Here is a 288,358-nt window from a genome sequence, read left to right on the forward strand (position 1 = left end):
CAGCCTTCCTTCATAGTCCCCTGACAGTTCCTCATGAGCCCCCTGACCATACTGCTCTGATGGTGGACAGAGTTATATGTACCATACAGCCTGTCCAGGCCCCCCTAAACTAGCCTGCTGCCTGAGATATAGGGGAGAATGCTTTCGTGTTACCAATGTTGAAGTAAGATTCAATTGCCTTCCAGACGGTTTTGTACATGGAATTAGAGAGGACTCACTGTCTTATCCTTCACCTCAGATTAAAAGATGTTTGGGGCTGGCAATGATTTGCATGCATGGATTTAATCAAAGTTACTAACAATCACTCACAAGCACACGGTTTGTTGAATGAACACTGGTGCTGTGAATATCTTGCCCCTCCTCTTCCCCAACGTTAATGCAATGCTGGTCATTATCAGCTTGACAGGATGAACTGTTTAATTATTTTAATTTTATTAGTATTTATCATCATCCGCTTGAAGTGCATTGCACTTTACATAGGGTGACCATATTTTGGAAACCAAAAAGGAGGACAACATGGTCACCCCCAAGGGGGCGTGTCCAGTACCAAGGGGGCGTGCCCACCCGAACATAGCCTTGGTCACACGTCTGATTTTACAGCACACATTTAAGACAAATCTGTTCTACATAACATCTTAATGTTCAAATCCCTGAAATAAAGAACAAGTGAGAGATTCAATGTATCTGAAATTAACTTCACTCACTCCTACTTTTGTAGGTTTTGCTGTACTTTGAAGCTTTTGCTATACTCTCTGTGTTACATTCTCCCCTTCCCTCAAATATCTTTTCTGACTGTATCTTCACTCATTGCAAGCTGCTGTTGTTGTTAACAGGGTTTGCTACTGGCCCCAGATCTGTTTCAAATTTGGTATGGCTAAATCTCTACCTAAAGGCTATCATGGTGCCAAATTTTAGCTCTTTATCTTTAAAAATGACAGTTTAAAAAATAATAATTTTAAAACCTCATTCTTAAAAAAATTCCTAAAAAATCAATGGATGAACAGATCTGTTTCAAATTTGGTGTGGCTAAAGATCTACCTAAATCCTATCATGGTACAAAGTTTCGTCTCTTTATCTGTAAAAATGACAATTTTAAAAATAATAATTTTAAAACCTCAATTTTTAAAAAATTCTTTAAAAATCAATGGATGAACGGATCTGTTTCAAATTTGGTGTGGCTAAAGCTCTACCTAAATCCTTTCATGGTGCAAAGTTTCATCTTTTTATCTTTAAAATGATGATTTTTTTAAAAAAAATTAAAAAACCTTAATTTTAAAAAAATCCCTAAAAAATCAATTGATGAACGGATCTGTTTCAAATTTAGTATGACTAAAGCCCTTCCTAAGAGCTACCATTGTGCCAAGTTTCATGTCTTTATCTTTAAAAATGACGGAGTTATAAGCATTTTTGTTAATTCCCATTAGAGCTGCTCTTTGGAAAAAAAATCCGGATTTACCCTCCCCCTCCCGGATTTGCCATCAAAAACCCGGGCAAATCCGGTCATATGGTCACCCTAACTTAGGGCCACCGACTTCTCTTTATTTGTTTAGAGGATCAGGAAGAAAGATTGTTGCCAAGTCTTTTTTCACTTTCAAGTCCCCCTCACACCCTCTGAAAAGCTTCTGCAGGGTTGGGGAATTTGGAGGGCTGTCCAGAGCATCATGGGAGCTGGTGGTGGGGAGCTGCAGGGGAAAGGAGGAATGATTGATAATCACCTGTACTCACTTTCCACCATGAATGTAAGAAGCCTCTCTATTCGCAGAAGAGGTATTCTAGATTCAAACTTAGATCCACACTTATGTTCGAGAAAGCCTCAGTGAACTCAAAACAAATTTCTTCTGCGAAGACAGGTGTAGGATTGCACTGTAAGTAAATAGCTTGCAATACAGGGCATGGGTAATGCAATGATAGAATATGCCAAACCTCCGAGAAGGGTGTCGTTGTCATCGTTGTCGTCGTCATCATCATCTCTAATAGCCCATAGCTAAAGCTTAATTCATAAAAATACAATAAAAAGCAGTCTAAAATTCTTAACATAGAAAAATTAATACAGTGTAGTTGCAGGTTAGGTTCTTTGGATCTCTGAAAGCTGAAGGAAAGCTAGCATCACGCAAGCCATTTCTGTTTTCTCCTGTCCTGATGCAGTTTGAGAATCATAGAATAGTAGAGTCGGAAGGGGCCTATAAGGCCATCAAGTGCAGGAATCCACATTAAATCACAGCCTAGAGAAAGGAAGGCAAGTAAAGAAGCCTGACTGCACATGGCATTCTGAGTTTTGCTACTGTCTCAGATGATATGGCCGCATTCAAAAGACCTTATTGCATTATTCTATTTATTTATTAATTTATTACATTTTTATACCACCCAATAGCCGAAGCTCTCTGGGCGGTTCAAAAAAATTAAAATCATGAAGAGCATAAAAAGATCCAACCATCCGGCTGGACATCAGGAAAACTTCCTGACTGTTAGAGCAGTGCGAGGGTGGAATCAGTTACCTAGGGAGGTTATGGGCTCTCCCACACTAGAGGCATTCAAGAGGCAGCTGGACAACCATCTGTCAGGGATGCTTTAGGGTGGATTCCTGCATTGAGCAGGGGGTTGGACTAGATGGCCTTGTAGGCCCCTTCCAACTCTGCTATTCTATGATTCTATGATCTAAAAACACAAATACAAAATACAATATAAAAAGCACAACCAGGATAAAACCACACAGCAAAAATTGATAAAAGTTAAAATATGGAATTAAAACAGCAAAGTTTAAATTTAAGTTAATAGGTGTTAAAATACTGAGAAAATAAAAAGATCTTCAGCTGGCGACGGGAGGAATACAGTGTAGGCACCAGCTGAACCTCTCTGGGGAACTCATTCCACAGCCGGGGTGCCACAGCGGAGAAAGCCCCCCGTGGTTTATGGGGTCTTCTGAACATGGCCAATTATTATTTATAGAGGCCATCCCCAACCTGATACCTTAGAGATGTTTTGGACTACAACTTCTGTTAGTCCTAGCCGGCATGACCAAGGGTGGGGATGATGGGACTTGTAGTGCAAAGCCTCTGGAGGGCACCAGATTGGGGAAGGCTGGTACGGGAGGTCAATATAGGACACAAAAACACTGCCGCATGAAATTGGAGTAATCTGAAATGAATAGCTTGAGATCGTAGGGACAATTCATTTTTATTTATTTAAAACCTGGGCCTCTTATTGACTGACTCTTGGTACCATTGCTCAAAGATCATAGTCAAGCTACAAACGCATTGCACCATATTTTGCTTTGACTCACTTTGATCATCCCTATTTGCTCTGCTTAATGGTTAATAATGAATACTGGGTACAAGTCTGGTATATAAATTACAAACTAAAGAGAACAGAGTTCAGAGGAGTGCCATAAGATTCTTTTGGAAATCTGTAAGTATGATATTCATTTTTTTTCCACTGAGAGTGCAATCCCATATGTAAATCCCATTGAGTTCAGTGGAGCTTACTCCCAAGGAAGTGGGTGTTGTTCGCGCTTCATGCCCTATAACAGGCATTTCTCCATTCTCCTTTGTGTGTTAAAATCCTCAGGACAAAGGGTGGTATCCAATTAACTCCTCCCGCCTCTGGAATAACTTCTGTAAGGAGAACGGGGGGGGGGGAGGCAATTCCCTCTTCCTCATGCAGCCCCCTCACACCTTTAAAATCTGCTCCGGGGAAGATTGGGGGGCAGAAGTGGCTACAAAGGATGAAGAGGAGGGCAAAAGTCAATTCACGCAACGTTGGATTCACCCTGGGTCCATCTGAAGGCAATGCTTAGTTAAATCATATTGATCATTTGGCCTGGATGCATGTTTTTATTCTGAATGAGGTCGTATTTGAGTTCGAGGGTCTGGGAGTTGCACTCCCAGTAACACACTTGCTCATTAAACTGGAGGCTCAAAATTTCCACAATTGGTACAGTGTCAAAATGGGATGTTCTGCAAGTGGGGGCCCACAGCTGATTCTGTTCCATCAGTGGAAGTCCCTGCCGATTCTGCTCCACAAGCAGCGTCCACAGCTTATGCAATGTCCTGCTTGGATACGCAAGCTCTGCTAACCTTCAATGATCCTGAAATGAACATTTTGTTTCTGGTTTCTAGAGGAAGTGCTGAATCCCTGTTGCGAAACTGGTGGTCGCTGCTGGTGGAATGGAGTCGGACGTTGTCCCCCTTATGCAATAAGGCTGCTTAGATACTGCCCCAGGAAAGCCCAGTGCCAACTGTGTCCTGTGGCCAGGGCAGATGTCGCTTTTCTTTTCTGCTATGCAAAAAGACATCACACCAGTGCGGACTTCCTAAACAAGTCCTTGGTGCCAGCATCTAAGAATGTGAAATGTTTCTTTAGTCCCATGCCTAAAAAAATTCACTTCTGATGCATTTCTGTTTCCGTCAAAGTTAATGGCAGATCTTCATCAATCTTCTAATAGAAATGAGATATACCCCACCCCAATATATATATATATATATATATATATATATATATATATATATATATATATATTGGCTTTTTTGTTTTTCGGCTAGTATGAAGGTTTGAGGGCTACAGAGGCAAAGCAAAAAGGTCCGGCCTTAGAGGCCTGGGGTTATTCTGTTGTGAAGGGGTACCCCTGAGAGGAATAGTTTTATTTCTCCAGTTAAGATTCATTTCCCAGCTAAATTTCAATTCTTGAGTTTAGTTTCATTTGTTTTCAGGTTTGAAACAGTATTTTCAGTTTTGGGGGGCAAGAGAGGAGAAAAGGAGAAAACAAGCCAGAGAGAAAGAGGTCAGGGAAAAGGCAAGAGCATAAGGAAGAAACAGCTGGAAAACGTAATGCAGCTAGGGTAAAATAATTTAGGTTTTTGCAACTTTTATTTTCTTTTAATGCCTTTCTATCACTCAGCTCTATTGACTAAATCGCTTTACTTCTAATTTGGTTGTTTCAATATTCTAGTAAACTGTTGTGTTTAGGGTGACCATATTTTGGAAACCAAAAAGGAGGACAACATGGTCACCCCCAAGGGGGCGTGTCCAGTACCAAGGGGGCGTGCCCACCTGAACATAGCCTTGGTCACATGTCTGATTTTACAGCACACATTTAAGACAAATCTGTTCTACATAACATCTTAATGTTCAAATCACTGAAATAAAGAACAAGTGAGAGATTCGATGTATCTGAAATTAACTTCACTCACTCCTACTTTTGTAGGTTTTGCTGTACTTTGAAGCTTTTGCTATACTCTGTGTGTTACATTCTCCCCTTCCCTCAAATATCTTTTCTGACTGTATCTTCACTCATTGCAAGCTGCTGTTGTTGTGAACACGGTTTGCTACTGGCCCCAGATCGGTTTCAAATTTGGTATGGCTAAAGCTCTACCTAAAAGCTATCATGTTGCCAACTTTCAGTTCTTTATCTTTAAAAATGACAGTTTAAAATAATAATTTTAAAACCTCATTTTTAAAAAAAATCCTAAAAAATCAATGGATGAATGATTCTGTTTCAAATTTGGCGTGGCTAAAGCTCTACCTAAATCCTATCATAGTACAAAGTTTCATCTCTTTATCTTTAAAAATGACGATTTAAAAAAAATAATTTTAAAACCTCAATTTTAAAAAAAATCCTAAAAAATCAATGGATGAACGGATCTGTTTCAAATTTGGTGTGACTAAAGCCCTTCCTAAGAGCTACCATTGTGCCAAGTTTCATGTCTTTATCTTAAAAAAATGACAGAGTTATAAGCATTTTTGTTAATTCCCATTAGAGCTGCTTTGGAAAAAAATCCGGATTTCCCCTCCCCCTCCCGGATTTGCCATCAAAAATCCAGGCAAATCCGGGCAAATCCAGTCATATGGTCACCCTAACTTTACAGATTACAAGACAAACAACAACAACAGTTTATCCAGGGTATGTCACAACACAGAGAACGGCATTTATAAACAAGACCACTCCTCCAACATTTAAAATAAAGGGAGATGGGAGACCAGGGAATTGGCCCCCTCCCCCGGATTATGTCTCATGGCCCCAAGAGTTTACCAAAACTGAATTTGGCCTTGGGTTGAAAAAGGCTCCTTATCATCATACTGCCCCCCTCAACAGACCAGGAGCTGCCATTCCTGAGGATCCTGTGAGGAGATCTGAGAAGACACTCATATTGTTATGTGTTTCGGGTCAGTCTAAATTACCTCCAGGGTACCCTTACAACTCAGGGTGTCTGAGTAAAAGAGATTGAGGACCCACCCACCCCAACTATAATTCCTAAATACATCCTGGACAAAACTGGTGTTACCCTTTGCAATATGTAGCCCCTGGGGGAAATACCTAGAGTTCAATCTCTTTTTGACCCTGAAGAGCTACTGGAAGAAGGGAGGTTCTGAGGTGAAAAAAGGAGAGTGAGATGGTGAAGGAAGGCCTTGAGGAAATGGAGGAGGGATAGAGAGTGACAGAAAAGACAGGAGGCTGAGAAAAGGAACAAGCAGCAGCAATAGCCAGTGGTCTTCAATCCTTTTTTGGTCAGTGGGCACATTTGGGATTTTGAGAGAGTGCCCCCCAAATGGCTGCTGACAGGCAGGGGATCTACACTACTGCTTTAAAGCACTTTGAAAACGTTTTGAAAACTGTATATGCAGTGTGTCCTGGGCCCCAACAGTTGTCAAAACTGTTACAAAACGCTTTAAAGGAGTAGTGTAGATCCTGCCTGGGGTGGCCTGTTCATTCATGAAATGGCTGCTGTAGTGAGTTTGTTAGTGAGCAGAAAGATGGACTTCAAAATGCTGCTAAGAGACCTGTGTAGCCTAACACAGCGAGTTGATTTTAGCCGGCTTTAGCTGAGAAGAGCGCGTCTCATTCCCTGGATCGGCTGCTCATAGTTATGTCACCCTTTTCTCATAGTGTCTTATCTCAAAAAGAGCTGGGAGGTTTTCATGCCTAACAAGGTACCAAGGAAGGCAATTAGGTTTCCCAGCTTGAGTGCTTTGGGGTCCTGTGAGAGAGGGAGCCTCTCAGGAGGGGGGGGGGATGCAGCCTGTCAGCTCCTGAGCAGAGGCGCCTATAAGATCCAATGCACGGGCTTCAGGCTTCAGCCTTGCTTCAGGAGGAAGGGTGCACACTACCGGCCTGGAGAACCAGCTATGGCTCAAAGGGACGGCTCCCGTCTATCATGGGCCCCCTGACAGAGACCTGGCTAGGAAAGCTTGCTTAGATGGAAGATGTGAACTTTCTTTGAATGTATATATACATTCAAGCACCATGTACATTCAAGCACCATGTACATTGATGGTGCTATATAAATAAATAAATAATAATAATATTCTGTGACCATTTTCTATCAATAAACTGCCATCTGTTTGCCCAAGTGGCTCGTTTCATCTTGATAACCAAAAGAACCTGATTGATGAATTGGACCTGGCAGAACCAGAACCCAACTCAACACAGCTACCATGGTGGGGCCTGGCCAGTCACAAAACACACAGTAACCAGAAAGCAAACTGGTGAGGCTAAATCAAAAGCCACTTTCCCAAGAACAAAAGTCCAAGGCAGAGCTGGGGTCCAAGCTCCAAACCCAAAAGCATTCTTTTGAACCAAAATAAAGATGGCACTGGAGGGTGGCACATTAAACCTCTCAGTTTACAATACACACGCCATTTTAATTTTAGGAAATCTTATGAAATAAAATAAAAACCAGGGATCCTGGTGGACATCGAGGGAGACATTTGTGTTCACATTGGCACCAACAGACACCACGTTGCAGAGCCTAGGGCTAGGGAGGCCAGGTGTCCCATTTTGCCAAAGATAGTCCTCTATTTCAAGGTTTGTCAGAGGACAGGCCTCTATTTAAGGTCCCCTCAACTACAAGGGCTGTTTAGTCTGGTTTGGGGTCAGCAACTTCCTCCCTCACCCATTTCACAACTGTATGAAGCAAGACCCCATGATTTCTACCACCCCACAGGGTTGCAGTTGGGAAATGTGGGATTACATTGGGGAGAAAAACCAGTCATCGGACTTATTTAGGACACAGTGATCTTCCAGAAACTCTCAGTCTGAGGGCCAAAGAAGCCATGAATTCAGTCACACAACGAGCAACTGGATATTGATTAATTAAAGGTTTTTATATATTGCTTTATAGAATGACCTTACAAAGCAGTTTACATGACATATTTAAAGCAATGAAATCAATAAAATTGTGCAATCAAAAAAAAAAAAAAAAACGATGAACAACTCTTTGTCTTGGAGAAGCTGATTCGGTTTCTTCTCCTCTCAGTGCAAGATGGGAGTCTGCATGCCAGAGGTGCCACCCTCCACTGGGTCTTGGGTACTGGTGCAGGTCTACAGTGCCCATAAGCTGCCTCATCAGGACACCATCTCTGTGGCTCATTGAGCCTACAACGAGGCAGAGGGAGGTCTTAACCCCACACAAGTCCGGGGCACAACATGTGCTAGAGGAGTAAAAAAGGCTATGTCGCATCAAACGGGAAGCCCTGCGCCTTATTTTAATGGGAGAGATGGTTAACTCTGCCCCTACTGGAAGTCCAATCCCATCCCTGGAAGTCCCACTTCTGGAGTCCTGCCCCATGAGGTGGGATCACTGGATGGGGGTCATATGACTCCTAGGTGAAGTCCATTGTTGTACAGCTCTAACAGTCAGGAAGTTTTTATCCATGTGAGGTCGATTAGGCTGAGTATCACCAACTGCCCCGAAGTCACCCAGTCAGCTTCATGGCTGAGTGGGGTCTTGGACCCAGATCTCATGAGTTCCAGACCAACACTCTGACCACTATGCTACACTGGCTCTCAATGCCATCACCTCAAAAGCCCTGAGGTTGCCCTCCACTGAAGCTGGCCATTGACAAGTTAGCAAGGCCTCTTTACCCACTGATGTCACAATAGGCCAGAAGCCAAAGCTGGAAGGAGGCCTGGTGTGAACCTATGGTGGCATCCTTGGCCAGTTGCTGGGGCCCACTGCTGCGCTGATATCTGCCCCCCCACACACACATCAAGTTGCATTGAGCCACTATTTAAAAATACCCACAATGCCCTGGAGTGAGACTAAATCACAGGTACATCACGGAGAATGCACCAAAACAGGAAGGGGCCCATTAGCTTAGGGCTGGGGAATTTCAGGACCTTAGGGCCAAATGTGGCCTTTCAAGAGTTCCAATCTCTGGCTCTTGCCACATGGCCATGCCCCCTTCTCCTAGCCCCCTTTCCCCCACAATCTTTTGGTGGTTTCCTGCCTTATTGTGCAATCTTCTCACTATTGTAAATGTTGAAATGCCCCTGTGAAGGGTTAGATACTGGCAGTAAGAGTCTTAAGGAAAACATGCTGGTACTTTTTGTATTTTTGTTCCCACCCCTTTGGTCTCGGCCTTTTTGCTTTGCCCCCCCCCCCCCCGAGAGTTTACCAAAATGGAATTTGGCCTTGGGCTGAAAGAGGCTCCCTACCACCACACTGGCCTTTTATTTCTTGCCCCATTTATTTTGATCCAGATGCTCTCGATGGGGCTACCAGGCTCATCCTCCTGTATTTCTGTGCAGGGATAAGTAGGCTTGCTTTGGGGATGCAGGGGATGCTGAGCCTGTTCAGACAACACACTAAGCCATGGTGGTTAAGCATTTTGAGCTAAACATTTAAAGATACAGGAGCCCTGTCCTCCTTTTCATATGGTCACCCTATAAGAAACTAACAAAACAGATATTATGGAGACAGTCCTCCCTTGTAACTTAGCATCATGCAATTAGAGATATATAGACTATGAACATGACAAGTGCATTCTTAACATTTAGGAATAGTAGTGTGACCCTGATCAGATGACACACTGAGCCACAGTGGTTAAGCATTTTGAGCTAAACATTATGCCTTAGCGTGTCATGTGAACCATTCCTAACCGTGGTGGTTACACACCATGGTTTAAATATGTTCACTAACCATTTGCTGCAAAACGGTTAGTGGCCTAACCATGGCTTATTGTGTCATCTGAACAGGCCTGCTGTGTGGCTCACAATGCTTAGGGTGACCAACTGTCAGGATTTCCCCGGATTTTTCCTGGTTTTTGTTCTTTCCATGGTATCGGGGGATTTTCAACAATGTCCTGGAATGACACACCTTCCTCTTTAAGGCTGCCATTAGCATGGCAGGAGGGAATGACATGCTTTCTTGAGGCACATCATTCCCCCACCCCAAGCTCCAATTGAGGTCTTAAAGGGGAAAGTGGGTCATTCGTGGACATTATAGAAAAGGCCCCAATTGGAGTGGATGGTGGTGGTGCAGAATGAAATCCTTTCCCCTCCTCCACTCTAATCGGGTTCTTTAAGGTGGCGGGGGAATAACGTACTTTCTGCAGGACTCAGAAAGCTGCTTCCCCACACACACACTAGGTGTCCTCTTTTTTGGTTTCCCAAATATGGTCACCCTAACAATACTGTCTTCCAACAACCTTCTGCTGCTCCCAATACCCAGCATTTGTTAACTGAGGCAGATGCCTCCCTCTACCTAATGGTAGGGCCAGCCCCCCGAGATGGACGGGACAGGGAAAAACTCTGTTGAACTGGACCATGTGGACCCAATAGCAGAGATGAAAGTCATTGCTGTTGCAGCTGCTGCCACTACAGAATAGGCCTTCGGATAGGCTCTCAAGAAGAACCCATTTGTCAAAAACCTCGAAATGAAGGTAACCAACTGACCAGGAGGAAAAAGGGTAATCTAGTGCTTTATGTGGCAGAAATCCACAGGGTAAACCTATTGTGGAACAGAGATAAATAATATCACTTCCAAATGGCTGCAGGTTATGTTGCTGTTAGAGGCAGAGGAGCCAGGTCCAGAAAAAAATGTTGGCAACTCTACATCCAACCTCTGTGCAAGGGCAGCAATCAAAAGTGTGAAGGTGCCAACGTTTATTAAAGCAGGGCTTGTGCCTTTGTGTCGTACGGGTCTTTACAGAATAACCCTTGGGTACAGCTATATTAAGTAACTATTCTAATTGGCAATTGTAAGTGACCTAGAAAATAATTGCTCTCTGAGTCGCTAGCACTCCCTAGAGCTCTCCAGCTGCTTTGTGTAAGGTTGAAGTTTGAAAAGCTTCACATGGCCTTGACAGGGGGATACTTGGAAGTGTTAAGCAAAACTAAATATTCACACAAACAGTGCAGTGTACCATCTTAGCGCTGCTATTTCTCTCTCTCCCCCACCCTGCCCTTTCTTGGTAGGGCTTTTTTACTTTTAGCACTGACAGATCAACAAGAAATCCAACAGGTACAGCCTTTTCTGGATTGGAAACAGTGATAGGGAAAGTGTCATAGTGAATTTTAGCTGCTAAAGGAACAGAAGTGCTGGCAGTAAAATGATTGTGATCCAAGGTACTTTAGAGATCAATGAGGAAGTGCTTCTTCACACAGCACATAGTTAAATTATAGAACTCACTACCACAAGATGTAGTGATGGCCACCAATTTGGATGGCTTTAAAAGGGGGTTGGATAAATTCCTGGAGGAGGCTATCAATGGCTACTAGCCCTGATGGTTGTGTGCTATCTCCAGTATTCAAGGCAGTAAGCCTGCGTGTACCACTTGCTGGGGAACATGGGTGGAAGGGTGCTGTTGCTCCATGTCCTGCTTTGTTGGTCCCTGGCCGATGGCTGGTTGGCCACTGTGTGAACGGAGTGCTGGACTAGACAGATCCTTGGTCTGCTCCAGCATCAGGACACTTCTTATGTTCTAAGAACTAAGAATACTGGCAACCAAGAGCCTGCTCAGCATTATGAGACTCAAGGGGTCAGGTCACCTTCATGATTGGAGTGATGTGGCATATTCCAACAAAAATGGCATTGCTCACCTAAGGTAGAGTGTACAGATCAATTCAATGCAGTCCAGAAGGCAGGCCGACACTAGCCTTACTTTCACTACTATACAACAGAGCATCGGATCAGGATGTAATCCCTTAATCCCATTCTCTAAGGACTACTTCACATTATAAATTCCTGGATAAAAGGCACTGATGCATAGAAAACACTGTACAGCTAGGGTGGCCATTCATGCATCACCAAAAAAAGAGGGGGGAAAGAAGATAAAGAGTTGCATATGCTGATTTGTATCTACAGATGCAAATCTGGGAATCATAGAATCATAGAATAGCAGAGTTGGAAGGGGCCTACAAGGCCATTGAACCCAACCCCCTGCTCAATGCAGGAATCCACCCTAAAGCATCCTTGACAGGTGGTTGTCCAGCTGCTTCTTAAAGGCCTCTAGTGTGGGAGAGCCCACAACCTCCCTAGGTAACTGATTCCACCGTCACACTGCTCTAACAGTCAGGAAGTTTTTCCTGATGTCCAGCTGGAGACAGTACACCTCACCAGAGTGTGGAAGACTGTGACCATGTGTCCTGCATGTCCCTAGGTATTTTGTATATGGGGGGGCGGGTATAAATTGAAATAATACTACTAATAACAACAACGTGTTGCTCCATCTGCTGCCCAGGCACTGTTGATGGACAACTTCAAAGCCTCTGCTCTTCCTTCTTACGGTTCTTTACCTTGTCTTGGACTGGATAACCCTTCAAATAGAGGACTGTCCTCTGCAAAGTTGGACACATGGCCACCTTACAACCCATGGCTATGAGAAGGGGTTGCATGTGCAAGTTTTCTGCCACATGGTGGGAAGCTGCAGCCAATCATAGCTTCCAAGCATGCAGAGCAAGACTTGCATGTGCAGCCCTTTCTCATCTGCGCACTGCAGCTATATGCAGATATAGACAAGCATAGATTTAGAGTTTAGTCTGCATGGAACCTAGACAGCACAGGGAGATCATGCCAGCCCACACCCCCAAGCACACCTGGTACTGGCATGCTGGATGCCATGTTAAAATAGGGGGCTACATACCTGGAATGCATAGGCAGGGAGAGTTAGCAAAACCATGATGCACACACCTGTCACACAACCGGAAACTGCACAGCACAGTTTACTTACTATTACCCACATCGTAGTTAGTCCCCTGGCTTCCCGCTGCCACTGGTAATCTTAGCAACCGTCACACCAGCCGCTCAATCTGTCACTATGCAATGGCAATCATAGAATCTGGCCGTGATGCCTAGAGAGTTGCCAGAAGTGCAACTAGGCAGTCAACTCTATGGTAACGTTTTCATGCAGAATGGCCATTGTGGAACCTAAGAGATGACACAGTAAACCTACATAGGGCCCCTTAATCCCATTGCAGGGGAGTGGTTAGCTGGGGTGGTTAATTAGCCATTGTAGGATTTTTCTTCCCCCACGCTTCCAAATGCTAACCACGGTCACTTAGCATTTCACGTGAACAGGCCCAGGGATTGATTGTGGGTTGTTTTGAACTGTGGGTGGTTTGTTGAACCATGGGTTCTTGTGTTGTCTTGATGCAACCAGGGTGGCTTGTTAACGAGCTACCTTAAGAACCCATGATTTGTTGTTGTGTTGTTCGAACAACCCAACAACAAAACATGGGTTCTTAAGGTAACTTGTTCAAGAAAATAAGCCGCACTTCATAGTTAACAAGTCACCATGCAGAAAACACACTGTGTTCAGACAACACAATTACCCAGTGTGGGTTATCATGTTGTATGAACAGCTCCTCAAAGTAGGCCCAGGTGGTTTCCTGGAAAATGCAGGTGTGAATTGGTGCAATCTTCACTATGCTCAGCCACAGAGTTACAGATACAACTTGTGTCCATGCAAATGAGAAACCCACATGAGTTGCAGTGCACCAAATTTTCTACAGGAAAGTTGTTTTTTTATGTAACATACAAAGCTGCCCTTAGCCCTCTCCTCTTTTAGATCTTCTTTTGAGGACCCGCTGTAGTTATTTCTGCTTTGGCAAGTGCCTCTATTTTCCCCCTCTGTGCATGAACAGACCAAGGCTATTACTGGCTCGTTGCCTTTAAATCTTTGCAAATAATGAATTCATTCCAAATCTTAAAATAATAACCTTAAAATAATAATTAATTTTAAGATTTGATATTCCCATTGAACAAGTGCACAGAGGCTCTAGGGCAGCTAACACAAAGCAGTAACAACTCTTAAGGCAGGAGGTCTACTTAAGGTAGATCTCCAGGTTGTGGGATATAGAAAGAGCCAAGGTTGCATTCTCTTAGGCTGCCAGATGGGGGCAACAGAGTGTTGTAAAGTACTGGAAGGCTGAATAAAAGTTGTCACAGTTACAAAACCAAGATGGCATCGACATTGCAGCATTTATGTATCATAACGATTTACGTGCTAAAAAAATTTCAAAATATTTTAATAAAGACTTCCACTGCACAAATCAAAAGAGGAAGTACATTCTCTATTTTGCTTAGGGTAAACTCATCTCATCTTTCCCCCCTCTCCAAAAGAGAACAACCCTATTGCTGCAGCATTCTAAGCCTATAAACGTGTAAATATAAACAAATGCTAACATAAAATTCAAGAATCGCAAACAAGTTTTATGTAATAAGGTGACCATATGGAAAGGAGGACAGGGCTTTAACAGTTGCACAGAAAAGGGAATTTCAACAGGTGTCATTTGTATGCATGCAGCACCTGGTGAGATTCCCTCTTCAGCACAACAGTTGCAGGAGCCCTGCCCTCTTTTGTACCTAGTCAAGAGGGGAGGGCTCCTGCAGCTTTAACTGTGGTGATGAAGAGGGAGTTTCACCAGGTGCTGCATGCATACCTGCTGAAATTCCCTTTTATACAAAAATATTAAAAGATACAGGAGCACTGTCCTCCTTTTCATATGGCCACCCTATTATATAAGAAATTTAAATGCAAGTCCCCTTAAGTTCAATGAGTAATATTTATCTATTACATTTCTGTACCACCCAATAGCTGAAGAACTGAGACGTACACCTTTGTGCACACCTGAGCTTAGGAATGGCCAGTGAATTTGTTTGCTCCAGATCTTGAAGCAAACTGACGTGATCCACACCACTACGACCAATGTGTGGATCAGAACACAGTTATTCTCTGGATTTCACATGTCCCAAACGTCTGCTATGTTTTCTTTAACTAGTTAACATTTCTGAGGGGTGCCCTTATCTTTTACATGTCTTTTTCTTTAAACAAACCCAAGAGTCAAATAATCACTCCAAGTGGCCAAAACGTGCGGCTGCCGCGTGTTAAAAATGGGGGTACAAATGCTCCTGGGAGCAAAGGGATGTGATATGCGGCCCCTTTCAGGGACAATGTATGGGAAACAACAACAAAACAACAACAACGATGGTTGCCCCTAAGGGGAAATCCCATACAATGGCACTGGAAGATACCAGGCTGCTCCTGTCTCTGAAGTTACTGCTTCATCAAACAAATTGCACTGAAAAGCTACTAGCCACCTGATTCTTCCTGATGACATGTAGAAGACATGTAGAACACACAAGAAGCTAGGCAACACTTGTAACATTTGTGCCAGGAAGAACCAGGTGGGCAGAGGTCTTCACGCGCACCCAGACTGGGCACGGGAGCAACAACAACAGAGGATTCCAGAACTCCTATGTGCACAAGAGGGGATCTGAGGACCTGAAAGCTCGGAGGGAGAGAAATGGAGGTTCTGTCTCTATTGCAACCCCACATGTCCTCTCAGTTACTCCACTTCTCTACATTTTGCTGTTTCTTCTTCATCTTCTTCACTTGGGCTTTTGACATGGCACCTAACGCAGACTGGGAACATTCTCCCATATGATCAGACACGAGCAGTTTTCCGGACTGGGTTGGGTATTTGGTCTTCATGAGGTTTTTAAATACTGGCTGAGAGAGAAAGCGCTTCAGATGCTTCTTCATCTCCTTCAGCATCTTCTGTTTCTCACTCTCTTCTTGCTCGCTGGGCCGGCCTCCTGTAGACACACACAGGACAACGTCACAAAATATCAAAAGGAGTAAGCGAAGTTTTATCGCTTAAGCAACATCCTCAGATTTTTCAGGGCAAGCACCTAGTGGTTCAATTCCCTACATCTCTTGTTAAAAAGAGACTCAAAGCTGGATCAAATGTTACTTCTGAGCAGTTTCCTCCTTCAAGTAAGGGAGGTTCTTAACTCAGTGGTAGAGCACATGCTTTGTATGCAGAAGGTCCTGGTTCAGCCCCAGTGTCTCCACTGCCAATGATCTTGGGGAACCGCACTAGGGAAAGCCTACTATCCAAGACCTTAGGGAGTCGCTGCCAGTCAGAGCAGACAGTGCTGGGCTAGATGGACAAAGAGTTGGGCTGAGTTCAGACAACACGATAGCCCACAGTAAAGGGTTGAGTGCAGGTTGTTGTTGAAATGTGAGTTATTGTGTTGTCTGAACCCAGCTATGCTAACAAACCATGGTTTGTTAACCATGTTCAGAGGAGGGCAACCAGGATGATCAGGGGTCTGGAAACAAAGCCCTATGGAGAGACTGAAAGAACTGGGCATGTTTAGCCTGCAGAAGAGACGATTGAGGGGACATGATAGCACTCTTCAAATACTTAAAAGGTTGTCACACAGAGGAGGGCCAGGATCTCTTCTCGATCCTCCCAGAGTGCAGGACACGGAATAATGGACTCAAGTTAAAGGAAGCCAGATTCCAGCTGGACATCAGGAAAAACTTCCTGACTGTTAGAGCAGTGCGACAATGGAATGTTACCTGGGGAGGTTGTGGGCTCTCCCACACTGGAGGCCTTCAAGAGGCAGCTGGACAAGCATCTGTCGGGGATGCTTTAGGGTGGATTCCTGCATTGAGCAGGGGGTTGGACTCGATGGCCTTCTAGGCCCCTTCCAACTCTGCTATTCTATGATTTTATGATTCTAAGAGAACCCATGATTTATTGCTCAGCTGTGAACTGTGGATTGTTCATGCTGCAAAAATGGGGTGGGGAGCCAATATCCATTTGCGTACTCCCGAAGCCTCATTGTTTTTTTTTTAAAAAGGTGGTAAACAAGTGACGGTCCTTCCAAAGTTTGAGCACTGGTTGAGGGGGCAGTCAATGGCAAGGGAGGCTGGAGGTAGCACTAGTGAGATTGTCTCTGTGGATGATCCCAGCATCCCCTGATAAAATCGCTCTCCCAGGTTTGGGTACATGGGTATGAACAAGTCATGGGTTCTCAGGGTGGCTTGCTTGAGGAAAAATAAGCCACCCTGAGGAAAATGCGTCAGAGGTTTGGACAACATGACAATCTACCAAGACTGGCTGCCCATGGCAGGTTGTCATGTTGTGCAAACCCAGTCAATGTAAGGCAGTAGGAGGTCTATGGCCATACTACCCTGAACATGCTCAATCTTTTCTAATCTTGGAAGCTAAGCAGGGTCAGGCCTGGTTAGTACTTGGATGGGAGACTGCCTGGGAATATCCTCCCTGCAGTAGGAGGTAAGAATTTATGGGACAGAATCTCACCCAAGCCAGTAGCGCCCAGATCTCAAGTGCAACCGCTTCCAGTTTTGGAGCTCCAAGGATCATGAACTGTTGCAGCTGCTGCACATGCCCTGCTTGACCCTGACAGTCCCTTCTTTTGGGAAGCATCCAGAGATGAGATTGCCTGCCTGCATTCTAAGGCAAAGTTTGCATCATGTGCTTTTCTTGAACACTTAAACTGCGCACTACGCGTAGCACATGTCTAAACCGGCACTATGATGTAACCATGGTTGCAGAATTTGTGGCTTAACCTCTCCCGGCCCCACACCCTCACAGAAACATGACCCCAAATATATATACACACACAGCTACTTTGGGTCAAAATGGATTTTAAATGAAGATAGAAACCATGACCACGACTCTCAGTTGTATGGGTGCAGCGTTCCTCTTTTCGGCCAGGAGATAGGACCCTTGTGGCTCCTTCTTGGATGGCTCCTCCCTTTGAAGCCCACAAACCCTGTGACTTGCCTATTAGATCGTCATCATCCAGATCAAGCTCAAGCGCTTCTGCGGCTTGCTGGAGCCAAGAGTTATGGTGCTTCGCTCGGCTGTTGAAATATTCCACCTTCTCAATCTGCCTCGCCAAATTCACGCGCTCCTGCAACAAAACACAAGGGCCAAACATTTTTATTTATTTATTACATGGCAGAGACAGAATTGGGGCACTCAAAACAGTACAGCAAAAAACACAATCCTAAAAGTTAAAAACAGTAAACATTAAAAACAAACATACAAAGATTAAAAACATAAAAAGCATAAAAACAACAGTATCCTTGTAAAAACAACTATTCTGGAGTCAGTTAGAAACAAATAAACTCAGCACAATGTTGTTAACTGCCTGGGAGAAGAGAAAGGTCTTGACCTGGTGCCGAAAAGATAACAATGTTGGCGGCAGGCGAGCGTCATCGGGGAGATCATTCCATAATTGGGGGGCCACCACTGAAAAGTCCCTCTCCCTTGTTGCCATCCTCCGAGCTTCCAGGCACTCAGAGGAGGACCTTAGATGTAGAGTGCAGTGAGCGGGTAGGTTCATGTTGGGAGAGGTGTTCTGTCAGGTATTGTGGTACAATTATTATTATTATTATTATTATTATTATTATTATTATTAATAATAATAATAATAATAATAATAATAATATCCCGCCTTTTGCCCAATGCTGGGCTTCAAGGCGACATTACAAAATTTAAAACATATACATTTAAAACCTATAAATAGAAATATACTAAGTTAAAAATATATTAAACATATTCCAATATTAAAACATTTAAAATGACAGTTTTAAAAGTCCTTAGCACAGACAGAGGTCCCGATGATTCGCCAAAGGCTTAGAGCACACACTTCCAAAAAGGGACCGCGCAAGGCTGTCGATTGGACATGCTGATTTATCTACTCCTGTAACCCACAGTAAAAGACTACATTATTAAAGCAGTAGAAATGACTGGAAATTCTTAAGAAGCTAAAGAAAGGAAAAATTAACCTTGAAAATCATCCATTACTTGCAATCAACTGCTTAAAACCGAGCTCATTAAAAACAGCTTTAATTTTAACATCTCCACATAACTCCTGCTCTCTTCTGCTTGTCTCTTCCAGGCGAGCACCTGCATAACATATTAGTTTCTGGTTTTGTGGCTCTGGTGGCCAAGAAGAGATGTGCACTGAAAGAAATGGACTTCGGCTCTGCTAGAGCGCAGTAGCTCTGCTCCAACGTAACGGAACTCAAGAGATGGGCACCTCTGGATACCAGTTGCTGGGGAATGATGACAGTGGGAGAATGCGATTGCCCTCCCGCCCTTCTTCCCAGGGGCATCTAGTTGGCCACTGTACGAAACAGGGTACTGGCCTAGTTAGGCCTTTGGCTTGATCCAGCAGGGCTCTTCTGTTTGACGAAACGAAAGGTCTGAACCAACTTGTAGTAGATCAAAACAGAACGACCACGTATCACTTCCCCATGATGCATTGGCCACATGTGATTTTGTACCTGCTCATTTCTTATAGGCGTAGGAAAATGCATGGACAAAGATTTCACCTTCTGGATGTCTAGACTGAGGTCAAAGTTACTACATTTATCAGCAGTACGTCCCGGCTGGCTCTATGAAAGAATTCTAATGTCACCAAATTCTAGCTGAATTAGAACGATGTACTGCAACAGCAGCACAATGTAAGAAGAGCCATGCTGGATCAGACCAAGACTCCATCTAGTCCAGCATTCTGTTCACACAGTGGACAACCAGCGGCCTGTTGGAACCTCACAAGTAGGACATGAGTGTAACAGCACCTCCCGCCCATATACCCCAGCAACTGGTGTACAAAGGCATACTGCCTGTGATATAGCCATCATGACTAGTAGCCACAAGCAGAAGCAAGAGGCAAGAGACTGTGGCACCATGTCCCACAAAGGATGCCTCATTGTCACAAAGTACTTCATCTTCAACCTCTTCTTCTTTACCCTTGCAAATCTCCTCTTCAGAAATGGCTTATGGAGAGCCCCATGTCTTCATAGAATCCTAGAATTGTAGAGTTGAAAGGGGCCTATAAGGCCATCGAGTCCAACCCCCTGCTCAATGCAGGAATCCACCCTAAAGCATCCCTGACAGATGGTTGTCCAGCTGCCTCTTGAATGCTTCTAGTGTGAGAGAGCCCACAACCTCCCTAGGTAACTGTTTTTTCTTGATGTCCAGTCGAAATCTGGCTTCCTGTAACTTCAGCCCATTATTCCATGTCCTGCACTCTGGGATGATTGAGAAGAGATTCTGGCCTTCCTCTGTGTGACAACCTTTTAAGTATTTGAAGAGTGCTATCATGTCCCCCCCTCAATCTTCTCTTCTCCAGGCTAAACATGCCCAGTGGTTTCAGTCTCTCTTCATAGGGCTTTGTTTCCAGACCCCTGATCATCCTGGTTGCCCAGGATGAAAAGGATGAAAACCTCAGGAAAAAGGAGGTTTTAGAAAATGATTACAAGATGGGTTCTTTGGTTTCCCTGAGCTCCTTGGAGGAAGAGCAGGATTATACGCAAACAATTCTTTGTTTTGAAAGAGCACCTTGCAGAAAAACCTAAAAGCCAGAGAAAGGACATCCCAGGAAGCAGTCATTAGTTGGAACCACCTCTACAGTGCACAGACATTCTCTGATCAGGTTCCCATACCAGGTGTTTAAAAATTATCATTTGTTCTGAAGTCTTGAGTAACCATGGAAAGTGTCACACTCAACAAAACACCAACAATTTCAAAAGCAAGATGCATTTTACCTTGATGGCTGCCATGCATTTTGTTTCCACAGGGAAAAAAGGAAGCTCTTCATTCTTCTCCAACGTCTTATAAATCCTTTTAAAATTCACCATGTCGCTTGGGCCAATCAGCAGCAAGCTCAAGCCCTCATTGGCAGCTCTGGCGGTCCTGCCACTTCTGTGCACGTAAATCTCAGAGGTACGCGGAACCTGCAATGGCGCAAGGGATTAAACGCTTTCATGGGGACAAGGCAGAGAGAATGGCATGTGACCATGTTCGGCACCACGCCTGGTTCGCATGTCACAGTGAGCCAGTTCTGACTTACTGTGAATAAGCAAGCACATTTGCCCCCTGCTTGGCCCCTCCTGCCATGAGGACTGGCTAAACAAGCCAGGGACTTTCCATCTGTGGTTTGTGTTTAGAATGCCATCCAAACTGGGAACTCTAGCTTGTTCCTCTCCTAACAAACCAGGATCCTAAGCCAGGTTCTCACCACTGTCTTTCTGGGTTTCAACCCACAAGAGAGGCCACTGTGGAGGCTTTTGGACTCCAACTGAATATAAAACCCTCCTTGCTATTGAAACCATTCATGTTATTTCGGGCTGTGCATAGACACCTCCACCTTTTATTTATTTTATTTATTTATTACATTTATATACCGCCCGACAGCCGAAGCTCTCTGGGCAGTTCACAAAAGTTAAAACAGTAAACATTAAAAAGTATATAAAATTTAAAAACCATCAGAAACATAAAAACAACAGTATAAACACAACAGTATCCATTTAAAAAACAACAGTTCTGGAGTCCATTAAAAAACAAACTTAGCATTGTTAAATGCTGTTAAATGCCTGGGAGAAGAGAAAAGTCTTAACCTGGCACCGAAAAGATAACAATGTTGGCGCCAGGCTAGCCTCATCAGGGAGATCGTTCCATAATTGGGGGGCCACCACTGAAAAGGCCCTCTCCCTTGTTGCCATCCTCCGAGCTTCCCTCAGAGTAGACACTCGGAGGAGGACCTTAGATGTTGAGTGCAGTGTACGGGTAGGTTCATGTGGATACCTCTTTTGAGGATCTGGATCAAGATTCGGATGTCTGAATAATTCTTTAACGGGTGTCTGCCAAGCGGATGCCCCACTTGCGCCCCCACTGTGCATGCTCCTTACCTAGACCCACTGTGAGCACCCACAGTTGTACAGGTCTCTTCAAGAGTCACCATTTTAAAAACGGGCTGGCCCAGGGGTGTTCCGGATCAGTCCGAAGCACTTCAGACCAATTCGGCCGAGAGGCAACCCACTTCGGTTTTCGACCGATTCAGTCCGAATCAGCCTGCTTAAGGCTCGGAATTTAGATTCGGAGCTGAAGCAGTACACAGCCCTAACGTTATTCACAAAATTTGCAAACAGAGAATAGGAGTGGATTTTGTTTTGGTACCTGGTAATGTATGACATGCTGCACATGAGGAATGTCGAGTCCCCGAGCGGCAACATCTGTTGTCAAGAGGGCGCAGCTGAAATGGCAGAAGCGAGGACCAATGGTTATTAAGCAAAGCTCAACACACTCCTTAAAAGGCATCCAAACTGAATTTGATGGGACCAGATGGCTAGGCATATTGAACACCAGCAAAAAAACACACATTTGTGATATGTCACAAGAAGTGTAATGAAGAGAAAGAAACCTAAATGAAAAAGTGGCCCAAAAAGAAGATAACCTATCCATGCTGGATCAGAACAAGGGTCCATCGAATCCAGCATTCCATTCACACAGTGACCAAGCAGCTGCCTGCAGAAAATCCACAAGTAGGACATGAGTGCAACAACATCCTCCCACCCATGTTCCACAGCAACTGGTGCAAACAGGCATATTGCCTCGGATACCGGATCCTAGATGGTTATGTGGCAGCGTTTTCCTCTTTCCTGATTTTAGTTGTATTCTCGCCATTTCACGTGGGCCGTTTTGAGGGGCAGGAAAAAGCAGCAACCAAATAAACAAATACACTGGGCATGTTTAGCCTGGAGAAGAGAAGATTGAGGGGAGACATGATAGCACTCTTCAAATACTTCAAAGGTTGTCCCACAGAGGAGGGCCAGGATCTCTTCTCGATCCTCCCAGAGTGCAGGACACGGAATAACGGGCTCAAGTTACAGGAAGCCAGATTCCGGCTGGACATCAGGAAAAACTTCCTGACTGTTAGAGCAGTGCGACAATGGAATCAGTTACCTAGGGAGGTTGTGGGCTCTCCCACACTAGAGGCATTCAAGAGGCAGCTGGACAACCATCTGTCAGGGATGCTTTAGGGTGGATTCCTGCATTGAGCAGGGGGTTGGACTCGATGGCCTTGTAGGCTCCTTCCAACTCTGCTATTCTATGATTCTGTGATTCTATGATAAACTGACCTGTTGCGTTCGGCAAACCTCTCCAGGTTTTTTAACCTTTGTTTCTGGTGCATGTTTGCATGAAGAGGCAGAGGGTTGCAATCCAATATAGTGAGGAGGGCAGTGAGCCGTTTGATGCAATCGATGCTGTTTGCAAAAACCATGGTCCTGCCTGGGTACTGAAGCAGAAAGTAATAGAGGAAATAGTCCTTCTCTTCCGTGTCGCAGTGGATTCTGGTCTCCGTGAGAGTCTCCACAGTGGCCTCTCTTCTCGTCAAGTCTATCACTTTGGGCTTGGCCTTGATACCCACTTTCTGCATCAGCATCTCCAGCTTCGTCTTTTTGTCTATTCTGGTGGCGTTTTTCTTCCGGAGGACTCTAAGGGGAGCCTGATGGATCAAAGTCAGGGTGGCAGAGAAGACAAACGTCTGACGTTTCGGGTTATACTGAGAATCGCTCAACATTTCCAGCAACTGAGAGAGCTCTAAGAAATGCCCCCTCTCCACCATCCGGTCTGCTTCGTCGATCACCAGGCACCTGTCAAGCACAAGCAAGGGAGTCTGAGGGGTTTTGATTCAAGATAGATGCAACTCCGACACGCTTCAGGAAAGCCATTCCTGATAAAGCACACAAAAAGGATGGCAGCCTCGAGAGGCCCTTCGTCGGGCGCAGTGGGGCTAACTGAAGTTTCGCCACTGATGGCACACGCCGCCCGTGCCCCTGAAAAGTAGTGCTGGGCTGAATCCTGCCCCCTTATTTTCGGGAAGTTTTTCTCTCCCTGCGAAAGTGGCATTGTTTTTATTGCCTCTTTGGCAGGGAGGGGGAGAATTTCGGAGAATTCTCTCCTTGGGGACGGGGACAGGGTTTCCACATGTCTTTTTAAGCGTACACAGTTGTTGAGGGGTCTTCCTTCTATTGATTATTATTGTTATTTTTAAACACCCACCAGGACTTGGGGGAGTCTGGCAGTTCTTTCTGAATGCCTACTGGAGACCATTTATTTATTGCATTTATAGCCCACTTTTTTCCTTCAAGAAACCCAAGGCGGCGTACATAATCCTCCTCCTCCGCTCCATTTTATCCTCAAAACAACAACCCTGTGAGGTGGGTTGGGCTGAGAGTCTGTGACTGGCCCAAAGTCACCCAGTGAGCTTCCGTGGCCAAGTGGGGACTAGAACCCGGATCTCCCGACTCCCAGTCCAACCCTTTAGCCACTACACCACACTGGCTCTCCCTCTCCAAAAGGCATTCAGGACAAACTCCTCAACTCCCACAAGTGCTGGGGGCGTTTTTTTAAAAAAATAAATAGAAAGAATAACCCTCAACAACTGCCTATACTTAAAAGTTATGTGGAAACCCTGACCCTCTTCGCAAGGAGAAAATTCTCACCTTCTCAGCCACTTTCGCTAGAGTTCTCTTCCCTCCACCGCCATCCGCCCCACGAAATGCCAAAAATGGAAGAATCAACATTTTCGGCACAGCACTTCTTAAAATACTCTAAAACAGCACGGGCCCTTCAGTCTTGGTGAGCTTTAATCAGTGGTGTAGTGGTAAATTTCGAAGTGTAGGCACCCATCATGACAGCCACCAGAGCCACGCCCCTAAGCAGAGTCCAAACATTTGGGCAGCTGTGTTGATCCATATCAACAAACCAGTTCTAGCAATGTTACCTTCACCAAGGTAACCCTTTGTAAAGCTAAAGAGCCAACAGCCTATCTGAGATGGAGCCAGCCCAAAATACTTTACATTACAACAAGGTATATATTGTTGTAGGCCGAATTCATCTCACACCGGCTACTGGAGAGCCAAGTGTGGTGTAAGGGTTAGAGTGTCAGACTGGGAGTCGGGAGAGCCGGGTTCTAGTCCCCACTCGGCCATGGAAGCTCACTGGGTGATTTTGGGCCAGTCACAGACTCTCGGCCCAAACCACCTCACAGGATTACTGTTGCTGTGAGGACAAAATGGAGAGGAGCAGGACTGTGTATGCTGCCTTGGGTTCCTTTGAGGAAAAAGGCAGGATATAAATGTAATACATAACATAATGAATAAATACTACTGTAATGATTGCAGCTAAGCTCAGAGGGAGCAGGAGACTCTGAGGGGTGGTGGTGGGAGATGATGTCAGAGTCCCTGCAAATAACCCCCCACCCAACACTGCATCCTGGGTGCCTTATTTTGTACTTGGCTATCCATAGCCACCATTGGTGCTCAGAGTTGTTCCAGACTCAGTGGGGCTGATCCACCTCAGTACCATGTTTTGATACAACAATCATTCATGTGAACGCTCTCGCACAATCTCACCCAAGCTGGTGTCCCCGCCAGAGGTTTTGGACTACAACTCCCATTGGCTGGAGGTGATGGGAGGTGAGACCCAAAACATCTGGAGGGTCTAAGGTTGGGGAAGGCTGCTCTAACAAGGGCAATGGATAAGTCGTAAGACTGTGGTCACCACTCCCTGGAAGTGTTCTTTGAAGCCAAGCCAGGAAGTGGAGGGCAGCTGGCAGCAACACAGAGCAAGAGTGAGAACGGCTCCCATTATAACCGCAACAACAATTATACAAGCGTTTGTAAGCTGCAGGCTCAAGGAAGGCCTAATCTACACCAAGCAGGATATTGCACTCTGAAAGCAGTATGAAAGTGGTAGATAAAAGCCAGGAGCCACATGACTGCTTTATAGCGGCATTGAAATGCACTGACAACTGTTGGGGTATTGACTCATACCATATGCTGCTTTCATACCACTATATCCTGCTTGGTGTGGCTCCTGCCTTTTAGATACCGCTTTCATACCGCTTTCGCAGTGCAATATCCTGCTTGGTGTACGTGAGGCTGAAATGTTAGCATAACCACCTCCATTTTTAACAGGAAACTGTAAAGTCTCCATTGCACACCAAGCAAAATGTCATAATGCCCTGTATGAGAATGTCTCCTTGTGTGCATCCTTGTATCCTTCTTATCTAATATAAACAAGAATCCTGGCTCCAGCTGTCTCCAAGTGCTGCTGTGTCGAAGTTAACTTCTATAACTTACTGTCAGGCCAAAGGTATTGTCTACAGGACTGTTTAGCATAATTAGCTATGCCTCAGTGTTATGTTCTGATTGGTTAATGCTGCTACTGGGCCCTGCCCCTTGCAAGCTCAAATACTGTATCGTATTCCCTATGTCTTTTGTCTGATTGCTCCCTTTGAAGAGACCAGGCCTTGATTACTAATCAATAAAGCGCTTTTGAACCCTCTGTCGCTGGAATGGTGGAGTCGTGCTTAAGGGCTGTTTGGATCTCGTCCTTGGGTGAAAAGAACATTGATCTAACAGAAGAGTCCCAATCAGCAAATATTAGAAGCATTTAGAAACACTTGAAGAGCCTTTGCTCCTTTAGGTAAGGCTGATTTTTCTTCTTTCCTTCCCTTCTGAAAAATGCTCTCAATACCTGAGTTGGCGCAGTGTTGAGAGATGCGGATGCTTCTCCTGAATGAGCTCCCACAGACGCCCTGGGGTCGCAATCACTATCTCCGGCTTCCTTTTCAAGATCCGCTGCTGTTTCTGGGGAGCCATTCCGCCCACCAGAACGGCTGTTTTAATGCCTGGAAGGCAACAATGGACAAATCATTAAGGAGAGGAATCACTGTTTCAGCGGCAGCACGTCCCCGTGCATGGCTTTTCTAGCATAAAAAAGCAAAGTAATGACACGCTTCACCACCTTTGTGAGAAATCCCTGGCCCACTCCCACGGCGTTAAGTTCCACTGCATCAGCCATGCATTGCTCTATTCATATTTATTTGTGTTTCCTGGAGAAGGACCTGGGCTCAGTGGTAGAGCACATGCTTGGCAATCAGAAGGTCCCAGGTTGAATCCTGGCGTATCCAGTTTATAAAGATCAGCTAGGAGTTGATAGGAAAGTCCTCTTGGCTGGGAACCTGGAGAAGAGCTCTGCTGGATCAGACCAAGGGTCCATCTAGTCCAGGACTCTGTTCACAAAGTGGGCAACCAGCTGTCGACCAGGGACCCACAAGCAGGACATGGTGCAACAGCATCTTCCCACCCATGTTCCGCAGCAACTAGTGGATATAGGCTTATTGCCTCTGATACTGGAGTAGCACATAGCCATCAGGACTAGAAGCCATTGATAGCCTTCTCCTCCAGGAACTTATCCAACCTCCTTTTAAAGCCATCCAAATTGGTGGCCGTCACGACATCTTGTGGTAGCGAATTCCATAGTTTAACTCTGCACTAAGTGCAATTGCTGATTGGACTAGAAAATACTGGGCTGGATTGACAAACATTCTAACCAGGTATAAGACAGCTTCCTTTCAACCTAAGTCACCAAGACAGGGCTTCTGTTTAGATGTGTATTGTAATTATTTTGTTCCTTGCTCACTGCCAGAAATATAATTATAAGATAATTATAATCTATTAAAAACATATTGGTAGGATGCTGGTCATAGTGACTGGATTCACACAACACAATAATCCATGTACACTGATGGTGCTATATAAATTAATAATAATAATAATAAAAATAATAATGGTTGTTGGTGACCTGTGAGTTGTTGTTGAAACATGGGTAAACATGTTGTCTGAACCTAGCCATGCTAACAAACCATGGTTTGTTAACCACGAACAACCCATAGTTCACAACACAACAACAAAGCATGGGTTCTCTTCATGGGTTGTCTGTGGTTAACAAAGCATGGTTTGGTAGCATGGCTGGGTTCAGATAACACAAGAACCTACGTTTCAAATATAACCCACATTTCAACAATTACCCACACTCAAACCATACTCAACCTTGTGTGTGGGTTATCATGTTGAGTGAATTCAGTCATTGCCTCCTAAAAGTAAAAAACCCATACAGATCACACGCAGGAAGAGGGATGCACCAAGAATGCAAGAGGGAACACTGATAAATTTTAACTGCAGCTTAATAAAGAATTTCCAATATGTTTTGGTTGACTTCCGTCAGGGGAAGTCATCCAGCAATTAGCTAGATGCAGAACTAGGACTCTTCAAATAACTGAAAGGTTGTCACACAGAGGAGGGCCAGGATCTCTTCTGGATCATCCCAGAATGCAGGACATGGAATAACGGGCTCAAGTTACAGGAAGCCAGATTCTGGCTGGACTTCAGGAAAAACTTCCTGACTGTTAAAGCAGTACTAAATGGAACCAATGACCTAGGGAGGTTGTGGGCTCTCCCACACTAGAGGCATTCAAGAGGCAGCTGGACAACCATCTGTCAGGGATGCTTTAAGGTGGATTCCTGCATTGAGCAGGGGGTTGGACTCAATGGCCTTATAGGCCCCTTCCAATTCTACTATTCTATGAATCTCTTTCTAATTCAATATGTGTAGACGAGCTGCATCTCCAAACACACAAAACGGCATCCAACCCATATTCAATATTCAAGACCACGTGTACTATTCTTTAAACAACTTACACCCATGCAATTCTATGGCCAAAAAAAGAAAAATTCTCAACCTGCACAAATCACTAAATTATGCAAAATAACAACCACTCTTATTTTGGATAATTTGTTTAACTTTTTGCTAGTCGTGATCAGGGGAGGAACCACGCAAGGTACTGAAGTTCCTCTGCCCGCCACTAAAATCCTTATTTAGATACCTCTCCGGCTTCTGATATTTCAATAGACCATGCCCACACACTTCCAAGCATACCTTCACGGCAATGAGAGCTAGAAACTTGCAGGGAAGGAAACTGCAGGAAACATTTTCTGAAGAAAGGCTTCCATATTATGAAGTCAGAGCCAGTAGCAAAGTCAGTGAGGGAAGCTTGCCATCTGTACACAGCTGGGGCACCGGAAACAAGACATACCTGTGAACCTGGTCACTGCGTCAATATGATGCTTTACTTGAACGGCCAATTCCCTTGTAGGAGTTAAGACCAGACCCAGGAGAGGATTGCTTTTATGTGCATCTGCATCGTGTTTTGCAGGACCCAAATCGAACTCCGCATCCTCCAGCACCTTCGCACAGCCTGTTTCCAGAGCTTCGTCGTGGTCCACAGCATCACTGGCTTCATCCCCATCAGAGTTCAAGCCCCCTGTTTCTTCGCTCGCTGCCTGCCTCGGCGTGCCGTCCTCGCTCTCTGCTCCTCCTTCGAGCGGGCTGTCACTTCCGCTTGCCAAACCTTTTGATTTGTACCACTGCAGAATGGAATGGATCATTGGGATGGCAAAAGCCAGAGTCTTTCCACTTCCTAAAACACACACACAAAGAGAATGAAAAGGGACGTTAGAAAGATAGGAAGTGAATTTATGCTACATCAAACCAGGCCTTCCTAATCTTTCTGGACTCATGGGCACATTTAGAAATTTGAGAACCACAAAATGCCTAATCCCTGCTTTGGCATCTACCTATCGTATCTATGATCTTAGGTTACGCCTTAGTCAGCAAAAGCTTGCTTTGGGTCTATTAGACACCACAAAGTCTCTTTAACAAGGGATTGTCTAAACTCATCTTATTGCTGGCAGCGCAATCCAGCTAATGCAAAGTGGAGGATCTGCCTCACTATTTGTTCTACTGCCCTGTCTATTCTGAAATTCATTCTAAATATTTAGATCGTTTTTTTGTGAATAAGTCCAACTGGTGTTTACATGCAACAACAAGACTGTCCTATTGGCATTGGCCAACTTCGCTCTTACAGCTCAATTGAATAGAGCAAAATTTCTGACCTTGTATGTATGATTTGTTTTAGTATTGTTTTTATTATGCTTGTTGTAACCATAGGTTGAAACAATAAAGCTTTATTACTACTACTACAACATATATTTTTGGCAGCGTCCATCAGTTGCTGTTTTTCAGGAACAGTTATGACACAGAAAATTTTGTACTGGAATAGCCTTTAAGATTCACTGATGTACACATTCTTTTAAATAATTTACCTGCTTCATGGAGATGTACAAACAGTCAGCACAGATAAATTCTCTGCACCATTTTGACAGCTAAAAGACTGATATAACAACGTTGGAAGGATAAATGCTCACCTCTTATAATGCAATGAATTGAGGGCATTACAGTGTTTATGTGAAAGGATGGGCATAAAGGATGGGCACCTTCAAATGGATACTTATTTGAATAAATGGTCTGCTTTTGTTGAAGCCCATGTATAATTGCTAGAAAGTGGTGTACATTTCATTTCAGAGCGCTTCAGCTATTACATTATAGAAAAGTAATAATAATTCATTGCTATATATACAAATCCATGTGTTTATGTTAAAAAAAAACAGGAAAAAATAAAATAAAATCATTTAAAAAGTTTTAAGGGTGCCTGTGGGCACTTCAAGGGTGCCATTGGAGGTGCTGTGAATTTTATGGCATCTGAGAGTGCCAAATTGGGGACCCCTCCATCAGACTCTTTTCCCACCTAGTCCAGTGTTGTCTATTCTGAGTGGCAGCAGAACTCCAGGATTCAGCAAGGGTTCCTTTAAAGATCAGCTAGCTGATCCTTGTAGCTGCAGAGATCAGGGAAAGAACCTGAGATCTTCTCGACCTAGAGCAATGTGCTTTACCACGGAGTAATGGTACTGAGCTCTCTCCCAATTAAACATATGGTCCTGCCTTATACAGAGACAGATCTGTACTGGAGCCTGTGCATTTTAGCCTATGAATGAGATGGCAGTGAGCAGTGCAACAGCCAAGTTTTCAGATGACACCAAATGACTCATGGTGGTACAACAAGCAAAAACAGAATTGCAAAGACTTCCCAAATAATCTTTCTGAACTGGGTGAACGAGCTACAGAATGTAGTTAAAAGAATGTAAAGTGATGCACGTTGGGGGGGGGGGGGGAATCCAATCCTCCCATATCCAAATCTGCACCCCCCACTCACGGGGACCCAAATCCACACATCCCTGGGTTCCCCTTTTCCCTTGCCCCATCCTTCCACCAGCTGTTTTGTTCCCTGGCTTTTGCACAGTTTTTTCCCATTCTGAAAGGTTGAAATTTCTCTCCTAAGGCTTAGTTACTGGCAATAAGAGCTTTAAGATAACATATGCTGCTATTTTAGGATCTGCCCCTTTTGCTTTTGGCCTCACCCACCCACCACTGGAATGTGGCCCCCGAGAGGTGCTCCAAAATGGATTTCGACCCTCCGGCTGAAAAAGGTTCAACACCCCCGTTATAAAGAATATACACATCATTGACCGTGGAAAGCTGGTGCACACAAGACACTGTTGTAGTGTGACGTTATACCTGTTTCTGCAGCCCCAAGGACATCCATGCCATCTCGAATTGCAGAAGGCAGAGTCAGAGCCTGAATGGGTGTCGGCGCGCTGAACCCCAATTCGCTCAGTGCCTGAAGAACAGGCTTAGGAACAAAGAGGCCTTTCCATGCAGAAACGTTTACTTCCCGATCCAAAGAAGCAGACAAGACTTGTGCCGTCCAGTTTTTAGCCTTTTTAGAAGATCTATCCTGTTTAAGGCCATCTTGAGAAGAACACGTTTTCTTCTTCCGTTCTCTCTTCCGCCTTTTCTTCACTGGTTTTCTTGCTAGGCCGGTAGCATCCCCTGCCTCACTCTCATCTTGCTCCTGGCTAACAAGGGTCTCTTCGCTCTTGGCCTTGTGATCCATTTCCACTTCCTCCACTTGAAGTTCATCTTCGCTCCTTGCTTCACATTCCAGATTTTTCTCCTTCTTCCTCTTTTTTTTGGGAATGGTTCCAGGCTCGTCCTCTTCTTCATGCCTAATGGGTTTTCTCTTCTTGACTTTTCCTTCTCCAGCTTTCGAGGAAGACACCAAATTATAATCTGTAAGTTCCTCGAAACATACTAAGCCACCAAGCTGCTCATCAGCAAAGAGATTTGGGTCAATCTCGATGGGTTTCCATTTTCCGGTTACTTTGATGCCCTTTCGCTTAAATTTGGATGGTGTCTTAAACTTATTCCCTTGTTTGAGCTTCATGACTGGGCTTTAAAGAAGAAAAGAGGGGAAATATTGCAAATAAGGTTATTAATTTAGGAGGTTGACTAGTTTACAACAATTTATAATATAATAAAATACAAGATGCAAATGCAGCATAGAATACAGCATAAAAATTTAAACGTACAAAATTTAAAACAATTCAGATAGCTAAAAATATTTTAATAAAATACTAGACCTGTTTAGACAACTAACGCCAAAAAGATAAAAGAGTTGGCCCCCGTGAGGCACTTGTTCTAGTTAGGGGGCCACCACTGAGAAGGCCCTCTCCCTTGTCAGCACTCCCTGAGCCTCCCTCGAGAGCAGTAGCTGATTTGGTTCTTGCAGATCAATATGCATATTCTTGTCTCTGCAGCTCCTAGTTATGTGCATTTCTTCTCTGTCTATTCAGTGTTCTACTTTGCCTTCACCTCTAAGAATCCTCCCTCTTCCTCCCATGGCTCTGGACCACTCCCACCCACCTTTGCCAAGTCCTCTCTGCCCCAAATTCCATATTGCCTTCTGAGATGCCTGCTTCTTCCTTTCTTAACCCCTGAATCTCCTACCCATACTCCCCTAGACCTTCCTGCCTATTCTGATCGCACATTCACCATAACTCGAAAAATCCCTACATTCACTACATCGTTTTATTTATTTATTTCAAAGATTTATCAGCCCGCTTTTAGGGAAATACCTCCCAAGATAACACACAAAATACAAAAACATAAAACACAACAAGACAACTGATAAGAAATAATATTGAAATGATAATCCAATCAAAATTAACAATAACACTGAAATTTACCATTAAAACCAGATAAGACTATATATACGGAAAGGAAGACAGGGCTCCAGTATCTTTAACAATTCATTGACCATTCCTAAGCTCAGGTGTGCATAAATGTGTCCGTGTGTCTCAGTTTGTCAGCTACTGGGTGGTACAGAAATGTAATAAATAAATATTACTCATTTAAGTTAGGGAGACTTGCATTTAAATTTCTTACATAAAGGGTGACCATATGAAAAGGAGGACAGCACTCCTGTATCTTTAACACTTGTGCAGAAAAGGGAATTTCAGCAGGTGTCATTTGTATGCATGCAGCACCTGGTGAAATTCCCTCTTCACCACAACATTTAAAGCTGCAGGAGCCCTACCCCCTTTTTTATCTGGTCAAGAGGGCAGGGCTCCTGCAGCTTTAACTGTGATGAAGAGGGAATTTCAGCAGGTGCTGCATGCATACAAATAACACCGGCTGAATTTCCCTTTGCTATACAACTGTTAAAGATGCAGGGGCCCTGTCCTCCTTTCCATATGGTCATCCTAATGGCAACCAATCAATGGAAGGAGTGATCAATTATTTTATTTATTTAAGGATTTATATGCCGCCATTCAGCCAAAAAAGGCTCTCACGGTGGCTTACAAAAGTATTTCTTGACAGTCCCTGCCCACAGGCTTACAATCTAAGAGACATGACACAAAAGGAAAAGGGATTGGGAGGGGGGAGGAGGAGGGGGGAAAGGAAAGCAAATTCAGGCACTACAATCTTAGTTGGAAAGTTCAGCAGTTACAGTTGACAGCAGGAGGGAGGGGGCTCTCAGCTGGAGCTGACCCAGGCACGGTGGAGAGGTGCCTGGCTGCTGCTTCCTCTCTCACTGGTGGCCTCTGCAGAGACAGTTGGTCATGATTATGACAATTGGTCATGACAATTATAGGTCATGATTAAGTCTTTAGGGGTTGTAATACCTGTAATGATGCCCCCCGAAGACATCCATTGGAACAGAGTTCCACAAGTGAAGGACCACCACTAAGAAAGCCTAATGGCTTTGACACGTGGCCACACAAGCAGGGCCTCTAACGTTGATCTCAGAAGTTATTTGGTCAAGTCAAGATTAAGCCCTTAACCATTTCAGTATGTTTATATTAAAAAAGTAATATTCTGAAGTTAAGCTTATAGATCGCCGTATTGGTAAATGAACAAGAACAGGCAATTTTAGCAGGTTACTGGCCATTAGGAATCCAATATGAACTGCTTTATTGTTTCCTGGTGACTTGAATGGTCCACTTAAACAGAAGATCAGATAGATTTAGGGAAGCTTTCTGGAAAAAAATGCAACTGATTCGATATTATATTGCTGAATTCAATTAGGGAACAACCCTACAGCCCCTAGACAACACCTATGGGGGTGGGTGGGGGCTACATAGGATACTTTGGATTCCCGGATCTGAGGCTGGAGATAGGTCTCTGACCTCAGGCCCAGGAATCAGTGCTCCCTGCCAGCTCCACCTCACAGCTGCCACAGAGGAAACCTCGGAGAGGGGGTAAAGGGGGTGTTTCAGTGGGCAGGGTACTGAAGAGGGTGGCTTACGCAGTATCCTCAGGCCTCTCCAGCCTCCTTTCCTCCCCTCCTGACGCGCCCCAGCTAGACGGGCAAAAAAAGCCTATCTAGTTAAAATGCAGAGTGGGAAGAGCAGTGGAGACAACGATTCACCACGTCTCCTGCCTTGCAATGGATGCTAGTAAGCCTTTGAGTTCGGAGGTTTATGAGCATCAAGGGCACATCTCATAGGATTGCACCCTTAGTGGGAGAGTGACAGCGTGGAAAGAAAAGGAGCAAAATATACACGCTTATGTGCAAGGATATGAATACAGAACAAATGAAGTGGGCATCTTATGGTGCCCTCCTATTCCAAAGGAACAAACACCAGGGAAAGAGGGGACAGCTAGTAGCTATGGGAATGGCTCTTAATAATGCAGGAGACCTTATCATAGAATCATAGAATAGCAGAGTTGGAAGGGGCCTACAAGGCCATCGAGTCCAACCCCCTGCTCAATGCAGGAATCCACCCTAAAGCATCCCTGAAAGATGGTTGTCCAGCTGCCTCTTGAATGCCTCTAGTGTGGGAGAGCCCACAACCTCCCTAGGTAACTGATTCCACCGTCGCACTGCTCTAACAGTCAGGAAGTTTTTCCTGATGTCCAGCTGGAATCTGGCTTCCTTTAACTTGAGCCTGTTATTCTGTGTTCTCCCTTGGCTCCTCCTCCTCCTTAGCCTGTTTAGTCCATTGATATAAAAGGTGACAACAGCTACTGCAATGTTGTAGTTAACGTTTCTCCTGGGGAAGAACAAGTTAAAACACTCACTCGTGAGCCACCTCCTACTACAACATGCTTCAAAATGCCCTTCATATGCTTTTGTTCTCTTCCTAGTTTTGAACATTTGGTACCACATATTTTGTTCTGAACAGCAATCCTCTCATTTTTTTTATTTTTACTTCAAGCAGCAAGGACGTTCAACTTACATTATAACTGGCAACTGCCACGCTGGGATCTATGAACTCAAAAAGTGTTACAATTAAGTCAGCGTAGGATAGGAATTTGCTTCTTGGATTTGCACGCAGAAGAAAACATGGAAGGAAAGGGGCCTTGAGCACACCTCCTAGACAGGATTGGGCATTTGACTGGTCAAATCATGGCCAAATATTCTTCAAGTACTAATGCTATGAGAACGTTAGTCATCAACATGTTTGACACTTGAGCTAATGACAAAGGGCATGTCTACACAAGGCAGTTATCCCGGGGTCATCTCTAGGTCATCCCTGTGTGTCCAAATGGGGATCCTGAGGTCAACTGGGGATGACCACAGTCTTTCCCCGTGATAACTGAAACCGGGGATGTCCCGGTTTTTCCGTAGTCCTGGGACAACCTCGAGGACCGCAGCTGGTGTGGCACAGCCTTACAGGCCCTCAAATGGGCACAGAGCTGCACGGGGTGGCTCTGTGCCCATGGGGGTGGGGGACAGCAATTTCACCATCCCTGGGATGGTGGCGGGGGGGGTCAGCGCAGAGTTTGGCGAGGGGGTTCCTTACTTTTTCACCATGCGCAGTTCCTCTTCAAAAAAAAAAAGGGGGGGGAGAAGGCGCCAGCAACGTCCCTCTTCCCTTCCAGGATACCGCACAGCTGTATAGACACTGGGGGAGGATTGCAGAAGCAGGTAAGTCCGCGATCCTCCCCCTCCCTCCCGCTACACCCGTGTAGATGAGCCCAAAGTAACGAATCAGATGGTAAAACCAACAAAGAGTTTTGTGGCATCTTAACAACTAACAAATTTATTCTGGCATAAATAAATTTGTGAACTATAGCCCACTTCATCCTATGCATGGAGTCTTAATTTCAGATTTATATAAGATACGTATGGTAGGCTGGGTGTATGTGGGGTTATAAACAGTGAGGCCGGAAGGAAATTAAATGAAGAAAGTACTGGCAGTGATAATCACATTGAGCTGGTTCACACAATCTCAGGGTGGTTAATAAGCTACGGGGCTTGTTAACCACCCTGCGCATACCAGTTGCATGCTGCCCCAATTTGCATAATTACCCTTGCTGATGTGGCTTCTTGTGTCATCTGAACCTGGCGAAGGTGGCTAGTTGGGGTGGGTAACAAACCATGTAGAACCCCATGGGGTGATGTAGGACTGTTTGTTACCCACCCAAACAAGTCACCCTTGCCAGATTCATATGACTCGAGAAACCGTGCCAACGAGGATAATTATGCAAATTCAGGTGGCATGCAACCTGGGACTAGATAGGCCAATTAACACATGTAGCATGATAAAAACAATCCTTTATCCTGATTCAAGCCTCTCGTGATAGAACTGAACTTGCTGATGAAGTCTAACTCAGGAGTCTCAGACTCCAATCTCCTTTTGACACTTCTTTACTCCACAACAGCCAGCGACAGAGTGTCAAGGAAGACCAAAATGTTGATCCACCATTTTTGGACTATTGCCATTTCTAGATGATTGTCACTGTGAAACAATGATATTAACTTTTAAAAATGTGATACATTATTTTATTACATTTCTATTCTGGCCTCCCCCAAGGAAGCATACATAGCCTCCTCCCATTTTATTTTCAGAACAGCCCAGTGAGGCAGGTGAGCCCAAGTGTGTATGACTGGCCCAACATCACTAAACATCCAATGCATGTTTAGACAGAAAAAAAAATCCAACAACTCCCAGAATCCCTAGCAAGCATGGCTGGCTGAGGCATGCTGGGAGATATATCACTTTTTATGTCTTAACATATATAAGACAGCACCCTAATGTGACACTGCTAGGCAGTGGCCTTTGGCACTTTTGACTGCTTCTGCTATGCTTAGAGGTGCCTGCAGATATAACAAATAGCTAAGGAGAGAAACTTTGTTATGCTGCTAAATTTGCTCCTCACTTACTAACAAGTAACGCCATAACGAAATAAAAGAAGATAAGCTTCCATACAGAAACACAGTGGCCCCATTCAGAAGACACCTTAAACCATGGCTTTAACCATGGTGGTTAAGCCAGAAGGCCAGGCTGTGTTCAGAAGACACCTTAAACCACAGCTTTAATCACTTTTTGTTTTATTCACCATAGTTAAAGCCGTGGTTTAAGGTGTCTTCTGAACACGGCCCAGCTTTCTGGCTCAACCACTTTGGTTAAAGACGTGGTTTAAGGTATCTTCTGAACGGTGCCAATGTCTTTCTTGAAAAATCTGATCAGCACTCTAGCCTTAATTCTAAATTACACGGTCTGGACATTCAGTGTCACATGTTGACACTGCATCCAGTTTTAAACATGCAGCTCTTTAGGCAAGGCTGTACTTTTCTACCAGCAAAGTACCAACTTTTGACAGCTGCACAACAGGCTGAAATTCAGCAGATGTATCTTTTGCCACCATGTACAAATAGTGATAGAGTGTGGGCACCTGTTGAATCCATCTGCCACATATTTGTTAACGGCAATAAAAAACCAGCGGCATTCTGCTCCCCTCCAAGCAACCAGGAAACAAACGAATGCTTACAAAAGAGTGTAAGGAATCACAAAAACAGAAATAAGAACACAAGAGCCATGCTGGATCAAACCAAGGCTTCATCTTTTCCAGCACTCTGTTGATACAGTGGCCAAACAGCTTCCCATGGGAAACCAACGAGCAGGACTTAAGTGCAACGGCAGCCTCCTCTCATGCTCCCCAGCAACTGGTGCACATAGGCATACTGCCTCTTACTGAAGGTAGCATATGGTAAAAGAGGAGGGGGGGAAAAATATTTTTTCCTTAAGGAGGGAGAAAAATAATGAGAGACTTTTCCATCACTATCAATCAATAACCTCCCAATAATATACCATGTCAGCAGCAACATAATGCCAGAACTGCGCAACAGTGCCCCTCAACCAGTAGGAGAATGTAACAGTAGTGTTACAGTGTGAGTTTCAATCAAACCAGCATCCACGTGTACAGGATGACAATACAGCCCTACTCTCACCAGTGTTTATTCAGAAGGTTTATTGATTTCAATGAGGCTTCATTTTCAAATACTGGGGAGCAGGTCCTACCCCCATTCAGCCATGAATCTGAAACTGCAGCCCAGTCCAACCTTACAAGCTTGTTACGAAGATAAAGGAAGGATGGGAAAGGAAGAACTATGTCTGTCGTTTCGAGCTCTTCGGAGAAAGACGGCATATAAATACAAGTTTAAAAACAAGCAATAAGTAGGCGGGAGGAACAATCCTATGCATGTTTACACAGAATGAATTCCTAAAAGTCCCAGCATGTCCCAGCCAGCATGCTATAAACGGCTTAATAGAACAAGGAAAACAGCATCCCACAAGAGCGATTGAGGCGGGATGGAAAGGGAGTCAATTACTGAGCTCCTCGTCCTCTCGGTTACAACCTTTACAATCCTCTCCTTCCCAGTCCTTATCTATACAGTCGCTCGGACGACAGTCCTTGTCCCCACCCCCTGCTTTATTCCAGCCCGCTTGCGGGTCTGATAGCCGATCAAGCCGTGTTTGTACTAACCAACAAGCCTCCCGTAAAGATTCCACCGGACTCTTTGGCGATGCTTCCTGGAATCCCTACCACGTGGGGAGCCTCCTGGGAGCGGCCATAGCACGCTGACGTCATTCTCCTGCGCCCGGATGCGTCAAAACCTTATTAGGAGTGGGCGGCGGCTTATACTTTAGTAAAGGTTCTGCAGTTCTTCTAGTGGAGCCTGGTGGCTCCGATTTCAGTGGGGCTGTGGGTCTATCCTGGATTTCAGTCAGAGCCAGCCAGAATTCTAAGGAGCGATCCAAAGTGCTGACCTCTGACCCCAAAATGGGTTCAGCACCTGGATTCACAGCAATCGGATTCCCACCGCAATCGGAGCCACCAGCCTCCACTGAGTTCTTCCCTCTCTTGTTAGGTATGCGAGAGTTGGCTAAACACTCACAGGGTTAAAACTGAAAGGGAATATAATAATAATAATAATAACCCATCTCTCCATCTGGATCGAGGCGGGGTACAACACAAAAGACTGAGATTGATTGATGTGTATGTTTTTTCTTCCACACACTCCTTTATATCATCTTTACTTTCTGTAGTTTTCAACTTTCTGTCTTTTTTCTGCAATTGTATGCTATCCAGTGGGCGTTATTGCTGTGGCTTAAGGTGGAGTTTTGATGGATTATTAATTGGTGGGAGATTCAGGAACAGGAGGGAACGAAATACTTCTTCACATAGCCAGTGTGGTATAATAATAATAATAACGACAATAACAACAATAATATATTTATTTTTTACACGCCTCTCCCTTTGGATCGAGGCGGGGAACAACATTAGAACAGGAATCAATACAGCTTAAAAATTCTTGATTTAACATTGATCTGGATAGGCCTGCCAGAAAAGGCTAGTCTTTAAAGCTGCCTTAAAATCACACAGAGTTAATTTTCCGAATCTCCTCCGGTAGGCCATTCCACAATCTGGGGACAACAGAAGAAAAGGTCCTCTGGGAAACTGATGTCAGCCTAGTTTTAGCTGACTGAAGTAAGTTCACCCCAGAGGACCTGAGTGTGCGGGGCGGACTGTATTAACACTTTTAAACAATTGCATTTTCACTTTTAGGACACAACCCTATAGGGTAGACATTTCCTAGATGCAAGCCTACAATTTCTGGGGCTTTTTAGTATCCTATGCCTTGCTGGGCTGCTGCCAACAGTGTGGGAGGTGTGACAGGTGTTTTTCACCCCTCCATTTTCCTTTATCTCCTTTTTCGTCTGGACGGTCCTTTAAGCCCATCCAGAGCAGGTGCAATGCTGGGACAAAGCCGGGTCTGAAGAGACCATAGGATTTTGTGTGTTCTGAGCTCTCCCCTCCCCACCCACTGGAACACCCCCTTTTTCATAGAATCATAGAAAAGTAGAGTTGGGAGGGGCCTATAAGGCCATTAAGTCCAACCCCCTGCTCAATGCAGGAAAATGGAATTTCAGCAGGTGTGATTTGTATATAGGGAGAACCTGGTGAAATTTCCTCTTCATCACAACAGTTAAAGCTGCAGGTGCCCTGCTCTCTTTTAAATCTGATCACTCTAGTATAGCTCCTGCACCTTAAATGTTATGATGAAGAGGGAATTTCACCAGGTTCTCCCTATATACAAATGACACCTGCTGAAATTCCATTTTCTATACAACTGTTAAAGATACAGGAGCCCTGTCCCCTTCTTCATATAGTCACCCTAACTAACTAGGAGGCAGAAGCGCAGTGGGTAATTGCCAACTCCTTGGCTTTCTCATTACATGAAACTATTCAATAGGAAGGAAATGTTGTTTTCTGAAATGTTTTGGTTTGTATACATTTTGGCACTTTGTTACATGCTCTGCCATGCAGGTGTGGAAAGTGCCCTACATGTATGTACCAATGAGAAAGGGCCCTACATGTATATTCCGATGTGCAGGTAGGGAGTTTCTCCATAGCAGGTGGGGTGGGGAAGAAGACTGATTAGCCCAGGATTCCCCAATATGTGTGCAGGGTCTCTTCTCACAGGTACAGTGGGGTGTGTGGCTGGCTAGCACGTCAGTAGCAGGAGGTGAGATTAGCCCCTGCAGCTTCCATATAAAAAGAGCCATGCTGGATCAGAGCAAGGGTCCATGTAGTCCAGCATTCCGTTCACACAGTGGCCAACCAGCTGCCGACCAGGGACCCACAAGCAGGACATGGTGCAACAGCACCCTCCCACCCATGTTCCCCAGCAACTGGTGTACATAGGCTTACTGTTTCTGCTCCTAGAGGTAGCATCTAGCTATCAGGACTAGTAGCTGTTGATCGCCTTCTCCTCCAGGAACTTATCCAACCTGTTTTTAAAGCCTTCCAAATTGGTGGCCATTGCTACATTTTGTTGCACTGAATTCCATAGTTAAAGTAGGACCCAGTTGAACACAAGTTCAGATCCGTGACTGAGTGCTCACGAACTGGCCCTTCCTCACCACCACCCACAGGTGCTCAGGCGTGGGTCCACCCTGGCTCCTGGCCCTCCCCCCCCCCCCCGCTGCGTTAATGACGGCTGCCATTAATGCAGCAGGGGGGAAATGTGTACTTTCAGAGCCTCTGGAAAGAGCACATTTTTCCCACCCTGCACAAATAAGGGCCTTAAAGTCCCTATTAATGCAAGGGTAAAGCTTTACTCTTGCTTTAATAGGACCTTTTAATAGGACAATTTCCAGAAGTTCTGAAAAGGGCGCATTTTCCCCTCCCATGCTAACAGCGTCCAGTAATCACACATTTCCTCCTGTTGCATTAATGGTGGCTGCGATTAACACAGTGAGGGGAAAGGACTGGAAGCCCATGTGGGGGGCTGTGGAGTGATGGCTTGCGTGGCCCAGTTTGCTGGGACTGAGCTGCAGCAGCTGCGGGGCGAGCACTGGCCAATTTCAGCCACTACTAAGTTTAACCATTTGCTGCGTGAAGTCCTTCCTTTTATCTGTCCTGAATCTCCCACCAATCAGCTTCATGAGATGACCCCAGGTTCTAGTATTTTGAGAGAGGGAGAAAAATGTCTGTCTATCCACACTTCCTCCACACCATGCATAATTTTGTACACCTCTTTCATGTCTCCCCTTCGCCTCCTTTTTTCCAAGCTGAACAATCCCAGCTGTTGTATTTTGTATTTGTGTTTTTAGATTGTTGGTTGTTTTATTATGTTCTTCATGGTTTTAATTTTTGTGAACCGCCCAGAGAGCTTCGGCTATTGAGCGGTATAAAAATGTAATAAATAAATAAATAAAATAATAAATTGTACCCTTGGGGACAGTTTTTCTCATCCCTGCAACACTATGAAGTGAAGGAGATGCATCTGTGAAATTTCATTTTCTGCCCAACCCTTATAGGTAGAGGAGGTGCCCCATCTTCCATTGCGCCATCGCCTTAAAATAAAGCTGTTGTTGATCACATCACGCTGTTAGCATTAATGAAAAGGGACTGGCGTGTTCCTCTGGTGCACTTATATCATTTCTCTTCAAGTATCTGCTATTCTGACCCAGCAAGACTGTTAATGATCTTAATACAATAGCTGTATGAATTTAAATGTCACCTTGAGCTTCACCTAAATAAGAACATGTTATTTTCTCTTACTTTTCCTATTGTTCTGTTCCTCCTCTCCCCCCACCCAGAGAAGTGGCATGTACAGAAGTAATGTGATTTGGAGTGGGGGTGGGGAGTACCAAGTAGCTGTAGGTGGAAAGCACACCACAAGAAGACATAGTGTGTTATTTTCCCCTGTGTGATCGAAAGCTCTTTGCAAGTTGGTCTTGGCAAAGAAAAAAAAGTACAGATGAAATTATACACTAGGAAAATGGAGGATTTGGGGTTATGCACAACGACAGACAGATGGCTGGAACAGTTTCTTTTACAATGTGAAGAGACAGCAAACAGGAGGTTTCTGGAAGAGAGAGGTCTGGGCCAGACAGTGGAATAAAATTATTGCAATAATTAGCATGATTTCATCTCTATCGTATCCACAGTTGCTTCTTGGCCATTTTAAATGGCCCAAAGTGCTCACGTGTGGATGTTCATGGCATAATTATTTAGCAAAGCGAGGCCAAAGAAAAAGCACCTCAAAGCTATTCTTTGTCATTGGAAATCATTATTATATATCTGTTGAGAGCCACAGGTATCGGGAGATTGCTCTGCTTCATCCACTCTTTAGAAAAAGAGAGAGAAGGGTGGCAAAGAGAGAGAGAGAGGTGGGTGAAGAAGGGGTTAAATGAAAAAGAGAGATAATAGCTCTGATGACTGCAGGAGAGCTCTGAGTGGGGTCTAGCAGCCTTCAGGCTTAGAGCTTTATCACACCAGCCTTATACTGTGCAATCACTGTGAATTGCATGCAAAGGACTCCAAAGTTTTCCAGCTTATAATCTGCTTTTATTGTGAAGTACTCCCATGCATCCTGCTTTAATTGTGCTATAAAAGCAAAAGACTCATCGTATTTTAATACTAGTTTTCGAGTATATCATCCCAGCGGCCACTGGGGCGCAGGAGCAGGATTTGAAGAAAAATTAAACAAATGCTTACATCTGCGTAAGCTTTAAAGATAAAGACATCAAAATTGGCACAGTAATAGATATTAAGGAGAGCTTTAAGCATACCAAATTTGAATCAGATTGGGTCATCCATTGATTTTTTAATGATTTTTTTTACATTCCCCCCCCCCCTTAAATCCATTTCCTGGTATGCAAAGGATCTTGCCCCCTGGTAGCAACAACAACGCCGACAGCTTAGCGCTGTAGGGAAAATTCGAGGGAAACAGGTATGTGGGATGAAGCTCTTGAAAGCCTTCATCAGAAATCATTGGAACAAGTTTGGTCCATCCTGCCTTGACTCCTGAACAGTGCCACTGCCCTATTTCCTGACCTTCTGGACTGCCTTACAACTCTGCCTCTGACATACTGACTGTTTTATCATGTTTTGACTTCTTTCCTGTTTTGTGACCGCTCCTGTTGTTGCCTGATCCTCTTGACTGACTGACTGATTGTGCTCTGACTATGGCTTGGATTTAAAGCACCTCTGTTATAAGCTGAATGGCATCTAGAGCCTGCTGCAATCAGAGCAAGGACACACTATAGTTTAACTAACAGTTGTTAACTATGAATAACACTGAAAAGGAATCCATAGTTTGTTGTTGTTGGGTTGTGAACTCTGATTTGTTTGTGATTCACACCCCATAGTTAAACCATAACACATAACAACAAACCATGTTTCAATGACAACTCATATCCTGGGTTGTCAGTATGTGTGAACCAGGTCAATGTGGCCCTCAACAGAAAAGAAGTTCCTCACTCTTGCTTTTGACTTTAAAAGGGTTGCCAACTTCTCAATTAGCCTCTAATGCCTGATGAAGCCCTTGCCTTTTATAACACTCATGATGCCAGTGACCTCATCCTCAGTTCTGGACCTGGTCATATTATTATTACTGTTTTTCTCAATGTAATCAGGTCTGCTACTGATACCAATAACACCCAGATGGAGGTATCCTTGTTAAGTTAAGCTACATGCTTAACAAGGATATTAGATTAAAATAGCAAGGGCAAATTCGCAGAGCCTTTCCTGTGGTGGCACAGAAAAATGAGTGGAAGGAGAGGGAGGCGAGTGGGAGGCGGACGTTATCGTCTCAAGGATGCGTGAACATCCATAAGCGGGCAGTAGCAAGCATGTGAGGTCATAGCAATGGTAGAGAAACACAAAAATCCACCTGTGTGATGACATTCTAAGTGTGGCTTGGGCCGTGTGCTCATGCCAATAAACATAGCTGATGAAACACGTATGATCTTTGAAATGCTTCCTACTTGTCCCACAATTACAATGCTAAAACTGGTGTGTGGTACTTGATCACATTATAAATACAGTCAAAACTATGCTGTATCCATTAACTTGTGCCCACAGAACAGCAATTGCGTTTGAAAAAAAAAAAATACTGGCACAGTGGCGCCTCACAAAAGAAAGGGGCTCCTGTGTAGATCTTCCCCATGTGGTAATTATTTCCCCCTTTCCTCCTCACTTCTTTTATTTTCCTTCGTACCTTTCCTCTTGTTTTTCATTTCTGCTCAATTCATTTCCTCTTTTGTTATGAGTATGGAAATATGCTTTGGTTCGGGGGATTTTACTCTCTGTTTCTCTGTTTAAAATTGGCTTATTGCTGTGTCTGTTCGCTATCTTTAAGTGATACATTTTGACCTGTTGTGTTATATTTATTGCTTTTGCATTGTATTTTTATTGTAATTTTGATTTTTAACTTTTGTTTTACATTGGCCCAGTTGGCATGGAAGGACAATCTAGGGTTGTTTTTTTAAAAACCTTGTGTTTTCGCGAACGCAGCTGTGTGCTAGTGCATGCTGCCCAATTGCTCCCACTGTAAGTTGGCGTGAATAAAAAATCAACAGATACGCTGTCTCTGCATTGTTTAGTGTGATGTGCAAACGATGTACAAACCAGGAATTCTGACATGTCAAGGGAAGGACAGGTCAAAGTTGGAATCCAAGTGGCCTAGAGGACCACTGTTATTAGGCAACCTAAAATTAACATAAATAAATATCTGAAGGGCTGTGAGTCAGTGACTGTATATAAAAAAGTTCTCTGTGGAACTCCCTGCCCCTGGAGGTCAGACAGGTACCAACACTAGGGTGCTTTCAGTGTCTCCTGAAAACAACTCTGTTTCAAGAAGCCTTCTTCAACTGATTAGCCACTGTTTTTCTGGTTCCTTTGGTTTTAAATTGAACAATTTTAATTTGCTTTTAAAAATCTCCTTTCTTTTACTGTTTATACCTATGTTCACCTCTCTGGAATCTGTGTTAGATAATTGAGCAGTATATAAATATTATTATTAATAATAATAGGCACATAAGAAGATCTAAACCCTTCAACCGGGGGAGGGGGGAATTTTATGGAAGGTTCAACATTGTTCTTATAATGTTGAAAAGAAGAAGAGAAGGGAAGTTGAAAAATGAATTAAGACAGAGGGAATGAGAGCACCTAGAGAAAGGTTTGATCAATAGCTTCAGAAACACTTCAATTATATGAGAAAAGTCTGGGAATGTGAGGTATTTGAAGAATACTCCAGCCTACTGGAAAAAAATGTATCTTTCTTTGGCTGCATACATTATTTACTTTACACTTGACTACTTCATTATTTCTCAACAATTGTGTAGGCTAAGACCATAATGTTTCAGACTGGGCCTTTGGCTATTTCAGGCTGACACCATTTCAGTTCTACTTTAAGTTATAGAATTGGACAGAGAAAAATGTAGATCTGAGGTAGAGAACGAACACATCTATTCTGTGAAATGAGGGGTCAGTGGGAATTATGTAAGCAGATTTGGAAAGCAGATTATGTAAGCAGATTTGGACTTGTGTGGCACAGTCCTAAAGCTTTTGTGAGGGGAAACCTGTTGCATATACTGCTTTTATTTTATTTTAAACCACAGAAGTGTAGAGATATTCAGTTAAAACAATTGGAACATCAAATTGAGGGAAAGCACATGTGATATGGCCATCTCCTTTCACTCTATGTACCAACTTGACACCTGAGATCTTCTGAGGTCTTGTTGGTTGTCCCACAACCGATGGTGTGTTGTCATAGAATCATTCAATAGTAGAGTTGGAAGGGCCATTGAGTCCAACTCCCTGCTCAATGCAGGAATCCACCTTAAAGCATACCTGACAGATGCTTGTCCAGCTGCCGCTTGAAGGCCTCTAGTGTGGGAGAGCCCACAACCTCCCTAGGTAACTGGTTCCATTGTCGTACTGTTCTAACAGGAAGTTTTTCCTGATGTCCAGCCGGAATCTGGCTTCCTGTAACTTAAGCCCATTATTCCATGTCCTGCACTCTGGGAGGATCGAGAAGAATTCTTCATCATGGTCTCTGTGCATCACACCTATGGGCGTTTGCGCCTGCCCAGAGCCCTGATTGGGAAAACTTCGATAGCTGAGGACCATTCTTTTGGCGGGAACCCCTCCCCGCTGTCCCACTGTGCATGTTTGAGGGGGTTCCTGCCTACCTCCTCAGTTCCTTTTCAGCCACACTCAGACTAGACGCATCGGGAGCTTCTCCAGATTTTCTTCCTTCTATGAGAAGGAAAGGCTGAGGAATTGCCTTTTTTACATTCTTTCATTCCCTTTTTCTTCATTCTTCACCTCAAATCTTCCAACTTTTCATCTCCCCCCACAATGTGGTGTGCGAACAGTTCTGCATCAGAGCAGGAAAAGGGGACTCATCAAGAGGGGATGCTTTCACCCTATTCTGATCCCTGAGCCTACACTAACTCTTCCCACCATTCCCCCTACTACCATTTTCACGGTCTAGCTCCTTCCTATCTCTCCTCTCTCATCTCACACTATTGCCCCGCTCGTGCTCTTCGCTCCTCTGATGCCATGTTTCTCGCCTGCCCAAGGGCCTCTACTTCCCTTGCTCGGCTTCGTCCATTCTCTTCTGCTGCCCCTTACGCCTGGAACGCTCTTCCAGAACATTTGAGAACTACAAGTTCAACCGCAGCTTTTAAAGCTCAACTAAAAACTTTTCTTTTTCCTAAAGCTTTTAAAACTTGATGTTGTGCAGACTTCTACTGTTACTTTCTACTGTTAGTTTTACCCTACCCTGTGCCTGCTTACCCTACCCTGTACCTGTTTGCATTCTCTTCCCCTCCTTATTGTTTTACTATGATTTTATTAGATTGTAAGCCTATGCGGCAGGGTCTTGCTATTTACTGTTTTACTCTGTACAGCACCATGTACACTGATGGTGCTATATAAATAAATAAATAATAATAATAATAATAATAATAATAATAATAATAATAATAATAGCCAAACTCTGCCGAGACAGATCAAACACAATCCTCATCACCCCATTGTGGCCCAGGCACCCTTGGTTCACACCACTACACAACCTGGTCCAAGGTTGGTACCTACAACTCCCCTTGGTACCAGACTTGATATCCAGGGAGCAGGGGTGGGTTCGCCATCCTGACTTGCCCATGCTCAAACTGACAGCCTGGAGGATCATAGGGCAATAGAGTCCCACACTTTTTCTAAAGACATCCTGGAAGTACTGTAAGCATCTAGAAGGCCGTCTACCAGAAGGTCCTACAGTAGTAAGTGGAGAAGGTTCTGCACTTCCGCCAAATCCGTGGATCGCATCTTGCTTTTCCTCCACTCCCTATTTAAGTCAGGACTGAAATATTTGTCCTTCAGAGTATACCTTGCTGTGATATCAGTGTTACACTCCACCATTCAAGGGCACACTCTCTTCAGTCATCCTACAGTACAGAGGTTCCTTAGGGGCCTATGGAATTTGGCTCCACCAATACATGCCACCTTGCCTCAATGGAGCCTCCCTGTTGTGCTTACGACCCTCACAAAAAAAGCCCTTCAAGCTACTGGTCACAGTTGACCTCAGAATGCTCATACTTAAGGTAGTTTTTCTCATAGCCATTACCTCTGCCCGTCGTGGTCTCCAAGTAATGCACATTTAGAACTGACCCCGCCCCCTTATCTTGTCTTTCACAAGGACAAGGTGGTCTTATGTCCGGACATTCTTCCAAAAGTCATTTCTCCTCTCCACATAAACCAGGATATAGTCCTACCCAGTTTCTTTCCAGCTCCAACCACAGCACTAGAAACCACCATGCACTCTCTTGATGTACACTGAACCCTGGCTTCCTATAAGAAACGAATGGAACCATTCAGAAAGACCTCCAGACATTTTGCCTGCCGTAGCGGACAGTGCAAGGGGTCACCAGTCTCCTCCCAGAGACTGTCCACTTGGATTGTCCAGACCATCTGCCTGGCCTATGAGATCTCGGGGAAAGACTTAGCTGGCCCCATCAGGGCACATTCAACCCATGCCATATCAACTTCAACTGCCTTTGCAAGGGGTGTTCCTCTTCAGCACCTATGCAAGGTAGCAACCTGGTCAAAACCATCGATCTTCACCACTCACTACCACTTAGATGTGTGAGTGAGACAAGATTGCCAATTCAGAAGGGCCGTGCTGTCTGCCCTGCTGCAATGACATCCATGAGCAACACCTGCCCACCACCATTAAGTGCTCTAAGCTTGCTACTCACCCATAGGTATGATGCACAGAGACCACGGTGGAGAAATACAGGTTGCTTACCTGTAACTGTAGTTCTCGGGGTGGTCATCTGTGCATTCACACCACCCACCCACCATCCCCTCTTTGGTGTCGCTTTCCTCCCCGAAGTTCTGATACTGACATGTAACTATATGCTACTCTTTCTCCGCGGTACTGAACCACAGTCATGGTCTCAAGGAACTGAGGAGATAGGCGGGAACCCCCTGGAGCATGCACAGTGGGAAGGGATTCCCGCCAAAAGAACGATCCTGAGCAATCGAAGTTTTCCCAATTAGGGCTCTGCGCAGGCGCAAACACTCTTAGGTGTGATGCATAGATGACCACTCAGAGAATTACAGTTATAGGTAAGCAACCTGCATATCTTGGCCCTCCTCTGTGTGACAACCTTTCAAGAACTTGAAGAGTGCTATCATGTCTCCCCTGAGTCTTCTCTTCTCAAGACTAAATGTGCCCAGTTTTTTCAGTCTTTTGTGTCAAGCAATGACACATAAGCAGGCCTTCTCAGTAGTGGCACCCACCCTCTGAAATGCACTCCCACATGTGATCCAAGAAGTGAAAACTGTGGAGAACTTTGCATGCCTCTTGGAGACACTCCTGTTTACTCAAGTTTTCCCTGACATGTAATTGCAGGGCTCTGTTTTACCATTTCTGTAATGTTTTTAATGTATTTATTATTTTATATTGTTTTAATACTGACTTGTATATTGTCTATTGTATTTTATGTATTTCTTATGTAAACCATTTATAGATATCAAGCATTATATAAGTAGTTCAAATACATACATACATAGTGCTTAGGAGGACAGAAGGCCTGGTGTCTTTTTGGAATATATCCAAATTAGCCATACAGATATTTTAACCAAACAATTCAGCAGAAATAACGTGTTTTCTGTGAAGAAGAAAAAGATAAGATAATACTTTTGAGGATGTTTCTGCCTTAGTAAAATTGCCTGTTTACGCTTGGCAATTTATACAAAATTCCTACTTTAAATATACTTTAAACAAACTGTCATTTTGGGTCCCAGTTTCTTTTACTTAATGATGGGGTGATGAGAAGCAGAGCCTCTAGAAACCTGTCAGAAATTCAAGAGGCCAAGCCTCCCATTTACTGATTTTCAACCCACAGGAAAAACTGCCCTGATTGAATTTCTGCGTATCAAGCACTTGTTAAATATACAGTGCTTCTGTCAGGAAAAAAGGTAGTGGTCCTAATTGTCATCATAAGCCCCACCCACCCCTCTCTATAAAATGAAATATCTGCCTGTGTATAAATACCTGGAACAGATATTCCAAATTGCTAGTACACACAAGCCTTGATAAAAATAAGAACATTACTTAACACACAGCTTCCAGTTTGTTGCTAAGGAACTGCTGCTTCCTAGTTTCATTATTGTCATTTGTAGAAACATTTCTGGCTGTTCCCTTGTATCTTAGTGTCTGCTCAGTATAAAAGTATAATTAGAATGTGCATGAAGTCAAATAACAGGCCATGTAATTTAATTTGTTCCAAGCCTTGTGGGGTTGGTCGGTCTGCCATTTCCTGTTTTGCAGTGAGTTCTCTTCCAGTACAATATGGAGGAAGAGAAGAGGTAGAGGCGAGGCAATGTTCTTGCCTTCAAACTGCTTGGATGCTGCTGGCAGAAGCCCATTGAAATAATTTCGAGAGAGCTTTCATCAAGAGCAAAATAGTTTGAGGCTTGTAGCCTTGGGCTGCAATCCCAAATCCAGTTGCATGAGGGGAAGTTTGCTAACATCAATGCAGTTCCATTTCCACAATAACATTTAGGGCCGCTCCGTACAATGACCAGGTTTGGATATCACATCATGGCTTGTCGCGGGTTATTTAACCTATGAAGAGCCACAGTACACACAGGGAGCAAGTTCAACCCCTGCTTGGGGGTTGTTGTCTCATGCAAACCCAGTGAGCGCAGGTTATATGAGAGTTAAACAATCATTGCATAAACCTAAAACAGACAATAGGTTATTTAACCTCCTAATAACCCAAGCTCACCGAGTTCGCACAATGCAAAGAAACACCAAGTGGGGATTGCATATTCAAAATAATCCATGGTGGGCTGTTGTGTCATGTGAACAATCTCAATGACTGAGAATTCCTACCTGCCCCCCCCCCCCACAATTTTACCCATTACATGCATGGTGTTCCCAAATGCATTTTCAGTGTCATAAGCTTGCTATCTATATCCTTTAACTATTATTCTGTATTTTACCAAGGATCATCCCAATTTCCTGTTCTCCCTAGCAAATAACTGGCTCTTGGGGACAGGGACAGCCCTACTATTAAGCAGAGTGAAGCAGTTGCCTCAGGCTGCAGATTTGCGCTGTCATGGAAGGGCAGTTAGTTACTTAATGTATTACTATTGTAGTTTTATTGTCAAAGATGAGAGAGTTGCTTGTGGGATTTTGTGTCTCATGTGCCAGAATAACTTGGCTAGCTTTAGGGACTACGCATTTTGACTTGGATGAGCGGGACACCATTTGCTGCTCTGCCTCAAGGAGGGAAGTGTTGTGGGTCAGCCCTGCTTGGGGGCGTTGTGAGGATGCTTTAAAAAATGTTGTTACTATGAGCAAGGTCATTCTAGTTTTTTTAATTGTGTCTGTAGTTTCTCTTCACTACTTTAAAAAGAAGTACATAACCATTCCTGTCTAGAAGCAGGGGAGCACATACACAGTCTGAGAACATAATAGTTTGAGAACTGTTCTCATGTTTATTTCTGACCCATTTGTATTTCACAGTTTTGTTAAAAAATTCCACATAGTAGTTCTCAGTGGATCAGTTCTCAATGAGGCTTTTCTAGCTCAAATGCCTCCCGAAGTCCTGCCGTCAGGTAACCAAATTTAGTGGTTTCAAAGTTTTACATTGTTATTCACTGCCTTAAATTTATATACCTCCTAGCAAATAAGGAGGTATATAAATGTTAATAATTAAAACACTCCCCCCTCCCTCCCATGCCAACAGTTTGGACATTAACATCAACCAAATCCACCTGAAACTGAAGAATATCTTCTTGTGTACCTGCCAGGTCTTTGAGCTTTATCACACCAGCGTTATACTGTGCAATCACTGCGAATTGCATGCAAAGGACTCAGAAGTTTTCCACCTTATAATCTGCTTGATTGTGATGTACTCCCATGCATCCTGCCTTAATTGTGCAATAAAGCCAAAAGATTCACCGTATTTAGCCCTTACTTTTTGAGCGTACCTTCCGAGCCACCGCTGGGGCGCAGGAGCAGGATTTGAAGAAAAATTAAACAAATGCTTAATCTGCATAAGCTTTAAAGATAAAGACACCAAAATTGGCACAGTAATAGATATTAGGGAGAGCTTTAAGCATACAAAATTTGAATTGAATTGGGTCATCCGTTGATTTTTTATGATTTTTTTACATTTCCCCCCTTAAACTCACTTTCTGGTATGCAAAGAATCGCTGTCGCTGTAGCAAAAACGACAACAACCGTGAAAGCTTAGCGCTACGGGGATAATCCAAGGGAAGCAGGTATGTGGGATGAAGCTCAACGTGAGGATCAAGGTGGCTGAGAGGCTGCAATCATATTTAAAGGGAAAGTCCATAATGCATAATCATAATCATAATCATAATCATAATCATAATAATATTCGTTACCCGCCTCTCCCTCTGGATCGAGGCAGGGGACACACAAATGCAAACATCATATAGCTAGGTCTGCGCCCTAGGCGGCTGCCTAGTTGGCCTAATAGTAGCGCTGGCCCTGCTTCCAGGTAAAATACGAAATACTGGAAATTGCATGTCTGCACCTGTGAAAAGCAGGACCCAGTTCTCTGTGTGCAGAGATGGACGTAACATACAGCAAAGATGCAAATTGAGGTGGTTGCTTCAGGCAGGAGTTTTGGGGCACTGTGAACTTTAAATCTTCTTCAGGTGTTTGTGTGTGTGTGCCTCTTTGTATTGTACTGCGTCTTTGTCTATATTGTTAACCACTGTGGGTGCTTTTTCTGAATTGAAATGCAGAATAATAGATAATAAGCTGATGTTACACTTCAGGTGTGAAGATGACTAAAGCTCTACTCCTCAACCCAGTCTAACAAGCACAGCAGAAGTTTACTGTGAACAAGGCCACTGTAAAGGAGTTTAAACATGGATGCAGTTCTTTGCCTGTGTTAATATTATGGTTGCCTGTGGATTTCCCCTCTCTGTACAGCACAAGCAATCTTAGCAGGTCTTTGGGCCTGCAGTGTTTCAAAGAGCCAGCATTAGGGGCTGGTGGCCTTGAGCAGCTGCTGAGGGCCCAAGAATGGCCCTCTGCCAACTGGAGCTCCTGGCTGCTGCTCATCTCCACCAGCAGCTGCTCCTTGCTTAACTGCTGGCAGAAACAGTGGTGAAGAGAATGAGCCACTGCCTGGCTCTCTGGGTGAGCAAGAGGACCGTACTGAAGGGGAAACATTTCTTGCCCACAACATGTCTGAATGCTGAAGCCAGCCCTGGTTCTAATGAAGCACCATATGATCTGAGAGATTGGGAACTTTTGCAACATCACAGGGAATGCTGAAGCAAAACTCTCTTAAGAATTAGGCACCTCCAGGATCCTTGGCAATATTGCAAAAGAACCCAGAACATGCCTATTGGGTTGTCCTTCAGGAAGTTAAATATTTTGAGCAGGCAACTGACCCAGGATTCTTGTATTAATATTAATAATAATTTTAATAATTATTATAACAGGTGGTGTGCTTAAATGCCATGATAAGGCTCTTTCTTATAGAGAGGCATCTCATTAGGAAGTGACCTGTCAGAAGCAGAAACCACTTAGGGGATTTATCTCCCTTCAGTAATTTATAGGCATATATGGGCTTATATGTGGACTTTAGTTATCAGTAAAACTTCTATCTATTGGTTTTCAGTAGCTTGGATCCTGAGAACTGCTGCTAGCAGAACAACAATTTTGAAATTGTGTTGTGGGTCACTCAGGGGGCTCCTTTGAACCTCACCAGGAGTTTCTCCATTAGAAGATCAGTAATGGCAGGCAGACTTCCTTGATAGACAACTTGCCTGCCATTATTGATTTTCCTCTGCAAGGGACTGTTTGGTGTAGTTGATGTGGGATGAGGAAGCTGAAACCTTTTTCATTTATTTAATACATTTATACCATTAGATGCTTATGGTTCTGATTTCGGTGGGCCTGTGAATTCATTCTTGGTTTCAGTCAGAACCAGCCAGAACTCTGAAGGAGCAATCCAAAGTGCTGACCCCTAGCACCAAATTAGATTCAGCACCTTGGAGAGCTCTTGGGATCTGAGTTGGTGGTGATGAACAAGAAAGAGATCTTGGGGTTGCGGTGGACAGCTCGATGAACCATGCTGGATTACAACTCAGCATGGCGGCTGTAAAGAAGGCAAACTCCATGTTAGGCATTATAAGAAAAAGAATTGAGAATAAAACTGTCAGTATGATACTGCTTTTATTCAAATCTATGGTGGGACCACACTTAGAATACTGTGTACAGTTCTGGTCTCCACACCTAAAAAAAGATATTACAGAACTGGAAAAAGTGTAGAAAAGGGGAACTAAAATGGTCAATGGGCTGGAGCATGTCCCCTATGAGGGAAGGTTACAACAGCTAGGATTGTTTAGCTTGGAAAAAAGGAGGCTAAGGGGAAACATGATAGTGGTGTACAAAATTATGCATAGTGTGAGAATGTAGATAGGGAGACATTTTTCTCCCTTTTTTGAAATGCTAGAACCCAAGGTCATCCCATGAAGCTGATTTGTGGGAGATTCAGGACAAATAAAAGGAACTACTTCTTCACACAGCACATAGTTAATCTATGGAATTCATTACCACAAGATGTAGCGATAGTCACCAACCTGGATGGCTTTAAAAGAGGATTGGATAAATTCCTGGAGGAGAAGGGTATCAATGGCTACTAGCCCTGATGGTTATGTGCTACCTCCAGTATCTGAGTCAGTAAACCTATATGCACCAGTTGCTGGGGATCGTGGGTGGGAGGGTGCTCTTGCACCATGTCTTGCTTTGTTGTTCCCTGTCCGACAGTTGTGTGAACAGAGTGCTGGACTAGATGGACCCTTGATCTGATCCAGCATGACACTTCTTATGTTCTTTTAGTATTCTGGCTGGTTCTGTCTGAAACGCATCCAAAGCGTTGAACCCTATCCCCAAAATGGGTTCAGCATCTTGGATAGCTCCTCTAGAGTCCTGGCTGAAACCCAGAATGGATTCACAGCCTAGCCGAAATCGGAGCCACCAGCCTCCACTGATTTATAGCCTTCCTTCCCTTCAAGGAGCTCAGTATGGCTTATGGTTCGCCCCCTTCCCACATTTTATCCTCAAAACAACCCTATGATGTAGGTTAAGATGAGAGACAGTCATTGGTCCAAGTCACCCAGTGAGCTTCATGGCTGAGCAGAGATTTCAGTCAGTGAAACCTCTCAGCCAACCCGGGCAGGACAGGGCTGCATGGCCAACTTTCACACGTGCAGTTAGATTGGACTGGAGCACAAACGACGTCATGGCAGCACTGCGTGTACTACTACGGCTGCTGTGCGTGCAGCTCCGGCGTTAACCTGTTGGGCGGTGTACCGGGAGAGGTGGTTAATTGGCTGATTAGCTTGGGCGGAGTGATGACGGCCGTGACTGAGCCAAGGTCAGTCAGCGAGAGGACTTCACGGCTGTGTGGGGATCTGAACCTGGGTCTCCTCAGTCCCAGGGCCACGCGCTGGCCGCCCAGAATCCTTTGCGACAAGCCAGGTTTCAGTGGCACAAGATGCTCAAGTGCAGTTTTCCTCAGCAGAAATGATGCTGAGGAAAAATTTATGTCTGAGTAGGTGGAAATTTGGACAACTTCGGAGATGAAACAAACAAACAAACAAACAAACAAACAGGAAAGAGCCGCTGGCCGTCAGGGCAACCCCAGGTCTGGATTAGCTGGAGAGGGATTGCTGAAACCAGCCCTGGTCAGAGAGCGCCCGCCCTCCTCTCGCCCGCGGCTCCTGGGCGCGTTCTGATATTGGTGCGCTCGGGAAGCCCTTTTTGCCCCAACGAGGCCGCTGTAGCGGCTCGTTGCCCTGGCGACGGGCTCCGCGCTGCCACTACCTGCGGAGGCGAAGGTGGCTTCGACTCCCTCGTCCCTCGCACGGCGGCTTTGAGGCTTCTCGAGCCGCGGAGGGAGGGAGGGACGGAGGGAGTCAGTCGCCGGGGGAGGGGCGCGCTCGTTTCGGCCCCGGGGAGAGAGCAGCCCGCCCGCCCTAGGCCCATGAAGGCGAATCCTTCCGAGGGAGCCTAAGTGGCCCCAAGCGCCAAGCTCTTCCCGCCCCGTCTCAGCTGGGATCCGGCCTGTTGAGGGGGGCAGCTTGGATCTAAGGAACCCCCCCATCTAATCTGGCCCTTCGCCTCCCCCTTTCCTTGGTCATCTTTCCCGGGAAGGAGAACGGCAAGAACCGGAAAAACGACAACACCAAATTGCATTTACACGTATATACCCTATTAGCTGCTTCTTATGCCCAGCCCCAACAACCCAACCCCCATTCGTCCAACAAGGCAACTGCTCTCACTGGGAAATCCAGCCCGAGGGGAGTCATCCCCAAATCTGTCATTTAAGGCCCCCCTTTCTTGGGGTGAATCTGATCCCCACCCCCAATCTACCATTAGTCTCTTATCTTCACAACCAGGCTATCTTCCTTACGGGAACTATCCAGTAGCGTAGGGCGACTTGTTAACTGCACGCCCCCCACCCACTTTTCGCACTCTTTAGGGGAGGGAAGTGCCACGTTTCCCCTCATTCCTTCCCACCCAGCTCTCCTTCACCGGTCTATTATTAGCTTCCCGTGGGATCTGCCTTGAGTAGGATCTCGAGATCTGCTGCCTGAAGGGGAAAAGAACGGCGCCTTTCCTGGGCCAAAGAGAAGTTGCAGCCCCAGATCCATCCCCTCCGTCCTGCCTTTTCATCCACACCCCCCCCCCGCCCCCCGCATCAAGAGCGGAAGGGAAGGAGGGCGTGTGCATGCATGCATGCGTGTGTATGTGTGTGTAGGTAGGTAGGAGAAGGAGGAGGGGAAATGTTGGTGTCTCTTTCTCCCTGGAAACGCTGGAGAGACTGAGACGAAAGTGAAGCAGCAGGAGAGAAAGTTTCCTTGCCGGAGCCAGGTCTAAGTAGCGAGTGATGCTCGAAGAGCAGCAGCAACGGCGGCGGGCTGTGCTGGTGCCGCATTGTGTTTGCCGAGGCTCCTCCTGGGCGGTGGGGGCTCAGTAGCGTCCTACGAGGAGGAGGAGGAGGAGGAGGAAGCAGCAAGAGCAGCAGCAAAGCAGTCTCTACTCGCCCACCTCCACCAGTACATCCTTTTAGACAAGAGGGTGTTGCGTGCTCTCTCGCTCGCTCTCCTTTCTGGCCTCAGTGCAATGTGAAGCTTGCACACAACCCTGATTTGCTAAGGACTGGAGCTTCAACCTAGTACATGCATCCGATAATCATCTTCTCCTACAAAATGGATTTTAGCCAGAACAATCTGTTTGGTTACATAGAAGATCTGCAGGAACTTACCATTATCGAAAGGCCGGTGCGCAGGAGCTTAAAGGTACGTCTGTCTGTCTGTCTGTTAAAAAGCCAAAAAATACTTTCAAATCAAACTGCAGTTATTTCAGATCAGTGTATGTCAAGCAAATGATGCTAGTTTTTGTTCTGCAGGCTCAGCTTGTTTTAAATTGAAAAGATGGGTTGCACAGATAAGGCATTGAATTCTCAGCAATAGCATAATGCTTTTAGAAATGGGATTTGAGACACAAGAGGGGGAGGGGAAAAATCTAGATACTAACTGCTCTGCCTTGAATATTTTTATGGTTATATAATTTGATATCTTTTTCATTCCTGGTTGTAAGGCTGTAGTTTAATAAGTAAAATACGCTATTGTTGAATAAATAGTGAACTGCCTCATTTTTGAAATGTTATTAGAGATTCTGAGAATTAAGGCCCCAAAGCCATCTTCTCTGGAACAATACAGACTTCCAAGAGACTGTTCCAGGGAAAGTGATTTAAAAATTACAGCCTATCATTCTGATTCAGAAGCTTTGGAAGGGGACAGTGGTAGAGCACATGTTTTGTATGCACAAAATCCCAGGTTCAGTCCTTGCCATCTGTGGTTAAAGGAATTCAGCACATCCAGCAAAGATCCTTACCTAAGACCTTGGAGACCTGCTGCCAGTTGGTAAAGAACAGAGATAGTATTGGGCTAAATGGATCAGTGATGACTCATATAAAGCATCTTCATAATCAATTAAGCAGGAGCACTTGGATTCATTTTCCATTGGCATCTCTTTAAATTCATGTGTTCTGGTTTAAATTGTGTTTCAGGCTGTAAAGCATAATTAACACCCTCATCACAGGAACAGTTAGTCAGGGGGTAAGTCACACTGAACATGATGATTAACAGTGAATGTCTACTTAGAGGTCAGCCCCACTGAGCTACTCCCAGCTAAGTGTGTATGGCATTGCAGCTGAAGTATATTTATAGCTTTGGCTTTAGAACTTGGTATGGAAGTAGTTAACAGATTAAAGCATGGCCTTGGGATGCTAATAATGTTAATTTCTGTTTCACATTTGACAGACGCCAGAAGAAATAGAGAGATTGACAGTTGATGAGGAACTCAATGATATTGAAAGGGCTGTTTATCTACTCAGGTATTCCTTCAGATACTGTTTTGGAGTTTTTTGAGAGTACCTTTTTATTTAAATGTTTTCATCTCCATGCCTCCTGTAGTGTTTACTTTGTGTATGTTGGAATAATACAATAGAAGAAACATTAAAATAGTGTGTGAGAGTAACTGTCCATCAAATTTGCATGCAATATCATGGGCATGTGATGCACCACACAAGTACAGTTGCTTGGCTACTTATTGGCTTTCTATTACGGTTCTCCCCTATAATGAGCTATCCTGCTTTTGTTTTTTTTTAACGATCACCGAACTGAGCAGTGGCATTAAAAAGACTAATAGTTGGCTGGTGTTATATTCATAGTACAATTTACACTATGATTATGCAGTATTTTAGTTTATTGTCTGCTTCAGAGAATATAAAGGCAGGAATTTAGGGATTTGTTTGTAAGGCCTGAGGGATTAAAAGTTGAGGATATTATTGATACTTATATCTAGGGTTGTCTGCCACCCTCCTTCCCATTTGCTTGAAATGCTTACTTAACAGATGTTTAACTGTCTTGAACTTTAATTGTCCAAAATATGGATTTCTTTTGACTTTCATGCAGATGTCATCTTTGAAGGAGGTGATGAGCTGGATGATTTTGATTTAAACTTGCATTTTTGTACAATGCTCACTAATTGAAGTGCCAGCTGTAAGATTTCTTTCAGTATGATCAGCTATTTTTAGAATTCTCAAAATCCATGTTTGTCTCTGTCTCATTCTTTAAAATGTAATTTGCACTCTGCTAATATCATCTCTGTGTCACCCTTTTAAGCCAGTTATATATTTGATAATGGTTCTTATCTAGTTAAATAGCTATTATCTCAGTTTTGCTTTCTTAGGTGTCTCATTACCCAAAGGTTACTTGGAAGCACTTGTTTGGATTCACCATGTCCTTTTTTCAGTGATGCTAAGTACTATACCCTTTATTTAAATATTGAGTATACACAAGTTCTGTATGAACTCCATGTGGTTTGGATGCAAAGGGGAGGATCCAGCATTGCGCCTAACACCCTGCTTATTCCTTTCCACTGATTCCCTTCCAGAAGCGGTGGATCCCACCAATTCCATGGCACAAGGGACATTTAGCACTTACTAGAGGAAGCCCTGGAATGAGCAGAAACACTTGTTTCTGGAAGGAGGCAGGTTGGCGGAGCTGTCTTATGTGAGCTCTGCTGACCTGCTTCCTTCCAGAAATGGGTGTTTCCACTAATTTTGAGTTGTTGCAGAAGTGCTGGATTGCCGTTGCACAAGCAGTAGAGTCTGCTTGCACAACAGGATTGTTGGGGAGTAAGAGAATCAAAAGTGTCATAAGCACCATGTTGGATTAGGCCCATGATCTTGTAATCTTGCAGTCTGTAATTCAGCCTAATATTTAAGCATTCCCCTGATTGTAATAACTATGCAGAGAAGTGAGCAGGCAAGTGAACAGAATTGCAGAGGAGAACAGTGTGCTCCCTTCCTCATCTACTGATCCTTATTAGCAGGCCTCTTAACAGAGCACTAGCTTTTACCATGCAAGTAACCTTTGTGGGCCTATTTTATCAGCTGCTGTAAATAATAAAATCTTAAGGTATTTGTGTTTCTCCAAGTAATTTCTCCCCATAGTTACTTTCATGGGTAATTGTTCCATGAGTAATTTCCTAAGCAGTTTTAAGTTACCTCGTGATCCATGCAATCAAATTTCTATGTGTATTCATTGGATAGCTACAGATTGGAACAATGTTTGCTCACCAATCAATGTAGTAGAGGCCAAACATGTGGGAGTCATTTTTCACTTCCCGTCTTGTTGCTAATGTTTGGGCAGTCTAAGAATGCAAGGAAGGTTTCTGCACTTTATGTCTCGTAGGAAAAAATAATAATAGGTGGCCATCTGTCTGATGGAGAAGAAGGATAAATGCAATTGCAGTGGATGTGTGTAGGCCTCAAATACTTTTTAAGCGTGAAAGAGTTTCATTAGGACATGATTTGATAACTTGATATAGCGGAAGAATTACTAGGAGTCATCTGTATGTCTCTCATCTGTATTTTAGTTTGATTTTGTATTCTTCCTGACTTGATTTCCTCTGTTCTACCATGCAGTTTGTTCAGAGAATGTCTGTCTAACTGGAGTCTGTCCTTGTTCATACAAAATTGAATAAAATGAGATTGCTTAAAGGTTCTTAAATAAGGATGCTACCATTCCGAAGTTGAGTCTTTCCCAGCCAAATAAAATCCCAATAGCTTTTTCTTTTCCTTCCTTCAGACCAGATTTCCCTATATTCCGCCTCACAAGCATGAACAAGTTTACGAATTTCCCTAAACTTCCTTACGAACAGGAACAGATGCTGTTCCTGTTCCTTCCTTTGCCTCTAGTTTTTCCTGCTTCTTTTAGCTTCTAGGATGATTCATGTGTTTCAGAGATTACTTGCTGAAGTTCTTCTGGTCAGACATAAAATAGGAACCTAAAATATGTTATGTATAACTTTATTTGCTTATAAAATTACCATGTTTGGTATATTAAATTTAAAAGTATAGTTTATTCAGACATTAATTGCAAATTTATTAACTGAGTTTCGCTTTAAAGGTATTTTTTTTTTAATTTCAATGCTAATTTTATGAGCAAACCAAGTTATTATGTTCTTAAAGCAGCCTTTCCCAAACTGGTGCCCTCCAGAGGTTTTGGACTGAAATACCCAGCATCCTTGACCATTGGCCATGCTGCAGTTCAATGTGAATTGCCGGCTGTTTCAAAGTGAACAGACTGCCACTGCATTGAATTTGTATTGAACAGTGCAGCTTCACTGCCAACTGTATTTGTTTGCCTTGCAAAATAAAGCCTACATTTGTGGAAACTTGATCACCAAATTTTGCTAGCTATGTTCCATTTTGAAATTCTAAAGATTTTAGTGTGAAATATATAAAACGAGGGCACAGTGTCAAACAAGCTAGAAACCTAAAAAGGGGCAGACTCCTCCACAGAATCATTATGGGTGACACTACCTGGCTGCCTGTTCTTGACCAAAATGCTCAGAGTGATCTTGAGCTGGTAAATGAAATCAGGGAGGTATCCAAACAAGGAAGTATTATAGTAATGGGTGTCTTCAAGTCACTTTCATGTTGACTGAATAAATATATTTTCTAGTTATGATGAAGAGATTAAAGTTCTTGATATCCTAAAAGACTATGCCCTACAACAGTCAGTCATGGAACTGACCAGAGGGAAGGCAGCTCTGGACATAATCCTAAGTGGTCCAGAGCCTAGTATAACATATATGTGTTGTTGAACCAGCTGGAAACAGTGACAGCAGTGTGCTATCAAATTTAATTTATATGTAAGTAGAAAATTGCCAAGGATTTCCAACACAGTGACACTTGACTTCAAAAGGAGAAACTTCTCTAAAATGAGGGAACTGGTAAAAAGGAAGTTGAAAGGGTGAGTCAGAGAGGTTAAATTTCTTAGAAATGCTTGTGGGTTGTTGAAAACCACAGTACCGTATACCGTAGGTCAGAAAGGGTAGCACCAAGAGGTCACTAGCATGGTTAATGTGCAGTGTTAAGGAAGCACAAAGGAAATGCAAGCAGACACCAAGACTTGCAATGAAAATAGCTTCAGCTATTGGGCGGTATAAAAATGTAATAAATAAAGAAATAAATAATTTTTTTGAGAAGTATATCACTAATAACATCAAGGCCAACAATAAAGAATTCTTTAAATATATCAGAAGGAGGAAACTGGCTAGAGAGGCAGTTGAATTGTTGGGTGAGAATGAATGAAGTTAAAGGAGTACTAAAGAAGGATAAGGAGATTGTAGAAAATCTGAATGAATTCTTTTCATGTGTCTTCAATGCAGAAGAGGTAGGATAACATGATGTTTTTAGAAAGTGAGTCTGAGGCCTTAGCTAGACGGGACTTTATCCTGGGGAACCCCGGGATCATCCCTGTGTGTCCACATGATGCACAGGGGATCCCGAGATCAGGGAGGGATGATCCCTCCCTTGCTGCAGGATAGAACCCTACACTTTGGGCCCAGTTTTTCCACGGTCTCGGGCTGAGCCTGAGACCGCGGAACGTGTGGCCCATTGCCACGGGTTGACCCGGCTCTGTGCGATTCTTCGCGCGGATCCGGTAGCTGCACCCATCGTGGGTAGGGTGGGGGATGCAGGGAAATTATTTTTTTTTTTAAAAAAAACACTCACCTTTCGGCACTCGTGCGCTCCTACTGCTTTTAAAAAAAATAACGGGTGCAACGCCTCTCCTCCTGAGGTCATCATGCCTTACGTGTAAATGGAGGAGGGATCTCGCGTTAAACAAAACGTGAGATCTTCCTTCCTCCATCACGTGATAAAAGGTAGGTCTAGCTCTAAGGCCTGAGAAATTTAGGGAAATAGTGATAATAGGATGAAGTCCTAGGCCTAGTCTACAAGCAGGATATAGCACTATGAAAGCGGTATGAAAGCAGAAAGCGCTATGAAAGCAGTATATGGTATGTGTCAATGGGGCCCAACAGTTGTCAGTGCACTTCAGTACCGCTGTAAAGCAGTAGAGTGGCTTCTTCCTTTTATATACCGCTTTCATAGTGCAATATCCTGCTTGGTGTAGATTAGATCCTAGTCTTATTGACAAATTGAAAGGAAACAAATCACTGGGTCCAGGTGGTATCCATCTGAGCAGTCTTAACTCAAATGTGAAATTGTTAATTTCCTTACAAAAATATGTACTGTACATGTCCCTAAGATCAGTCTCTGTACCAGCAGAGCAGCCTATGTACCAGATCAGTAGTCTGGAGTGTGACCAGTTAACACCATTGTTTAAAAAGGGATCTGAGAAATACATTGTTTAATAATTCAAGTTAAAAAATACAAAGTTCTTCATTAAACTATTTCAATTATAAAATAAAACATTTTAATTGGGAAATGTTTAAAAAATGAACATAAATCCCCATAATAAAATACTAAATACTGTTGTATTCAATAATATACTTTATTAATGATTGTAGTTGTATAAATGAAATTTGTGTTTAAGCTGTGCAAAGGTTTCTCCTATTATTAGCAGTAACAGTAGGATGTTAATATTAAATAATTGGAAATTATCAAAGGGGGTTGTGTAAGAAAGAGAGCACCCTTATTCAAAGGCCACATATTTCCAAAATGGTATTTCAGATATTTCCAGGATTTCAATCTGAACATTTTCTTGCAGATTTTTATCTTTCCAAAACTTTGCAAACTTTCCTTATTCTGCTTGAAAGAAGCTATTGTTTCTCTGTGTCCTGCCTGTACCTTTAAGATTGCTGATAATTTGCTCATGATCATCATGTACCTTATTTTCTTATGCCAATCGTCAATTTAAGGTGGCTTTTTTTGCCAACAGTTTTCTTGTTTCTGCTAAAATATTACCTTACAATACTTTTTGTCCTTTTTTAACCCATCAGAAATACTTTAATATGCTCATAATAATAACAACAACTATATGCATGTTTAGTCTGGAGAAGAGTAGATTGAGGGGAGACATGATAGCATTCTTCAAATACTTGAAAGTTTGTCACACAGAGGAGGACCAGGATCTCTTCTCGATCTTCCCAGAGTGCAGGACACGGAATAATGGGCTCAAGTTACAGGAAGCCAGATTCCGGCTGGACATCAGGAAAAACCTCCTGACTGTTAGAGCACTGTGACAATGGAACCAATTGCCTAGGGAGGTTGTGGGCTCTCCCATACTAGAGGCCTTCAAGAGGCAGCTGGACAGCCATCTGTCAGGTATGCTTTAAGGTAGATTCCTGCAATGAGCAGGGGGTTGGACTCAATGGCCTTGGAGGCCTCTTTCAACTCTACTATTCTATGATTCTATTGAAAATGGTTCTCTCACTCAGTATGTGGGGTAGATCAGTACTACAGACTGCGGTGACTATGGGGGCAGAAACTATTGTCCACTTAGTGAGAATCTTACCCGGGGTGAGATTTGACCATGGAACTTTCTGGCTCAGTGCTTAGAGAGCAATTCTAACTGTCAGATCCGCTGGCTCGGAGGAGTTATCATGAGTCCAATGTGACCCTCTGGCAGTTGGAGAACAGGGCTGCCCGGCAGATCTTGGTAAGCCTACAGAAAACTCCATGGGGTGTTGATCTACTGCTGTTGTAGATTTCACCATGGCTAGGCCCTACACCTATGTAGACTGGGGGCAGGTGGGAGGCGGTCAGGCATCTGCTGGATTTGGGGCCCTTTCGTTCCCCCAAGAGGCTGCAGGATCTGGGCCATTGATTCTTCCACCCCTTCCCCAGTGAAACTAATGGGGAAAATTACAAGAAACAAAGATCCAGTAATGAAATCATTGGAGGGAAATTGCTCTCCCCCACTGCCCTGGGCAGTGTGAGCTGGCTGGGCTTTGGAAGTGCCAGGTTGTCCATCACTTCATACTCTTTCCCCCTCCCCACTAATAATTGTTCGTTTAGTCACCATCCTACACAAGTTCTGCCCTACAGTTTCTTCAGGCTTCATAATCTGTCTCTGAGGAGCAGTTGGACATATAAAGAGTATGGTTTTCTTGTATACAACCTTATGAATGAATGAATGAATTTACTTACTTTCTTACTACATTTCTATACCATCCAGTAGCTACAGCTATCTGGACCGTCCATAAAAATTAAACCCCAGAAGTACAACATGATAAAACGTAATATATGAATGCTAAGGTTAACAAGATGCGAATTTCTGGTAAGGTCATGTTCTATTTCTTCTTCTTTTTAATTTAGTTTAAAAGTTTTTATAAGAGAAAGTACACAGGCTGTAAGATTTTCTTGTTCTTTAATTTGACTTTCATTTCTTTTGCCTTATTACCAGGTGCCTGTTCCATATGTATTTTGAAGAGTCAATTTAGCCTCTCAGACAACATAATTGGAATACATCCCCTAATAAGACTTGCCCTTTGGGGCTTAGCTTCTGACTTGGGAGAGCCCCAAGATAATTGTGTTGATGCTCAAGATCTCTCTCTCTCTCTCTCTCTTGCATTCCACTCCTCCCTAAAATCAACTAAAGAAAGACTTGCACTTTTAAAGATTAACATAACCTTTGTTTAGAAAGAAATCTCCTGGGATATTATGTATTCTTATTAAAGATATTGGGGGAGAAACTGTTCACTGTTCATTGTTCATTTATTCTTGTGAGGAGTCATTAGAAGTGTCACTCAAGATAACAAAGTGGAATCAATCTGAAGCAGATATTTATCTATTCATACATTTTATTACCCAAGATCATGCCATGAATATCATGCATCAAATAATCCAAATACTATAAACAATATAGAGAAATTTCTTTTCATAGGCCTTGTAACAGCAGAGGTCATGTTCCTTATGTAGTTTGGCCTTTTACTTTGAAAACGAAAGTGATGAAAGGTAGGGGTTGAAATATGACAGCTTTATAAAGCATGAGTCTCTTTCCAAAAAGAAGAGTGGTTTCTGAAATGGATAGGCAGGAGATTAAGGCAAGTGAAAAGAAATCATTCCCCACACACTGCTTTAATAATTAAACTCGTGGCCACTATTTAGTTATTTAGTTATTGCATTTCTATATTGTGCAATATCCAAAGCTAGCATAAAAGTATATTGAGCAGAGGTTATCTCTGATGGTGTGTCATGATGGCCATCAACACATCTCCTTTTTTCAGAGTCCACAGGAAGTATTAGGGATAGAAATTGTCCCTATGCCTGATGCTTGAACTTCTCCTGGATCAAATGGTTGATAGAATGTAGTTAGAGATGAACCATTAGGGAGGAATCCAACAGTGTCTGTCTACCAATGGGATTCCTCCCCCATCTGCTGTGGAGGATTGGGGGATCATCTGGACCAGATTGGGGTGTGTGTGCATGGTGGGTTGCAGGGATAGGAGAGGGAGCGAAGTCCCATTGGTGAGTGCATGTCACCCTTAAACTGATTACGCATACCATTTCTAATGCTCTTACACATTCTCCTATGACAGATCTGCATCTTTCTTACATCTTTTAACTCCTAGCTGCCTTCTTATACCACTCATGATAAAGTGGGGTTTGGGATCTTGGCAAGCAAAGCCTGGTTTTTCTTTCACGAAAATAGCGGTCAAGAATGGTTGTGTGTAACAATGACATTAGGATTTATAGAGAGCAATTATAGGCTCCTTATCAAAGGTAGGAAAAAATTACTTCAAGGGGGAAGTCTGAGGAGGAGGATAAAATGGGAAACAGTAGCCAAATATTCCCTAAAATCAGTCAGTTATCCCTGGGTAACTTAACGTGGATAGAAGTAACATGATGAGCTGCTTTCACCTACCCCCACCCCAGCGTACCTGGGTGTGGGGCGCCATCTCGCCTGCCCAGCTGAAGCGAAGCCAGGACGCTGGAGTGGGGCGGGGGCTTCCCAAAACCATCCCCTCAACCCACCCACCCCGGTCCGTGGAAAAATTGTCTTCCATGAAACCGGTCCCTGGTGCCAAAAAGGTTTGGGACTGCTGATCTAAATAACTCATGGTACTGCCACCAGATGATTGAGCCCAGGTTGAATGTCAATTTGTAGAGGATCAGAGCTAAACGTTTTTTGCTGGCAGAGTCCAGTGCATTACCCTATTTTCCCTCTGGATTATTGAGCTGATTTCGTCAGCGATGGTGTCAAATGTTTTCTATGATATCTTAAACCTCTGTGAAAACCACCCAGCTAGAGCACCAAGGCTCAAGCAGCTTGTGTGTGTGGAAGGGTCTAGCAGGGCGTAGAACCCAGTTTTGTGTTCAGGTGCTCAATCATAGCAGTGGTTGCAATGGCTGCTAGTGCCTGATCGCCTGTAGCAGACATTATCCGGTGCACCTGATTCACATGTGGTCATAGAGCCAATCTCTTTCAAAACGCACTGTTGCCCCCTTCCGCTCCTCCAACTTTACTGAGATGGTGTTCCAAGACTTCAACAGTCGCTGTACAGATCCTCCAAAAGCGGTCGAACAACTCCCCTGAGGGGCCCGATACTCGAGGATGCACTATAGGCGTGCGTAGAAGGTGGCCATGACTGCGGCATTAGCGCCAGTACTGGCTTCTCAGACTTTGAAATTTGAGATGTGACCTATGGTCAACAGCAGGGCAGGTATACTTACAGTTTTGGGTGGAGGAGGAACAAGCAAGCAAGCTGTGGGCAGTTAAAGATATTGAGGAAAAGGGACAGGGGGAAGGATGCTAAAAAAATGGGAATAAGGCTAGATATGTATCCTTTACCAAGAACGCATGGCGCTGCTTTTCAGTGGTGCTGAGTGTGGTGCTTTGTCACCGGCTAATAGACCCTCTGAGAAGGCCCACGCCTTCATGTTTGTGCTGACAGGCCCTGAATTCCATGCTCCCTAGCCTAAGTAGTCTGCGCAAGCTAGCAAGCAAATCTTGGTGCATCCCACAGGCTCTATATTTTGATATAGGTGTTTGCAAAATAATGTGTATCGTCTCTCGAAGACACACTAAGGAGGGTGGACAACAAGTGGCAGTGGGGAAAGGCTGGGGAACAGAACAGAAAACGCATTTTTATTTCTACACAAACATAACCTTCCCACCCATCACTAATGTACCTGAGGAACACCTTGGGATGCACCTTTCCACCTCATACACCAGACTTTTCTACCGAGGGAGGCAATTAACCACTTCAAATGTGTACTTTTTAGCTCCATGGTTTTTGCAGTGGCTGTGGAAATGGAAATGTAACTGATGGCTTCCCCCTTCTCTGCAAGCCTTGTTGCATATTCTGGACAGAAGTGCCCCAGAGACCTTAACAGAACATTTCATTCCATTTTGTGCACTCCAGAGCTGCTACTTAATTATTAGGAGGACAGAAGAAAAGATAGAAAGAGAAGAAAGGACATAATTTGGCCAATGATTTCATGGGCAGTGGGGAAGAGGCATTGCTCAGAGCTGTCGGCAGCCTCTTGGGGGATGTCTTACATCTTAATATGGGCCTGCAGGACACCCTGGCCGGCTTGTTGGCCCATTGCTATATCCTAGTAGTGCTGGTTCTGGATTCCCAATGGTGGCCTTGGGAAAATCACATCAAGAGCCATAGGCTGAAGCAGTGGATGAAGTGGCTGGGAATTGTACGTCTATAGGCACCCTTACATGCTGCTGAAACTGAGTGGGAGAAGCTGCTCTGTGTGTGTGTGTGTGTGTGTGTGTGTGTGTGTGTATGTGTGTGTGTATGTGTATGTATGTGTGTGTGTATGTATGGGTAGGGATGATAAGCGGCTTGAGCCTGCTGTCCTGGGACAGCTGCTGGTATTTTTTAAAAAACATTGGCCTGCTTGTCTGTTGCAGCAGTTTGTTCAGCTATGACCCGCTCAGAAGTATGACCTGAGGCATGCATGCTTTTGCACAGAGCAGTAGCTGCTTACTCTCCAGAAGTGCAGATGCTCTGAGCTGTGTGATTTACGGCTCTCCCAGAGAGGAGACTGTTCGCTCTATGCCTCTCTTCACTGGTATCAAGTTCTATGAAAAGTTCATATATGCATTCTGTGACATGAAACAAGGCTATAGTAAGCTGTACAGGATAGACTTTGCATTTGTTTCTCAAGGGTGCTGCTGTCTGTGCATTGTGGCACAATTCCGTCTGCAGCCTCCTCCTCTGATTGCTGCGATTTGGTGGCTTCTCGTGGAGCAGTTCTCTGTTCCATGTTCTTAGATGCTGCTGCTCTTTGACAATTTCTGCTCTCCTGTGCTGGGGTTAAAGGTGGGGTTACTCTGATCATCAAGCAGCCCTTTCCCACACCTCCCTACAGTCATCTCTGGAAGAACTGTACTTTCTAGTATGACTCCCTCTTCAGGTGGAGGTGCACCCATATGGGCAAAGGGATGCATAACAAATCCATCAAGATGTACTGTTGTGCGGCACGTAAGCTGCTTCCCCTCTTACTGGCACAGTTGCTGTGCAGGGACCCTCAGGAGAACAGCAGGATCTGGCATCTGGACCCGCAAATGTCCGAAGCATCCCTGGGGATGTCAAACTTGGATAGGACTGTGCGTAGAAAGGTGCTCCAGACCGCTTCATGTATAGCTCACTCCACTTCATGTCCTATGACTAGTAGCAGCTGCGTGTCTCTGCACTGGTTGAAACCCAGTTGGATTGCTTGTCCTGGAGGAGTATGTGAGGCTGCTGGTCTCTGAAGCAGAAGTGGTAGTTTGTAAGGGCAATCGTGATGGGATCCAACAGTCGCCGACATGCTCTCTGGCTGTCTTTGCCTGAGAACTTTCAACTGAAGTGATGGGAGGCCATTCTGTGTCAGGTTCCATATGAAGCCTTTTTTCAGGGTGGGGGTGTGCAGTATCTGGCGGTAATGCAGCTGGCCGACATGCTGCTGCTTAGGAGTACTTGCGATGGGTGGATGTGTCAGAGGGGAGTCTTTTGGCTTGGCAATGTCTCTGTGAAGTCTACACTTTCTTTGATGGCCCTGGTGTTGGGGAGGAGGAATCCCTAGTGGATGAAAGTCTGGGCTTCATGGGGGCGGGAGGGGGGGACAATGCCTAACCCTTGATAGATGCGACAAGGGGATGTTACTGCCAGCTGTATGGATAAGCAAAAGAGCTATCCAGGCCCCTTAAAGTAAAGACAATAAAGTAAGAGAAAGGGGCGGATCGTATCACTCTCCATGTTCACATATACTACAAAGGTGGATAAATATTATAAAAGCCTTTTAATACATTAATAAGTTTCACTAGTGCAGAAAAAAGTATATTGCCACTGTAGGGCTGTGTAGTCTGATATTTAAGAACACATTAAGAACACATTAACAAATACTAGGAACCCATTAAAAAAACACTCAAAGTCAAGGGATTTTTTTTTAAAAAAAACAGACCACAATCACAATCAACTCCATCTTAATACACTTGGGCTCCAACTGTCTCTTGCACTATATAATGAGCTAGATGGCTGGTAGTGACATTCTGCCTTTTAATAACAAAAGAAATACATGTGAAAACACCAGCGAAATTGGGGCCAGCTTTCGCTACAGAACATAATAAAGAGGCTCCTTGCAGATAGAACACCACCTTGGCAGTTGGGACAGGAAGCTGTATCCCAAACCTGGGATACTGGCTGAAATATACTAGCCCAATACCTACTGTATTTTCCGGCGTATAAGACGACTGGGCGTATAAGACAACCCCCAACTTTTGAGAAGATCTTCCTGGGTTAAAAAGTCATCTTATACTGGGCATATAAGACGACCCCCAACTTTTGAGAAGATTTTCCTGGGTTGAAAAGTAGTCTTATACGCCAGAAAATACAGTACTTTAAAAAGCAAGGGACAGTAACATCTAGTGGTATTGGCAATTTGTAAATAACTACCTAGTACCTCTAAGTGTTTAGTATATGTGACCACTGAGGAAGACCCTCCTTTAGGGTTGAAACGTGTTTGGTCTGGTTTTTTTTTTTAAAAAAAATCCTTGACTTTGAATGTTTTTTTAATAGGTTCCTAGTATTTGTTAATGTGTTCTTAAATGTCAGACTACACAGCCCTGCAGTGGCAATATACTTTTTTTTCTGCACTAGTGAAACTTATTAATGCATTAAAAGGCTTTTATAATATTTATCCACCTTTGTAGTATATGTGAACACGGATACTGATACGATCCGCCCCTTTCTCTTACTTTACTGCCAGCTGTATGACTAAGGGGGGGATCTACACTACTGCTTTTAAAGCGCTTTAAAGCACTTTGAGAATGTTTTGAAACCTGTATATGCAGTGTGTCCTGGGCCCCAACAGTTGTCAAAACTGTTATAAAGCGCTTTAAAGTGCTTTAAAGCAGTAGTGTAGATCCCCCCCAGGTGTCATGTCCCTATTGTTCAGCAGAATTACTGCCAACTTGTAACAAAATGGCATGGGGGCTGTCTAAATGCTCAGAAATCCCCGGGGTTAGTATGCGGTGATGCGGCGTCACTTACATGATCCTGCTGCAATCGTGCACTTTCCGCTGAAGCTATGGGAGAAAAAGTGAGGTGAGGTTGTGGAAGATGGCATCAAGGCAGCCCCAAAGCCTCACTCTGGAGTTGCAGTGCAGGTGTGGCGGGACATGCATGGTGGAAGGTGACCTGCAATGGGTCGCCTTCCACCTGAAGAGGGTGGGGAGACTCTGGTCCTCGGATGGCTGCCTAGAAGCCTTGTGCTCCCTCCGCAGCGTCAGGATTATCCAACACCACCTTGGGGGAGAGAAAGTGTGTGGATTATCCGACACCAATCCGGTGCCGTGAAGACACCCCCATGGTGTGTGGCCCAATCCAAAGTGCTTGTTGTGGTTTATTTCCTTAAACGTCTTCAGCCCATGCAGCTTTTCTTGCACTTTGTGGGGAAACGTGCAAAGCCTTGCAGTGTCATCTGCTGAGAAAACTACGGGAACAAAGTGCTGTGTCTGGTGCTCTACAGGGCCTCCTGTGCCTCTGGACTGATTCCAGAGGTTGAGGAATATGTATAGGTCAGCCTCAGTCCAGAACCTAGAGCATAGTTTTGGCTTTGGCCTTGTTGAGAAGATTATGCCTGAGAAGGTGCCTGCATTAACTACTTTAACTGAGAGGCTTGTAATGCTTGTGAGAAGGGCTCAGCAGTGGGTGAGAATAGCGAGGCTGAGTACTGCTCCTCCTCTTCCCCCATTCAGACTCTGGTGAATGTGAAGTTTTCCTAGCCATCATGGTTAGCTAGATCTGGTAGCAGGAAGAAATGTAAAAGCAGCGATGGAATGGGCATGTCCAGAGGCAGCTGTCAGCGCATTGGTTCCCATACCAAGAGAAGCAGGAGGTGTTGAGCTCATCCTTAGATTACTACTACTGTTCTGCTTACTAAGGGGGGACATCAGGAAAATCTTCCTGACTGTTAGAGCAGTACGACAATGGAACCAGTTACCTAGGGAAGTTGTGGGCTCTCCCACACTAGAGGCCTTCAAGAGGCAGCTGGACAGCCATCTGTCAGGTATGCTTTAGGGTGGATTCCTGCATTGAGCAGGGGCTTGGATCGACGGCCTGATAGGCCCCTTCCAACTCTACTATTCTGTGATTCTATGGCAGCCAGGTCATTTTATGTTTGCTGTAATTATCACTTTTCCCACTGAAGAGAAATTAATCATTGCTTCAGAACAATTAAACTTGAACCTAGGAAGCGGGAGGAAAGAGTGAAGAACTCATATGTATGCACTGTACAAACACTGAAAGTATTAGTTATGTTGTCATGCAGGCATGAAGACGAAATAGTTGGCTTTAGGGGGAAGGGCAGAGGAGATGCTGCTAGTATTGATGTAGCTGAGCTTTTGGAATTGGAAGCTTTGCATTGATGTCAAGCACTGGATGAGTCACTGGCTCACGGTTGCTTGTCCTGAAATTCGGCTGATAATTGTAAACAGCAAAATGCTTCCAATTGCTTCGATTAAGTATCTGTTTCATGACTGGGGGATGCAGTGAGATGTTTTTACAGTGTATTTTATGTGTGTGCATGTGTGAAACATCAAAAGCACACATACCAAAAGCACACACACAAGTGGAACCTGCAACATGCTGTTGCTGTGTGGAGTGCTCAGGGTCCTAATCAGCCAGCCAAGTCATTTCCAGGATACTCATTTCGCCTCCTCCCAGGTTTTCCACTCCACCCCCCACCTCCACCCCGCCGTTCTCATTGGGCTATTTTGGGGTCCTCTCCCAATTTCTCTATTTCACCAAGGTTGCTCCCTGCTGATACCTCTCTTTTATGTTTGGATGGTTCCGTTCTGGCCCTTTAAGTATTGACACTTGGAGAAAGATTTGCTCTTTCTATCTATCTATCTATCTATCTATCTATCTATCTATCTATCTATCTTATATTGTATAGTAGTTTGAATCAAGAGGGAAAAAAATCATATGGGGAAAAAAATACTTGGATGGATATGAATTGAATTTTCTTATATATCAAAATATAATTTTAAAATAGGCTTAATTCTTATCCTTCTGTATTTTTGATTCCCAGGTTGAAACTAATAATTGTTTTAGCAGCAGATGAAATATACTTTTAATGATGCCTTGACTCATGTGTAATGTATTTAATTTTTTAAATTAAGGCATTCCCCTTACTATAGTTCTTTTAGTGTTCAAAGTATACTTTTGTTTTTTCGAGGTTAGTGTAAATATATAGCTCATAGCTCTTATGTTATTGCAGGGCAACATATCTTTATTCTTCTGATATGTTGAAATGCCGGAGGCTAGAAATGAATTATAGGAGCAGCAGGACTCGGCTAGTGTCTTGTGCTGCTGTATACCATTGGTCTGATCCACCAAGACTGTTTACATTTTCAGTTTTCATACCTTTTTAAGTATGTATTTGAGCTCTTGGGTATTCTTTTATGCTCGTTGTTGGCTGTTATACTGTAGTTTTTCTTGTACCGATGATTCCTTTTCTAGCTGTGGAAAGATGTTAATTGCCTTACTGGATGTTTTATCAACTGGGGCCTGACCTTGCTACAAATAAATAATGAATAAATAAAGATTAAACAAAAGTGGAGCTAACATGCAGCCTTGCCAAATTCCTCTAGATGATGTAATAGAATTGAATAAATGACCTCCTATGCTGCATTGAATTTACACAGCTATTTCCAAATATAATTGTTTTGTTAGAGAAAGCAACCTTTTATCAACTGATGAAGCCTTTAGCTCATCCTACAGCTGCTTTCTGGGTATCAGATCAAAGGCTGATTGTAGATCTACAAAGGCTACACATAGCCTCTTGTTGGTGGAAATCTAACATTTTCCCACCAGAGGTGCTAAAATAAAACAACGGTCTGTAGTAGAATGGACCCTTCTAAATCCTGCCTGCTCCTTGCCCAAAATAACTTAAGCCAATCCACATATTTAGTATTTAAAAAGTTACTGGATAATTTTCCAAAATCGGACAGCAGGCTTATTGGTCTTTAGACGAGTCTTATTTAAACACATTTTTATGATTAGGAGTAATTATTACTTTATACCACATTTTGGGTACAAGGGCAATTGTGTTAACAAAACTAAAAAGAAAAGACCAAAGTGGGCCCCACAAATCTGCATTGGCCTTAAGTAATTCAAGGGGAACAAAACTGGGACCAGATGCTTTCCCGGATTTCAACTCTAAAGTCAGGTCCCAAACTTCCTGATAGGTAACTGGAGCCTGTCTTCTGAGCTCTAAATTCTCTTCTCTCCCCCCCCCCCCCCTTTGACTGATTAGGAGAGTGTTGCCATTAAAGATCTTCTGGGTATGTTACAGTAGCCCTGTTTAAACATTCACCTGAACATATGTGGACTTAACTTAGGGAGGGGGAGAGGGACGCACATGCTGTCCCATTTCTGATGTCCCCATGCACATCAACTCCCACCCTTCACTTATGTCTAAGTCATTCTTATATACCGCTTAATATAATAAAGTATTTACCAGAGAAAATTAGTTTCACTTAAGTCCCATTGAAATCAAAGAGATGTTTGTAGTAACCATCAAAAATTCCATTGATTTCAACAGGACACCCTGTTTCCCTCCTGTATTAATATCTATAAAGTGTAGCACATTTTAAAAAGCTGAGTATGAATCAGCTGTAGCAAGAAAGCCAAGTCACTTCAAGTGATTCATTTTTGCTGTGAGAAAACTTTCCTTGGTCTACGGTTAATATCTCATTAAAAAGAAAATGTCAGCTCAGCTGTTTTGAAATGGTGTAGCTGTTACTTCTGAGGACTGACCCTGCATAGCAGAGACTGCTCAAAACATTGGCATAATGTGTGTGGGATGTGTGTGTGGAGAGAGGGGCAGGGAGAATCCAAGACACAACTTGAAATTACTATTATTACCTAAGGTCCAGAAAAAATGGTGACTCTGAGAATGGACAGTTATCACTTAGTCTTTTGGGAGGAAGTGGGAAAGGGGTGTTTTTTTTTTTTTTAATTGTAGGTTGTTACGTCTTTGTCAGAAGATGGAAAAAGTCATTTTCTGAAAGCATGTTTCCATTTTTGTCTATATTTTGGGTAGTGAAATTCCCAGAACTCTTTTCTTTATCCTGTGTATTTATTTGCCAGCAGAGCAATGTGTTTGTGTGTGTGTGTGTGTGTGTATGCATGCATGTATGTATATGTGTGTGTATATATGTATATATAATGTGTGTGTGATATGGGGAGTGGAATGGTTGATGATGTGCCATTTCCAAAGCTCTACTAACTCAGAGCAGGGCAGGAGGTATGTGGGGAGCAGATTTTATCAGGGAATTCCTCAGCAATTACTAATTTGATAGATCATGGGAATGCTGTGGATGCTGTATTTCATGATTTCAGCAAAGCATTAGACAAGGTTTCACATTATACCTTGTTGACAAGATGGTAAAACGTGGGTTGGACAATACTACAACTAGATGGATTCACAACTGGTTGAGCCACTGTACTCAACGAGTGTTAGCTAATGGCTCGGCATCCTCCTGGAGGGGGCCTTGAGTGGAGGGCATTAGGGCTCTGTCCTAGGCCCTGTGCTGTTCAACATTTTTATAAATGGCTTAGATGAAGGGGCTGTATATCAAATTTGCCTTCTATGGCAAGGAGTGATAGCCAACGCCATAGAAGACAGGATCAAGATTCAAAAGGATGTAGACAAGATGGAATACTGGGCCAAATTTAAGAAGATAAGATTCAACAGAGATAATTTTTTGTACCTAAATTTTTGCACCTAAATTTTGCCTTTAGGTACAAAATTATCAAAGGAACAAGTATAGGATGGAGGAGACATGGCTTGGCAGCAGTACAAACGAAAAGGACGGAGCAGTCTTAAGATCACAAGCTGAATTTGAGCCAGCAGTGTGATGCAGCAGGGAAGAAATCTAATGTAGTCATGGGCTGCATTAACAGAAACAAGTATCCCTCATGGGAAGTAATCGTTCTTCTCTATTATGCATTAGTCAGGCCACATTTGGAGTTCGGTGCCCAGTTCTGGGCATTAAATTTTAAAAAGGATATTGATAAGTGAGAGTGCATCCAGAGAAGAGCAACCAGGATAGTAGTGGGTCTGGAAACAAAGTCTCATAAGGAACAGTTGAAAAGGCTGGGAATGTTTAGCTTGGAGAAGAGAAGATTAAGGGGAGATATGATAGTGATCTTCAAATATGTGAAATCTGGTTATGCAGAAGATGGAGCAGACTTGTTCTCCATTGCTTCAGAGGGCAGGATTAGAACCAATTTGCAGGGGTGAAAATTTTGGCTAATCAATGGGAGAAATGTCCTTACGGTAAGAGCTGTTCAGCCAAGGGACAGCTTGCCTTGGGAGGTGGTGGGTTCTCCGCTGGCTGCATTTAAGGGGATTCTGGATGGCCACTTCCCAGGGATGCTGTAGCAGGACTAGGGAGTTGGACTACATGCTCTCTGAAGTCCCTTCCAACCTTGTGATTCTATTTATTTCATTTCTGAGTAAATCCTCAAAGTACTTTCAAGAATGAGAACCCCTTAAAGAAAACTTTAAGTCAGGTGTTGAAACATTAGAATCTACTCACATGATTAAATTGCCAAGCTGAGAATGTGGACTGCCCAGAAATGTGCAACATTTGGCTTGCAGCAAAGCTGTATGACGATTGTGTGAGTTGAAAACATGAGGAAGTAGTTGCATGGCATCTTCACCAGCTGCTAAAATCTAGTTGGATCTATTCGACCCCTATTCTTAAGATGCCAAATCATTGCTTATCAACTTTGTCTCTTTCAGAGTTCTCCTTTACATAAGCATAATGCAGGAAAATACTTGAATATGTTATTAAAACTGTTACAAGTTTGCTATGTGTCAGACAATTACTGTGCATGCTGCTAGGTCATTTATTTATTTATTTATTTATTTGGAAACCAAAGCATCTTCTTAAAATTATTCCACTCTCAGTGGAATAATTTTGTGGATTACATACTTATCTGAAATGTGACATCAGAATACTGATTTATACATACATCTGACTCTATACATGGCTGAAATGTGATCTTTTTCCTAGTTACATGTACATAACAAACTATGCTAAGCAATGTAAGATAAATAAGATACACCATTAAAACTTAAATGCCTTATGGGGAGTTTCCCTCTTTTGAAGAGCTTGGACCTATCTTCAATGGAGTAGGCCCTCCAGGGCAGAGCTGCTGTCTTCAGGCAGCAACTCCATATGTTTAAGAAAATGCTCACAGCTGAGAATCAGGGTGTATGAATATATTAAATTATAACTGGTTTCTAGATAAACACATGCAAGAGCCACTAGTCCCTATGTCCTTCCCTCATTCCACACAGAACAATGTGTATCTTCATAACATGATGATTTAAAACGTTCCATAGTGTCAGAAGGCAACATTATGACTGAATGAAGTTTGGTCAATTTACTGAGGGAATAGGGTAACTATATTACTTGAAGAACTGTCCTTGGGACTTTTATGCCACAATCCTCAGCAGGTGTACTAGCGAGTAAGTCCCGCTGAACTCAAGCAAATTCTGAGTAAACATACTCAAACCTGTGCTGTTATTCACTAGAGATGAATGTCTCATTCAACAGATCAAATTTGTGAGGTGGAATGAGGGTTTATGTTTTATTCCTTTTCTAATTATGTCTAACATGGAATTTGTCTTTTTTCGCAGCAGCCACACACTGGGTCAACATAGCCACTGAGCTGTCCATCATAACTCCAATATCTCTTTCTTGGTCAGTCACTGCTAGGTCAGATTCCATCAGCTTATAAGTGAAGTTTTTGACCCAACCATGCATCACTTTGGACTTCTCTATATTGAACTGCATTTGCAGTTTTAATGCCCATTCTCCCTGTTTGAAGAGGTCCTTTTGGAACTTTTCGTAATTCCTCTTTGTTTTAACCACCCTAAATAATTTGGTGTCATCAACAGACTTGGCCACCTCACTGCTCGCTCCTAATTCCCGATTATGTATAAACAAGTTGAAAAGCATTGGTCCCAATACAGATCCATGTTGGATTCCACTGTTTACATCCCCCCCATTAGTAGAATGTACCATTTATTCCTACTCGCTGCTTTCTATTCTTTAACCAGTTACTGATCCATAAGAGGGTCTCTCCTCTTATTCCGTGATTGCTAAATTTGCTCAGGACTTTGTCAAAAGCCTTTTGAAAATCAAAGTAAAAATATATATACTGGATCACCCATGATGTTTGTAGACGCTCTCAAAGACCATTCAAAGAATAGTGAGATAGGATTTACCTTTATGGAAACCATGATGATTCTTTATCAACAGGGCTTGTCCTTCTTTATTTCCTGACTAATTTTATCCTTAATAATGTTTCAACAAGTTCACTCAGAACAGGCGTTAAACTAATTTCCCAGATCTCTGCTGGATTCCCAGATCCCTGCTGGATCTCCCATTACACAAGCCCCCACCCCCTCATCACAAAGGATATTGGTTCATCTTCTGAGGAATGGGTCCATCTTCCTCAGAATGATGCCATCCTTCTCTGAAAAATCAATTCTCTATAACAGCAGAGGAGCTGTCACTCAGGAATTGGGACACCACTATTAAGTCCGTGAAGGTCTTGTCTACCAACCTCTCTGCCTCTCTCTGCTTCTCCAGGCCAGCAGCCTTGGCTTCAAGGGAACATACTTGTCCCCTGAGAACCAGGAGCTCATTACACTGAACATACACCCAAAACTTCTGTCCAGCTGGGAGATATGTATATGGCACTCAGTTATTTACTAGGAGAAGGTAGGGAATTTATTTATAATTATTTGCTTATAGTTATTATTTAGGAGAAGGCAGGGAAAAGTCGATTGGCCTTCTCACCCTGTTGATAACTCTGTGCTTGTTGAGCTGGGCTCTTTCAGAAACCTGCCTCCTTTTATAGCTCTAGTTAGCTTGAGCCAAGTGCTACTGCAGCCAATCTGATTAGAGGGCCTCATTTAAGAAATAAGGGAGGTTGTATCTCAATTACTGGTCTGTACTTGCTTCCAGTGAGTGGAAATGTAGGTCAGTTGAGCCCCTTGGGAATGGAGATTTTCTATTCAGGATAGGGGACAATAGACAATGGGTCTAAGATTAAGGAAAGGACGTGGTTTAAGCTCTCCTGGGAATGGAAGGGACTGGGTCTTTGAGTGTGGCACAGTGTGAACTCAATCTGCGCTTTTATCAATTTTCTGTTTTAAAAATAAGTAAATGAAAAACTGGACCCTCAAACTTGGGATTTATGAGCTTCCGTATAATACTAAAACTTGAGATTACACCGAGCCCAAACTGAAGCTAGCCTATACTTTTGGTTTATAAGCAGGCTCTTCTACTAGCAAGGCCTGCCCAGTGGCCCTTTTCACTGCCCCTTTCCATACTTGGATTTAGTATAAGAATGTAGTTGTGTTTCTGTGCAACCACTCAGGAATCATTTAAACTCATAAACCATCAGCTGACACCAAAGCAAGGGCACAGCAAAGGGTGCTAAATCCCTGAAGGGTCTAAAGGAGTTTTAAAGGATTGTCTGAGAGGATTTAATAAAGAAATAACAGAAAAATACATTAACAGTAAATAACTTCTCACACGGCTGCTTAACTCATGTGTGTTTACCGTGACGCTTTGTCACTAGGGCTGAGATGCTTTGTCACTGGGGCTTCTTGCTCTTTCCCAGATTGTTATTCTCTCAATTTGATCATACAAATTGATCTGCAAACTGCTCCATTTCTAAAAGCGTGATCAAATGTCATCCTAAAAGATGAAAATGGGTTCAGAAATAATTAGATATAAAACCTTTCTGATTAGCTATCTAACCTTATTATACGGAGTTGAAAATCTAATTGAGTGTTAAGACAATATAGGGCAGTTTGAAAGCAAGTATGAGCAAGAGGGACAAGGCTGATTTGCATGTTTAGGGAAGGGAGACAGCACACATGAACATGAAGAAAGCTAATGTTCTGTTTATTCCATGACTTAAATATTATGTTCACTGGGGAAAGATGCACTTAGAAATCTTTTTTTTCCTTTTTTTCCTTTTTTCCTTTTGCGTTTTTGAAATATACATTTATAAATTTGTATATATCCATATAAAATGCATATATATGGAAGTACAACTTACTTGCAATTATACATGGGCGTCAGCAAAACCAGATCAGATATCCAAATAAATATCCATTTGAAGGTGGTGTCTATATGCCACCCATTCAAATGATGAAAGGTCCTCAGACCATTGCATTATACGAAGTGAGCGCTTATCCTTCCAATATCAATTTTGTAATATCAGTCTTTTAGCTATCAAGAGTGTGCAGAGAATCCATTTATGCTGCCAGTTGATTAATTTTCACAAAGTAGGTAAATTTCAAAGAGCACAAGCATCAGAGAATATTAAATATTGTTCCAGTACAACATTTATCTGTGTAATAACTTTCTCCCCCAAAGAAGCAACTACTGGACATTGTCAAAACATATGATTAAAAGAAGCATTAGTTGCATTGCACTGCCAACAATTAGTGGATTTAGACAATCCCTTATTTAAGAGATATTGTGGTGTGAAATAGACATGAAACAAAAGTTTCTCCTGAATAAAACTCATCCTAAAATCCATAGACACCAAAGGGTGATCCACTGATTAGGCAGAACGGGATAATCCAATTCCGTATTTCATTCCTGCTTAAAACTCTGTGTATTGTATTTATTTACCAATAACAAATATTTCTAGACATGGATTATGGGTCACTTTGCCTGACCAGCCTAAATATGTGCTCCCAGTAATAAGAGAGAGACTGATGATGTAAAAGTGGCTGGATCAAACCTAGGTACTAACAAATGATACAGTGGCAAGTATTGCCATTCAGCCATAGCTGGCAAGTGATATTTGGCATGCAAGATAAAAAAAGAAAATGACAAAAAGTCATCAGCAGCACCCAATCATTGATCCAAAGTAAAAATTGCCTTATCTGTCCATGTCCACCACAAAAACATTTTTTAACTAATGTTTAGATCTGGATTGTCCCATAAAATCAATTTAGCATGAGAAAATGGATCAAAGTGTAATTGACATGTCATTAGACGCTGCACATCTCTAACTATAGAAACTCTGGGAGGAACCCTATGTGGTCATGTATGTCTAGAACCTAATTTAGAGAGAAGAAGCAGACAAGAAAATTCCCAAACTGACCAAAGCAGAAGATCTGATGCAGACGGGAAAGACCAACATTCAGTACAAGTCAACAGATAAGCCTGATGATATAAGGCAAGATTTGGAAAACTAAATCTGCCTTCTTTAATTGAAAGTTGCATCCTTTCTAGATATAATCTTAACAGAGAGAATCTCCCCCACAAAAAAAATACAAAACAAAGCATTAATTTTCTGAAAATATTCGCCAGATGTAGATAAAGGAATCCGCCTATAACGTAAACAATTACATCTGAAGTGTATTTAATTTTAGAAATCTTGAGATTTAGAAAAATAATATTTTTGGTAGTGTCAGTAGTTGCCTTCTGGTTTGTTTTTAAAAGTCCTTAGAGTTGCTTTCATAATAGAGCTTCCTAATGGTCCCCAGGTATTGCTTTTCTGAAATAAGCTAGAAACAGAATTAAAGCAGTGATTTTACACCACATTTCATATAGAGCTATATTATCCAGCAGTGTTCCTATGGTCATGATCCTTTTATAATGATTCTTCTATACAAATCCCTTTCAGCAAAGATTTGCTGCATTGTTAATTGGTAGCTTCCTCATATAGGTTCTGCCCTTTCTATTGCTTCCTGGAAGGAATCCACACGTCATTCTCAGGGCGCTTCCATCCGCCCCCAGTGCACCCTGAAAACGATCGTGTAACTTGCCTGTAAAAGAGCCGAGGAAGAAGCGTCCTTGCCGCCGCCGCCACCCAACTCCCTCCTCGCCGGCCGGCTCGGAGAGCTCGGCAGAAGAAGGCGGGGTGGAGAGCGGAAGAAGCTCTCCACCCCGCCTTCTTCCCCCGAGCTCTCCGTCCCAGCCAGCGAGGAGGTATGTGGGTGGCGCCGGCGGTAGCGGCGCTGGCAAGGACGCTTCTTCCTTGGCTCTTCCAAAGGCAAGTTACACGAGCGTTTTCGGGGTGCACTGGGGGCGGATGGAAGCGCCCTGAGAACGACGTGCGGATTCCCCCCTGTTCAGTGTGGCCGAGGGAGAATTATTTTTATCTTTTATAGCCAAATTGATAAAAGACAGAAAATAAATAACGAAATTCAACCAATCATTAAAGCTCATTCCATGTGGAGAAGCAGCTGGTCTAATTAAGGGATTATTGATTCTTAATCTCACATGGAACAGGAAGCAATAAAAGTGGCAGATTTTGCTTAAAGGACAGCAGCTCATAGATGCTTCAACAGGGTTGATAGCACCCCACTGTATTATTGTAGCAACCTTGTGAGGTAGGATTCAGATAAGCAGAATGATTGGCTCAAGGCCATGGCTGAATTGGGATTTTAACTCAGGCCTTCCAGGTCCCAAACTCTATTCAGTATACCACTGTCTCTCAGAATGCTTAAAACGTGTGATTCTCCCAAACAGCAATCCAAAGTGACAGAGTCCGGGATGTGTTTGAAACTTCAGAACTTTTCAGAGGACAACTGTGAATATTAACTGCATGGAGAGAAGTGCAGGATCAACACCTGTCTTCCTTGCTCTCCATTTAGCAGACAAATCTAAACAGAACCTACACGTATACAACTTGTACATGCAATTGGCGATCCTGCATTGTGTGTGATTCTTGAGCCTACATGTGTACAAATTGTATGTGCAAAGATGGGGGTTGCAATCCCACTCCTCCTCTCCATGCATTCACTGATGATAACTATCTTCCCAGCCCTGAGCACAAAAATGAAAGTATGATTTCCAAATAATTCTAGGATAAGGCCGTCAGCTTTCCATTGGGGGAATGGATTCCACTAGTACTACTACTATGTAATTAAAGCTGAACTTTTTATAGTTTAGAAAGATTTGCTCATGACTAGCATTTTCTTTAATATTCATGTGCTTCCCCCATCCTCCACCCCACCCCCCCTGGTTGGCAAGCAGGAATTAATGTTTGAACTTGGTTGAAATAAACTCTGAAAAAGAAAGAGGTTACAGTCGTACACTTGGTTTGGCAAAGTCTCAAAATAGCCATTTGTCTGAATTATTCCATTCCTGCTGGCAGTTCTTCAGTCAGAAAACAAAGGAGTAAGAAACGTGGATTGCGCAAGCTGATCTTGGTAAACAAGGTTACCATGATACATAGCTACAGTAGCATGCAGGCAATTCTTGTTTTTATTTAATCATAGTTAAACAACAGCAGGCTAATCGTGTTGATTATCTAATGGTAAATTAAACAAACCATTGAAATGTAAAGACTCCCTTCTTTAAAACAGTGGTAGTAGGAAACCTGTGTAGAATTAGCCATTAAATAATTCAGGCACAAGCTTTGTGGAAGGAAAAGGCCAGTTTGTAACTAGATATCTTAATGAGAACAGCTGCAAAAAAAAAGCTTGGTATAGAGTGTAGTTGTTTTGGTTCCAGAGAACTGAGGCTGATAGTGTAAGTAGGTAAGGTGAGATCTTTTGTTCTAAAGGTCTTCTAGCTCTCATAGTGGGAGGTAGACTTTCCTAGCACTGTGTGGAGAGTTGCCAGGGAGTCCTTGGCTTCCTTTTATTGATTTATTGTTGTGCGATATTTATAAATTGCTTTTTGACACCAGCGTTCTTGAGTGATTTGCTTTTTTAAGAAAAAATGAAACAATTAAAGCTCACCGAATTCAAAAGTAAATAAACAGCAGCAGTAGCCAGCAATTTAAAAGCTTAACTCCCAAATGCACGTGAAATATAAAACAACCTTTTCACCTGTCGCTGGAAGGAGACAAATGATGTAGACAAATGGGGCCTCCTGGGGAAAGGCATTCTGCAGCACTGGAGCCACCACAGAGAAAGACCTTTGTTGACCTCACTCAATGACTAACTTAGGGCCAAGTCAAACATACAGAAATAGCAAATGTTGACGTCCTTCATGGATAGTACCACTCCAGGCTAATTATTTTTACTACAGGATTATCCCGTAATGTGGCACTTCAACGTAAACAAAATGGCAGATCTGTGTCCCGACAAATGTGTAATTTACATTTCAGTAGAGGGGATGACAGCAGAGGGAAGGAAGGAAAGGTGAAAACAAGGGTAACGGGAAGAGTTTGTGCAAATGCAGTTAAACACACTAAAGCTGCGGTCCTAGGGGGGATCTACACTACTGCTTTAAAGCGCTTTATAACAGTTTTGACAACTGTTGGGGCCCAGGACACACTGCATATACAGGTTTCAAAACATTTTCAAAGCGCTTTAAAAGCAGTAGTGTAGATCCACCCCTAATATACTTACTAGAGAGTTAGTATGTTCCATTGATTTTCCAGTAAATATACATGGGATTGCATGGTTTCATTAGGAGGGTACCTATAGGGAATAAGCCAAAAGCTTCAGAGGGTTTTTTTCAAGATAGAATTTGAGGGAAGAGAGGTGGCTCTACATAGGTGTTCCGGTGTTCTGGAATTTATTCATTTATTGCATTTCTATATCGCCCAATAGCCAGAGCTCTCTGGGCGGTTCACAAAAATTAAAAACATTCAAAGTATAAAACAAAACCATAATATAAAATACAATATAAAAGCTCAACCAGATAAAAACAACAGCAATGCAAAATTACAAATTTAAAACACTAGTTAAAATTTATTTATAGACTGTTAAAATGTTGGGAGAATAAAAAGGTCTTCACCTGGTGTCTAAAGGCATATAATGTAGGTGCCAAGCGAACCTTTGAATGGAGTTCAAAGCATGAGAGCAATTTGGAACTCCAGGTTTCAGTGTTTTTCCACATTAAAAGACAACATAAAAATTAGATTATGAAAAGCTAGAATGGCTGAAAAATTACCCAGTGCAGATTTTTGTTTGTATTTGGAGACGCATTCGGAAACCTGCAACCTGAAGAACTGTGCCATGTGCTAATCCAGCACATTTTAATTGGCTGCTGCTACAGCAGAATAGCAGCACATGAATGAAATAAAGTAAAATGTTTGTCGAACAGCTTGTGTGGAGTTGGGATTTCTAGAAGGCTGCTTTCTCTAGGCTTTTGAGTTCTACTTTCAAGTATGCTGTCTTTCCCTAATCTGTTTGCCCACAGGCTGATGCCAAATGTGGACAGTGTCACGGGAATACTATGTCTCTAGCTTTCTTTGTTTCCCTTGAGAAGGCTCAAACTGACTTTTTTGCCCTAGGGAACCTCATTGTTTGAGAAGTTCTGTTTTAAATCATATCAAAGAATCAGTGAATTGAGCTAAGGCCTTAATGCAACTTTGATCGCTAAAGTAATGTGGACCTTTTTCAGAGGTTAATTAACAAAGCAGGATTACCCTACCTCTTCCAGTTAAAAGATAGGGGTTTGGGGGTATTACATAAACTTTACTCCATAAAGCATAAAATGTGCTTGAGATGAGCTTTTGATCATGCAGAAGGCCCAAAGGTGTTTCTAGTGTTAGATAAGCTTCTTCAAAATGCCTTAACCAAGAAAGAGATTTGGGGGAGAAAGTGACAACAGGTGTGTAACACTGTTGGTTCTCTTAGACCTCTCAGTAGCTTTCATTACCATTGACCATGGTATCTTTTTGGATCACCTTTTTTTTGAGTGGTGAATTGGGGGCACTGTTTTACAGTGGTTCTGTTCCTGTTTGGAGGGCAGTTTCTGGAAGATAGTGGTGGGTGATTACTGCTCTGTTCTAAGGCAATTCCATCATGGGGTTTCACGATGCTAGATTTTAACCTTGCTATTTAAACATTCTCATGAAACTGCTGCAGGAAGTTAATTGGGGATGTGGGCTAAGGTGTTATTGATCTATATATGATATCCGGCTCTACCCCTCCTTTTCATCTAACCCAGATGAAGCAGTGGATGTCCTGAATCAGGCCTGAGCCGGATAATGGACTGAAACTCAAACCAGACAAGATGGAGGTAGTGTTAGTGGGTGATTTTGTCTGTCCTGTTAAGTGATGTTCAACTTGTTCTGGAGGGTTTGCACTCCTGCTAAAAGATTAGATGTAGAGTCTGGTGGTGCCCTTGGATCCATCATTGTCACTAGAGGCACAGGTAGCTTTGGTGGCTTTTATCATTTTCGGGTGATATGCCACCTACCTTATCTAGACGCAACAGTTATCCATGCTCTTGTGACCTGGTTGGATTATTGCAATGTGTTGTAAGTGGGGCTACCTTTGAAAATGGACTGGAAACTTCTGTTAGTCCAAAATAGAGCTGGTAGGCTACTAACTGGGACTGATCAATATTATCATGTGAATCCAGTGCTTAAGCAGCTGTACACATGTCCAGTTTGTTTCCAGGCCCAATTCATAGTGTTGGGGTTGACCTTTAAAGCCCTAAATGGGTTGGGTCCAACATATCTAAAGGAATGTCTCCTCCCATATATATCTGCCTGGACCTTTGGAGGCCCTCTTCTCCTTCACTGAATGAAGTTAGGTGGGTGACCACAAGAGAGAGGGCTTTCTCAGTTGTGGCACCCCATTTATAGAATATCCTATTCGAGGAGGCTTGCCTAGTGTCCATATTAGTTTTTTGGTGCTTGGTGAAGCCATTTGTCTTCTCCCAGGCATTTTAGATTCTAGATTTTATAGTTTAGATTTGAGAATTTAAGAGTCTCATCAGATGAGGGGGAGGGGAATCGCGTTTCCATACCGTTGCTTTGCCTCCTGGTTCTGTCCCACAATAGGGACGAGCAGCTTCCTCTTTCTTCATATGGGTAAGAAAGAGGAAGCAAGAAGTGACCATGTGGCCCATTCAGTGGGCGTTTTTATTCCATAGCTTCTCCTGCACACCGCAAGAAATGGCAGAAAGTATTGTTATATCCCAAAACGCTGGCTTTTCTGGGTCTTTTTTTGTGATGGAAAAAAGACCAGAAGGAGTGGGAGATGCATGGGAGGAATGCTGCGTCTTCAAATGTGCCGTGAAGAACCATGAGTGGCCAGTCATGAGCGTGACATAAAATGCTCGTTTTTATGATGCTCTAAGTGTCGACTAGCGAGAGGTAGCAGCTCACCAAGCTGTTCTTGCTTCTTCTCTAATTCCCAATTAATGGGGGCCACTGTTTTTAATCAATTTAACTTCAAAAAAATCGAATCAATTAACTAAATATTGTAAATAAAAGATGTTCGATTTATGTTTGTTTTAGAAAAAGTAAGAGAATATGTTTGTAAAATTGGTATGAGCCATAGGTGAGGCACTTGTGTTCTGAAGACTATTTTATAAATATCTGCAAGTGGAGGACTACAGCTAATGCGCACACTTGTTTGCATCAGTGATTTGCATACTGAATATTCAACAAGTGCCAATTCTTTGAACATCTTGTACTTATTCCATCATACTCTGAAAATGTTAACCTTTAATTGTGAAAAGCTTTTGGTAACTGTTGGAAAATTTTATTTTATGAGTGAGAAATCTTGAGAACGAATCGCTGTGGTGAATTTGGGCTCCTTTTTATCTTTAGCTTGATTCTTATTTTTTTTAAGAAAATATTTTTGCCATTGCATGTTTGGAAGCCAGAAGAGTTTAGGAACTTTTTTTTTTTTAAAAAAAAACAACAACAACTATATACCAGTGGTGGGGAAGTTCTGGGCATTGCCACCCCATGAACCCCTACCCCATTGAATTTCCCATAGAAATTGCTGCAGTGGGAAAAAGTAGCTATTTTGCTCCCAGCACACTTCGGGCCTTACTAGACCCTGCCGGATAAGCCGGCAGGGAGGCAGGGCGACGGCGCGCTAACTTTAGCGCGCGCCGACCCGCCTCCTAGACGGCCGTCGCGCAGGGACTGCGGAAGCCTTGTAGCGTCAGCCATTTTTTTTGTTTGTTAAAGGGGCCACGTGCGGCCCAAAGACTGCGGAGAAGGTAAGTGGGTTTTTTCTTACTTAAGCCCCCTACCCACTGCTGATCCCTCCCCATGGCCCCCTGCCTGCTCGCTCGTCCTCCCCCCATCCGCCATCCCCGATCCCGTCCCCAATCTTCTCCCCCCTCCCTTGGCAGCCCCGTCCCTGATCTTTGCCCCCTCCCTTGGCAGCCCCGTCCCCATCTTTGTCCCTCCCTTGGCAACCCCGTCCCCATCTTTGCCCCCTCCCTTGCCATCGCCAATGTCCGGCTTCCCCTCCCCTCTCCTGGCGGGTCCGGCCTTCCCCCTGCCCCCTCTCCCCCCCCCCGGGATCCCCCCCGGGCCGATGGGCACAGCGCTCGTATGAGTGCTGTGCCCAGTCCGTGGCTTTTCCCGGCTACTCGCGAGTAAGTGAGTAGCTGCAAAAAGCCACGGACCCTGCTAGACGTTCCGCAGCCCCGGCCTGAGGCCGGGACTGCGGAAAAGGCGCACCATAAGCGAATTCGCTTATGGCGCGTTAGGGGAGGCTTCAGTGCGGCCTGGGCCCGGATTCCCCTTTGCATCATCTGGACGCACAGCAGGGAAACTGGGCCTCACAGTGTGCTAAGGCCTCGTCTAGCAAGGCCCTTCATTTTCAAGCAAAATCACTGTGTGTGTGTTTTCCCACCTCCATGTTGGCAGACACTCCAAGTTTTGCAGAAGTACCCCCCCCAAAAAAAATCTCTCTTAAAAAACTAAATATTGGACAGGAGGAGAACAGCTCAGTGGTCAGTGGCCATGCATTGCTGACTGATTGTTGGAAGAAAATAGAAAACCGGGAAGGGGTTTAAATGGAATGGCTGTAATCAGGGTTGGGCAACTTGTGGCATATAGCCAATGATGACGGATCATGGAAGTTGTTGGCCAAAGCATCCGGAGCGCCACATGTTGCATAGCACACTGCCACATTTTGTTTCGGGTTCCATTATTTGTGCTTTACCTAATATCACAATATCTATAGCTTAATGGCTATAGCAAAGTTATGAAAATGCTAAAATGTTTTCCGCTCATAAATGTTAGTGTTGTGAACTATGCTCATCCAATGGCAGAGCATTTAAGCAGACTAAAGGTGTGTGTGTCTTCATGATGGCGATTTGCCACTCCTTCCCAGTAAGACCCGATAGTATTGCTGCAACGGGGTGGGAGCAAGACATCCCCATGCCAGGAGGGAGTGTGGGCTTTCCGGCAGCCATTCAGCTCATTGGTCCCGCCCCTCTGCCCTATCAGTGGTCACCATCCATCCCAGAACGTCCCCAGCCCTGTGCTGAAGTGAGGTTACATGGTGGAAGGACCGTGATGACCTCACTTCAAAGGAAAAAGTCATGGTAAGCCCCTGACTTCTAAAAACGCAGTTTCAAGGAAAAGCCCTGCGGTGGTTGCATGTTGGGGGCTGCATCATATGACCAAAGCAGCGCCACTGCACAGCCACTGCGGAGCAGTTAAGTCGTATTGACAGCCCCTAAGTATAATTCTTTGGGAGAGATTTCCTGATTTTTTTGTCTTTCAATAAAAGCACAATTTCTACATTTTTACGACCCCTCAATGAATAACTATCTTGTGTGTGTACCTTACGTTGTTAAAGCTGCCAGAGTTTGACCACAATGTGATAGATCATTTTAATTCTGAATAGTTAAAGAGCAGAGGATCACCAATTGTGCTATTTCAGTCGAAATAAAAGAAAAATCTTCCACAGTTGGAAAATTACAGCTTGTGTAGGTGTTGAAAACCCTCTGCTTCACATTGTAAATTGGCAGTAAGTCAGCTACTCAGAGCTTTTATTATTTATTTTAAGGCAAGACCTCCCTTGTCTTTAGAACTGTAGAAATGCATATCACTACACCACTCTTTTGCATTACGATTCAGTTTACAAAAATGCTTGCTTCATTATTGTGTCAAAAAGAAATATCCCCCACCCTCACCCCCACCCGCCGCCTCCATTTCACTGAATAACTTCAAGGAAAATGCTTAGCATATAAGTTCAGTACAGCATGCTACGGTATAGATCATAAAATCTTTACAAAGTAACAATTTGAAGATGATGCATTTAGCACAGAATTGACAATTTACCATAAAACAAATTTTGGAAGCAGTTCAACATTTTGCTTTAGTTTGAGCAACTGATATTGTACTTAATGTTCCCATCTGGCCCCCTTTAAGTTTGCATAAGAATTTATTAACAGATCCATGAACATATGAAGCTGCCTTATTCTGAGTTAGATAGTAGGCATGTGCTCTGCTCCGATTAGGAGAGGAGAAGCAGTAGCGGATTGGCCTGCTCCGCCTTACCCAGAGGCGGAGTAGAAGCGGACCGCGGACCCCTAGAAGCAAGGTGAAGAGAAGCGACCATTTTTCGGAGCTCCTAGTTCAGGCGGAGCGCTCCGGTCGCCATCTTGAAAACATTTCGCCATAGGATTGCATTGCGGGAAATAATCGCGCATAACTAGGTTGTTTTTGAAGCTATCGTTCTGGAAATTCTTGTGCACAGAGAGTTGTGGATGGGGGTCATTTTGAGACTACTCTCACCTCTCTGCGTCGTGCGGGTCGCGTGCTATATTTTTTAAAAAATCGGGTCAACAAACAGGGACAGCGCGGCTCAAACGGCAGTTTTCGGCTTTTCGCCCATAGGATTGCATTGCGGGAAAGAATCGGGGATAACTGGGTTGATTTTTAAGCTATCGTTCTGAAAATTCTTGTGCACAGAGAGTCGTGGATGGGGGTCATTTTGAGACTACTCTCACCTCTCTCTGTGGTGTGGGTCGCGTGCTAGAATTTTTTAAAAAATCGGCGGGAAAAATACCTTTTTCAAAGGGCTGAGGGGCAGAGTCAGCTCCCGGTCATGATCACATGATCCCAAAGTTAGAGGAGGGGATAGGCAAAACGGGTAACTTGGGATTCTGGGAAACTTCTCTTTCTTAATCTGAACGGACTTTTCCCAGTGTTTTTTAACACAGTAGCCCCACCAAATGCACAAACACAACCTGAAATCATATACTAAGCCAAGAATAAGAGAGCACTGCTCCCCACCCTAACTTTGGGGAACAACTGAAAAGATGTGGTGCAAGGGGATGAGCTCCCCTAGGGCATCTCATCGTGGACGTGCCCCCACTCTCTCCTGTACTGGAAGGCCATCAGAGCCTTCCAAAGAGAGTAAAACGGTGGAGCAATGCCTATCATGAGTTGAAGTGAGCGTTTACCTCAGAGCTCTTGGTGAAGCAATGGCTGTCTTGAGTTGAACTGGCAGCTGCTTCCCTCTCCCCCGGGCACGTCCCCCTATTACTGGTAAAAGACAGATATAGCCTTTTTTTAAAAGTTCTTCTTGTTGTTTATTCAGCAACACTGCTGCTTTTAATTCCACCCCTCCTTCGTTTATTTATTTATTTATTTATTTATTCCATTTTATATGCATTACTGGCTTATCCTTGGCTCACTTCCTTATGCCCCCAGAAATGTCTGCTGCCTTCCCTCTCTCCTCCCTTGCCCGCCTTGCAGGGATGTTGTGTGTGTCTGGCTTTGACTCAGGGGAGAAGTCCTTCCTGTGCTCAAGTTCCAAATCCATTTTTCAAGTGTGGAAGAAGATTCATATAGGTTGATCTCTACTCCCCAATTCATGGCATGTTGGGATTTCCTTTGAAATGGCCCCATTGAGAGGTCTGCAGGTTTAAGCCCCGCCAAAAAACAGGGGATGATGGGACTGCCTTGAGTCTCGGCATGCGGCGTATGTTTATCCCTGGATAAGCTGTCATGGTGGTGAGTTTGAGGTTTCTAATGTGCAAATTGACGGAGCTATGGAAAGGGGTGTGAATGGGGTGCCCGATTTTCAAAAATTCCCCAAAAATCAGGGGATGATGGGATTGCCTTGAAACTTGGCATGCGTGTGGACACATGGATAAGCTATCATGGTGCCGAGTTTGAGGTTTCTAACGTGCAAATTGACGGAGCTATGGAAAGGGGTGTGAATGGGGTGCCCGATTTTCAAAAATTTCCCAAAAATCAGGGGATGATGGGATTGGCTTGAAACTTGGCGTCCATGTGGACACATGGATAAGCTATCATGGTGGCGAGTTTGAGGTTTCTAACGTGCAAATTGACGGAGCTATGGAAAGGGGTGTGAATGGGGTGCCCGATTTTCAAAAATTCCCCAAAAATCAGGGGATGATGGGATTGGCTTGAAACTTGGCGTGCGTGTGTATACCCCCATGAGGTGTGATGGTGCCAAACGTGAGGTTTCTAACTTGAACAGAAAAAAAGTTGTTTACTTTTTTATCTTTCAATGCAAGCCTATGGGGGGAAAAAACGGAGCTCCGATCCGGATCCGGAGCTCCGAGCGGAGTGGAGCGGAAATGGGCAGAGCGGGGGCGGGGCGAAGTGGCCCGCTCCGAATATGGCGGATCTGCAAGTGAAGCGGAGCGGGGGTCCGTGCACACCCCTATTAGATAGTTGGTCCATCTAGCCCCAGGGCCCCAGGTCTTTCCTAGAAATGCTGTCTGGGTCCCTTCTAATTGGAAATGGCATGTTCCTTAAGATCATGTACACATAATGTGTGTGTTTATACTCTCCTTCCTAATACAAATAAGCAATGAGGTCTCTTCTCCACTCCTAAGAGACCCCAGTTGGATATCCCATAAGGATTTTAAAACCACTGATATATTAATCCAAAGATAGTAGCCATAATTAGTAAACTACAGTGCACATGAGCTGCGTGCTGGTGCCTGCAGATTGTTCGATTTTGCTTGGCTTCTCCTGCTCATGTGAGCAAGTAAAGCAACCAGACTTGTAGAAATTGGCATTACCTGTGAACCTGGGATTATGGTTTATTGTGCCCAAATAAACCAGGATCATGACCCAGCTTTAAATCAGGGTTTGTTATTGGTTTAAAAAATGAATTGTAATCCCAGACTTGGACACAACACTAAATTATCCATGCGTGGTTTATTTACATACGTGAACAGCAAAACCAGAGCAAACATATGTTTGTGCGCACCAAGATGCAGCTAGTTCACATTATGGTTTAATAAGTCAAGATTCCTGTCTTAAAATGATATATGAACATGGCCAAGAAATGTTAAGTTTGGCCATTTCACTTCTGTAGTAAATGTATCTTATCCTGTTTTGACAAGGTTTCTAAATTTGAAAAATCCAGTATTCTGTAGCTCCTGCTTAATACTGGAGGGGGGAAAAATCTAATTTTGTGTCAGGAAGTAAATTGGAATTCCTACTTGACAAAGCAATCCAAAGCGGAGTTGGGAGTGGGAATGATATGGCAGATCTACTGCCACATCCAAACCCCTGCGAGTTTGTGCTAATCCCCCAAAAAAGAAAAGGGGAAGAGGGGAAATTAGATGTATTAGTTCCAGGTCGGACAACTCTATGCTGACTACTTGTTTCAACAATGTCTACAGCCCAACTGAACCCTTATATCCACCAAGGCTCTGGGATGGATGAAAATGCAACCCTTATGCTGGATCCTTGCACTCTGGGGATGCTCAGTTTATATCTAGATGTCCTTGTTTAGTGCAGGTGGAGACTGGGAGCTCTTTTGGGGGTGAGGGTAGTGGGTCTTCAGAGAAAGCTATCCGGTGAGGTTTGGGGTGTGTGTCCATCTCTGCGGGCTCTAGATGATCAGGACCTTGGAGTGGTGTCAAGCCTCTATAGCCACTGAGTACTGCCTCATTGTGCTGCTTTGGGGACCCTCCTTAGACTTTAGTTCTGCAACCCATTGGGTTCTCTCCTGCCTGCTGATCTCTCTGTCTTGTTTTTGGATAGAGCTGTTTTGGCTTCTTAAAATCAGCGCTCGCCTCTGAACTTCAGAAATAGAGGGAAACAGACGGAATGATAATGGTCGTTTAGAAGAGCTTGAAATAACAGCTCCAGTGCTCATGATGCCACCTTAAATTATATATTGTCCCATTTAAATATGCAACAGTATAATTCCCAAATGAGTAATTTCTTGGTTTTAATTAATAGGTTTGCAATCCTGTGTATACTTACCTGTAAGTAAGCTCCATTAAATGCAGTGTGTCTTACTTTGGAATAAGCATACAAAGGATTGTGTTTGAAATATCTGGGTTTTGCATGAAGATCCTAGTTTTAAATAGCAATTTATTGAAATATCACTTTAAGTGCTTAATAAGGCTACAAGCAAATGTAATTTAAATATGCTAGAATAAAGATGCTTTCTAAATAAATCATGTAGTCATCCTGAGTAACATTCTGTGGTTGGCATCATGGCTGTTCCATCATCCTTACAGGGATATAAAATGGTGAGGATTGCCTATAGTACTCTGGAAGACCCAGTGAAATTGATGGGAGTAAGTTTAGGACTAACAAAAGGAAATACTTCTCATGATGCACAGTTAATATATGGAATTCACAGTCATAGGATGGAGGGTGGACACTATTTTAGATGGCTTTTTAAAAAGAATTAGATAGATCCATAGGCGACCTATAATGAGTACACCTGTTTAGGGATCTAGCTGGCCAGTCAGCTATGCCATCCTCCAAGATACTCCATTCATTCCCTCACAACAGTCAGCTTTCTGTGCCCTCTGAGCATGCTCAGTCCTTATTGGGCTGTTTTCAGATCCCACAAGGATTTCCCTCCTCCCACCCCAAACATATTTTGTACTTTTGCAAACTTCTACAGGCCTGTTTATACCTCTTACTTGTATGACAGTGGTGCCATTTTCGGCTACATAATGATATACACTGGGAGAATGAATTCACTATTAGGACAGTACAGCTAAATGGAGTATATCTCTCTTCCTGGGGAGCAAACTGAGGAAGCATCTCTTGTTTGTGAATGCCCAGTGGAAACAGAAATTTTGGGTCTGATTGAGTGTGTTAAAGGCCAGCTTTGGTGGATTTGCCTGTGATAGCTGCATGTAAATAAGATGGTTTGATCATATTATGGTTTTAAAATAATAATGTTATCAATAATAGAGTCACTTTAAAATGCCATATATACATTTCCACAAAATAATGTTTGTTCATATTATAGTTGTATTGATTTTCTAAAGATCTTATCCTCCCAACAGAATGTGTTTGGCATGTGGATAGCTAACATAGGCTGTGGATAAAACAGGCTAAATTAATTTAACTCCTAGGAGTGAGTATTCCCTTCTGTGTAATTGGTTATTACCGATTACCGTTATTAATTTGCTGGAATATTGTTTGCAGTTAAGGCTAAATTTTTATTCTTCCCAAGTCCCCTCAAGTTAGCAGTTACAAATACTATTTTGCTGCACAGAATCTAAAAAAAGTGTAATTTATTAAAACATTGCTCTGGAAATTATAATATTTCCATAGACCTATGATATTGGGGTTATTAATCTACATTATGCTAACTTTAGTACTCTCTTCAGTTTCTTGCCTCAGCTGCACATTACTTCTGTATTGGATTAATTAATTAAAACAGTGTTCTAAGGAGACCTTGACATATCAAAAGCTGAAATATAATGAATGCACATCACAGTGGATGGATAATGTTTTTGATGACTTTTGTTATGCTACTTCTGGTGAATTTAATTATTTATGTTGCGCGGGGGGGGGGGGGAGCATAGAACATCATCACATGGGGAAAAATTGTTTGCTTACCGTTGCTTCTCTGCCCGCACATTTGTCCCTCATTACTTCCTCTTTTGGAAGTGGGCCGTTTTGATTGCACTACTTCTCCTGCACACAGCAGGAGATAGCGGCAACCTCCAGCATTAAAAATAAGTCAGATTTACTGGGGTGTTTTTTTGTGGCACAAAGAAGGCGAAAAGGCGCAGGAGGCAAATGATGTTGTGAGAGGGACCCGGGAAAATCTGTGTGTCCAGTAACGAGCGTGTTATTAAACACTCTCGTCTGGTGGAGCTCATAGATTCTTTGGTTTCCTGGCTCTGAGCTCATAGACAGGGCTTCGAGCTTGGAACCAGGAAATAGTGCTCCCCCCACCCCTTTGTAGCTGGCATGGGGAGAACTGCTCCGGCTATCACTCCGTGCTCACAAAACAGAGCGTGTAGATAGGGGGAAAGGATGTCTTTCCAGGAGCAGGGAGGGAAGGGAGAATAGGGACATGGGGCTATGAGGTACCCCAGCCATTTCCAGCATCCTCCCCCCCCCCCTTTGAAGAAAGTTCCCGCCCAGCTTTAATGCAGAATGGGAGGCAGATACCTGTAAGACTTGGAGTTCGGAGGTTTATGAGTAGCCAGGGCGCATCCTATAGGATTGTGCCCTTAAAATTATAGATGATACTTTATTTATTTATTTATTACATTTCTATACTGCCCATTAGCCAAAGCTCTCTGGGCAGTTTACAAGACAAAATTTAAAACCTCAAGATACAATAACACAGTAAAACATAACATAAGAACCATAAGTTTAAAACAGAATAAAACCAAAGTAGTAACTGAGATAAAAGCCAGCAGCATTTCAAGGATCTAACAACACACTAATGCAGTTTTTAAATCTCCAGGGCTAAAATGCCTGGGAAAATGAAAAATGTCACCCGGTGCCCAAAAGACCACAATGTGGGCACCAGGCAAGACTCTCTCAAGAGGTCATTGCACAACTGGAGTGCCACTACTAGAAAAGCCCCCTCCATAGTAGAGAGAAAAATAGGATGTTTCAGGTCCTTCTTAAAAGTCTGCAATGATGGGGCCTGGAGTACCCCTGATGGCAAGTTATTCCAGAGGTGTGGTACCCCTTGTTGTGTGGTCACTGACCTAACTTCTCTCACAGGTGGGCAACTAAGAAAGGCCTCTCTTACTATTCTTAAAGTGTTGGCAGGCTGATATGAGTGAAGGCAGTCGTTCTCTCAAACCATTTAAGGCTTTAAGTGTCAAAACCAGCAATTTAAATTGGGCTCAGAAACATGCCACAAACTACGAACCTGATACTTTAGGGAGGTGCAACCCCGTTCAAAACAGGTTTAATATTAGTCATTCAGGCGGATGAATCAGCCATTAACTGTACCTTCAGCTTACCCGGATTGAGTCTCTTTATTGGTCCTCATCCAGTCTATTACTGTGCCCAGGCATTGATTCAGAATACCCACTGCCTCACCTGTATTTGATGAAAAGGAGAAATTGACTTGGGTGTCATCTACATATTGGTGACACCTCAGTCCATATCTCCAGATAACCTTCCTGAGTGGTTTCATGTGGGTGTTAAACAGCACGGGAAATATAATAGAGCCCTGTGGCACCCCATGGTATAACTGCCAAGGTACAGAGCAATAATCCCCCTGCACCACCTTCTGGTATTGGCCATCCAAGTAGGAGTGAAACCACTGCAGCACAATTCTTCCCAACTCCCAGCCTAGACAGTTTGTCCAGAAGGATATCATGGCCAATGATATTGAAAGTCACTGAGAGGTCCAAGAGAATCAACAGGGTCGCAATCCCCATCCTTCTGTCCCTCATCCCATAAGATGACCAAGGCAGTTTCTGTTCCAAAACCAGGCCTGAAGCTGGAATGAAATAGATCCGGATCATCTGTTTCTTTCAAGAGTGTCTGGAATTGGCTGGCAACCACCTGCTCAGGCACTTTGTCTAGGAAGAGGATGTTGGCAACTGTCCTACAGTTCTTAACATCTTCTGGGTCCATGTTAGGCTTTTTCAGGAGTGGTTCAATAACCACCTCCTTTAAAATGGCCAGCAACCCCCCCCCCTCTCAGAGGCGTTGACAACCTCCTGGACCCAGCTGGCCAAGCACCTTGTCTGCATCCTCAGGCCTCAACAATCGAAACTCATGCAATAAAAGTAGACCAGTCAGTGCTCCCGATGCTTCTACAGGTGGCGCTGCATTAAATGTGGTGTCGAAGTTGGGATGAATGTGAGTGACTTTATCTTCAAAGTTTCACACAAACTCTGCACAATGTGCTTCTGAGGGTTCCACCATCTCTCTCCCTGGCTCAGATTGTAGAACTCTTAACCTGTGTTCGCTTGGACTCAGCATGAGTCTTCCTCTGCCTGCACTCCAGCTGCACTCCTCTTTCTTCATTGCCCTCAGGTGTATACCTGGGAGCTACCTGAGCTTTGCTCAGAGAGAAAGGATGGTTTGGCAAGATTGTGTCAACTACCCTAGTCATTTCTACGTACCACAAAATAACCAGGTTTTGACAGAAGCACTAGCCATACCAGCAGGAAAATCACCCAGAGCCTTCTGGAATCTATCAGAACCCATTAGCTTCTAGGGGTGGATCATTTAAATAGGTCCCCCACCCTTGCAGAGGGGAAAGGCCCTCTGAGAATCTAAACCTCAATAGGAAGTGTTCTGGCCCTGACAAGAGAATAGATGTTAATCCCCCCACTTTCAGATCACAACCCTTCTGTCCTGTCGAGAAAGCCAAATCCAGTGTGTGTCCTTCTACATGCATCGGACCAAAAACACGTTGGGAAAGCACCATTGTTGTCAGTGATGTAGAAATATTTGCACAACAGTTTTTTTCCCTTATTTTTGCTAAAATTGACCCCACTATTAAATGTTTTAAAACCAATGTGTATTTTTTTTTATAAGTTCTGGTCAGGATATCCAAGGAACAAGCGTGGTTGCAAGTCTTCCAGTCCTGATGCGACAGAATCCTGCAGAGACACTCAGGAGAGTCTTGCCAAAAGTTCGAGTAAGTGCAGCATGCCTTATATTGAATGCATTATTTCACCTTCATTTTAAAATACCGAATGCATCCAACATCCTGTTCATGCTAATGACAAAACTCCCATTGATTTTAATAGCTGTATATTAGATTTTCAGTAAAGAAGACAACAGAACAAAATTTGTTATTCAGCTTGAATCCCCCTGCCTCCCTCGCCCTTGCATTTATCCTTTCGATATTGAAAGCTTTTCATAATTAGTGTGTGTTCTTTGGATTTATGTGAATTAACCATATGGAAGGATAAAATTGCTAGCTATACCAGTGAGATTCATTCGTTTGTTGCATGATCCATGGATATCAGTATTGCTGGTTTCCGATAGCTTTTTCCAGTCAGTCATTTTATCACTGGTTCATATATTTTACACTTGCTTGCCTTACCTATCAAGGGCTAAGGGCAACTGACCATTTATTTTTTTTACAAAAGAGAGGAAGAGCCAGGTCCTGATTGCTTTGGAGTTGCAATTTAAAGTTTATTGATAAAAGGGAGGAGTTTCTTAAACTGAAAACTTTAAAATTCTGTCATAGGTTTGTGAAAATCTAATTTCCTCATATTTATTTATTTATTTATTTATTTAAGCATTTTTATGCTGCCATTCAGCCAAAAAAGGCTCTCACGGCGGCTTACAAAAGTATTTCTTGACAGTCCCTGCCCACAGGCTTACAATCTAAAAGACATGACACAAAAGGAAAGGGGATTGGGAGGGAGGAGGAGGAGGGGGGAAAGGAAAGCAAATTCAGGCACTACAATCTTAGTTGGAAAGTTCAGCAGTTACAGGTGACAGCAGGAGGGAGGGGTGCTCTCAGCTGGAGCTGGACCCAGGCATGGTGGAGAGGTGCCTGCCTGCTGCTTCCTCCCTCACTGGTGGCCTCTGCAGAGACAGTTGGTAGCAGGAGAGAGGGGGCTCTCAGCTGGAGCTGGATCCAGGCACGGTGGAGAGGTGCCTGGCTGCTGCTTCCTCCCTCACTGATGGCCTCTCCAGAGACAGTTGGTAGCAGGAGAGAGGGGGCTCTGACTGGAGCTGGACCCAGGCACGGTGGAGAGGTGCCTGGCCGCCGCTTCCTCCCTCACTGGTGGCCTCTGCAGAGACATTAACTCCAGAGCGCTCAAATCACCCCTAAGAGAGCTCCTTCCACCCAACTCAAGCATTTTTTCACTTGTGTATGCTTTAGATGTAGAGAGAGCATGAACTAAAACACTGTGCAGCTAGCTCTAGGCACTCAATGTGGCTTTGGATTTGTGGTTCTTGAACAGCAGTCCTCTTGTATTGAGCAGGGGGATGGACTTGATGGTCTTGTAGGCCCCTTCCAACTCTACTGTTTTATGATTCTATGTGCATTGAAAGAAAAACTAAACAATCTACTGAATATGGACAAACTCTTGGGTACACCTGAAGTAGCAGAAAGGTGGTAATTATACTGAATTTTACTGTAGATCCCCATCTATGCAATCTGCCTGCCCCAATGGAACACCTGTTCTTAATTGGAAATGTTTGTATAAAGAATAAAGATGTTTGAGATTGTCTTCGTGAGGGTATCCTAGTTATGAAATATTCCCCCAGGGACACTAGAGTGGTACCGACTCTCTTAATCTTTTAGGCACCAGATAAATGCAGTGATGCTTTGAATGAGATTTATTTTATTTTTGGCTTTGCTGTAGTCATTTTTTATTGCTATTTTACTCTTGCCTTACTGGTTCTCATGTGAGAAATGTTTCTGCCATTACTCTTTCATATTATTATTTTCTTACTGCATTCTGTTTTTGTTGTTAGCCACTTTGGATATTTAGGGTGCAAATCTGCCAGCTGAGGGCAGTAGGATTCGGTGAAAGCTCTTTTACACCGGTGGAATGCCGGATATGCTGTCACCACAAAAAGTACACTAGTGGAGCTGGTCTGCCAGCCAAGGCATGCCATCAGAACATCTAAAATATGGCAGAGTAGTGGATGGGATGTGGGGAGCACAAGAAAGGAGCACACTTACGGTGTACAGGACCATAAATGCGCTCCTTTCTTGTGCTCCCCACATCCCACCCACTACTCTGCCATATTTTAGATGTTCTGATGGCATGCCTTGGCTCAGCCTCTTACCTACAGGTCATGATCATGTCCCCATCACCAGCACAATTTTATACCAGCCACAGATATGCCATAAAGAATTTCCCATCGACTGATTGCAATGGGAAGGAGGAAAAATACCTGCCCCCATACCAATGACCAACCCACTCAAGTTGTCACGACTGAGCATAGGATATGGTTGAACTCAATGCTCAATCACAGCACACCACACCCTGTATGTCAACTCCAGGCAGAGAGATCACATTTGATCTGACAGGGCATGTCATAAGCGACTATATCTTTTTCGCGTCATGTCCTGTACGTTTAGAGCTCACAAGGGGAAACTTTGGTGTTGGGAAAATATAGGGAAAGGTCATTTTGTATAGACAGGGAGCTCAGCCTGTCTTTGTGACACACATGTGAACATGACCACATTGCTAAGAGTTCTTCACAGGTACCTCACCTTGGGACAAATACCTAAGACCGAACTGCATTCTAACAGCCAGGGATGCCAGGACAGAGCCTCCCACACAGCTAAGCAATGGAAGGGGGAACATTTGCTGCAAAGTAGAACTACTGTGACTGTCTCCCATGTCTCTTCCCCCTTTGCCAAATATGAATGCTGGGTCATACCTGAGCTGTATTGCTACAACACTCTTCCCTCCCTCCCTCCCTCCTGCAACCGTAGGGAGCAAGGATCCCCCACACACACATATAGGGGAGGCACTCATTCCATCTTACAGATAAGCTACATATTGTTAAATGCAACAGCCCACACACAATTCCAGTGCAGTCTCCAAGAAGAAACGGATGTGTAATCTCACAGTCACTCCAGTTCCCCCCCCCATCCCCCAGACCTGTGGGTAAGAGGCTGAGTCATGAGCCCTGACTGTGCACTCAGTGACACCACTCCATTTTCTCTCTCCCCCACAAGCATGTACTGTACATTCAGGTTCAGGTACGATGTGCTCCAGCTGCTGCCTATTATTCCCTGCTCCCTGCCTGTGTCTCCCCTTCCTCTCCACTGGTTGCTTTCCCAGAGGTACTTGTTCTTGCTCCTGCACCCTTGCATGCTTCATGACAGACAGTTATACAACAGGTGAAGGTATTGCCACATGCATGAAGCTGTTGCTACGAGGGACATTACATCTGCCACCCTGCTGTCTGCAGAGCCACTGTCTGAAGCACGAGAGCCTAGGGAGGGTCCATAGCGCAGTGTGATAGAGCACCTGCGTTGCATGCAGAAGGTCCCAGGTTCAATCCCTGGCTTCTCCAGGTAGAGTAAAGAAAAAAAATCCTGCCTGAAACTCTGGAGAGCTGCTGCCAATCAGTGTCTGCAGTACTGGGCTAGATGGACCAATGGTCTGACTCAGTATAAGGCTATGTTCCATGGGAAGTAGGCAACACCATGTATATGCCATTCCTTTTTCTACTCCATCCCAGATGCTGATTAATAAAAGCTTTGTTGATGCTCTATATGTTGTTTTGTTGTCACTAGGGATCCCTTTCCTCCACTTTAGTATGTTCTGTCTTCAGCTGTCCTCAGGATGGGACTTTTAGGAGGATAGTATAACTCAGCACCCAATCACAGCACACCACACCCAGTATATAAACCCCAGACAAGAGAGATCACATCTGAGCTGAAAAGGCATGCCATAAGGGACTATATATTTCTGGCACGCTTGATGGGCTATGTGGTGGTAGCCCCTCCTCTCTTTGCACCCTGTACTGTGAGGGGCCAGGCTTCTCAGACTGCACAGGCAGCACTAGGAGCTGGGATAGTGGGGAGGGATAAGAACTTAAGAAGAGTCATGCTGGAACAGACCTTAGGGTCTGGGCAGGTACATATGGGAGGAGGCGTTCCTTCAGATATCCTGGCCCCAAGCCGTTCAGGTTGTTGCTGACTTTGCCATTGGGGCTGATGGAGTCGGTGTGTGTTTGCTACGGTGCTGCACAGTGCAGGGGATATCCCTGTCATGAGTTCTCTGGGTATAGGTGGCATGTGGGTGCCCGCAGTGGCACAACTCCTGATTGGTGAGCTTTGGCAGAGTTTCCAGCGACACTGTGGTTATGTCTGTCATTCTTATGCTTTATGTGTATTTTCTGTGTTGTGTGTTTCCTCCCCTGGGCTGAGCATGCGTTTGATATAGCAGCACAGTAGTTGCGTAGCTCCGGTCCTGACGTAAAGTGCGTACAAGATTGCTCTCCCCATTTTTTCAGTCTTATAAGAAACGTTTTAGATTTTCTTTTTATTGTTTTATGAAGCTTTCTGTTGTATTCTTGACATATAGAAGGGTTTAATCAGTTGTTGATAGTTCCTAGGTAAGTGGCCATCTAGTAAGGAAGCAGTAGGAGTTCTAATGATAACTTGCCGCTTTTTAATTGGCTGAATATGCGTGCCATTTGAAATCCTGCTGATTGAAGTTCTGGAATGCAACCGAACATTTGATTGTTGGTTCGTCTTTCATTTATGTTTTGAAGAAAGTGGCAGTTTTCTAATTTAGCTAAGGCTTCTTTAAGACTGATATTTCTAGCATATTCTGACCCCCTCTTTCTTCCTGCATACCCCTGAATTATTTGTTAGATTTTAAAAGTCAAATGTAATAGTGACAATGGAGGCTTTGGGGGCAGAGTGAACTAAGTGCAAAGGAGCAATAAGTGTTAATAATTGTATGAACCTCTGACAATCAGTGTTAATAATTTGGGTTTGTAGTTTGCGCATTGTGATGGCTCTGTTCTTCTCATGCGGTGGGATCACTGCAAATTACTTTGGTTTACTTTTCTCTTTAAAAATGGCACTATGAGCAGAAAGCTGTGGCTCAATCAAAAATGACAGCTCACTTGAGCATACTTTTGTGACATGGATAGTTGCTGACTTTAGTTTTTAAAGAGGGAAGAAGATTGTTGAGAACAGCTTGACTGAAGTTTTTCATAGTGGTGGAGCTGAAAATAACATTGATACATAAGAGCCATGCTGAATCAGGCCAAAGATATATTCAATCTAGCATTTTGTTCACACAGTACCCAACCAGCTACCTGTGGGAAATCCACAAGTAGGACTTCAGGGCAGTAATGCTCTCCTGCTGATGTTCCCCAGCAACTGTTACATAGAGGCATACTACCTCCGATACGGAAGGTAGCATAACACCATCACAGCAAGTATCTATTGATATTCTTAGCCTCTGTGACTTTGTCTTATCCCCTTTTAAAGCCATCCAGGTTTGTCTTATCCCCTTTTAAAGCCATCCAGGTTGGTGGCCATCACTACATCTTGTAGATGCTAATTCTATAGTATAACTATGAAGTACTCCCTTTTATATGTCCTGAATCTCCCAGTGGGTTCTAGTATGAGATAGAGAGAACAATGTCTCCCTATCCAGTTCCATAATTTTGTACACCTCTATCATTTGCTGAATAAAGTTTAGGCTCCTGGTATGGCTCCCTGACCCTGTCTATCCCCTTTAACACAGATAAAAGGCAATGAGTGAGGGGGACCTTCTGTATTTATCCCTTTGGTTAAATAAAGATTTGGTGTATTCTCTGTCTTCTGCATATGGTAAGTTGAGTGGGGAAGGAAACATATACCTGAAACCTGCTTCAGATCTTCCCTCAAGTAGAATATTGGGTCAAAGTAATGTCTGAACAGATGATGTTGCTATTTCTGTGAGTTACTGATCCCAGCAAGTGGGACATTGCTGTCATTAGTGATATTGCACAAAGCTCGAGAAAGGCATACTAATAATTACTTAGTTCACTTGGCTCCTAGATTTTTCAGACGTGTGCCTCCTTGCTTAATAATTTCTATTTATTGGAATGTACTGATTGACGGATTCTGAAAGCGAGGGTGATTAGCAAGCAGTTAATCAATTGAAAAAAATTGAATCCCATTTTAACAAAATAGCTTAAAGCATAACACATTTAGAGTCCCCCAGGCCTACTTCTCCTCAGCTAATGCATATAGGAAGGTCTTGAAGTATCAATACCGCATTTTAAATGCACCCCTCAATAGTTTCTTTAAATTTTATTTTGGCCATGAGTGTGCTTGATTGTTTGATAATCATGCACTAGTTATTTCATGCCACTAAATTAGCTGTTCACCTGCTGTGGAACAGCTAAGCAGTGGATCATTCCTAGGTGTTGAATAGCAATAAAACCCATGTCTAATTTTGCCCTCCTCCTGTAGATGCCACATCATTGTATTGTCATAGCTCTGCCTGCTCTTGTTGACATTATTTTGTCATATACCATGAGCAGGGGTGGGGGATACTTGGCTCAGCAATACTACAAACGAGAAGGATCTTGGAATTGTTGTAGATCACAAGCTGAATATGAGCCAACAGTGTGATGTGGCTGCAAAAAAGCACATGCCATTTTGGCTGCATTAATAGAAGTATAACTTCCAAATCGCGCGAGGTACTGGTTCCTCTCTTTTTGGCCCTGGTTAGGCCTCATCTTGAGTATTGCGTATTGAGTTCAGTTCTGGGAACCACACTTCAAGAAGGATGCAGACAAGCTGGAGCGTGTTCAGAGGAGGGCAATGAGGATCATCTGGGGACTGGAAGCCCTATGAAGAGAGACTGAAAGAACTGGGCATGTTTAGCCTGGATAAGAGAAGACTGAGGGGAGACATGATAGCACTCTTCAAATACTTAAAAGGTTGTCACACAGAGGAGGGCCAGGATCTCTTCTCGATCCTCCCAGAGTGCAGGACATGGAATAATGGGCTGAAGTTACAGGAAGCCAGATTCCGGCTGGACATCAGGAAAACTTCCTGACTGTTAGAGCAGTACGACAATGGAACCAGTTACCTAGGGTGGTTGTGGGCTCTCCCACACTAGAGGCATTCAAGAGGCAGCTGGACAACCATCTGTCAGGGATGCTTTAGGGTGGATTCCTGCATTGAGAGGAGGGTTGGACTTGATGGCCTTATAGGCCCCCTCCAACTCTACTATTCTATGATTCTATGCTGCATTTCAGCTTGGGGCCTTCCTAGACGAGGCCTTAGCGCGCCTTCTGACCTGGCTTCCCTGCTGTGCGTCCAGATGACGCACAGGGGAATCCGGAGACAGGCCGCGCTGAGGCCTGGTCTTACGCGCCATAAGTCAATGCGCTTATGGCGCGCTTTTTCCCCAGCTCCGGCCTCAGGCCGGGGCTGGGGAAAGTGTGGAGAGTTCCGCGGCTCCTCGCTTACTCGCGAGGAGCTGCGAAAAGCCGCGGACCTGGCACAGCGCTCATAGGAGCGCTGTGCCCATCAGCGGGGGGGCAAGGATGACAGGGTGGGTGGCAGGGTGGGTGGCACGGGAGGAGGGCGGGTGCGATCGCGCCGCGCGCTGCCCGGGCAATGCCGCCCCATGCCAGGCATTGCCCGGGCTCGGGCGGCACGCGGCGCGATCGCACCCGCCCTCCCCCCGTGCCACCCACCCTGCCACCCACCCTGTCATCCTTGCCCCCCCCCTGTAAAAATAAAATAAAAAAACACTTACCTTGTCCGCCGTCTTCGGGCCGCACCCGGCCCCTTTAAAATCAAAAGAAAAATGGTGGACGCCACAGGGATGCGACGTCCCTACGCGTCCGCCGTGTGGTAGCCTGGGGGAGGCGCGCTAATGTTAGCGCGCCTCGGCCCCGCCTCCGGCAGGTCTAGCAAGGCCCTTGGTTGGGGAACTGGCAAGAACAGCAGAGTTATGCTCGCTCCATGAATGCTCCTTTCCATGTTTTATAAATCATATTGTTATGAAACTGAAACTGTCCCAGTCTCTCACCTCAATGAGTCTTCCTGTTTCCCTTGCTAGTCAGGTGTTAATGTGTTAGTATGAGTGTCAATCAACAAGAAATGTACAGGTGGTTAAATTATTACCAGTGTCTGTGTGGGATACGTTCTCATCTTCAGCCTAAGAAATGCAGAATCATAGCATGTCTCAGAATGAGTGGACAAGGAAGATGGGAGGCATGGGTGGCCCAAACAGAGAGCACTGAAAGCCAGGAGGCAAGGACTGAAATATGCCAAACCCCGTACATAATCATTCATCATACTAAAGGAAAGAGTGAGTTATGACGATAAAAGTGTTACCAGAAGATTGTTTGAATATCAGGATATGCATCAGTAAAACCCAGGCAGCAAGTGGGATCTTCCATAGCAGATGAGATAATGTCTTTTCATCCTATCCCTTTTCCCCATCCCTGTTGCTTCTTGTTAATCCTGAACGTGATTCCTACACTGCCTCTTTCAGGGAGTCACAAACCTAACTGTAGCCTTAGAGCAAGGCAGCTTGGTGGGCCATGAGAGCATATCCTATTGGGCTGGTCCAGACTGGAAAGTCCTAGGTTCTGTCCTGCCCCCCACTATGGTTCAGGTTCTGCCCTCCACTTTTCACGTTGGGAAAAGCCCTCCACTATGTACCACTCTTTCTCTTTATTGCTCATCTGTCCTGCTCGCGTAGCCTCGCATGTATGAATGGGAAAGAGTATCTTAGCTGTAGGAAGGAGGTAGCTGAGCCATTTGCCCCGTTCTTGTCTCCCAGCCCTTTGCCTAACTTTTCAGTTGAAGGAGGCAGAGGCAAAGGAACCGAACAATTGCCAAGGCTGAGGGCTTGTCTGTCTATTACTGGAACAGCAGCAATGGGAGCATCCTGGAACTGACTATTTGGTATTCCCTCCAAGGTTGGCACCTATGACAAATGTCTTATTAGTCTAATGGGCAAGCCCGCCCTGTTCGGTCGGAGCTCCTTGATATTGCCAGTCAGCCAGCTGGTATGTGGGAGAATATTGGAAGGATGAGTTTTTAGTGTGCATTGAAACAAGGACATGTAGAGAGGATTGCCTCCGGAATCTTGGGGATTTATGCAGCTGTCTATGAGCTAGTTAAATGTAAACTATTCTGACAAGATGGTTTCCGGCAAAGGAGTGGCTCATGGGATTGCTCCAGAGTCTTTAAATGATAGCATTGCAAGTGGTCCTCATAACTTATTTACCCAGAGGATAAACATGGATTGTACAGGTGAATCAAGATTTAAAGGCTTGGTTAGACGTATGTGACTTTGTTCCTGTTGCAGATACAATAACTATCTTTAGAATCAGATATCTTGGGGTTTTTTTTTGTTCTGGCAAAGCCTGAATTAATGCCTTTGCCGAGTCTCCAAATTCCAGTTAGCTTAGTTAATATGTTTTACAATCAAGTGTTAGGAAGGGTGCAGATTTCACAGAAGGATGGTACATTCTCCTTAAAAATCTAAAATGGTTTTAGTTTTTGTGAACCGCCCAGGGAGCTTCAGCTGTTGGGCAGTATAAAAATGCTATTATTATTATTATTATTATTATTATTATTATTATTATTATTATTATTATTATTTCAAGAAGGAGGAAAGGAACTTCTTTGTAAACCCTCGTCACTGATTTAAATTAAACAGGATCAATTGCACTGGCTTTAAAATTCAAGTATACCAAATATGACATATTGATGTGCAGTCATAGCTAGATGGCCATCATCCTGTTTCTTAGCTGTTGTGTAACAAGAATTTTGAAGGTATTGGAAATTAAAACAAACAAATTGGGTTTTTAATTCATGAACGTCATTATTTTAACTGGGATTTAATCTGAAATAAACATTCACACATACATGCACACTCTCAAATTGTAAACAAGGGTTATAAAACCTAGTTATGTTCCAAGGACTTGGACTACTCATCTTGAAACCTACGCTGGACTCCTTCTGGGTCCACAAAAGTGCCAGTGCACTTTTGACCAGTCCTTTGGAAGGTGAGTGTAAGTGTAGATGAGTTAAGATTAAATGGCATGGTGCATTGATTGCATAGTTTGCTCTTGAGTGCAAAAATAACCAGAAAACATTCAGAAATATAGTCCTTCAATCTGGATCATCCCCCCCCCCCAGCTGCTATTTGCATTTGGGGGAAACTCCCGTTCACTCCAATCGGTGCTCTCACCTCCCCCCGCACACATTCAGATAGGAGGCACTAGGAATTGATATGGATTGGGACCATAATGCAAGTCAAAGGGCAAAAGCTGCTCCCTATCCCCTAGGCCTGTTATTCTGATCTCATTCACTGACTTGTTTGTGAAATAAAAGATAAAGTATTCAAGGTGAAACCATAGGCCCCCAAAGTCCCCCCAAAACGTGAGGTCTGCTTTATTAATTTCACACTTGTGTGACTCAGTTCCAAGCCTGCCAGGATCTTTTCTTGGGGCAAGGTGATAGTGCAGCACTTGTAGGCTTCTCATTGATCCCATCGGATTCCTCCTCCATGTGTCAAACATTTACACAGATCCCTATGAGACCCTTCCTCTCAGCAGGCTCTGAGAATTTAACAGGTTGTGGCGGCCCACTGATAGTCAGTGCCTTCTTTCCTGCTTATTCCCCTGCCCAATATTCTGTCACTCTCAATTTGTTTTTTTCCGTTTCATGGGATCCTACTCTCGTTCTGTGGCAGAATCCCAGGATTTTTAATGGAATTTGACAGCAAAGCCTTTGTACACATCCTTTAATAACAATCAAAGAGAGGAGGAATTGTAAAATAATTATTGTAGTATACATCACATCCGGTAATATGCTAAATATAGCTTTAAATTGTAAAGACACATGGGCGCTGTGGTGAACTCACCCAAGCCTTCTTCCTTAAAGGTGAATAATTACATATGTGTGATTCTGGGTTGACATTTCCTTATTAAGCTGTCATGGTTGTTCATCTTGCATGGAGGAAATGATGTGCACATTTTCTATTCATACAACAGCTGTCAGCAAAATCCTTAAGCCGGGATGTTTCTCTTGGACGTCAAACGTTTTAATTTTGCGCAGTAAAATTCCACCTAGGCACAGATCTGTCTAAATATCAGAGTTATCACAGAAGGTAGAAACATAGTTCCTTGTTCATTACGTGGTACCTTTGTGTAGATTTGAAAGAGCTTGACAGCTATATTCTGTGTTTTCCCCCCTGACAATATTCCAGAAATCAATGCCTGCTTAAAATGTCATTTACTTATTTTTCACCCTTTAAGCATATTACCATCTAATAAATAGGCCGGGTATATCAATACCACCACCCCTCTCTCTCCCCATATATATATATATTGCCTCCCCTTCTCCCAAAAGTTATATTATTCCCCCCATAGCAGTAACTTAGGGAGGAAAGTTAAATACTGTTATGTGCTATTAGAATTGTTTTCTGGTTTTGCAGTGTATATAATAATAATATATTTATTTCTTACCCACCTCTCCCTCTGGATCGAGGCGGGGAACAACATCAAAGACAAAAATAATATAAAATACATAAAACTGATTAAAAACATATACAATTAATACATTATTAAAATAATAGCCAGACATCTTAAAATTCGATTGGGTAGGCCTGCCAGAAGAGATCAGTCTTTATAACTTTTTTTAAATGCAGAAAGACTGTTAAGTTGGCAAATCTTTCCTGGCAGGCTATTCCACAACCTGGGAGCAGCAGAAGAGAAGGTCCTCTGGGTAATGGTTATCAGCCTAGTTCTCCAACTCAGAGGCACCACACATACACTGAGACGAGTTCTACCTGATTTGTGGTGACAGATTCATGCTATGCAAGGGGAAGCCTCAGTAAACTGGGAAGGTGTGGAAAGCCACAGTTAATGATACAGGCAGAGCAATCCAATGGGGGAAGGAGAGAGAGAGAGAGAATTCCTAGCAGATAAACTACCACTTTCTATACCCTGCACTGATAGGGTGGAAGGTGGGAAAGGGGCAGGGGCCAATGGGAAGGAAAAGAGGTCTGCCAGCTCCAAGGCTGGTATGGCATATTCCCCGCTCTGTCATCCTGCATTTGTTGGAGAAACAGGAGGGCTTTGGATCTGGGGCATCCAAAACCACCTTTGAGCCACAGCTGGAAGTCCTCCCTGAACAGCAAAGAGGCAGGGGCAATGGAGGTTTCTGTACCCCAATGAACAGTCTTGCAAGGGCAGATCTCCTCTGCCTATGGACTTCCCTCTTTGTGAGCAGACAAAGAAGTCTTCCATATCCTATGGCTACTGGGACCATAGGAGGAAATAAGTATGCTCAGGGCAACATTGGTAAGCTGAAATGTACCCCTGATCATGCCCCTGGTTAACCCAATATCTGTGTGGGATGGATGCCCTCCCCCCGCCCAATGTTCCAGATTGCAGTTCATTTACTTTGCCTCACAGAATTTAGTGGAAACCATTGGGAACCGAGCCAGTTCATCACCTGTGTGACCTTGTCCTCATTTATATGTGTGACAGAATTGTAGAAACTAAGGGTCTGATGTAATCTTGGGCTTTGAATGGTTTTGATGGGTGAACTCTCCTAGGCTTGATTCAGAACTGGCTTGGTATTTTACGAGATTTTTTTCATGAGTTTTCTTTTAAAAAGGTGGTCTGTTTCCATTGGGTTCTCTTCTGAGCCAATGTTGGGCATGCATGCTGATCGTGCTGCATACATGTACTTTATCACATTGCCCACTGTGAATTGTAGTTCCCAGCACCAGCCACGGATGGAATTTGGAAATTCAGCCAACCCTTCTCAGCATGCCAAAACAGACACATCTGGAAACAAGAAGGGTCTAGGTCTGGATGGAAGCAACAACAACATGAAACATTTTCTAGAAAAAATTGATCTGAATGGAGAAGATACTCATGAAAACGGACTGGTTCAGTTGTCTGGTTACATAGTTCCAAACCACTGAGATTTTCATATAGAATAAGGGGTTAACATTAAAGAATTTATACACATGCACTTACATATTTATTTATTTATTTATTTATTTATTGCATTTCTATACCGCCCAGTAGCCGAAACTCTCTGGGTGGTTTACAAAGAAACCTAATCAACCTTGACTCCCGACATTGAATATGCAGAAACTTGTTTTACGTTCCAAGCCATTTTGGGAGAAAATGTCCTATGATTCATAATTCATTTATGGACAAATTTAACCAAGGTAATAACAAAGTTTGGCAACATTTCTAGGTTTTAAGACTGTGATAAAGAGAACATGTTGGGAACTGGATAATTATATGATGTGTGAGAGATTTTTTTTTTTTAAGGCAGTCTGCATCTAGGTAATGAGGACAATATTATCAATTTATTATTTTATTTAAAATATTTATAGATCTTTGTTCATAAAATGTATCATAGTAGTTTGCAAACCTAAAATAAAACGATAAGCATCAGTTCATAAAAACCAAACAAAGAAAACAACCGTTAAAGCTAGGCAGATATAAAGGAGGGGATTTAGCAGTCAGTTTTAATTTTCAAAGGCCAGCTGGAAAGGCCAACTTCAAAGCACATTCCATAGAATTGGGACTGCAACAGAGAAGGCCCTGCTTCTGCTGCAGGCCAGCTGAGCCTCTAGTGAATTTTACTGTCTGTCACGACAAAAGTGAGACCAGTCTGAATTCCCTGCTTTCCTAGATGGTTTTGATTGGCTTTTTACCAAGACTGATGGTATGACAATCATCTTGAATTTCATTTATAACAGAGGTATCTAGCACAAATGACCAAATCAAATGCAACCGGGACTTTATCCTGCATTCACAAGTCCCAAACCACAACAGCAACATCCATTGATTTGAATTTGGTAGCACATTTATGGAAAAAAAGCACTGTGCGTATGAAGAATTCAAGAAGATGGAACTAGTGTTGCTTTACAAGAAACTCACCAGATCTAGTTAGTTAATATGTATTTGGCAAAAATATGAGGTTTTTGACACAAAAATGTGGTGTGTGGTTTGTTTGTTTTAGCATATTGCCTTGCATAATCTTTTTTTTAAAAAACAAACAAAAAAAAAACTGCTGTGTAATTTACTTTTCACAGATAATTTTTGGCCTGTCTATGCCCTTATTTTCTGTAATAGATGAATTTGTATTTGGTATCTATATATGTATCTATATGCATTGCTCTTTGATTAAATCTTTTTTTCTCCTGATTACACAGGAGGTCCTGCCTGTTGCAGGCGTGGAAATGCAGTTAACAGCTGCTGTTTCACTTTTGACTATTCTACAAGAGGAGTCAATATCCATCCATACTTACTCCCACTCCTTCCTACACATCATTCTACAGAATCTGGAGCACAGAGACGCAGGTCAGAACTATCTTAGTTCACTTAGCATTTTCTTTGCTCAATGCTATACTATTTAAAGCAGTGCATACATAATGAAAAAAATGGTGCTACAGTGTGGGCTTGCCAACACTGGATAATGCAGTATACGGTTGATTAGCTGTAATTTCCATTTCTCTTGATTTAACATACGTTAGAGCGTGGAGGGCCTTAACTTGAAATCTTTAGACTGCAATCATATATACGCTTACCCGGGAATAAGCCTTATTGAAATCAGTGGAATTCACTTCTGAGTAGACATGCATGTCTACTCTGTACTCCCCTCTTTAATCTGTACTCCTCTCCTTAATTCATCATTGTCTGCGCTTAGGTTCAAAGAGTGATGAATTGAATCAGCAGATTTATCTCCATCAACAGAAAAACTGGCTGTACCATTCTTGTACTGGGATCACGTTTTCCCCAAGAAATCCATCCAGATAAGATATTTGGTAGATATTATTCATTATGACACCATTTACAAGTAAAAACTGAGTTCTTCCCTGTTCCAGTAAAACAAAATATTTACACATAAATCATTGGGCCAACATTATTCCACAAACTAAAGTACAACAACTTAAGTGATATGTAGGGGGTTAACTGACCTCACTGTGTTTAAAGCATAAAAAATGTGCCATTAATATCCATATCACATAATTATAACAGTTGCAGAAGTATTATAGTGCAATAATTATGAGCTGTAAATTACCGGTAGCAACAACTAATCTCACAGTCCTTGTAACTGTAGCACACAGTATATGAACACCTATGTGCAATCAACACTTTTCACAAGTGCGTGAGTAGGAGAGGCAGAATGGTTACATGAATTACACTGTTGCTCCAATTTTCTGACTCTGGGGTTCATCAGTCGGGGAGAAATCTTGTTTCCTTACTGCCGGCTCTCTTGCTGGTTCTCTTCTGCTTTCAAAATGAGAACTTTTCACAGAGAAGAGACCAGCTACCATGTGGCCTGTAGATTTCAATGGATTTCAATGGAGACAGCGCCCTCTAGTGGGCAATTTATAGCGCAACCTCAGAAGAGTTGGATTAAACAGGGTTTTTTTTATCGCTTTGATGAGCCCCTAAAACTGAGAAAAAGAGCGGGAGGCACATGGGAGACAGACATTGTCGTCAAAAGGACACGAAAAAGACAGTGAGTGGCCAGTAACGAGCATACAATAAAATGCTTGTCTGATGATGCTCATTGTGTCAACCACAGAGATGACTCCTTTCCCTTTTCTTGGTGTCATCAGTGGCAGGCCATACTAGTTTTGAGGCTGCCTTTCTTGATGTCCCAGGCATTTATTTAAACTCCACCCAAAGTTTGATCAACTCTAGACCCAGATCCACTAGGAAGATACTTGCTTTGGGATGTTCGCTCTGTCATGGGTCATTTAGCCTTCAAACATTTTAGGCTTTTAAGCAGGCAAGGTGGTGTGTGTGGGAATCATTGGCCACTGCTTGTTTATATATTTACTAGAAGCTTTTTGGAGAACATGTTATAGGGTGGCATACAAATGTTGTTAATAAATAAATTAATGCATTTGGAAGTGTATATAGAGACTATCTGGGCATAGATGTCTACGCCACCTTTGTGGCCTGAGATTACAACAAGAAAAGAGAATCAGTGTCATTTTGTTGGTACATAATAACAAGAGTCAAACTTTTTAAAAATTCAAAATGTTGCTGTTCATACATCTGGATTTGTGTGTAAGGAACATTGGGGAAATTTCTGGTTGGTTGGTTTTTTTCTGTTCCCTGTCTGGTGGGGCACACTGGTGAAAATGATCAATTGTTATAGTACATATGGGATCTTGTAAATGTGGTGTTAGTTTATGAACCCCCATCTACTTAGATCATGAGTCACTGGGGCACCCTTATATAGTTCAGCATCATATACCTGTAATATTTTGAAATTGCTACCCAGCCAGAATTTTATGCTATACTTGGTTGGTCTGGATGGCATATACTGCCTTATTGGGGCTCTTCCACTGAATGGCACTAATTGTTCATCAGTTGTAACGTTCTTATTTTGTATGACAGACTGTCAGATAGTCCTGCAGGTGGGGCCCAAATAACCCCAGAAGCTATGATGGAACAGTTTTGCTGTGTCACAAGTAAGGTTCTAACTGGGGGACCATGATTAAGAAATTCAGGGTTGTAAAACGGTGCTATTGGTCTCTGATAAGATTTCTGGTGATGTTAAGGAAAGTCTATTATGAAAATAGGCAAAAAATGTTTTTTACCTTCTATGATCCTTTCTCAGACAAAATGACCAGATTAAAAAAAAAAACCCAGCCACATAAGGTGCTGGGGTCTAAGTAGCCACCCCATCCCCACAATTTTTGTGAACTGCCCAGAGAGCTTCGGATATTGGGCGGTATAGAAATGCAGTAAATAAATACATAAATAATGCTGTCCATTGGTTACTCACCATGTGTACGTTTGACCACTAGCACCTTATATGGACGTTTTTTCATTTGGCCCTATTATTGTAATAGGGGTAGAATTAAGCCCCAAAGCTCTAAGAGTAAAAACACTGGGGGGGGGTCCCCCTTAAATTAAGGACCCCTTCCCCACCCAGAACAACCCACCATGTGGCAATTCACACCTCACCATGGTTGACAAATACCTGGAACATGGATCTGTGGAAGACTGGCACAGGTTTTATAATTTTTTCTCAGTGCAGTCAGGGTGCAATTGACCTCATCTGTCGAAAGAAGGTTAAAGCATATTTCATTCCTTCCTTCATTTATTTTAAATAATTGTATACTACCCTTCATTATCAATCACATCCATTTGTATCATAGGTGTCAGTAATGCCTGGTTGGAAACTCTTCTTGCTGCAATAGAAGCTCTGCCAAAAGAAACCATCAGACATGAGGTAATATTTATTTTATTTTATTTTATTTATTATTCTTTTATACTGCCCATCAGCTGAAGCTCTGTGGCCAGTGCACAATTAAAAACCATAAAACAAGTATAGATAAATTTAAAAACATTAAAGTTCAAAAAGCAATATTGTTTTCCCTTGAATATTACAGACTATATGGGAAGGGAGATTGATTGTGCTATATAGTACTTTTAACACTTTGGCCAGATCTACACCTTGTGTCAAATCATTACGATCCCATCATGGTAATGGTATATCCTTCTTGTGCATGTATACCTCGTAGGACACACGATGATATATGTTGTGATATTTTGGATACTGTGGAATAAAAAGCAGGAGATAATGCTATGAAAGCGGTATAAGGAATGTGTAAAGTGGCCCAACAGTTATCAATGCACTTCAATTCTGCTATAAAGCAGTACTGTAGATCTAGCCTTGGTCTAATTATTTTACTTTTTATATCTCTACCTACAAAGCTGAAAATATGTCTGTGAGATGTATGTCGGGAAAGGTTTACCCACTTCCAGATGAGTTAGAAACTTGAAATTTGGCATGGCTGTACAATGTACCAGAAAATTTTAAAAACACGAATTTTGGGGTTTTAAGTATATTTTACGGATTTTAATAAAAAAACTAGGCTTATGCCTACAACTCCCAGCATGCCTTGGGCAGGTGGCCAGACTTACCGGCCTTTGGCAGCCATTGTGAGTGCGCAGGCAGGTGGCTGCTGTATGCCTTTCACAACCCAATCTCCTAAGGCTTGTTAAATTATATGAGTGTCACCCCTCCCCATTTAAAAAAAATTATTCAAAGCAGCTTCTAGAACCTACAAACAAGATCAGAAATTTACTGGGTAGGCCCTCCACTTTGCATAAATGGCAATAAAAACATGTGGAAATCTCTGTAAGAATGGCTAAAAGACTAAATATTGTTTTGTTATTTTAGTTATTACATTACATTTAGTTATTGCAAGGATTATAAGCTTTTGCTTCTACTGTCAAAATATCATATTGGTTTTATATTTGCAACAGCATTTAGTCTTGCTGTTTTATTTACTTTACTGTTGTTTTAATATATTGTGCTAAATTATTGACCTGCTGCTGTTCTTGTACTTTCATTGTACATTGCCTTTCTTACAATCAGTTAGTAATTCATAGTAAATAAGTATAAAAGGATATCATCTTAGCAGACTTTTGATGGCATCAGCCAAAACATAACTGATAAAAATACACGTTTAGGTTTTTCAGCCTTCAATTTTGAATCACCCGAGCAACAAACTTCCAAATACTTATTTTAAATAAAAGCTGAATTCCTTCTGCTGAGATGTGCTGACAGGTCACATAGTCTATAAATCATGCTTGTAAATGGGGGAAATACTGTAGAACCTTTCTAATAAAATGACACGTATTACCTTGGATCAGCCATAATGGGAAACAATGATTTCTTGCTACATGAATGAACCTGAATGAGTCCTGGGGTTGAATGTTCCCCCTTCATTCTCCTACTCCTCTACTTTTGCAAGGATTATAAGCTTTTGCTTCTAGTTTTGATCAAACCACATTTTCTATGATATCAAAATTCAGGGAGCTATGTAAATCAGTGAACTAAAACCACGGTTTGATCATGGCTTGCTTTCACTAGAACATGGGTGGTGGACTTCTGGCCTGCAGGTTGCATCCCATCTGTAGTTGAATTTCATCTTTTGTCAGCCTGCTCTAGCGGTTTCCCCCCTTCAATCTGGGGCACTCGCTCTCCAGTGTGGTCAGGACATGTTTGTCTCCAACTTGCATGTGGACAACAATGCCTGTGTTGGGTTGGGTCCAGTGAGACGGAGTGGTGAAAATAACTAAACAGAATCACCATGTTGAGAAGCAGTGTACATCTGTGACATACGGGAGCTACAAACAGATCAGCCACTCCCATGCAGCAGTAGAAACATCTAAAGGGCACCAGAAGTGAACTCTAATCCATGTGAAGGGGAAGCCTAATTGTGTTGTCTACTGGTTGTCGTAAAGCAAGCGTAGACAACTTGTGGCCAACAGCTCAGCAGCTCTTGCATTGAGGTTTGTTAGGTACTAGACATCCCACCTGCTTTTGCAGATCCAACCAGGAAGCCAAAACAGGTTTATTTACCTGTACTGGTGGTCTGGCGAATGATGCTTGTTCAGATGCATGTGTCACACGTCATGCAGATAAAGATTGCAAGGGCCATATAAACAAAATACTTTGAACACTCTCAGTGTGGTATATAAATGCTGCTTCTGCTGCTTCTGTGGTCACCTTACTAAAGGAAAACTAAATTTATCCTGGAAAATGTAAATCAAATCATTTGTTGTATAGCAAACACATTAATGACTAGAATCCATTGTTTTTCTCTTCTAAAATTGTATTTAAAACCTTAAAATTCTAAAAACAATGCTTTTGGGAGGTACAAAGCGTTTCTTTTTGGTTTCCTATAATGAAATTCTAATTAGAAAAAAAGAAAGTAATTGATTTCTTGCATTTCTTCCCTAGAAATGCTGTAAAACAAGATGCTATTAACTTTCTTAACTTACTTTGTGCAGAATATAATTGGTGAGATGTTTTTAGCTTCATTTCGGTATGGCATGTAGGCCTTTCCATAATCTAATTAATTAGAGGGAGAGAAGCATTCCAGAGTTTCATTTGCTCTAAATGTCACATCTTCCTTTGCAGGTTTGTTTCTGATTTCACACTTTTCATTCACAGGAGCTTCTCCGCAAGCCACTCTTGAAAGAAAGATAACAAAATGGGAATGACTTATGGTGCATCCTGACCAGTATAATTTTTTTCTCAAGACATCACTTACAGAAAATACCATTAAGTGCCCTCTTCCTCTCTTTTGAGTAGTGGATTTTCTTGTGCAAAAGCTTGTATCTCATTAAAAAGATGCAGACTTTCGCTAATTGTTCTTTTTTTTTTTTTTTTTTTAATAATTTTTATTCATTTTCAACACTATATAAACATAAATGAACATTTCCAAAATATAATTGAAACAAACACAATAAGAAAAAGAAATACATCAAATATCTGCTTCATACATATTGAATAATTGTTGAGTACAAATATCAAAAACTATTACATATGCCTTATCACACTACAACATTTTCATTCTTAACATAAAAGTGCACCCCCCACCTCGGGATCATTCTTGAGTCCAAAATCTAATCGTTTCTTCTGATGGTGGTTTCCCATTTCCCTTAGTAAACACGAACACTAGGAACTGTTTCCAAATTCCTTCGAACTCATTTATTTTAGTTACGCCTTTTCTCCACTTAATATTACATGTCAGTTTATCATTAATGGCTATATCCCATACTACTTTATACCACTCCTCAATAGAATATTCCCCTTGGATCTTCCAGTTCCTAGCTATCATCAATCGTGCTGCAACCAACAAACTCGATATCAGCTCTATAGTTCCTTTTCCACACTTTATATCTTCAAATAGTGACAGCAATGCTATTTTTGGTGTTTGTTCTATTTTCATTCCCACTATTTCTTCAATTTCTGAGAACACCATCTTCCATAATCTTTGTACATATTTGCATTGCCACCACATATGTAAATACGTTCCTTTTTCCCCACATCCTCTCCAACAATTTGCTGAATGTTGATCACTTATCTTGTTCAATCTAACCGGGGTTAGGTACCACCTCCATAAAATTTTAAAATAATTCTCCTTTATTCTTACTGATAAACTTCTCAACACTCTTTGTTTCCATAGTCCCTCCCAGCTCTGTCGCCCTATTTGTATCTTCAAATCTGATTCCCAAACCATTTTCTCTGTATTCTCTCTAAACTCCTTCTCTAACAATATTTTATATATTTCACTCATTAATCCTTTTGAAACTATACTACCTCCTTTCCCTTCCTCCTTACTTACTACTAATTCTTCAAACCTCGTCATCTTTCTGCACATTCTATTATCTTGAATCCACTTTTTATTCCATTGCTCTAATTGACCATATTCTAGCCAAGATAGCTTCTTCTCCTTTAACAAATTTTCCATATCCTCTCTTGTTTTAATATCTCTTACCCAATCCTTTAATCTTATTTTATTTTTCTCTTTTAATATTTTACATAATCTACCCTTTAGATCCTCTGGGAAATTCTTTAACATTATTATCGGTGCTAAGGGAGAGTTGCTCGGAAGCAGCTTCCCTTTAAATTTACTCCAAATTTCCCATTGAGTCCTCAGGAGTGGATTATCTATACTTCCAACCCATTTTCTTCCTCCATCTTTAAAAAAAACATTCTCCAGATTCATCTCTACCTTACTTATGATTTTTTCTTCCATCCAGTATAAATCTCCTACTCCCATAATTGCTTCTACAACATGTCTTAATCTATTTGCTACGTAGTATAATTTTATGTTTGGGAGACCCATTCCCCCCTTTTTTTGGCTTAGGTACCAATTATTTTTATTCACTCTTGCTCTCTTTTCTCCATTACAATATTTATTAATAATATTTTGCCAACTTTTTATCTCGGTTTCTGATATTTTTATAGGTAGCATCCTAAATACGAAATTAATTTTAGCTAATATCTTCATTTTTATCAAAGCTATTCTCCCAAACCAAGATAAATTTAATCTTTTATATTTCTCCAATTTCTCTAATACCTCCTTCTTTAACCTCGTTAAATTTTCCCTTTCTAAATTCTCTAGATTTTTTGTAATTTTAATTCCCAAGTATTTAATCTCATTCTTAACTTTCAATTCCATCCCCTTAAATTCCCAATCCTTTTCTTCCTTCTTAGTATAGTTAAACAACATCATCTCTGATTTAGACCAATTTATTTTTAACCCTGTAATTTCCTCAAATTCCCTCAACTGATATTTAATTCTTTCTAATTTTCTTAATGGATTCTTAATGGTCAATAAAGTATCATCCGCAAACATGTTTAGCTTTATCTCCCTTACCTCTCCAATTCCTTCTAATTCTTTATCCTCCCTTAGTGCCTTCGCCAAAACTTCCATAACCATTACAAAAAGGACCGGCGAGAGCGGACATCCTTGTCTTGTTCCTCTGGCTAGTCGTATCTTTTCAGTAAGTCCGTCATTTACCACCACTACCGCCGTATTTTGGGAATATAGCTGTTCTATTACATTTTTAAATTTATTTCCAAATCCCAATTTATCTATAATACTCTTTAGTGCCTGCCAGCTCACACAATCAAAAGCTTTAAAAATATCTAATGCCATAATACCTGCCTTAATATTTGCTTTTTTTATTACATTTATTACATTTAATACTCTACCCACTAAATTATGCATATGTCTTCCTGCCACAAACCCACATTGATCTGCTCCTATATATTCTGCCAAAAATTTATTTAATCGTTTGGCCATAATAGATGTAAAAATTTTAGCATCCTGATTTATTAAAGAAATAGGTCTATAAGAATCAGGATTAGTCAAATCTTTATCTGGTTTTGGGATCAGAATTATCACTGAATGTTCCCATGATTCAGGTATCTTCTCTCCTGATAATATCCTATTATAAAGTTCCATTAATTTTGGAACTAAACAATCTTTGAAGACCTTATAATATTCTGGACCCAAACCATCTGCTCCTGGTGATTTACCCACTTTTAACTTATCAATAACTTCTTCAACTTCTCTTTGAGTTATTACTGACTCCATTAACTCCTTATATTCTGATTTTATTTCCTTCTTTATAAACCTTCCAATATACTCCTCCACCTTTTCTTGTTGAATTTCTTTACCCTTGTACAATTCCTGATAAAATTCCTGAAAAATTTTTATTTTAGCTTTCATTGCATGACAATAATTCCCTCGACTATCTTTCAACGTTTCTATCCCATTCCTCCCTTTTTCTTTTTGTGTGAGCTTGGCAAGCAACCTCGAGTTCTTATCACTGTTTTCAAAATATTCCCTTTCCATATACATTAAATTCTTTTGAATCTCTTCTATATTTAAGTTTTCTAATTGTTTCTTCTTAGCTTGTATTTCCACTAATTTATATTTATCTTTACTTCGCCAATATCTTTCCTCCAAGTTTTTAATTTCTATCTCTAACTTTTCCTGTTCTGCACGTTGTTGTCTTTTTAAACTACATGTTTCTCTAATACAGATTCCTCTTGCTACAGCCTTCATGGTGTCCCAAATGACTGACCCAGCTGTTCCTCCTTTTTCATTAATTTCCCATGCCTCCGACAGTTCCTTCCGAATTTTATCTACTATTTTATTGTATTTCAATATCTTTGTGTTCAACTTCCATCTATATGCCTCTTTATAATCTTTCTTAACTGTAAATTCTAAACTTAACAAGGCATGATCGGTTACTTTTATTACCCCCATTTCCATTTTACAAATCCTCGTTGCAAAGTCTTTTGAAACAAATATATAATCTATCCTGGAGTATGTATGATGAACTGGGGAAAAGTATGAAAATCCAGGCCTATTCCCGTAAAGTAAGCGCCACGAATCTAAATAATCATTTTCTTTTACTAATTTATTCAATATAGTCATATTGTTCCTCTTTTCAGCATTAGTGGGATTTGACCTGTCCCTTTTATTATCCATAACCATATTAAAATCCCCAGCTAATAATGCATACCCCTCCTTAAATTCTTCTATTTCTTTGAACAGCTTTATAAAAAATTCTCTATGCCTCTCATTTGGGGCATAAACATTAATCAAAGTATAAACCTTTCCCTCAATTTTACCTTTTAACATAAGATATCTACCCTTATCATCCTTTTTTACCTCTTCTAATATAAACCCACTTTTTTTTGAAATCAAAGTGGCCACTCCATTTTTTTTTGATGTCCCTAATGATTTTTCATAATAGGCTAACCACTTTAATTTTATCATATTCGAATTCTCGGAGCCTTGGTGTGTCTCTTGGATCATTATAATATCTGATCCCTCTTTATTTAGCATTTGTTCTATTCTCTTCCTTTTCACGACTGCCCCTAAACCTTTAACATTGAGTGTTGATACCTTTATCTTTTTATCCATAATCACCCTTTTGAAATCTCTTCCGATCCCTTGTGCTCAGCAATTCAAACTTGCTTACATAAAAACACAAACTCCTTACATAAAACCCACACCCTCCTACCCCGATCCCTCCTCCCCTACCTTCCCCCCCTCCCCACCCCCCCACTCTAATCCCCCCCCCATATCCCCGTGAGTCTAATACTCCAGCCATCTACTTTAAAGGGGGAGGGGGGAGGCAGTGCTGTGCCTGGCCGGCAGGTCTCTATATTAGCATTTTTATTTGCAATTATCTCCAACATAATTAACAATTCTCTTACTCTCCAGATGTCCCAGCCTCATTCCCTCCCCCACCCACTCCAGCCCCATCTGCTTCCCCATCCAGACCCAGCCTCTTCAGCAAATCTTTACCTTGATCCAATGAGGTTACTCTGTATTCCCTCCTCCCATATGTAAATCTTAAGAAAACCGGGTAACCCCATGCATAAGGAATTTTATTCTTCATTAATGTTTCCGTTATTGGTTTAAGACTACGTCTCCAATTTAATGTGCGTTGAGAAAGATCATTGTAAATTTGCACTGGTTTGCCTTTACACTGTATCTGAACCTTAGATCTCAATTCTTTCATAATTTGCTCTTTTTTGTAATAGTTGCCAAATTTCACCAATATGTCTCTAGTCCCTTTGTAGTTTTTCCCCCCCACACGGTGGACTCGGTCCAGATCCGATCCATCTATTGGAATGTCAGGCGTCAGCTCCTTGAACCAGTTCACGATAATTTCTCTAAGATCTTCTCCTTGCGTCTCCTTCAGCTGCTTTATTCGAAGCGAAGATCTACGAGATTGATCTTCCAAGGCGATCAAACGCAATTCCCATTCTTTAAATTGTATATTAGTTGATTTTTCGAAAGCCTCTTGTTTCTTCTGGTCCAGATCCACTTTAGCCTCTATCTTTTGGATCTTATCCGAATTTTCCATCGTTTTATCCATAATAGTACGCATTTGTTTTCTGAATTCACTCATTTGCTGATCCATTTTTTAAAAAATAATCATGTTATTTTCTGCTATAATAGCCTTGATTTCCATTAAAGAGGGAGGGTTACTACCACTTTCTTTCCCCCCTTCTGCCATGTTTCCTTCTTTATTTGGTATTGTATCCAAAGAGACTGGGTCTATATCTTCCTCTTCCTGTTCAACTCCAGGGGCTGTACTTCCCAGGAAGGAGAGGTAAGCCAAATTATGATTTGAAGGTTTCTTTTTTTGTTTATTAAGCTTTTCCCAACTTTTGATCTTTTTTTTAACGTTGGGCATGGGTCCCTTCTGGGTAGGGCATAAATCTTAGAGTCCAACTCTCTTCCTTAGCAACTTATGCTGGCTTCTCTATTATATAGCACTCACAGCTCCTTCTTCACGAGGAGGGGGGAAAAATCCAGTTCACAACAGCATTCACTAGAGGGGATCAGATTTAATCACTCAAAGTCTCTCACATCCCACATCTCCCTCACCGAATGCCAAATGCAGCTTTTTTCACCCCTTCACCCCCCTTCTCGCCACGCCAATAAATCCAGTCAACCACTTTAACCTTAGAAAGCCAGCATTCCAATCGTTCCCATGTGAGATAAAGATGAGAGGTTATATCACAGATCAATGTCCAGCAAACATAAATTCCTTCTTTTTAAACTGCGTCAGTCAGCGTTTACTTTCACTTTTCATAGAGTTGCCGTTTAGACAGACATTGCATTAATCATAGTTCATCTCACCTCCCTTCTCCAAATCTCTCCACTTTCCCGGCTCCTGTTGGTTTTATAATCATTTTCTGTCAGTTGCTCAAAGATTCATGCCCATTAAAAGAGAGATAATTGCCTTTTCCGGCAAGCGCCGTTCAGAGCCTCAGAAGAAACCCGCCATCGTTCAGGCTGCCAAGCTCCGCCCCCCCTTTCGCTAATTGTTCTGGATAGAAGTCTTATACTGTCCTTCTTTCAAGTTGTTGTTCTCTTCAATACTCAATTATGATTAGAGCCATTAAAACCTTCTTTTTAAAAAATAATAATAATGCTGCCTTTATACCATTGCATGCACGTGCTCATTCACTAATTTCTTAAAAGCTAGCAACTTCACAGTCTTGGAAATGAGCCACACCACAATTCTGTCATGTGGTATTTCCAATGTTTTGGGGTCACTGCATCAGGATTGAAATAGAAATAAATTACTATCTATTTATTATGGTGTGTATGGGTATAGGATGCGAGTGCACAGATTCAGCATTTATTTTAGGGGATGGTCTGCAATTCATTTGTAAACCGCCCAGAGAGCTTCGGCTATGGGGCAGTATATAAATGTAATAAATAAATGGGCGAGGGAGCATGCAGTGACTGACGGTGCCTCTAAAACAAGCTGCTGCTGTAAGTCATTTGCTGAGATCAAATAACAGCGATACTGTTGTCCCAATTCCCTGTTTGTAAGGCTCCTGGCTGGCCACTATTAGAAACAAAACGCTGGAATTGAGGAAAATGAGTGACGTACCCAAGACCACAAACTAAGTACAACACAGAAGTATGTGTGAGCCCTCAAGCACCTAACCTCAACTAATAAATTTTTCTTTGATTACTTTATCGTAAAACAATCACATCCCTTTCAATTAATTTATCCCCTAAAGACTCATTTTCCCCTGCCTCCCCTCCCCTTTTTTCTATTGATTCCATTTAGATCCAACATTTCCTCCCAGGAGCTCAAGGTGACATGCCTGCTGCTTCCCCACATGCCTATTATATCCACACACCGACCCACTGAAGTAGCTTAGGCTGAGCTAACTGGCCCAATGCTGAGGAATTGGGGTGGTTTCTGTTTTTCGAGTGGACATATCTGATCTGTACCTCTCGAATGGGAAATGTGGTCTGTTCTAAAACCCTCTCAAACAGTTCAAGGTGGTCTAGCTGCCTTCAAGCTACCAGGGATATTGTATAGGAAATAAAGATGGCTGCCTCCACTGGTACATTGGGGCAGCCATATTTTTTCAGTACAAAGCCTCGGGAAGGGATGGCACGCCATGATATACCATTGATTCCTGGAGCATTTTTAGAAACATTTTCAACTCGCCTGGCAGATGCTGTGCTTTCCAGCTGCTCTAAGCTGTTTGAAGCCCCTGGACCATCTCATAAGTACTTCTATCTATCTATCTATCTATCTATCTATCTATCTATCTATCTATCATCATCTATCCATTGCATTTCAAATAAACAGTGGATTTTGAGGATCATTCCTGAAAAAAAATGCTCATGGTTTAGGAAATATGCAGGAGTGAATATAGTCCATCCCTACCACTCTAGCCACTATGCCATGCTTGCTACAAAAAGAAAACAAATCCCCATTTTAGTCTTACCTCCTGCCTATACAGTCAGGCTGATCTCCTCCTCTCCTTAGCCCCCTTGAGCCATGCTTCTGGCTTCCCCTGGGAGCTGTGCTGCCTCTCCCTGCCTGAGGACATCCACATGTTGGTGTGGTTGTCTGCCATGAAGAAGCCTCTGCATGTGGACCCACTGCAGAGAATAGCACTAATGTATAACTGTTTGGAAGTGGCCCCAGTCAGTGGGGCCATGGCCCTGCTCCCTGCTGGGTGCACGGTGCCCTTTGCTGGGAGTAAGACATGAAGGGGGCTCCTGTCTCCAGTTTAAATTGGTGAGGCTTCAGCAAAGAGGCCACAAGATTAACTCCTGTCAACCAGCGATTATCTCATGCCCCAAGAATCTGTCTGCTTCCATCACCATACTTTTTTCAGGTGCCTGTGTGGTGCTCAACATCACAGGGATGTTGGGACACAGGCAAGGATAAAGCTTGCATATCTTTTTTGCACTTCATCTTATGCTGGATCCCAACTGCTGGGTCCCAGCTGCCATTTCGAGGGCAAAAGGGGGAAAAAACACAATAAAAGTCAATGCACCATTTTCTTTTCTTTTCTTTTGCCCTCAAGGTGGTGGTTCAGCATGTGATGTGCCCTGTTAAAGGAGTCACCAGCATGTTAGGACAGCTAGGATGTGTGCTAGGACTGGCATAATCAAAGGAGAATGCAGATAATCACTGAGCAGACGGGCTGTGGGAGATGGAGCAGAGCACACGCTGAAGAGACAGACTGTAAGGTCCCCAGGGATGTGGAGTATGCAGCACCATGGCCTTTTCCCAAAAAGCATGTTTCTCACATTATGAAAAAGACCAGAGTCTTTATATAGCCACGTGAAACCCTTCTGGTCCCTTGTGATAGTTTCTCAATCACCAAGCTGCAATACCTTTTTCTGACCAACTGCTTTGGCGATGCCCACGTACACTGGTTCGCCTGCCAAGCGCACTGGAGAGCAGCTCCCTCATCCGTTGCGCGGTCATGGTGATGCGGGGCATAAAATGCTTAGGTCTAGCAGCAGGAGTTCCTGGCCCAAGGCCCCCGAGTGCCTTGAAATAGACATCTGTGTTGTGCAAAGTTTAGTACTGAGTCTGTGAAGGACAAATTGGAATGAAGTAAAGCGCGTTGGTCTGGATGCATCTGTACATCCCTTTCTCCTTGAAAGCATGACATAGATATGAGGAAATATGCTTGGCCTTTTGGCCACCTGGGTCCCACGCCAACAGTTCTCACCGAGTGAATTGCGGGAGCATTTCCATGAATGAAAACGATCGTGTTGGAAGTGGACTTTAATTTATATAAGGTTGTTACTGCAGAGGAGGAGATATATCTCCTAGATATTCTGAAATCATCTACAACACGTTAGTCCCTGTTAGCAGACATTCGGGCGGAGTGGGAGTCACAGAGCCTCTGGCAAGAGGAACAGCGTTAAAAGCGCATCATGGTGTAATAGTTAGATGATCTTAACTCGCCTGCTCTTAGTGTACTGTGAAAATGTTCACCTCCTGAAAATGGGTGAGAAGTGCTAATTTTATAACATAATTACAAATGTCCTTGGCCTGTGTTCTTTATAAGCTGGAGAGCAGCTCCCTTTTACCTTTATACCAAAAACATTTTGCAACAGTTTCATAACAGAGGGCCATCCCAAGATTGCGTTTCCCCCCTCTCGCATGGAAGTCATTTCTTTGAAGGTGAAAGAGTGCAGCCCATCATTGTTTCAAGTGTGGCTTGAGCTTATTGCTGCACTTATACTGACTGAGCAGCTGATGCAGCAGTTTTAGTATGTGAAGTCATTCTTAATGCATATTTTTATTGCTTCGCTTCTGTTTAACTAACCCTAGATTTGTTTGAATTTCTTCTTCCTTTTCCCCCTATAGATCCTGAATCCTCTTGTTTCCAAGGCACAGCTTTCCCAAACACTTCAGTCTCGCTTGGTTAGTTGTAAAATCTTGGGGAAATTAGCTAACAAGTTTGAAGCTCATATGTGAGTAGTTTGTGTGTGTTTCGGATGCCCTAATGATTAAAACCTTTAAATAGCGGCACAAAGTGACCTTTTTGTGTGCTGTGAAAACAAAAAGAGTGCTTCTAAATGAATTGACAAGCTGCATGTTAGAGTAGGCAGCTTGTAGCCACACAGATGTTTTGGCCTACAACTCCCATCAACCTTATCCAGTGCAGACAATGGTGAGAGATGACAGGAGTTGTAGGTCAAAACATCTGGAAGATGACAGCTTGCCCAAGCTTGACGTATATGGCATAATATTTGTAAGTCATAATCTCCTAAGTGCTGCTAACCATTTTCTCCCAAATATGAATGTGTGAGGCTGCATATCAATAGTAATCAATAATACTTCCCATATGTATCCGTAATAAAGGCTTTGGAGCTTTCTTTCCCTTTAGGCATGATCCAAAAAGAGTGTTCATCTATACTGATAATGAATTTCCAAGGCCCCTTCAAAAATGGTTTGATTTCATCCTTATTTCCATAATTTTCCCTTACTGTCTGCCAATACCCATCTCCAGTTTTGTTTTGTTTTTGTTCTTTGCGTGGGATAGTTCTCATGCTTGTTGTCAGGACTTGTACCCCATGTTAGATACTGTCCCTGTTCAGAAGACACGCTAAGGCACGATGGTTAAGCATTTTGAGCTAAACATTTTGGCTTAGCGTGTTGGGTGAACCATGACTTAATGTGTTGTGTGACCCATTCCTAACCATGTTGGCTACATAACCACAGTTTAAACATGCTCGCTAGCCATTTGCTTCAAAACGTTTAGCAGCCTAACCATGGCTTAGCATGGGTTTGCATAAAGTGGTGGCATCCCTCCCTGAATGAAGGCAATTTCAGATTTCTTTTTCATCTGCCAGTTTTTTGCTCCTCTAAGGTACTTGGAATCTGTTTGCCTATATTTGAATTTTTGAGGAATAAAGATGATAATGTATATGCCACACTAGATATACTGGGATTTATGAATGTTCAGTCTGGGTTCATGGTGGTCTTGTTAATTTCCTTCAAGTCTCAAAAGTTGGAAGACTTAGCTGTCCAAGAATTTGTGTCTGCTTGCTTTGCACTCCTAGGCAAATCTCCATTATAATTCTACATCAAGTTGATTTTGAAGGCATGTCCTCAGCTGTGATGGATACCATCTAGCAACTGCTTCTCTATCTCCCTGTAAAAGTTAGGTGAAGGCCTAGTATTTTCATGAGTTTCTCCTGCTGAATTCAACAATGGCATACAACAAACGTGGTTTTGCTTTGTAGACAGTAGCCCAGTACTAAACATTTGTGTTGAAGCCTTGTTGTGTGATGCTGTTGTACCCACAATGCTCACCTACCATCAGGTTTTACAGTTCTATGTTGGTGCAGATATTGGTATACTCCATACTGAATACTTATGTGCTGGTGCAGCAGGATTTAGGATTAAGCTATATGGTTGGAATCCTGAAGTCACCTCTTTCTTTGTTATAGGGGTGCTATAGGAATGAACTGACCTTATTCACACTTCCCATATTAAAGTGCAGAGCATGGATGCTCATTGTATTTTACAATTTTCCAGTGGTTGTGAGACAGTTCTCAGCTCAATTTCCCCCCCCCCCCCAAAAAAATGTGTATTTTGAGATAATAAGTAGTATCCAAGCAGGCCGTTGTGCAACCGTGGGCCACTCCCGATTCTGTTCTGCAAGCAGTGCCCTCTGTTTGCGCAGCCAGGATTCAGTGTTTCCCCTAGAAACCAGAAATGTTCATTTCTGGCACAGGGAAAGTCAGGCGAGCTTATTTATTTATATAAAACATTTGTATCCCGCCCTATACCACTAGGATCTCAGAGCTTGCATAAGGAAGCTCCACTGATCCCTCCCAATCCAGGAATGAGCATTTCCTCTTGTTCCAGGGCTTCCTAAAAGAAGCGATCAATCCCCACGTGCAAGTAGGAAGCGCTGCTTGCGCAATGAAATCAGCGGTGGGTCCCACTTGGATACTGTCGTGTGTTTAAAAAGGTGTATTTTGAGAAAAAAAATACATTTAGGTTGCAATCCTATACATGTTTAGACAGAAAAAAAAGTCCTACACTGGCTGGGCATGGGACTTATTTATTTATTTATTACATTTTTATACCGCCCAATAGCCGAAGCTCTCTGGGCGGTTCACAAAAATTAAAACCACAATAAAACACCCAACAGGTTAAAAGCACAATTACGAAATACAGTATAAAAAGCGCAACCAGGATAAAACCACACAGCAAAGTTGATATAAGATTAAAATACAGAGTTAAAACAGTAAAATTTAAATTTCAGTTGAAATTAAGTGTTAAAATGCAGAGAGAATAAAAAGGTCTTCAGCTGGCGACGAAAGCAGTACAGTGTAGGCGCCAGGCGGACCTCTCTGGGGAGCTCGTTCCACAACCGGGGTGCCACAGCGGAGAAAGCCCTCCTCCTTGTCACCACCGGGCTCACAGAGAAGGGCCCCTGTAGATGATCTTGTAGGACTTTCCCCCATCTAAACATGCATAGGACCTCACTCATAGATTTTTTTTGTGATTCTTTAGGTGGGTACCCTGCAAAGAAGGGTGAAGTGCCCACCCATCTTTCCAGTGATATGTGCCAGTGTGGGGGTAGGAAGCATTCCCTGTACTATGATTTGGCTTCTCGATGATGCCAAGTAGCCCATCAAATTTGGCGGTGTGATGATATTTTGAAGCCAGATCAGTGTGTGGGCAATACTTCCTGTACTCACACTGGTGTAGATGAAGGAAATCACACAGAGCAGCTTCAGAGAGTGCAATCGACACTGCTGCCAGGGCCGTGAGCAGGCAGCAGAGAAACAGGGAGCAACAGGAAGGAGTTGCTTTTCCTAAAGGAAAAAACACCCCTGTCCTCCCCCAAAAGAACATTTGGCTCAGTCTTTGTACATATGCTGATTCATAGGAAGATTCAGGATGATTGAATGGATGCTGAACAAGATCAATCTGGTTTTGAACAAATGCATCTTGAGTTTTTTAACTCTGTTGCAAATTACTAATATACAAGACGAGTTGGTATTAAATTTAATTTCCTCTCTCTTTTTGCTTCTAAGCACTTAATAATGGTTGACAAAGCAACTAAGGTTTCAGTTTCTATTTGTATGATCTGATATTCACCTGAACTTCATTATTTAAGATTAATTTAGATTTGATACTAGACTATCCAATATGTTCCTAAAAAGTAACAATTGTAGCATTACTCCTTGAACGCAGTTTACATATTATGCCAAAACTGAAAATGTAAATAATGGCTATATAAAATACGATGTGAAGATCAAGATTGTAATGTGACATAATTTGAATGGGATGTGTCAACTAAATGGAGTGTGCCTTTTCTTTCTATTAAGTTATACAATTGTTGCCTTTTTCTTTTAGCATTAAGAGAGAAATTCTTCCACTGGTAAAATCTCTCTGCCAGGATGTAGAATATGAAGTTCGTTCCTGCATGTGTCGGCAGCTGGAGCTCATAGCTCAAGGGATAGGGTGAGCACAATTTGCATAATTGCTCCACAGTTTAAATAATTTCAGGAAAACAATAGTGGTAATCAATAGCAACAAGAAATACCATGGTACCTTAGAGTTTAATTAGTTTATTGGTTTATTGTGGCATCCACGTATATAGCCAAACATCTAGTAGTGGTAAAGAGTAGTATAGAGGCAAGAACTAGTAATTGTGGTATAGTATTCTGCCCATAGACTATTTTCCCTTGCCCACTGTGAATATCTACCCACCTGTTGCCAGGTCTGCCTGCCTCATCCTCTTTCTACCTCCAGTCTTACAACCTGTTCTGCCTGTTACCATATGTTCCTGTTCACAGTTGTGTGTGAACCTGCATCTATACATATGTACTCTACCAACATGGATGTTTTGGGATCTTTTGCACAGGTGTGGCACATACTTGGCACACTGTTCCAAGACAAAGTGAGGAATTTAGCTCACCAATAAAGACTCAGATTAATGCACCTAAGTATATTTATACCATACATGTTTACAGAAAGGAAAATGCTGATAGCATACCACTGCAACCCAAGCACCGTGGCAAGGGTCTGCCCATGTGCTCCACATTGGAGGCCCCAGACCTAGTACAACAACCTTGGATCTTTCCTGGGCCATCAGGAGAGTAAACCACTGAGCTTAAAGACAGCGTCTTTACAGTCACACTGCTTACTTTCCACTGCAAGACGCGGGCTCCCTGTCTCCCGAGACACACACATAACATCAGTGCCCCAGTGCTGCAATGTCTCCTGGGGGCCCAGGAAGTTGGCCACTCTTCCACCATTGAGATGGCTCTTGCCTGCATGCAACTATCGATGCTTCACAGGGTGTGAAGCTCTATCTGGGTGTATAAGGCAGCAAGGTGGTATAAGCTAAGAGAGAGGGAAACTCTGGTCTGGAGTGTGTGTGTGTGTGTGTGTGTGTGAGAGAGAGAGAGAGAGAGAGAGAGAGAGAGAGAGAGCATGCTAGGCATAGATAATGGGGAATAGTCAAGTTTGCCAGGCAAAACCTAGGAAGGTCTTAGAGCCATGGTTCAGAGTGTCTGAATATATTGGGTTCCATGGGAGGTCTTTTCTGTTTCCCCCAAACAGAGTTTGGACTCAAGGGCAGTTTTAGAATGGAGGTTAGGAGCACAAAAGAGAGATTGACCTAGTTCGCATGATACACCGTGAATTATTTATCTCAAGATGTGCCTTCATTTTATTTATTTATTTATTTACAATATTTATATTCCACTCCCCATTCAAAATTTTGGAGTCGTGTACAAGATAAAATAAAATAAAAACAGAATAAAAACACATGAAAACATATTTTTTTTAAATAATAATAATAATAATAGCAAAATGCAAATTAAGCCGTCATCAAGGGAAGGCTTCCTGGAACCATGACATTATCAGGAGGCGCTGAAAGAATACAAAGTTGGCACCTGTAAGTTATAGTAGAGGACACGTAGGTCTTGAACTTTAATTACAATAGAGGCCGGTAGCTAGTGTCAGGATCCTTTTGCTCCTTGTTGCTATGAGTCTTTTACCCATGCAGCCATTCCCAGAACAAAGACATACTAGACAAGGTACTAGGGTGACGCCAACAAAACACATATGTACTTATTGCCTTACTCCACCTCGAGCACAATACTTTCCAGTGAAGGTTGCTGAAAGTTCATCTATGAGTCAGCAGGGCCAGCGTGGTGTCGTGATGACAGTGTCTTGGGAGATCCAGACTCAGATTCCCACCAAGCCATGAAGCTCACCGTGTGATTTTGCGCCATTTCACCCCCTCTGATTTTACCCAACTTCAACCCTGTAAGGTCGGTTAAACGGTAAGTTACTAGCCCAAGATCATCCAGTGAACTTCATGGCTGACTGGGGAATTGAATTTGAGTCTTCCCAGTCCAAGTCTGACATTTTGATCACACTGTCCCATTAATCTTGATTTGGACATTATAAATACGTTTTCAAAATAGTTTGCAAATAATAGTGGTTTTCGATGTGATGCATTTGTGTAAGAAGATGTGCAAGCTTCTGATGTTGGGGACAGCATTTAGATATTATCAATGTACATTACATAAAGAATTGCTGGATTGGGTAGGAATAGGTCACAGAAGATTCTAGTCTTTTTTCAGGGACCAAGGCCATAGCTAGACCTGAGGTTTATCCCAGGATCATTCCGGGTTCGTCCCTGCCTGAGCGCTGGATGCTCTGTGTGGCACTTAGATGAACAGGTTTGACCCCAGGACAATCCTGGGATAAAACTTAGGTCTAGCTACGGGGCAAAAATGTATCTGAAAATGACTACATAAAATGTTCTTTATATGAAGCTGTGTGTGTTTAATAGTCTCATCAGTGATTTTTTTTTTTAAATATAGCTGTCTTTTATTTTGAATCTCTTTTCTCTTGCTTTCCTGTGTGCTTATTTGGAAAGTATTCTGGCCTCCTGTTCATGACCATATGCTGCTCCTTTATTTCTTTAATGACCTGCCTTCTGTTAGCTTTCTAATTCTCTCTGTCTCTCTCCCTCCCTCCCTCTCCCTTTCTCTCTCCCATTCCTTTTGAAGCTCAGCTTACTTTCCCCTTGTTTCCCAGTGATGCAGGGCAATTTTTCCCTAGGATTTTATTTTTCCCATGGAAATTTTTCCATTTCATAGGCTCATTAGTAACAGTGAATTGCTGCCAGTTGCAAATACATTGTTAGCCAAATTGCAGTTTTGAGTTGTACAAGAACGTTTGTCAGCATATCACATACAGTTCTTTGGGTAGCTAACATTTATTATTCTGTCAGCAGTTTTCAGTACCTTTGTTTTTTCCTTAAATTTAAGTAGTGTAAGGGAAATTCACCCTATTGACTTGGTTTGCACATAACGTCAGCATTGGGTGACAAATCGTGACTTAATTGAAAACACATGTCCCCTCACCTATGAGGTGGAGCCATTAATTTCAGTAGAGAAAGTAGATCTACATATACACTCCTTTGTGCTCTCTTTGTGGAAATGAATGGGGGTATATCGCATGTGCAACAGCCCCCTCCCCCCCCGTGTTCAGTGGAGTGCACACAGGGTTCTGGATCAGGGTAAGAGAATGCCACCCAAGGAATATTAAGAATGGAACCCCACTTAACTTGCTCCAATTTCTCTAGAAGAAACACAATGGATTGCATTATACCCATGGTACCTTGCTCTTATAAACAAGTAAAACAGGCCCCTCCTTGTTTTATTGCATCTGAATTGGCCCTTTCCAATATTAATACCAGGGATGGATCCAGAGGAAGGTAGTCGAAGCTTAGTCCCATTTGAAATTAATGGTACTTGATTTGGTCATGACTAACTTGCCCCATTTAATTTCAACCAGACCAAAGTGTAACTAACTTCCACTGGATCTTACCCAATGATTGTTTAAGTACACCCATGCAGAATTCCCCTCCTTCTATACGCACAATGAGCTTGTTAAGGGAAATGCAAGCTTGTTGCAGTCCCCAATGTATTTCTGGAATGTTTCTGAATAGTGCAATAGCTGACATTTGTATCTTCCCACCTCTACCCCTAAACATTTTTATTTTTTGGTAGGACTGAGCTAACCAAAAACGTAGTGCTTCCTGAGCTGATAGAATTAGCAAGAGATGAAGGCAGCAGTGTACGTCTTGCAGCTTTTGAGACCCTGGTAAATCTGTTGGAAATGTTTGATGCAGGTAAGACTGGAAGAGCTCCTACATCCGCAGCAGGTTCTATGCACACGGTTGTCACCGCTGTGTTTGTTTTCAATAAGCTAATGCTCATCTTTTGATTAAAGATCACAAAGGGCTACAATGTTCACCCCTCTAACCTTTTCTGTTTTTCAGATGATAGAAGTCAAACTGTCCTCCCGTTAGTGAAATCATTCTGTGAAAAATCCTTCAAAGCCGATGAATCGATTCTGGTTTCATTATCTTTCCATTTAGGCAAACTTTGTAATGGACTATATGGTATGACTAAAATGTCTTTAGCACTTTTTTTTTTAAAGGGGTGCTGGGTTGTTTGTATTTGGGTTGGAAACTTTTAAACACCGCAGTCCTAAGCATGCTAATTCCCACTAAAATAATTAGGACTTCACATCAAACTAAATACTATCAGGGAGAAAATCTTGTGTAATTAATTGTCCTGGTTTCCTGTTATTTTCCCCCCAGAGAACACATGACATGCTTACCTAGTCATTTATTTGAATTTATAGCCCAGGTTTGTTTCATAAGCTTAGGGTCCATAACAATAGCGTTAGAAAATTTTATATATATATATATATATATATATATATATATATATATAAAATTTATTTATTTATATAGCACCATCAATGTACATGGTGCTGTACAGAGTAAAACAGTAAATAGCAAGACCCTGCCGCATAGGCTTACATTCTAATAAAATCATAATAAAACAATAAAACAATAAGGAGGGGAAGAGAATGCAAACAGGCACAGGGTAGGGTAAACAGGCACTAGGTAGGGTAAAACTAACAGTATAAAGTCAGAACAAAATCTAGTTTTAAAAGCTTTAGGAAAAAGAAAAGTTTTTAGCTGAGCTTTAAAAGCTGCGATTGAACTTGTAGTTCTCAAATGTTTTGGAAGAGCGTTCCAGGCATAAGGGGCAGCTGAAGAAAATGGACGAAGCCGAGCAAGGGAAGTAGAGACCCTTGGGCAGGTGAGAAACATGACATCAGAGGAGCGAAGAGCACGAGCGGGGCAATAGTGTGAGATGAGAGAGGAGAGATAGGAAGGAGCTAGACCGTGAAAAGCTTTGTAGGTCAACAGGAGAAGTTTATATTGGATTCTGGAGTGAATTGGAAGCCAATGAAGAGATTTCAGAAGTGGAGTAACATGGTCAGAGCGGCGAGCCAAGAAGATGATCTTAGCAGCAGAGTGGTGAACAGAAACCAACGGACTGATGTGAGAAGAAGGAAGGCCAGTGAGAAGAAGGTTGCAGTAGTCCAACGACAAATAATGCTATTTAATATGCTATTAAAATTCATGGGAGAATTAAACAACTAAAAACAGAAAGAATGGACTAGTCTCTGAGCTGTTCCTTTTCTCTGATGGGAACAGTCAAAGAGAAATGGAAAACAGAGCTATGTGTCACTATTGTTTGGCGATAAGATTATTATTATTATTATTATTATTATTATTATTATTAATTAATTAATTTATTTATATAGCACCATCAATGTACATGAATATTGAGGTCTGTTCTTCTCATGGGAGGATTTTAATAACCTGAGCCTTAAATGCAAACCATCTTCTTTGAGCTGGCCAAAGGGATCCCTGAACTGTATGCAAGGCCGAAAAGGTTTTAATCAACAGTTAAACAGCCAAATGGGTGACTATTTAATCCCTTTGTGCACATTACCTAGGGGCTGTCTATATGTGACGAAAGCCCTGGGGTGGCGCATGGTGGTGAGAGGTCGATTATATGACGCAGAAACGACCGTGCAGGCATCCTGGGGCTTTCCCCCGAAGCAAAAAAGTTGGGGGATTTACCCCAACGATTTTGTATGGAGCATGGCGAAGACGGCATAGCGCTGTTTTTCGCAGGTGCTCTGGTGTCATGCCGAAGGTGTGGCTGGTCACTGTCTGCCTAGGCAGGGGTGAGGGGGTGAGCTGGCGAGTCGAATGGCTGCCGGAATGCCCCCGCGCTGCCTCCGTGGGGAGAAGAGTGTCTCTTTTGCTGGGGAGAAGGTTCTCCCTTCCCCATGCCTCAATCCCCAGGAAAAAGCCAGGGAGGTATGGCAGTGGCAGCTCCCCCATTCTTCTTCGTGGTCTCTGTGCATCACACAAGTATGGGCCTCTGCGCCTGCGCGGAGTCTCGTTCGGGAAAATTCCATAGCTGAGGCGTTTTGGGCGGGAACCCCTCCCCCATAGCGTACTGCGCATGTCCGGGTTCCCGCCCAATTCTCCTCAGTTCTCTTTCGACCGCCATTGTGGTAACCTCGTCTGGGAAATCCTCTGTGAAAAACAAACAAACAAACAAACATCTGAGGCGTTTTTTTCTAAATTCTACCTTTCCTATCCTTCTAATTTTACTTCTACCTTTATAGTTATATATTTGTTTATTTCTTTTCGCGATCTCTGATCGCCCTAAGGGGCGCATGGCCCTCAGGGCGCCATTCAGAAAATGCACTAGGTGCGGCAGCAAACTCCCGCCCTCGGATAGACATTCACTCTGCCTACTCTGTTTAGGTGAGAGCCATGTTGTTGAAACCTGCCGATTCTGTCAGGGTTTCTCCAAACAAACGAGGAGGAACAGGTCTGATAGGCTAAAAGCCCTCCTTTGGAGTAAAGCCCTGCAAGCGGTGGACACACCCAGTACGGAAAGTCCAGCCATGGCTACCACAGACCCTTCTCCTCAACCTGCAATACCGCCCGTAACTGACCCACAGGAGTTACCTCCAACTCCGGGAAGGGGCGTTACTCTCTCTCTTGCAAAGAGACTGGCCAAAAGGGCAAAAAAGGTGAAACACACAGTATCTGGCTCGGAGGAGCACAGAAAAAAGAGCAAAAAGAAGTCTCTTAGAAAATCGATGCCGAGAGAGGCTCGACCACTAACGCCTTCCCCGATACCGACCACCTCGGTATCGATGGATACTACGGCACCGGGCACATCGGCCACCGAGCCTCCGCAACCGATGCCGCCACCACCACCGCCGCTACTTCTCTCACCTATACCGACTGTAGGATCCCTCCCACGATGGGACGAGCGACAGACGTCGATATCGGAGGGTGAGATACGGGATACTTCTCCCGCCCCCATGCCTCCAATACAGGGTCAGCCACTCAGGAGGGAGCACAGGCAGGATTCACCTGACTCCATGTTCTCACAGCGTTCACGAAGGGATTACTCCTATGATGAACCACCACCAAGATTTAGAGAGAGATCTTGCTCTCCGTTCGACAGGGACAGGAACCCTAGATGGGATCGAGACCCCAATTATCCACCTTACTGGGGCCATGATCGTTACTATAGACATCACTATGACGACCGCTGGGGTTACTACCCTCAAGATACTTACGGTAGAGAGGATCGATACCGAGAACCACCAGCCTCACGAATATCCAGACCCTCTGCCACATTCCCTAACCCAATAACCCAGCCTATTATAACAACGCAGAATGAGGACATACCTCCCCAACAATATGCTGTTTTAACACACCAGCAAGATGAGCCACAAATGCCACTCTCTGGGACACCATCTAGGATTGTCTCGGACTCACTGGGACTAACACAATCTCAGACGATCCCATCGGCTCAGGCTATGCCACACCTAGCCCCGCGCCAATCTCCATCATCGGGACAAGATGAATATTGCTCAGATTCATCCTCCACATCCACTACACCTCCTTCTATAGCTTCTCCAGACCCGGAGATTATCCCACAAGGGGGAATCTCCCCATCTGAAGACCTGGGACATTTCTCTGACCAGGTCGTACGAATGGCACAGGCATTGGGCTTACAAATTGAGCAGTCAGCATCCACAACTCAAGACCCTGTATTCGATTCCATCATCTCAGATACAACAAAACCTGTATCGATACCAATGTTACCTGCCCTCCTCGACACCATAAAACAATCCTGGAAGTCCCCATCGACAATGCAACCAACTTCCAAAAGATTAGAGGGCATGTATAAAATTCAACAAAACGAGGTCGGGTTTTTATTCCAACATCCTGCCCCAAATTCTATCGTAGTAGAGGCAGCACAAGGGAAAGATAGGCATCAACATGCCTCCCACGTACACAGGGAAGGACGCCGATTAGATCTTCTCGGCCGAAGACTTTACTCATCCTCCTCGCTTGCACTGAGAGTCACTAACTACCAGGCAGCGATGTCTGGATATCAACTCCTTTTATGGGAAAAGATGGGAAAACTTATGGACCATCTCCCAGATGATAAAAAGTCTCTTGCAAGACTCTTCCATTCCGAAGCCCTCAGACTTTCACGGCAACAGATCCATACATCCAGACATCAGACCGACTGTATGGCTAAGACCCTTACCGGAACAATAGCACTTCGTCGCCATGCTTGGCTACGATCGGCCAGACTCGCGCAGGAGACAAGATCACGAATAGAGGACCTACCTTTCGATGGCCTAGGATTATTCAATTCAAAAACAGATGATGCACTCGATACAGTGCACAAAGCCAGAACAACTGCGCGTAAAATGGGGTTCGCCCTGCCACAACAACCGTTTCAACGCCGCTGGTCTCGCCCACACACATCATATTATCCAAATCGACAACAACAATATCAACAAAATCAACCACGTCAACAACAACAGCAACAACCCCTTCCACAACGTAAGCAATTTCCCACTCAGAGGGGCAAAACCCCTTTTTGTAGGGGAGACAGCTCCTTTAGACGGCGCTTTTGATAATCCAACTGCCCCATATACTTACCCTTTTTCTCCAATTTATTTCGATAATAGACTTTCCTATTTTTTCGATACATGGAAAAAGATCACAACTGACTCTTGGGTCCTATCTATCATTCAGAAAGGATATAGGATAGAATTTGAAGACCTTCCTCCAATCGGTACCGTGCGGATAACACCACCAAAACCTTCTTTACTACAAGAAGTCGAGATGCTCCTACAAAAAGGGGCCATTGAGAGAGTACCCATAGATCAACATCGCACCGGATTTTACTCGTTATACTTCACGGTACCGAAAAAGGACGGAGGTCTTCGTCCTATCCTTGATTTAAGACTCCTCAATACCTTTCTACGACCTAAAAAGTTTAGAATGATCTCCATAGCTTCCATCATGCCACTATTATCTAAAGGGGACTGGTTTGCATCTATTGATCTTCGTGATGCATACTTCCATATATCAATTCAAAACTTCTACCATAGATACTTGAGATTTGTAATTGGGTCCCATATCTATCAATACACTACTCTTCCTTTTGGACTTTCTACGGCACCGAGAGAATTTTCTAAATGTATGACAGTCGTTTGTGCCTTTCTCCGTACTAGGGGAATAGAAGTCTACCCCTATCTGGATGACTGGCTTTTAGTATCACCATCAGAAGAACAGATCCGGAGATCAATACATGCTACCTGTTCCCTTCTGCATGATCTGGGCCTTTACATTAATTACGAAAAATCACAATTACAACCTTTACAGATCATACAATTCATCGGGGGAGTATTGGACTCGACAGAGGGTTGAGCATTCTTACCACCCGACCGAGCGCAAAGAATATCACTCCTGGCAGACAAGCTACGACAACAGATAAATACCTTCGCCTTCAACATACAGCAGTTACTAGGCCTCATGGCTTCCACCACCAGTGTGGTCCAACACGCACATCTAAAGATGAGACCACTACAGTCGTGGTTCATACACCATTTCGACGTGCAAAACGAATCCAAGGGGACGCAGTTACATCTCCCCACACGCGTCAGGGACTCCCTCACTTGGTGGACTATTACAACCAACCTAACCCAGGGACTTCCTTTTCAACAAGGACAACCAACCAAGATGTTAACGACAGACGCTTCGAAGACAGGATGGGGAGCACATTCAGGCCCTCTAACAACTCAGGGCCGATGGTCGAGTGCAGAGACCCGCGACCACATAAACATTCTAGAACTTCGTGCAGTCCAACGAGCTCTCATAGCTTTCGAGCGAGAACTCACCGGACATTTCATTCAAATAGCTTCAGACAATACTACAGTAGTAGCATATTTGAACAAGGAAGGAGGCACGAAGTCGAGGAATCTCCTATCTCTTACAATCAAGATCCTACACTGGTGCATCCCCAGAAATATAAGACTTACTGCAGTTCACATTGCAGGTATCCACAACGTCTTAGCAGATCAACTCAGCCGGTCTCAGATCATGCCACACGAGTGGCAACTACACAAGGAAGTGCTACACGAACTATTCGATATCTGGGGCACACCAAAAATGGACTTATTTGCAACTGAGTCGAACAAGGTAGTCCCAAGTTTTTGCAGTCGTGCGGGCCTAGGAAGGAATTCTCAGAGACGCTTTTTCTCTCCAGTGGAAGGAGGGCCTCTTCTACATCTTCCCTCCATTCCCACTCATAACCAAAATAATAGCAAAGATAGTAGCGGACAATACCAGGTGCATACTAATCACCCCTTGGTGGCCAAGGCAAACATGGTTTGCCACACTACTTCGGCTATCAAAGAGTCAACATCGAAGACTCCCACTCCTACCATCATTACTAACCCAGCAACACGGCACGGTGACACACCCGGACACTCAGACACTCCGGCTCACGGCGTGGAGAATATAACACCTTCTACCACAGTACCTCCTAACCTGCAAAGAGTACTGCAAGCCACAAAAAAGCCTACAAGAAAATCCTACCAATACAAGTGGAAACTTTTCATGGACTATGCTAAAGATAAACAATTCGACCCCTTTTCCGCAAAGATTGAGCAAATCCTTTTGTTCTTACTGAGCCTATCAGAAAAAAAAATTTGACACCTTCTTCCATACGTGTCTACCTTGCAGCAATATCATCCTCTCACCCTCATATCGAGGGTTATACCGTTTTCTCACACCCACTCACAAAACGTTTCCTAAAAGGACTGAATAATTTAGCACCACCTGTCAGACATCAGCTACCAGCATGGAGCATTTCAGTGGTTTTGAACTCTTTAACCTTTGGCAACGACAGACCTTCGACTCCTGTCCTGGAAAACAGCTTTCCTTATAGCCATCACTACTGCCAGAAGGGCTAGCGAATTATCAGCCTTACGTGTGGACGCTCCCTATTTGATTTTCCACAAGGATAAGGCTGTCCTGCGTCCAGATATCGCATTCCTCCCCAAAGTAGTATCTGATTTTCATTTAAACCAGGACATTATTCTCCCAGCCTTTTTTCCTGCTCCTTCCTCTGAAATCGAAGCCACTCTACATACTCTCGATGTTAGGAGATCCCTCGCTTTTTATAAGCAATGAACTGATCCTTTTCGAAAGTCGCAGCGACTATTTGTTTGTTACGCTGGTCAACGCAAGGGGATGCCCGTATCTTCACAGCGTTTAGCTTCCTGGATTGTAGGCACCATCACACTTGCATATCAGCTCGCCAAGCTTCCACTGGCAGCACCGATCCATGCGCATTCAACCAGGGCTATGGCAACGTCGGTAGCCTTCGGTAGGGGAGTACCATTACCAGACATTTGTAGGGCTGCAACCTGGTCGAAGCCTTCCACGTCCGTGAGGCACTACCGACTGGACACCAGGGCCAGAGCGGATTGCTCTTTCGGCAGAGCAGTTTTGTCTTCGATACTGACATAAGGACACCGACCCTCCTCCGGTAAGTCAGCTTGCTAATCTCCCATACTTGTGTGATGCACAGAGACCACAAAGAAGAAATGCAGGTTGCTTACCTGTAACTGTAGTTCTTCGAGTGGTCATCTGTGCATTCACACAACCCACCCACCTACCCCTCTCGGTGTACAATGTATTCATGATAAGTACCTAGGTGTGAGTGCATTACTGTCTACAGGACTCCAAAGCCTGACGTACCTAGTTTAAGGGATCATACCTTCGATACCGAGGGATAAGAAGGCATACTGTAAATAACCTTATATAGGCTACACGTTTTTCTTCATATACACCCTCTCGGGGCCGATCACCCTATCGGTACCGAGAATTCTTCTCGACTGCGAGGCCACAATGTCGGTTTCCAGGAACTTAGGAGAATCGGGCGGGAACCTGGACATGCGCAGTACGCTATGGGGGAGGGGTTCCCGCCTAAAACGCCTCAGCTATGGAATTTTCCCGAACGAGACTCCGCGCAGGCGCAGAGGCCCATACTTGTGTGAATGCACAGATGACCACTCGAAGAACTACGGTTACAGGTAAGCAACCTGCATTTCCCATGATCCATATAAACCCCCCCACTCACTCCTTTGCACAACCCCATGGAGCGAAAGTGCAGGGTTTGGGGGGAATGCGGTGACAACTTGGCACCATGGAGATACCCCCCTAGAGTCTGGTCTGAGCTTTGGGCATTAAAATGTAGTTTGCAGTACAAATTTCCTTGTCTGAACGGTGCCTCCTTCAGGTGAAGACTCAGTGTACCAAAGTTCTTCCTGTCTTTGAATGTGAACTCTGTCAGTGTGTTAAGCACTAGCTTAAGGCCTCCCGGGCCTAATATACACCAAGCAAGATATTGCACTATGAAAGCGGTATATAAAAGGCAGGAGCCACACTACTGCTTTATAGCGGTATTGAAGTGCACTGACAACTGTTGGGGCCCATTGACACGTACCATATACTGCTTTCATGGTGCTATATTCTCGGTGTAGCACCTGCCTTTTATATTCCACTTTCATACCGCTTTCGTAGTGAAATATCCTGCATGGTGTAGATTAAGCCATAAACTACAATTAGCAGAAGTTAGTTTTAAGCTAGAATGAACCAAAATCTACTCCTACAATGTTCTCTCCCTATGAGATCCTTCCTCTAATACTTCTAGGACTTAAAATCCTCAAATGCTGGAACAGTCTCTATGACCACTGTCTAAAGAAATATGTGGCTACAATCACGTGCAGTTGTAATTATGCTTAGCTTTTCATCTTAGAGAAATGTTTACATCACTATTTGAAATACGATAGGGAAGACTGACCTTTGCAGAGAGGAAAGAAAAGTCCCACTGCATGTGAGCAAGACCTTCTGTTTGCCTGAAGGTGTTTATTTGATTGTGTCCCTTTGATTTGCAGATGCTATATTTCATAAATGCAGAGATAAGGATATTACCCCATAGGTAATTATTAGTTCCTTTAAATATTTACAACTTCTTCACATTGATGTAGAAAGTTTCCCCAGGAGAGTTGTCACAGAGAAATGAATGATGGAGTTGAACTGTGATTTCTAAAGCGAAGGTGTTAATTCCACGATATGTAGTTTATATAAACTTCATATCTATGTGTGGTCCTCTATGCAGAGCGACTTTCTCAATATGACTCATTGAGCTTTGTAGCAGCGCAGAGATTTCAACTCTGGTCGCAACAGTCCTGAGTCCCAACACTATCCACTACACTAACCAGGCTCTCTTGACAGGCTGTTACGGCACCGTTATTTGAAAGTAAAATACTGAACTAAAACTATTTGTTTTGAAGGCATTTTTACACCAGAGCAGCACTTGCGATTCTTGGAATTCTATAAGAAGCTGTGCACGCTGGGATTAGAGCAGGAGAACGGGCACAATGACAACCAGGTGCAACTCCAAACCCTAGAACAGGAGAAGAAGTACATTTCAGTGAGGAAGAACTGCGCTTACAATTTACCAGTGAGTGAAGTGCTAGTTTACTTAAGTAGCCATTTACGGTTTATATACAATATAATGTGTTAAACTACTCCTGACTTTCAAAGAGGCGGGATACCCTCGGAGCACAACTTTTCAAACCAGAAAGAGAAAACCTGGTAGGGCTTCAACCCTTACCGAGGATGGGTTGGAAAGGAAGAGCGGGGCCTGGCTCTTGCCTGCGACTTGTCCGTGATATTGAAGGAAGGGCTGTTCCCTGCATAGACCTGCCAGAGTATTATGTTCTGCTGTGCCCCCCCCCCCCTGTATCCCGCTGCTGTGAGGGGTACATTACGTGGAGATGTGAGACAGGGCCTACTCGGCTGCGGTGTGCTGGTTGTGGAATGACCTTCAGCTGGAGGTTCAGCCGGTGCTGACATTGGCTTCATTTTGGTGCCAAAGCAAGACCTGGCTTTTTCACCAAAGCTTTTCATGCTCAGTGACCATAGCTTGATTTGACTTACCTCTGCTGATTTGATATTGGATGGTGGGATTCCCCCCTCCCGTGGATTTATGATTTTATGTTAAAGGGTTTATATTGATTGTACCCTGCCCTGGGATCTTTTGATATACAGTGGGTTAGAAATATTGTAATTAATTAGTAACTTGGTTTCCATTGTTACTTGTCCCAGATTATAAACTGGGCTTCTCCGTGTTACCATTTGAAAACAAATGGGAAGAAGGATTTCTCATACCCAGATCACACCAGACATTGATCAAGGAACAAATTGGATACCTCTTATGTTCTCTTACTACCAGATAATTGCTTCCATATGTGGTGGTAGCAACCACGACTCTAGGAGTAATATGGCTCTGCTGGCTGTGAATCTGGCATTGTTCTTTTACTAATATGCCTTTATGATCATCATTGGTCTGGGCAATGTCTAGAAAATAAGAAGAGCCCTGCTGGAGCAGACCAAGGATCTATCTAGTCTAGCCCCCTGTTTTCCTACAGTGATCAGTCCAATGCCTCTGGAAATCCCACAAGAAGGGCATGAAGCTCTCCAGCAGCTGGTATTCAGTGGCATATTTCCTCTGTACGGGGAGGTTCCATATAGCTGGTATTCAGTGGCATATTTCCTCTGTACGGGGAGGTTCCATATAGCCCTCTTGACCTATTCTCCATTACGTTGTCTAATCCACTTTGAAAGGAGACTTTGCTTGCTGCCATCCCTACATCTTCTGGCAATGAATCCCATAATATAATTATGCTTTATGTAAAGAAGAACTTTCTTTTGTCCATCCTGAATCTGCTCATAATCAATTTTACTGGTTGACTCCAAGCTTTAGTATTCTAAGAGAGAGAAAGACACTTTCTCTGTATCACACATAACTTTATAAATGTCTATGGAAATGTTCTTCCTTACACCAGAGTAAAATGTCCCTTGCTTGAGTAAGGGCTCTTACATATGCTAACAGCCTTTTTGATACTCCAGTTGTAGTGTTAGAATTCCAGTTGTCTAAAATAAAGCCGATATGTACTAATCTTCATTAAATACTGCACCGTTTTCTGTTCCTAGGCCATGATGGTTTTTGTGGATCCAAAAAACTTCAGTTTGGAACTGTATTCTACATTCTTCTGTCTCTGCCATGACCCTGAAGTGCCAGTCAGACATACCATGGCTATTGGCTTCTATGAAGTAAGTCAAGGAATTACACCTTAGAGAAAACACTCTTTAGCTTAATTTTAACAAAAGTTCTCTGTACGTAATCCCATTTGTGTGTTTACCTTTGACACATTTGTAACATATTTCAGAGAACTATTATATTGTCTCATGCAGCAATTCAGCAAAAGAAGAGTTTAATTAAACTTTACTAGTGTGTATTTAGAGTTAGACAAACATTCTGCTTAAGGGCACAAACCGTACAGTCCTAAGAAGTCAATCCCATTGAGCTCAATGTGGCTTCCTCCCTATTGAATGTGTTTAAGATTACAACCTAATTCACTCCTCCACGGTTACTCAATTAAATGGTCACATGTAACACCCATTAATTTAACAGGGTTTAACTTGCTTAACTACATACTGGATCACATGTTTCCACTTTAAATAATTTTAATTTAAATTATACTGTTTTAACTCTGTATTTTAACCTTATATCAATTTTGCTGCGTGGTTTTATCCTGGTTGTGCTTTTTATACTGTATTTTGTATTTGTGTTTTTAACCTGTTGGTTGTTTTATGATGGTTTTAATTTTTGTGAACCGCCCAGAGAGCTTCGGCTATTGGGCGGTATAAAAATGTAATTAATAAATAAATAAATAAATAAATTGCAACACTAACATACTTTATACTTAATATTTTTCCAGGAACCTTCCATTAAAATCAGTTCACTGTTGCTTTGCTTTATCAAAAATGACACTGGGCATAATCTAGCATATTTAAATTTCTGCTAAACTCACTGAACTTACTGTGATTTATAAGTGATCAGCTTTCGCTGCAGTATTAGTGGTTTGAGGTTGATTCATACCACTACATTGGGGCTTGGTGAGTTTTTTTGTTTTTATTATTTTTTTCATATCCATGAAGCCTTTTTTTTTCATTATCTCTACCTATAAAGTGGAAAGTATGTGTGTCTGGAAATCTTTACCCACTTCTAGATGAGTTAGAAACTTGAAATTTGTCATGCTGATAGGTCTGGTTGTACAATGTACCAGAAACATCTAAACACACTGAATTTGGGGTTTTAAGTATTTTTAAAGAATTTAATAAAAACCAAGGCTTACGCCTACAACTCCCAGCATGCCTTGGGTGGGAGGTAAGATTTACCGGGCTCTGGTGGCCTTCATCTGGAAGTGACTTGCCATCCTGGGCCTGAAGGGAGAGTGCCTGGGGCCAGCTGCATTGGTCGCTAGGCACCATCAGGAGCAGGAGGGTGCAGCTCCAGCCCCAATCGCTGACAGCAGTGACTGAGCTAACTGTCAGTAAGTCAGCCGGCTGGCTCCCTCATGGCCTACCTCCGGGCACCGATTACGCAGTGCAGCGTGGACCGACTCAGCCAGACTTGCTGGCACTTCAGCACAGCCTCCTGCTGGAGCACTTGATGGGCGAGAAGCACAGGCCGAGGCAAACACAGGGCTTCAACCCAGCTGCCCTTGGAGGCTTCCCGGCATCTGCCAAGAGTCCCAAGCAGAACATGGTTGAGTGGGCCATGGAGAGCAGCTCTAAGGCAGCTGTGGCCTGCATCAGGGGTGAGAGAGAAAGAGAGAGAAAAAGAAACTAATTTAATCTGTTTTAAAGTTACCTCTCAGGCCTAGGACTGGCCTGCCTTGCGGGGTTGTTGTGAGGGTGAGAGAGGAAAAAAAGAAATGACTTTAATTTGTTTAAAGGTTAGCTCACAGGCCTAGCACTGGCCTCAATTAAGATGATTACCTCACAGGCATATATCTTACGGGGGCCGAGCAACACCGGGTATATCAGCTAGTGAATAAATAAAGTGCATGAGGCCCTGAGCAGTTCATTGTCAGCATGACTTGTGTTATTAGCACTCTGGATTTTCCTCACATAGATAATGCACTTGTAGCAAACTGCTTAGAATGCATGCAATGAAAAGTATTCATCACCTGAAAAAGTCTTCGTAGGCTTAATAAAAATAACAGTTCAGTTGTTGTTCATGTGAAATGTTCCTAGCGGAAGGAAATTTGAATTGACTGGAAATGGAGGACAACAGATGTGGCATAATTGAATAAAAACAGTACAATATAACTTTTTGACGTTAGAAGGTGTCTTAAAAATTAACTTGGACTGAAAGACAGTTCTATTTCCTTGTCATCAGAGAGAAGAAAATGCCATATTTGGGAGAGAGGGAGCCAAATCAGAGGGAAAAGGAAATTAGACACAGGTGTGAGAGGAGGAATACTTGGCAGTACTTTCCCCTGACATATGAAGGACAGCAGGACATAGCATCTTAATTGGCCATTAGTGTACAATGATTTCATCTGAATCACTTGATATAAATGAAAAATTACTTAGATTTTTAAAAATGCGATCTTTGTACACTGCCAGTGTGGTGTAGTCGCTAATGTGTTGGACTGGGAGTCGGGAGATCTGGGTTCTAGTCCCCACTCGGCCATGAAAGCCCACTGGGTGACTTTAGGCCAGTCACAGACTCTCAGCCCAACCTACCTCACAGGGTTGTGGTGAGGATTATGTATGCCTTGGGTTCCTTGGAGGTAAAAAGGCATGATTTAAATGTAATAAATAAATAAATTGTTGCTTTTTCTTCGTGGTCTCTGTGCATCACACATATGGGTTCTGCGCCTGTGTGGAGCCTCAATTCGGGAAATTTCTATCTACACATTTCTATTACTGGATATATTTTAAATGGAATATGTTGTGCATAAATTCCTCTTGTGTGTTTCATGATAAGTAACCCTGGCCCTTAAGGAATTTGTTTCATTCAGAGATTTAGGGGAAAAAATACTATTTCTATGACATGATTATGAGAAAATCAGAGGTAGTCCACCAATCCATTTTATAGATGAAGATAAACATTAAGGGTAGTATCCAATGCGACACTATTGCTAACATAAATGATGGTGCACTAGCATGAACTATCTCTAGTGTAACACCAGCAGCACTTGGTGGCAAAGGCTGCTCCTAAAACCAACCACGCCAGCAAGCAGTTCACTCTAGCACAACATCATTTATATTAGTAGTAGTGTCGCATTGAACACTGCTCTCAGATTGTAATCCTTAATTTTAAGACTAAGGTTAGGATGCTATAAGCCAAATCCACCATATCTAAGGGTATCCACTACTAATAGCAAAGTGAAATCACAGACAAAACAATATATAAATATTAATAATAAATAAGATAAGAAATAAAATAAAGAACACACATATTTACTAGCATATAGAAGACCTATGTGCACCTGATCCTTAAGGGATGGGGGAGTGCAATCCCATCTGGGTGAGTTTGAATGCCACCTTGCCTGTACAGAACATCCATCTTGCTTGGCTTGCAAGCTCTCTGGGCAATTCACAAAAATTAAAACCGTAAGGTACAGCATAAAATATAGAACATGGAAGCTTAAAACCACAATATAAAAGTACAACTGGAATAAAACCAAGCAGCAATGCAGAGATTTAAACTACAGATTTTAAACAGCAGAGCTAAAAGACAAGGATGCTAAAATACTGGGAAAATACTCTTCGAAAGGAGTACCATGTAGGGAGCAGGCAAACCTCTCTAGAGAGTTCATTCCACAGCCAGGGTGCCACAGCAGAAAAGGCCCTTATAGACAAAAAGGAAAGTAGACTTAGGTGTCATTAGCATATTGATGGCACCTCATCCTACGTGTCCCCCCAGCAGTTTCATTTCGATGCTGAATAGCATGGGGGACACTATGGATCCCTGTGGAACACCATAGCCAAGTGCCAAGGTGCCGAGTAATAATCCCACAGCATCACCTTCTGGAAATGATCTACCCAGAAGGAACAGAACCACCAAAACATGAGTTTCTCCATACCCAACCCACCCATACTGACAATCCAGAAGGATAGCCATGGTTGATGATATTGAATACCATGGAGAATTAGTAGAGCCTCATTCCTTCTATTCATCTCATGGTATAGGTATATGATATCCAGCAGAGTGGCTAAGGTAGTTTCAGTTCCAAACTTAGGCCTGAAGCCAGGTTGAAATAGATCAAGATAACCTGTATCATCCAGGAGCTCTGGATTGAACAGGCACCAGCTATTCAAGTACTTTGCCCAAAAAGGAAGGATTTGCGACTAGACAATAGCGTAATCATCAAGGTCCAAGAAGGCTTTCTTTGGGAGTCTCTGTACAGTTGCCTCTTTCAAGGCAGCCAGGATCATTCCCTCCCTAAACAAAGCATTAATTACCGCTTGGACCTTGCCAGTCAATATTGGAAATGATCCTCACTGTGGAGTCATATTTAGTGTGTGTGTCCAATTAGAAACTCATCAGCTATATGATTTAAGTTAGTAGGAATTATATGACAGAAGAATGTAAAACGTCCAGAAGCTCTTTCAAAGGCTATTTGGACGATAAAAACTAGCAAAATGCCATGTTAGTACCCAAGGGCACAATTCCAAGGTGTGCAGCTGCCAGGTTGTTCTTTTTCTATGCTTCTAGCAACGTGATACTAGATTGCCAGAAGTAAGAAAAGAGCATGACTCAACAGCCTTGAAATAGGATTGTTGGATTAGAGATCCAGACCTTTGTTTCCTTTTGGCTATTCAAACCTTATTGAAAAATAAACACGACCAGATTAAAAGGTCTAATGTCTGTGTTTTGTGGGTTCTTTATTTTTCAGGTTGCTAAGCTTTTAAATACTGATGTGTATGTAATACATAAAGAACTGGTAGCCCTGTTGCAAGATGAGTCACTAGAGGTAATAACCTATTTGTTGCTTACGTTAAAGATCATGTGCAATTATCCTAAATGATACTATAACAAGGCAGAGTAAGAAATGAATCATTATTTGTTTCATGGTCTAGTCATAAAGAACACAGTAGGTGTTCAGTATAGATTTATCTGGAAAGGATGACTGAATTCTTTTTTACTTAATTTCATATGACACCTTCCCAAGCGAAGCTGAAAATGAATTAAACCAAATGAATTAGAATGTGATACACACATCTTTTTTTAAAGAGAAGACTCACTCAAAGAGGAGTAATTAGTAGATTGGAATCAAACTGGAGTGTGTGTGTGGGATGGGTGGGTCAGCCTTGGGTTCATTGTCTTTCAATGCCTTCATTGATTAGTTCATCTTGAAGTCACAAAGCAAAGATGGATTGCAAATATTTAATAGGATAGGCTAAGAAATCATGTTTAAAATTCATCATATAATATCTCTCTACTTAGCACTAATAAGATCACACTTTGAGTGTTCAGTTTTGTCATAGAAATTATATCGAATGATCAGCGTATGAAGTGGGGCTGTAGATGGCTAGTTATAAAAGGAAAAGCTGAAGAGATTGGGTATGTTTAGACTAGAAATAAGATTATAAAGGAGACATGCTGATGGTTTCCCAGTATTTTAAAAGATGCTGGAAAGCAGAGAAATAATAGAGTTGGACCACTATCACATCCCCTCTTAGTCTTCTCTTCTCCAATAAATATCACAGAATTAGGAGGACGGAGATTTCCTTTCCTTTATTACATTTCTACACCACCCAATAGACAAAGCTCCCTGGGCAGTTTACAAAAATTAAAAGACTTAAAAATGCAATACTGTACATAATATAAAAACTGTTTACATCCAAACATATAAACAGACAGAACAACACACATCTATAAGTTAAGCACTCAAAAAGACGGAGCACAGTAACTGAATAGAAGAAGTCACTGGGTGCATTTGGACAATTATAGTGGGGGAAGAAGTCAATGCGGCTTCTCCTCCCATCCCCACATGTACTGCATGCATGACCACCATTTGCATTATTCCCTGCGCTGCAACGCAGGTTGGTGTGTTGTCTGAACCCAGTGTATAGCGGGGAGGGCTTCATACCCATCCTACAACCCACGGCATGCAAAAGAGGTTGTAGTGTGGGTATGAAGCCACCCCAGCCATGCTGTGCACAGGCTTAGGACGGCACGTCAACTCGCGCTGCAGCGCAGGGGATAATGCCAATGGTGGCCGCGTGTGCTGGGGCAGGGGAGAAGCCGCAATGACTCCTTCCCCCACCGCGATCTTCTGAACCTGGTCACTGTATGTGGTTAATGGTTCTCCTTCTTTGGAGGTTTTTCCAAGAAAGGTAGATAGGAATCATTGCTGGATAAGGCATTCTGCACACCTGGTGAGGAGACTCACTACTCTGAATTGCTGGTCACAGGTGTGGAGCAATTTAGGGAGAAGGAGAATTCCTGCTCCTACCAGTAAGAAGCAAGAGGTGCCTCAGCAGCATGCAAGCAAGCATTTTCTAACTGGGGAGACACCTTTGTTGATCTCAGTAGTGTGCAGCAAAACCAACTAACCTAACACAGACTTTCACGGTATTAACTCGGGTAGCTCTATCCCCACCACTGCCTCTGGCACTCAGGGGTAAGGGTGGGATCATAGTGGTTCCAAGTAGTGAAGTGCTTCACCAGCCATCACTGCTCCTGCCTTTCAGAAAGGGGTTAGATCAGGATGCCTTCCTAATTCTGTGGTTGTGTGGGGAAGTCTAAATTAAAGCACAGAGCGATATCTACGTAAAGAGCATGACTGTTACTTAATGATACATATTTGTCACAGTGGTGTAAGAAGAATATTGGAATGGATGTTGGAAATGTGACTGATCCATCATTTCTTTAACTAGGTGTTAGACGCATTAATAGGCCGCCTTCCTGAAATCCTTGAACTGTTGTCTACTGGAGGAGAAAGTGGTGGATCAGAGAGCAAGGTATGGCAGTTGAACATGGTAGCAGAATCCTATTCTGAGTGGCAAAAGTGTTTCCTAACCACTTCTCCCACATCTAACTACCAACACCTACTACCTTTCAGTCCAAAAAACCCTAAATATTAAGTAGGATTACTTCTGGTGCTCAAAAGACATGACGAAAGTACCAAACCTACACCATCTAAATAGTCCCATGTGAATGCTTAAGGCACTTAGGCATTCACATGGGATTGCTGGTTTTCCTTTTCAACTGCAGCCCCTTGCTCTACAGCTACAGTGGAAATTGCGGTGTGTGGGGGAGCCCCAGTGAATGTTAAGGACACATGTGGCAGGGTGAGTGTATTTTGTTTGTGTAAATACAAAACATGTTGGTTTGCTATTTTCAACTCGACCAGTGAAATTGCTGATTGAGGCCATTTAGAGAGAGGATAGAGGTGGAGCTGGGAATAGAGTGGAACTGTAATCCCTGTTAGGCATAGGATTCAGCAAGGCCGGGAGGTCTTGCAAGTAGTAAGTAGATTTCATTAGAATTAGTTTGGAGTGTCGGAAATTGAGTGACTCCTTAAACAAGAGCTCCCCACCTTTCTAAACACTATCAGTTTCCCACAAAAGTCTTACAGTTCCAAAGCCAAAAGAGAGAGAGAGACGAAACTCCTCCCTTCTATACTGCCCCTGAGAACCCTGACAAAACTCTCTTAGTTTCCAACACTCCAAACTAGTCTTAATTAAATCTACTTACCACTTGCAAGGCCTCCCAGCCTTGCTGAACCCTATACCTAACAACCCCTACAGTCAGCCCCTCCCTTAGGATGGAAGAAAGTGGTTTTACCATGCACAATTCTTTTGTTTATTGTAATAAGCAACATAACTTCTTAGTTATGTTGCTTATTAGCAACCTGAAAAATAAAGAACCCAGAAACACTGTGACAGTGCTCTTTTGGTCTGAGTAGACTGGAGCAAGCCAGTATATGTTTGTGGGGGAACCAGTGTGGTTGGACTGGGAGTCGGGTGATCCGGGTTCTAGTGCCCACTCAGCCATGGAAACCCACTGGGTTACTTTGGGCCAGTCCCAGACTCCTCAGCCCAACCTACCTCACAGGTTTGTTGTTGTGAGGATCTGTGCTCTCTCTCTCTTTCTCTCTTTCTAACCAATCCTCCAGCCTGGATAATATTGGTGGCTTGTCTGCAGTCCCGTGTTTGAAGGTGCTATTTGTGATTGCCAAATCTGTTAATGGAAAGGTGATCTCATTCAGGAAGCACACTCTAATCTGGCTTGTATGATCAAGGCTAGGGTAGGCGAGTAGGGAGGAGTTTGTCTCTCTCAGTTGTGCCCGCCGGGAGTACTTAGTTCAGCACCAGAGTAGACTTGAGATCTGGTGGTGGTGGTGTACTGTGGTTTATTGGAATTCCAGCTCCTTCTCTCCAGGCGCTCTCTCCATCTGATGGTCCTACATGGGTTTATAGAACCCCTAAAAGACAAAGTTCACAGCTTGGGAGTTCTCCTAGGTTTGTCACTATCTGTAGAGTTGCAGGTGGTGTTGATGACCAGGAGCAACTTTTACCAGCTTAGATGCCAGGTGTGATCCTATCTAGAGTGGTCTGATCTGGCTTCAGATACTCATGCACTAGTTACACATCCAAGCTTGGCTAATGAAATGGACTTTATGTGGGGCCACCCCTGGAGGCAGTCCAGAAACGTCAGTTGGTACAAAATGTGAGTGCCTAGATGTTGGTGGGGTTCGGAGGTCGGAATACAGAACACCAACTTTGTATCAGTTGCAACAGTACATTTGTAGGCCCAATTCAAACTGCTGGGTTAACTTTTAAAGCCCTACAAAGGTCGGGGCCAGATTATCTCAAGGGCCATGTTCACCTATATGATCACACCCATATCTTAAGATCAGCCTCTGACCCTGTTTGTTTGTCTTGCAATAAGATCATTTAGGTTGGTGGGCATGAGGGATGGCCTCTTCAGTAGTGGCCCTACAGTTATGGAACTGTCTCCCAACTGAACTATGCATGGCCCCTAGAGTTGAGGCCTTACAATTTTTATCTGTTGTGGGTTGCCTCTCCTTAATCTGTGTATTTGTACTGCTGGTTCTTTGGGACTCTGAGCTGTCTTAAGGAAATGTTTATGGCATAATTGAGGCATATGTCTCCAAGCTTCCAACTCTACTATTCTATGAGTCTACGATTCTGTGATTAATGGGCAGTATCCAATGCTGCTCGAGCTTGTGCAATGGGGATTTAGCACCTTGGATAGGAACCAGGGCAGGTCATCAGAGCTTGCATACCTGAGCTCCTCCAATGTGTTTTGGGGCTTGCCTTATGAAGCGCTAAATCCCCATTGTATAAGTGGAATCAGCGGAAGCGTTGCGTCCCCATTGGATACTACCCAATGTACCTTCACATAGTCTGTTTTGATTGTGTACATAATCTTGTGAGGGCTGGCTCCTAAAAGGCAACCTAACAATACCTTAAGTACATAATAATTGGTATTTCTTTTTCTTTAGTTATTGAATTTCCCAGAGTTGATTCCAGCATTAACAAGAGCAGAACAGAGAGCAGCAACCTCTTTAAAGTGGAGGACTCATGAGAAGTTACTACAAAAATATGCCTGCCTGCCTCATGTCATCTCAAGTGATCAGATTTATTATCGCTTTTTGCACAGAATGTTGACAATCGTTATGACAAATGTGAGTCACTAGTGATCCGTCTCTCACACTTTCAGTTTTCTATTTCTTCCTCTAGTATCATAGGCTATATTTTAAATTTCCCTTTCCTCTGGGATCACTATAAGGCCTAATTCCCAATTTTTTAATTCCCATTGAAGGGGCAAGTCTGTGTCCAGGCTATACCACTTAGGCTGCAGATGCAGCCTCATACAACAATAAAATAATACAAAAAATAAAATAAAATACATCCCTGCATATAGGAAACCAGTATATCGATGAGAAGGTTAGGCTAGAATATTTTCCTTTCATATGCCTATCCCTATGTACAGGCAATAGTTTGTACAGAGGAGCATTCATTTACACAAATCACCACCTGCATTCTAAGGTGTTACTGCCCAGGCACAGGATCATGTAACTAATTAAAACATTTCAAACTAATAGATTATTAAAAACAGCACATTATTAAAAGGCAAATTTAAAATTCAACTGGGTAGATAGGAGTGAATGGTTGCATTCACATCTGTGCATGGAGATGAAGGAGACTGGGGCCTAATATGGTTCAAAATATGGCAGCCAGGTTGGTCACCAGTACACCTAGGGGTGACCACATTACACCAACATTAAAATCACTCCACTGGCTGCCAATTAGTTTCCGGGCAAAGTACAAAGTGTTGGTCATTACCTTTAAAGCCCTAAATGGTTTGGGTCCAGGTTACTTGCGGGATCGCCTTCTCCCATATAGTCCGCCCCGCACACTCAGGTCCTCTGGGGTGAACTTACTTCAGTCAGCTAAAACTAGGCTGACATCAGTTTCCCAGAGGACCTTTTCTTCTGTCGCCCCCAGATTGTGGAATGGCCTGCCGGAGGAGAGTCGTAAAATTAACTCTATGTGTGATTTTAAGGCAGCTTTAAAGACTAGCCTTTTCCGGCAGGCCTATCCAGATCAATGTTAAATCATGAATTTTTAAGATGTATTGATTCCTGTTCTAATGTTGTTCCCCGCCTCGATCTAAAAGGAGAGGCGGGTAAGAAATACATTTATTATTATTATTATTATTATTAATATACACTAAGCAGGATCTTACACTCTGAAAGTGGTACAAAAGCGGTATATAAGAGGCAGGAGCCACACTACTGCTTTATAGCAGTATTGAAGTGCACTGACAACTGTTGGGGCCCATTGACACATACCACATACCGCTTTCATACTGCTTTCAGAGTGCAATATCCAGTTTGGTGTAGATTAGGCCTGGGATTAGCAAGACCTCTTCTGTGTCCTGATGCTCTGGTTTCATTTGCCCCCCTTGTGTGGCTTGCAGAGGATTGGTAGCAGTGGCCTAGGTGATGGATTGCAGGAAGGGAAGAGGGAAGCTTTTGTTTTTGCAGACAGCGCGAAACTTGGGCACAGTCCATCATGAGCAAGAGATGGAAGCAATAAATATCGGCCTTGTAAAGAAGCCTGAAAGTTATTATCTTGCATTTTTTTTGTTTCACTAGATTTTTTTTTTTACCAAACATGCTGGTGCAGGTGGGGCAGGGCTCATAGCCAAGCAGAGTATTGAAGGAGAAATGAAAGGATCCATCCTTTATCATTTACAGTTGTAATAGTATATATTTATTTCTGCTATTACAGAATACAGAAAACAACAAAGACCTTTTAAGAGTTTTTTTTAAGGAAGAAACAAGCTTGCAAGAACTTCCTTCTGCCATGCAAATTAAGACATGTTTCACATTAGATTTAAATGTATTTAAATGTATTTTATCACTGAAGTGTTTAGTACATAAAATAATTTTTGAAAATTGAAAGTAAAGAAGAATGTGAATTGTCTATGGGCTTGGAATGTAATCTAAGCTCTAATAATTGCACAGAGACAGGGAAAAAAAGCTTTGTTACAAGCTTTTCAAAGGTTTACACTTGTATTCTAAATGTATTCATTTAGAAATAAGCCCCATCTATGTTTAGGATCAAGGTATCAGGGTTAGAGGTTCAGAAACACGCACAGAATTTGCCTACCTCCCAGAGCTCTATTAAGAACATAAGAATGCCCTGCTGGATCAGACCAAGGGTGCATCTAGTCCAGCACTCTGTTCACACAGTGGCCAACCAGCCATCAGCCAGGGATGAACAAGCAGGACATGGTGCAACAGCACCCTCCCACCCATGTTCCCCAGCAAGTGGTGCACACAGGCTTACTGTCTCGAATACTGGAGGTAGCACACAACTATTAGGGCTAGTAGCCATTGATAGCCTTCTCCTCCAGGAATTTATCCAACCCCCTTTTAAAGCCATCCAAATTGGTGGCCATCACCACATCTTGTGGTAATGAATTCCATTCATTTCAGCGGATGGGGGCAGATCAACTTTTGAAGATAAATGAGGCTGCTTTCTTTCCTGGACTTCCTGACTTGTGCATTCATGAGCAAACTAAAACTCCTATCGACCTCACACTCACAGATCAGGATTGTCACTGTAGGAAAAATGTTACACTATGGACGCTCTTTAGCATATGCTTCGTGGACAAAGTTGGAGAAATAAAGCAAGTTTCAGAATATAACATATTCAGAAATAAATAGATCAGCTGTGGGTAGCTTTGAGAATTTGCTATCATATGCACCTTTGAATATCTTTCATCTGTGGCCATGGCTAGACCTAGCAGTCTAGCTCAACGGAGGGGGAAGGATCTTGCGATTTTATGATCGCGAGATCTCCCCTCTGTCTACACGTGGCGTGCAACGTCCTGGGAGGAGGAGGACATCGTGGCCGCCATTTTGTGTTTTTTTTCTTAAAGGGGAGGGAGCGCTTGAGTGGTCAAGCACAAAAGGTAAGTGGGTTTTTTTTAACCAAAACCCCCTCCCACTCCCCCCTCAACGGGCACAGAGCTCCTGAGGGTTCCTCGCGAGGAGCTGGGATAAAACCGCGACACCCGGCCACACATCCCGCGGTCTTGGGATCATCCCGAGACCGTGGGAATAAGCGGGATTAAAGACTATGCTGATATCCCGGGGCAAGGGAGGGATCATCCCTCCCTGCTCCCGGGATCCCCTGTGTGTCATGTGGATGCACAGGAATGGTCCCAGGGCAATCCCTGGGATATCGGCAGGTCTAGCCATGGCCTTTGTCCTTCAAGTTTTAAAGATTAATTTTTTTATTTACTTATTTGTGTATGTGGAGGGTCAGTTTCGATTTGAATTTAACTTTTCATGTTTCTGAAATTGGGCTAATCAATGCTGTAAGTCATGGTCCATTTTATCTTCTCCATTTGACATTATGTGCACTTAATGCTCTTCATTTAACATGAATACTTGTAGAGGTGGTTGTAGGATTAAATGTATTTTCTCTCTCTCTTGAAGAATGTCTTACCTGTCCAAAAAGCAGCTGCTCGAACCCTGTGTGTGTACTTGCGTTACAATCGCAAGCAAGAGCAGAGACATGAAGTCATCCAGAAACTGATTGAACGTAAGTCTTGATTTTCTCTATTCTATATAACAGCAATGAAATTTTACTGAAAGGAAAGGCAGTTGTGTACAGAATTGTACAATAGGGGAATGTTTATTTATTATTTATTTATGCATTTTTATGCCGCCATTCAGCCAAAAAAGGCTCTCATGGCAGCTTATAAAAGTATTTCTTGACATGTTCATACCTTTGCAGTAGAGCAGACACTTTGCATTCATAAGGTCTCAGGTCCGTCATCATCAGTCTGTTTGTATGTTGCTTTTCCTTGATAAGCCATGCTCAAAGTGGCTCACAGCGACATCAGTAAAGTTCACATAATATAGCAACATTTCAAGATAGTACACTAAGAATTAAAAGACATGACAAAATGTAAATATCCATACCAATATTAATAGGCTAATCAAAATATCTCATACTGATCAATATACACTAAGATTAAACAATCCACTAATAATTCATACCAAGACCGAACAATAGAAATACCAAAACGTACTCAAAATAGCAAAAACAATCTTATTCAAAGCTAAATGTTGGACCCACCAACAATACCTAAACAAGCCCCACCCTGATGGCCTCAGGGTGGGGCTTAGTATAGTGAGCTGGGGAAGTCCACTGTTGAGATTTTGGGGAAGCCCTGCCAACCAGAGTAGAAATGGGCCAGTGGATGGCCCAATGGTCTGAAAGCTTCATCTATTTCTTTACCCATCTTGCTATCAGAGCACTTAGAAGAAGTTTATGGGACCCAACTCACAGCTGGTGGAAATTGTGAAAAAAATATTATACCTGTTCTGAATTGGTACAGCATAATTCATCAAGATGTGTTGTGAATCTGTAGCTAAGGTGTGTATATGGCTTAGCTTGGCACTGATCTCAGCAAAGCGGCTGAGAATTTCCCACATAACAAGACAAATACTATCCTGTACTGCTGGGATCCAGTATTTTTAGGCAAAGATTCTGTGTTGCATAAGCACAATAGCTTTGAAGAAGTAGAAAACTGGAGGCTTCTGTTTAAGAGTGCTGAATTTTAAAGTTATTATTATTATTATTATTATTATTATTATATTTATTTGTATCCCGCCTTTTGCCCAATGCTGGGCCTCAAGGCGGCCTTACAAAGTTTAAAATATACATGGAGGGGGGGAAACAAAACCATAAACATTTAAAATACACAACAAAATTATGAGACATTAACATAGATGGAGGGCCAGATTATTCTCCAAAGGCCTGCTGGAACAAAAAAGTTTTAGCCTGCTTCCAAAAGCCCATCAAGGAGGGAGCCAGCCTAGCTTCCCCGGGAAGAGAGTTCCAGAGCACCGGAGCAGCCACCGAGAAGGCCCTCTCCCATGTTCCCACCAAGCATGCCTGTGAAGAAGGTGGGACTGAAAGAAGGGCTTCTCCAGAAGATCTCAAAGCACGGGCAGGCTCATAAGGGAGAATACGTTCTTAAATAATATAAGAATGACTGACCAGCCTGACGTTCCGATCCGTACTTGTGTAGGCCTATCAAAAGAGTACAAAAATTATGAGAGGCGTTTGATAAAATCTAAATATTCACACTTCTAAATTTCATGGAATACATGTCAGTTTCCACTTCAAGCATTAACTATATGCCCTGAAAGTTGTAATTTTCCAGTGGTCAAATCAAACTGAGAAAACAAGCTGGTCCAGTGCAGATGTAACACTGCCTATTTCTTAAACATGTTTGGAGTGAGATTATGAATTCCCTCCGCCTCCCTTGTCCCCTATCTGGCATGAATTTCCCTCACATCTTGTGTGCCTTAACCATAATTTAATGTTTCATTTATAACAATGCCAATCACAACTAATTCAACATTAAGAGGGAACTTGGTTAGTTTAAACCATGATTAGTTTTGTTACAGGTGTAATGTTAAACCCTGGTTACAAGGGAAGGAGATTCATGGCAGAAAAGTAGGAAGAAGGAGACATCCCACAGTCCTCTCCTGAGCTCTTAGCCTTGTTTAAGAGATTGGCATTTTATATTTATTTATTTATTTATTTATTTATTTATATATTACATTTTTATACCGCCCAATAGCCAAAGCTCTCTGGGCGGTTCACAAAAATTAAAACCATGAAGAACATAATAAAACAACCAACAATCTAAAAACGGAAATACAAAATACAGTATAAAAAGCACAACCAGGATAAAACCACGCAGCAGAAGTTGATATAAGATTAAAATACAGAATTAAAACAGTAAAATTTAAATGTAAGTTAAAATTAGTTGTTAAAATACTGAGAGAATAAAAAGGTCTTCAACTGGCGATGAAAGGAATACAGTGTAGGCGCCAGGCGGACCTCTCTGGGGAGTTCATTCCACAGCTGGGGTGCCACAGTGGAGAAAGCCCTCCTCCTAGTAGCCACCTGCCTAACTTCCTTTGGCAGGGGCTCATGGAGAAGGGCCCCTGTGGATGATCTTAAGGTCCGGGCAGGTACATATGGGAGGAGGTGTTCCTTCAAATAACCTTGCCCCAAGCCGTTTAGGGCTTTGAATGTTAGTATCAGCACTTTGAATCGGGCCCGGACCTGGACTGGCAGCCAATGAAGTTGTAAAAGGACTGGTGTAATGTGGTCTTGCCGGCCAGTCCCTGTTAGTAAACGAGCTGCCCTGTTTTGTACCAGTTGAAGTTTCCAGACCATTTTCAAAGGCAGCCCCATGTATAACACATTGCAGTAATCCAAACGAGAGGTTATCAGAGCATGGATAACTGTAGCTAGGCTATTTTAGTCCAGATAAGGGCATAATTGATATATCAACCTAAGCTGATAAAAGGTGCTCTTTTAGAAGTTATGACTGTTCTTTTTCACGTTATTCCAAACGATAAGCCAGAAAGCCATGTTCAGAAGACACCTTAAACCATGGCTTTAACCACGGCAAATAAGGCTTTTTGCTTTATTCACCATGGTTAAAGTCGTGGTTTCAGGTGTCTTCTGAACACAGCCCAGCTTTCTGGCTTAACCACCGTGGTTAAAGCCATGGTTTAAGGTGTCTTCTGAATGGGGCCATTATCTCATTCCATGATATTATCATTGAGATTACTGATTAGTAATTATGGGATAATTAAGCATTGGATTTCTATGCATTTCGTCTGCAAAACAGACAAACAAACAAAAAACCAATCTACAGATGGTGACTGCGTGTTTCTTTTAAACCCTTTTTTTTCCAGAACTGGGCCAAGGAAAAAGTTACTGGAACAGATTGCGTTTTTTAGATACCTGTGAATTCATCATAGAACTCTTTTCCAAATCATTTTTCTGTGAATACTTCTTTCTCCCAGTGCTTGAGCTTACACATGACCCAGTAGCAAACGTGAGGTAATGTACAAGTTGCGCATGCACACGCACACAAACACAAAACTGTGTGGCTTGTTCAAATTGTTTTATATTGATTTAGTGTAATGCAGCTTGTTTGGAAAGCCTTGCATTCGTTTGTTGAGTTTAATTACTGTATCCAAACTCCTATATATTAACATGCTGCCTTTTACTCAGGGACTCTTAAAGCGGTATACGTGTGTTCTTCGATTGTAAGACGCCATCGATCCTAAGGCGCACACTAATTTCAGTACCACCAACAGAAAAAAAAAGCTTTGATTCTAAGAAAAAATAAATTTCTTAGAATATCTTTTATGAGTAGAATTTCTTAGAAATTTCTTAGAAATATCTTAGAAAGAGCTGGGTTTTGGTGCCACTGGGCTGGGAGGGGCTTAGGGGTAAGCAAAAAACCAGGCGCTTACCCTCCCAGCTCCTCTTTGCTCGCATGGCTCGTGGCTGCTGCAGGAACTTCCTCTTTTGGAGGCCTGCCTGCACGAGGAGGAGAGAGACGACTGGAGCTGGAGCTGCCGTGTGACAGCAGCTTCGGTGGAGCAGCACTTCTTTAGCCTCCGGGCACAGGTTTTTCTGCGGGCGTGAGGAGTTCCAGGCGGGACGCGTGCTTCCCAGCGCAGCGGCTGGGGTGGGGGCCTGGTGGTTGGAGGGGGGTGAGCCTCCTGACTCTTGGAGCCGCGTGTCTTCCCGGCGCGGCTGACGAGGGCCGGAGCTGCACGGGGCGCGCTGTAGGCCCCAATCAGCCTGCAAAGCAATCTTAAAAAGCCCTGCTTGCTCAGCTTTCTAAAAGCAATAAAGCTAGAGAGAATGGATGTTTCAGACCCCTTTTTAATAGGATACAGCCTTTTTGCATCTACCATATTGCTTCGATTCTAAGACGCCATCGATTCTAAGACGCACTCCATTTTTAGAGCTGTTTATTTAGGGGAAAAAGGTGCGTCTTAGAATCGAAGAAATACGGTATGTATCTGTATATCCAGTTCCTGAGTTTAGTCTCTTCGTTACATGCTAGCATAAGAAAGGAACTGCACTCAGGGCAGAGTTAAAGAGGAGGGCCTATACAGAGACAAGAAGATTTGATCCTTAGGGTGCTTCAAGATGAGAGCTCCTAGTGCAAGGTGCAACTTTTCCGTCTTTCCTTCCTTTACAGTCTTTTTGTGGTAAGAAAAAAGACGGAAGAAGTAATGAAAAACACGGAAGCATTGCAAATGGAAGACGATGGCCTAATCTACACCAAGCAGGATATTGTACTATGAAAGCGGTATGAAAGTGGTAGATAAAAGGCAGGAGCCACGCTACTGCTTTATCGCGGTATTGAAGTGCACTGACAACTGTTGGGGCCCATTGACACAGACCATATACTGCTTTCATGGCACTATATCCTGCTTGGTGTGGCTCCTACCTTTTATATACCTCTTTCATACTGCTGACATAGTTGTCCGCTGTTGTTTTCTTTATACATGTTGCCCTTGGGTAATCTTATTCAATCTCATGGCCTCCAATATCATCTGTATGCCGATGATACACAATTATATCTTTCTTCTCCGGATCTTTCTCCTGATGTTCACGATCGTATCTCGGCATGTCTCTCAGATATCTCAGCTTGGTTGCTTCATCGTCGTTTGAAACTTAATATGGCAAAGACTGAATTGCTTGTTTTTCCTCCTAAACCTTCTCCTCATCTCTCATTCTCTCTTACTGTCAATGATGTTATGCTTACTCCAGTCAAGGAAGCTCGTAGTCTTGGCTTTATATTTGATTCCTCGCTCTCCTTTATTCCTCATATTGAGGCAGTAGCTAAATCCTGTCGTTTTTTCGTGTATAATATTGCCAGGATTCGATCATTTTTGTCTGTCTCTTCTGCCAAGACTCTTGTTCATGCATTGGTTATTTCTCGGTTGGACTACTGCAACCTTCTTCTCACTGGCCTTCCTTCTTCTCACATCAGTCCGTTGGTTTCTGTTCACCACTCTGCTGCTAAGATCATCTTCTTGGCTCGCCGCTCTGACCATGTTACTCCTCTTCTGAAATCTCTTCATTGGCTTCCAATTCACTTCAGAATCCAATATAAACTTCTCCTGTTGACCTACAAAGCTTTTCACTGTCTAGCTCCTTCCTATCTCTCCTCTCTCATCTCACACTATTGCCCCGCTCATGCTCTTCGCTCCTCTGATGCCATGTTTCTCACCTGCCCAAGGGTCTCTACTTCCCTTGCTCGGCTTCGTCCATTTTCTTCTGCTGCCCCTTATGCCTGGAACGCTCTACCAGAAGATTTGAGAACTACAAGTTCAACCGCAGCTTTTAAAGCTCAGCTAAAAACTTTTCTTTTTCCTAAAGCTTTTAAAACTTGATTTTGTTCTGACTTTATACTGTTAGTTTTACCCTACCCAGTGCCTGTTTACCCTACCCTGTGCCTGTTTGCATTCTCTTCCCCTCCTTATTGTTTTATTATGATTTTATTAGAATGTAAGCCTATGCGGCAGGGTCTTGCTATTTACTGTTTTACTCTGTACAGCACCATGTACATTGATGGTGCTATATAAATAAATAAATAATAATAAATAATAATAATAGTGCAGTATCCTGCTTGGTGTAGATGAGGCCATGTCGTCTTGACTCCCAGATAATTCCGTATTTGAAGCAGGGCGATTGCACAATAAAAACCTTGTCTGGAAGCACCCAAGTAGATTCTCTTAAGTTCTCTGGGACAAAGTATACAGACTGCAATTACAAGACCAAATGTTCTGATCTCAGTTTTGGCCTGTGCTTTTCTTGAGTTGCTGTGCCTGCAACTTACAGTTAACTCTGCTTCTTCCAGTGCAGCGAGTACAATGTGCTGGGCAGTTGATTGGTCTTGCTGCTGAAAGTGGGGAATTAGAAAACAAACAAATTAAAACTAATAGTTATGATGGAATAAAGGTGTGATTTTTTTCATGTGTAACAAAATGAAGTCTATTTTCTATGTATTTTTCCAAATAATATATATAAAAAGAAAGCATGAATAAATGACTTCTTGCAATTGAAAGGGACTTTATTTTTTAAAAATAATCATTTCAGGTACATTATGTCCAGCCACACTGAAATGTTCAGTATGTTCATCTTGCCTATTTTAGCAAGCATTACTGTTTTTATTGGTACCTTGGCTACTGCTTTATCACTTTAGAGCATAAACCAAAGGATCATTACACAGCAGGCTAGTAGAAATTGGTTCATATTCAGCAATAGAACAGTGTCGTCCTCAAGCAGCTTATCAAGTTTATTGTTTAGCCTTCCTTTATTGTACGGTGTGTTTCACGCTGTACAGAAATGGTACGGCCCTTGTCCCAGAAGCCCTGATGTCCAATTCAGATAGATAGGACAATGTTAAAGGAGAGGAGCCGGACTTGCAAAGGAGCAGCCAGCAAAGAGCTCAGGAATACTTTGACCCGAAAAGACTTTGGGATGAGGAGGGAAATGTTAAGGGTGATTTTTCTTTAAAACGTTTTCACTAAAAATTTCATATACGCTTTGATTAGTCTTGAATGATATATGCTGCTTCATGTTTTGCATAATGTGAAAAGTTCATAAACCAAAGACTTGCTAATAAAGGGCAGATATACTGTTTGATTTTCTTAACCTGTAGTCAGATCTTTACATTTTTTAAAAACATAAACCCTGCTTTTTCCTCTGTAGAATGAAGCTTTGTTATTTATTGCCAAAAGTGAAGTCTACTCTCAAGGTACCCACAGATAAACATTTACTGCAGCAGCTAGAACTGTGTGTAAGAAAGCTGCTGTGTGAGGAGAAAGACAAAGATGTCCTGAACATTGTTAAAAAAGTATGTAAGGTTGTTTGTTTCTACTGCTACCCCGCCAGTATTTTTCTCATATTGCTATTATTAATTAGAATGCAAGCTGCAGGTTTCCGGAGTTTTGTTTTTCCTCTTGATATTAAAAAAATGAAGTTTAGAGAGTTCTATTTGTTGTAAATTTGTTGTAACACTGCAGAGTGTTAAGGATAAAGAATGAACGTGGGCTAAATTGCAGCTGAGTTTTGCTAGGTCTCTATTGATGTTTGGGGGGTGGTTAGAGGAAAAGAAATATCCATCAGCATCTGTTCATAATTATTCAGATATAAGTGATGGGATCCCATCCCAAACACTACACAAGTTCCCATTGGTCCACACTTCAGTGTGCAGCTATCATCTGAGATCATCTGAATTGGCCCTTAGAATATGTCACCATCTAAATAGTCTTGAATTCTGTCAAAAGAAAGACCACTATGTAAGTTTTTGATCATTCATGGAGCAGGAAGAATTTAGAGCGTCATCAGATAAGTGTTTTATGGTGCGCTTGCGACTGGCCACTCATGGATCTTCATGGGACATTTTGATGATGATGCAATCCTCCCGCATGTCTCCTGCTCCTTCTGTTGTTTTCCCCATTTCAAAATACCACCCGGAAAATCTGATTCTTCTGGCTGTGATGCTAATTGGCGCTATTTCCTGCCGTATGCAGGAAAGGTTGTGCCATAAAACCACCCACTGAATGGGCCATGTGGTCATTGCTTGCTTGCTCTTTCTTCCTCGTGTGGAGAAAGAAGAAGCTGCTCATCCCTATTGTGGCAACACAATCCCCACAATCTGATGATCCTCCTTGAAAATGTGTTACTTAATTTACAGGAATTTTAACCACAATTTAGGTATAACTGGTGATAGACTCACTACAGTAAAAATCATTGGTGCTAGAAAATAATTTTAAGTTCTTTACATCCGTATTTAAATAGCTCAGTGGTTGTTCTCCCCATAAGAGAATGCTGTTGATGACAGAACACTAATTAGGCTTCCTGGCTATGTTCTCTTATTGTTGTTCTACTCTAGAAAGCTGGAATGACAATTCAAATTGTCCCAAAAGTGTTAGTCAGACTTCTCAAAACTATGAGATTGTTTTAGGGATGCATCTGAACAATATTCAGTGAGAGGCTGGCAAAAATAACACTGTGCCACATGCAGGACCCATTAAATCCTCTGAGCAGTCATTGCCAACTTTGTGACTCATGCCAAAGGTGAGCTATAATGCTTCCAGATGGAGGATTTTAGGCAAGCCACATTGGAGCTTTGCAATACCCAAGCTAATTCCTGCTAGTTCCTGTGGGAAACTGGTCAATAGTAAGTTCAGCATGATAATGCAGTCCAAAAGACTATGGATTGTATATATATCAAGTTGTCCACCCAAACCTATTGGGGTTTAATTCTTCTTCCAGCAACCTCGCAGCTGTCTCATGGATACACCATTTGTTTCTTCCTCCATGTTAGTAGAGGGTGTATATGCAGCCACAAAATATTGCACCATCACATAGCCTGAGAAAAAGGCTACAGTCACACATTGAGCAGGGGGTTCGACTCGATGGCTTTATAGGCCCGTTCCAATTCTATTATTCTATAATTCTATGAAATAATGATGGCCACCTAAACAGCCCATGTGTGGAGATCCCAGTTCTTATAAACAGCACATCGTCACTTGGCCTGCTCAAGGTACTGGTGTGAGGGCCACTGGAATTAGGAAATAGCTAACTAACCCTACTTCTTTCTTTCTTTCTTTCTTTTTTGCGATAACTCCCCCACTCCAACACCCCATTTCCAGTTTACAGTTCTTTAACACAGCCTTAAAATGATATTTAAATGTTTTCTTTTAAATAGATGGTTCTAGAACTGGACAGAATGGAAACCTCTTTGGATGCTGTAAGTACTGTCTATTAAGGCAATAGCAGGAAATAGCAAGCTGAAGCAATTGGTATCATCGCTGACTGTCGGTTTGGTTTAATCTTTAAACAGTTTCAGAAGAGGTTTTATGAAAATGATCTATTGGACCAGCAAAAGGAAAGAGAGGAGCACCTTCTTTTGGAAATGGTATGTTTATTATGGTAGACAATATGCTGCTTGAATATCAGTTCACACGTAAAAAGAAGCCAGGATTCTTTAGAATTCTATTCTGAGTATTTAGAACTATATATATTTTTAGAATATGATTCCCTAGAATTCTGGCTTATACCGAGTAAGCAAGCATGCTGGGGCAAAGCTGTTCAATCACTTCTGCATTGCTCATTCAGCCAGCAGGAATGGTTAAACAAGCCAACGACTCTCTGTCCATGGTTTGTTTAGTGTGCTATGCAAACCAAGAACTCTGTCTTGTTCTTACAAGGCAGAGTCATAAGCCAAGAACAAAGCTTATGACTGGCTTGTTTGGAGAGGAATAAGCCAGAGGTCCCCGTTTGGGCATCATTCTGGCAGGAGAGACCAAGTGGGGGTGATTGAGCAACAATAATAATTCTTAGTTATTGTTACATATGAACTGGCCCACTGTGTCACAAAAGGGAGGGTGTTGTTCCTGGTACAGGGAGAAATGGATTGAACCTTTAGTACTACAACTGTGTACATGTATTTTAAATTGCTGGCAGGTGAAAATGCACTGTGGGCTGTGTCACTTTTAATAATGCTTAGTATTTACTTAGTGCTTTTTGAACACTTCAAGCACTTCACATAACTTTGAGCTCCATCAGACGCTCGTTACTGGGCACGCATATATATATATATATATATATATATATATATATATATATAATTTTTTTATTGATTTCACAACTTAAAATACAACAACATAATACTAAATTAAAACAAATAAATCATTACATAAATTTGCTTACATTTTACATTTGTAATTTATCATTTCAACATAATCACATAACATAAGTACACCCCTCCACCCTTCGGGATCTATTCCTGCTTCCAGAATCTCATTGTTTCTTCTGGTGGTGGTTTTCCACTCCCCTTAGATAATACATATTCTAGGAACTGTTTCCAAATTCCGTCAAATTCATTTACATTTGTTATACCTTTTCTTACTTTTATATTACATGTCAATTTATCATTAATAGCTATATCCCATATTTCTTTATACCATTCTTCAATATGATAATCTCCTTGAACCTTCCAGTTCCTAGATATGATTAACTTCGCTGCTGTCAGCAAATTTGTTATCAGTTCTTTAGTCTCTTTGGTACACTTTAAATCTCCATATAATGATAGCAATGCCACTAAAGGTGTCTCTTCAATCTCCATTTCAACATTTTTTTTATCTCAGTAAACACCATTTTCCACAATTTTTGTACAAATTCGCATTCCCACCACATATGTAAATACGTTCCTTTTTTTTTCCACACATCCTCTCCAACAATTTGCTGAATTCAGCTTATTTATTCTATTTAATCTCACCGGAGTTAGATACCACCTCCAAACAATTTTATAATAATTTTCTTTTATTCTCACTGACATATTTCTCAACACTCTTTGTCTCCATATTCCACATGTTTTTGTGGGTCCCTCTCATGACATCATCGGCCTCCCACCCCTTCTAGCCTTCTTCACACCACAAAAAAAATCCCAGTAAGTCTGACTTATTTTTAAAGACAGAAGTTGACGCTATGTCCTGCTGTGGGCCATATGCAAGTTGTTTCCTTCCTCTTTCAAAAGAGGAAGTAATGAGGGACAAACACACAGGGGGAGAAGCGATGGTAAGCAAACACGATTTCCCCTTCTGTGATGACACTCACAATCTTAGTAATCCTTACAGCAACTCTGTGTGGTAGGTAAGCATTGTGATCCCCATATTACAAATGGAGAAATAGTGTCTTGCCTAAAGGCCACCTCGATTAAGGGCCAGTTCCAGTCCAAGACATTTTGCTGCCTGACATGGAGCCCAAATGCCCCCGCCCCCCGACAACACTTTGCTTCACTATTCACACACTAATCCTGCACTCATCTACCCCACAGTGGGATAGTTTCACCTTGTTGCATGGCTGGATTGGCTTTGTTCATGGCTGGGGCAATATTTCAACTGGCAAGTTCCTGGCTCACAGCTTACAGCCTCAGCCTCTGTGATACACCAGTGCTCTTATAAGAGTTCAGATATTATGCCCGATATGTCTAGGTGAAGCATTCGAGTTCAAGTTTAGGTTGTGTATAGTAGCTTTGGGGAAAATACTTGCTGTCCACAAGTAGAACAGTTGATTAGGCATAACACCTAATCTCAAAGGGAAAGGTGAAGTATAAATTAACAGATTTTTATATTGTGGTACTACTATAGGAGCATTTGTTATTTTTCTTAGGGGAGGGGAGGTCAACATCTGGATGAAGTGCACTTTGAACAAGCAGCTGTTTAACCACCAGTAGCATAATGACATTTAAGGCTGTATCTTTCACTTTCTTGAAGCTGAGTGGGTTGTGGAAGCATGTTTGTGTACAGGCTGAGCCAACAAAATCTAGATTTCAACTTTCCATTGCCATTGTTGTTCAATTGTTTCCACAATAGGAACAATTAGAAAAAGAGAAACAGCAAAATGAGGGCAGGTCTACCAGTATGAGCGATAAAATATATGAAAAGAAACGTAAGTGATTTCTTTTTTGTTTCTTTTTCCAAAGGCTTCTTAATTTCTTTTTATGGGACATGGACGATGCCGAGGTGGAGGTGGCAAGGACTGTTACTAAATTAAATTAACATTGTTCTATTAAGAAAGACTGAGGATGATGGTATTAGTTAATGAGATCTTCTGGCTGCTACTTATGATGAGAAATGTATCATAGCATTGTGCACTCTTATAGCTTGACCTTGTGAAATGCTTTGGCTTGGGTGGTGCAAAGTATAGCCTGTATGATTCAAATGGAATTCGTTCCTGGGCAAATGGGGTAGACCCAGTTTTCTACCCCTTGTAAGTTAAACCTCCTTCAACACACCCAGCAGATGCCAAAGCGGGATGATCCCAGGTTTTTTTGACCTGTGGAAGCTGAAAATGTCCTTAGGATGACATGTAATAGGGCCCTCTGTGTCCCCACCTCCTGCCTGTGCTCCATATGTATCCACAGCCAGTCCCACCCGCTTCCCTTACTAGCACTAACTATTGTTTTTTGTTACGTACTCACTGGCGCGAACCACAGTTAATGAAAACCAAGGCCTTTATAAACAAGGGATTGGAATTGTAGTTTGAAGTGAGTTTCCAAGCCATAGTTATGAGATAATGCATAGTTGCATTAAACATTGTGTTTATGGGAGGAATCACTCCAGAGAATGGAAGAGGAAGGAACTTGATGTTGTTTGAACACTAACTGAGTGTTCAAGCATTGACTGTAAAGGGCAGCCTCTTAGGCCTAATCTACACCAAGCAGGATATTGTACTATGAAAGTGGTATGAAAGTGGTATATAAAAGGCAGGAGTCACACCAAGCAGGATATAGCACTATGAAAGCAGTATGAAAGTGGCATATGGTATGTGTCAACGGGCCCCAACAGTTGCCAGTGCACTTCAATACTGCTATAAAACAGTAGTGTGGCCCCTGCCTTTTATATACCGCTTTCATAGTGCAATATCCTGCTTGGTGTAGATTAGGCCTTAGAGTTGAAAGACGTAACCTGAGGCACTTATTCCAATCCCTGCCCTGTAGCAGGAAAATCCTCATCTCTAAAACATCTGCAACAATTTTTGGTCCACTCTGCTACAGTTTCCGTAGGCAAGTGTGTTCAGTTTTACTGCAGTTGAAAGCATGGCATTGATGGGACATGTGATAGCTTTTATTCCAGGATAATTTATTATCCCCTCTGATTTATTCTAGAGTTTCAATATGGCTGTGTGTATCTTAAGATATTAAGATGGTAACTAGTTCTGTGCATACTTTATCTCTTTCGTTAATCTGAGATGCTTTAAAAATGCTTTGTTTTAGGTAGAGACAGTAAAACATCATCAACTTTGACCAAAACTATATCAATGTCTGTTTCTGGAAATCCTTCAGGTGCTTCAGCAGGTAAGAAACAAGTCTCTTCCCTACATTTTTTTAAAAAATTATTGTCCACACCACACTGAGTGTAAGAAAACACAAGCAGAAAAGCCTGAGGATATGTCTTATGGTACCGATGGGAGGTACCACGGCTGTACCTTCACTGAACTCTAAACCTATTCGCTCCTTCTGGTGCCCAGTGCAGTACTGAGGAGGTGATTATCACTAGGACAGCCCTGTATGCCCTGCCTCCTATGGAAGCCCTTGCAGCCCTACACTGCCTGGAGAAGGCTTCCATATTTCTATTATGACAGTGGGCAGCGTGGACACAGGCAGGCCCATCCATGAACAGGTTTTGCTTGGGCAGCTTCCTTGTCCCTCAGGCAATTGGGCAGTGTTGAGCTTCAGGCAAACATGCCAGCTGATTGTTTTTATTAATCTTTTTTTCTTTTTATTGTGAATTGAACAAAACAAAACAGAAAACAAATGGAAAAAAAACCCAAGAGATTACATGCATAATATCAATATTCCATGAAGTACAACATTCTAGGGGATTATGCATAACTTTCAAAAAAGACAGACCAAATTTCCATATATTTATCCACTTGGGAGTGGCACCTTTATACTACCTGTTCAGTTGTTGATAGTGTTGTTAAATCCTCAGTCATTGCAATATGAGATGTGAACATTTATTCTTCCAACGTTGTAATATCATTCTTTTGGCTGTCATGAAGGCTAGAAAAACCCATTTGCGCTGACCATATGGTAACTTCCGAGAAAAAAGTATGTATTTTAGGAGCACATGTACATCATTCAATATTAAAGTCTGTTCCAATAAAAAGTTTATCTGTATTACGACCTCCTCCCAAAAGGAGGCAGCTGTTGGGCATTGCCAAAACATGTGGATAAAAGAAGTATTAGGTGCATTACATCTCCAACAATTATGTGAATTAGAGAAGCCCTTATTAAAAGATGTTGTGGAGTCAAATCTGAAACAAGTTTTGCTTCTTTTTTGGGTGTGTGTGTTTTGTTTTGCTGAATAAGGCATGGCCTAAGATCCATAGATACTTGCTGATTTTGCTTCCCTTTACGCCCCTCTTCCTAGCTGAATAGCTCAAGCTTTGTGGCCAAGTACCTGATTCAGGGTGTCCTAATTGGTGTCCTTCACTCATATCAGGTCCTGGAAATGTTGGTAACTGTTGCTTGCTATGTTATTAGTTTTTATTTGATATTTTCCCACTTATCTTATTCAGCAAAAACAATTGTTTCGGGTTTATTGGACTCCACAATGCATCTTTAATAAGGGTTTGTCTAACTTGCATAATTGTTGGAGATGTAACACACCTAATGCTTCATTAATTCATATGTTTTGGTAATGCCCGAAAGGCCCCCGTTAGGGAGGAGGTCATAATAAGGATAAATTTTGTATTGGAACAGTCTTTAATATTGAATGATGTACATGTTCTCCTAAACTACCTACCAGTTTCTTGGAAGTTAATTCATGGTCAGCACAAGCTAGAAGACAGATATTATTACATTGGAAGGATAAATGTTTTCCTCCCATAATGCAATGGACTGGGGATTTTACAGCACTATCAACATTTGATCAGGTGGGTATATTGACGCCACCTGCGATTGGTAAATACATGGATATTTGGTCTGCTTTTCTTGAAACATGCTTAATTTTTTCTCTTTTTTAATTCTTTTTTTAAATGAATGATGAATCTGATGGGGAAAAATGACATTCCCATGCATGTAATGTTTGTTCTTTGTTTTCCTCCACGGTTTGTTTTCTGTTCTGTTTTGTTAAATTCCCAATAAAAAATAAAAAGCAAAAAAGAAAAGAAAACAGTTTTCATTTGATATATTTTGCCAGAAATCCCATAAACGTACAGTTTGATCTCTAGATTCATTGATGAAAATAGGTGGCTGGAACTCCATCATGCTTTTCCAGGCCTTCATTTGTTCCTTCCCACTAGTATTAATCCCCTGATTGCTGTTAGCAAATTATACACTATATTGCTACAGTATTTTCAGCTACATGTTGTACTGAGGAGGAGACACAATGTTGGTGTTACTGTCATAATAAAATAAGTTAGAAATATGCACTGGGTGATTTATTTTAATTTAATTTTAGGCAAAGAAGTAAAGAAGTCTAAATTGGTGCGAAGCCAGTCTTTCAGTAGTCAAGCCTTGCACTCAAAATATGGCAACATAGACAAGTGTCCCAGGTATGTAATATTTTCTCCATCTGTCTGTGATGGAGATGGTGCTCTTGTAGATCCACTTTGGAAACTTGTTCTACAGTAACAGCTCACTGATGTTGTTTGGTCCGTATTTACTGAAACAGACAAGTTCGCTCAGTGCCTTCAAGCCCATGTCAGTGCATTGTGGCTGAAAACTCCCTCCCAGATCCACGTGGCACTTCCATGTGGAAAACAATCAGATCCAAATCAATCTGAAAGCATCTCCCAACCCCACATTTTATATCCTTGGGAATACCAGTCAGTCCATGCAGACAGTCCATCAAACACAACTTCTGTCAAAATAATATTTTTGTGTATAAATGCTGCATTCCCATTCTCCTTGAAAGTCTTATCTAATTTGTAAAATAAAGACATGAAGTAAAGAGAAATCTAATATTTTACATTAATAATAATAATAATAATAATAATAATAATAATAATAATATACATTTCTATTGTGCCCCATAGCCAAAGCTCTCTGGGTGGTTTACAAAAGATTAAAACATTAAAAGAATTCAAAATTCAAAACCGTAAAAAACGTAAAACAGATAGCATACACAAAGACAACATACATCTAAAAACAACGTTGAGCTGTCAGTCAAACCTAAACAGATCTGGGATTGATTATAAACTCAACATATGTTGCTAAATGCATGTATTTGATTCATACACCACCTTTCCACCAAGCTTAAAGCAGTTAGCAATAATAAGAACCAACACTGAAAATAAATGAAAACTTGAATGAAACAAGCATAAGGGAATGCTCTTAAAAACCATCCAAACTCATCTGGGAGAAGGCGGTCTTTCAGGTAGCCCAGTCCCAAGCGGTATTGGGCGTTTTAGGTCATAAGCAGCACTTTGAATTGTGCCTGGAAACAGACTGGTAGCCAGTGAAATCATTGTAAAAAGGGATACCAGTGCTCCCTGTATCCATTCCCAGTTTGGCTGTAGCTTTCCGGACCAGCTGAAGTTTTTCAACAGCTTTCAAAGGCACCCCCACAGTAGTCCAAATATAATAGCAACCTGAAGATAAAGGCCATTACATAAGAGACTTTAGATGGCCATGAGCCAGGCAACAGAAAAGATTATCTATCCTATCATTTTAGTAGATTCAGTAGCAGTGCTTGGACCTCAGCACCTTCCAGATTATGCCATTGATAGCGCAATGGAAATCAAACTTCAGACTGGGACCAGAAGTAATGCAAATAATTTTTCATTTAAAGGGGGGTGGGAATAGTTTTAGCTGAGCCTATTCTAAAACTGAAGGTGTGTGTTGGGTGGGGGTGGGGGTGGGGGAGGAAGATTACCCGTTACATATTATGGTAATGCCATGATATGTCATCACATCTTTTTGTATCCCTTCAGCAAAAGTTCTTCAACAGGATATACTTCTGTGTCAGCAGTAGGAAAGAGTTCTTTGTTCTCATTTACTGGTAAGCAGCATTTAATTTATTGGTTTCCCACTGTGCCCATTGACATTCAGGGTCTATTGTCTTTCATTCGGTTCAGACTGTAATAAATAAATAAGCACACGTGCTACGTGATTTTTAAACAGCCGGTGCATGCAGATTCCAGCCATCACCACTCTGGTAACATCAACAGCACCAGCCTGTTGGTGACTGCTTGACTTTTACTCCTTGTCTTTCAGATGACTCCTTCCGTACTCGTTCTAGCAATTCCAGTGGGACCGCTGCCTTTTCCTCGACTTCAACCTTATCATCTTCATCTCGTAATGCAAGTAATTCAGTTGATCAAAAGAACAATGGGAGTAAAGAAAGCCATTCGCGGAAGGTTAGCTTGTAAGTGATCAACTAAAGTTAGAGCAGAATTTAAGGCTATGCCTCCTGTCAATTAAAAGGCTTACTTTTAATCCTCATTTTTTTCTTTCCTTTTATAATTTAGATAAATGTCTATTACAGAAATACTCTCCATAATAGACATTTCCACAAGTATATGAACAACCTTATTATTTACAAGTATTGTGTTAACTGTGAGCCTGGTTTCCATGCATTGTTAATTCAGAATTACTCCCCAGTTGCTCCCATGGTTTGTTCTTGGGGCTCATCTACATCAAGCAGGATATTCCATTATGAAAGTGGTATGAAAGCGGTATATAAAAGGCAGGAGCCACACTACTGCTTTATAGCAGTATGGAAGTGCACTGCAGGACCTACACTACTGCTTTATAGTGGTACTGAAGTGCACTGACAACTGTTGAGGCCCATTAACACATCTACACCAAGCAGGATATAGCACTATGAAAGTGGTATATGGTATGTGTCATGGGCCCCAACAGTTGTCAGTGCGCTTCAATACTGCTATAAAGCAGTAGTGTGGCTCCTGCCTTTTATATACCGCTTTCATAATGGAATATCCTGCTTGGTGTAGATGAGCCCTTGGATTCTTTTTCTGGCTTGTTGGGGCAGAGAGACAAATCATATGTAATGCTAACCAAAGCGTGGAGGGAAGGTCCTGTGTTTTGTTTTGCTGCTCCTGCTTGCAGTTGGAGCAATAAGGCATTGTGCACCAGCACACCTCGTCCACAATACATGGGAACTTGCCCACAGCCTTAGGATCAAAGTAAAAATAGTAGTCACAGTTTCACTACCTATTCATTAAAAGGGATGGAGAAGCCCGAGTTAAATTTCAGAGTAAATCAGAATGGGTCCCTCTGCTTTGGTACTTGTGAATTTCTTCTGGAGCCTATGCCTACGCTGGTCTTCTGAAGATGGTGGGGCTTTCTCATCACAAAAATGGTGGTCTTGTTCCCAGATAGAAGAAAACCTGGAATTCTTACTGTCTGGCTAGCATGAGGACTAGAATAATGTCTGTAATGAAAAGGATTCCAGGGGTATGGTAGGATGTAATGGATGGTCGAGAGAGTTCCACACTACTGAGTCATTTCTTCCTTCCAGTGAACCTCAAACTGTCATCCTGTAATTCTATAATTGGGGCTAGGGATCCCTTAACAGAATCCTCCCCACCACACAATTTTCAGGAATCTGCAGAGAAAGCTGATAAAAGTTTATAGCATAGCTATACCTTGTGTGAACTCTCAATGCTATAGAATTATGGATGAGAGAGTTGTGGGATTCCAGAATCTGGTACAGCAGCCATCTGTTCTTTAATCTAGGCTGGCTGATTATGCATCACTTCCCCTTGAAAATCTGAGTAGTGCTACACCTGATTGCCCCCTGGCACGTGTTTCAGTGCTGCTCAGCTGGCAGCAGTGGGAATCCCCAGATTTCGGAATCAACCCTCGGTTACAGTAGGCCGATGATGTTGATGATGATGATGGTGATGGGGTGATGATTACTTTGTTTGGTAGCACATTGTACCACATGGAAGGATTTCATCCACTAAGTGCCTCAACCCACACGAGACCCCCACATAAGAGAGTTTTCGGAACAAAGCATATTCAAACCCATTGCTAGCAAATAGCCTGTGTTAAATGAGTCATCTTCAAATAGACAGCAGACGTGATTCATGAACACTGGGAATAACAAAAGAGTCTGTTCTGCTACTATTCTGCTGGATTTGGTTTTACTATCTTTGCATGTCTGCTCATTGTGAAGAGCTTTAGAAATTTTCTTTCAGCATAATAGCTTATACTTACACTCCTACATGCCAACAGAGAGGAATTGGGTGTCCTTGCTTTCTAAGATGAATCACTGCAATGTGGGTTAGAGTGTGTAATAATTTCCCACATGGGCATACAGTGTTGAAGTACTTGGCAACATTCTAATTTATTCCAGTAATTTAACATCAGTTCCAAGAAGACAGATAACCTAAACTAGAATTCAGGATAGATGTTCACATATCAGTGATTAAAAAATGTTGGTTTTCACATATACTTACATACAAACCATTCAGCATGTGCTGAGCGCAATGGGAAGTGAGATAGATTAGCTAGAGAGATTAATTACAAACTTAGATCAGCATGTTACATGTGCAATATTTACACACAGCGCACATAATTATACAGAAAATCAAAAAGACTAATATGGCTCCAGAGCCTGGTGGAAGAGTACTTTTTTTTTTTACTAAAGGTTTGTGGCAAACCATAGCAGCTGCACAAAACCTGGCCACCTTATCTGTGATCTGAGAATCCTGATCAGAAAGAAGAACAAAAAGATAAAAATCAGTTGATTTCCCTGGCGTTTTTGGTAAAATGGGTGTAATAACACCACAACAAATATTTTGATAAAAATAAAAATACAATAACACATGTCCAACGATTTCCACTTCCCTTCCATTACATTCCATTACATTCATACAAAACCTTCCGATACATTCCCTCTAAAAACGTAGGTGATCAAACATTAAATTGGGCTAATGTAAAGGCTTTTCTAAATTTGGAGATTGTTAAATTGGTCAGATAATTTGCAGGCGCAAGTACCTTTCTCCTGGAGAAGCAGTATTTAGTGACAGAACTTAAAGAGTTCTGCAGTTCTATATCCTATGTCTGTTGTTTAAAGGTTAGTTGAGCATTGAAATATCCAAGGATTATTAAACTGCCAGTTGCAAACCCATGTCAGTAGCATCTCTGTCAACAACTTTCTCTATCTTGAATGGGAGCTGGGAAAGATTGAAGTCTAGCCCAAACTGTGACCCTAACACATTTAAGTTTTAAGGGAAATTGTTCCCTTCAGACTTTATCTTCCTCACAGTAAAGTTAATGGGAGCAGGATCTAGCCAAAGGCAAAATACAGAATGTACCGAATCATGGTCTTATATTTCAAGAGGGTCCAGTTGAATGACTGGATGAGTTGCCTCAGTGGTCCCAATGCGCAAGATTGGACTGTATGTATGGAGTGCAGGAGGTCTGTTGGGCTGAATGCGGGGGAGGGAAATATTTTTTTAAAATGAATAAAAATACATAAATATTATTTATTTAATTACAATATTTATATACCGTTCCCCATTCAAAATTTCAGAGCGAACCAGCTGAAGCTGGTAAAAGGCACTCTGAGCTGCCGTGGCCACTTGAGCCTCCAGCGACAGAGATAGATCTAAGAGTACCCCCAAACTACCAACCTGATCTTTCAGAGGGAGTGCAACCCCATCCAGAACAGGCAATGAGCCTATCTCCCAGACTCAGGAACCACTCACCCAGAGGTCTTCTGTCTTGCCAGGATTCAGTCTCAGTTTATTGGCCCTCATCCAGCCCATTACTGAGTCTAGGCACTGGTCCAGGACCTGCACAGCCTCACCTGATTCAGTTGTCACAGAGAGATAGAGCTGCATGTCATCAGCATATTGATGGCATTTAGCTCCAAATCCCCTAATGTCCGCTCCCAACAGCTTCATATGGATGTTAAATAACATTGGGGACAAGATGGTGCCCTGCGGTATGCCATAGCTCAATTGCCAAGAGGCCAAGGAGTGGTCACCCAGTGCTACTTTCTGAAAACAAAAGAGCCAGGACCCAAATCCGGGACCCAATGAGCTAATTTAGGCTTCTCCATGAACTTGGGTTCTCGTGTGTCTGTTAGGGCTGTGCTTCGCTCTGTTTCGGATCGTCGAAGCGGGAGCAGAGCGACCTGATCTGCCTCCGCCAAAGAGGGATCTGAATTGGGTCAGGGGGCAGTGGATTGAGGCAAAGCAGGTCACTCAGTCTGGAGCTCCGAACGCCATTTTGGATTTTTTTTACATAGGATTGTACTGGGTGAAAAAACGCCCATAACTTCTTTGTTTTTAAAGCTAGATCCCTGAAAATTACTGTGCTTAGAGATTGATGATTGGGGGTCATTTGTGTCGATTTTCAAAAATATATGTTGTGCGGTTTGCTTGCAATTAATTTTTATTGAATGGGTAAAAGCAGGAGGGGAAAATAAGCCTTTTTCGGCGTTGATAGACAGCTTCATCTCCCAATCATGCTGAGTGATCACCCCATGTGAAGCATCCTCCAATCCCAATGTTGGAGGGGGGAATAAGCAAAAGGCATACAGATAAACTTTTCTTTCTTTGTCTTTGCGTCGGACCGGATCGGGGGTCCGTGCACAGCCCTAGTGTGTGTGTGTGTGTGTTTTAAATATATATATTCCGACCCCATCTGATGCTATGTCACAAAGAGGATTTTTTTCCCAAAAGCCATATCACTTTAAAAGCAATGTAAGCAGATAAGAAAGGCTGCTGTTTAAGAAACAAACTCCCCTCAGGCATGAGGAACGAGATGTGCAATTCTTTGGATCCCAACCAAAGTGTTTAGAAAGTAAATCCTAGCAGGGTGCTGAAGCATCAGCCTCTAGGTGGAGAAACAAAGCTGTTATAGTGCTTTAACCTCTAGAAATTATTCTACCAGATAACACTTAGCAAGTGCAACAAAAGTAGGGAAAGAGCTTTCTTAGTTCCCATTACCATCATGCCATAATTTTCTCAGTGGACTATCTGCTGTGCTCGGTCATATTGAGCATGGATTTTCCACCACCGGTGCTCTGAACTCCATGACTCCCCTTTGGAACTGGAGGTGGGATGTGCTGCCAAAGCCACACTTTGATTCAGAGTCCCACATGGTCCTGAGTGGGGTTTAGAAATCTTTGATTGCACTTTCAAACTGCCCAATATCTCAAGTTTTCTGGGTGGTGTACAATATATTACCAGCATAAAATACAAACAATGTATTTATCGGCACGCAATAAAATCAGCATCAAAAAGCCAGAACGATACAGCACATTCCACTCTGCCTGCTTTTCAACGTTGATCCGTTTTAAGTAATAATATTGTGATACACGTATTTCTAATGAGATGCTCCATAGGATCAAATTTAGCCCATTCTTGGTTGATGCCTCATCTCAGAGGCCTAACATGCACCAGTATGGAGCTCCCATATATGTGAGCTCCCCCATTCATTTCAAGGGATGGAGCTCAGATGCATGCAAAAGAAAATGTGCAGAGATTAATGCTCTGCCTAGTAGTGAATGAGCAAGTTCTTTCACATGTTCTTAGGGAACCTAGTCGATACTTCTAGACACCAAAGGATGCTTTAATGGTGGCCAGGTGAAAACTGGAGTGTCATGTGGATGGGAAGGAGGTGGTACAAGGTTTGGGTTATGGATATTCATATTTTATTCCTATCTCTTACTATGAAGTGACAAGAGGGAAGAAATGTTTTGAGGTGGCCATGTGGTTTTTTTGTTTTTTTTTACTTACAAGGAATGTGCTTATTATTGCAAAGACCTTGAGAAAAGAACTTCTAAATTGTGATTTTACTATGTCAACAGTTTTTCACTGAGAGACATTAAGGAGCAGTAGTGTCCAGCAGATCCATTTAATGCCATTCCAAATGGGCTGGGTGTGATTTGAGCATTTTGGTTTGTCTCCAGAAAAAACAGAAAATCAAACTCCTAGAGCTGGCGAAAGAAAGGACGCACACCAAAGACCGCTGGAGGCAACATGGCTGAGGGATTGGCAGAAGCCAGAGTACAACCTTGAACGTAAAGACCAGAGAGGACAAGACCAACTGCATCTCACAATGTTAACATCTTCTGTCAGTTAAATAAATTCCTATGTTGTAAAATATCTTCATAGAAATAATGTAATATGTGCAGAATTCCAATGTTGTAAGTGAAGTGTTTAATTCAATGTTACTTTAGCAATGTGCTTAAAAACTGCTGCAGCTAAAGAGACAGGGTTCCCCCTCCCCCCTCTCAATTATGCCTTTTAATGGTTCAGGTTCTTCAATTTGGAATACAAGGGCCCTCTACATTAAAAAAAAAAAGCCCTATTTATGAGCTTAGGAACTCCTAATATGCCTTTGTTATGGAAATGGGACCATATAGGTGAAATGGCTCTGCATATAAGATTAGGTGACACTTCCTCTCTCAGAAGCTTTAGTGTGGAACCTGGAAGCATAGACACGCGGCGAAGTATAGTAATTTAAAATAAAGCTATGCTATAATTTTAATGCTTATCTGGTGTATAAAAAAGAACTCAAGAGGATTTCCTTTCACCTTTTAATAAGAACAAATACCTCCAAAATGCATATAAATGATTTCATTAGTTTCATATCGCAATTTTGTTGTATAAATACTTTGTTTTAACTTCTAGTATTTCAGGTTGTAGTTTCTCTTTATCCAATACTTTAGAAATGATGAATCTAGTTTTTAATTAGTAGTTATTTCAAGCTATCATGCTTTTAGCTATGTCAGCAGCATTTTGTTTGTATTCATGCTAACATTTCTATTAAAATTTGCCTGCAACTTGCAGTTCTATTTAAAAAAGTTCTATTTATGCCAATACTTGAGAGAGACTGTATGAAGCTATTGTCAGCTTCTCTATTTCACAAATGCAATCAGCAAAACTATATTGATATCAGAAATCTGTTTTTTAAAATATATTGGTGTATGATAAAGATAATCTAATTTGTGAACGAATATGCGTGTGGTTACTTTTTCCAATGTGAAACACTGAATGCTTTACGCAAAATAAAACATAGGATATTTAAAGTACTTGCATGTTTTGGGTGGGATAGATCTAACATTTATAATTTTAAATTTAAATTGAAAAATCAAAACAAGGGCTAGCCAATCCTATATTTACTACAGTGACAGCTGCTCAGTGAAGCCTAATGCCAGTGCAATATACAGAGCGACTCACAAGTATTCGCTCCCCTTTGACGTGTACACGTTTTGTTGTGTTACAACCTGGAATCAAAATGGAGTTAATTGGCATGTTTTCCGTTTGATTTACACAACATACTCGGCACTTTGAAGGTGCAAGATATTTTTATTGTGGCACAAAAGTTAAGCAAAAATAAACTGGCATTTGTAGATTGTATAAGAATTCACCTCCTGTACTGTGACACCCCTAAAGAAACTCCGAGCTCCATTTTACTTCCAAAAATCAGCACACCCCAAGCTCCCATCCCTCCACCCCAAAAGATGCTGTTTACTTCAAATTGCACTTTTGGAGGCAAAGAGCAGCTGGGGGAATCTTTAGTGGGAAAATGATGTTAGGGAAAGCATAGTTCTGCACACGTAATTTCCTGGATACTGTGATGTTGAACAGGATTGAGGTTCCATGCACCTGCACAAAAACGTAAATGACCAGGGCAAACAAGACAATTTTAAGAAAGTGTTCTTAGTGTAACATGTAGGTTGACCCTTGGGGCAGTGGGTGGGGTTCATAGAAATAGAATATACCAAATAGAAATGCTTAGCTTTTATTCACAGCTCCATAGGGTTGATAACTCTGCCTGCAAACAGCAAAACCTTTAGAGTCTCTTCATAGATCATAAAAAGGAATGGCCGATTCACCCGGATGACCCGAGGCAACGCATATGCCATGATTTCTGATCCACTGACTGCTGCAGCTTCAGTTCCTCTCTCATCTACTTCAATAACAGCCCTTTGGAGAATCTAAAAATGTGGGGAATGTAAGGAGTTATAGCAAGGTGTCTGCATTTCCTGTCCACATCCCTGCCTCTTCACCAACATTGAGAAATGAGAACCAACTAGAAATTAACTCCTTGGAAATAAACATGAGCACAGGACTCTAGCCATTGTTGAAATGGCTTCCTGTTTTACATGACTGATAATTTCAACTTTAATAATGCTGTCCAGCAATTTACCCAGGAACACATTTAGGGAGCAATACTATGACCCCTAGACAGTGTCTGGGGGGACATAGGATTGTTTGGTTTCCTGGGTCTGAGCTCGTAGACTGAGCTTCGAACTGGAAGCCAGGAAAATCATGCTCCCCACTCCCTCCTCATCCCCATCATAGCTGACATGGAGAGAACCATGCCAGCTACTTCTTCACGCTCAGAAAACAGAGTGTGAAGATGGGGAAAGATAGGTGTTCCCAGGGGTAGGGAAGGGAGGAGACTGAGGCGGCTGCCTTATGCTGTTTCCTTTGGCTGCCTAAGCCTCCTTTCTGCTCTTGCTGAGGTGTCACTGCTAGATGGGCAAAATTGCCCATCTAGCAGAAATGCAGGGTGGGCTGGAATGCAAAAGCAAAGATTGCCTCCGTGCTGCTCCCGCCCTGCATAGGATTCCTGTCAGCCTCTGACAAGAATCACTATTGGATCGCACCCAAACTCATAGCATCATAGAATAGTAAGAGTTGGAAGGGGCCTATAAGGCCATCGAGTCCAACCCCCTGCTCATTGCAGGAATCCACCTTAAAGCATACCTGACACATGGATGTCAAGCTTCCTCTTGAATGCCTCTAGGGTGGGAGAGCCCACAACCTCCCTGGGTAATTGGTCCCAAACTAACCATGAGAAGGTTATGACAAGGTAATACGGATAGTTAATGCCATGGATTAGATACATTCCTATAGGACAATGTGGACCAGGTTGATTTAATACCCAGCTACCAGGTTGGGGCTAGGATGTTCTTTACTGTTTTGGGGACAGTTCCTGAGTACCTGGTTATATGTCACATTTGTTGATTGTCAATTATTTATATCCAGTATATCATTTATATGTACACTGGCTGGCTGGACGCTGGAAGCTAATATCTGAGGCCAAGCAGATGCGACATGAATGGCATGAAATGTGCACATTTACTGTGCACATTTTTGTCATATAAATAGCAGCTGCTGGAAAGTCTGAGAGAAGAGCTTCCTTTGAAATGCAAACAGACGCTTCAGAGAGCTGGTCATTTGTTTGGACTGTGGCAGGAGGGGAAAAAAAGTTAAACTACCCCTCACCATCCCAAAGCTGCTCAGGCTCCCTCATGGATGTTATTTACGTAAAATAATAATAATAATAATTAATAATAATAATTAATAATAATAATAATAATAATAAAAATAATAATAATATGTTAGTTTTACCCTACCCAGTGCCTGTTTACCCTACCCTGTGCCTGTTTGCATTCTCTTCCCCTCCTTATTGTTTTATTATGATTTTATTAGAATGTAAGCCTATGCGGCAGGGTCTTGCTATTTACTGTTTTACTCTGTACAGCACCATGTACACTGATGGTGCTATATAAATAAATTAATAATAATAATAATAATAATAATAATAATAATAATAATAATAGCAGCCCAGTTCATGCAATTTAAGGTCACGTTTAGTTTGGCCCCAAATATTTTAAGCAAGAAAAGTAAGGTATTCATCCCCTTCCCTCAAGGGCGATCAAACACAACTGAAACAGGATTCTCTACACCAGCCTTCCTCAACCTGGGGCGCTCCAGATGTGTTGGACTGCATCTCCCAGAATGCCCCAGCCCAACACATCTGGAGCGCCCCAGGTTGAGGAAGGCTGCTCTACACAGATCACCCTTTTAATTGGGTCCCGCGAAGGCAACCTTCTTTCCCAAGACCCAAATCCTAAATTTTAGGCTGCATACAAGGTGCCTCTTGGCTACATTATGGAGGTGCTCACATCACCAAACCAAGGCAAGCACCAACAGTTCTGACTTCACAAATCATCTGCTTGTGAACGGTGGGAATCTGCTTCTGCTTCTCTCCTGCCCCCAGAGGGGTGACCAGAACTGTCTAAACTGGCTGTTCCCTGCTTGCTGCTCAGCACAAAGATCTTCACACATCGCCCACCACAGGATGGGTCCATTTCATCCACTAAGTATCTTGGTGTTGGACACTATGCACTTCTTCGGGATAAACAATCATATTTACCTGTGATATTTTTGCATATCTCTGATCTGTCAGGTGGCTCAGGTCTGCTTTGTAAGAGAAAAGATCTTTAATTCCCAGATCTTGAAGCAAGTGATTCATGTGATAAGTCTGATCTAGTTTGAACTTTGGAAAGTAAATGTCCGTTTTCCTGTAATGCAAACAAACACAAGTGTGAGTTGAATGGGGAAGGTCCTAAAACTAGCTGTTGTGTACTTTGGCTGAATGTCATGGAGAATGTGCAGAAATGAACAGCCACCAGCAGGAAATGCTGAATATTGCCCATGGGAGTAGGTTTAGCTCCCATGCTGCTTGGCATCTATGGATGCTATAGCAAGTTTGAGCCCAGCAATACATAGATGATGAAGGAGATGAAGACCAAGCCCTATGAGGAAAGGTTGAAGGAGTTGGGTATGTTTAACTTGGGAGAAGAGACAAATAAGTGATATGACAGCCATTTGCAAATATCTGAAGACACAAAGATGACAGAGCAAATTTATATTCTGCTGTTTCAGAGGGTAGGACCCAAGCCAAGAGCAAATTGCAAGAAGAAGGATTTGGGCTATATTTTAGGATGAACTTCCTGGTGGGATGTGCTATTTGACATGGAACAGACTGCCAGAAAAATGGTTCCTTCATTAGAAGTTTTGAGCAGAAGCTGGATGGGTGATGTATCAGCACTAGTGATGCTGCAGAAATTCGAGATGGACTAAAATGTGATCAGGTTTCCAAAGATCCGACCTGCGGAATCCACCATGGACTGGCCGCCTCAGGCTGCACAGAATCCATGGACTTTTGGGCCTTTTTTGTTTTTGATTTTACTTTCCCGATCTGTACACAAATTAATTCGCAGGAAAATACACAAGTTTCTGCTGAGACTGGAAAATATGTGTGTATGTGTGTGTGTTGGGGGGGGGAGGAGTTGAGTAGAATGGGGAACAATATTAGGGTGACCATATTTTGGAAACCAAAAAGGAGGACAACATGGCTGCCCCCAAGGGGGCGTGCCCACCAACAAGTCCAGCTCCCAAGGGGCGTGCTCACCAACACGTCCAGCTGCAGGCCTGGGTGCTGGGAGGCAGGGCTGGAGGACCTGTTCCCAGAAGTCCAGGAACGAGGCCTCCAGCCCTCCCAGGGCCGAGATTGGCCTTTTGCTGGCCCGGCGCCGGCCCAGCATCGCTGGGGGAGGGAGCTGGGAGACCCGTTCTCAGAGAACGGGTCTCCCAGCTCCTCCCCCCCCCAGTGATGCAGGCCTTCTCCTGTGTGATGGCGCGCTTGCATCAGCACAAAGGAGAAGGGGAGAACGTCGCTGGGGGACGGGGGTTGTGAGACTCGTTCTGGGAGAACGGGTCTCCCAGCTCCCCCCCCCCCAGTGACACAGGCCTTGGCCAGGACCGTGATTTCCCCAGACATTTGGGGGGATTTTGAAATCTCCCCCCGGATCCCACTTGGGAGCAGGATTTCCGGATATCCCTAACCAGCACAATTCCTGCCTCAGCAGGGGGTTAGATGAGATGACATTGAGATCCTTTCAGTTTCATGATTCTATTAGGAAAACATTTTTGTTTTTTGTTTTGAATACCAACGCTTGATGTAGGGCTGGCCTAAGTCATTTTGCTGCCTGAGGGAAAGGACAGCCCTTCTCCACATCCCACATACAGAAGCTGGGTGGACTGGGAGTTGAAAAAGGCATTAACACTTACAATGGAATAGTACCAACCACCACAGCCAAAATAGCAGGCTAGTGCAGGGGCCCCAAGACAGGTTGCATAGCATTCATAGTTGGGTTATAGCCCCTAGCATTTTTTGTGAACCGCCCAGAGAGCTTCAGCTATTGGGTGGTATAAAAATGTAACAAATAAATAAACCCAATCTCAGCTACCCCCCCCCCCATTTCCCTCCTTACCGTTACCAATCCTTTCTTTCCTTCCCATCCCCAATTTCCCCTTTGAGCCATGATTCTGGTTTGCATCAAAGCATTCTGAATCTCCTATCTTAGCAATGAAAAGCATGACGTTTCTGCCATGGCTTGTACCTGGTCACCATGATTTTAAGCCAAGATTCCACAAGTTCACTGGTTAAATGGTCTTCAATGGACATATAATCTGCCCCCTTCTCCGGCATGACAACGAGAATGTGCGCACTCCCTTTGTACGGAAGCTTGAGCACGATGCACTGCAAGTTTTTATCTATAGTGAAGGCAATCTCCTCTGTCTTGAACATTGTTGGCACTTGGATGGTCTTGTAATTGTCTATATAGAAAGTTTCCACTTCTGTGAACTTGGTAGAAAATGGGTGTAGCCATCTGCCTGAGAAAATACACAATGGCAACCATTTATTTCATAATACTGGCATAATCCATATGAATTCTCAGTAACTTCAGGCCAACCCAAAGACAAATCCCATCTATTTCAATTGAAACATGTGCTTAACTCTCCCATCAAAATGGATGGGACTTAAAAGTGTGTAAATCTGGGTAAACGGCACACCTATTATTTTAATGTAAATGGTGTGTAATATTCTTGCCCTAATCCAATTGCACAGGATAATAGAGGTTCCTCTCATTAACCAGCTGCAGGGCTTTCCATTCTGTTAGAAAAGCAGTGATTAATTTTGCCAGTGGGGAGAACACAATTCATCCCCCTTTCCCCCTTTTTGAAGAGCTGGTAAATGCCCGTTTTCATGTAGCGGTGTGCAAAGATGCTCCACTGTTACAATACAGAGGGTTGATCTGAATGTTTATTCTACTGGTGAGTCCATCCTTTCCATTCCCAAAGACCCTGCTGTTCCCTGATCTCACCCGCTTCTCTCAGCAGGCCCCAGCATCACTTCCACCGTTCTTCAGAGAGTTCCCCCAACATTCTGGAGAAGATTTTCAGGGGACTGCAGAAGGAGGGGCTTGACAAAGATCACCTCCCCCGCATTCACCCAGCAGAAAAGCTCCATGGGATCAAAAGCCTCCTGCTGATGGAAGCAGCCCTTCCATCCGCAAGAGGCGTTTGCTGGATCAAATCCATACAGAGCCTTAGGGCATAGCCAGATGCAAATCAGCAGGTTGGTTGTACATCTACACCCTATGGATGCACGAGCAACTGCTATGATCTGCCCTTGGTAGTTTGGAAAGCCTGTGTTGTAAGATTTCCTATGTGGATAGAGACTGCATGAAGTTTGTGAACTGCCCAGGGAGCCTTGGCTATTGGGCGGTATAAAAATGCAATAAATAAGTTTGCACATCAACCGGTGCATGTGCATTTCACACTCCAGTTGCAGGTTCAGGTAACTCACAGAAGCCATCATGTCTGGGCACACAAACACACACCTATCACTTAGGACAAGCATCCTGAGATGCCATCTGGAAGAGCAAAATGGAAAGCACCTTCCAGTTAATCCCAGTTATGGTGTCCCTTATCATTGTCAAGCCATTTGTCTCTTCCTTAAGGATCCCACCTGTTCTCCGTGACCAAAGTTCAAATAAACTGCCAAGGAAACCAGAAGTGAAGGTGCTCTACAGTAAGTCTGTTATAGTAGGAACATATCTGACGCTACTTTCCCCCCAGAATTGAGGCTGACATAATTGAGGTGTTGTTGTTGTGCATGTAGAACACACTCAACCTATGGCCATATCTAGTCAGACAGGTTTTGTAGGACATACAGAACTTCTTAGACCAGAAATGGAAGCAGAACAAGGGACATTGGTTTGTACACTCTATCAATGGCTCCATCATAATATCTTCAAGTCTCTTCATAGCAATTGCCTGACTGATCCATTCACAGGAAAATAGGAAGTTGCCTTACACTGACTCAGACCCTTGGTCCATCTAGGCCAGTATTGGCGACACTGACTGGCAGCTGCTCTCCTAGGTTTCAGGTAGGATTCTTTCCTAGCCCTACCTGGAGAAGCCGGGGATCAAACCTGGGACCTTCTGCATGCAAAGCATGTGCTGTAGCCACACCCCATTTCCTCCATCCCCTCTGCATGTAGCCTTTTTTCATGGGTCATCCTCTTGTACCTCCCAGGCTCACTCTTGACTTGCAAAGTGTGCCATCCTTCATGCCTTTAGGATGCTTTTATCCCATTGGAGCCAATAGGATTTAAACGGCTGCACTGCACTTGGGTTAGAAGCCACACTTGTCCTTCCCCTTCCTTCACCAGCACACTTTAATTCCAACTCGGCAATTAAAGTGAAGGAGTGGGGGGGGGGAAATCAGAATGGGAGCTAAAAATATAGAAGAGAGATTAGGGGATATTTAATTGCAATGTCTTTTTGGTTGCCATGGAGCCCTTTTAAAATGTTTCTCAGAAGCAGCACCCAGTGGTGGAAATATTAGTTTCCAGCCCCTTTCTTCATAGATTGAACTGGAGGAAGGGCAGCCCGCCTTGATCTTCATTGTCATGTGAAATCCAGCCCATATAAGGTCAGCCCATATATTTGACCTGGCCAGCTCCTACCTTGGAGTGGAGCCCTAGTCTCACCTCTAAACCACATACACTGAATGCTGGGGGGGCGGAGGGGAGGAAGTTGGCCCAATCAACTTCTATACATGCATTAGAATGCATGGGTGGAACTCCTTCCATGCCTTCCAATGTATGCCCAGAGGTTGGGTGGGACCAGCAGGCAGAATCCACTCCATCCTCCATGCATAAGTGTGGTCTGAAGGTGAGAAGAGGCATCACAGATTCACACAATCGGTGTGTTTGGAAATCTAGGCAGTTTTAATACTGAGGATTAGGTTTGCTCTTCCAATGTTCCCTGATCTCCACCATATGGGACTGCCTGGCCTCGTGGGTTGACATGACTGATTGGGACTGATGCAGCACAATCATAGGCATGCATAGTACTAGGGCTGTGCATGGAACCCCCCCCCCCCCCGAACTGCTTCGTGGCCCGATCTGAAACTTTTGGATAGGGCCTGAACCGCTTCGGGTCGATCTGACCCTCCCCCGCTCCGCTCTGCGGAGTGAGATACGGAGGGCCGGATTGAGATTTTGCCCCCCTTCCCCACTTACTTGCCTCCACGGCGGATGACAGAGGCCGGTAAGTGGGGAAGGTGGGACAAAGTGGGAGCCGAATAATTTCTTGCCACATGGACTGCGGCGGCACTAGTGCCAGGTGAGCCCCTCCCCCCCCACTTACCTGCATCCGGAGCTCCGGATCAAGGCAAACTGCTTCACCTCAATCTGCAGCTCCCCTGACCCGATTTGGATCTGCCTTTGGCAGAGGCAGATCAGGTCACTCCGCTCCGGATTCGGGGAACCAAAACGGAGCGGAGCAGAGCCCTACATAGTACACAGTTGCCTTCCCATTGGGAACGGGGGTGCCCAGGGGAAAAGTGCCTGCTTATCCTCATGGACAAAGTGAGATGGCCACCTCTCTGTTGACAGATTTGGCGCACCGTTAAGGGTGGCGGCACAGAAGCCAGAGAGATCTGCCCCATAGGTCCAAACTATTAGGAAGCAAGAACATTGAAGTGAACAGAGTACATTTTAATGCAGTATGCCCAGGAGAAAGTCCTAATCAACAGTGCCCAATATTTATTAGTGAGAGAGGGTGTGCTGTTTGAATTTTCTACTTCAGACAGCACTGTTTTCTACTGACTGTGACTTTCCTTGGGATATTTCCTATGCTCCTAGTTCAGAGTATCATCAAATTTTGCAACGTTATTCTCCAATAAAAAAATACAAAGGAAAATGTGTATAGTAGGGGAAATAACATTCAAAAATGGATTATATTAGGAAAATTGTGTGTATTCGTCAAAATGCGCATATTAAGAGAAATGTGCTCAAAAATCCTTACAGATTTTCAGGGTTAACATAATAAAAAAAAAAGTTTCGTATTCACAATGAACTGAAGTTAAGACTGGAGAAATTCTCAAAGATGAAGATGAACCAAATGTAAGATTGCAAAAATCAGAATCCGACAGAATTTGCCCATCCTTAGCTACAGCTTTGAAAAGACAAGGACAAAAATTGCTCTCTGGAAGTGGTGAATGACCTATGCAGCCAGCATCCCTGGACACCAATAGCAACAAAGAACCCCCCCCCTCCATGCTATTAGTCCAGGAGAGCATATGCTTTGCATGTAGAAGGACCCAGGTTCAATCCCTGGCATCTCCTAGAAAGTCCAGGAATGAATCCTGCTCTGAACTCTGGAGGGCGACTGCCAGTCAGTCTTGAAAATACTGGGCTAGATGGACCAACGGTCTGTCTTATTCAGCATACGGCACTTCCCTATGTTCCAGTGTTGGACAGGGCTCATCAGATCCTATATAGATTACAATCTTTATAGACATTTATGGAAGCAACATTGACTTCAAAGAGGTTTCTCTTGAATAGCTCTAACCCATGGACTGCAGCTAGGGGTCTCTGCGCCTTTTGGGCCTCCTAATGAATACATTGTCTCTTCATTTGACAACCCATAAACAAGAGGAACACTTGAAACAAAATGGTGGCTGTGACAATGGGACTGGCTGGCAGTGCAACTTGTGGAACTGGCAATAGGAATTGGCCACTCTCAAGAGAACCTCTTTAGAATGGCTCTCCTGTCCAGCTAGCTGTTGACCAGAGCTCTGACATATGTCTTTTTTTAAAAAAAAAACACCCAATAAATACATCCACGATACAAGCAGCAGTTACCTCTAAATAGAATGTAATTCACCAGAATGATTTTCGCATTCTGATCAAATGCGTCAAACAACGTTGGGATTTTCCCTCTTGTCTTTTGTTTAATGTGCTCGTTGACAAGGTTTTTTGCGAAAGTAGAGTTGGAGAAATCAACTGTCAGAAAATCCATGTCGAAGTATTGCTTGGACAAGTTGAGGAAGATGTCCTTGATCTGGAAGTCTTTCTGGATGAAAGAGAAGCTGTTTTGCAAAAGAGTGAACTCTTCGTTCTTCGTGATGTTGACCCTCATCTGCTGGAACAAAGCCGGAAGCTGGTTCGCTCTTCCATTCAGAAGATGGAGATTTAGAGACTGAACTATTTGGTTGTGTGTTTCCCCACTGGAAGCCAGCAAGAAGGCCGCCAAAGTAAAAGACAGTGACAACGGAGAGAAGAAGACATTGTTGTCATGCTTCAGTGCTATTTTCCTGTAGAGATTGAATCCAAAATTGTTGATTTTTTCGGTGAAATTATGCATGGAGAATGCTGGTGTAAAGTTTTCTTCAGGTGGATCTAGCATAGTATTATGTGGATATTGTTCGTCTGTGTCATTGAGAGGCCAGAGGTTTTCACTCAAAACTCCAGCTGTTCCATTTGATAAGCACATCTTGGCACATAGTTGAAATAAAACAAGAAAAAATCCAGCTTTCATGATGTGCTTTATCAGTGAGCTTCTCCCTGGTGAAGGTAGATAGACAGAAATAGATAGAAATACATTATCCCTGTTGTCAAAAGTAAGATAGGCCTGGCTTCATGTGTTTTGGGGGTTCACCAGTTACCCCATCCAATCTTTATCTATGGAAGTTCATCTGGGGTTTATGATTTAGTTGTAATTATCTAAGGGGGATTCTACACGTAGTACTGAGGGCGCTTCCATGCGCCCCCAGTGCGGCCCCAAAGCGATCGTGTAACTTGCCTGGAGAAGAGACGAGGAAGCACCACCCACCTACTTCCTCGCCGGCCGGGACGGAGAGCTCTTCCGCCGAGCTCTCCGACCCGGCCGGCGAGGAGGTAGGTGGGTGGCGGCGGCGGCGGCGGCAAGGACGTCTCTTCCTCGTCTCTTCTCCAGGCAAGTTACACGATCGCTTTGGGGCTGCACTGGGGGTGCATGGAAGCGCCCTCAGTACGACGTGTGGAATCCCTCCATATGTATCTTTCCATATCTGTCCATGGTTTTCTTATTATTATTATTATTTTTATTATTATATTATTATTATTTATTTATATAGCACCATTTCTCTGGAAACCTTGTTTGTTAATACAGTCAATACATTGGAGGCATGGTGGGAAATCAAAATGATGGTTCCCAGACTCAGGCACTACCCACCATTTTCACCCCATTCGCTGCTGAGTACGTCAGAGGAGGGTTACCACTGCAAGACTGAGGGCCTTGCTAGACGAGGCCTTAGCGCGCTGTGAGGCCCGGTTTCTCTGCTGTGCATCCAGATGATGCACAGGGGAATCTGGGGTCCAGCCGCACTGAAGCCTCCCCTAACGCGCCATAAGCGAAGTCGCTTATGGCGCGCCTTTTCCGCAGCCCCGCGGAACATCTAGCAAGGTCCGTGGCTTTTTTGCGGCTACTCGCTTACTCGCGAGTAGCCAGGAAAAGCCACAGACTGGGCACAGCGCTCATACGAGCACTGTGCCCATCGGGCCGGGGGGGGGAGATAGGGGGGGAAGGCCGGATCGGCAGGAGAGGGGGATGGCGGAGGGCGGCACAGATCAGGGACGGGGAGGGAGGGCGGAGGGCAGCACAGATCGGGTAGGGAGGGCGGAGGGTGGCACAGATCAGGGAGGGTGGGCGGAGGGTGGCACAGATCGGGGAGGGAGGGCAGAGGGCGGCACAGATCAGGGAGGGATTGCGGAGGGCGGCACAGATCGGGGAGGGATGGCGGAGGGCGGCACAGATCGGGGACGGGGAGGGAGGGCGGAGGGTGGCACAGATCGGGGAGGGATGGTGGAGGGCGGCACAGATCGGGGAGGGAGGGCAGGGGGTGGCACAGATCGGGGAGGGTGGGTGGAGGGTGGCACAGATCGGGGAGGGATGGCGGAGGGCGGCACAGATCGGGGAGGGAGGGCAGGGGGTGGCACAGATTGGGGAGGGTGGGTGGAGGGTGGCACAGATTGGGGAGGGAGGGTGGAGGGTGGCACAGATCAGGGAGGGAGGGCGGAGGGTGGCACAGATCGGGGAGGGAGGGCGGAGGGCGGCACAGATTGGGGATGGGGAGGGAGGGCGGAGGGTGGCACAGATCGGGGAGGGAGGGTGGAGGGTGGCACAGATCAGGGAGGGATGGCGGAGGGTGGCACAGATCGGGGAGGGAGGGCGGAGGGCGGCACAGATCGGGGAGGGCGGGTGGAGGGTGGCACAGATTGGGGACGGGGAGGGAGGGCGGAGGGTGGCACAGATCGGGGAGGGAGGGCGGAGGGTGGCACAGATCGGGGAGGGAGGGCGGAGGGCGGCACAGATCAGGGACGGGGAGGGAGGGCGGGGAAAGAGTGGGCAGGAGGCATGGAAGGGGATCAGGAGCGGATGGGGGGGCTTAAGTAAAAAAACCCACTTACCTTGTCCGGAGTCTTCGGGGTGCACGTGGCCCCTTTAACAACAACAACAACAACAAATGGCCAACGCTGCAGGGCTTCTGGAGTCCTTGCGCGTCGTGCGTGTAGGAGGCGGGGTGGCGCGCGCTGAAGTTAGTGCGCCGTCGCCTCGCCTCCCTGCCGGCTTATCCGGCATCGTCTAGCAAGGCCCTGAGTCTACCACAGGATATATAGCTGTGGGGCCCCTTAAAGCTGGAGCTGGCTGGCCTTGCAAGATGGCAGCTCAGGTTGGGGTGGGGGGCACTTCATGTGTGAACCAGCCTTAAATGGTTCATGGATTGTCTCATAGGCTATGATGCAGAAATGGGTCCACGCCACACTCACTTCCCCTGTGGGATTCATTAGGCTGTTTTTCCTCGGGTGACGATATGAAAAGGAGGACAGGGCTCCTATATCTTTAACAGTTAAATAGAAAAGGGAATGTCAGCAGGTGTCATTTGTATGCCTGCAGCACCTGGTGGAATTCCCTCTTCATCACAACAGCTAAAGCTGCAGGAGCCCTGCCCTCTGGTCAAGAAGTTTATACAGCTTCAGTGCACTTTAATGGGACAGCACCCTCTTAGTGGGCATTTTTAGTGGCACTTCTCCTGCACATGGCAAGAAATAGTGATGTAAATCAGAAGGGTTGGCTTTTCTGAGCCTTTTAAAAAAATCACTAAAACTGGGAAATGGAGCGGGAGACGCGCAGGAGGATCACTGCATTGTCAAAATGATCCACAAAAAATCATGAGTGGTCAGTCGCAAGCATGCGATAAACTGCTCCTCTAAAGAAACTCATAGACTGAAAAGCTGAAATCAGACCCCCTCCAAGGTTCCACAGAAGCAATGCGCTTGTCGACACATTGCTTGCGTGCCATTGAGCCTAAATGTTTGGACAAAGAAAGGGCTCACCAATTTATTTATTTATTAACATTTATATATCATCTTATTTCTAAAAAAACCACCATCAAGGTGGTGTACATCAATTAAAAACAACAAAACCTTCACACCGTTTTAAAAACAGCAGTGACCAGAACATTAAAAGCATGAAAACATAATGAAATGACCAACGAAATCATGCCTTTATTTGGAACTCATCTGCAAGCTCTGAAGCTTGACTCAGAAGTGAAACCAATAAACCCTCTTGGTTTGCAGAAGCACCTGACAAGCTACTCACAAAATATCTGTATTCTGCAACTGAAGGGCTGCCTGATCCACCACTTGGAACTTCTACTGTTAGGCAATGAATATTCAAAGAATATTACTTACTTACTTACTTACCTACACACACAGAGAGAGAGAGAGAGAGAGAGAGAGAGAGAGAGAGAGAGAGAGAGAGAGAGAAAGAGCGAGCACCTGCTTTATAACAGGCCTGGAAAATATCAACATACCTTGAAAGCACTCAGGAAAGAAATGAGCATTGATGTATCATCTTAAAGTGATCGCTTTTTGAGGAACAAAAAGTTCAAAATATAGAATGTTATTTTTTAAAGGTTACAAATCTCTGTGGAGCTATTAACATTTTTCCCTTTAAAAATATTAAGGCATTTTAAAGTAGGAGTTAGGTTTTAAAATTCACTAAACAGAAATCTCAGTCATGCATTAATCAGCTACCACATTTAATCATAGAATCATAGAATCATAGAATAGCAGAGCTGGAAGGAGCCTACAAGGCCATCGAGTCCAACCCCCTGCTCAATGCAGGAATCCACCCTAAAGCATCCCCGACAGATGCTTGTCCAGCTGCCTCTTGAAGGCCTCTAGTATGGGAGAGCCCACAACCTCCCTAGGTAACTGATTCCATTGTCGCACTGCTCTAACAGTCAGGAAGTTTTTCCTGATGTCCAGCTGGAATCTGGCTTCCTTTAACTTGAGTCCATTATTCCGTGTCCTGCACTCTGGGAGGATCGAGAAGAGATCCTGGCCCTCCTCTGTGTGACAACCTTTTAAGTATTTGAAGAGTGCTATCATGTCTCCCCTCAATCTTCTCTTCTCCAGGCTAAACATGCCCAGTTCTTTCAGTCTCTTTTCATAGGGCTTTGTTCCAGACCCTTGATCATCCTGGTCGCCCTCCTCTGAACATGCTCCAGCTTGTCTGCGTCCTTCTTGAATTGTGGAGCCCAGAACTGGACGCAATACTCTAGATGAGGCCTAACCAGGGCCGAATCTACTTAATCTACTTTCCTGCCATTATATTCCTTAATATATCTTGCAATGGTCCTTGGACCCAAGCAATAAAGTTGTTGTTGTTATTATTATTATTATTATTATTATTATTATTATTATTATTATTATTATCCTTAAAATGAATTTTAATGTCTGTATCTTACCTACAGGTTAGCTTCTCTCTTACTTTTCTGAATCCAATACGGGAAAAAGAAAACAAGTTGCAATGAGTGGGATCTTGGGAGGCAAATATTTGCTATTCCAAAGTGTATCTCTATGCTTTTGTCTGTTGTAAATTAACTGAATGACAAACAGGAATATATTACTTTGCAAGGGGGTAATTGCTGCAAGAACCAGATTCCAGTAAGTACCATGTTTTGTTATAACTTTCAGAAACTCTAAAGTAAGCAGGACTGAACGCTCACCTTGGGTGGACTTTCCTATCCAGATACTTGGAAGAACTCTGTGTTTTCAGTTTAGTTTTCGAAGTTTGATTCTCAAGGATTCAAATTTTCTCATTAAGACAAGTGGTCCTCATGAGAAAAGGAGTCCAAGATGGGTGGGAGTTGTGAACCGCCCAGAGAGCTTTTTGTGAACTGACCAGAGAGCTTCGGCTATTGGGCAGTATAAAAATGAAATAAATAAATAAATAAAAAAGGAAATTTTAAAGGCACTATTACAAACAATCCCAACAAGGAAAAAAGATAGTAGACAACAGAAGAAACCAATGTGGCTCCACAAAAAGATTACGGATGACCTGAAAACAAAAAAGGACACATATAGGAAGTGGAAGGAAGGCCAGGCTCCAAACGAAGAGTACAGACGGGCAGCACAGAAGTGCAGGAATGGCGTCAGGAAGGCTAAAGATGAGAATGAGCTGAGGTGAGCAAGGAATGCTAGATTGCAGTTTGAGATTGATAAACAAATGGTCAAGGAACACCTAATTTCTTTGAACGAATTCAATTATCTAGGGCCCGATGGACTGCATCCTAGAGTAATAACTGAGTAATAATCCATCTTAGGCTGATACACCAACTACACCCTTATTTGGACAGAGATAGCCTAGCTACAGTTACCCATGCTCTGATAACCTCTCGTTTGGATTACTACAATGCATTATACATGGGACTGCCTTTGAAAATGGTCCGGAAACTTCAGCTGGTACAAAACAGGGCAGCCCGCCTACTAACAGGGACTGGCCGGCGAGACCACATCACGCCAGTTCTTCTACAACTTCTTTGGCTGCCAGTCCAGGTCTGGGCCCAATTCAAAGTGCTGGTATTAACATTCAAAGCCCTAAACAGTTTGGGGCCAGGTTATTTGAAGGAACACCTCCTCCCAAATGTGTCTGCCAGGACCTTAAGATCACCCACAGGAGTCCTTCTCCGTGAGCCCCTGCCAAAGGAAGAGAGGCAGGTGGCTACTAGGAGGAGGGCTTTCTCTGCTGTTGCACCCCGGCTGTGGAACGAGCTCCCCAGAGAGGTTTGGCTAGCACCTACACTGTATTCCTTCTGTCGCCAGCTGAAGACCTTTTTATTTTCTCAGTATTTTAACACCTATTAACTTAAATTTAAACTTTGCTGTTTTAATTCCATATTTTGACCTATATCAATTTTTGCTTTGTGGTTTTGTCCTGGTTGTACTTTTTATATTGTATTTTGTTTTTGTGTTTTTAGATTGTTGGTTATTTTTATGCTCTTCATAATTTTAATTTTTATGAACCACCTAGAGAGCTACGGCTATTGGGTGGTATAAAAACGTAATAAATAAATAAACAAATAAATAAATAAATAGGAGCTGGCTTCCAAATTGTGCAAAGTACTGGTTCCCTCTGTTAGGCCCTGGTTAGGCCTCATTTTGAGTATTGTGTCCAGTTCTCGGCACCACACTTCAAGAAGGATTCAGACAAGCTGGAGGGGGTTCAGAGGTGGGCAACGAGGATGATCAGGGGTCTGGAAACAAAGCCCTATGAGGAGGTTCTGAAAGAACTGGGCATGTTAACCTTGAGAAGAGAAGACTGAGGGGAGACATGATAGCACTCTTCAAATACTTGAAAGGTTGTCACACAGAGGAGGGCCAGGAGCTCTTCTCGATCATCCCAGAGTGCAGGACACAGAACAATGGGCTCAAGTTACAGGAAGCCAGATTCTGGCTGGACATCAGGAAAAACTTCCTGCTTGTTAGAGCAGTACAACAATGGAACCAATGACTTAGGGAGGTTGTGGGCTCTCCCACACTAGAGGCCTTCAAGAGGCAGCTAGGTAGCCATCCATCAGGTATGCTTTAAGGTGGATTCCTCAACTCAGCAGGGGGTTGGACGTGAGGGCCTTATAGGCCTCTTCCAGTTCAATTATTCTTTGATTCTATTCTATGATTCTATGAAATGCTCTACTGGAGAACACTGAGAACTTGCCATGGTGGTGGAAAAGAACTCCCTTTGTTTTGCAGACTTAGCATGAGTTTTTCTGTCTGGGTTCTAGTTGTTTTCCCTCTTGCCTCAGCTCAGGTGTATACCAAAGGGCTGACCAGGGTTTGCTCAGAGGGAGTGGGTGTTGGGGCGAGATTATGTCAACTGCCTGGGTCATTTCCACAAAGTAACCAGGACTTTACACTTGTCTGCAGCGGGCCCACACCTCCGGAACAAGTTGCCATCGGGGTCTGCCAGGCCCCATCATCATTGCAGACTTTGAAGAATCTTAGGCCTTAGCTAGACCTACTAGTTAGCCCGCGACGGAGGAGGGAAGATCTCGCGATGTGTTTATCATGCGATCCCTCCTCTGTTTACATGAGATATGAGACAACCTCAGAAGGAGAGGTGCTGCCCCCGCAGTTTTTTTGGGGGGGGATTAAAGGTAGGGTGACCATATAAAAGGAGGACAGGGTTCCTGTATCTTTAACAGTTGCATAGAAAAGGGAATTTCAGCAGGTGTCATTTGTACATATGGAGAACCTGGTGAAATTTCCTCTTCATCACAACAGTTAAAGCTTCAGGTGACCTGCCCTCTTTTAAATCTGGTTACTCTAGTATAGCTCCTGCTCCTTTAACTGTTGTGATGAAGAGGGAATTTCACCAGGTTCTCCATATATACAAATGACACCTGCTGAAATTCCCTTTTCTATGCAACTGTTAAAGATACAGGAGCCCTGTCCTCCTTTTCATATGGTCACCCTAATTAAAGGGGCAGCAGCCCATGAACACTCGTTGCAAAAGATAAGTTTTTTTAAATTTAAATTATTTCCCCCACTCCTCCCACCCTACCCCTGATGGGTGCAGTGCTCCTGAGGTGTGCTGTATCCTGTGCGCGGCTCCCAGCTCCTTGTGTGGAATCACGAGGAGCTGGGTCAACCCGCTGGCGCCCAGGCACACATTCCGCGGTCTCGGGCTCAGCCCGAAACTGCGGAAAAACCGGGCCTAAAGGGGAGGGAGAAATCCTGGGGCAAGGGAGGGATCATCCCTCCCTGATCCCGGGATCCCCTGTGTGTCATGTGGATGCACAGGGATGATCCCGGGGATCCCCCTAGGATTTCTCCTCATCTAGCTATGGTCTTACTACTTTAGTCCGGCCTTCCCCTAATTTTATTGGACTTGGTTGTAGCTACAGTTGCCTGTTGTAAGTTTTATTTTCTGCATTTGTTGCTTTTTTCAGAACGTCTGTTGCTGTTTTTATTGTGTTTTACTGTTTTATTGCCACATTGGCCTTTACTACGTCTTTTATTGTTGTATGCTGCTGCCTTGGGAGGGCACCTGCCCTGAAAGACAGCCCAAAAGTATTTCAAATAAATAAATTAGAATCTAAGTCCTGGCAGGGTCAGATACTTGCTTACTAAAGTGTTGTCAGACCATATCCTGAGAAAATGACAAATAATAATAATAATAATAATAATAATAATAATAATAATAATAATAATACCTGGAGCTGAGTCACAACGCTCTGCCCTGGAAAAATGAAATGCCAAAGAAATAATATGTTCTTAACAGCCCTTCTCTTTCTCTTTGTACAACCGAGATTGCTAAATTGCAGTTCCCTTGTACTGTGGGGATATAGTGCTGTGGGGTGGGGTGTGGTATTGTTGTTGTTGTTGCAGTATTGTCAGGCCCAAGACCTTCAGGGCAGTGCTCTCTGGAAAGGCCAGTGGTGGCTCTTCATAGTGCTGCACATTGTCCCTCATGAGGCACTGCCTCCCCACTCCGGATGCAACGAGAAGGCCGCTGTTTGGTCAGACACCAGGATGCAGCAATACCCTGCTGCCACCTCCTTCACTAAGTACAGAGAACAGGAGTAGTTGCAGAATCAGAACTGGTGAGAATCTAGCTGTAACTAGGGATGTCTGGATTTGTGGATTGAGCAGTGTCGTCCGTTCCGTTGTCCGTTCCCAGACGGATTTAAATTCTCCACCCCCACCCCCCTGTGTGGAAAAATACACAAATAACTCCGTAAGAAAGTTCGCAGCAATTCACATAATTATGTTAGTACGTACCATTTAGCATATTGTCCCCCATCGCATCCGACTTTTGCCCGCTTATATTTTCCAGCAGGTCATATGTCTCGGCAGAAACAAGCTTATTTTCCTGCAAATGAATTTGGGTAAATGTCGGGAAAGTAAAAAAAAAAAAAAGAATCAGAAAGTCCATGAACTCTATGTGGCTTGGGGAGGCTGATCCACAGCAGATTCTGCAAGTCGGATTCTTTGAAATCTGCACTTAGTTTGGTGTGTCTCAATTTTTTCCAGCATCCCTAGCTACAATTGTTATGTCTATTGACCAGAGAGAGTTAGAAAAAGGAGAAACAGTGACTGGATGATTACAGGAGACAATTATTTTGCTAGAAGAAATTCTGTAGTCAGGGGCCTTAGCTAGATGGGGCTTTATCCCGGGGTGAACCCTGGGATCATCCCTGTGCATCCACATGACTCACAGGGGATCCCAGGATCAGGGAGGGATCATCCCTCCCTTGCCCCAAGATATAGCCCTCCCCTTTGGCCCTGGTCTTTCCACGGAGACCGCAGAACATGTGGCCAAGTGCCCCAGGTTTACCCGGCTCTGCTCAATTCCTCGTGCGGAGCCAGGAGTGCTGCGCCCATCAGGGGTAGGGTGGGGGGAGCGAGAAAATAGAGTCAAATTAAAAAAAAAAACACCTTTAGTGCATGAGTGTTTCTGCGCTGCTGTCCCTTTAAAAAAATGGCGGACACGACACCTCTCATGCTGAGGTCGTCGCGTGTCACATGTAGACAGAGGAGGGATTTCACGTTAAACACAATGCGAGATCTTTCCTCATCCATCCCGGGATAGCAGGTAGGTCTAGCTAAGGCCACTATCTTCTAACAACCCCCTGAGGAAAGCCTTTGAATAAAGTGCAGGCCGAAACACGTTGCGCTTTGTGAAAATAAACGTTTTGCACCCTGAGAAGCCGTTTCTCCTTGTTCTGACCTGTGTTGGACGCTCTCCTTGTTTTGTTTTTGTTTTTCCACTGACCAAGAGATTCTGCTTTTAGGCAGAATGTATGAATGCTGCTGAGCCCCCCCAATTATCACTCAGGTTGCACCAACCACAAAGACTAGCAACATGCAGCCCAGGAAGAACATTGTGGCAAGGGGGAGATCAAGCTTGCCTCCTCCATCAGCCAGAGACAGAGTAGAGGGAGCTTTAAGAAGATAAGAAGTGCCATGCTGGATCAGACCGAGGGTCTATCTAGTCCAGCACGGCACCCGCTAGTTCACACAGTGGCCAACCAGTCATCGGCCAGGGACCAACAAAGCAGGACATGGTGCAATAGCACCCCCCCACCCATGTTCCTAACAACTGGTGCACACAGGCTTACTGCCTCTGATACTGGAGGTAGCACATAACCGTCAGGACTAGTAGCCATTGATAGCCTTTGCCTCCAGGAATTTATCCAACCCCATTTGAAAGCCATCCAAATTGGTGGCCATCACTACATCTTGTGGTAGCGAATTCCATAATTTATCTATGAGCTGTGTGAAGAAGCACTTCCTTTTATTTGTCCTGAATCTCCACCAATCAGCTTTCTTTCCTCTCCCTGCCAGGAAGAATATGTGGCCGAAACTACCAGTTGCCTTGGGACTTCAGAGTAGAAAAGAGGCATACCAGAGTAGAAAGGAGACAAGAGCTATTGGGAGACTTTATCTCCTGACTCCCAGAGAGACCATCAAGACAAGGTAGAGGCTACCTTGTCTTCTGGTTCTTTCCATCTACCAGCAGCAGGTGCTTCAGCTTTCCTCTTCTCTACTGATCCCTTTTCTTTTTACATCATGATTATGAGGTTGCAGACAAGAACAATCTCAACTTTTAATATCTTGACAATGCTTAGTAAATGCTTATCACGGTATAAGAAGATGATGATGATGATTGGAACATTTTCAGTGGTCTCCATGTGTGGGAATCATAAGGTTACAATCAATTTTGAATCTATGGAAAAGGTGGGACTTGAACCAAGTCACAAGATTCAAGTCTAAATGTAAGACCACATTGGCCATCACCTGGTATAAGGGGGCGGGGGAGGGCTCACCTTGCAAAAGCTGGTCCCAATAAGCTTTGTGATTAAATACCACTTCATTAAAAAAAATGGTATCATTGGAAAACATCTGGATATGCCATTTAAAATGGCTTTATTTATGCCTTGTTTCTAGGGAAACTCAAGTTCCACAGTTTTTAAAATTACACCAGGCTCAATCATACTCTGTAGCTTCTTTTGAAAAGCATGCATTCAAATACAGGGTACCGCTGTGCATTCCCTATAGAACACTGCACTTTACTAAAATTAGCTGGACAAAACATTCCTTTTTTTAGCCTTACATAATCCAGGGGGAGAAGCATTTTTAACCTTTAATACACCGCTTAATTTTTCAACAAAGGTGTAATGTAATATAATTGCTCTAGTCGTGATGGCCATATGCTACCTCCAATATCAGTGGCGGCACGCCTATGTACACCAGTTGCTGGGGAACATGGGTGGGAGAGTGCTGTTTGTCAGGAATTGACTTAGCAGAGATTAAGCAGCAGCACAGCAGCTTCAGCGTTTGACTCTCCCGCTTGGTTTCTGAGCTCCTTCCCTCAGGAAGAACTATACTCACACTACGTAAGGCTTTCTTCAGCAAAGATTTTACTGAGGCATATACGTATAACGTTTCTGTACAAAACACATCCAGCATCCACAACATCACCGACCAGCATCCACCACACCCATATTACATTTGTTCAACTTTATATACATTTTCATACACAGCATTGCACACAGTTTCATCAGCCAATTATTCAATTAACAGATGAGTCAGGAGGCCACCTCTCTTGTCCTTGACATTTTACAGTCCAGCACTGATATGTAGCACCTGTGCCAAAGTCCAATTTTTTCTTTCTTCCAGGGCTTAACCCTCTGTGGGTAAATTTTCCAGCCCTGACACTGTTGCACTTGTGTCTTGCTTGTAGGTTCCTCGGCGAGGGCTGGTTGACTAGAATGACTAGAATGTTGGACTAGATGGAGTGTTGTTCTGATTCAGCAGAGCTCTTCTTGCTGACATTTCACCTGCTGAAATTTCCCTTTTCTATACAACTGTTAAAGATACAGGAGCCCGTGAGGATAAAAGAAAATTATTACAAGTTTGTTTGGAGGTGGTACCTAACCCCTGTGAAATTAAATAAAATAAATAAGATGGATTCAGCAATATGTTGGAGAGGTTGTCAAGAGAAAGGAACGCATTTACATATGTGGTGGGAATGTGAATATGTACAAAAATTATGGAAAATGGTGTTTAATGAGATAAAATAAATTTTAGGAATGGAGATTGAAGAGACACCTATTGTGGCATTATTACCAGTTTATGGAGAACTGAATTGTAATCAAGAGACAAAAGAATTGATAATGAATTTGTTGACAGTAGCAAGACTAATGATATCTAGGAACTGGAAGATTCAAGGGGATTGTCATATAGAAGATTGGTATAAAGAAATATGGGATATTGCTATTAATGGTAAATTAACATGTAACATGAAAGTTTGAAGAGGAATGATAAAAACGAATGATTTTGAAGGAATATGGAAACAGTTTTTAGAATTTGTACTATTAAAGGGGAGAGGGAAAACACCTCCAGAGGAAGAAATGAGAGTTTGGAAATATGAATAAGATCCCGTGGTTGGAGGGAGCACACTTATGTTAATCATGTTATGCTAAATGGAACTAAGTTAGAACATATGTTATTAAATTATATTATTGTGTATTATGGGGCATTGTTTCATATTGTATTGTTGTATTGTTTGGATGTTTTTTAAAAATAAAATTATTTAAAAAAGAAAGAAAGAAAGAAATATACAGGAGCCCTATCCTCCTTTCTACATGGTCACCATACATTGAAGGACAACAGCAGGAGAAGTGTTTGTGCTCATGTCCTGCTTGTGGGTCCAGTGTCATAGCAAGTCCAGGGCCCTAGGGTTTGGAGCCCCCAACACAAATGACTTCCTGAACTTGCAGCAGTGGCTGCTTCTAGCCTGGCCCTGGCTGCAGACACACTGGGTCAGCTGCAAAAAGTGGCCCAGTGAACCTCAGTGACAGGCGAAGTGAGCATGCGCTGCAGCATGTCATTTTAAAATAACTCCTTTTTTTGAACTTTACATTTTGCGTAGCCGTGATCTGAACAAATCAAACGTTGCCTTTGAGTGAAACGGCCAATGAGGGCACAGGAGTGACATAAAGTCCACCCCTTTGCCTATCCTGTCCTCTCATTGGCTGTGTCCCCACCATAGGCAGTGCCTGATTGGTTCAGATCACTGCTACTCAAAATGCAAGTTTAAAAAAACAGTTATTTCAAAATGTTGCTTTTTTGCCAAAATGTTGCTTTTTGTTGTTGTTGCCAAAATGCTACTTTCTTTTGCTGGCTGGGCTAGGAAGAGGAGGAATTGCTGCTGCTGCTGATACATTTTTTTAAAAGGAAAGAATTTCTGGCAAAACCAGAAAGAAAGCTGGCTTTGGTTCAGATCCTGCTAGAACCACTTGGTGTCACTGCAGGGCTTTTTTCTGTATGAAGGAAGATATTGCGGAACCAGTTTGATTTCATGCCCTTCTCCAGCCAGAAACAGATGGCAGATTTTCAGAGTGCTGAACTGAAATATATAGATGTTACTTTACCAGTTCAGGCTTACGCAGGAAGTTCAGGCTTAGGCAGGAGGGGTTGACATAGCAGTTAGGGGGCAAAACACAGTCAGGTACAGTCGACAAAGCAGTTAGGGGGCAAAACACCTCATGCTATTCTGGCTGAATATGACAAGGTGGCATGAATAGTTTGTAGACAGATCACATGACCTCATCTGTCCTCCAGCGTAGGTCATCTGGGCATGGGATTGGAAATGGCCCTTTTGGGGTCACTTCCAGTCCCCCGCATGTACAGCAGGGGTCTCCACCCCCATCCTATTAGTCCATGGAGGTATGATGACTTCATCTAGGAGTCCCATGACCCCCATCCAGTGATCTCTCCTTCCAGGGCAGGGCTCCGGAAGTGGGATTTCCAGGGATGGGATCAGACTTCCAGCAGGGGTGGAATTAACCACCTCTCCCATTAAAATAAGGCTCAGGGCTTCCAGTTTGATGCAACATAGCCTTTATTCCATTTTCTTTTCAATAGATCCACTTCGCAACAGCTTTAAATCAGTGGCCTTAGCTAGACGGGGCAAAATCCTGGGGCGATCCCCGGGATCGTTCCTGTGCATCCACATGACCCGCGGGATTCTGGGATTGGGGGGGGGGATCATCCCTCCCTTGCCCTGGGATCTCACCCTCCCCTTTAGCCTCAGTTTTCCGCGATCTTGAGCTCAGCCCAAGACCATGTAACATGTGGCCGGGTGATGCAGGTTGACCCAGCTCTGCACGATCCCTCATGAGGAGCCGGGAGCTGCGCAAGGGGCTCAGCGCTCCTCAGGAGCACTGCACCCATCGGGGGTAGGATGAAGGGAGCAGGGAAATTAATTTAAATTTTAAAAATTACTAACCTTTTGTGCATGAGCGTTCATGCGCTGCTGCCCCTTTAAGTAAATAAAAAATGGTGAGAGCAACGCCTCTTCTTCTGAGGTCGTCGTGCATTCTGTGTAAACAGAATGCAAGATCTTCCCTCCTTCGTCGTGGGCTAACAGGTAGGTCTAGCTAAGGCGTCTATAGCATAGTTCTTCTCTGAAAATGCACATGCTTTTTCACTAGATGGCGCTCCCTTTCTTTTTTTTTTACTCAGTTAGGAACAAATCATTTCTTTCCCTGACAGGTCATTACCAATGAGTACAAACCCAAGAATTTTTTTAAAAAGTTATGTCAAATTTGAGGTTACCTTTTTTATTTCTAAGGGGATAGGAAAAGAAAAATCACAGAACTTCTCTGCTAATAAATAAATAAATAAATAAATAAATAAATAAATAAATCTTCCTTTGTCATACCTTGTCATCCTTCAGAGTTCTGCGCCTTCCTCAAGTTTTCCAAATATTACATTTCTGACTAGTGATGGTAGATAAATCTTATCTTTAATACTGCTGCTTATCATATTGTTCTTTCCTTGAACACCCTGTAGCACTAGCAGGTGTGTGTGTGGTGTGTAGTGCGCAGTTCCAAGGAAGAGAAGGAACTTGTGCTGCACTAAAATCTGTCTTCCAATAAGCTCGAACGGTTTCTTCCCGCATGGGAAAGGCTTCCATTTTTCTGCCTCATTCTCAGGACATTTTATAATTTATATTGGTAGTGGTTTTAAACTTGCTTAATCACTGTGAGGTAGCCAACAATGCTTTTTCTTCTTCTTCCTTTCTATGCTCATCCCTTCGTTACTCTGAGGTAGTACTGTGCCAAATCCTGCCCGCTATTTTGAGGAATTTTTTCTCTCCCTGCAAAAGAAGCATTGTTTTTTCAGCCTCTTTCACAGAGAGGGTGAGAATTTCAGAGAATTTTCTGCATGGGGAGGGGGACAGCATTCCCACATACCGTTCAAAAGTGTAGCCAGTTGATTCAGGAGGTCGAATTCTCTAGGGAAGGAAATGGGGGAACCAAGTGGCTGCTGGTAGCACAGAGAGATTGTGGAAGATCTGGAGGTTTTTTTCCTATTATTGTCCTGATGTAGGGTGACCGTATGAAAAGGAGGACTGGGCTTCTGTATCTTTAACAGTTGTATTGAAAAGGGAATTTCAGCAGCTGTCATTTGTATATATGGAGAACCTGGTGAAATTCCCTCTTCATCACAGCAGTTAAAGCTGCAGGAGCTATACTAGAGTGAGCAGATTTAAAAGAGGGCAAGGCACCTGCCGCTTTAACTGTTGTGATGAAGAGGGAATTTCACCAGGTTCCCCATATATACAAATGACACCTGCTAAAATTCCCTTTTCATAGAATCATAGAATAGCAGAGTTGGAAGGGGCCTACAAGGCCATCGAGTCCAACCCCCTGCTCAATGCAGGAATCCACCCTAAAGCATCCCTGACAGATGGTTGTCCAGCTGCCTCTTGAATGCCTCTAGCGTGGGAGAGCCCACAACCTCCCTAGGTAGCTGATTCCACCATCGCACTGCTCTAACAGTCAGGAAGTTTTTCCTGATGTCCAGCCGGAATCTGGCTTCCTTTAACTTGAGCCCGTTATTCCGTGTCCTGCACTCTGGGAGGATCGAGAAGAGATCCTGGCCCTCCTCTGTGTGACAACCTTTTAAGTATTTGAAGAGTGCTATCATGTCTCCCCTCAATCTTCTCTTCTCCAGGCTAAACATGCCCAGTTCTTTCAGTCTTTCTTCATAGGGCTTTGTTTCTAGACCCCTGATCATCCTGGTTGCCCTCTTCTGAACACGCTCCAGCTTGTCTGCGTCCTTCTTGAATTGTGGAGCCCAGAACTGGACACAATACTCTAGATGAGGCTTCATCTAGACAACAGTACAACAGTTACAGATACAGGAGCCCTGTCCTCCTTTCTATATGGTCACCCGACCTGATGGGGAGCAAGAGATCTTGATAGAACAAGAGACATGTTGCAGGAGATTCTTGCTTGCTCCCTCTCTGTTCTTTTGCCTGTCTTTTATTTCATGCTACTTGTCCGGGCTTGGAGGCTTTGCCCATCTGGGGCTGGGGGCGGGGATGTGGCCCTGGTGGTGAGGCAATGGGAGACTATTCGTATTGGGAATAGTGACGAGAGAGTGAGGGAAAAGAGAAAGTTCTGTGTATGTGACAAAGAGAGAGAGAGAGAGAGAACATGAGCATGAGACAGTTTGTGTGTGTATGGTGGCTGGGTTGGTACATCCCAGAGAGGGTTTTTTTTAATTCCTGGATACTGTATGTGAACAGAATGCTGGACTGTTCTTAACATAATATTGTTTCTGGAGTTTCGTATTCATTGTTGGATATAGAAATGAATGGCAAGAATCTCCATTAGAAATAATTGGAACTACCTGAAATTCTCCCTCTCTCGAAATTAAACCAGCTTTCCCCAACCCAGTTGCCCTCCTGACACTTTGGATTACAACTCCCAGCATTCTTGACTATGGCTCATGCTGGCTTGGCCTTATAGGAGTTGAAGTCCAAATCATTAAAGTAAGTTTTGCATTTGATTATACGGTGATAATTTTATTAGTAAGTTAATGTATAGGGAGGTCTGGGACATATCTATTAATGACAGGCTCACATGTAATATTAAAGTTAAGAAAGGAGTATTGAAGCAAAATGATTTTGAAGAGATTTGGAGACCACTTGTGGAGTTTGTGTTAAAAAAGGGGAAAGGATGTAAACCTTCGCAAGAATCATTACAATTTTGGAAATGAGAATAAAGGTCCCGGGGGTGGTGGGGTGCACTGATTTGTATTATTTTGATTATTTTGGTTATATTATGATTATGTAGTATTTTAAGTTGATGTATTGTTATTATTGTATTGTGTTTATGTGATAGTTTTTTTTTTTTAAAAAAGTAAGTTTTGCATTTGATTATATGGTGATAATTTTATTAGTAAGTTAATGTTTTCTCTCACATGGTAGCCAAAGTGCCCCCCCCCCCGGACAAAAAAAAGAACAGATCACCGCTCTGTGTGATCACAGGTAAGTTCTTTACAAACTTTACAGCTTCTGTCATGGAAGTATTTTTCCATGGTTCTCTTGCAGACTCTGTAATGTTCTATTTGACCTCTGATTTGTTCCAGGACCATGAAAGTGCGCCTTCTGCCCATGCTCAGAAGCTGCCAATGAAAAACAGTAGGTGAACTATGCACTGGAGCCATTTATATTTTCCTATACATGTTATCAATGCCATCTCGCTCTGTGCTCCCTCTGGTTTGGAAAACAACAACAAAGGATTTAAGATCAGGTTACAAAGATGCTTTCTTTATTCAGGAGCTGCATTCGCTGAGCTTAGGACTCAGAGGGGTCTACTATCTTGGCAGCAAAGAGTACAACATTATTTCTCACAATAAAACCTAAAAAAGGATGGTTGAATCTAATGGTTGGTGGCATAGACATAGGCATGGCTTCTACAGCACCGGCTGCTGCCGCCACAGTACCCTTCTCATCAAGAGCCAGCACAGCCTTATGGGTAACCTGAGAAGAAACAAAGAAAAGGATCAGAGATTGAGGAAGAGCACAGCACAGAGTCTTAATCATGGAATTGAATTGGATCCCTTCTGAAACAGTCTTCTTGTCATTTAGTCTGTTCAGCTCTGGCAACATATGTGATTTTTTTATTTTTATTTTTTTGGTCAATGACTGTGATAACTTTGCAGATAAGATAGACAGAATCATATGGACGGATGCAGAATCATATGGATGGATGCAACCAATCAAAATAAGTGGTCATGAAGACAAATGGGGAGGTGAAGCTGCAGCAGCCAGGGATGTTCAGGTGGGGGTGAATTCTTGGTAATTAGGCTGGCTGCAATTAAAGAGGCTAATTTTGAATAGAACATCCTAATTAGTAAGTGTTTGGATCAGCCCCTTTTCATATCCACTTCACCAAATCACTTGACATCTGCTTTAGGCCCTCCACATTGGGCAGCTGAGTACCTGATCCACTGTTTAAATGTACTGTGTTTTAATATGCCGGTGATGAAACTACATCAGGAACTCCAGGGCATCATGGGAAATTAAAATGGGAGCTCCCAGTGCCCAGTGCAAGGTAAGAGCTGAGGCAGGTTTCATTTCCACCATTGTCACTTCAGCAATGCCCAAAGGGGCATAGTTGCAAGTTCTGAAGAGTAGGCACTCATGGTTTGAAATCCTGCTAGCCACAACCTCAAGCAGCGTCTTCACCTCCCTACCCTCCCACTCTGCAGTTTCGCTAGATTGTAAGGTGACCATATGGAAAGGAGGACAGGGCTCCTGTGTCTTTAACAGTTGCATAGTAAAGGGAATTTCAGCAAGTGTCATTTGTATGCAGGCAGCCCCTGGTGGAATTCCCTCTTCATCACAACAGTTAAAGGTGCAAGAGCCCTGCCCTCTTGACCAGATACGAAAGATGGTAGGGTTCCTGCTGAAACTCCCTTTTGTATGCAACTGTTAAAAGATATAGTAGCCTTGTCCTCCTTTTCATGTGGTCACCCTACTAGATAGGCTTTTGGAGGTGGAGGTAAGGAGACTGGAAAGTCCCCAGGATAGCACATATCCTGGCCTCTCCAGTCCCCATCAAAACACCCCATTTCCCCCCCCCCCCCGGGGTCATGTTCACCACCCTGGAGCAACCAGCAAGGTTCGTTCCACGCCAGCTGCAAGGTGAAGGGAGAAGAGGGTCGGAGCGTGGATTTCCCCCTCCAAGGTGGGAGTGCTGCCTCTGACCTCAGATCCAGGAATCTGAACTATCCTTTGTCACCACCACCCCTCGATGCTGCCTAGCGGCCATAGGGCTGCTCCCTACATTAGGAAAATTCCATAAAATGCATACATTAGTGGAAATAGAGTACAGATATATAGATGATGTTCAACCTGTTCTGGAGGAGTTGCACTCTTAAAGGATCAGGTTTGTAGTTTCAGGGGTGCTGTTGGATCCAGAACTGTCACTTGAGGCACAGGTGGACTCAGTGGCAAGGAGCACCATTTATCAGCTCAGGCTGTTACACCAACTGCAGCCTTATCTGGATAGACGTAGCCTAGCTACTGTAAATCCATGCTCTGGTAACCTTTTGTTTGGATTACTGCAATGCGTTATACGTGGGGCTGCCTTTGAAAACAGCCTTGAAACTTCAGCTGGTACAAAACAGGGCAGCAAGACTGTTAACAGGGACTGGCCAAGGAGACCACATTATACCAGTCCTTTTCCAACTTCACTGGCTGCCAGTCCAGGTTTGGGCCTGATTCACAGTGCTAGTATTAATATTTAAAACCCTAAAAGACTTGGAGCCAGATTACCCGAGGAAGGCCTCCTCCCATATGTACCTGTCCGGACCCTAAGATCATCTTCAGAGGTCCTTCTCCATGAGCCCCAGCCAAAGGAAGTGAGTCAAGTGGCTACCAAGAGGAAGGCCTTCTCTGCTGTGGCACCCCCAGGTGTGGAATGAGCTCCCTAGAAAGGTTTGCCTGGCACCTAGGTTATACACTTTTCGATGCCAGCTGAAGACCTTTTCATTTCCCCAGTATTTTAACACTTTATCATCCTTGTGTTTTAAGTTTCTTGTTTGAAATCTGTATGTTAAATCTTTGGACTGCTGTTCAGTTTTATTCTGGTTCTACTTTTATATTGCACTTTCATATTGTATTTTTACATTGTGTTTTAAGTTTTATACTTTAAATTGTACTTTATGGTTTTGTTTTTTGTGAACTGCCCAGAGAGCTTCAGCTATTGGGCGTAATACAAATGCAATAAATAAATAAAGAAAAAATGCTTGCAGAAAATATGTATTTTAGGGGAAATGATGTACAGAAATGTATAGTAATTTTCACACACATAAAAATGCATGTGACAAGACATATAAATTCTGTATGGAATTTTTTTAAAATCCAAAACACTTTTCGATGGATCAGCAAGATATAAATTTATACACTACAATACAATACAATAAAAGTTGTACCTAAAAAAAGAGCATTTTATGGAAATTAAAACCATCAATTTAAGGGAGGATCTACACATGGTCGTGAAGGCGCCTATCCTGGCCAGAGGAGGAGGCGGCGGCCCTGCATCGTCCCTCGCGGGGACGGGGCGAAAAGTTTCCGGGCTTGGCGGCTTCGCTGGGGAATCCAGCCCCGTCCTTGCCGCCACCGCCCACCTCCCTGCCGGCCTCCTGCTGCCGGCGAAAGAGCCACCCGCCTCCTCCTCCTCCTCCTCCGCCTCTTCTGGCCAGGATAGGCAGGATCTACACAATGAGTTTCAGGGCGCACTGCAGGCGCACGCAAGCGCCTTCACGACCATGTGTAGATCCCCTCTAAGGCTCAGTTTCCTAGTTAGGAAATCATCGAGAAATGGTTGCCACTAGTCATAAGAACATGCTGGAACAGACCTAGGGTCTATATATTTCAGTGTTTTGTTCAGGTCACAGGTGCAATAGCACCCTCCTACCCAGGTTCCTCAGCAACTGGTGTAGATAGGCTTACTGTGGTGTCTGATACTGGAGGTGGCATATAGCCATCAGGACTAGGAGCCATCCATAATCTTCTCCTCCAGGAACATATGCAACCCCCCCTTTTAAAGCCTTCCAAATTGGTGGCCATTACTACCTTTTGTGGCAGCAAATTCCATAGTCTAGGGATCCTGCAGTGGTAATGGTTCAGGGGAAGGAGGGAATATCCTACATCATGTATGAATGTGCCCATTTTATTCTCTGTTGAAGCTTGGCTGCAGAATGTAGACAACACACAGGCAATGATGCAGCTCCCTGGCATGGATTCTAAAGCATTGCCTGCACAGCAGTTCTCCTAGTCTAGGAGATGAGAATATAAGATGGGGGAACCTGGGGAGTGGAGCATATTTAAGGGTGCAATGCAGAGCTCATTCAGTGTACCTGGATATCACAGTGCCATGCCAGCAAGACCCTGGCCAAAAGGAAACCCATGATGAATGGAAATGCTTTCTTTAGACTTACCTTGGACACTTTCAAAGGCTGGTCAGTGATCCCAGATAGATCAGCATGGTCAGAGAAGACATCGGTTATGCCCAATTTCTTGAGGGGCTCCTTCAGCTCATAGCTGGTAGACATATTAAATTTTGGAAGATGCACCTGTGCTGTGTTGCTTCAGAAACACAAAGATGCAAGAAATTACTTCAGTTATGCTGTCAAACTAAAGGCTGAAATTGGAATCAACGTCTCATGGACTCTGGCAAGGTATGATAGAAATAGATTCTGCTTAAGACTTAAACCGTTTGTCCAACCCAGCTTACGTAGCACTAAAATAAAATCTAGCAGCTGAAGCATCTGGCATAAAATATGACTTTGGTGTAATTTAACTACTATTTATTAAATACTTGTGTGGATTCCTGTACTACCAGGATTTTGCTTGCAAAAATCCGATGTCATAGTCTCCCTGTCAACATTGTTCATTTTAGATACCATTGGAAGCAAGTTGGCGTTCAAACTTTTTCTGTTTCTTTTTGAGAAAACATTTGAAGTTAAATTTCCAAAGTGAAATATAAGGAGGTTGCAACTTTTCAGTTTTTTTTTTTTTTTGGCTACATTTCAAATTTCCCTTTTATAAGGGAAAATGTGTTTGACACCAAACCAGCTATACTTTTTATTTAAAAAATAAAACAAACACAAACTTTTATGAGAACTGGAAGCCAGGCTTAGAATGCAGTTCACTTCACTCAGGGCCATTCTAGTTGTGATGCCATTCAATTAGCAATGGGATGCATAATTTTAAAAATAAATAGCAGCATAGGGACCAACCGGGATTGGAACCTTGGAAAAGTATGTTGGATTTAAACCATTTCTCCAGAGTGTGGCCCTGATCCAGATACCAATCCTGTTATTTGATTGGGCAGGAAGCTCCTATGTTCACCAGTGGACTACTTAGAGAAGACCACAGCTGCGTGCCAACAGGTAAAGCCCCTTCCACCCTCCTGTGAAGGACATGGGGCATTGCTGGCTGTACTGGCTCTTTAATTGTACTGGCTCTTTCATTGTATTATTCTTTGTTCTGTATCTGTTCTGGTATGTGTTATGTAGCTATGATGGTATGTGAAGTGGGGGTAGGAGTGTGGAGCTCTTGGCGCCGAAGACTCCAAGGTCAGGTTGGGCCTCTCTCCTGCAGGTTATCTCCCTGGTCGTTAGGATAATTGGGTTCAGTTGTGAGAAAGAGGGTGAAGCCCTCCCTATGAGGGTCGGGTTGTTAGGAGCCAGGCAGAACTGGGGTTGGTTCGGGGAGGTCATGGGGCCCTAAAGTCCAAAAGGGGATAAAAAGGGTATCCTGTTTGGGATGAGCATCTACTGTTCTGGCTTGGTGGAAGAACACCTAAGTTAAGCATGGATGGGCTGCTCAGAGTAAGCTAGGGTCTTTTTTTATTTTTTAAGTGTCTGGATTTCCTGAGACAAGGCTAGCCGCTTTTATGGCTGGGGGTGGGTTGTGTGTTTGAAGGTTTTAGATGGAGCCCAGGCTGCTTGTAAATTGCCCCTTTGTCGTCCTTCCTTTGATTCCCTCTCCTTCCCTTCCTCTTCTCGTCTCCTCCCCACTTTGCTGCTACTACCTCCAGCCAAAACCTTACATGTTAGTTTTAGCTGAATGGTATTAAACTTGTTTTGGCCCTTAGCTGAGTGTGCGTGTTTTTATTCCAGGAATCTCTGGCTCGTCCCAGTTGGGAAGAGGGTTAGGGCAAGGGGTGGCCGGGGAAGACAGGCTGTTTGGTCCGGGGGCCTACCTTGCAAGAAGGTTGGATTGACTCCAACCTTCATCTACACCTCTGAGATGCAATCCAGATCATACTCCCCATCCCTGTGATTGCTATTTATTTTAAAATGCCATTTACTCAATTAGCAATTGTGTGACTATTGATGCTTGGTATTACTCTCAGAAGTAAGACCCAGTGTACGGTGGGTTACCTCTTAGTAAGTGTGTTTAGGATTGCAGCCTTAGGCTTGCAACTGCCCAACAGAATAGTTATGAGGACCAATTGTCTAGGCCCCATGCACACGGACTCGCTGGGGGAGGATTATTATGATGGAAACCAACATTAAAAAGTAGGGCTATGCACTGCTTTTGCCCAAACTCTGAATCTGAGCCGAAGTGGGCCAATTCAGCCTGCCTCAGCCTGAATCTAGATCAGGACCATTTGGCTCAAATTGGGGCGATAGTCAGCCACTGTCCCCACCTGCCCATGGACTTACCTGAGCTGAGTTTCCCATCCTCAGTGAGAGTTTCCATTTTAAATGAATATGGGGCTCTAGGTTTAAGGTCTCAAACTATGGTGGCTGTAAAGGACCATTTCTGGAAATGGCCATTTCTGGTCACCATAGGTTGAGACTTTAGACTTTAGACCTAGGGAACTTCAGAGCCCTCATCTTCATTTAAAATGGCAGTTCTCATTGAGGATGGGTGGCTGCTGGATGGTTCAGGTGAGTCCTGTGGGCAGATAGGAGGGGGCAGCGGCTCTAGGTCCAAATGGGGAGGGGAGTGTCTGAGAGACTTCCGGTTGGCTTGTTCCCAGCTTTCTTAGGTGCCCATTGATTAGCTGTTTGGTGTGTACCTGTAAGTAATAACACAAGGAAGGAATAACACAAGGAAGGAATAACATAAGGATTACCGCTGAACTTTTTCTGCCCATTTGGCCAGAACCTCCTCTGAGAGCGCCTTCTCTAACTGCTCGCTTTTTCCGGCGTCAGGCAGGACAAAAAATGCTTTAGCAGTTCCGCTGTAGTCCAGTCGCACAACTACGCAAGACAGCTCCTCATCGAAATAGTAGTGAAACCAACCCATCCTCTGCATCATGGGGACTCTGACCGTTGTGTTCTGATCCACGAAGAAATCCTCTTCTCTTGTCCATTGTGGATCAAAAGGTTTTTCCCAGTTGCCTAGAGAGAGAAAAAAATGTCCCACAGTCATATTTGGGAAGAAGTAAGCAGGCTGTTGAACCATAAAAAGAAAAAGATCGATGTGCTGTCCACAGATTTTTGAAATTGTGCCCATGAAGCATATTTCTGCTGTGTCATTTAGCAATCATAGCTAATAATTCTTGTTTGAATTTGTATCAATTCGACTCAGGGCTCCTCAGAACTGCCCCAGTCCACTTTGGAAAGCTGGGTGTGAGGCTGACTGAGAATCCATAGGACCCACTCCTGTTATCCCCAAACCTGGTGAGCTGCGCCCCCTCGCCTGTGGGACTTACCTGTAACCTCCCCCCCCCACCAGCAAGCTGCCTGTCCTCTAAGAGAACCATTCTGCCCTGCCATAGATCTACTGTTGTAAACTACAACAGCCAGAAAAGCTCCGGCAGTGATGAAAGTCAAAACCATGCAGGCATGTAGGCAACATTTGGACCAGACTCCCTGAGGGTTTATATATAGCCCTTTGGAGGCAATCTCATCCCTGCCATTCTATTCCAGTTCACATCTCATATATATGATTGGAAGTATCATTGCTCAGACCCTGATAGCTTACCTTGAAACAATATGTAGCTTATTATAACCAATGCAGTTTCTGGTGCAAGGTCCTTGACCAAGTCCATAATTTTCCCATGGGTTTTCTTTTCTACATAATCGTTGATCTGTTTCTCAGCTTCTTTTGGTTCCTGAAACTTTGCAGGTAAGATGTCTGCTGTGTAGTGGGCATTGACATGATCCAAAAACTCCGGTAGTAGCTTTAGCTGTTCCCTTACAAACAAGGCCTGTCCTATATCTAGCTTGATCTCATTATCTGAGTGGGTCAGCGCAGATAATAGGTCATGTAATCCATTATGGATCTCTTTCTCTTGGATATTTGTTAAGTTAAAGCTAAGGCCTTCTAGAATCTGAGTGTGGGTGGCAGATTTTGCCCCCAATGAGAGAAGTGAGAAAGCAGCGGAGATAATGATGGGTGAAAAGAGAATATTCTTGCCAGGTGATGCTGAAGAAAGCTCCTTGTACAATTCAAGGGCAAAGTGAACAGTGCTGGGATGCAGCTTGAGAGCAGCTACACTTGTTCCATTGTGTGTGTCACCATCATGATGGCCTTGGGTGATGGTACAAAGGCCAACTAATATCAAACACAAGGAGATGGCGACATTCATTCTTCTTGTCAATTATTCTGTAAAATTAAATAGACAGAGTATTATTTTTTTTGAATTCGCTATAAATCTTACTACCATAAAATAATGTCTCACTGCGAGTCAAAGTCTTGGGGTCATCTTGGCTCATGAAGGCCATCATGAATGGATGATGGAAGTAACATTGCATGACATATTGTCAAACCTCAATCAAGAATACTGTAGCCTGGGATCATACCTTAATGATCCCACTTCCAACACAGTGCAGACATGGACCCTGTGGTTTGCATCCATCTGGAGTATAGGATGTATATGTTGGTTATGTACTGGTGCACAAATGCAGCCTTTCCCAGTATGGTAGATGTAGCTACTTTGGGCAAGGTTACATGTAATGTCATCTAGGGTTCATAATTTTTATTTAACCTTTGTTGGCTTTGAGCGAGCAACTCTTTTTCAGTCTTTGTTCCCTATCAGTACATTGGGAATTATACTCAGCATCTCATCCTAAAATGGGGGTGGGCAACATGTGGGCTACAGGTAGTATGAGACCCACGATGACCCTTGTCCCCACTCTCTTTGCCGCTACCATTGTCGTTTCCTTGGGAAGTGTTGCTCTGCGATTCTACTGGGAAACTAGGTGCACAGGAAAAGTGCAGCAACTTCCCCTGCAGGATCAGGCTACTAACAGCCTGCCAAATTGTTATGTGGTGGGCTCTTGGGAGGGTAATTCAGCTCAGGAACCAGGGGGCTTGTTTCTCAGCAGAATTGTTGCAACTTTGACTGTGGTTTGGTGGCCACTTCTGCCAGCAGGCAGAGAAGGGATGCATCCTCTCCAGGATTCCTAGGTGGCCAAGGTGATCCCCTGCTACTCCAGAGGCTGCCCACCCCTCCCTAAAATATATTCAAATGCCCATCAGTTGTTGGTATGGATCACGAGGCACAGTTTAGAGATTTACACTCCAGAATGTAATCATTTGCAACACGTCGTTCATAATATTTAGCACTCCTTTCCCCTGAGCTTGAAAAGGCTGTGCGGAGTTGGGAGAGGCAACGTACCTCCTCCAAAAGAAGGGTATGATCTTACACCCCTGTTGTGGTACAATGGCTGGTCTTGGGGTGGAGCCAGAGATTATTTAAGTATGACACTCAGTTGTTTCCTGCCAACATTTTGGATCTATTTAGGTCAATGTAGGGTTTTGCTGGTTACTTCTGGGGTTGGATTATTATTATTATTATTATTATTATTATTTATTTATTTATATAGCACCATCAATGTACATGGTGCTGTACAGAGTAAAACAGTAAATAACAAGACTCTGCCGCATAGGCTTACAATCTAATGGGCCTGATTGGCTTTGACTCATAGAGTTCTTCACCTAGTTTACACTGTTTTTGGATGGAAACTCAGGAGAATTGGCAAGGGTGGTACTGAGTGAAATAGGTTGGTCACAACAGCAGGATAGCGTAGGGTGACCATATGAAAAGGAGGACAGGGCCCCCATATCTTTAACAGTTGTATTGAAAAGGGAATTTCAGCAGGTGTCATTTGTATATATGGGGAACCTGGGGAAATTTCCTCTTCATCACAACAGTTAAAGCTTCAGGTGCCCTGCCCTCTTTTAAATCTGGTCATTCTAGTATAGTTCCTGCAGCTTTAACTGCTGTGATGAAGAGGGGAGTTCACCAAGTTCTCCATATATACAAATGACACCTGCTGAAATTCCCTTTTGTATGCTACTGTTAAAGATACAGAAGCCCTGTCCTCCTTTTCATACGGTCACCCTAGGATAGCGTGGCATATGAGAGCAGCAAGTCAATCCTGGTGAGCACCCTGAGATAATTTTATGGAAAGGGAGGATTTCCTAGACTTGTCCTTAAGGCTGTGGGACCTACAAATATAGGGTGACCATATGAAAAGGAGGACAGGGCTCCTGTATCTTTAACAGTTGTATAGAAAAGGGAATTTCAGCAAGTGTCATTTGTATATATGGAGAACCTGGTGAAATTCCCTCTTCATCACAACAGTTAAAGCTGCAGGAGCTATACCAGAGTGACCAGATTTAAAAGAGGGCAGGGCACCTGCAGCTTTAACTGGTGTGATGAAGAGGAAATTTCACCGGGTTCTTCATATATACAAATGACACCTGCCGAAATTCCCTTTCAATACAACTGTTAAAGATACAGGAGCCCTGTCCTCCTTTTCATATGGTCACCCTAACAAATAGGGATATGATCCCTGTAACATTTGACTGTTACTGTAACGTTGTTAAGTGTAACTCTGACAAGGCAGGGTTAATAGTATGCTGGAGAGTGAGTGAAAGGTGGGAGGGGCTTGTGTATGTGTGTGTTAGAGAAAGGATTCTATAGTTATATTAAAAGAGATCTGACAGTTGGTTTGTTGGATAGGGCTTAGGGACTGAAGAAGCAACATCTAGTTAGTGGGGGGTTGTGTATAGGATTTTAGAAGGGGTAGAATAGCTAGGGAATTTAGGACCCAGCATTAATTATTATTAATAACATATATATCTTTGTATTTTAAATAAATATTTATTTGTGTGATTGTTTTTTAAAACAAAATAAACCCGCATGGTTTGACTGACTTAATATGTTCCTATTATTAACTCAATTTCATTGTTACTTCTTCCTTAGTGGGTTGAGGAAACTAATAAAGCACGTTGGTATCTCTGGAACCCTGTGTGTGTGTGTGTGAGAGAGAGAGAGAGAGAGAGAGAGGGTGGGGGCTGAAGCTTGGATCTCAGTGGGGACAACTGATCTACGTGAAAGCAGATGTTTCTGAGGGGGTTTGTTTCTCAGTTTCTGAGGTAGAAACTGGAGAAGGGTGAACCTCAGGCAGGAACATCACGATCCCCTTTGAATCTCACCCAAGATACACACCTGAAGTCCTGGTGTTTGAAGGATGAGTAAATCAGTAGGGTCTCCCTCAACCAAAGGATGGTTGGGAGAAAGTGGGTAATAGGTGCTTATGCCTGGCGATAGATTAGGCTCAGCCCTCATGCATTGGAGGAGGAGACGTGGCATGGAGACTTTTGCCTCCATCAGCCAACATTCCAACTGACTTATTTAGAGGGGGAGCTGAGGCTCCCTGACTTGGCCAGGCTGGAAGGAACTGCCATTTGGTTCATTGTCTCTCAGAACTATCCCTGTCAGCAGCCATTATACTTGGCTGCACCAAAGGAGAGGTGAGACATCAAATCTCCTGTGATTCGTTCAGCTGGACCAATGTCAGCTGACTTTTCCCCTTGTAGAACTCTCCCCTGCTGTAAGGGACAATGTGGGCTGCATGGCTGCTCCCTACTGCCCCCCCCCAGCCCCCCACTGTCCTCCCCCCACCTTCCTTTCCCCCTGCCCCAGTGCTCCAGAATGATGCTAGGGATTGGACGTTGTGAAGGCTGCCAACACATTGGGTGCTGTTGCCAGTTGCAGTGCAAAATGTCAGCCACCAAACAAAAAATAAGACCAGGGGGAAAAGAAAGGAGCTGCCCTTCAATCCCTGCCAAAGCTGAGTCCTAATGTGAGAAACCATTGGAAAATGTCTCCTTCCCCCAAATTTCTCTGTGCACAAATAGGTTGGAGAAGTGGAGAGGCCATTTGGGCACGGCTGTAGTTAGATGTAGAATCATTAAATCATAGAATTGTGGAGTTGGAAGGGATCACAAGGAGCATCTAGTCCAACCCTCTGCAATTTGCAGGAAACCCGTTTAAACCATTCATGAAAGGTGGCTGTCCAATGATGGAGAACCTACAACCTCCTATTTATTTATTTATTTATTTAGCAACTTGGCATTAACTTTATTCTATCTTTAGTATAATTTTTAAGTACATAAGAAAGTTTATTTCCACAAGCCTCAGGAGAGAAGAACAAAAGTCACAGGACAGTTTCAAAAAAAGAAAAGAAAAATTGCATATCTTCTGTTAAGTTTCATTTTAGTGAAAAACTCATTCATGTGGCAAAGGGGGAAATAAGATACGCGATCCAAGACACGGCGACTCAGGCGCAGAGGCTGCTCCCTTTGGTGGGCCACTACAGGACCCTGCCTTGGCACAACCGTTGCACTGCGTTGCCGACACGCTGGACTGCCTGCGGAGAGGACGAAGCCGAGCAGGACGGGTGGGGGGAGCCAGAGGAAGAATGGAGCTCCTCCACATTCTACCGGGTAAAGAAGCTTTGATGAAAAATGACAGAACCAACTGCAATGGACTTGTGCTTACAAGTAATTAAATACTGGACTTGGGAATGGAGAACCACCCCTCCCTAGGAAAGAGGGGAAAACTGCCCTGGAAGACTGAACTGTGTTCAGTTGCTCAGAAGAGAGGGACCCTTTGGGCACAACTTTCCCTTTAGAGGAAGGCTTGAGTGGAAGTGGGGGAGCAGCAGCGCTCTAGCTGCTCGACAGACTCCCGGAAGTGAGGGGGGAGGGTCCTGTTCCATGGTAGTCTTGTGGCACCTGTAACCGAGAGATCTCCCCCAACATCATGGCACAACACAGAATTTTGCACTGAGCACAAGGAAGGGGGGGGGGAATAATTGGGGGGGGGGGGAGGAGGAATGCTACACATCCCAGTCTGCAACCTTTGGTCCAGCAAAGCCATTCCCGGAGTCCCCAGTGATGTGTATGTGAAAGTGTGGTTTGGGGAAATACAAGGAATTGACTAAATTCTGCTCAACTCATCTAACCAGGGGTGTTGATTCCGGGAATGACAACCTCCTATTTATGTTGGATTCCGAGTTCAGTAATATGGATCTCAAACATTGCTATTATTGTTTTAAAAAAGGGAGATATCTGAGTATTGAATATTGCTTTAAAATAAACCCACAAAAAACCCACACCAAGTAAAAAAAGAAAAGAAGACACAAATACTTACAGTAACTGCACAATGTCTTCCTGAATTCAAACAGGCCTCTGATACTTTTATGTTCTCATTTATGCCCATCAAGCTGCATTATAGAGGACCCACTTAAACATTAACCAGGACTGTGTAAATGTATTTACTTTAATGTTCAAACATTGAGCTGAGCAAATAGCTTTTGCAACGTAGGCATGCTCAAAAGAAATGTGCAGGAATGAATTTATGGCCATGGATACAGTGAAGGTCATTACAAATAATTAGATACGTATTTCCTAATTCCTTACCTATTTCCTAATTCATAATGTAGGGCGAGCAGATCAAGTTTGCTGACTTGTATATATGGATGCACATTTAAATGTAATGACTGTCATTGAAATCTCCACATGATTGGATGTTCAGATGATCCTCCTCATGTATTCATAGTGCCTGGAAGTCAATGCATCCACTGGGCACACAGAACACTACGAGTCCTGTTCCTTTCCTGCCTTTTTGCCTCCTCAGTCCCCTGAAAGAGTGAATCCCCCCTCCAAAATCTGCAGCTGGCCTGCCCCTGCCCCCTCTCTTGTGTACCCCTCCAGCCCCTCCCCTGCTGGTGTGGACTAGGGATGCTGTGAGCACCTGACTGGGTCCGAGATTCTGGCAGACCTACCTGCCTCTGACACCCCCCCCCCCACGGAACCAGTTGGGTGCTCCCAATATGAGTATGGACCTCTGCCCGAGAGCTCACGAGACCCCGACAACCATTCAGCAGCCACCCACCCACATGCCAAATCATGCACTTCCCCTTCCTGTGTTAATGGCAGCCCCATTGATGCAATAGGGGGGAATTGCACAATTTCAGGAGCCTCCCTAAATTAATCACTTCCCCCCTCCACTCCAATGGCGGCCTTAAAGCCCCCATTGAAGTGAGGGTAAAGGTGTGAATGTTCCAGAAGAGACTCACGGGGTACAGAGAGTGGGATGAGTGCCTGCCGAGGTGAGGGCAGGCGAGTTCACTCACCCCTAGTGGTGACAGCCTGACTGCATGGCTGCGCCTGAGGCCTGCCTTCACGTCACATTGATGGGCTGAGCAGAACTATCCGCCATCCTGCTGCCAGAGGCGCTGCCTTGCCTGTTTGGCATGGAGGAAACTAATTGCTATTAAAGCTCTAGCTTTGAACTTTTTTGAAGTCTCAAAATTTTCTGCATGTTTGCAGTATTCAAGCTTCAGTTTAAAACAAAAATGAGCAAAATCCATCTGGTAGATCTTGAGTAATAAGCTTTAAACTACGGTATTCTTATATAAGATTCTCACCTGCTTCACACCTTTTCATATGAATAGCATATTCAGTGCTGATTGAGGAACTTAGTACTTCGAATGAAATATCTCCATTTTAAGGTAAAGACTAGAAGTCTAAGAACAAAATTTTTTTCTATTAAGTTATTAAGATCTTACCAACCTGCCCAGTCACAGAGATCATTAGAGGGCATGCTCCTGATGGTTCCACATGGACCTATGACCCGATTGGAGCCCAGCAGGAGAAGAGCCTTTAGTGTGGTGGCCCCTTCTTTTTGGAACTCCCTGCCCCTGGAGGTCAGGCAGGCACAAAAATGATCTTCCTTCAACTAGCTTTAAAGTAAGATTCTTTTTCAATTTCCACCTCGATGTCATTTGCACTAGGTAAAAATCATTGGAACTTAGCTTTACTGTGAGGCAAAGCTACCCAAGTTCCTTAGTACTACAAATACTGTAAATGCTATAAGTGCTGTCTTTGTTGTTTATTCGTTCAGTCGCTTCCAACTCTTCGTGACTTCAGGGACCAGCCCTTGCCAGAGCTTTCTGTCAGCTGTCGCCACCCCTAGCTCCCCCAAGGTCAAGTCTCTCACCTCCAGAATATCATCCATCCATCCATCCATCCATCTTGCCCTTGGTCGGCCCCTCTTCCTTTTGCCTTCCACTTTCCCTAGCATCAGCCTAAGTGCTGTCTACATAATAATAAAATAAAGCTGTAAGTTGTAAGATGTCAGCTGGATACTGTTTTTTCCTTCATAACTTTTCTTTATCATTTTTAAAGGCAAAAAAAAAAAAGAATATTCTAAAGTACAGAATGCTTACAGAAAGATAGGAACTGGTACAAAGCAAAAAGATTATTATTATTATTATTATTATTAATAATAATAATAATAATAATAATAATAATAATAATAATAATAATTCTGCTGCCAGTGCTCAGAATGTGGCTTCTTGAACTTTGGCTTGTGCAAACTAGCGCAGTGGCTGAGAGATCAATGTTTTGACCAATGTCACTCTCAATGGACAGCATACCAGCATCAGCCCCCATAAATTCTCTGTGTGGGCCTGCACGTATGAGTACAGGGGGGAGGGCACTCCTTATCTAGGGTTCTATTTATTGTTGGGCCAGCCTTATATGAAGCCCTTAAAATGCAGCGGGAGTGAAAGAATCTTGAAAAATAGAGGAGGGCAGGTGGCTTGTGAAATTGTATTGTGGTAATGCAGCGTAAATATACCTTTGCTGTGTCCCGTGATGGTTCATATGATTCAGTTAACTTTAAGAGAGAGGGGGGGGGGACGTAGGCCAATTAACCTTTGTTTTCAGAGAAGACTTAAGCCAATTGCAAATTCACTCATGCATCAAAAATAATGGAAAGGGTAAATTAAGGCACTTGCGGTAAACATCTGCACCATGTAAGCAGTAGACACACCCAATAGCCCCACATTTATGCAGGAATCAACGCCTTTGCTCTTCTGAGTAGTCAATTTCTACTCAGAATAGGCAAGCTCGTAGTTATGGGAAGACAAGAAGAGCTCTGCTGGAACGGACCAAAGGCTTTTCTAGTCTAGCAATCTCTTCCGACGTTGGGCAGCCAGATTCGACTGGGAGGCCCATAAGCAGGACCTGAGGAACTGTTCCTCTCTCTTGTTTGCCGCTGCTCCCCAGCATTCTACCTCCGACCACAGAGGAACCTTATAGCCCATCATGCATAATAGCCATAGACAGACCTGTCCCCCATGAATTTGTCACAGCTAAGCTTTGCCAAACTGGGGCCATTGCTTGTCTCCACCACTCAACTAAGAAATGAAACTAATTAGTATTCTGGAGATTTCGGCAAAGACAAAAAAAGGGCAAGCACCCACAAATCTTCAAAAATTGAACATAAGCTTTTGAAAAGGATGAAATGACCTCAAAGGAAAACGCAAATAGTTTAGTTTGTTCAGTCTGTTTACCAACCGGAAAAAGCTGAACAAACTGTGGTGAAAGACAGGCAGTTCAAACATATTTATTGGGTTGCAAAATACCTAGCAACTGAATTATAGAATACCGAGTGTGTTGCAAAATACAGTAGCCTTCGCCAACCTGCTGCAATGGAGCAGGGGAACTCTTAGTAAAAAAAGAAAAAGAAAAAGGAAGAAGCTATGTTACTGCCCTTTCCTGTGGTGAGTCCGATCCTTGAGAAACTGTTGGACAATTTCTCCTCACTCTGGAGAAATCCAGTGAAATGTTCTCTCCACTTAATCTGCCCAGAAATTGGGTTAGGGATTTGGTGTTGTTCAGATGACCACTGGGAAAAAACGCAGTGGGCCCATTCAGAAGATACCTTAAACCATGGCTTTAACCACAGTGAATAAGGTTTTTTGCTTTATTCACAACAGTTAAAGCCATGGTTTAAGGTGTCTTCTGAACCCAGCCCAGCTTTCCGGCTTAACCACCATGGATAAAGCCATGGTTTAAAAGTCTTCTGATGGCGCCAGCATCAGTTGTTATCCTAGAATCATAGAATATTAGAGTTGGAAGGGGCCTACAAGGCCATCGAGTCCAACCCCCTGCTCAATGCAGGAATCCACCCTAAAGCATCCCTGACAGATGCTTGTCCAGCTGCCTCTTGAATGCCTCTAGTGTGGGAGAGCCCACAACCTCCCTAGGTAACTGATTCCATTGTTGTACTGTTCTAACAGTCAGAAAGTTTTTCCTGATGACCAGCTGGAATCTGGCTTCCTTTAACTTGAGCCTGTTATTCTGTGTCCTGCACTTTGGGAAGATCAAGAAGAGATCCTGGCCCTCCTCTGTGTGACAACCTTTTAAGTATTTGAAGAGTGTTATCACGTCTCCCCTCAACCTTCTCTTCTCCAGGCTAAGCACACCCAGTTCTTTCAGTCTCTCTTCATAGGGCTTTGTTTCCAGACCCCTGATCATCCTGGTTGCCCTCCTCTGAACTCGCTCCAGCTTGTCTGCATCCTTCTTGAATTGTGGAGCCCAGAACTGGATGCAATACTCTAGATGAGGCCTAACCAGGGCTGAATAGAGAGGAATCAGTACCTCACGTGATTCTTCTGAACCTGGTGTGTGGTGAAGGCATAGTCCATTTTACAACTCCCTACTAGCAACATTTTTGGGCCTGAGGGCATATCTGATGTTTTGAAAAAAATATCCCACAAACTGAGGTGGGTACACCTCCCCAGCCTGGATCCCCACTTTTCTTGTCCCCCACCACTCCAGTCTGGATGCTCACTTTTCTTGCTGACCCATCACATAGTCCCATGGGACTTTCATTTCTTAGGAATAAGCATTTTTATAGGATCTACCTATTTATCTAGCTGAGCTCCTGCCATGGGCAGAAAGGTGCTGCAGACATTGAAATGGTGGCCCAGACAGTGAATTGAGAAGATCATGATATTTTAAAATCATTTTTATTATAACAATAGTTTTCAGGCATGACTTATTCAATCTCAGAACCACTGAAGTCAGGCTAATTCTAATGCAAAGTGGAAAATTCATTTTTAAACATCCAGAAAAAAATTAATTGCAGATCTAATGATCATGATTCTGTTGGGTTTATAACTTTCCCTGCAAAGAGGATGGTGTGTGTTGGTTTATTAATAATTAGCATCTGGAAGGGTGTGTTCAATTTGATGGTAGTACTGGGACCAGCAAACCTCGGGGAAATCTCTATGACAGTGACAGCAGCTGCTTCAGTTCCACTCTCATGAACTTCCAAAACAGTCTTGTGAACAGCCTGCAGGGAAGTAACAACATTTTACTGTTTACAAATGCAATAGCAATTGGGCTATCCTAAGAATTGGTCCTGCGTCTGGGACGGCAGGGAAAAAACACCTCTATGAGCGATGGAATTACCAAAAAAAGCTAGATTAACTTCTGTGACTTTAAATATAGGCCCTCAGCCCACACGGGAGAGGAGGAATATTGCCATAAATAAGAAGATAAGAAAAGCTAAACTGGATCTGAACAAAAGCTTAGCCAGAACAGCATCCTGTTTCTCACAGTGGCCAACAAGATCCCCTTGGGAAGCCAACAAGCAGGGCATGAGGACAATAGCACCGTCCCCAGCAATGGATCTTCAGAAGCAGGCCATATAGTACCTCTGATACTAGAGGTAATATATAGTCATCATTACTAGTAGCAATTGGCAGTCCTCACATCTTGTGTAGGGTTGTCACAAGCACCCAATTGGGAACCCCTGCATCTACCCCCGACCCAGTTGGGTGCTCCTCTTGTGAGTATGGATGTCCCCTTGGGTCAATAGGGCCTTTAAGGTGCAGAGGGGGGGGAATGTGCAACTTACAGAGGCTCCCCAAAAGGGCACTTTCCCCTGTTGTGTCAATGGTGGCCACCAATGATGCAGGAAGGGGGACATGTACGATTCCTGCATGCAGACAGGTGGCTACTGGGCCAACCCAATCTTCAGAATTGGCTCATGTGGCCCTGTGAGCAGGGGCAAATAGCAGCGGAAACAGGGCAAGCACACACACACACTGCTAAGCTTGGTACAGGTGAGTTCCCCTACCCTGAATTTTGTAGAAGCAAATTCCATTGAGAGCTGTGTGAAGAAATACTTTATTTTGTTTATTCTGAATCTCCTACCATTGAGCTTCACTGAATGACCTCCAGGTTCTGTTATTATGAGAGAACGGGGGTGGGGTGGGTGGGATACCCTTTCTCTATCCACTTTCTCTATGCCATGCATAATTTGATGAACCCCTAAACTGGATAGCCCCAAGTATTATAAATAGGGATGGGCGAACGAACACTGTTTGAGATCTCTAGGATTCTCTGAACAATGACTTACTGTTTGTCACGTGGCCAATTCTGTTTGGGTTTGTGATCACGGCTCAATCTTAACAAACAGAAAAATTTGTGCAAATCAAGCACTGGCTGAACATGAAATTTGTCCAACTTTCCTAATTTGCACAACTTTCTTTGCTTTCAGACGGAAATTTGCAGAAATTTGGAAATTTGCATCAAATTGAACTGGGAACTGCACAAATCTAGTGCAAGCAAATGTTGGGCAATTTGCAAACAGTTGTTGGTGGACATGTGCTAGTGATCACATTCAGGGCTTCAAACAGGGCATGGATGCATATTTTGTGAGCAAACATGAATTTCTTATAATCCCTAATTTTAATCTTTCCTCATAGGGAAAAAAGCTCAGATTCCAGTTCTAATTCTTGGGTGAGCCACTTCTTACATCCCTTCACTGTGAGAACTGTCCATTTATTTCTATTCTCTGCTTCCTATTCTTTAAAATGTTACGGATCCAGAAGATGATCTGTCCTCTGATCACAAGATAGCTAAATTTGTTTAAGAGTCTTTGATATAGGATGTATAAGAAATTCATTTATGACTGAAATATACCTCCTGCTTATCTCCTGAACCTGAACATAAACATGGGTGCAATCTGAGTTCATACCTATTACATTCCCAACCTAGGGCTTTGCTAGACCTGCTGGGATAAGCCGGCAGGGAGGCGGGGCGGCAGCGCGCTGATGTTAGTGCACGCCGCCCGGGCTTCCAGACGCAGGACGCGCAGGGACGTCGGATCCCTGCAGCGTCCGCCATTTTTTTTTTAAAGTTTAAAGGGGCCATGTGCGGCCCGAAGACTGCGGAGAAGGTAAGGGTTTTTTTTAGTTAACCCCCCCATCCGCTCCTGTGTCGTCTCCCCTTCTCCCTGTGTGTGTGTGTGTGTGTGTCCTGTGTCGTCTCCCCTTCTCCCTGCGTGTGTGTGTCCCCTTCTCCCTGCTTCTCTCCCCCCATCCGCTCCTGTGTCGTCTCCCCTTCTCCCTGTGTGTGTGTGTGTGTGTCCTGTGTCGTCTCCCCTTCTCCCTACCGGGATCTCTCCCGGCCGATGGGCACAGCGCTGAGCGCTGTGGCCAGTCCGTGGCTTTTTGCGGCTACTCGCGAGTAAGCGAGTAGCTGCAAAAAGCCACGGAAGTAGCTAGACGTTCCCCAGCCCCCGCCTCAGGCCGGGGCTGGGGAAAAGGCGCACCATAAGCGACTTCGCTTATGGAGCGTTAGAGGAGGCTTCAGTGCGGCCTGGAGCCGGATTCCCCTGTGCGTCATGTGGAAGCACAGCAGGGAAACCGGTTCTCAAGGCGCGCTAAGGCCTCGTCTAGGAACGCCCCTAGTGATGCTGATGATGGGGGGTGGGGGAGGGGGAGAATGGATATATTTTTAAAAGTGAACACAATCATGCTTTAATTAATGAAAGAAGATTGCATACTTCTGAATACACATCTAAGTACATACCCAAACATACTTTCAAGGATGTCACAATTTTCTCTTAAAAAGAAAAACAACTCGCAATCTGATATGAACGTGAGGTGGACCGAGCTTCAAGATGGAACCTCCTTTTGGGAGGAGGTTATAATAAGGATAAAGTTTGTTCTAAAATAATCTATAATATGGATTGATGCTCATGCCCTCCGAAATTACCTACCAGCTTCTTGGAAATTAACACAGGGTTGGCACAAATGGGTCTTCCAAACCATTATGATAGCTAAAAGACTTATCATGTTGGAAGGATAAATGCTCACCTCCAATAATGCAATGGACTGAGGACTTAATAATGCTACCTACATTTGAAGGGGAGTTATATAGGCGCAACTTGCAAGTGGATAAATATATGGATATTTGGTCTGCTTTTCTTGAAACCTATGCATAATTCTCTCTCCCTCCCCCCCTTTTTAGAATAGTACACTGGATGGGAAAAAATGAAGGTATTTCTATGTATTTAATGCTTTTTTTTCTTCCTCATTTCATGACTTTTTTTTTTGTTGTTGTTCTGTTTTGTTATTATTCACAATTTATAAAATAGAGAGAGAGATGGAACCTCAATGTGTTTTGCTGATTTCAACATCCATACTTTCTTTGGTGAGGAACTTTGCCAGAAGCCTCTTTTGTAAATCCAAGTATATAATGTCTATCAGATTACCCCAATCCACATGCTGAGACTTCCATAGAACTCTAAAAGGTTAGTGAGGTGGGATTTACATTTTCAGAAACCATATTGATCCTTCTTCAGCAAGACATTATTATTATTATTATTATTATTATTATTATTATTAAAAGAAAAGAATAATTTTGTGTTTAGGATGCTACCAATAAAAATTTCAGAATTAGAGATAAAAAGTTGGCAAAGTATTATAAATAATTATTGTAATGGTGATAAGAAAGCGAGGGTAAATAAAAGTAAATGGTATTTAAGTCAAAAAAAGGGAGGATTGGGTCTCCCAAATATTGAACTATATTATGTAGCTAACAGATTAAGACATATTGTGGAGTCAATTACAGGAATAGGAGAATTAGATTGGATGGAGGATAAAACTACAAGTAATATAGAGATTAATCTGGAGAATGTATTTTTTAGGGAAGGAAAAAAAAATGGGTAGAAAGTATAGACAACCCGCTTTTGAGGTCTCACTGGGAAATTTGGAGTAAATATAAAGGGGAGCTGCTTCCAAGCAGCTCCCCTTTGTCACCGGTAATAATGTTAAAGAATTTCCTGGAGGAATTAAAGAGTAGATTAAGTAAAGTTTTAATAGAAAAAAATAAAATGAAATTAAGGGAATGGTTAAGAGGAATGAATACAAGAGAGGATATTGAAGAGGTCCTTAAAGATAAAAAATTAACTTGGTTAAATTATTGGCAATTAGAACAGTGGACTAAAAAGTGGGTAAGAGATAACGGAGATTGTAGAGAATTGACGAAGTTTGAGGAATTAATAGTTAAGAAAGAAAATGATAGGGAGAAAAGAACAGTGTTAAAAGGATTGATGAGTGAAATATATAGAATATTGGTGGAGAAAGGGTTGATGGATAATTCAGGCAAAATGGTTTGGGAGACAGATTTGAATGTACAAATAGGACAACAGGGCTGGGAGGGACTATGGAAACAAAGAGCATTGAGAAATATGTCAGTAAGAATAAAAGAGAATTATTTTAAAATTGTATGGAGGTGGTACCTAACTCCAGTTAGATTGAATAAGATAAATAATCAGCAGTCAGCAAACTGTTGGAGAGGATGTGGGGGTAAAGGAACGTATTTACATATGTGGTGGGATTGTAACTATGTTCAAAAATTTTGGAAGATGGTGTTTTTGGAGATTGAAGAAATTGTGGAAATGAAGATAGAACGAACACCAAAAGTTGCATTACTGTCACTATTTGAAGATTTTAAATGTAAAAAGGAAATCAAGGAATTGATAACGAATTTGCTGACTGCAGCAAGATTGATTGTAGCTAGGAACTGGAAGATTCAAGTGGAATATTCTATTGAAGAATGGTATAAAGAAGTATGGGATATAGCTATTAATGATAAATTGACAAGTAATATTAAATGGAGAAGAGATATAGCTAAATCAAATGATTTTGAAGGAATTTGGAAACAGTTCCTAATATTTGTGTTTTCTAAAGGAAGTGGGAAACCACCAGCAGAAGAAAGTATGAGATTCTGGAATCAGGAATGAGATCCCGAGGTGGGGGGGGGGTGCACTTCTATGTTAATTTTGATTATGTATTTAGATAAGATATTATGTATTCAACGTTTCAATATTATGTAGTATGTTGTTGTTTTTTCTTTATGAGAGGATGTAATGTGTATGTTTAAGTATTGTAGAAAAATAAAATTATTAAAAAAAAAAGAAAAAAGAAAAGTTTTTAGCTGAGCTTTAAAAGCTGCGATTGAACTTGTAGTTCTCAAATGTTCTGGAAGAGCGTTCCAGGCGTAAGGGGCAGCAGAAGAAAATGGATGAAGCCGAGCAAGGGAAGTAGAGACCCTTGGGCAGGTGAGAAACATGGCATTAGAGGAGCGAAGAGCACGAGCGGGGCAATAGTGTGAGATGAGAGAGGAAAGATAGGAAGGAGCTAGACCGTGAAAAGCTTTGTAGGTCAACAGGAGAAGTTTATATTGGATTCTGGAGTGAATTGGAAGCCAATGAAGAGATTTCAGAAGTGAAGTAACATGGTCAGAGCGGCGAGCCAAGAAGATGATCTTAGCAGCAGAGTGGTGAACAGAAACCAACGAACTGATGTGAGAAGAAGGAAGGCCAGTGAGAAGAAGGTTGCAGTAGTCCAACCGAGAAATAACCAATGCATAAACAAGAGTCTTGGCAGAAGAGACAGACAAAAATGATCAAATCCTGGCAATATTATACAGGAAAAAACGACAGGATTTAGCTAATGCCTCAATATGAAGAATAAAGGAGAGCGAGGAATCAAATATAAAGCCAAGACTACGAGCTTCCTTGACTGGAGTAAGTGTAACATCATTGACAGTAAGAGAGAATGAGAGATGTGGAGAAGGTTTAGGAGGAAAAACAAGCAACTCAGTCTTTGCCATATTAAGTTTCAAACGACGATGAAGCAACCAAGCTGAGATATCTGAAAGACATGCTGTGATACGATCGTGAACATCAGGAGAAAGATCCGGAGATGAAAGATATAATTGTGTATGATCAGCATACAGATGATATTGGAGGCCATGAGATTGAATAAGATTACCCAAGGGCAACATGTATAAAGAAAACAACAACGGGCCAAGCACCGAGCCTTGCGGAACCCCTACTGAAAGAGGAAAAGAAGAAGACGAGTTGCCATTAGCCAACACGTTGAAAGAGCGACCCGCTAGATAGGAGGCAAACCAGTTATAGACGGAGCCACAGAATCCGAGGTCATGAAGGGAATCCAAAAGAAGATCGTGATCAACCGTGTCAAAGGCTGCAGTAAGATCAAGGAGAATAAGAACGGAATAAAGGCCTTTAGACTTGGCAATAAGAAGATCATTGGTAATCTTAGTAAGGGCCGTTTCAGTGGAATGCAAAGGACGGAGTCCAGATTGAAAAGGATCCAGAGCAGAGTTACTAGAAAGAAAATCAAGACAACGAGAGTAGACCACACGCTCCAGGATCTTTGAAACAAAAGGCAACAAAGAAACAGGTCGGTAGTTAGACAGAGAAAGCACATCAAGAGTAGATTTCTTGAGAATAGGAGAGACTGTAGCATGTTTAAAAGCAGAAGGAAATGAACCAGAGGACAAAGAAAAATTAATAATATGAATCAAGGAAGGGAGGATAGCAGGGATAAGATTAATAAAGACCCGAGAAGGAATCGGATCACGAGAACAAGTGGAAGGCTTCGAAGAGCGCAGTATTGTAGACAGTTCATCAGCTGAGACCGAAGGGAATGCAGAGAAATTTGCAGGAGGAACTGACAGATGAGGAACAGGAACTGGAAGAGGAGCAGAGCTGGCAAGATCAGAGCGAATAATTTGGATTTTAGCATTGAAAAAAGAGGCAAAGTTATTATTATTATTATTATTATTTATTTATATAGCACCATCAATGTACATGGTGCTGTACAGATTACACAGTAAATAGCAAGACCCTGCCGCATAGGCTTACAATCTAATAAGCAGACAGAGGCTTACAATCTATTAGCAGACAGAGAGGCAGGGAGAGATGGTGGATTAAGCTTCAGAAGAGAATTGAAGGACGCAAAGAGCCGCTGAGGATGCGTAGCATTTGACTGGATCAACGTTGAGTAATACTGCTGTTTGGCCAATGAAATAGCAGAAGAGAAAGAGGAGAGAACAAATTTGTAATGGACAAAGTCCGCCCAGTCCCTGGTCCTACGCCAAAGGCGTTCAGCTGCCCGGGAACAAGAACGAAGGTAGCGGATGAAAGAGGTGAGCCACGGTTGGGTTGAGAAGGACAAACTATCCGAGTTGTAGATGGAGCAAGATTATCAAGAGTTGAAGATAAGGAGGAATTAAAGAAGGAGACAGCTGAGTCCAAGGAGACAGCAGAAAAGACAGAAGGAAGAGAGGAGGCTAGAGACTGAGAAAAAGCCTCATAATTGTTAGATTGCAAATTACGACAACAGCGAGAAACAGGATGTGAAGGAGGAGGATTATGAGTAATCATGAAAGAAACTAGATGATGATCTGACAAAGAAAAGTCAGCAGTAGAAAAGTCCAAAACAGAGCAATTCCGAGTGAGAACAAGATCCAAACAGTGTCCAAGGGAATGTGTGGGTGCATCAGACCAAAGCTGAAGATCATAAGACTTGTCTGCTATATGATTGATAGTGCTTTCATTCCTCTCTTGTCAGGGACATATTGGGGGAATGTGAGAGCTTTGAAGATGGTAGGTTCAAAGCCTCCCCCAATTCACCCACAGCATGTCCCCTTAATGCCATTACACTCATTGGAGTGACAAGGGCAGTGGAGGTTCCATTAGAACGTAAGAACTTAAGAAGAGCCATGCTGCATCAGGCCAAGAGTCCATGTAGTCCAGAACTCTGTTCACTCTGTGGCCAACCACCTGTCAATCAGGGACCCATAAGCAGGATACAGGTGCAACAACACCCTCCCACCCATGTTCCCCAGCAACTGGTGTACATCCACAACCACAATGGGAAGTTTGTAAGGGCAAACTTCCTTCTCCATCTGTGACTTCTGTCTCCACAAGCAGAAAGGACAATCCACCTCTATCCTATGGCCTTTAGGATACCCTCTTGGGTAGGATCACAGCCTTAGAAAAGTTTTTCTTTCTTTTTTTTGAAGATGTAACTTGAGGAATTTAGTATTTACAATCAACAGGTTACAACTCGTCACTAATGTGGCCTTCAGTTCTATAGTTTCAGGATACATCACTGAACATCAGACCTCTTTTGTAATGGATATAATGATGGCTTCTCATTACCCCCAGCTAGTGGCAAGGCCTCATTGTCTTCTTTTGGATCCAAAATTGTGCTAGCAATGGCCATTCTTGACTTCTTAACTTTGATTCAGGTCTACTGAAATGTACTCTGCACAGAGGTATGTGTGGTGACTTTGGAAAAAAATGTAGCTGGTGTTTTGATTGCCACATCAGACAGAGTCACCCTACCAGCAACCCCTGCTGAATCCCTCTTGAATGAATGGCTTGCTGTCAGGCCCTTAAATAATGTGACAATTACTTTAGTAAACAACTGATCATCATGCCTTATTAAAAGGCATGGCAATATTTAACTCCAGCTCAGCTCACATACTTACTTTGGAAACTTTCAGATCACGTTGACCAGTAATTCCAGACAGATCAGCATTGTCACTGAAGGCATCAGTCACTCCTAGTCTCTGCAATATGTCTTTGACATCATAGGATGCAGAAATGGAAAATTTTGGAATGTATAGGTGTATTTCTCTGGTTCACAAATGAACAAAAACAATCCGGATGTCAGATAATGGGCACAACACATTTAAATTAGCTCACATCTAAGAGTATAAATGGCATTTGCATTGTTTGATGTATATGTAATTAATACATCAAATTATTGAGGGGGACAAGGTTTCTACATACCTTTTTCAGTGTAGGAAGTTTTTTTGGAGTCTTCTTTCTACTCTCTCTCTCTCTCTCTCTCTCTCTCTCTTTAAAAAAAACACCTCTGGCACTTGCAGGAGTCCAAGAGTTCTTCCTGAATGCCTATCGGAGAGGCTGAGGTCACATGGTCTCCAATAGGCATTTATGAAGAACGGCTGGGCTCTTCCAAATGCCAGGGGTATTTAAAAAAAAATAGAAATAAGACCCCTAAACAACTGGCTACTTTTTAAAAAGGTATGTGGAAATGCTGTCTCCTTCCCCACGGAGAAAATTCTCTGAAGTTCTCCACCTCCCTGCGAAAGAGGCACAAAAAACAATGTGCCTTTTGCAGGAAGAGAAAAAGTTCTCAAAAATAGGGGGCAGGAATCGGCACAGCACTAATTTGGACTTTGAAAGGCTAAATAAACATTCAATTACATGTGTTTAGGGCTTTCCATATTCACTCAAGCTCCAACATTCTGGGAAATTGCAGCTGTTAAAGGCCACACCATTAACAAATGTATTATTTTGGTAATATTCATGAAGTGTGCTGTTCTATGCTGTGGTGAGTTCCAGTTTCACCTCTACCTTGGAGCTACATGGTTGTCAGCGGCAGAGCAGTTGGACCTAATTCCCAGATTTGTCTGATTGGTGAAATAGGCACATGAAATTGATGCAACTGAAGCATTCATTCCACATTACCATTACCCAACTGGGAACCAATACTAGCCATACATAATGTTAGACTTAGGAGGGAGGTACATGTTGGCACCACCAACACAGAGTAAACCCTCAACCCCATTACCAAGGCAGGGTGCTTAGGCAACAATAAATATGCACCATACAATGGCTTTTAAAAGACAGTAAGGAAAGAGTCATAATTCAGTGGTAGAGCAGAAGGACCCAGGTTCAATCCCTACTAACTCTGGCCAGATCTACACCAGGCAGGATATAGCACTATCGAAGTGGTATGAAAGCAGTATATGAAGGCAGGATCTACACTACTGCCGTATAGAGGTATTGAAGTGCACTGACAACTGTTGGGGCCCATGACACTTTCTATGACACCTTCATAGTGCTATATCCTGCTTGGCGAAGATGTATCATGGCCCCCAACAGTTGTCAGTGCACTTCAATACTGCTATAAAGCAGTACTGTAGATCCTCTCTCCATATCAAAGAGGAAAAGCCACAGCCAGTTTGTAGAGTCAATACTGAATTAGATGGACAAAGGACCTCCCTTGGTATAAGGCAACTTGCTATATACCCAATATGATTTTCAGGCAAATTACTTTCTCCTATTCTATAATATGTTTTAAGTAATCACAATACAGCAGCCAGCATTTAAACACTGCACCAAGAAGACTTACTCGTATGTAAAGGATGTTTTCCATTTAGCCAATGTTTCAATACCCAAAGTTCCCTCCGCATGCTCCATTTTCCCTACATCTGGCAGAATGAACAAGGCAGATGCATCTCCTTTATAAGGAACTTCCACCACCCAGCAAGACAGATCATCATCACGGAGAAAGTTGTAATTGCCTTGTCGGTGCATCATGTGGACTTTCACTGTTGTGTCTGCATCTATGAAAAAATCTTCTTCTGTAGTCAAGTCAGTGTCAAACGCGTTTTCCCAATGGGCTATGGGGGAAAAAGAACAAGTGTCAATGCTAATTTCCAAATAAGCAAAGTTCTCTATAATACTTATATATTTATTTATGAAATTAAAAGAAACGCAATAGGCCTGGAATTCTATGTAAATCCCAAATCCAAATAAATGCATTATGGAAGTCACTTGGTTAACTGCAAAAGCAAAATAATGTAACATAAAAACATATGAAGAAGGGTCCATCTAGTCCAGCATTCCGTTCACACAGGCCATAGCTAGACCTAAGGTTTATCCCAGGATCATCCCGGGTTCGTCCCTGCCTGAGTGCTGGATGCCCTGTGTGGCACTTAGATGAACAGGTTTGACCCCAGGACAATCCTGGGATAAACTTAGGTCTAGCTACGGCCACAGTGCCCAACCAGCTGTGGACAAGGAACCCATAAACAGGTCATGAGTACAACAGCATCCTACTGCCCATGTTCCCCAACAACTGTGCACATAGGCTTATTGCTTCTGATACTGGAAATAGCACATAGCTATCAGAACTATTGATACCCTTTTCCTCCAGGAATTTCTCTAACCACCTTTTAAAGCTATCCACTACCACAAGATGGTGGCCATCTTGTGGTAGTTAACCCCATAGTTTAACTATGTGCTGTGTGAAGAAGTCCTTCCTTTTATCTGTCCTGAATTTCCCACCAATCAGCAAATTACATAGTTTAACTCTGCGCTGTGTGAAGAAGCAGGTAAAAGCACTACTGGGTAAAGCAGAAATATACTAGTAGAGATATGTACTGAGTAGAAGAACACACTGTATCCCTTATTGTCTCTCACTTTGAATGGAAAGACAACTCAGAAATCAAACATATCAACCACCACTACCAACCTTTGGAAAATCCCCCTCCTTTTTTTAAAAAATAAAAACGTTAGGATTCCATGCCACCGACTTAATTCTGCCATATTCTGCTCCAAAACCAAATCTCATACTAATGTGTGGTTTTCTTATGCTGCTCAGTTGTTGGCTGGACTGGATTCAATTTTACTCATGCTCAGAATAAACCCTTTGAAATCAAAGGGATTTAAATAAGTCAGGGCTAAATTGTCCCATCAGTTTCAATCAATCTATTCTAAGCATGGTCTAAGTCCATATTCAAGTCTTTGGATCTAGAACATTATTTTCCTTTGAAGTCTCCTGAATATTTTACTGGCCCCAATATTAGGTCTTTTTCTCTCAACGTACCGTTGAAGAAAATATAGCTCACAACAACCATTACAGTACTTGGATCAAGGCCCTCAACTGCACGGGCTATTTTCCCATGGGTTTTGTTCTGCACATAATCATTGATCTGCTTTTCAGCTGCTGCAGAATCATTGAAGTTGCAAGAAAAGGCTTCAGCTTCATACAAGGTCTTGGCATTGTCCAGAAACTTAGGCAGTATCTTCAAAGACTCCATTATGAACAAGGCATTCCCTAGGCTTACATGTGCTTTGTTGCTTGGTTGGTTAAGCACCTGGATGAGCTGATGGAAACTTTTGTGTATCTCATTTTCCTCAATCACTGACAAGTTAAACGCAAGCCCTTTGTAAATCTGGCTTTGAGTTTCAGATTTGGCACCCAGGGTCAACAACGCAAAAGCGGTAGAGATGCTGGGAGGAGAAAATAAAACATTTTTGCCCTTTGCAGCAGAAACTATCTGCCTGTAGAAACTGAATGCAAAGTTAGCATTATAAGGAGCTATCATATCATAGCCTCTGGCCTTATTTCTGTGTTCTTCTTCCAAAAAAGGAAGTTGATCTTCAAATATGATTTTATCTTTGTCATTCTCCGGTTCATTGTGGTGTCCTGGGACGTGATGACTATAGACTTGAATGACGATCAGTAAGGTGAAGAAATAAATGTACTTCATCGAGATTGGTAGTTCTTCTGCCAAAAAGTTCCTAAAGACAATAAAGGAACAATCTTAACTAAATTATCCTGGGCCAGATCTACACCCAGAAGGATATAACACTATGGCCGTTTCTACACCTGCCTTTTCCCCCAGGATCATCCCGGGATCACCCCTGTGCATCCAAATGACACACAGGGGATCCCTGGAGCAGGCAGGGACAATCCCTCCATTTTCCTGGGATAATCCTTAGATGTAGAAAGGGCCCATGAAAGAGGTTTGAAAATGGTCTAGGAATATATCAACGGGCCCCAACAGTGGTCAGTGCACTTCAATACTTCAATACAATTATTTATAAAGCAGTAGTATAGATCCTGCCCTGCTCAAATCCATTTAAAGGACTGGATTTTGATCAAGCAGGCATTTCATTGGGAATGAATGGAGGAGTAGAACAAAAGCAGATGGCTTGAAGTAAGTAAGGCCACATTTATTTAACATTACAATACATGTACAACATTACAAAGGTGACTGAATGTGTAGGATAGCCTGCCCCTGCCCCCCACCCACCTTTTTCCTAAAGCACATGGGGAGGGAGCTTCCCAGTTCATCCCGCTTCCAGGAGGATGAGACAGGTTAGCCCCCAAGGCAATCTGTGCCATACCCACAAATCCCCCAACCCTGAATCACCACTCACCACAAAGGTGGCTCAAGAGTGCTCACCAAACCTCATCCCTACATGATAATTCCCCTCACGTACTTCCAGTTGTAACTGTACTAAATGCTACCCTAAATAATCTGCAATACTGTTCCTCTCCTCCTGCCCCCATTCCCACTCATGGCACTTAGTGCAGAGTACCTAAAAAGAAAGAAGGAAGGAAGGAAGGAAGGAAGGAAGGAAGGAAGGAAGGAAGGAAGGAAGGAAGGAAGGAAAGAAAGAAAAAAAGAAAGAAAGAAAGAAAGAAAGAAAGAAAGAAAGAAAGAAAGAAAGGAAAGAATCCCCGCCAATATGTAAAAACAAAAAGCTACTTGGCTCCCAAAATGTGACAGGCTAATTTTCTGTAGACTAAGGGAGAAATGGTAGTTGCTGGAAATGAAAGAGGCCTGGTGATGCTCTTTCATAACTATCCAAGCCACACACCTCTCAGCATGTATGCAATGTCACAGTGAGGCCTGCCTCCTTCTGGCCTGTTTGCAAACGTGTCCCCATCCAAAGCACTCCAGGCTGGGCAGTGGAACAGCCTTGTTAAAAAAATCAGGATTATGCTGTTGGTCTATATGTTCACACAACATCCAACATTCACTTTTAATGTGAGCAGCATAATAATAAGACATTCTAAAAAGTTAGTTTCACTAAACTGTATACAACAAAGAATTTTTGATATTAAAAAATCCCCCTTTTGTTTTTGCAGCCATAGGATCACTCTAAATGTTAAATCTGTATTTGATTTTTTGTTTAAAAGGAACAAGCATCCTATTATGGATTCTAGAGTATTCATAATGATTTAAGCTGATGTAATCAATAAAAATATGTTTACATAGTTACAAAATAATCTTCCTGAAAGGAAAGCTATTTCACTTTTCATCTCAGTAGAGAGTTTAACTCTTTTCCTTCAGGCAGTTCCAATGTTGGTGCCTTTAATATTTCTGGGTACTAGAAGGTACTGCATTTTCATTAGAAGTTCAATGGAGATCTGCTATTGACTTCATTTGTGTCCACTTAGCCACCCAGCCCTACACACAGCATATGTAATCCACTTCACTTGTAAACAGCACAAAGAACACATATTTCAAATGTTTAGATGCTGGATCCAAGTTTAGGTGTTTTATTTTTTCGAACGACTGCATAACAGAAGGAAAACCTGCCATCTGCTCTAGCTGCATGGAACAATGTGGGAATCTCGGGACTTCATCACACCAGGGTTATACTGTGCAATCAATGCGAATTGCGTGCTGCTTTGACTGTGAAGTACCCAAATGCATCCTGCTTTAATTGTGCTATAAAGCCAAAAGACCCAACCTATTTTGCTACCTCTTTAGGAGCGAATCATTTGTTGTTTTCCGAGCGGTCACTGGGGACGCAGGAGGAGGATTTGATATGTTTGTTTAATTTGTACTTTAAACAAATGCTTACATCTGCGTAAGTTTTAAAGGTAAAGACATCAAAATTGGCACAGTAATAGATATTAAGGAGCACTTTAAGCATACCAAATTTGAAACGGATTGGGTCATCTGTTGATTTTTTATGATTTTTTTACATTTCTCCCCCTTAAACCCTTTCCTGGTATGCAAAGGATCTTAGGAGCGCTGCTGCCCAGGGTATGATTTAGCTAACAACAATGACAGCTTTACGCTACAGGGGATAATTCAAGGGAAACAGGTATGTGAGATGAAGCCTTCATTCTCTTGGGCTGCATGCATTGCACCAAATTTTGCGGAATGTCTGAGCATTTTCCCAAGGTTTTATTGGGAAACAGATAAAGTCCCATTAAAAAAAAAAACCCCTCTGAGTGGTTGCATCCTGATATCTGCATTTTGACCCTGCAGAATAAAAAGTCTATCTGGCCTAACCAACATGAAAGGTTTTTTTGTTTTGGTTTTTGCTAATCAGGGTTGAGTTAATGGGTGTAGTTGGTAATTCTGACAGTCATGGGTTTCTTTCCTGATTTTTGTTGCAAAACAGACTGAAGAAGAACATGAAGTGGGGATAAGATGGGACAAGAGCTGTGCAGATGATTCAATGAAAAAATAAATTAAAAAAAGGAAAGTCTATTTCATACTTACAGAATCTCCAAAAGACTCTTATGGTATTCTGCTGGTCTATGCTACTGCTTGCTGAGTTGTATATGCACTAGACTTATATAATCCCCAGTTTTCAGTATTAACCATTAAGCAGAGCAAATATGAGTTATCAAAGGGGACAGAGAGCAAAACATGATGCAATGGGCGACATAGTCTTATCTTATCTTTGCACTTTGTGCAGTGGTATCAACAGTTAAGGGGATCATTTGCGTGGGCCCTGTGTCTTCTGAGGGTCTAAAGCCATTCCTTTCTAGGGTGTGCAAATGGAAATGGTTGGGCTCCTCTCATACGATCCAGCGATTTCACAGATGGAAATAAGGATGTTCCTGTGAATGCACAGGGGTGGGGCGTCTTGGCCAGTGAGCAAGGCATACTCATTTCATACTATGAATGCTCTTAAGCAGAATGCAGGAAATAATGAGGTGAATGTAGAGTTGCTAACCAAAGCCAAAGATGAGCCAAGCTATTGTAATGCGGAGTCGTCCCATTTTATAGGTGGTGAACGCTGTGTTTGGGGTGAATCTTCACCTTCATCAATGAATCTATGAGCTGAATGTATGACACAGGGGGCTGGATCAACAGGTGTGGTGTTAATTTGCCCTCCACTCACAGCAGCTTTTCTACATTTGTACACTTATAATTATCAAAATGGGTCTATAATCTAACCCCTGTTGTGTAGAAAAGCTTCGTACAAGAGAAGGCGCAAAAAGGAGCCACATTTATTGTGATGTTGCCAAAGTGTGAAAGGAGCAGAGCAAATATGGGTTATCAATGGGGACAGAGAGCAGAACATGATGCAAACTGAACAAATTTCTTCCCTCTCCCTAACATAGCCCCAGAGTCTGCTTTGCCCTCTGATATGTGGCCACTTTGGTTCTGAACTGATGTCTGGTACAGGTGGCTGTAGAAGAACCTGCAATTGGGAGGGTGGCCCAGGTTGGGCTTGTCAAGGAACAGTGTGTGGTAAAAAAGCAAGGGAACAACAAATAAAAAGAGGTAGAAGTACAGAGGGTGAAAGGGGGACGAGAGATGCAACAAAGAGGAACTAGGGCCTCAGCTAGATGAGGGGGTTGGAGGGAGGCCATCTCGCGATTTTATGATTGCGAGATTGTTACCCTGGTTTACACGCGGCATGCGACGTCGTGGCTGCCATTTTTTCTTTCAAAGGAGACGGAACGCACAAGCACTCATGCACAAACCATAAGTGTTTTTTTTAAAAAAGATAATAATTTTCCCCGCTCCCCCACCCCACCCCCGATGGGCACAGAGCTCCTGAGGAGTTCTGTGCCCCATGCATGGCTCCCAGCTCCTCGTGGTTATTCACAAGGAACCAGGACAAACCACAATGCCCGGCCACGTGTTCCACAGTCTTGGGATCAGCCCAGGACTGTGGAAAAACTGGGCTAGAAGGGTAGGGCAAAATCCCGGGGAAATGGAGGGATCATCACTCCCTGCCCCTGGGATCCCCTGTGTGTAATCTGGATGCACAGGGATGATCCTGGGGTGATCCCTGGGATAATCCCTCCTCTAGCCATGGCCTGAGATGGGAAGGCAAGTAGAGAAGAAGGTGAAGGAACAAGGGGAGCTGCAGATGGACATGTGAAAGAAGGAAGAGGCTTGAGGTTCATTGAATCATAGAATAGTAGAGTTGGATCGAATCCAACTCCTTGCTCAATGCAGGAATCCACCTTAAAGCATACCTGACAGATGGCTGTCCAGCTGCCTCTTAAAGGCCTCGTGCGGGAAAGCCCACGACCTCCCTAGGTCATTGGGTCCACTGTCGTACTGCTCTAACAGTCAGGAAGTTTTTCCTGATGTCCAGCCGGAATCTGGCTTCCTGTAACTTGAGCCCATTATTCTGTTCAGGGTAGCAACAGCTGGTTCCCAGGACAATAACCTGCAACTCACATTTCGAACTGGAGGCAATAATAATCTCCACCCTACCTCCCACAGGTTGACTTCCCCAGGAGAGACGCCAAGGGTTCCTACTCAAACAGAGCTTTCTTGCGCTGCAATGTCAAAAGAACTTCCAAGGCTTCTGGAGGATACAGGAGTGTTGTAACTACTTGAATAAAAATAATTATTTGATAGCTGAATGATCTCCATGGTTAATTATGTGAATGGTGTCTTGTATAGTTGGCCCTTAAAGCAACAGCAGCAGACTCCTCCAGGCACATTTTTAGAGCAATGAAAGATTCATTGTGCACCCAGGGAGAAATTTGGATGAAGAATGCACCCATTACTTTAATGAGCACAGTGGTCGACTATGACTCACCTATTGTGATAAGCTATTAAAAATAATGCCCCTCAGAGATAGTTTAGCCTCTCTCTCAGCTCTCTGAGAAAGTTAATTATTTTGGCCTTAAACAAGAGATAGTTGTCTCATCATGGAGGTGGAAGCTTTTCTCATATATAGTTCTAGGTTCAATTAGTCTTTCAAAACAAAACATGCCTGGCTGTTGTACAGCTTCACACACAGGACTCCTTCTCTTCTCTTCTCTTCCTTCCACCACCCCCTTTTTTCTGTCCTTGGTTGGTTGGTTTTATATTTTCCCCTTTGTGGCTTGGGCTCACTAGCTGCATGTGACAGCCAGTTCCCACCTCTTTTGGGACTGCTGCAATGAGTTTCAGGTGGAGTAGAGAGACTAGCCAGTTTTCCACCCACGCATGGTCTTTCACAACCATGTAGACCAAAGAACAAGGGAGAGTCACACAGAGCAGACCTCTGCAAGGTTGAGTGCTTCCTTAGAGGATCTGATTCACACTACAAGTCTCCCCATGGTAGATGAAGGTGCTCATGCTGTTATTTCACCACACTATTGTGTGTATAAATCAGGGCAGAGAATTGGGATGTGACATAGTAAAAAAATAGACATTTCCTTAGAGGGAGCAGTGTGTTCATTCATAGATCTTCCTACTGAGGGACTACCTCCCAATCTAAACATCAAGAAGGAGAGCACAAGGGAGAGGGTTTCCATGCCTATATTAACACTGACAGCCCATTCTAATATCTTCCTATCTTGCAAAGCTACTTATTTTACTTGTCACATTTTTATTTTTCCTTTCTTGACATATTTACTTGTTCCTTGAAGCATCCTGTTTATTGTGTCTCATAGAACATAAACAGGAGGAGACCCCAAGAATCATGCCTGATCCTTTGGCCATAGTTCCATCCATTTATCTCCATAGGTAGGGTGACCATATGAAAAGGAGGACAGGGCTCCTGTATCTTTAACAGTTGTAGAGAAAAGGGATTTTCAGCAGGTGTTATTTGTATGCATACAGCATCTGGTGAAATTCCCTCTTCATCACAATGGTTAAAGCTGCAGGTGTCTTCCTCTCTTTTGTATCTGGTCAAGAGGGCAGGACTCCTGCAGCTTTAACTGTTATGATGAAGACAAAATTTCACTAGGTGCTACATGTATTCAAATGACACTTGCTGAAATTCCCTTTTCTATACAACTTTAATGATACAGGAGCCCTGCCCTTCTTTTCATATGGTCACCTTAATGCCATAGGAACATCATTTCTTAGGAACTGGCATTTCCATGGGGTTGAGTAGCTCACCTAGGAAGGAATGGGCTCTTTTCACGGGCAAAAATGTGTTACAAGTTAAAAATGGTGGCACATGAAGTTAATCTACAAGATTACAGGATTTTAACATCATTTTTTTTAATTACAAAAATGCTTTGCAGCCATTCTTATTCACCCCTAAAACAACTGGTAATGGTCCTAGGCCAATTAAAACACACTTCTAAAAGCAAAGGGGGAAATCCATTTTTTAAAAGGAGCTGAAGAGGCTGTCATTTTTCTTCTAATATTCATTTTTTGGTAGGGTCTACAATTTTCCCTATGAACAGAATGCTTTGTGTTTCCTTATGAATAATGATAATCAAGAAAGGTGTGTTGAATTTGATGACAAGTAAATTACGAACTGAAGCAGAACGTAGCATAAACTCTATAGTGGTGACAGCTGCTGCTTCAGTACCACTCTCATTAACATCCAGCAAAGCTTTGTGAACAGCCTGTAGGGGAAAAAACAACATTTTAGTGCTTACAAGTCATACAAGTACCCTCTAATATTCCACAGATGAAATAGGGACACCAGTGCAACAATAACTATTCTTATGCTAGAATCTTGCCATTACAGGTACATGAAAGAGCTACTCTATTTGTTATCATCTTCACCATCTGCTACTGCTACTACTACTACATTTACCTCTCCTTCTTCTTCTTTGAATTTTTATCCCACTTTTCGGAAAATTCACATCAATTGAAAAGAGAGAGAGAGAGGCTCCTGCCATCAAGCTTACACACCAAAAAGACAAGAGACATGACCAAAGGGCAGCAGAGGGAAAGATAGGAGATGAATACCAGTTCTTCAAGGCCAACAGTAATCTATAAGCGGGCATTTATGTCTAGTTTAGGCTAGGCTGATCTTCTCGTGCTGATGTTTGTGAGTAGTAATTGGTGGCTCTTGTTCCTTTGGCCATTGACTTAGAAACCCAAAAAGGTATTTGCTCTTTGTGTTAAAGAAATTTTAGAAAATCGTAATTGTCCAGCCTACAATAGAAATTTTAGAAAATCATAATTGCCCAGCCTACAATATAAAATGAAGCAGCAGGCCCAATATTCCAATTAAATATAAGGAAAAAACTTCCTGACAGTAAGTTCTGTACAACAGTGGAACAGTCTACCTATGGAGGTTGTGGGTTCTTCATCTCCAGAAGTTTTTAAGAGGCTGGGCAGTTGCAGAGGGTTGGATTAGATTATCCTTGTGGTCCCTTCCAACTCAACAATTCTCTAACAAGAACACCAAATTCCAAAGCATCACCATTCCTTACGAGAGTCCCCCATTTTATTGGGAGTGGGACTAGGAAAAGATCCCTTTTTGAAATTTTAACATTTAAAGATTTACACACATAGGGATATCATGGGTGCACAACTGAGTCCAGGAGTCTGTCAAACTCACCCACATCAGCGCCAGGACCTAGGCAGGTGCCTCTAGTGCATTTGCAGACCCATGCTCTGAGCACACATGACACATGACAAGCATTTAGCAGCTGTTTGCTCTCATCTGGAGCCTTCATTGTGCACTGATTCATTGGATGGTCACCCTGTCACGGCCAATGGAGGCTCTGGAAATTGCACATTATGAAATTCCCAGAGGGAGGGCGGATGGCTGCCAAGTGCTCATTGAGTCTCGCCGAGCCTCAAAAGAAGGTCACAGGGGCAGATGGTGGCAACGACAGGGTGACCGTCCAATGAATAAGTTACAGGTGAATTCGCCCGTTCCTATGATATCAGACTTTAAGGTGTGAAATGTTTCAGTATAAAACACCAGCTTCAATCACAAATAAGGGTATGCTACAATACCACTTCGAAGCTACAATTATGCTGAAGATTTACATTGAAGTTTTATGTTCACCGTAACATTGAATAAAATTATGTTGAAGATTTATCATAGCTGTCCAGTGTTAGTTGACTACTGGGATGTTTTATATTCTTGTATTTTTTATGAGTTGTTATAAAACACTAATTAACACTGAAAGGTGGGGTATCAATTTTAGAGCTCCATCACACCGGGGGGAAACACGCTCCCTACCTTCGCTTCTCCGCCCGTGTTTTTGTTGCTCAGTTACTTCCTCTTTCAAAAGAGAAAGTACACAGCGAGCATAAGGCCCACTGAGTCCACTGTTCTAATGGTGCTGCTTCTCCTGCAAGAAAGAGCAGTAATTCCAAGTTTTTTAAATTTTAGGGTTTTATGGAGATTTTTTTGTTGAGCAATGAAGGCCAAAAGGTGCATGGGAGACAGACGACATCATGTGAGGCACCTGAGCAAACTCCGTGAGTGCCCAGTAATGAGTGTGCAATAAAACGCTCATCAGATGGAGCTCTTAGAAATAAACAAACACTCAAATAACATCTTAGCAGCTGCAATGGATAAAACAAGAGGCTGTGCACTATATGTTTACGGCCGTGGCATTAAAGTGCATATGCTCTAGAGACAAGGTGCACCTTCTACCCACAATTAACTACTGATGCTCAACAATTTTATTTGGCCTGCATTTTTCATCAATCAATTTGATTCACATTTCTTTGGCTAATATGTGAATTGGAACACAGTTATCCTTCGGTTTTCGCTGTACTCCGAATTTTGCTATACAGTTCTTGGCTCCCAAACTGCACCAAAATGCATACAAAAATGCCTATTTTAGGACACAGTGCAAACAAAATTGTAAAACAAAATATGTTCATATTTAAATGTGAATTTTCATCTGTGATTTTGCTTTAAAAATTGCCAATTAATGCAGGAATGGAATGGAACAGGCTTATGGTGAACACATAGAAACTAACATGGATCAAAACCAGACTGATCTATCTATACAGCTATTTAAGGCTAGAGAATGATGAGACCTGACGAATGATCAAATACAAAATTACAATGGCTATCCAGAAAGTGGGTTGTGCGTGTAACAAAATAGCACCCCTTTTCAAATGTCTTCACATGTTTTCCAGGCTTTCCTTAGAAGTAATTTTGTCAACTACTTTCATAAAAAACCTGATGACATACCATGACATTTATTTTTAGTATTTGATTCAAGTAAAAATACATGGACAAATTAGCATCGATCCCACTCACACACTTACTTTAGAAACCTTCAGACTGTGTTCTTCGGTAATTCCAGACAGATCAGCAGTGTCATTAAAGACAGCAGTCACACCCATTCTCTGCAACAGAGCTTTGACATCATACGATGCAGAAATGGAAAATTTGGGGATGGACAGAGCTATATTTCTGGTCAACAGAAACAAAAACAACCCAAATATTAAATCATGGGTTTAATATTCAGCAGCCAATGAAATCATGGCCCTGTTCTTGTGAACCGCCCAGGGAGCTTTGGCTATTGGGCGGTATAAAAATGCAATAAATAAATAAATAAATAAATTGTACCCCACATGTGTTTGGTCAAACCAATGGCAATTAGCTTTTTTGTTGATGTTGGCAGGATCTACACTACTGCTTTAAAATTGTATTGAAGTGCACTGACAACTGTTGAGGCTCACGACATATTCCCTATACCATTTTCAAACCACTTTCACAGTATTATATCCTGCTTGGTGTAGATCCGGTCATTTTTTGGTTTGGTTTCGTTTAACAGGAGAGAAAAGACTCGAAAGAGGGAGTGAAATGGGATATGATAAACTGAAAATGGGTCCAACGTTGCAGGTTATAATTAAAGATAGGTGCCAGGTCCAATAGATGTTAAGGATGGCTGTATGAAATGGTAGACAATGAGCCATTCCATTTAGATACTATCCATCAGTATAAAAGAAACTGCATTTGCAGGGTTGAGCTTCAGACCATTGAAAGGGGTGTATTTTAGGAATACACCCACACACAGAATCATAGAATAGTAGAGTTGGGAGGGGCCTATAAGGCCATTGAGTCCAACCCCCTGCTCATGTAGGAATCCCCCTTAAAGCTGCCTTTTGAATGCTTCTAGTGTGGGACAGCCTACTACCTCCCTAGGTCTTTGGTTCCATTATTATACTGCTCGAACAGGCAGGACGTTTTTCCTGATGTCAAGCCGGGATTTGGCTTCCTGTAACTTGAGCCCATTATTCTGTGTCCTGCACTCTGGGATGATCGGGAAGAGATCCTGGCCCTCCTCTGTGTGAAAACCTTTCAAGTATTTGAAGAGTGCTATCATTTCTCGCCTCAGTCTTCTCTTCTTGAGGCTAAACATACCCAGTTCTTTCAGTCTCTCTTCAAAGGGGTTAGTTTCCAGACCCCTGATCATCCTTATTGCCCTCCTCTGAACACGCTCCAGCTTGTTTGTGTCCTTCTTGATGTGTGGTGCCCAGAACTAGACACAATACTCAAGATGATGCCTAACCAGAGCTGAATAGAGGGGAACCAGTGCCTCGCATGATTTGGAAGCTATACTTCTATTAATGAAGCCCAAAATAGCATTTGCTTTTTTTGCAGCCACATCACACTGTTGGCTCATATTCAGCTTGTGATCTACAACAATTCCAAGTTCCTTCTCATTTGTAGTATTGCTAAACTAACTATCCCCCATCTTGTAACTGTGCATTTGTTTTCTTTTTCCTGGGAGAAGAACTTGGCGTTTATCCCTATTAAATTTCATTATGTTGTTTTCAGCCCAGCGCTCAGCTTATTCAGTTCACTTTGAACTTTGTTTCTGTCTTCCAGGGTATTTCAGGGGTGTCAGCAACAAAACAATCACCAATTTGTCATCAAATTTGGGCATCAAATTGAAACAGCCTAAAAAGGCTGCATTTATCTTTAAGACAAGCGGTACACAGCTTGTCCTGCTGTGCCACAGCACATTCAAGGGCAAGATAGGGGAGGGGACACACACACGTAAGACCAGAGAGCTCCTGTGGCATATGGGCCATGAGTTGCCCAACACTGCCTTAGTCTATTGAGGTATCTAAGAAAAGATTCCCCAAATCCTGTTCTGATTTTTATAGGCAGCTGCTGGGACATCTACTAATATACATCATACAAAATTTTAAATATATACTGTATATGGATTTGTTTTAAAACAAATGCATTCAATTTATACTGTGCTAAATTAGGGAGATCATGGCCTTAGCTAGACCTAAGGTTTATCCCGGGGTCATCCCTGCCTGCTCCCGGGATATCCTGTGTGTCATTTACATGAACAGGGATGACCCCAGGATGATCCCGGGATAAACCTTAGGTCTAGCTAAGGGCCATATGGAATGGAGGACAAGGCTCCTGTATCTGTAACAGTTGTGTAGAAAAGGGAATTTCAGCATGCCGCCACACTGTGGCCTTGAACAAGCTCTGTGAAGCTGCTTGTAAAGTCAACTGCATTTCCCCCCTTTTCTTCAAAGACCATCCTGCAAGTCTCATCTAGAGACTTAGTTAATGGCATAAAATCAATTAGCAGAGAATAAGAACTTCAAGGTCTTCATGCCCATGAGTCTAGAAGGTACATTTGGGGGTCTTTAAAATATGAGTCTGGAGTAGGGTGACCATGTGAAAAGGAGGACAGGGCTCCTTTATCTTTAACAGTTGTATTGAAACGGGAATTTCAGCAGGTGTCATTTGTATATATGGAGAACCTGGTGAAATTTCATCTGAATCACAACAGTTAAAGCTGCAGGTAGCCTGCCCTCTTTTAAAACTGTTCACAGTATAGCTGCAGTATAGCTCCTGCAGCTTTAACTGATGTGATGAAGAGGAAATTTCACCAGATGCGATATGCATACAAATAACACCTGCTGAAATTCCCTTTTCTATGCAACTGTTAAAGATACAGGAGCCCTGTCCTCCTTTTCATATGGTCACCCTAGTCTGGAGTCTTTTAGGGGATCTTCTTATAAATCTCCCCCAAACCCTCACTCTGGTCATTCCACCATTCCAGATCAAATTAGCCATATTTAGCCTGAAGTAGCCTTTTCCGTGCAGCATAATTTAATGCTTTTAACACCAGATTAACATAGCAGATATCATTTGTATGTATGCAACACCTGATGAAATGCCCTCTTCATCACAACTGTTAAAGCTGCAGGAGCCCTACTGTCTTGACCAGATGCAAAACCCTATGCTAAAGAATAATTTAACAGGAGCACCATTTAAAAATATCACAGAGAAAAGGCTTACTCCTGTCTAAAGGATCTTTTCCATGCATGCAGACTTTCTTTCTCCAAAGTAGCTTCTACATGCTCCAGTTTTCCTTTATCCGGCAGAATGAAGAATGCTGTTGCATCGCCTTTGTAGGGAACTTCCACCACGTAGCAAGAGAGATGTTCATCATGGAGAAACTTGTAGCTGCCTTTTCGATGCATCATGTTGACTTTGACAGTAGTGTTTACATCCACAAAGAAGTCTTTTTCCCTGATAAAGTTAGTATCAAAAGGGTTTTCCCAGTAAGCTTGGAAGAAAAAGATTAGGTAACAGTGTGAATATTCAGTTCCTCAGAAGGTAATGTTGTACACAATAGCTGTGTATTTAATCATAAAAAGCGAAGAAACTCACGATGGTCCATGAGGAAAAAAATCACAGTTGGGAATACCCTTTTAGGAACAACTAAAATGTCACAAAATGGTGAGGAAGATTTCAAGTTCTCCAGAACTCTTAATCAGGCTAGATTTATTTATTTGTTATGTATTTTATTTATTTATTACATTTCTATACTGCCCAATAGCTGGAGCTCTCTGGGCGGTTCACAAAAGATGGTACAAAAAGCGTCTGGGGAGTACAAAAATTACAACAGCAGGGATCGTTTAGCATGGAAAAAAGGAGGTTAAGGGGAGAAATGGCAGGTGTACAAAATTATGCATGGGGTGGGGAATGTGGAGAGGGAGACATTTTTCTCCCTCTTCCATAATACTAGAACTTGGGGTCATCCCATGAAGCTGATTGGTATGGGAGATTCAGGACAGGAAAAAGGAACTACTTCTTCACACAGTATATAGTTAAATTCTGGAATTCACTACCACAAGATAAAGTGATGGACACCAAATCTGGATGGCCTTTAAAGGGGGTTGGATAAATTCCTAGAAGAGAAGGCTATCAATGGCTTCTGGTCCTGATAGCTATGAGCTACCTCCAGTAGCAGAGGCAGTAAGCCTATATACACCAGTTGCTGGGGAACATGGGTCAGGGAGTGTTGCACCATGTCTTGCTTGTGGGTACCTGTGTGAATAGAATACTGGACTAGATGGACCCTTGTTCTGATTCAGCTTGGCTTTTCCTATGTCCTTGTGTTCTTAGTAACTGGACCAGGCTGTCTACATGAGTTATCAGTAGCATCCTTTAGAAAGGCATTTCTGGCATTGCATTTCCAAACTATGCCTTTGCAATACTTAAAGGACCATTACTGTAAAATACCTGTAGAACAGAGGTACTGTATATGTGGTGCTCAAGTAGTAGAGGATTTCAACCACTATTTATTATATTGTTCTCTGTATTCTGAACCCAGGACAAAATTTATTTTGAATCTATTGCGGGATATATCTGACAGTGATGATCAAGTTAAAGTTATACATTTGCTCTCTGAAGCTGACAAATTTGTAGGGTGACCATATGAAAAGGAGGACAGGGCTTCTTTATCTTTAACAGCTGTATTGAAAAGGGAATTTCAGCAGATGTCATTTGTATATATGGAGAACCTGGTGAAATTTCATCTTCATCACAACATTTAAGGCTGCAGGTGCCCTGCCCTCTTTTAAATCTGGTCACTCTAGTATAGCTCCTGCAGCTTTAACTGTTGTGATGAAGAGGAAATTTCACCAGGTGCGACATGCATACAAATGACACCTGCTGAAATTCCCTTTTCTATGCAACTGTTAAAGATTCAGGAGCCCTGTTTTCCTTTTCATATAGTCACCCTAAAATTTGTGACAGATAGAGTTGCAAGATTCACAGTGGCTGCCCAAAAGTTGAGAAGAAGATTCATAGAGGTCAATATGGTGAACTGTAATGATGAAATTTAACACGAAGTTTTAACGTATCAGTAGTATTAACTTTTATACATTTATGGACCTTTTAATGTAAATTCTTAGTGTTAATTCTTTGTATTAAAATGAACTTTTACATATTTGTGGGCACCTTCTAATGAAAACCTTTTTAGTATCTTTTTGTATTTTACTTCTTTGTATTGTAGAGTTTTTGTGTGCTTACCTGCATTGCATCTGTAAAGTCGATTTGACCACGATAGTTGAAACAACCAATAAACAAATAGTAACTGGACCAGACGTTGGAGCTATGAAGTTTGCATTTTGGATCTACTCAGCAGTGGGGATTACAGACTGAATCTCCAGTTGTCTCTAATGGTGTGTGAGAGGCCATGTATAGGTTGTCATTTGGCACGCCTTGGTATAGCACTTGAAAGTCAGTGTGACATTCCCAAAGAAGGTGAGAGCCGGTGGCCATGTGCAACTAATGAGCCCAAGCATCATGGGAAAGATATAAAAATGAAAGGCAAAGGGGAGGGTGTTGGAAGGAGTAAAAGATGAGGAAATTTGTCTGTGAAACCAGAAAGGCAGGTTGGTTTCATTTTGGGAGATTAATTGAGGCCCAGACTATCTCAGAAAACATCATGCTGAGCTTAGCTATCTCTTGTTAAAGCCTAGGTGGAAAAATATTTAGTTTTCTCAAAGAACTGAGAGAGACTAAACCATGTCTCAGAGACATTATCTCTAACAGCTTCTGATAGTGTCGTTTGACTAATGAAACAGTTGCATCAGCAGAACTGAGAGTGTGGTGATTCCGCCTCCCCTCTGTAGCTCTTCACAGACCCTCAGAATCTGCTCTGGAAGGTAGGGAAACTCTCAAAAGCTGATTTTTGGGTGGCATGAAGTGCTGCAGTGGAGACTTCCACTAGCATGAAGTTGGATGTAACCCACTGCTAGATGACACCTAGGAATCTAAAGCAGTGGTTGAGCCCAATTTTTTAAATCATACAGTCCAGCTATTGCTCAGCTCTGTCTCCAGCATTGGATGAAATACAGCCAGACTATCTATCTATCTATCTATCTATCTATCTATCTATCTATCTATCTATGGGTAATATATACTTTCAGTCTGTGATCTCCACTTCACTGTAACATTTGAGATAGTCCTAACAGAAGTATTGAACAACTGTGGATTTTGGAGTATTTAATCATATAAGTACAGCAAATGTAAGAGTTGTACATTTGTGGAATTGTGAGTTAAAATCCTAACTAAATATGTGGTTGGATGGTACCTTTTCATTACCCTTTCTATTATAGTGGTGTTTGCATTTGTGTTGTGCGTCACCTCAATCTAGAGGGAGAGGTGGATAACAAATAAATATATTATTATTATTGTTAATAATAATAATAATATCTTATCTGCCTCTCCCTCTGGATCGAGGCAGGGAACAACATTAAATACATAACACAATATAAATCCAATGCATAAAACTGATTAAAAGAGCATATAAAGCCAGTACAATTTATTCTTATGGTATGGGGGCCTCTGAATCTTAATATGGCTTAGGGCCTCAGCATGTCTTAATCCGGCCTTGCCTGCAATAAATGAGTGCCTAACACTTTGGAAGTGAAATGGGGATACCCAATAACAAGTGAGTGGTTTCTTTCTACACATTCAGAGGACTTCTTAGGTATACAGAAGCACACAATTTGTCAATGCAAAGGGACTTTTAAAAAAACAACAATGGCAAAATCTGCCAGATAAGAACCTTTATGCTTACTGGATGGTGACAGCAGCTGAGTGCACTCTGTGTGTGTGTGTGTGTGTGAGTGAAGGGAGGGGGTTGTTATAGAGAAACCAAAATTCAGCCAGACTGCACAAGCCTAACTGTTTAGGGTGACCATATGAAAAGGAGGACAGGGCTCCTGTATCTTTAACAGTTGTATTGAAAAGGAAATTTCAGCAGGTATCATTTGTATATATGGAGAACCTGGTGAAATTCCCTCCTCCTCACAGCAGTTAAAGCTGCAGGAGCTATACTAGAGTGACCAGATTTAACAGAGGGCAGCTTTAACTGTTGTGATGAAGAGGAAATTTCACCATATACAAATGACACCTGCTGAAATTCCCTTTTCTATGCAACTGTTAAAGATACAGGGACCCTGTCCTCCTTTCCATTTGGTCACCCTATAACTGTTAAGACTATGGTTGAGAGCAGTTGTGCTTGTGCAACAGTTGAAAAGCTCCTCCAGCCCCTACAAACTTAAATGTAACAGTGGGGAAAGCATGCCATGAAGTTAAAGAAAAGTTTCCCCCATGCACTGTACAGAGATGCTTAAGAGGAAGGAGAAGACAGCTTTCCCCCTTTCCTAAACTCTGGAAGTGCATGCCCACTCACACCATATAGCCTTAAAATGATAAGGCTTCTAGTGTTCTAGCCCTATATAGCACAGCAGGAGGATGGGGACGAGGAGAAAAAATCCTCCCTGACCCCTTTCCCATTCGTGCAACTCTCTGAACAGCATTGCAAAACTCCAGTTCCAGGCTGGCTGGAGCCTTAACAAGAGCATGACTTTTATTACAGCAGGCCCCACTTGTTCATAACTATTCTTCCACTTACCTTGGAAGAAGATGTAATTCACAAGAACCATCACAGTGCTTGGGTCGAGTTCATCAAGGGCATGGGCTATTTTCCCATGAGTTTTGTTCTGCACGTAATCATTTATCTGCTTTTTAGCCACTCTGGAAACGTTGAAGTAGGTGGAGAACCCATCAGCTTCATAGAAGGTTTTGGCATCCTCCAGAAACGTAGGCAGGAATTTCCATGAGTGTTCCATAAACAAGGCGTTCCCTAAGTTCACCAGTGCTTTGCTATCTGGATGGTTAAGCACATGAATGAGCTGGCGGAAGCCTTCATGTATCTCCTTTTCCTCAATTTCCAACAGGTTAAAAGCAAGTCCTTTGTGAATTTCATCCTGGGTTTCAGATTTGGCACCTAAGGCCACCAATGCAAAAGCTGTGGAGATGCTGAAGGGAGAGAAGAAAATGTTTTGGGCAGCTGCATCTGAAGCTATGTTCCTGTAGAATCTGAATGCAAAATCAGCATTACTGAGAGCTATCTTATGATAGTCTGGGGGGGTGACCCCCTGTTCTTCTGCCAAAGGAAGATGTTGATGTTCAAGTGGATTTTGACCTTCGTGTTCATCCTGGTTGTCCTGGTGTCCTGGGAGGTGGTGACAATGGACTTGAAGACTAACCAGTAACAAGGAGAGGTGGGTGATGGACTTCATTGGGATTTGTAATCCTTCTGCTAATAGTCCCCATAAAAGACATTAGAGGATCAATCCAGAAATACACAGGAATGCTGCAACAATGGCAGATTGTGCCCTAGATTTATACATTTACACAACATAAATAATTCACCTTTCCTGTGAGTATCATGAGAATTAATTTTAGAAGTTAGTTCCACTAAATTGCATACTATATGTGATTTTCAATGTTTAATTATTATTGGGGGTGGGTGGGTTAAACAACAACAACAAAACAACAATGTTTGGAGTGTTTTAAGATTTGCTCACAAGTTGGAATAAAATATTAATATTGTCTTTGGTCAAAAGCTTCTTCTTCTTCTTTTTAAAAAAGTTTTTGGATAGCCATTTCTCATGGATGGCTTAACTGGTTTTCCTGCTCATTGCAGAGGATTGGAGTAGGCGATCCTTGTGGTCCCTCAGTAGGTAAAATTTCCAACCCTGACACCTTCTAACTCCACAATTCTATGATTCTATATAATTTTGAAATAATCTTTCAGATAGTAAAACCAATTCATATCCTTTTTTATGGTTACATGAGGAGCCTAACCTCCTGGCCCACCCCTGAACTCTACCAGTGGTGGAAATTCTGACCCTCCTGTTTGATGACCAGCTGGGATTTATTTATTTATTTATTTATTGCTAGTGTTAAGAATTTGAAAGAAGCACTCTTGGTATTGTCTTCTTTCAAACTCTTAACACAAGCTGCCAAGGTTCCTTCTGTGTCTTGGACCCCCCTGAGAGACTTTTAAGGATCTCTTGCCTCCTTGAGAATCTCACTTCTCTTCTTTTGCCTTCACCTTTCCAGTAACGTGGGTTTAGACTGTAGACGTGGGGTGAGTGACACTCCAGATACTTTAGGCTTAACACAACAGTTTACTAGAATATTGAAACAACCAAATTAGAAGTAAAGCGATTTAGTCAATAGAGCTGAGTGATAGAAAGGCATTAAAAGAAAATAAAAGTTGCAAAAACCTAAATTATTTTACCCTAGCTGCATTACATTTTCCAGCTGTTTCTTCCTTATGCTCTTGCCTTTTCCCTGACCTCTTTCTCTCTGGCTTGGTTTCTCCTTTTCTCCCCTCTTGCCCCCCCAAAACTGAAAATACTGTTTCAAACCTGAAAACAAATGAAACTTAACTCAGGAATTGAAATTTAGCTGGGAAATGAATCTTAACTGGAGAAATAAAACTATTCCTCTCAGGGGTACCCCTTCACAACAGAATAACCCCAGGCCTCTAAGGCTGGACCTTTTTGCTTTGCCTCTGTAGCCCTCAAACCTTCATACTAGCCAAAAAACAAAAAAGCCAAAATACATATATATATATTGGGGTGGGGTATATCTCATTTCTATTAGAAGATTGATGAAGATCTGCCATTAACTTTGACGGAAACAGAAATGCATCAGAAGTGAAATTTTTTAGGTATGGGACTAAAGAAACATTTCACATTCTTAGATGCTGGCACCAAGGACTTGTTTAGGAAGTCCGCACTGGTGTGATGTCTTTTTGCATAGCAGAAAAGAAAAGCGACATCTGCCCTGGCCACAGGACACAGTTGGCACTGGGCTTTCCTGGGGCAGTATCTAAGCAGCCTTATTGCATAAGGGGGACAACGTCCGACTCCATTCCACCAGCAGCGACCACCAGTTTTGCAACAGGGATTCAGCACTTCCTCTAGAAACCAGAAACAAAATGTTCATTTCAGGATCATTGAAGGTTAGCAGAGCTTGCGTATCCAAGCAGGACATTGCATAAGCTGTGGACGCTGCTTGTGGAGCAGAATCGGCAGGGACTTCCACTGGTGGAACAGAATCAGCTGTGGGCCCCCACTTGCAGAACATCCTGTTTTGACACTGTACCAATTGTGGAAATTTTGAGCCTCCAGTTTAATGAGCAAGTGTGTTAATGGGAGTGCAACTCCCAGATCCTCGAACTCAAATACGACCTCATTCAGAATAAAAACATGCATCCAGGCCAAATGATCAATATGATTTAACTAAGCATTGCCTTCAGATGGACCCAGGGTGAATCCAACGTTGCATGAATTGACTTTTGCCCTCCTCTTCACCCTTTAAAGCCACTTCTGCCCCCTAATCTTCCCCGGAGCAGATTTTAAAGGTGTGAGGGAGCTGCATGAGGAAGAGGGAATTGCCTCCTCCCCGTTCTCCTTACAGAAGTTATTCCAGAGGCGGGAGGAGTTAATTGGATACCACCCTTTGTCCTGAGGATTTTAACACACAAAGGAGAATGGAGAAATGCCTGTTATAGGACACGAAGCGCGAATAACACCCACTTCCTTGGGAGTAAGCTCCACTGAACTCAATGGGATTTACATATAGGATTGCACTCTCAGTGAAAAAAAATATGTATATCATACTTACAGATTTCCCAAAGAATCTTATGGCACTCCTCTGAACTCTGTTCTCTTTGGTTTGTAATTTATATACCAGACTTGTACCCAGTATTCATTATTAACCATTAAGCAGAGCAAATAGGGATGATCAAAGTGAGTCAAAGCAAAATATGGTGCAATGTGTTTGTAGCTTGACTATGACCTTTGAGCAATGGTACCAAGAGTCAGTCAATAAGGGGCCCAGCTTCCTATATTGACTTCCGTGATGAGGGCAAACACTCCGTACCAGCCTTCCCCGATCTGGTGCCCTCCAGAGGTTTTGCACTGTAAGTCCCATCATCCCCACCCTTGGTCATGCTGGCTAGGACTGACAGGAGTTGTAGTCCAAAACATCTCTAAGGTATCAGGTTGGGGATGGCCTCTCTATAAATAATAATTGGCCATGTTCAGAAGACACCTTAAACCATGGCTTTAACCACGGAGAATAAGGCAAAAAGGTCTTCTGAACGGGGCCATGTTCTCTGGGACAGTAGCAAAACTCAGAATGCCATGTGCAATGAAGCTTCTTTACTTGCCTTCCTTTCTCTAGGCTGTGATTTAATGTGGATTCCTGCACTGAGAAGGGGGTTGGTCGGACTTGATGGCCTTATAGGGCCCTTCCACTATTCTATGATTCTCAGACTGCATCAGGCCAGGAGAAAAACAGAAATGGGTTGTGTGATGCTGACTCTCCTTCAGCTTTCAGAGGTCCAAAGAACGTAACCCGTAACTACACCAAATTAATTTTTCGATGTTAAGAATTTTAGACTGCTTTTTATTACATCGTATTTTGTATTTTCATGAATTACGCTTTAGCTATGGGCTGGTATAGAGATGATGATGATAATGATGATGACACCCTTCTTGGAGGCTAGCCACATTCTGTCGTTTTATTACCTATGCCCTGTTTTTACTTACAGCGCTGTCTACTCAGAAGAAAATGGTTTTGAGTTCCCCGAGACTTTCTCGAACATAAGTGTGCATCGAAGTTTGGATCTAGAATACCTCTTCTGAGAATAGAAAGGCTCCTTCCATTCATGAAAGCGGCTGACATTCAGCATTGGCTTTCCCTGGTGGAAAGTGGGTGCAGGTGATTATCGCTCATTCCTCCTCCCCCCTGCAGCTCCCCCCCCACAGCTCCCATGATGCTCTGGACAGCCCTCCCCAACCCTGCAGAAGCTTTTCAGAGGGTGGGTGGGGATTGGAAAATGAAAAAAAGACTTGGCAACAACATTTTCTTACCGATCCTCCAGCAGGAGCATCTCATGACTGGATTTTATCTCACGGGCCCACTGGATACAACTCTCTCCTTATTGCATAATCCTACACTATGAATACGCCTACCAATAATGTGATGCAATTATTGTTGTTCATCTCCATGGGAAACATGTATAAAACATGTAAAGAGCAGAGAGAGAGAGAGAGAGTGAGAGAGAGAGCTTTGTACGTATCAGCCAAATTTCAGCTCACCAAAGTTCACAGCGCTCCAATCACGGATCCCTTTCCTTCCCGGCCCACACAGACTTTTTTTCTGGCTATTCCCTCTCCAGTGTTGGAGAGGGAGAAAAGGGGGAGGATTGTGGGAGGTGGCATAAATGAAGCAAAGGAAACACTACACCCCCAGCATGGGAAACATTTAGACCAGACCTGGCCTAAATTATGACTTTTCCATGGCTTGCTATGTGGGGAAAAGCAGTTAAAAACAAAAACAGAAGGGGGATGGAAAATGTGGCTACTTCCTCACTCAACCATGCTGGCTGCAGCCCAGCAGGGCTTAGGAAATGTTGAAGCGCTCAGTGCGCTGAGCACTGCAGCAGAACAATAAGATTCGCCTTGTTCACTCTTATTGAACCATGGTCAAATTTTAATGTATTTTTTTTTAAAAAAACCTCTCTTTTTATGTGGTTAGCCACCTTGAACTTCTGAGAAAGGTGTGATATAAATCTTAGGAGGGGAGAAGTAGGAGAAATAGTTTATTGAAGATTAACAATGGTTTGTTGCTGTTTTGGACGGCTGTATTTTTAGTGGAAGTACTGCACTGATATCAGCCAGAGATCAGAAAGAAAAGGAAGGAAGGAAGGAAGGAAGGAAGGAAGGAAGGAAGGAAGGAAGGAGAAGAAAAGAAATAGCATCGGCTATTGGGCGGTATAAAAATGCAATAAATAAATAAAATAATAATAATAATAATAATAATAATAATAATAATAATAATAATAATAATAAAATACAGGTTAGTCCTTGGCAGTGAAAGTGTAATTAGATTGCCAAACAAAGAAAAGAGAATTATGCCTGTAACTTAAAGAGGTAAAAGTATAATAAAATGTAGGGGTGTGCACGGACCCCCCGCTCCGCTTCACTTGCAGATCCGCGATTTTCGGAGCGGGCCGCCTCACCCCGCCTCCGCTCCGCCCACTTCCGCTCCGCTCGGAGCTCCGGATCCAGATCGGAGCTCCGTTTCCCCCCCCCATAGGGTTGCATTGAAAGCTAAAAAATTATACAACTTTTTTTCTGTTCAAGTTAGAAACCTCACGTTTGGCACCATGACACCTCATGGACGTATACACACGCACGCCAAGTTTCAAGGCAATCCCATCATCCCCTGATTTTTGGGGAATTTTTGAAAATAGGTCACCCCATTCAGACCCCTTGGGATAGCTCCGTCAATTTGCATGTTAGAAACCTCAAACTCGGCACCATGAAAGCTTATCCATGTGTCCACATGGACGCCCAGACTCAAGGCAATCCCATCATCCCCTGATTTTTGGCGCGGCTCTAACCTCTAACGCACCACCCATAAACCTAATTCACACCCCTTTCGATAGCTCCGTCAATTTGCACGTTAGAAACCTCAAACTCAGCACCATGATAGCTTATCCATGTGTCCACATGGACGCCAAGTTTCAAGGCAATCCCATCATCCCCTGATTTTTGGGGAATTTTGAAAATCGGGCACCCCATTCACACCCCTTGGGATAGCTCCGTCAATTTGCATGTTAGAAACCTCAAACTCGGCACCATGACAGCTTATCCATGTGTCCACATGGACACCCACACTCAAAGCAGTCCCATCATCCCCTGATTTTTGGGGAATTTATGAAAATCCAACACCCCTTTCCATAGCTCCGTCAATTTTGCACGTTAAAAAAAAACCTCAAACTCACCACCATGAAAGCTTATCCAGGGATACATACGCACGCCAAGACTCAAGGCAGTCCCATCATCCCCTGTTTTTTGGCGGGGCTTAAACCTGCAAAATTTGGAACTTCCAAAACTCCAAGTGAGCGCAGGAAGGACTTCTCCCCTGAGTCAAAGCCACACACACACAACATCCCTGCGAGGTGGGCAGGGGAGGAGGGAGGGAAGGCAGGCATGCAGCTGGCATTTCTGGGGGCATAAGGAAGTGAGCCAAGGATAAGCCAGTAATGCATATAAAATGGAATAAATCAATAAATAAACAAAGGAGGGGTGGAATTAAAAGCAGCAGTATTGCTGAATAAACAGCAAGAAGATTTTTTTAAAAAAGGCTATATCTGTCTTTTACCAGCAATAGGGGGACGTACCCGGGGGAGAGAGAAGCAGCTGCCAGTTCAGCTCATGAAAGCCATTGCTTCACCAACAGCTCTGAGAAGTAAACGCTCACTTCAACTCATAATAGGCATTGCTCCACCACTAAGAAGTAAATGCTCACTTCGACTCATGATAGGCATTGCTCCACCAGGTTACTCTCTTTGGAAGGCTCTGATGGCCTTCCAGTACAGGAGAGAGTGGGGGCACGGCCACAATGAGATGCCCTAGGGGAGCTCATCCCCTTTCACCACATCTTTTCAGTTGTTCCCCAAAGTTAGGGTGGGTAGCAGTGCTGTGTTTCTATCTCTTATTATTGGCTTAGTATATGATTTCAGGTTGTGTTTGTGCATTTGGTGGGGCTACTGTGTTAAAAAACACTGGGAAAAGTCCGTTCAGATGAAGAAAGAGAAGTTTCCCAGAATCCCAAGTTACCCGTTTTGCCTATCCCCTCCTCCAGCTTTGGGATCATCATGACCGGGAGCTGACTCTGCCCCCTCAGCCCTTTGAAAAAGGTATTTTTCCCGCCGATTTTTTAAAAAATTCTAGCGCGCGACCCGCACCATGCAGAGAGGTGAGAGTAGTCTCAAAATGACCCCCATCCACGACTCTCTGTGCACAAGAATTTTCAGAATGATAGCTTAAAAAACAACCCAGTTATCCCCGATTCTTTTCCACAATGGAATCCTATGGGCGAAAACCGCCGTTTGACCCGCGCTGTCCGTTTGTTTACCCGATTTTTTAAAAATTCTAGCACGCGACCCGCACAACGCAGAGAGCTGAGAGTAGTCTCAAAATGACCCCCATCCACGACTCTCTGAGCGCAAGAATTTTCAGAACGATAGCTTCAAAAACAACCCAGTTATCCGCGATTATTTCCCGCAATTCTATGGCGAAATGTTTTCAAGATGGCGATCGGAGCGCTCCGCCTGAAATAGGAGCTCCGAAAAATGGCCGCTTCTCTTTGCCTTGCTTCTAGGGGTCCGCGGTCCGCTTCTACTCCGCCTCTGGGTAAGGCGGAGCAGGCCAATTTGCTACTGCTTCTCCACTCCTAATCGGAGCGGAGCACATGCCTAATAAAATGTACAGATAAAACCAAACATAACCATATTATCCCATATGAAAGGAGCAATCCTGTGTATGTTTAGACAGAAAGAGTTTCACCACTGTATAACAGGGTGGCCGCTGAAGCCTGGAAGAATGGCATTCTTAGGCCATAGCTAGACCTAAGATTTATCCCAGGATTGTCCTGGGGTCAAACCTGTTCATCTAGGTGCCACACAGGGCATCCAGCGCTCAGGCAGGGACGAACCTGGGATGATCCTGGGATAAACCTTAGGTCTACAGCCTTAGATCCAAACTAGATGTTAATCAAGGGCGTTGCTAGACGGGGCTGTAGCGCGCATTACATACCGTCATCATCTCGACAGATCCAGATGACGTTCACCGGGATCCGTGTTCATCCTGTGATGAAACCTCTATTTTCCTGTGTTTTCTGAAACGACTTTAAGCGCGCCTTTTCCTGTCGGCGTGCGCTAATTTGAATTCGGGAGGCGGAGGTGTGGGATGAAATGAGGTCAGCTCGGTTTCCGGCGAGGTCAGCACTGGTCAGGAAAAGGCGTGTTAAGGGGAGTGGTCAGGGGCTTTGGCCAAACCTCCTCCGCCGTTTGCGCCCCGTGCGCAGCTGTGGCAGCAGCGCAGCGCGGCTGCTTTTTTAAAAAAACTAAACGGGTCCACTTTCCGCATGAACAGAGGACCGGAAAAGTGTCTGGCGAACCGTTGGGGGTGTGTGGTGGATGTGTGGGTTATGTGCAGCTCGGTACCTCTGTGTGGGTCACTTTTTGGGAAGGCGGGCATCCAACTGTAATGGGAAGTTGGTGACCCGTTGCGGTGGGCAGCCATAGGTACCATCCTAATGCCGGTGGTTTATGCTGCACGGAAGATGTAAAGGTGAGCAGGGAATGATGGGCACGGTAGAGGCCCGTAGGGCTGTGGGTACGCGGCAGCTGGCTGTAAGGGGGCAACAAGCGAGGGTGGGCGGCCATCTTCCATCGGCCACGTGGCGCAAGGACAGGGAAGCATCAGCCCAGGGGTGGGCACATGCCCTGGGACCCCTTTGCACTGTGTCAATACACTCCCCTATCCTTCTGACTGCATTTGCTGGGGTGGGGGGAGTGATGGCGGCAGGCTGCTAACGCCGGTTTCGCACCTCCGGTGGTGCGGAAACTGATGACCCCCCCCCACTTTTTTCTGCTAACGATGCCAATGAGCAGGGTTTGCCCTTTGGGGTAGACTCAGGAAGAGATGTCGTGCAGTTTGAATGCATTTGATTGAATACTTGTGGTGCGAAAGACGTTGGGATGTGGGGGGGAGGGCACAGGGCCGGTCATCAGCAGCAAAACTCAGAGGCGTGATGGGATATGTAGGCGCAGAGTGCCCATGCAGACGGCTATCCTCGGATCACATTACGCCTGTCATCACCCCCAAAAGCAAATGGCAGCAACCCTGCCTTGTCAATGTTGCCGCTCAACAATGCCACTCGTTCCCATCCTCCTGCCACCGCTGGCCACGCCCCCTGTGGGTCATCCCCCAATCCCAACTGGCTCCCCTGTGCCCAGCCTGAGGGGGGGGGCGGCATGGAACAACAGCAGCAGCGCCATTACAGCCGCGGCCGCCGCCACCAAATCTACGTGGATTGCATTCTTTCGCACTTGCGCAAATCGTGCGGTGGGCGAACCCCCCCCCCCCCGGAAATCAGCCCAGTGTGGCTGCGCAACCCGTGCTCGAGCCGACAGCAGCACAACCGGAGCAAACTCTCGCAACCACCCACTCCAATACCGGGATAATCCACACAAGGTGTGGACTATGAGGCATCACACCTGAACAGGAAAATCCAGTTTTACCCCTCCTCAACCACAGAACACCCGGTAGGTCTAGCAAGGCCCCCAAGTAGACATATCTAGGATGACTTCATCTCCCCAGCAGGTGACCCATAGGACTGACATGAGGACCCCTGAGAATCCTGCCATAATTCTGAGGGCATATCCTTACTGCTTCATCTGCAAAGGACTTTGTTCCTTTGAATCAAAATTATTTTAAGATTTAGCAGCCATTCTATGAAAGACAGTAATATGTTTAATGAGCTTAATCTGGAAAATGATTTTTTTTTAATCACATTTTATTCCACAGAAATGTTGCATTCATTCTCATATCATATTCGTCTTCAGTACAACCAGTTATCATACTACTAAGGCTTGGTGGATGCTGTTGCAAGTCCATTCATTCAGAACATTCTTAGCCCTGTTTCCTTAAAGGTAAGGTCCACTGTGTCCAATGAGGCTTACGCCTTAGGAAGTAGGGATGTGCATTCTGCCCTGGAAAGATCTGGTAACTGTGAACACCTGTGGAGCATTTGAACTTTCAGAGTGGAGATCGGCTGCTTCCAAACCCATCGAATAATTTCAGAGTGGAGGTGTGCCCAATCGGAGCTTCTAAAGTCTCCAAAATTATGTGACTGTTTTTCAGGTGTCAATGCTGTGTGTGTTTGTGTGTCTCAATTGAATATCTACATATTTGGAAGATGCTGAGTGGGGTGAGGGGTACCTTTGATCTTGACATCTGTGGCTAACCACTTAGGAATTGCCACAGTGTTGTTCATGACCATGTTCTCCTCCAATTGCTGTGTTCAGGGGAGTGGGAAACACTAATTGGCTGCTGGTTCTGGCTGGGGAAAAAGGGAATGCATTTCTGCTCAAACTCATAGAAGTCAATCATCCACAGTGTGAAAATGCTGCTAGGATGGCTGGCATCATGAGTGAGTAAGCATCTACACCTGAGTCAGGCAGGCTCTTTATTTCAGTTAAACTATTACTCCTGTTGGCTGGCTGGTCTTCCAGTGCAGGTGTGTGTGTAGGGGTCCATCCAATAGATCTGGAGGGCACCAGGTTGGAGAAGGCTGGAGTAGAAACTTCCACCAGCAACAATGGAGCTCTGCTTCAGCAAAGTAAAAGAGAAAAGTTCCCTCCACAAATGCACAGGGGTGGATTAATGTGTGTGTGTTTGTGTCTGTTAAAGAGGGATGGAAATCGTTTGAGGGGATTTTTTTAAAAAAAATCCTATAAAATCAAGGCATGACTAGATCTGTAAAACACTTGGCATGTCTAAAGACCTACTTAAGAGCTATCACCATGCTAAGTTCCATTTCTTTATCTTTAAGAATGAGGGTACTGTAAGCGTTTGATTAATTTCCACATGACTACAGCAGTTCTCTGAAAATGGGTGGTTCTCCGACGGGTAATCCAACAGGGCGGAGTAAGGGGAGCTGCTCTGAAGTCAGGCCAGAGAATCACCTCAATGGGGCTCTGCCCCGAATTTTGGGGCAGAGAAGACCCACTCTGCACACACCTACTAGTAAGTGTGTGTAGGACTGCAGCCTTAGACAAACACACAAAATGTAAATGGAAGCCTCAGGCAGTTCACCTCACAATCATTGTTGGGATGGGTTCACCACTTTCCCTATCAAGTCCAAGCTGTCTGTGTCAGTGCTGTAAATGTTCACTAGGAAGGGTCTGATGAAGGTGATGCTTAGAGGAGGGGTTAACCGAGCAGACAAAAATACAGATTTAACAATAGTGACTGCTGCTGCTTCTGTGCCATTCTCATGGACATCCAGGAAAGCCTTATGAAGAACCTGCAATGAAGGAACAAGATGGTTTTGGTTACACATTGTAGTGTCCAATAGTCCAGACATGAAAATGGAGACATACTGACCCTTTTCAGACAACACGCTAAGCCATGGTGGTTAAGCAATTTGAGCTAAACATTATGGCTTAGCATGTCCTGTGAACCATGTCTTAGCATGTCATGTGAACTATTCCTGACCATGGTGGCTACATAACCATGGTTTAAACATGCTCCCTTATCATTGGCAAAAATGGAGTGGGAGGGTGCTTGTGGGTGCCTCGTTGACAGCTGGTTGGCCACTGTGTGAACAGAGTGCTGGACTACATGGACCCTTGGCCTTATCCAGCATGGCTCTTCTTCTTATGAATACCCCATCATGCAAAACCATAAGTGCTTTCCACTATCACAAAGCCACCATTGAAAAGAACCTACTTGTCCTAATACCACTGTTCCCATACCAAGAACGTAAGAAGAGCCATGCTGGATCAGAACAGGGGTCCACCTAGTCTAGCATTCTGTTCACATCATGATCAACAAGGATCTGTCTCCCACCATCATTATCGATTCCTGAAACATCTATTCCACCTGTTGTATTTATTTATTTTGCAATCACTTGTCTTCCAAGGTTTTAATTGCAAAGAGCATGTTAGGAGTGATTGCTGTTTTGGTTAAAAAAATACACCAGAAAAAGCATGAATTGTCCTACAATGAGATGTCAACAGTTTAATGTTTACCTCAGCAGCTAAAATGTGGTCAAATGGCAGACTGTGCCTTACAGTACACTCCCATGGATGTCGCCTACTCAGATACAAATCCCACCGAGTTCAGTGAGATTTATTCCCAGCTAATTAGGCATGCACTTTCCTAACGTCATGTGCGCTAGAGACAAGGAGCATCTTCCACCCACATTTAATTTAATGAAATAGAATCATAGAATTGTGGAGATTCAAGGGACCATGAGGATTATCTAGTCCAACCCTCTGCAATGTGCTGAAAAAACAATTAAACTACCCATGAGAGGTGGTTGTCCAGCCTCTTCTTAAAAACCTCCAGAGATGGAGACCCCACAACTTCCTTAGGTAGACTGTTCCACCATTGTACAATCTTACTGTCAGGAAGTTTTTCATTATATTTCATTGAAACCTAGGTAGCTCAAACTTATATCCGTTATTTCAGGTCTTAGTTTCTGTGGCCATGGAAAATAGTTCTTGACCATCTTCCCTGTGGCACCCTTTTATGGACCTGAACACTGCTAACATGTCTCCCCTCAGTCTCAGAACTGCCGAAATGGCATCAGGAAGGCTAGAGCTGAGAGTAGCGAGGGATGCTAAGCGCAATAAAAAGACTTTCTTCAGATACGTGAATAGTAAAAGACAGAGGAAAGAAATGGTGGTTCAACTGCTTAATGAGGATGATAAATTGATAACAGATGTCAAAGGCTGAAGTGCGCATGTTTAAACTGGAGAAGAGAAGATTGAGGGGAGACATGATAGCACTCTTCAAATACTTGAAAGGATGTCACACAGAGAAGGGCCAGGATCTCTTCTCTATCATGCCAGAGTGCAGGACATGGAATAATGGGCTCAAGTTACAGGAAGCCAGATTCCAGCTGGACATCAGGAAAAACTTCCTGATTATTAGAGCAGTACGACAATGGAACCAGTTACCTAGGGAGGTTGTGGGCTCTCCCACACTAGAGGCATTCAAGAGGCAGCTGGACAACCACTGTCAGGCATACTTTAAGGTGGATTCCTGCATTCAGCAGGGGGTTGGACTTAATGGCCTTATAGGCCCCTCCCAACTCTACTATTCCATGATTCTATGAAAAAGGGGGTGTTCTAGTGGGTGGGAAGAGGAGAGCTCAGAACACGCAAAATCCTATGGTCTCTTCAGACCCAGCTTTGTCCCAGCATTGCACCTGCTCTGGATGGGCTTAAAGGACCGTCCAGACGAAAAAGGAGATAAAGGAAAATGGAGGAGTGAAAACCACCTCTCAGCCCTCCCATGCTGTTGGCAGCAGCCCAGGAGGGCATAGGATACTAAAAAGCCCCAGAGATTGTAGGCTTGCATCTAGGAAATGTCTACCCTATAGGGTTGTGTCCTAAAACTAAAAATGCAATTGTTTAAAAGTGTTAATATAGTCCGCCCCGCACACTCAGGTCCTCTGGGGTGAACTTACTTCAGTCAGTTAAAACTAGGCTGACATCAGTTTCCCAGAGGACCTTTCCTTCTGTCGCCCCCAGATTGTGGAATGGCCTGCCGGAGGAGATTCGTAAAATTAACTCTGTGTGATTTTAAGGCAGCTTTAAAGACTAGCCTTTTCCTGCTGGCCTTTCCAGATCAATGTAAAATCAAGAATTGTTTAAGATGTATTGATTCCTGTACTAATGTTGTTCCCTGCCTCGATCCAAAGAGAGAGGCGGGTAAGAAATAAATATATTATTATTATTATTATTATTATTATTATTTATTAATGCATACTTTTAGAAATGAACACCTTAAACGGTGCATTTTAAACACTGCAATTTAAACATGTGTGTTTGTGCGTGTGTGTGTGTGTGTGCTTTTCTTAATGTGTTCATTTCCCCCCCCAAAGTGCATTCATTTCCACCATTGGCTAAAGAAAAAAAAATGCAAATTTTTAAAAATGTGCAAGAATGCATACTTTTTTTCCTTTCTTTTTTTAAATGCACATGCTAAATTGTGCATTTCAAAATGTGGCCATTTAAAAAAGTGTGCATTTTTAAAAGTGCACATTTTGTGAACATGAATGCAAATTTGGGAATTTGTAAGCATTTTTGGTCTTCCATTTAATAAAAAAGCCTTAGCAAAACACAGAGCGGAAAAGATTTGATTAAAAGTACAAGGCAGGCAGTACTTGTCTGCTTACTTACTTTGGAGACCTTCAGATTCCGTTCCCCAGTAATTCCAGACAGATCCGCATTGTCATTAAAGATATCAGTAATACCCAGTCTCTGCAACAAGTCTTTGACATCAAGGGACGTAGAAATGGAAAATTGTGGGAGATACAATTGTATTTCACTGGTTAATAAAGGAAACAAAACAAACAAAAGAAGTCAAGTCACATCCAAGCGTGAAAACGGCATTTGTCGTGTCTGAGCTAGCTAGAATTCAAAGGTGTTTCTCCACCCTCCCAGATTTGTATTAGAATTGTGCCAAGTATTCACCTTGTTACTTTGTGCGTGTGTGTTTGTGGGGGCAATTTCCAAGGCGGGATTCGGGTAGAAAGCTGAAATGAGGACTGGCATCATTTTGAGGAAAGGTTAAAACCTACAAATGGGAAGTGGAGTGGCAACTTCCAGTCGCAAAAGTTGAGGAACTATTAGCAATGCGGAGACGGCTACATTGGCCACAACCAGCGAGAGGCTGGGCGAGTGTTTCCAGTCAGTTACTGTCGGCGCCTCTTCCTCCTCGGCGCAACTTCCCTTGGTAGTTGCCCGCCCAGGCCGCGCCCGACAAGGAGACACCATGAGCTGCGCCGCGCTGCTGGGCCTCCGGGCAGCCGTTACTGCCCCGCGGCTCTTGGGGGCGGGAAGCAGCAGCAGCTGCCGGAGCAGTGAGCCGTGCAGCCCTCAGCCGAGCCCTGTGCGGATCGGCTGCGCCTCAGGCTTCTGGGGAGACACGGCGGCCTCAGGCACTAGCGAGGGACGGCAGCGTCGCGCTCGGCCGCACAGCGAGCGGCAAAGGGGACCGGCTGGCCTTTGGCCCTCCGCCGGCAGCTCCTCCTGTCCCGAGACCCCCCCGCAAGCGGAAAGGCGGGAGATAAAAGCGCCCTCGCTTTTCCTTATTAAGGCTGCCCTATGCACGCTTGTGTAGGGGAGAGTCCTGCTGAACTCAGATCTACACCAAGCAGGATATGACACTTTGAAAACTGCATATGGAGTGTGTCCTGGGCCCCAACAGTTGTCACTACTGTTATAAAGTGTTTTAAAGCAGTAGTGTAGATCCTGCCCCACTTCTGAGTAAACATCCATAGGAATGCACTTTCCGACCCTTTGAACACCCCTGACGTGCCTCACCCTCACCTGCTGCCTCCGTTTCCCTAAAACTACGACGTACATTTATATGTACCTACCCGGACCTTAAGATCATCTACAGGGGCTCTTCTCCGTGAGCCCCTGTCAAAGGAAGTGAGGCAGGTGGCTACTAGGAGGAGGGCTTTCTCCGCTGTGGCACCCCGGTTGTGGAATGAGCTCCCCAGAGAGGTCTGCCTGGCTCCTACACTGTACTCCTTTCGTCGCCAGCTGAAGACCTTTTTATTCACTCAGTATTTTAACACTTAATTTTAACTCAAATTTAAATTATACTGTTTTAACTCTGTATTTTAACCTTATATCAATTGTGCTGCGTGGTTTTATCCTGGTTGTGCTTTTTATATTGTATTTTGTATTTGTATTTTTAACTTGTTGGTTGTTTTATGATGATTTTAATTTTTGTGAACCGCCCAGAGAGCTTCGGCTATTGGGCGGTATAAAAATGTAATAAATAAATAAATATGTTCTCCTAAGCCGTTTCTCCTCAGGACCAAATCCCTCGCACGGATTTCCTTCCCCGACTGTACTCCTTTATGCACAGATTGCTGCTCTCACAATGACAGCTAGTTCAATCTCTGATCTCAAATTCCAACAGCTGTTGTGTAGAAGAGATTAAAGTGTTGGATTTGGGCAGGGGAGATCAGGGTTCAAATCCCTCCTTAGCCATAAAGTTCACTGAGTCAGCTTTGGTCAGAAGCATCAGTTTAACTTTCCTCACAAGGTGGTTGTGAGCATAAAGTGAGTAATCCCCATTCGCTCTGAGCTGAATGGAAGAGGAAGAGATGGGATACAAGTAATGATAATACTGCACCCAAGATTTCCACAAGAGCAGGCTTGCTTTGCATAATTCTAAAGTAAAAAAAGGAAATGTGCAACTCAGTCATCATGATTTTAGGCACAGATGCAACATACTTTGGTACCTCAGAAAGGCAGGACTTGTTAAAAAGGACAGTTTGAAAGCCGTTGCAAAACAGTTTTTTTTTTTTTTTTTTGGAGGGGGTGTGTGTCAAAATAGGAAATAAATAAATAGCTTCTGCCTAAGCAAAACAGGCTTGACTCATCTAAAGTTTGCTCTTTGAATAAAGTGCTGATGAAATCGGGAAAGAACAAGACAGCAGATGGTGCTAACTTGTTGTTTACAGCGACTCAAATTACATGCAATGCATGCCAAATCTCGGAATTAAGCTCCATTGGTGATACAAGTAAGCATGCATAGGACTGCAGCCTTCAAGTGTATAATCTGGCCTGTGAATACATGTTGCAAACATGATTCTGAGGCTGCAGTTCTAAACACTTGGGAATAAATCCTGCAATTCTAAACATAATTCTAAACACTTCTGAGCAACCATGAAAAGAATGTTTAGCAATTGCATGGAACTACAGAGAAGCTATTGTGGATGGGTGGATCCAAAATGAAAATCCAAAGACTTGTTTATTACATTTATATCTTGCCTTTCCTACAAGGAGTTGTATATGATCCTCCTCCTATCCATTTTATCCTTACAACAGCCCTGTGAGGAAGTTTAGGCTGCAAGTCATTGACTTGCCTAGCCAAGTGGTCAATAGAACCCAGGGCCAGATGTACACCTTGTGTCATATCGATAGGATCCCATCATGGTGACTATATCTTTCTTGCGCATTTATACCTTGTAGCGCACACAATGTTGTGGCATTTTAGATAATACAGAATAAAGAGCAGGAACAAATGCTAGAAAAGCAGTATACAGATGTGTAATGTGCCCCAACAGTTATTAATGCAGTTCAATGCTGCTAAAAAGCTCGAGTGTAGATCTAGCTCAGGTCTGCTGAGTCCCAGTCCAACACTCTAATAACAACTACATTACTGGCTCTCATATCTACCCTAATAAAATCATGTGGGAACTACGATTTGGAGAGCTGCAACTTTTGAATGGCATACTGTTAAAGTAGTTTGCATATTATGTTCTTTAGTTTGACAGTCAACTAACAGTCATATTTTGCTTATTGTCTGGTCTCCAGCAAGAGAAAAGAAAGGGGGAAGGGGGGAGAACTGCATGGCCCCTCATCCCAGGACCTCCTGGCTAAGGAGGGTTCATTCAGCAGCACCTTTTTCAGAATACATGCTAAAACAATTCCTATCTGCCCTTGCTTATTTTAGGGTGTCCATCCCCCTTTTTTCAAGCCATTCTTTTGGTAAACATTGGATGTGTGCATCTTGTGTCACTTTAAAACAGAGCTGCAGCACAATCCTATGTATGTCTACTCAGAAGTAAGCCCCACTGAGATCAATCAAACTTACTCTGAGGTAAATGTTCACCGGATGCAGCCTGAAAATGAAGAGAGGATGAAGAAAGGACAGGAGAAAAAGAATTGTAGAAATAGAATAGCAAGGTAACTGTGGGATATTTAACCATATTAAGTACATCCCACACTGGGATATTTAACCATATTTAAAGACAATAAGTACAGCAAAATTAGTGCCCCTCTACTTCAGTCCCAATCAAATAATTACAACAGTGAACCAGCCAGGTCTTCCATAGGAAAACTCTGTACCAGGTGATAGTTATTTTTAAATTTTAATTAAAAATATATTATCCTTTCCTATAACAAAATGGTACTTACTCCTAAGTAAGTGTGTCCCACTGAAGAAGGAAATCCTATTTGATTCCTGTATTCCTGTTAGTGTGACATGATAAGTTAAAGGCACAATTTTATGCATGTTTAGACAGAAAAAAGTCCTTCAACTCCTAGAATCCCCTAGCTGGCATGGCTGGCTGGGGTATGCTGAGAATTGTAGGACTTCTTTTCATTCTAAATATGCACAGGCTTGCACCTTAAATGAGTTTAAAATGTGAAACTCCTCACATGTGTTGAATCATATATATATACTATTGGTCTAGTATCAGGAATGTAGCAGCTGTCAGTGTGGAAGATATATCTGCCATTTGAACTGAAGCAATGCATTTTAAGACATAAAGGGGTCTATAAGACTATTACATATGGTTTCTAAAATTGCTGAACACCATTGTAAGCTACTACCTGATTATGCAGAGAGAGATGCCCAGGCAATTACTATACTTTGCCATTATAGGCAGCGTGACTCCTGGCAAGGGGAGGAGTGGGTAGACTGGCTGTTGACATGTTCAGTGGAGTGCTTTACTTGTTGCTTCTTCCAAGCTGCCCAGGCCCCTTATCTGGGTCAAGGGGGCAGAAGTGGCACTGCAGCAAAAAGGGATATGAGCACCAATGTTTGGACTGGGGCAAAATAATACAGTATGTGGGTATGTGGTGTGGTTTGGCTTGAATTGCTTGTGTCTGGATTTCCTTTCTGGACTGGACTTGCTGGTTACATGACCCACAAGGCCAGGTTGTGGTATAGTCCTCTTCTTCTTTTGTGTTCAAAAGCCATAAAGTATCCTGTGAGATCTGGAAGACTCACAACTTTATTATGGCATAATAAGCTGTTGTCCACTGGCCTCAAGTGCCAAAATGACTTTACTGGCATTGCACCGTGAGTTTGGGGGTGGGGTGGGGGGTCATGTCATTTGCTATTCCACTTTGGGCAGCAAAATGTCTTGGGCCAGCCCTTGCAAGAGCTGGCTATAATTTAGATACTGAACAACATGCATTGGGTTTCCTAGGTGTACAGGGCCCAGGTGTCTCAAGCAGGATCTACACTACTGTTTTCATAGAATCATAGAATAATAGAGTTGGAAGAGGTCTATAAGGCCATCAAGTCCAACCCGCTCAATGCAGGAATCCAGCTTAAAGCATCTCTGACAGGTAGTTGTCTAGCTGCTTCTTGAATGCCTCTAGTGTGGGAGAGCCCACAACCTTCCTAGGTAATTGGTTCTATTGTCATACTCTAACAGTCAGGAAGTTTTTCCTGATGTCCAGCCGGAATCTGACTTCCTGTAACTTGAGCCCATTATTCCGTGTCCTGCACTCTGGGATGATCGAGAAGAGATCCTGGCCCTCCTGTGTGTGTCAATCTTTCAAGTATTTGAGGAATGTTATCATGTCTCCCCTCAGGCTTCTCCTCAAGGCTAAACATTACCTCTGTTTCCTCTCCCCTCCAGGACACTCATACCTCTCCTGTCTGCACCCTCTCTCCCTCTTCTACCCCCACACATAGGGGCATTTCTCTCTCTTCTTTCCCCAGGGCTCCCCCTACGCCAATCCTCTTCTTCTGCCCTTATTTTATTTAGAGTATTTTTATTTAGAGTATTTTTATCCCGCACCTCAGCCTAAAAGGCTCCCGGAGCGGCTTACAATTGATCAGTAAAGAAGATTGATGTGCCCTTGTGACGGTTTCCCATCCTCTCTTTTCTCCTTCATCTCCTGTCTTCTGCCAATAGCCCCTTCGCGGCCTTCCAGAGATGTCCCTACTTCCAGATCTCCTACACTCCCCCAAGTTCTCCAGATCTTGCCAGCCAGCCCTCTCTTATGCTAGGCTCGCAGCCACCCCTCATCCTCACTATATTCACCCCAGAAGTCTCTCTCCTGGACCTCATTCCAAATTCTTTGCTCAGCAGCACACAGGGCAATCTTTTAAAATCATTATTAGGACATTTTATGTATGGTGTATTCTATGTATGGTGCTGGAACTTAAGATGACACTCGTTGTTAATGTGATAGAATCTGTTTTAAATGTGAATCTGTTTTAGTAAGTTTGGATTAGGTCATTATCTGATTAAATTTAAAGATGGTACTGGTTATCACTGCAGCAAAAAAATAGTATTCAGAGTCTCCATTTTAAAATGTGTATTTTTAAAGTACAGATTGCTTGTTAATTAAAAAAATACAGTTTACTTCAGTTTTCATTTATTTTGTTTGTTTGATGAATGAAAAAAAGTCCTTTATTACTGTATATTTAATCAATGTTTACCTTAAAAAAATCCCTGGCTGAACCCCCTAATGAAATGTGCTGCGCACGCCTATGTCTGGAGGCTTCTGGTGCCGCCACCAGAAATGAAAAGGAGTAGGCTGCTTGATTTTAAGATATTGCGCGGCTTCTGCTGTAATTAGTACCTCTATGGCCACAATAGTTTGTGGCCATAGAGGTACTAATAAGCAGTGGCAGCCTTTTCCCTCTATTGTACTGCCATCTCTCTCTCTCTCTCTCTCTCTCTCTCTCTCTCTGATTTAGCAGAAATCTCTGCTAACAAGGTGGAAAGGCAATGTTCACTGGTCATCCTTCCCTTGTGCGGATTTTAAGGGGGTACAAGAGGCTGCAGCTGGAGCATGAATTGCTGAAAACGGACTCCCCATTTCCATTACCTGAGACATCTGCTGGTTAAAAGCTTTCCTGCAAATAACCCCAATGCCTTTTTAAACATATTGAGATTATTTATTAAAAAAATAAAACAAAGAAACAAAGACACACCCAAATGTTGTCAGCATATAATAATAATAATAATAATAACAATAATAATGTAGAAAGAAAGCATACTCATATGTAAATGATGTTCTCCACTTAGTCAGAGTTTCTTTCGTCAAACCTCTTTCCACATGGTCCATTTTCCCTTCGTCTGGCAGAATAAACAAGGCAGAAGCATCTCCTTTATAGGGAACTTCCACCACCCAGCAAGACAGACTTTCATCACGGACATAGTTGTAATGGTTTTCTTCGAACATCATGTTGACTTTCACAGTTGTGGCTGCATCTACAAAAAAATCTTCTTCCCTAATTGATTCAGTCTTGAAAGGGTTTTTCCAATAGGCTTTGGAGAAAAAATGACAGGCAACAGAGGAGTGTGAATGTCACTTCCCAAATAGGCATTTGTTTCAGTTTTTTTATTTTTTATTGAGATCTGTACAATAAATGCAAGTAGTCTAGGGAAAACACACACAGACACAAATCGAAGTAAATGGACAGTGAAATTCACCTGGGTATCAGCAGAACACCAGATGGAAAAAACACTGGTGGCTAAAGTAGGCTGAGCACTGAGGAAGTGGACGCAATTTCATGCCTACTCCAATTTAACCCTAATTTAACTGTCAAACTAAAACTTCCAATATGGTTTGTTTCTGCGCTGTAACCAACCACAAAAACTGCAAAACTGCTAGGGGCTCATTTTTAAAATGTAACATCAGGATTCCATGGTAACAATTTCATTCTGCTTATTTCTGTACAAAATCCCAGAGATCCCAAAGCTTTGCCACATGCTGTTTTGCTACAATTGCCTGCGTCGTTATTTTTCTAAATAGAGGGAATTCCTAGCTTGGAAGCTATAAGCCACTCTCAAATAGTATAGTTGACTGAACATTCCTTACTGCATTAGCTATTGGTAAAATGTTATTCTTTGGCTTACCTTGGAAGAAGATATGGTTAACAAGAACCATCACGATGGTTGGATCAAGGTCCTGAACTGCGTGAGCTATTTTGCCATGGGTTTTAGTCTTCACGTAATCATTTATTTGCTTTTTGGATTCTGTAGGATTATTAAAGTTGGCTGAAAAACATTCAGCTTCATAGAACGTTTTGACGTTCTCCAAAAATTTAGGCAGGATTTTCAGCGACTCGTTGATGAACAAGGTATTCCCTACATTCACCTGTGCTTCATTATTTTGATGGTTCAGCATTTGGATGAGGTTTTGGAATCCTTCATGTATCTCGTTCTCCTCAATCTCTGACAAATTAAAACCAAGTCCTTTGAGAATCTGATGGTGGGTTTCAGATTTGGCACCGAGGGTCAGCAATGCCACTGCAGAGAAAATGCTTATGGGAGAGAAGAAAACATTTTTAGCAGCTCCATCTGAAATTATGTGCCTGTAGAGTCTGAATGCAAAGTCAGCATTGACAGGGACTATTTTTTGATAGGCTGTGGTTTTATTCCTTTGTCCAGGGGGGTGGCTATCCTGGTCATTGTCCTGGTGTCCTGGAAGGTGATGACCGTGGACTTGAACAATGACCACTAACAACGAGAGGTAAATGATGGACTTCATTGGTAAATGTAATCCTTTTGCTAGAAAAACAAAGCACAGAAGACATTAGAAAGTTAATTGTCAGCCTCTTCTGCTCAAGCACATTTACAGGACTAGATTGCATTCAAGACTGAAATATTATTATTATTATTATTATTATTATTATTATTATTATTAGTAGTAGTAGTAGTAGTAGTATTTATTTGTATCCCGCCTTTTGCCCAATACTGGGCCTCAAGGTGGCCTTACAAAGTTTAAAATATACATGGGGGGGGGAGGGAAACAAAACCATAAACAATTTAAAAATACACAACAAAATTATAAGACGTTAACATAGATGGAGGGCTGGATTATTCTCCAAAGGCCTGATTGAACAAAAAAGTTTTAGCCTGCTTCTGAAAGCCCATCAAGGAGGGAACCAGCCTAGCTTCCCTGGGAAGAGAGTTCCAGAGCACCGGAGCAGCCACCGAGAAGGCCCTCTCCCATGTTCCCACCAAGCGTGCCTGTGAAGAAGGTGGGACTGAAAGAAGGGCTTCTCCAGAAGATCTCAAAGCACGGGCAGGCTCATAAGGGAGAATACGTTCTTTCAAATAACCTGGACCCGAACCATATAGAGCTTTATAGGTCATAACCAGCACTTTGACTTGTGCCCGGAAACAGACTGGAAGCCAGTGGAGCTGTTTTAACAGGGGAGTTGTATGCTCCCTGTAACCAGCAACAATCTGGCTGCAGCTCTTTGAACCAGCTGGAGTTTCCGAACACTCTTCAAAGGCAGCCCCACGTAGAGCGCGTTACAGTAATCCAATCGGGATGTAACTAAGGCATGTGTCACCGTGCCAGTGAAAATGAAGCAATAATAATAATAATTTATTTATTTTCCCCCACCCCTCCCTCTGGATCGAGGGAACAACATCAAATACAATAAGACTATAAAATACATAAAACTGATTAAAAGCATATAAATCTAATACATTGTTAAAATAACAGCCAAAAGCCTTAAAATTTGACTGGGTAGGCCTGCTGGAAGAGATCAGTCTCTTGCAACAACCTTCTGTGGAACTTCTGAGCTTCTAGTTTGGTTTTGAAGTACTTCACTGGGAATTGAAGTTATTCTCATAGCTTCTTCCCATGTACCTGTTTCCCTCAAATTATCCCCCACAGCGCTACGCTGTCACTAATGTTGTTGTTGTTAGCTAAATCACGCCCTGGGCGGCAGTGCTCCTAAAATCCTTTGCATACCAGGAAATGGGTTTAAGGGGAGAAATGTAAAAAATCATTAAAAAAAATCAAAGGATGACCCAATCTGATTCAAATTTGGTATGCGTAAAGCTCTCCTTAATATCTATTACTGCGCCAATTTTGATGTCTTTATCTTTAAAACTTTAAAACTTAACTTTAAAACTTTATCTTTAAAACAGATGTAAGCATTTGTTTAATTTTTCTTTAAACATGATCCTGCGTCCCCAGTGGCCACTCAGAAAACAACAAATGATTCACTTGAAAACTAGTAGCTAAATACCTCGAGTCTTTTCCCTTTATAGCACAATTAAAGCAGGATGCATGGGAGTACTTCACAGTCAAAGCAGATTATAAACTAGAAAATTTCAGAGTACTTCACAATAAAAACAGATTATAAGATGGAAAACTTCAGAGTCCTTTGCATGCAATCCGCAGTGACTGCACAGTATAACGCTGGTGTGATAAAGCTCTCAATCAAATATGCATATATACAGACATTAGAGGGTTAAGTCATGCTTAACCTCTTTTGCGCAATCCCATTTTCAGGATAGAGTTTGGATCAAAAATGAACTTTTTGCACAAATGTTACTAAAACGTATCTGATTTGTCCATAAATGGGGAATTGGGCCCTAGAACCACACAATTACACAACAGAAATCATTTTTTAAAAGTAGCATACAAAGGCATTTTAGAAATTAGTTTAAGCATTGCAAGGACGGTTTGAACTTGCTTTCAAGATTGTATTTTTAAAGTATTTTAATATTTCTAAAATGATCACTGCATCTTTCCGAACGTTGAATACAAGCTTGGATAATTTCTTAAGTTTAAAAATGCCCTGTCATAGCATTATCACACCATTTTTGACAAGACAAATAATTTCATATTCATTGTGAGGTTTGTATGCGTTGTTGAATTCTCTGCATGGGCAGCTGCAGTGTTGTCACCTTGAGCACTAGAACAAAATATTTAGCAGTTAGGAAGTGTTTCTGAGAATGCATCTTTGCCACTTTAGTAAAGAAAAGGAAATCCATCATTGATTTCAGTGGGATTTGAATTACATCCTTCATGTCCAATATTTAGGTATCTACCCCTATACAGAACTGAATAAATATTCAGATCCTCAGGTTTCCTTTCCTTTCCTTATTTTTCTTTCTTTTTTAAAAAAGTAATTATGTACCAGTATCCTGCCTTTCTGCATAACGGAAAGGGAACCTACCATCTGCTCTAGCTGTATGGATTATGCAGCAAAGCCACACTTCAGAGTGTCCTGTTCAGCATTGTATTGGAAAATTTCCTTTGACAGAACAGAAGTTTATTTGTTTCATTGACTTGTTCTTATTTTATGTGTAAAGACTTGTATTAATTTTGGAATTTGTATTTCATGTAATTTTTTAGAATGCAACTTGTATAATTTTGGTCAAGCACAATCTTGCTTTTATTCTTCTATACATCTCATTTCAAATAGGTAAAGTCCAAGGTAAAGAAAAAGGTAAGGCAATACTTACAAAATCTCCAAAAGAAACTTATGGCATTCAACTCTTCAGTACTCGTCTTTGCTTGGTCTTTGTGTTAGATATAAGCCTATCAGATATATATAATGCTCAGAATGTATTATTAAGCATTAAATCATGCAAATGTTGATCATTGGAGGACATAGCGCAGCAGGATACAATGCAATGGATTTATTACTTGTTCCTGTACTTTGTGCAAGGACATTCACAGGCTGTTCTAGACAAGAAGTTAGCCCGGTGTGAGACCTGGGCTCCCTGCTGTGCATCCAGATGATGCTAAGTCCTCCCTTGACCCGGGATAACCAGATCCGCTTATGGCCTGGCTTTTCCGCAGCCCCGGGCCTAGCGACTTCGTGGCTTTTCCTGGCTGCGTGCTTACTCACGAGTAGCTGGGAGAAGCCACACACTGGGCACAGCATTCCATAGGAGCACTGTGCCCATCGGGCCGGTGGGGGGAGATGGGGGCCGGGGGAAAGAGCGGATCCAGCAGGAGAGATGGGGGGAAGAGTGGAGCCAGGGTGGGGAGATCACAGATGGGGGGCGTGGAGGGGGCATCGGACACGGCAGGCGGGTGATTGGGTGGGCATGGCGAGTGGGCTGGCGAGTGGGCAAGGGGGACATCAGACATGGCGGATGGGTGTATTGGAATATGTTGGTCTAATATTTACAACCTTATTTTAGTTATTGCCAGACTGTGGGAATGCTGTGGACGTCATATATCTTGACTTCAGCAAAGCTTTTGACAAAGTACCACATGACATTCTGATTAACAAACTAGCTAAAAGTGGGCTAGATGGAACAACTATTAGGTGGATCCACAGTTGGCTACAGAATCGGACTCAAAGAGTACTTATCAATGGAACCTTCTCAAGCTGGGGAGAGGCAACGAGTGGGGTGCCGCAGGGCTCAGTCCTAGGCCCAGTGCTCTTCAACATTTTTATTAATGATTTGGACGAGGAGGTGCAGGGAACGCTGATCAAATTTGCAGATGACACAAAATTGGGTGGGATAGCTAATACCCTGGAAGACAGAAACAAACTTCAAAGTGATCTTGATAGGCTGGAGTGCTGGGCTGAAAACAACAGAATGAAATTTAATAGGGATAAATGCCAAGTTCTACATTTAGGGAATAGAAACCAAATGCACAGTTACAAGATGGGGGACACTTGGCTCAGCAATACTACAAACGAGAAAGATCTTGGAATTGTTGTAGATCACAAGCTGAATATGAGCCAACAGTGCGATATGGCTGCAAGAAAGGCAAATGCTATTTTGGGCTGCATTAATAGAAGTATAGCTTCCAAATCACGTGAGGTACTGGTTCCTCTCTATTCGGCCCTGGTTAGGCCTCATCTAGAGTATTGCGTCCAGTTCTGGGCTCCACAATTCAAGAAGGACGCAGACAAGCTGGAGCATGTTCAGAAGAGGGCAACCAGGATGATCAGAGGTCTAGAAACAAAGCCCTATGAAGAGAGACTGAAAGAACTGGGCATGTTTAGCCTGGAGAAGAGAAGATTGAGGGGAGACATGATAGCAGTCTTCAAATACTTAAAAGGTTGTCACACAGAGGAGGGCCAGGATCTCTTCTCGATCCTCCCAGAGTGCAGGACACGGAATAACGGGCTCAAGTTAAAGGAAGCCAGATTCCGGCTGGACATCAGGAAAAACTTCCTGACTGTTAGAGCAGTGCGACAATGGAATCAGCTACCTAGGGAGGTTGTGGGCTCTCCCACACTAGAGGCATTCAAGAGGCAGCTGGACAACCATCTGTCAGGGATGCTTTAGGTGGATTCCTGCATTGAGCAGGGGGTTGGACTCGATGGCCTTGTAGGCCCCTTCCAACTCTGCTATTCTATGATTCTATGATTCTATGGGCTTCTGGCCAATAACCTTATAACAGAGTTTTGCAGCAGTTTCCAGCAAATCAGCACAGACACAGATTAAGACTGAGACTTTCAGTAGGTTTAAAGAAACCTTTACTGGCATATAAAAATATAATTTAGTTATGGCAATCACAAATACAAATACTTACATACGGTCAGTCAATACAGCTCTCATAGAGTGATCATTTCTGATACATGTACATGGGAATACAATCCTTTTTATAGGCTAACTGTACAATGATGCAACTGCTTGCAATCCCTTAATTGAAACAATCAAGTCACCAATTATTCAATCATGACATCAATGTCCAGGTGCAACGTTGACCTTTAAGTTTTCTGCTGAGTCTTCTGATTCCTCCAGCTCCTCAGCAATTAGTAAATCCCTGGAAACATATCCAGGATCCATTCCAGGATCCAACAGGGTGGTGGTGGAAGAAGAACGGGGCCAGGGCATGGCAAGTGGGGCCAGGCATGGCGAGCGGGGCCGGGCATGGTGAGTGGGGGGAGGATGGGCGAGCGAGTGGCCAGGGGGGGCATCAGGCATTGTGGGGAGGAAATCAGGGGCAGGGGGAGTGGGGAATGGGGAACCCTTTATTTTTTTTAAAAAAAAACTTACTTTCCCGTTGGTGCACTCCTGCGCACATGGCCCTTTAACTCAAAAAAATAATAATATGGAGGACACGACGGGGCTTTCCCTTTTCCTGTCGCGTGTTACGTGTGGAAAAGGGCGACGTCCCGCGGCAGCCCTATTCCCCACCGGATTATCAGGTAGGTCTAGCAAGGCCCACAGTCAAGGTAAGGGATCAAACTGCTCCTTCTGGGGGTGAGCTTTGGCTTCTGAGCAGGCCATTTTGAACCGGTGGGTCCACAGTTATATCTTTATAGATAGAAATGGTAGAAAGGCATGGTACAAATAAAATGAATAAGTAAACAAATGGGGGTACACCTGCAAATAGATAGGGGTGGAGCCCAATGGCCATGTGGCCAGGGCATATTCATTTCAGACCACAAGAGTGCTTCAGGCAGAGTGAAAGAAATAATGAAGGGGAGCCAGGGTGAGTAACTCTCACAATGAATGAAGGTATTATGGAATCCATTCATCCTATTTTTGTGATATCGAACATTCAGCCTTTTATCAATGAACCCGACCAGTAGGTAGTTTTAAGTAGGGGTGTGCACGGACCCCCTGCTCCGCTTCACTTGCAGATCCGCCATTTTCCGGATCGGGCCGCTCCGCCCCGCCCCCGCTCCGCCCACTTCCGCTCCGCTCCGCTCGGAGCTCCGGATCCGGATCCGGAGCTCCGTTTTCCCCCCCCCATAGGCTTGCATTGAAAGCTAAAAAATTAAACAACTTTTTTTCTGTTCAAGTTAGAAACCTCACGTTTGGCACCATGACACCTCATGGGGGTATACACACGCACGCCAAGTTTCAAAGCAATCCCATCATCCCCTGATTTTTGGGGAATTTTTGAAAATCGGGCACCCCATTCACACCCCTTTCCATAGCTCCGTCAATTTGCACGTTAGAAACCTCAAACTCGCCACCATGAAAGCTTATCCAGGGATACATACGCACGCCGAGACTCAAGGCAGTCCCATCATCCCCTGATTTTTGGGGAATTTATGAAAATTCAACACCCCTTTCCATAGCTCCGTCAATTTTGCACGTTAAAAAAAAACCTCAAAGTCACCACCATGACAGCTTATCCAGGGATACATGCGCACGCCGAGACTCAACATGCATCCAGGCCAAATGATGAATATGATTTAACTAAGCATTGCCTTCAGATGGACCCAGGGTGAATCCAACGTTGCATGAATTGACTTTTGCCCTCCTCTTCACCCTTTGAAGCCACTTCTGCCCCCTAATCTTCCCCGGAGCAGATTTTAAAGGTGTGAGGGGGCTGCATGAGGAAGAGGGAATTGCCTCCTCCCCGTTCTCCTTACAGAAGTTATTCCAGAGGCGGGAGGAGTTAATTGGATACCACCCTTTGTCCTGAGGATTTTAACACACAAAGGAGAATGGAGAAATGCCTGTTATAGGACACGAAGCGCGAATAACACCCACTTCCTTGGGAGTAAGCTCCACTGAACTCAATGGGATTTACATATAGGATTGCACTCTCAGTGAAAAAAAATATGTATATCATACTTACAGATTTCCCAAAGAATCTTATGGCACTCCTCTGAACTCTGTTCTCTTTGGTTTGTAATTTATATACCAGACTTGTACCCAGTATTCACTATTAACCATTAAGCAGAGCAAATAGGGATGATCAAAGTGAGTCAAAGCAAAATATGGTGCAATGTGTGAGCAATGGTACCAAGAGTCAGTCAATAAGGGGCCCAGCTTCCTATATTGACTTCCGTGATGAGGGCAAACACTCCGTACCAGCCTTCCCCGATCTGGTGCCCTCCAGAGGTTTTGCACTGTAAGTCCCATCATCCCCACCCTTGGTCATGCTGGCTAGGACTGACAGGAGTTGTAGTCCAAAACATCTCTAAGGTATCAGGTTGGGGATGGCCTCTCTATAAATAATAATTGGCCATGTTCAGAAGACACCTTAAACCATGGCTTTAACCACGGAGAATAAGGCAAAAAGGTCTTCTGAACGGGGCCATTGGAGTAGGCGATCCTTGTGGTCCCTCAGTAGGTAAAATTTCCAACCCTGACACCTTCTAACTCCACAATTCTATGATTCTATATAATTTTGAAATAATCTTTCAGATAGTAAAACCAATTCATATCCTTTTTTATGGTTACATGAGGAGCCTAACCTCCTGGCCCACCCCTGAACTCTACCAGTGGTGGAAATTCTGACCCTCCTGTTTGATGACCAGCTGGGATTTATTTATTTATTTATTTATTGCTAGTGTTAAGAATTTGAAAGAAGCACTCTTGGTATTGTCTTCTTTCAAACTCTTAACACAAGCTGCCAAGGTTCCTTCTGTGTCTTGGACCCCCCTGAGAGACTTTTAAGGATCTCTTGCCTCCTTGAGAATCTCACTTCTCTTCTTTTGCCTTCACCTTTCCAGTAACGTGGGTTTAGACTGTAGACGTGGGGTGAGTGACACTCCAGATACTTTAGGTTTAACACAACAGTTTACTAGAATATTGAAACAACCAAATTAGAAGTAAAGCGATTTAGTCAATAGAGCTGAGTGATAGAAAGGCATTAAAAGAAAATAAAAGTTGCAAAAACCTAAATTATTTTACCCTAGCTGCATTACATTTTCCAGCTGTTTCTTCCTTATGCTCTTGCCTTTTCCCTGACCTCTTTCTCTCTGGCTTGGTTTCTCCTTTTCTCCCCTCTTGCCCCCCCAAAACTGAAAATACTGTTTCAAACCTGAAAACAAATGAAACTTAACTCAGGAATTGAAATTTAGC

At 43.0% G+C, this 288,358-nt stretch overlaps 7 protein-coding genes across 11 annotated transcripts; 1 reads left to right on the forward strand and 6 right to left on the reverse strand.

The window, feature by feature from the left end:
• Positions 1-14,242: 14,242 nt before the first annotated feature.
• Positions 14,243-38,729, reverse strand: DDX24 (DEAD-box helicase 24). Its single transcript, XM_063118003.1, has 10 exons — positions 38,696-38,729; positions 35,161-35,189; positions 31,154-31,869; positions 28,776-29,159; positions 26,375-26,528; positions 22,969-23,484; positions 22,007-22,082; positions 20,596-20,784; positions 17,819-17,948; positions 14,243-15,812 (listed from the first exon to the last, which is right to left on the reverse strand). The coding sequence occupies exons 3-10, from the start codon at positions 31,860-31,862 to the stop codon at positions 15,559-15,561; spliced, it is 2,412 nt and encodes an 803-aa protein (XP_062974073.1). The 5' UTR covers positions 31,863-31,869; positions 35,161-35,189; positions 38,696-38,729; the 3' UTR covers positions 14,243-15,558.
• Positions 38,730-56,833: 18,104 nt separating this feature from the next.
• On the forward strand, positions 56,834-182,505 carry PPP4R4 (protein phosphatase 4 regulatory subunit 4). Of its 2 annotated transcripts, none has more exons than XM_063117996.1 (25): positions 56,834-57,376; positions 58,403-58,476; positions 98,850-98,952; positions 112,973-113,120; positions 115,943-116,016; positions 128,274-128,380; positions 131,787-131,894; positions 135,467-135,588; positions 135,739-135,861; positions 145,029-145,198; positions 146,734-146,853; positions 151,497-151,574; positions 153,484-153,567; positions 156,078-156,260; positions 159,591-159,696; positions 162,885-163,032; positions 166,714-166,858; positions 168,719-168,760; positions 168,854-168,928; positions 171,387-171,462; positions 172,790-172,870; positions 174,981-175,074; positions 176,455-176,522; positions 176,738-176,888; positions 182,415-182,505. In XM_063117996.1, exons 1-25 carry the CDS (start codon positions 57,257-57,259, stop codon positions 182,437-182,439), a joined length of 2,625 nt encoding a protein of 874 aa, XP_062974066.1. In that variant the 5' UTR covers positions 56,834-57,256; the 3' UTR covers positions 182,440-182,505. The 2 variants fall into 2 exon arrangements, with proteins under 2 accessions (XP_062974066.1, XP_062974065.1); XM_063117995.1 differs by having other exon boundaries at positions 176,738-176,880.
• A 1,731-nt stretch (positions 182,506-184,236) lies between these two features.
• On the reverse strand, positions 184,237-198,307 carry SERPINA10 (serpin family A member 10). 2 transcript variants are annotated; one of them, XM_063118000.1, is made up of 6 exons: positions 198,242-198,293; positions 197,303-197,356; positions 193,311-194,012; positions 188,712-188,985; positions 186,680-186,827; positions 184,237-184,448 (listed from the first exon to the last, which is right to left on the reverse strand). In XM_063118000.1, the coding sequence occupies exons 3-6, from the start codon at positions 193,984-193,986 to the stop codon at positions 184,257-184,259; spliced, it is 1,290 nt and encodes a 429-aa protein (XP_062974070.1). In that variant the 5' UTR covers positions 193,987-194,012; positions 197,303-197,356; positions 198,242-198,293; the 3' UTR covers positions 184,237-184,256. The 2 variants fall into 2 exon arrangements, with proteins under 2 accessions (XP_062974070.1, XP_062974071.1); XM_063118001.1 differs by lacking the exon at positions 197,303-197,356 and having other exon boundaries at positions 198,242-198,307.
• A 13,079-nt stretch (positions 198,308-211,386) lies between these two features.
• On the reverse strand, positions 211,387-224,160 carry LOC134393089 (alpha-1-antiproteinase 2-like). Its single transcript, XM_063117988.1, has 5 exons — positions 224,060-224,160; positions 218,593-219,216; positions 217,739-218,006; positions 215,088-215,235; positions 211,387-211,620 (listed from the first exon to the last, which is right to left on the reverse strand). The coding sequence occupies exons 2-5, from the start codon at positions 219,197-219,199 to the stop codon at positions 211,435-211,437; spliced, it is 1,209 nt and encodes a 402-aa protein (XP_062974058.1). The 5' UTR covers positions 219,200-219,216; positions 224,060-224,160; the 3' UTR covers positions 211,387-211,434.
• A 4,552-nt stretch (positions 224,161-228,712) lies between these two features.
• LOC134393090 (alpha-1-antitrypsin-like) lies at positions 228,713-244,578 on the reverse strand. The gene is made up of 5 exons (XM_063117989.1): positions 243,949-244,578; positions 240,522-241,219; positions 239,043-239,313; positions 237,370-237,517; positions 228,713-229,057 (listed from the first exon to the last, which is right to left on the reverse strand). The coding sequence occupies exons 2-5, from the start codon at positions 241,186-241,188 to the stop codon at positions 228,860-228,862; spliced, it is 1,284 nt and encodes a 427-aa protein (XP_062974059.1). The 5' UTR covers positions 241,189-241,219; positions 243,949-244,578; the 3' UTR covers positions 228,713-228,859.
• Positions 244,579-247,613: 3,035 nt separating this feature from the next.
• LOC134393091 (alpha-1-antitrypsin-like) lies at positions 247,614-262,183 on the reverse strand. Of its 2 annotated transcripts, none has more exons than XM_063117990.1 (5): positions 262,048-262,183; positions 258,048-258,737; positions 253,631-253,901; positions 250,618-250,765; positions 247,614-247,991 (listed from the first exon to the last, which is right to left on the reverse strand). In XM_063117990.1, the coding sequence occupies exons 1-5, from the start codon at positions 262,181-262,183 to the stop codon at positions 247,788-247,790; spliced, it is 1,449 nt and encodes a 482-aa protein (XP_062974060.1). In that variant the 3' UTR covers positions 247,614-247,787. The 2 variants fall into 2 exon arrangements, with proteins under 2 accessions (XP_062974060.1, XP_062974061.1); XM_063117991.1 differs by lacking the exon at positions 262,048-262,183 and adding an exon at positions 261,119-261,223.
• Positions 262,184-267,871: 5,688 nt separating this feature from the next.
• Positions 267,872-287,201, reverse strand: LOC134393092 (alpha-1-antitrypsin-like protein CM55-ST). Of its 2 annotated transcripts, XM_063117993.1 has the most exons (6): positions 287,127-287,166; positions 283,082-283,157; positions 279,725-280,378; positions 278,863-279,133; positions 272,271-272,418; positions 267,872-269,383 (listed from the first exon to the last, which is right to left on the reverse strand). In XM_063117993.1, the coding sequence occupies exons 3-6, from the start codon at positions 280,356-280,358 to the stop codon at positions 269,180-269,182; spliced, it is 1,257 nt and encodes a 418-aa protein (XP_062974063.1). In that variant the 5' UTR covers positions 280,359-280,378; positions 283,082-283,157; positions 287,127-287,166; the 3' UTR covers positions 267,872-269,179. The 2 variants fall into 2 exon arrangements, with proteins under 2 accessions (XP_062974063.1, XP_062974062.1); XM_063117992.1 differs by lacking the exon at positions 283,082-283,157 and having other exon boundaries at positions 287,127-287,201.
• Positions 287,202-288,358: the final 1,157 nt, after the last annotated feature.

Source organism: Elgaria multicarinata, chromosome 2 (genome assembly GCF_023053635.1).
Source record: "Elgaria multicarinata webbii isolate HBS135686 ecotype San Diego chromosome 2, rElgMul1.1.pri, whole genome shotgun sequence".
Taxonomy (NCBI): domain Eukaryota; kingdom Metazoa; phylum Chordata; class Lepidosauria; order Squamata; family Anguidae; genus Elgaria; species Elgaria multicarinata.

Excerpts from the sequence above, each read along its gene's own strand:
- DDX24 (XM_063118003.1), bottom strand. The coding sequence starts at position 31,862 with ATGAAGCTCAAACAAGGGAATAAGTTTAAGACACCATCCAAATTTAAG. Across the intron at positions 20,785-22,006 it reads AGCATGTCATACATTACCAG|GTTCCGCGTACCTCTGAGAT; the intron begins GTACCAAAACAA and ends GCGCCATTGCAG. Across the intron at positions 17,949-20,595 it reads AATGCATGGCAGCCATCAAG|GAGCGCGTGAATTTGGCGAG; the intron begins GTAAAATGCATC and ends GTTTTGTTGCAG.
- PPP4R4 (XM_063117995.1), top strand. The coding sequence starts at position 57,257 with ATGCATCCGATAATCATCTTCTCCTACAAAATGGATTTTAGCCAGAAC. Across the intron at positions 135,589-135,738 it reads GTTGGAAATGTTTGATGCAG|ATGATAGAAGTCAAACTGTC; the intron begins GTAAGACTGGAA and ends TCTGTTTTTCAG. Across the intron at positions 145,199-146,733 it reads ACTGCGCTTACAATTTACCA|GCCATGATGGTTTTTGTGGA; the intron begins GTGAGTGAAGTG and ends TTCTGTTCCTAG.
- SERPINA10 (XM_063118001.1), bottom strand. The coding sequence starts at position 193,986 with ATGAAAGCTGGATTTTTTCTTGTTTTATTTCAACTATGTGCCAAGATG. Across the intron at positions 188,986-193,310 it reads GAATTACATTCTATTTAGAG|GCAGATGGCTACACCCATTT; the intron begins GTAACTGCTGCT and ends GTATTTTCTCAG. Across the intron at positions 186,828-188,711 it reads CTTAAAATCATGGTGACCAG|GAAAACGGACATTTACTTTC; the intron begins GTACAAGCCATG and ends TTTGCATTACAG.
- LOC134393089 (XM_063117988.1), bottom strand. The coding sequence starts at position 219,199 with ATGAATGTCGCCATCTCCTTGTGTTTGATATTAGTTGGCCTTTGTACC. Across the intron at positions 218,007-218,592 it reads AAGCTACATATTGTTTCAAG|GCAACTGGGAAAAACCTTTT; the intron begins GTAAGCTATCAG and ends TTCTCTCTCTAG. Across the intron at positions 211,621-215,087 it reads AGCCTTTGAAAGTGTCCAAG|GTTACCCATAAGGCTGTGCT; the intron begins GTAAGTCTAAAG and ends GTTTCTTCTCAG.
- LOC134393090 (XM_063117989.1), bottom strand. The coding sequence starts at position 241,188 with ATGAAGTACATTTATTTCTTCACCTTACTGATCGTCATTCAAGTCTAT. Across the intron at positions 237,518-239,042 it reads AAAACATCCTTTACATACGA|AGAAATACACCTATACATTC; the intron begins GTAAGTCTTCTT and ends TTTGTGAACCAG. Across the intron at positions 229,058-237,369 it reads GTGATCTGAAAGTTTCCAAA|GCTGTTCACAAGACTGTTTT; the intron begins GTAAGTATGTGA and ends ACTTCCCTGCAG.
- LOC134393091 (XM_063117990.1), bottom strand. The coding sequence starts at position 262,183 with ATGTCAGCCGCTTTCATGAATGGAAGGAGCCTTTCTATTCTCAGAAGA. Across the intron at positions 253,902-258,047 it reads GAATTACATCTTCTTCCAAG|CTTACTGGGAAAACCCTTTT; the intron begins GTAAGTGGAAGA and ends TTTTCTTCCAAG. Across the intron at positions 247,992-250,617 it reads ACAGTCTGAAGGTTTCTAAA|GCTGTTCACAAAGCTTTGCT; the intron begins GTAAGTGTGTGA and ends TTTCCCCTACAG.
- LOC134393092 (XM_063117992.1), bottom strand. The coding sequence starts at position 280,358 with ATGAAGTCCATCATTTACCTCTCGTTGTTAGTGGTCATTGTTCAAGTC. Across the intron at positions 279,134-279,724 it reads TAACCATATCTTCTTCCAAG|CCTATTGGAAAAACCCTTTC; the intron begins GTAAGCCAAAGA and ends TTTTCTCCAAAG. Across the intron at positions 272,419-278,862 it reads AGAACATCATTTACATATGA|TGAAATACAATTGTATCTCC; the intron begins GTATGCTTTCTT and ends TTTATTAACCAG.